This window comes from Neofelis nebulosa, chromosome 11, assembly GCF_028018385.1.
Source record: "Neofelis nebulosa isolate mNeoNeb1 chromosome 11, mNeoNeb1.pri, whole genome shotgun sequence".
Classification (NCBI taxonomy): domain Eukaryota; kingdom Metazoa; phylum Chordata; class Mammalia; order Carnivora; family Felidae; genus Neofelis; species Neofelis nebulosa.
Window position 1 is genome coordinate 89,988,011 of NC_080792.1, and position 272,672 is coordinate 90,260,682.

The window sequence follows — 272,672 nt, forward strand, 5'->3', positions numbered from 1 at the left end:
CTCTCAGTGAGAAAGCCTTTATTTCTCGTGCCCTCCCCTTCCTCCGCTGGCATTTCTCGGAGCATTGAGCTTGCCTCTCACAAAGCAGCCTGGGAAGGTCCCCCTGATGCTAGGGTGCTGGGCGAGCCCCCGGAGCTTGGGGTCACCCTGCCATGCACTGTTCCCAGCAGGTGACTCCGCGAGTCCCTGGATGAATGTGTCCCTTCCCAGAGGCGTGCGGTATGGGGGTCTGCCTTTTCTCTAGCATGGGACAGTCACGTTAGGACCCCTTGTCAGGTACCCCAATACCTCTTTTCTGTGAACTAGGTACGTTTTTCCATTAAACATCCAATGGCTCTCTCCTCTCCTGTCTTTGATCTAACTTTGAAAGCAATTTGAATCAGATCATTCCTAAAACCCGCTTCAGAACCTCCTCGGATCCCCCATCTCCTGGCAGATGAAGTCCCAATCCCTTAGCACCACAGCCGGGGCTCTGCAAACCTCGCCTCCTGCCCGCGCCTCCGCCCGCAGCACCTGGCCCAGAGCAAGCACTTAGATCTCGAAAGACCTCCCCTTCTTGTTCTTCTGGCTTCACAAGCCCCCTCTCCTCTCGAGACCCACCCTTGAGCCCTTGAGCCCTTGAGCCCTTGAGCCCTTGGCTCAAGCTGACTTATGGAAATTTTGGCCTTTCCTCCCCTCTTTGACATTTCCAGACCATCTGGCACCGTGAGAAACAGCAGCTCTTACAGTACAGGCTTTCAGCGCATGGGCAGCCCCAGCCTGCGGCAGGGGATCCGATTAGGTCAGAGGTCAAGGTCACCGGGGTCATTTGTTTGCGCCACTAATTGGGCCTTTCACATTTGCAGTGCGGGCGAGTTTTTCCTGCCCCTGGACGTATACGCTTCTCCAACATTATTCCACACAGGGGAGTCCATTCCAGGGGAAGTTGTGTGTGGGTGCAGGGAAACTTCCGGAACCTGGGTGGGCGTAGTCATAAAGGTACTCCTGATAAGTGTGAATGGCGCAAAGGGGGCCAGGATCGGGGTGAGGTGAGCGAGGCCCTCGCTAAGGCCACAACATTTAAGGAAATGTCCCAGATGTGGAAATCAGGGCAAACACGATTTTACGTTTGAAGGTCAAAATTGACACAAAAAAATTCTGTGTCACGCCTCACCCTGATTCCCCACCAGGCTGCCCGAGTGTCACTATTCACTTCTCCGTAGTCAGAAGTAATCAGTTGTTCGTCAAAGACTTTTCTCTAGGGCAGCCAGGCCATGGCCACGGGTGAAGCAAGCCCTCTCCTGTGGGCTTGAGTGGGTGGGCATTTGGGGACAAGGTGAATCTTAACCTGTGCATGTTCTGGAGAGCACAGCCCCCCCCCCCCCCCGCCCCTCTTTTGCCCCCTGTGAGATGACATCCCCACACCTGGTCAAGTGGCCCAGGGAAGAAAGATCTGAAGCAGGTGGAGTCAGTTCTGGTTTTTTTCTCCAGAATGTTCCAGATGTCCAAACCTCTGGTTGATTCTGTTTGAGCAGCAGACATTCCCATGTGCTTCCTGGTTGATGTGAAAATGCATCGTAAATTCACCTGAATACGGGGCCCTCTGTGTCCCCAGCACTCTCAGGAAGCTACCCAGCCCTTCCGGAATGCACCTTACCCCAACGGCGGCAGCAAGGCCCTTGCTGTCTCCTGCACCTGTAGGTAAATTCTGCCTCCAGCTCACTGCTTGGTGGTTGAGATCTCATCTTAAAATGTCACCTCAGAGGGACGCCTGGGCGGCTCTGTCGGTTAAGCGTCTGACTCTGGCTCAGGTCGTGATCTCGTTGTTTGTGGGTTCGAGCCCCGCATCGGCCTCTCTGATGTCAGCGTGGAACCTGCTTCAAGATCCTCTGTCCTCCCCTCTCTCTGCCCCTTCCCTGTTCATGCTCGCTCTCTTTCTCTCAAAGATGAACAAATAAGTAAACTTAAGGAAAAAAAAAGGCACCCCAGAGCCACCTTCCCTAAGACCAGAGACATAAACGGTCCCTCTGATTCTCCTTGTCTGCAGGGTCTCGTCGGTCTCCCCCATTAAACTCGCCCTTTCGCCTCCCGGTGTGCTCACCAACCCCTCCCCAAACAGGGTGCCCCACGGCCAGGCTGTCTTACCCAAGGCTGAGGGCCCGGCGGGGGCCTTGATCAGTCTTGACAGGAGGAACGTGCTTTAAGGGTGGGGACGAGCAGACCCTGGCACCCGGAGCCAGCGCACGAATCCACACGTTCACACCTTCCCTCTCGCCTCTGCTCCCCTCCGCCTTCCCCCCTTCCCCACAGGCCTGCCCTTTGCAAAGCCACGTGTGGGCCCCTGGGCTCTCTGCTCTCAGCACGGAAGGCCGGGTCCCTGGGAGCGGTGTGGGGGTGTCTGTGTGAATGTGAGTGTCTGGGAGCTGGGAGGAGCTGTTGAGGGTCCCCTGAAGAAAAGGGAACCAGGCCCTTCTCCCTGGGGAGGAAGGGGGGATGGGAGACCCCTGTCAGGGAGCCAGAATGTGCTTGGGCCGACTGCGGAAAGGGACAGATGCAGACGGGGTTCCAGGAAGGGTTTCTAGTCTCCGCCCGACGGCCCCCCGCCCCGTGTCCACCCAAGGCTTCCACCGCCAAAGGCCCAGGTGGCCTCGGGCAACCCGATAACTGCCACGCGGGTCCCCAGGGGTAGACCGCAAACGAAGGGTGGGCACTCCCTTTGGGAAGGGAGGCGCTGAGGAGCGGGTCTGGAAGGCTCGTGCGCCTCGGTTGCACCTCACAGACCTTCTCAAATCTAAAGGTTTTGTACTCTGACCTCAGCGACCCGGAGAAGGCCCCCTGGGGCCACATCAAACGTGACTACCGCCAGCCCTTGGGATGACTCGGGGTCCGCCCCCCCCCCCCCCCCCCCAGCCGCTGGAGTGTGCAGGGAGGGGGGCACACGGAAACCGTGCAGGTCCCGGGCCCGCGGCGGCGGCGGCGGGCGGGGTGGGCCGGGGGAAGGGAGGGGAGGGAAGGGGAGGGGAGGGGACGGGAGGGGAGGGGAGGAGGAGGCGCCTAGAAAAGGAGGCGCGGGCCGGGAAGGTGCGGAGCGGGCCGGCGGCGGAGCGCGGAGGCGAGGCCGGGCGGCGGGGGCGCAGGAGGCGGCGCGCACCGAGCGGCCGGGGCGCGGGGAGCCGGGCCTGACGCGCCGCCCGCGCGGCTCTGCCCGTAGGTTCCCGGGCGCGCGGCCCTCGGCCCGCCGCCCGGCCCGGGCCCCGGAGCGCGGTGGAGCGGCGCCCCGAGGAGCCGGGGGCCCGCGCCCCGCGCCCCCCAGACATGGTCGGCCACCTGCATCTGCAGGGCATGGAGGAGAGCCTCAAGGAGAAGAGCCGGGAGGGCTTGCTGGACAGCCCCGACTCCGGGCTGCCCCCCAGCCCCAGCCCCAGCCCGCCCTTCTACTCCCTGGCGCCCGGCGTCCCGGACGCCCGCGCGGGGGGCGCCGGCGCGCCCTCGGAGCCCCCGGGACCCGGCGAGGCCGGAGCGGTAAGCACGCGCCTGGGCGCCGAACCCGGAACCCGCGCGGGGCCCCCGCCGCACCCCCCGGCCCCGGGCCCACAAGGGGGCCCGGGGTCGGCCGGTGCCGCGCCCCCGCCCCCCCCCACCCCCCCCCCCACCCCCAACCCCGGCGGGACCGGGGCGCGGAGGCGGAGGTGGTGCAGCCCGACCCCGGGGCCTGGAATTCTCTCCCGGGCGCCGGGCCCCCCCTACGGAGTGGTTGGCCTTGCCGCCGGCCGAGGAAGGGCAGGGGAGGGACGAGCCCGGAGTCCCCCGAAGAAGAAGCTGGCTCCGGGCGGGGCGGGCTGGAGCCCCAGGCTGAAGCCTGTTGGAGACCTCCGTTCCCGGGTCCCTTCTGCTCCTGACCCCGTCCCCTGCCGACTGTTCCAGCGCTGCGGGCCCCAGAGCTTTTTTCTTTTTCTTTTTTTCTTTTTTCTTTTTTTTAAACCCACCCCAGACGGTAACCCTTCCTTCTCTGGATGTTGAGGGATGTTGACGTGGAGCTGAGGCGTGCCCCGGGGGGAGAGGCCGGAACCCCAGGTCAGGAGACCCAAGAGTCTTAGTGGATCCTGGCGGCCGGACTGAGACAGGGTGGCCCGGGCGGCCCGGAGTAAAGGGGGTGGGATCCGGCACCTTCCGGGCCCGGAGGAGGGACAAGATGAAATTGGGAGGTCGCTAACAATGTCGGTGGCAGCTTCCCCGTTCCCGCCCGCTCGCCGCGCGTCTTAAGGTCTTTTCTGCCAAGTGTGCATGCTGGCGTGGCTCCAGCCCCACTCCACTTTTCTGGGGCCCCCGCGATGCTCGCCTGGTGCAGGGCACGGATCGCCTCCCCCCCACCCCCCAGCTGAAAATACTCCCAGCAGCAGAAAGGAATGCGCTCCTTGCCTCCAGCCTCATGACACGAATTTCGCTGGTGCCTCCCTTGCTCCCTAGTCCCGTGGGTCCCAAACTTGGCGGGGCGTGGGCCTCCCTCGGAGATCTCTAAACAATACCCGCGCCCACCTCCCGCCTCCCACCTCCAGGCGTTCTCGTGTGATTGGGGTAGGCTCTGACCTGAGCGTCAGGACTTTGAAAACTTCCCCGGATGATTCTGATGTGCTGCGGAGTTTGGGATCCGCCGCCCGAGACCAAAATCACACGGTGAATTTGAACTTTGGGCTGGGGCGGGAGGCGCGGGAGGGGCATGGAGGACTTCTGGGGGTTGACAGAGGTGACCGACCCGGGCTGTTTGCCGTAGAATGTATCCATCCTGCTGTCTGAAGGGGAAGCTTTCCTGCAAGAGGGTCTCCGACCTGGGACAGCTGGTTGGAGGCGTTGCACCCTGGGGAGTACAATCGCTGCGGTGTCTTACATGACAGGGCTCGGAAAGGGACAGGGAACCGGTCTTCCCCTTTCTTCTTTGGACGACCTGGAATCCTCCTTAAAGAGGGCTTTCCGGAAGCTTTCTCTGCCAGCCAGGCCGGCCAGCACGCCTGGTTTACTTGTCTTGGCTCTTCTGGTTGATTTTATGTGTTCTCTCCCCCCCCCCCCCCCCCCCCCCGCTTCCTTGCTAACCAGACCCCAGGTATGGAACCGTGCTGTCCCTGATCTTTTAACTTGGCTCGAAGGCAAACCTGGGGCTATGTCCGGACAGGTAATGATTATCTGACGTTTAGGTAGCTCTTGCCACAGGCCAGAAACTCTCCTAACCCCTCGACTTCTGTGGCTCATTTGCTTTCCACGATACTCCAGTGAACTGTGCGCCCTTGTTAGCCCCATTTTCCAGAGGGACAAGCTGAAGCCACTTCCCCAAGGCCACCCAGTGGGTAAGTGGCCTTGCTGGGATGGAGCCCCAGGGAGTTTGGATGCGGAGGCTCTACATTCAAACCCTACATTATGCTGCTCTTCATTAGATAGCTAATTAACTACCTGTGTGGGTGTGTTACCTTTATTATTTTCACTAAAAAACGTAATGCTTGAGGACCGATGGGGTTTTGAGGTGCTGCTTTTAATGAAAAGAGAGGCAACGGGAGCCCCGGGCAGCCTCTTGTCAGCCCCGGGGCCTGCAGCCGGGGCCCCGCCCACCTCACCCACAGGGCACCCCAGCTCCCGGTCAGGGTCAGCTCCCGCGAGCGCGAGCGTTGCTAATCTGGTGTTTAACAACACCCTGCACGCTGATGAGGCACCGAGGACCGAGGACGCTTTCCAGGAGCAGACGTAGGCAGGATCTCGGCCGCCAGTCTCTGGGGAGGGGGACAGAAGCCCGTCCTGCCTCTTGGAGCTGACGGTTTCAAAGGCGCAAGCGGGGGCAGGCGGCCAGCAGGGCCCGGTTTCCTCTGGTGGCCCCTCAGTGTCATGTGCCAGGCCATGTGGGTCTGGGTTTCAGCCTGTTCTGCACGGGGTGATTCTGACCCCCAGTGCCCGGCGCTGCTTCCCCAACGCTGGTGGCCCGTGTCCCAGCGGGGGGTGGGGGAGGGGTGGGAGGCGCATGCTGGCCCCAGTCCCCGGTCCCTGAGGTCCTCAGCGCCTCGTCGCCCCGCTTCTTCTGCCGGACTCACGTGTTAAGTCCGCTCACGCTTCATGTCATCGGGAGGCCCCGTTCCCCACCCTTCACTTTGTTTTAAGAGGCTGGACTCGCCGTCTGGACAACGGCCCATTCATGCTGGGTGTCCGGCTGGCTGTGAGACTGTCCTCACCCAAGACATCAGAGGCACTGGGGCCAGGCTGGGTGGGAACGCACCTCCCCACCCCTCCTTGACCTTGGGATTTTCCTGCTCCCTCTCTGGAGCAGATGGTAACGTTTCTGGTGATTGCCAAAGCAAACAAAGATGTAGGAATCGGTCATTCACCAACCCCCCCCCCCCCCCACAGTACTTCCTGAGCACCTACTGTATGTTGTGTCCCTTTCTGGAGACCTGGGCGACATAGCACCGAACAGGACGTTCAAGGTCCCTGCCCTCCCGGAACTGGCGTTCTCGTGGGCGAGACAGTCACCAACTTAAATGTGGCTTGATACGTGTTGTTCGGGCAAAAGGCTGGATAAGGGTGCAGTGGCATAGACGGGGTGGTCAGGAAAGTGATGGTGAACAGAAACCAGAAAAAAAATGAGGGCGTGGACTTTGTGGTCACGGGGCTGAAGTGTGTGCCAGTCCGGGAGGATGGCATGTGCAAAGGTCCTGAGGTGGGAACAAGATAGGCGCCTTCAAGGAGCAGCAAGGAGGCTGGCAGAGGCCAGAGCAGGGACTTGGGAGCCAAGCTGAGGTCAGAAAGTTAACATTTCGTCTGGTCTTTTAAAAACACGCTTGTGATTTTTTATTTGTATCTTTCAAAAGGCATCCCGAGGCTTCACAAGCCCTCAAATTAGAAACCCAAATCAGACTTGACTGCCTAGATCCTATGCCCTGAGGAATAGGATCCATGCGGGGCTTGCCCCCACGTGGGTGCCCTGCTCTCTTGCAGGACACGGGGACGGCCAGGGCTGCCTGTGGGCCAGAGGGCTCGCCCGTCAGCTGCTCTCATCCGGCAGATGATTGAGCCAGGCCAGGCGAGGGACCCCGCGTGAGCAAGACACAGGCCGTCTGTCCATGCTTCCCTCGAACTCCCAGCGCCTGGGCCTCCAGCCCGAAGTGGGGCAGACACCCCTGTCCTCTGTCCCTCCTCCCTGGCCTGCCCGGCTGAGCTGTGGGGATCGAGGGGCACTGGGGAGCGGGACGAGCTGTCTGTGGGGGTGAGGGGGGCTGTGCATCAGACGCTGTCGCCCCCCATCCCGTGAACACGGGCGGTTCAGGGAACCAGCCCTGAAAAGCCCATGCCCTCAGGGAGGCCACAGACAGCATCTGGGGTCTCGGGCCTTGCTCTGTGGGTGCACATTTGAGAGAACAGCCGCCACTGGGGTGAGTGAGATGTGGACAGGTCTCGAGTCCGTGGTGCATGAGGGACCCGGCCCGCCGTGTAGTGGTGACAGGAGGCGACAGGTTGGGCTGTTTCCTACTCAGATAGGGTTCTCCTGCCCTGGGCTCCTTCACGCATGGCTCCTGGCGCCCCATCCCATCTCCCGACTCTGTTTCTACGTCGATTGTACTTCTGAGTGGCACGCCTGAGGATTTCCCTAAGGATGAGGTTCTGGTTCCCTGGACCAGACTCTGAAGGGAGCCCTGGGGGCCAGATGTAGGCAGAACCAGAGGTTGGGGGCGAGGTTCTGCGCCCCACCCGGGAAGCTTCCCGGGACTGCCCAGCCCTTGGAGAACACCCATGGTCACAGCCGCCTCAGGATGGTGGCTGGCACCCCTCCCTCCGTGCCTCCAGGAGTCCTGGCTCTTTTCATTTCTGTTTCTGGACCGTGATGGTGAAACCAAGGATAACAGAGGGAGGTAGGGATTTAGGGGGTTTGTGCCCGGGGTTGGGAAGGATGGAAGGGTGGAAAGACAGATGGACAGATGAATGAATGCTTGCACGGATGGCTGGATGGATGGATGGACGGATAAGTGGATGGATGGATGGACGGATGGATGGATAAATGGATGAATGGATGGATGGATGGTTGGATGGATGGATGGATGGATGGATGGACGGATGGACGGATGGATGGATGGATAAATGGATGATGGATGGATGGATGGATGGATGGTTGGATGGACGGATGGATGGACGGACGGATAAATGGATGGATGGATGGATGGATGGATGGATGGATGGACAGATGGACGGATAAATGGATGGATGGATGGATGGATGGATGGATGGATGGATGGACGGATAAATGGATGGATGGATGGATGGATGGATAAATGGATGGATGGATGGATGGATGGATGGATGGATAAATGGATGGATGGATGGATGGATGGATGGATGGATGGATGGATGGTTGGATGGATGGACAGATGGACGGATAAATGGATGGTTGGATGGATGGATGGATGGATGGATGGATAAATGGATGGATGGATAAATGGATGGATGGATGGATGGTTGGAAGGATGGACGGATGGATGGACAGATGGACGGATAAATGGATGGTCGGATGGATGGATGGATGGATGGATGGATGGATGGATGGATAAATGGATGGATGGATGGACGGATGGACAGATGGACGGATAAATGGATGGTTGGATGGATGGATGGACGGATAAATGGATGGATGGATGGATGGATGGATGGACAGATGGATGGACGGATGGATGGATAAATGGATGGATGGATGGATGGTTGGATGGACGGATAAATGGATGGATGGATGGATGGTTGGATGGATGGATGGACAAATGGATGGACAGATGGATGGATGGATAAGTGGATGGATGGTTGGATGGATGGATGGATGGATAAAAGGATGGATGGTTGGTTGGATGGATGGATGGATGGATGGATGGACAGATGGACAGATAAATGGATGGATGGATGGATGGTTGGGTGGATGGACAGATGGACGGATAAATGGATGGATGGATGGTTGGATGGACGGATGGATGGATGGACAGATGGACAAATGGACAGATTAACAAGTGTACAGATGGATGGATGGATGGATAGATGAACTGAGACAGAGGTCAGTCCCCACGGCCCCCTTGCGGGCTCATGGGAGTGTCCCCGACTAGTGACGGTGTGAGCAAACCCAGGTGGAAAACGGCCAGGTGTGTGAGGCCAAGGTAGGAGGAGCCCATCTGCGGGAAGAGAGGTTGGGAGGAGGGAGGGGAGGAAGAGCCAGAAACACTGGGGCCTCTGTTCAGCCCTTGTCTGCTTAACCCGGGATGAATCGGCCTCTGGCAAGGTCCCCTCACCTCAGCCTCAGCGGCAGGCCCACCTGTGTGAGAGGGTCTCTCTAGCTTTCGTCTGAAAAGGAGACAAAGCAGCCCACACCCCCCCAGGCACTCCGGAGGGGAGGGGGGCCAGCAGGGAGCACCTTCTGGGGACAAATGGCTTTCACTGGCCGGCAGAACCTTCGGGTGCCTGTGCTGGCTTCCTGGGCCCTTGTGGCCAAGTCATAGCCCGGGGCTCAAAACGACAGCCATTCCCTCTCGCAGTTCCGGAGCCAGAGGTCCGAAGGCAGGTGTCAGCTGGGCCACACTCCCTCCAAAGGCTCCGGGGGCGGGTCGCTCTCATGCGTCTGTTCTAGCTTTCGGCGGTGGCCGGCTCGTCTCCACGTGGCTGTCCGCCCTATGTGTGCGTCCCGTGGTTCTCCTCGTACGAGGACACCCATCACTGGATTTAGGGCCCGGCCTTGTCCAGGAGGAGGAGCTCATCTTAACTTGATCGTATTTGCAAAGACCCTATTTTCCAAATAGGTCACATACTTTGTGGGGGTCACAAGCCAACCTGCCACCCACCCTCCTGCTGGCTCGGGTCTGGCCGGCTGTCCCAGGCGCAGGCTGGGCCTTGAGCCCTGCCTCCAGCCTGCTGTTTGTGTTTGCTTAGTCTTGCTGCTTTGGGTATCAGACCCCGGGCCTGTGGGGGTCTGCGCTGGGCCCATGACGCTTCCTGACTCTCCAGGGAGTGCTCTGCTCCGTTCGGGGTCTCCTGGGCTCCCCCAGCCAGGCCCGTCCAGCTCCTCTCTTGTGCCATGTGGCAGAAGGGCAGTGAGCCCAAGGAACCCCCTCCTCAACTGTCCTGGGGTTTGCCACATTGCCTGAGGCCTTTCCTAAGGAGCGTGAGAATCCCTGAATACCTCCTCCTTGGATCACTGTCCTCATGGGTGAAGGTTCAAGGGCAGCAAATCCGAAATGCACACCGAAGACGATCAGGTTTATTTCGAATAGCCACGAAAGCCATCACAGGCCGTTGAGGTCAGTGACCCGGAGACCGGGCCGTTTTAGCTGTTGCAAATGTTCCATGTGGCTTTGGTGAGGACACTCTCCCCTGTGTCACCGGCGGAGGAGGGGGGTATCCCTGGTGGTCCCTCTCTCTCCAGGAGCAGCGGCGGAGCGGGGGGGCCCTGGACCCCTCCTGCTGTCACACGTGATGGAACCGAAAGCTCATGGCGTCACCCGGGGCCGGGCACCAACACCGCTGAGCTGTCCCTGCGTGTCCCCGGCAGCCGGGCCGGGACCCCCGGTCGGGCTGGGCTGTCGCCGCATGGCACCGAGCTCTCACAACCCAGCAGTTATCTTTCTTGGCGGTGCCGTGGGCCGTGGCTGTAGGGCAGCCAGGAGGGGCGTGCCCCAAAGCCCCCGGGTGCGTCCGTACCTGGGTCAGCGAGCGTTTGCCCTCGCCCCGGCCGCTCCCGGGGAGGGCGCGTGAGTCACAGGCTGAGGCAGGTGGGGCCTCCGGCTCCTGCTCCCTCTGAGGCCCGCCCTGGTCCCCCCACCCGCCACCTGCCCGGGAGACCAGAGGGCCAGCCTGCTCCCCAGGCTACAGCGGGGGCCTCCCAGCTGGGGGCTGGACCAGCTGTGCCCATCCATCCATCCACCCACCGGGGTGCAGGGGGCAGCATCCAGGGGGTCTGGGCTGGTCCTGTCTCATCCGTGCATGGGACTCACTCGTTCCTCCCCTGCCTCCCAGAGCCGGAAAGGGACCTGAATCCCGCCAGGTCCCTGGCCAGCCCTGTGGTGTAGGCCTCACAAATGGCACAGCCTCATTTTATAGATGGACAGACTGAGGCACAGACAGCAGCCGGCTGGGGGGCTCCCAGTGGGTTCTCTTTAGGGTAGCACAAGAATCCAGGCTTCCGGGGGGAAGGATCCGGGGGGCGGGTGAGGGCGGTGGGCTGCGCGGGGGCTTCCTTTGCTCCAGGCAGGCCCACGGCTGGTCGAGCAGGCACAGCAGCCCTGGGCCCACCCCTCCCCCGGCCTCTCCCCGTCCCCCACTCCCAGCGACTCTCAGCAGAATGTGACCCGGTCTCTGAGGAGCCTTCTGGGGCCAGCGGCGTGCTTCCTTGGCCGTGAGACTTGCTTCCCTCGCCCCCGCTCCAGGCTGGCCGGATTCCGTGGGGCTGGCTGGCATTGCCATTTTGCTGTTCACATAACCCTGCATCCAGAAAGACTCAGCTTTGAGCTTCCGGACAGGCCGGTGGCTTCCAGGGAGGCCAGGTGCTGCGGGCTGCCGCTGTCTTCCCTTTGTGTCTGTCCCTGGAGCCCCGCGGGGCTGTCCTGGGGCCTCGGCGGTGACTTCTGGAGCCGTCTGGCCACCCAGGCCCGCTGGATGCCAGCCCGTGTCTGGGTTCTCGCTGGCTTCTCCAGTTTGGGTCGGTTTTAGATGTTTTTCCACTGGGGCCCTTTGGAAAACCGTGCCCAGAGCTCCAGCCTCCCCGCCCAGCCCGTGAAGTGAGCCTTGTCTCCTCTCCTGGCAGCCAGTCGGGGAGCGAGATCCGGCCGGAATGGGGCTGCTCTCGCGGGGCGCTTGGGGAGGTACCAGAAGGTCCGGCAGGTTTCTTTATCCTGGGTCGACCCCAGGGGGATCGAACTGGCCCGTTCCGAGAGCGCGTCGAAGGTCCTGCCTCGCCGAGCTATCTTCCCTGCTCCCCAGCGTGGGAGTGAGTCTTTCCCACTCCCACTCGTAGGGGAGGGGTGGGGAGAGCAGCGTGGGGTGCTTAAAACCAGCCTCAGGCTTCCTCACTCTGTTTCCAGTCCTTCCGCTGATCTGGACAGAAGAAACCCCTCCAGAAACCTTGGCGCCCGTGTTCCCATCCCCTCGCACCCTGCCTCATCTTCTGTTTTCTTCTGTGGCCGGAGGTCATCCGCTCTTGAACAAGTAGGCGCCCTGAGAGGCGCTGTGCCGCATCCAACCCTCACCGGGTCTGGTACCCGGTAGGCGTTCGGCCCACTGTAGGTGCTCAGCAAACAGCGGGGGCTCAGCAGACACACGTACACATTTGCGAAAACGCCAGTCTGCAGATAATGCCTTTGGGGAGAGAGCATTCTTTTTAAAAGCATCAAGTCACGGAGTTTCAGAGCTGGGTCCGTTGGCTCAACCAGATGGGCCGGGGAGGATGCCAGAAGTGCCTCAAATCTTGTCACTGTCCCCCCCCCCCCCCTTTAAATTCAGTCTGGAAAGGTAGAAGCAACAATGACTCAGAGCTCACAAGGGTGTGGCTTGTGCCCGTCTCCAGGGAGGACTCCCCACCCCCAACCTTCATGTGAGGGAGGACTCCTGATACAGCCAGTTCTTAAACAGCGTTTACTCGGTGCCAGGCACTGAGTCCGTGCTTGGACTCAGGCCTCACTGCGACCTGTCACCCACTTCAGGCGCCAGGAGGCCGCTGGCCAGAGAGGGGGGTTGTCTGGCCCGAGTCACAAGGTGTATCGGCTTCCCATTGGTGCCGTGACAGACGGCTGCGTGGTGGCTTATAGCAACTGAAATGTATTCCTTCACGGTTCCAAAAAGTCAGACGTCTACCGTGGGTCGTACGGGCTAAAATCCAGGACTGGTTCCGCTCCTTTCTGGAAGGGCCCAGGGGAGAATTGCTCCTTGTCTTTTTCACCTTCCAGAGGCTGCCTGAATCCCTTGGCTGGCGGCCCCTTCCCCCCATCCTGAAGCAACAGTGCAGCATTTGCAATCTGACCCCGGCCCCCTGCCTCTCTTGGGTGAGGACACCCCCCCCCCCCCCCCCCGCCATCACACTGGGCCACCAGGTAGCCCAGGGGCCCCTCCCCATCTCGGGCCCCTGACCGTAGCACATCACAGTTCTTGGGTAAATTAGGGCATGCACATCTCTGGGGCGTTATTCCACCCGCCGTGCCCAGGAAGGGGGCAGACGTTGGCCCTTTGTGGGCCGCTCACTCTGTAAATGCCAGCGAGGCATGGGGCACTCTGGAACACTGTGATGGGCCGGGGAGGGGCTTCGAGTACCCTGTCCACAGGCGGGTACCGCACAGGCTTGGACCTGGCCTTAGGGCTAACAAGTCAGCGGGGCTTCTTGGCACATGTGAGTTCTCAATTCTCAATGGCACAGGCGCTGGGGGGTGCCCAGCCCTGGGTTAGACAGCCCCTCGGGTCCCGAACCTTACAGAGCCCCCGGCCTGGGGGTGACAGACACACAAAGGGGTCACGGCAACGGAGGCAGCAGAGGGGAGCCCCAGGGACCCCGGAGAGGGTGTGGGCAGGCAGGGAGGTGATGCCTGGGTTGAGCCGCACCGGACTAAGCGAGAAGGAACCAGAAAGACATTCCCAGTGCAGGAAGCAGCACGAACCGAGGCACAGAGGCAGCGGGAGCGTGGCCGAGGGATTCGCGGGCGGAGGCCCGTGCAGGAAGTGCCCTGATCCTGTGTGCGAAGGGCAAAGCCTGTTCTGAGCGTCGTCACAGGGCAGGCCCTGGGGCCCCGGTGCCGGTCCCACGGGTGAGAGAGAGAGCCCGGGAGCAGGAGCGAGATCGTGGACCGTGGAGCCAGACCCCAGGGTTCGGACCCTCGTTCTGCCTCTTCCTGGCTGTACGGCCTCGAGCAAGTTCGTCACTCTGGGCCTCTGTTTCAGCATCTATAAAATGGGGGTCCAACGTAGCTCTCCTGTGGATGAGTGAACGCACGGAGCTCGGAAAGCCGCTGTGACTTATCCTCATCCAGGCGAGGGCCGGGAGGACCTGGGCGGGGGGGACGGGAACAGGAAATCTCAAGTCGGTCCCGTCTTGTCCCCCGTAGGGGCGGGGGCTGGCCTGCGGGCTGAGCCGCCCTCACTCCTGTGTACGAGGTCCCTCCAAACAGTAGGTAAACTAATACCCTTTAGGACGGTATGGTCCAAGAGAGCGTCCTGCCGTAGGGAGAATGTTCTAGATCTGCAACGGACCACGACCGCCTGTGCCTGTGAGCACTCGTAGTGCAGCCAGGGCGACCGAGGAACGGGATCTGTCATTTGCCGGTTTTTCATCAGGTTAAACCGCGGTCACCCCATGCAGCTAAGCGGCCACCGCCGCGGGCAGGGCAGCCCAAGAGCAGCGTCCCCAGAGCGTGGGGGTTTCAGGAGGGGCACTGAAAAGCTCCCTCCGAGTGGGTCAGGTGTAGGCACGTGATTTACACGTGACCCCAGGCTTCGAGGACAGACCCGCCTCGGTTGGGGCTCCGGCAGGCGATGGAGCGAAAAGGAAGGCAAGTCAGTTCTGAAGACTGAGCCCGTTCAGAGTGCAGGTGGAAAGGGGACACGGCAGGGGCCGGGGACTGGGCAGCGACGGACGGGCACCCGGGGGACTCGGCTCCCCCGTCCCCCTCCCCGGTGGGTCCCAGCAGGCGGAGCGGGGCAGGAGGTGTGCTGGTGTCGGGTGCTGTGCGGGGCCGCGTCCCAGGACACGCGACCCGTGGGGCCAGGGTTCAACTCCTCTTCGTCCTTGAGATCCCACGTCAGGTGTCACTTCTGCGGGGAAGCCCTCCACGATCTCCCGATGGTCAACGCCCCCTCTTCCCGGGGCCCTCGGAGCCCCAGTGACTGCAGCCCTCACCACAGTTGGGATGTTAGCCTGCTTGGGGGACTGTTTGCAGACTAGAGGAGGATCCAGGCGGCGAGCCCCATGGGAGCAAGGACACCGAATTCTCCGTTCACCGTGGCAGCACAGCACAGACCCCAGGACAGCACATAGGCGCTCAGTACGTGAGCCGAAGGAAAGACCCACAGCCGCGTCCCCCGCCCGAGCTCACCGAGTGCTCGGCGTGGGCCCGGGGAGTTAGAGCAGACGCGGGCCGGGGGGTGGCCTGGCGTGGGGACGACGGTTACACGGCCTGGGCTACTTACACCGGGTAATGCTGTGTAACAAACATCCCCGAATGTGCAGTGGTACCCAGACGGCAGAGGTTTCCTTCTGGCCGTCCCTCCGTGTTCGTCGCGGGCTGACCGTGATGTCGAGACTCCGGTGGTCTGCCTTTCAGAGGAACTGGGGGTCTCAGGCGACACGGCCTCCATCTTGAGCCTTCCGCCAGAAGGCAAGGTTGGCCGTAGAGGCCCTCACGCTGGCGTGACATCCCGGGCCCGGAGGTGACACGTGTCACAGGCACCTGTGTGCGCCCCTCCCCCACAGGGGGCCGAGAAGCGTGGCTGCCCGCACACAGGGGGACGGCAGAGGGCTGCAGCTCGCGGACGGCCGGGCTGGTGTTTGAGCCTCGCTGGCCACGCTGGGAAGTAAACGAGGGAGGAGAGAGGGCTGAGTGCTGGCGTGCGGACATGTGCAGACCCCGGCTCCAGGCCCCGCCCCCCTGCAGCCGGGGTCCCAACGTCTCTGACCTAAGGAATGGGGTGAAGTATGGCTTGAGGTTGTGGCCGAGCCCCGAGGGGACCGCCGTGGGCTACCTTAGAAGGTCCTAGGGGGAGCGGCTCCTGGTCCTTTATGAGTCAGGTTTCAGCCACTTCCTGAGAATGTTCCCACCTGCGTGTCCCTCCCAACAGATGTATCACAGCCCCGGGGAGCAGGGGGCGGGTGCTGCCCTCAGCCTCGGGCGGGAGGGCGGGCTGCGCTAGGCAGGGTCAGGAGCCAGGACCACCCGGTTTCAGCGTCTCACTAGCTCCCAGCTACGGCGTCACCAGAGGGCGGCCTGCGGGGCCCTGAGCTCAGACCCCTCCCGTGTGGTGTGAGCTGGGGGTTGCAGAAAGAGGCCCTTCCCACATCCCTACGTGTGGGTGTCTGGGAACCTGGGGGGGGCGGCCGGGCCGGTGGGTGGGGAGCCGTGGGCCGTGCCAGGGCCCCCACAGGGCGGGCTTCTGGACCGACCCAGGGCTGGGGCGGCCCCCTTGTGCCCAGTGGGGAGCTGAGGCCACAGTCCCAAAGGGCTGCGTAACCCCCTGTCCGTGGCTCTCCCCGCAGCCCCCGGCCCTGCCCCCGAGTTCCCCAGCGCTCGAGATGAGGCCCCGGATGCTGCCTGTGTCCTTCGGGGAGAGCATTGAGGTGCACCCGGAGCCCACGCACGAGATCCGGTGAGTGGGGCTGCTGGGCGGGGCGGGGCGCGGCAGGTGCTGTCTAGGGTGCGGGGACCGGCCTGCGGGCCCAGCAGGCTCCCCCTGACTCTGAGCGCTGCTCCCTGAGGAGGCAAGACCGTGTACGTGGCCACAGATGAACTGGTTCTAAGAGGCTGTGACCCGAGGGTCCCTTCTCTGTCCCCGGTGCTCCAGGTCTGCTTCCGGCCACATCCCCACCACCCTCTCCCCAAGTCTGGCTGATTTTATTTTAATCCAACCTTCCAGAATGTTTGCACCGTGGCCAACACTCACACGCCCAACGTGCCTCCCTCCCTCCCTCCTCCCGTCCTGCCAGATTTCTCTGGTATCTGTGACTGAACCACGCAGGCAACGTGGGACCCCCTTTTCAGCGCAGGCTGCCCCAGGGGTCACGTGAATGCGGGCTTCGTCTGTGTTCCTGGGACCGTAGTTCTCCTTTGTCTACTCGGGAGTCCTTGCACTGCACGTGGCTTAGGGGTGTCCCACGTGCAGGACATCTGGGTTAGGTGACCCCGCCGGGAGCTTTCCTCCACGGATTTGCCCCCCTAAGAGGGCTTCTGAGGCTCAGCGTTCCAGAAGGTGGAGTCCAGGGGCCATGGGTCTCGCCCGCATAGCCACAGGACTCTCAGACGGATTTGTCCACGTCACCCTGGCCCAGCCAGGGAGACCCTGCCTCCTGCCCCTCCAGCTCTGGATGTGGTCGCAGGAGACAGATGGCTCTACTCTACAGTTTGTTCTCCCCTCGTTATTTAAATGCCAACTGAGATTTTCAGCCACCCCCTCGAGGGTGGATGAGGGCTGCCTTGTTCCCTTCTGGAACTGATCATCTATGGGGGTGTGGTGGGGGACGGGGGGCTTATCATCTGTGGGGGTGCAGTGGGGGATGGGGAGTTTATCTGTGGGGGTGTGGTGGGGGACGAGGGGCTTATCTGTGGGGGTGCGGTGGGGGATGGGGGCTTATCATCTGTGGGGGGTGTGGTGGGGGATGGGCTTATCTGTGGGGGTGCAGTGGGGACGGGGGGGCTTATCATCTGTGGGGGTGCAGTGGGGGATGCGGAGTTTATCTGTGGGGGTGTGGTGGGGGTGGGGGGCTTATCCGCGGGGGTGCGGTGAGGATCGAGGGGAGCCGATCACCTGTAGGGGTGGGGTGGGGTGGGGGACGAGGCTAAAATCCCCACCCTTGGGCGACTTCTTCCAGTTTGGTTCTGGGAGTTCTGGAAGCAGGGGCCGTGGGCCACTGACAGGGGCTGCTGGTCACTCGTAGGGAGGGGGTCGCTCATCTAGGGGGTGCTGAGGCTGCTTTGGGGGAAACTCATTTTGATGTCATTTCCGACTTTCAGAAAAGTTGCAGGGAGGGGCCAGGGAGCCCCCGTGTGCTCCGTTAAACGGATTCACTGGTTTGCATTTTGGCCCGTTTGCTCGGACATCTGCAAACTCTCCCCCTCTACGTAGAAGAAACTTTTTTTTCTGACCCATTTGAGAGGAAGTTGATGGCGTCCTGGATCTAGTGCCCCTCCTAAGAACAGGGACGTCCTCTCACGTAGTGACAGAAGGCCATCAAGCTCAGCACCGTCGAGGGCAGAACCCCACCGCCCTCCTCCTCCCTGCCCAGTCACGTTTCATCCGTGGTCCCCAAGTGTCCTCTCAGGGCATACTTTTAGCCCAACTCGGCATCCAATCGGGGTCACCTGTGGCACTGAGCGGTCCCACCTCTTTCGAGCCCTTTCTCCAAGCTGGCAAGCCCCCTCTGCCCTTCTTTGGCCTGTGGCCTCGACGTCTGGGAAGAGCCCGGTGGTGTGGAGGGTCCGGTTCACGGAGCTCCCGGCCCTGGACCGCGCGGGGGCGGGGCCCGGGGTGACGGGCCCGCCCCCCCCCCCTCCCCCGGCCCGGGCTCACCCTGCCTCACCCTGCCTCTCCCGCCCGCCCCGCCCCAGCTGCAACTCCGAGGTCAAGTACGCCTCCGAGAGGCACTTCCGGGACAAGGTCTTCTACGCGCCCGTGCCCACGGTCACGGCCTACAGCGAGACCGTCGTGGCGGCGCCCGACTGCACGTGGCGCAACTACCGCAGCCAGCTGACCCTGGAGCCGCGGCCCCGCGCCCTGCACTTCCGCAGCACCGCCATCATCTTCCCCAAGCGCGCCAGGAGCACTTTCCGGACCACCCTGCACTGCAGCCTGGGCCGGCCCAGCCGCCGCTTCACGTCCAGCGTGCAGCTGCAGCTCCTCCTGGGGCCCGCGGCGCTCTGACCGGGCGGGGGGAGGGGCTTGCGGTAGGTGGGGCGCCCCCCCCCCCCACCCCCCGGGGGTCCCCCGGGAGAAGAAGGCGTGCGACCGCGGCGGGCCCTGAGGGCGGAGACCAGCCTCGGTCGGAGGGCCTGGCGCCGCCCCCCCCCCCCCCCCCCCCCCGAGACCCCGGCCACCCCGTCTGACCGGGGCCGCCGGCCTCGCTTCCTGGGAGGAGGGGTCTCCAGAGCGGGCCTTCCGCCGGGCGCGCAGCTCGGCCAGAGGCCCGGGCCGAGCGCCCTCTGGTGGCGGCCGAGCCAGGAGGGCGGGCAAAGGCCCGCCGTGAGGCCGGGGCGGCGCTGGTAGAGCCCCTGCCGCAGCTGTCGGCCGTGTGCCGGGGCACAGGCTCTCGGGCACGGCCCGCCCCGATTGAGGCCTTGGCGCTCCGCGTCGGGAGCCTCGCCCCCAGGGCGTCCCTGCGGACCTCTGTCCGCGCAACCTCTCCAGGATCAGGACTCTCGCGCCAGAGCCTTCCCGCCAGGCGCCCAGGGGAGGCATCGAAGCTCTCGGAACGTCCGCCGTCACCTGCGTGGGGCTCCGGGCCCAGCTGCTTAAAGAGATGCCGTGGCGGTGGCTGCCCTGGGTCAGGCCGCCCGCTTCCACACGCGGTGATTCCACACGCGCTGTCCCCAGTGCTGCTGGGCCCCCGTCGCACGTGCTGCCAGGGCAGGCGGGGAGCCAGGGGCCACGGTCTGGTGCTGCCCCGGACGGGTGCCCCGGAAACTCCCCAGTGTGGCCTCGGAGGGGCCCTCTGGCCTGAATGGACCTAGTGGGTAAGGGGACTCCCCTCCCACTCCCTTGTTCATCCCCCACGACGGGGCGGGGGAGGGGGGGGGGCAGAAAGGCTCTCCCACATGGTGGGGGTGGGGGTGAGAGAACAACCCGGAGCCTACGCCCAAGAGAGGCAAGTGCCTGATCTATTTTTATATATCTACACCCGGTGCATGTTCTCTCCAGAGAGTCCGATTAACAAAAATAACTTAAGAACTTGATTGATTGTCTTAATAAAATGTGCAGACCCAGAGAGGCTCCCTGTTCTGTGTTCCCGAGCCCCTCGGATCCCATGGGGTGGGGCAGGTTTTCACAGGCCCCCGTGCTCTATGGCCGCCCCCCTTTTCCCACCTGGCCGTAGCTTCCCCTTGGCTTCTCCTCTGCTCACGGGGAGCAGGGAGGTATACTCAGAAGGCACAGACCCTTGTGCCCAGCGTGCACTGGCTTCCCCCAAGGGCCAGTGCCAGGCCCCACCCTGGGACTTGGGTCTGGGGGCGGTTCCGGGGTGGGAGGCCTTGGGACTCTGCATTTGTTGGTGCCCAAGTGCTTTGTGTTCTGCGTCCCAGCCCCCTGCGCTGATGCCCCCGGAGAAGGGCCCCAGCCGCCTCTGCAAAGAAGCTGGTCCCAACCCACGTTAGCACTCGTTTCTTTCCGTCTTGTCCATACCTCTGGAGGGGCCTCCGGGGCCCCGACTGTCCGTGCAGTTAGGGAGGCACGCGGCGGCCAAAGGACAGTGGCCTCTGGGAATCAGAAGGTCAGACTGGAATGTGCCCCAGCCTGAGAGAGCCCGGCCGGTTTCGGGTCGGGCTTCCGCACGCTGGGGGCTGCTTTGTGCCTAACGAATTCAGATGTACAAGCTGGACTGCGATCCCAACGCTGATCTGCCTCGCCACCTGGGGGAAAATGGGGTGGGTTTCCTGACACGAGCAGTTGGGGGGGGGGGCCCACGAATCCAGTGACCTTGGAGGTGCCCCTGGGGTGCCCTTCAAGATAGAACTTTCCACGCACGCGATTAGCTGACGGCCTCCGGCTGCAGCTTTCCAGCCGCGGGCAGGACCCTCTAGCAGGCGTCTTTGCCCTCGGGGGACTGAGACTGTCTCTCCCTTTCTCTTTCACGTTGTCGTCACCTGTCTCGGCGTGTCACGGAAGACAGGTAACACGCGCGCCTGGGAGACGAGAGCGAGCCCACACCTTGCACTCAAGTGTCTCCGAACGTCGTTTTGACCACGTGGATAGCTTTTGCCTTTCCCTAATGACACCGGGAATCCCAGACTGCTCCTCGTACACAGGGGCTCAGTGAGGCCCAACCTGGGAGGAGGAGAAAGCGGGGAGCAAGGCAGCTGCCCGTAAGGCCCCCGAGGGCTCCCCGGCTTTCCTGGGAACCCAGAGGACCTGGAGGTCAGGGGGAAAGTGTTACCAGTGTTGTCTAGATCCCTGGGATTTCCACCTCCAAAATAGAGACTGCAAAGGCCCTTCCACACACCCCCCCCCCCCGTCCCCCACACATCTCAGAGAGGCAGGTGTCACTCACGAAGTCCCCTGGGGAGCAGGAGACGACACCGAGCATGGATCCAGTGGCTGGAAAAAGAGCATGTCACTTCATGTCTCTACCAAATGGGCACATGGTCTTACCTCCCAGGCTGCGGGAGATGAGAATTCGCGTTGGTCAGGCCTCTGCTGCAGCCGAACCAAGTTGGGACCCTCTTCGGGGGGGGGGGGGGGGGGGGGGGGGGGCAGGGCAGGGTGTCCACTGCTCATGCTGGGGCAGGAACACTTCAAATGTCTGAGGGCCGGCTCCGGCCCCAAACGCCCCTCCTGACCTCTGCTGGGGTCACTCTTGCCGGTTCACACTCACAAGCCTCAGATCAAACTCAGCAACCCCCTCCTCCAAACGGGCGTCCCCATCATCTGGATCGACGCCGTCCCGTCCCCTCCTCCCGAGTTGAGAGTGACAAGCACAGCAGCCCAGGCAGCCAGCAAAGCCCTCGGAGCTGAGCCGCGCACTCTGCCTGAGGGCAGTGGGCCTGCTGTCAGCGTTCTAGCACATTCCATCCTCGCGGTGACCCTGAGAGGCAGCTGGCGAGAAGTCCTAATGAGGAAGCGGGGCCTGGCCTGCCGGCCTCCAGAGGAGGTGAGAAGGAAGGACCGTCTGTCACAGGGCCGCCAAAGCCTCCCGGCTTCCTGGGGGATCCATCAGAACGGTGGCCGTCCTTAGCCTTCTCAAGGACAGAATGGCCAGGGAGCCCCCCCCCCCCCCCCCCCGCTGCTGGCGATCCCCGTTTGCTCCTTTATCAGACCCATTTTGTCTGTTCCCTGCCGGGTCCCCTCGTCCGACACCCGCACCGGTGAGTGAGCAGTGTTCTCTACAAGAGAACTAACATGGCACACTGTCCCGTTTTATAGAGGAGGAAACTGAGGCACAGCGGGTTCAAATGACTTGGAGTCACACAGCCATGAAGTGGCAGGGGGAGGACGGAACCGGGCAGCTGGCCTCGGGCGGCCTCCTCGCGTGCCCTGCCCGCTCCCGGGGCCGGGGGGCTCTGTCTTGCCCTTCTTTGCTGCGCTGCCCCCGTCCTGGTCCCTCACGGGCCTGCCTCAGAGGCTTCTCCCTCTCAATCCACCCCTGCAAGCTCACGATCACCCCAATTGCAGAAAACCAGCAAATTACCTTGTTGGGTCTCCTTCCTTCTCAGGAAATCCTGGGTCCCCACGCTGACCTATGTGTGGCCGCCCTGGGCTCCCAAAGGTCCCCGGCCGGGTCTCGCCTCCCAGCCTTTGCCCACACACATTCCCTCCATTCAGCCCACCCTCGCCCCGAGAGCTACCGCCTCCAGGAAGCCACCCTGACTGCTCAAGTTATCACGGTGTCTGCGTCACCCAGCCCCGGGAGGGCTTGTTGTGAGCCAAACCCAGTGCCCTGGGGACCAGTCTGTTCCTGTCCCCGCCGAGGGCGGCAGCTCTTTTGGCCGGGCGTCCTTCCATGGAGCTTCTTGTGCCCTGACTGGAGACTCCCTGGCCAAACAGAAGGTTCTAGGCACGGGTCAAGCTCCGGCCTCGGGCTCCCACTCCTGCGGGGGCTGCAGGCCACCCCATCAGAAACCCCTGTGCTGCTTGTTGAAAACACAGATTCTCGGGCCCCACCCCCGACCTACAGACTCATATTCATTTTCTCTAGCAGGGGCCCAGGAATCTGCATTCAACCGACTTCCCAATGTCCTAAAACATGCAGACGTTTGCCAACAACTCCCCTTCCCTTTACAAATCACACTGTGGCTTTCTAGGAGATCTGCTCCTCACAGAGTCCGTTCAGCTTAACACAGTCGCCAGGGAGGCTCGGTCAACAACTGGGCTGGAAAGGAAGAACATGAGCTCTGCCCTTGAGGGGTTCTGTCCAACTTGAGACGTGCAGTGTGTTATCAGAGAGCCGGGGGGACAAGAAAATGGAGAGGGAGGGGCGCCTGGGTGGCGCAGTCGGTTAAGCATCTGACTTCAGCCAGGTCACGATCTCGCGGTCCGTGCGTTCGAGCCCCGCGTCAGGCTCTGGGCCGATGGCTCGGAGCCTGGAGCCTGTTTCCGATTCTGTGTCTCCCTCTCTCTCTGCCCCTCCCCCGTTCATGCTCTGTCTCTCTCTGTCCCAAAAATAAAATAAAAAACGTTGAAAAAAAAAAAATTAAAAAAAAAAAAAAGAAAATGGAGAGGGATAACGAGTTCTTAGAGGAGGCAATGTCCCAGCTGGGTTTTAACGTGTGTGTAGGAGTTTTCCACGGAGATGAGGGTCAGGGGAACACCATAGGCCACTGCCTTAAAGACGGAACAGTGAGAAAACCAAACAAGATGGGGGTGGAATGAACGCCGGGGGTTGAGGACTGGCCGGTAGGCTGGAGGTCAGGGCGGGTCCTCTGTAGGCACCAGGAGGCCACGAGTTCTCTCTACACCCTGCAGACACCCCATGTTGGGTCCGGGCCACCGGTGCTCAGAGAAGACAGACAGGTGCCAGACGGTGTCAACTCTGAGGCCACAGAGACAGGGGGCTGGTGGAGAGGACCATGTGGGCGGAGACTTGAGCCCTCACCCCCGTATCACTCTGCGCGGCTGAGGGAGGTGCCATGGGATCCTGGGTAGCACCGGCATGCGTGGCCAAGCCCTGGTGGCTGGTGTGGCCAACACAAGCTGGCCCATCCTGGATTCCAGATGGGGGCAGGTCTACACCCAGAGTGGGGGGAGGCCTGTGGTCAGGACAGGGCCCTTTGCTGGCTCGACACTGCCACCTGCCTGCCAGCCTCAGTACTGCAGCCCAAGTACCGAGCTGAAGCCTGGAGGGGCGGCCGTGAGGCCCGCTGCCGCTGTGGGGGGAGGGGGGCACGCAGAACATTCCGGAGGCTACACAGACCGTCACAACCGCACACTCACATCTCGACTCAGGGCGCAGGCTTGCAGGATAGACAGGGAGACGCACAGGGCCGGGGAGGCTCGTGGGCAGTGTCCCCTGCACACTCTGACCCTTCCTCCACCCCTACCCGCCACCCCTAAATCGTGGGACCTCCCAGGTACACACCCCGAGGAGGTGGGGTGCTGGCCACCAGGGAAACTGGGCACCACTCACGTGGAGGTTGGGCAGGGGACAGCACTCGCTGCGGCCAGCGTACCCGTGTCTGGCCCAAGTCCTGTGGGGGCCCCTCCGATGTGCTGAACGGGGACAGCTGGTGTGGGACAGGACCACCCCCCCCCCGCCCCCCCAACTGGGCCCACGGCCATCCTTGCTGGCAAGGCCCCATCAGAGTCCTGGAAGCCGGTTCCAAACTGCATAAACACCATCCCCTTGGCCAGACACGGCGGCCTGTTCACAAGTCCGCTGGGCCAGGGTGGCCCCTCTCTGGGTATTCGAGGGGTGTCCGTCCCTGGACGGGCCAAGGGGCCGGCAGCCCCGGGCCGGGAAGCTGAGGGACGGGGACAGGGTGGGTTCCAGGACCACAACACCCAGGCTCGGCACAAGGGGCACCCGGGGGCCCACGGCACACACCCACACACGTGCCAGGCACACAGACAGGATGCTGGGCAGCGAGGACCCCTGAGTGCCCTTCCAGAGTCAGGCGCCCGGCCCGACGGGGCAGACAAGGTGCTGCGGAGAGGGGCGGGGGAGGGGCCCCCGCGAGGCTGCCCCCAGCATCTGCCACGGCAACGGATCACAGCCTTTCCAGAACTTGGGCTGTGTTCGCGACGCACCCAGGAAGCCAGAGCGGGGACGCTCCGACCAAAACCACAAGCAGTGGCCCGGCAGCCGTTTCCGGACCCGAGAGGCCGAGGGCTGTCTCCCTTGTGCCTCACATCGAAGACGGCGGTGACGGCAAAGGCCCCGTGTCCTCACGACCCCGGCGGGAGTGGCCGCAAGCGTATTTAGCAAGGGACACCCGGCGACGGTCATCGGGACGCGCCCTGTGACCCCTCCCCAGGCGTGCACGCTCCTCACCTTCCCCCACGTGTACGGACGCCCTCACGGTGACATTCTCGCCACGGATGGAGCTATTCACCTGCCAAGGGGACGGGCCTGGTGACTTCAGGGAGGATGTGTCTTTGCCCCTCCGGGGTCACACTCACACTGTCCCCCCAAGCCCCCAGTCGCCTGCCCTGTGGCCGTGCAGTCCGAGGCAGAGAAGAAGCCTTCGTCGCTCGAGTATAATTCGCTTTTTAATGAGAACAACGTGTGTAAATGACAGAATGCCACCGCCGTGCGCCCATCAAATTCCTTCTGCCCAAGGAAGGGCGGGGGGGAGGACGAAGGGGCGCCCGCGAGCCGGCAGCCCCCGGCCCCCTCAGGCCCGCGGACGATGGGGTCACCGATGGCGGCCTGCACACGCCTCCTGAACGGTAAGCAGAGATGGAAAAGCACAGCAGCAATAATACTGGGTCAAGTCCTTCCTCGCGTAAAACATCTGAACTAATTCATCAAAGGTATCAAAAATATACCCTGTAAACCAATACATCATGTACACCTGCCTTTCCTTCCCACCGCCGCGGCAACCATGTGTGAGAACAAACGGTCCGGTCCCTCCGAGCCTCCGCTCGCCCCAGACCCCACCTGGCCCTCTCGCCCGCCCATCTGGCCTCACTGGGTCGGCGGCAGTCTCGCTGACCGGGAACGAGAGAGCCGGGGGCTGGACAGCGCCTGTGTCCGTCTGTCCAGAGCGATAAGCGGAATGGGGACGGAGGGAGGGTGCTGCTAGCTCAGTTTAGACTTTGGTTCCAAATGCGTTAAGGGGGGAGGCAGTGGCATGGGAGGTGCGTGGTCATCCTGCTTTGGGTCCCTGGCCGCCCCGGCTGCGTGCGTGTGGCCGCCACACGCCGCCGCGCCCCCTCCCTGGCCCCTCCCCTCCCGAGCACCAGGTGAACATCCCCTGAGTAAGGTCACTGCACAGGGCCAGCCCGGGGCGGGAGTCGTAGTTAAGGCTTTAGACAGGCAAGGATGCCGGCTCTGGACGGACGGACGGACAGGCGCGCAGGCAGACTCAGGGGCTCCTTCCTCGGTGGGGGGGGGGGGGGGGGGGGGGGTCGGCAGCGGCCCCCTCCTTGCCCGGCTGCTCTGGTCGCTGGCTGGGCCCCGGCACCGCCCCCCAGCCCGTTCTGACGGTCACTCGCTGTCGGAGAGTGTCTCGTACTGTGAGCAGAGCAGCGGCTTGGGCTCCTCGTCCCAGGCGTGGTGGGGACCGGCAAGGGGCCCGCTGCCCGCGGGGAGGCCAGGCGGGGGTGGGGAGGCCATGACACCCGCCTGCAGCCGCATGATCAGGGGGTTGTAGGGAAACGGTGTGGAACCTGCCGGAAAGACCAGGAGAGACGACCGGGAGGCCCCCTGTGAGCTGGGCACTGCCCGTGGGCCCACCTGCCGACCACGCTGGGGACTGGGCCTCGGCCTCCCACATCTGGCCACTGTCCCGGCGTGACTCCCGCGAGTGGCTCAAAGCTGCCCACCTCTCCCCACCGACACCACTTCCCCCCCACCGTGCCCGGGGCCAGCTGTCGCTGGGACGGGGAGGGGCCTCCTTGCTGTTCCCGTGCCCTCGCCCCTCGGGTCTGTTCTCTTGCAGGCGCTTTCCACCTAGAACCTTCCAGGGGCTCCTTGTGCCCGTGAAGAAAACCCAGCTTCCCGCAACCTGCCAAGCCCATGGGATCGGCCTTCTCCACTCACTCCCCGAACCCTCCCTCCTCTCTGGTCAGGGCCAGAGGCCAGACCACGCACTCTGCACACAGTAGGTGCTCAGGCTGCTGGCCAGGCCCAGTGCAGGTGCTCCCCCCGACCCCACCCAGGTGACCTGCGCACTGTGCTGGGGGCAGCGACAGGCCCGCCCAAGCACCGCGCCCTGCCGCCCACCTGCGGACGAGGGCCGGTCCTCCCACACGCGGTTGGTGAGTGGGGTCCGGCGGTTGCAGTCCCCCTCCGAGTGCACCGAGGAGACGGAGGGCGGCCGGTCCCCGGACGCCAGGCCCGGGGCCGGGGACTTGGCTTTGCGGCTGCTGGGTCTGCCAGAGACTTTGGCCTTCCCGCCACCACCTGCAGGAGAACACACGGGAAGGGGCCACGTTGGACTGTGCAGACGACACTCACAGGGCGGGGGACAGAAGGGGGGGGGGGGTTGGGCGGGGGTGGGGGTGGGGCCGGGGCGGGGGTGGGTGAGGCCCTGGACGCCTGCCTCCCAGGCCCCCACAGAGGAGAGAACAGCAGCTCGGCCCTGCTGAGAAGCCAAGGTCGACCAGATGGACAGACCCAGAACCGACTAGGGAAGTGAGCTGAACTACTTTCAAAGCCCCCTCGGGCCGCCCTGAGGCCCACCCACCCACCCAGGGGCTGATACCCCGAACACGAAGCCTCAGGCCTCTGACTTGCCCCTGACCATTGCCCCAGGGCCGTACCAGGGCCGGGAAGGCTGTAGACCTTCCACAGAGAAGCCAGGACCCCAGAGGCCAGGCCTGGGCCCCCATTAAATCCAGAATCTTCCTGGGACCAGACTGTCCAGGTCAGACAAACGGGCCTGAGGTCTCCTTGCACAGTCCTCGTTCAGATATGCAGAGTGTTGCTCAGGGACATGGGGCAGATGGGGCGCTGGCCCCTGTGCTCTCCTTGACTCATCTGAGTTTGGGGCTGGCACACAGACACCGGTCTCCTCCCCCTCAGGTCCCAGGCCAGCCAGGGACACACACGGTGGCCCCAGCAGATGCGGAGCCAATGGGCCTGGCTGCCAAGAGCCCAGGGGTCCCCTTGACCCACACAGAGGCGGGTCCTCGCTCTAGCCTGATCTCCCCAGGAGACGCAAAGCTGGGCCCGGACGTGGGCCTCCCGGGGACCCGTGTCCAGCAGGGGAACAAGGCAGGGCAGGGCTCGGACAGCAGGGCGTGTTTTTAGAAAAGCAGCAGCTCCTTCGGTCCCAGTGGGCAAGGGGGGTGGGGGGGCTGGGGCTGTGCCCACCCAGCCTGGGATTAGCCGACTCCAGAACCACATCAAACACACAACAAAAATACAGTCACAAGCTCCAAAGCTGGATGGGGTTGGTCAGAGGAACGCGGAGGCGCGAGATTAATGACACCGGGAGGGGGACGGACGGGGCGGGTGGGGCTGGAGGACCGAGGCGGGGGAGGCCTGCAGACCTGGCGAGGTGAGTGTGTGTTCGCTCCGTCCGTCAGCAGCGGTTATGGGCATAGCAGCGGGCAGGCTGGCACTGGCATTCAGAGGGTTAAAAGCATTGGCGCTGAGCGGGGGCTCCTCCCACTGATCATATTTACCCATGAGCGCCTTTCTAATAATGGCCTCCAGCCCCATGTTGGTGCTGGCATGTTCCTGCACCGCCTGGCTTCTGCAGGTCATAAGGCCTGGGAGAGAGACACACACACACAGGGGCCAGGAGGGGCCAGGGGGACAACGGAGAGAGGGGGAGAGAAGCGGAGAGAGGGAGAGAGGGAGGAGAAGAGAGAATACACAGTGAGCACATTTCGCCAAAGCAACACGTTTATTGCCCTATCCCCCCCCTTATTTTCCTGCAGTGGTGATCGGGGGCAGGCGGCTCCCTCGGACTTGGGGCCCGGGGGTGGGGGGGTTGGGAGGCGAGATGACCCCCCCCCCCCCAGTTTCTCCTACCCTGTCCTCTGGGAAATCGGAAGCCCCTTCTTCTGCCCCCCGAATCCCAGCTGGGCCTGCATCTTTTTAAAAATTCCAAGTGGCTTGGGAGTGTGTGTGTGTGTGTGTGTGCGTGTGTGTGTGTGTTTACTGCCAACAGAAATCGGAGGGACGCCCCATCTGGAGACACACAGCTGGGAAACCAGGGCAAGCCAGAGCCTGGTCCTGGGTGTGAGGGGTCTGCTCGGGGTGCCCGGGGCCGGCAGGGGCTGAGGAAGAGACTCTAGCAGGGAAGGTGACCCCCGCGAGGCCTGGGACCCTCAGCCCCCCACCGCCCGCCCTCCCCTCTCCCCACACTGGGCCTAGCTCTCCACCCTCCCCACCCCTCCCTGCCTGGGAGCCACGAGGAGAGAGAGGTGCAGAGACGGACGGTGAGGTGGGGAGGCAGCCATGCAGTTACGTGCGTGCGGGGGACAGGGCAGAGCTGGAGACAAATGCACGACCGCCCCCAGCCCGGCCACCTGCTCACAAAGCGGTCGAATCAACAGACCGGTCCCACACAGGCCCCTGCAGATGCCCACCGCTCGGCCACGTGAATTAAGTAAGCCTGTTTTCATCCACCAGGTATCCTGCCCCTTTCTCATCTTTCTTGTGAATCATTCCAGGGCCTTTCACAAGCCGGGGGCTTGTGTCTCTTCCTCAGCATCTCTGTTAAGCCAGCAAAGCTCAAGCCCCCTCCGCCTGCCGGCCTTGGGCACTGTCTGCATGGATTTCAAAACTTCCACTCTGGTGAACCGTGTGAATACCAAGTGGCCAGGGGACGAGTCTTTCCGACCCCCAGCTCATCAGCCAACTTCCCTGATGGCTTCTGTGAGGCTGGGAGGGACACAGAGGCTTTTAAAAATGTCTGAGGCGCCTGGGCGGCTCGGTCGGTTCAGCGTCCGACTCCGGCTCAGGTCATGATCTCGCGGTTCGTGGGTTCGAGCCCCGCGTCGGGCTCTGTGCGGACAGCTCAGAGCCTGGAGCCTGCTTCAGATTCTGTGTCTCCCTCTCTCTCTCTCTCTCTCTGTCCTTCCCTCACTTGGGTTCTCTCCTCTTTCTCTCTCTCTCAAAAGTAAATAAACATTAACAATTGTTTTTAAATAAAAATCACACTTCTGCGTAGCAACTGTTTGCTCCCTACATTTTCTTTTTCTTTTCTTCCTTTTTGCTTCAAACTTGTTCACAGCCAGGGACACCCTCTCCACCTTTTTAGCTGCGTCTTGGCCACATTTTCCTCAGCACTTCAAAAAAAAAAAAAAAAAAAAAAAAGGGGTGGAAAAAAAGCCACGTTCTCTAAGAAAGAGCAGGATTTCCAGCAGGGGTGAGCAATCACAGATGTTCCCGAGCCTTCCACCCAGGGCCACGGGTCCCGGATCTGATGGTGCCAGGCAGACAGGAAGCCTGACCATCTCCAGTTACCAAGGCAAAGTCTGATGCAGGGGCTGAGCAGCAGAGACCGGGGTCTGGGGAAATTTTTGTGTGTGGACTAACTGCTTAAAAAAAAAAAGCCGAATCGAATTTACGTGGAAGTCTTAGCTTTGCTGCACCACTGCATGGATTTCTGCATGTACGTACACGCCTACGCGTCTAGTGCCTGTGTCACGATTTGGAATGTTCCGGAAACATTCATTTCTAACCATATCATTGGTTCGACCGAACCGTCTCCTGCCTGTTGTCCGAGGCTCAGCGAAGCCCCCTGTGTCTAGTCTCTGGGTAGACGGGCGAGCCCCCCACTTGGAGGCCCTGATGACCACCAGTGAGGATAAAATGCTGGTCTTTCGCTCACCACGTTCCCAGGGTTCGAGGCCCCCGATGGCCCCAGGGAAGGTCCCCCCATCTCCCCTCTGCTCCTCTGGCCTCAGGCTCCCACAGAGCCCAGAGGCCACAGCCCTGCACACCCCCCCGGCACCTCCAACCCCCCTAGACAGGGTCCTGCCTGTGGAGGCGCCAGTCCCCAGTGGGCTCTGGGCTCAGTCTCCTCTCACCAGGCTTTCGAAGCCGATTCCACAGAGCCCCGCCACGAAGCAGTGGAAACACACACTGCAGCCCCCACCAGGGGCTGGGGATCCGACCCCGGGGGCCCCCCAGCCACAAACCATCAAAGCGGGCTGGAGTTTCAAACACGCGTGTGAGTTTTCACCCATCTCTGTCACCCGTCTTCATTGTTCCCTCAGCTCCCCGGGGGGTTCGAATTTCTGAGTGAAGCCGATGCTCTCTCTCTGAGAACGCTCAGGCGGACCCTGAGCAAGCCTGGGCACACCGAGCGCACACCCACTCCCCGTCACACTCCAGTCTCCCCCCACCCCCCCCCCGAGGCCCCGGCAGGGACTGGTGCTTCCACGCGGCTGTGCGCCCCTAATCCTGAAATCAACACACCAGGGGGCCTTGCGGTGTAACTCCAGTGTCGACTCCCTGCAAAGCCTCGCCTTCCGTGTGAGCCTGTATCCCCACCGCCGGTTTGCGGAGTCCAGAGGGAGGGACACAGCTGAACTCAGAGAGGCCCTCTGTCACCGCGACTGTGGCTGGGGCGAGGGCCCCAGCGGCCTCCGAGGCTGCGCCCGCTCCCCGAGTCTCCTTCCAGGTCCCGCACGCCCAGCCTAACCTCCCCAGCACGCAGCCATGACGGGGGGTGGCGGAGAGAGCAGGGAGGGGGCCGGTGGCCGTGTAGCCCGGGCCGGACGCTTACCTGCTCCGGTGATGGCGGGCATGTTGAAGATCTCCGTCCCGGGCTGGCCGATATCTGGAGAGGCAGGCGACAAGATGGGTAAGCCCTGCGGGCCTACGGGTCCGAGGAACGCCCCCGCCCCCGCACGGTCCCCTGTCTCGTGCAGGCAAGGCGCACTCTGTGGGAGCTTGTTCAATGTACACAGAGTCAGCAGGTCTGGAGGCTGCAATTCTAACCAGCATGTGCTAAGGGGCGGAGGCTAAGTTAGGATTCACTTCCGGTAACCGCGTAAGTGGGGAGGAAAAAATCACAAACACGATGAGTGCTGTGAACAGGGGACACACAGGGCCCTTGGGTGGGTAAGACCCCAATCCCTGGTTCCCAGTAGGGGCTCCGCACAGACCCGCCCATCTGAGTATTCGCCGAATGCCGGCCGTCCCCAGGCACTGTTCTGTCCCGGCGGGCACCCGAGGCAGAGACGGAGACCGCCGGGCTCCCTGAATGCGCGGGGAAGGGCCAGTGGGGGAGCCGGGCAAGTACCCCGTGGGTTTCTAGCACCGTGCTGGCTCCCAGCCCCACGGGGGCCCCTGGTTCCCAGGGCAGTGGGCTCGCCGCTTACTGTATTCTGGCTCGTTCCGGTTGTGGGTGTTCAGCTTCTTGTTGATCTCCTGCTTCTTCGATTTGACCATGGCGGAGTTGCTCTCGGTCAGTTTGCTGAAGAAGGCCGGCGGCTGGCTGCTGTTGCCTGGAGATTTAGAGCCCATTCTGCTGCGAGGATCAGAGAACCTAGGTCAGTTTGTTCAGTGTGGAGCTTGCATACCTTTGACGATGGGGCGCTTACTACCTGACCTGCCTTAGAAATTCAGAACCGAGCCTCTCCTACCCCGTACCTACATCTTTGATCTCTTAGGGACCACGACTCCTGGAATCTTCTCTGTAGTTCACCTATTCCTGGGCTCAGGGTGTCTCTGGAGAGCCCCAGCTGCTCTGGTGGGCCATCCCTGACTACCTGCAACAGCCCCTGAAAAAACTAGACATGTGCTCAGACCGCATCCTTCCCAAGACCCAGGGACCTGGCTTTCTTCTCTGTCTCCACGCCCCCCCGATTGGTGCAGCACATTTAGCTCATGGTTTCTCAGGTCCACTAGCAGCCGGGGCCTGGCCTGAGCCAGGAGGTGCAGTCCAAGCACAGGAAGCTGCCGTGGACGCCCCTCCAGCCGTTAACCCCTGCTCTGCGGGTCTGAGGTCTCTCAGCCGCACACAAAGGCCCAGTGGAGCCCCAAGTGCACCGCGGTGGGCCAAAGCCACGAGTGGGCCAGAGGCTGAGTCATGAGCATCCCGGGGGCGGAGTGGGGTGCCACGGAGGTACCTGGGCTCTGCCTGGTCCCCGTCCCGGTACAGCAGTGGGTACATGGCGCTTCGGGGATGCCCAGGCTCTGCCATGCCCTCGGGTGGGGACACGGGCTCGATGGCATCCTCACTGCTGCCCAGGGCGGACGTCTTGCTGGGCTCTGGAGACCTGAGCAGAGAGAGGGTCTGTGGTCCGAGTTCGGCGCTCTCTCCCCCGCAGTGACGTGGGGGACGTGTCCCTCTCCCGCCCCCTCCCAGCTCTGCCCTCCCCTGAGTCTTTCTGCACGGGCTGGAGAGCCACTGTGTCGGGCGCTGCGGGCCACTTGTGGGCTCTGCTGTGTTTCTTCTTTTACAACCTCTTAAAAATGTAAAACCACCTGTAGCTCGTGGGTTATGGGCTAGATTTGGCCCACGGGCGGTAGTCAGTTGACCCCTGCTGCAGCACACGCCCGGTGCCCCACTGTCCCCCAGAGATGTCCTTCCCGCCCTTGTGGCTCGCTCATGTGGTGCCCCCGTTCGAGTGGCTCCCTTCGTCCTAGAGCCGGGGGCCGCCCCCTCCTCTCCAAGCCCTAGTGCTCCCGGGGGAACCAGAAGCGAGCACGTGTGCCTGCAGGGAGGCTGTGCTCGCCACCCTCGGCTCTGGTTCAAATCCCGGCTCTGCCACTCACTGGCTGTGTCCCCGGAGATGAAGGAATTCGCTTCTCCGTACCTCAGTTCTTTCACCGGTGACATGGGGACAATACCGCCTATGCTTCCTGGGGTTGTGGTGAGCATCCCGGTTAACACATGGCGGCTGGAGCCCACAGAGCGTGACGGACGCGTCAGCTATTATCTGTCAGCACCGTGGCCTTGAGCAAACCGCCCGCCGTCTCCCTGAGCCTCAGTTTCTCATCCGCGCAAGGACACCAGGCGGGCCTCGCACTTGGCCGAGCTCAGCCCTCCTACAGCAGGCACCTGCCTGACAGAGGTGCCCCAGGACCTAAACCGCAAGGGTCACCCGCCCCCGACGCTCACCTCTTGCCCCCTTCACTGTGGGGCGAGCCGCGAGCCGGGGCGCCATGGTCCGGGGGCGGGAGGTAGAGGTCACTGGGGGGGCGACGCAGGTCCAGGACCGGGCAGCTGGCTCCAGGGAAGGAGTAGAGGGGGGCCGGGAGGGGTGCGTTCAGCTGCTGTGGGTGGTGCCGCGTGTAATCCTGTGTGATGACCTCCTGCGGGCCGAAGGTAGGGGAGGGGTGCAGGGGTCAGGCAGCAGCCATCCCTCCGGAACCTTCTGGGCGTGCAAAGGCCAGGCTGCGCTTTGGGGACACAGCCCGGCTCGGTTCCCGGCTCCCTGGGTGTTTCGGGCCCGCCCACGGCAGCCTCAGCGTCCCCCTGTGCACGGGATGGGGGGCTCCGTGTCAAAGTGGTGGGCCCTACAAGGGTCAGGTTCCAATGGCCAGCAGGCGGGAGACGCGGATCACGGGCTCACACACCAGAGGCTCCCCAGCTGGGTGAGGGGGTGGCTTCCGCATCTGAGTCTGAGAGTCTGGAATCCCTGGCCGGCCTGCCCACGCCAGCCCTACCTCCCTGGTCCGGTCCGCCAGGACTCGGTTTACCCACCAGACAGAGAGGCTGCGTGTGACCCTCCCCCTCCCCCGGGACCTCACCCCCACCCAGGGCCGGAGACAGAGAAGGGGTAGTTACGCTGATGTGCTGTGCCAGGGTGACCACCCTCTGGTGACCTTTGACCCCGGGGGTGGTCTGGAGCAGTGGGCTGGACGAGGGCTGGCTCTCGGGCAGCGGCCGCAGGTGTGGGAGGTGCGCGGCCTCACCGCTGAGCTTTCCGGGGCCTGCGGGCGGAGCAGAGCTGGTCAGGCTGGGGGGCGGGGGGGGGAGGGGAGGGACCCGAGGCGTGAGCCTGGCTGAGGGCGCGGTCCCCGCATCCCGACTCTGCCCTCTGAGCGTGGGGCTGGGCCAATTCCTCGGCCGCAGGGGGCCTTGGTTTTCCCGCCTGTGTGATGGGACAACGGCCGCCCCTGTCTCGCAGGGCTGTGGCGAGGGGGGTGCCGGGGTGAGGCGGAGCGCTACCTGGCTGCTTGTGCCGCAGGTCCCCCTCCAGGTGGCTCTTGTCGAGCTCCTCGAGGTGCTTGGGGAGCCCCTTGTCATGGGTCAGGCTGGGCGAGCTCACGGGGCTGACGGGCTCCACCCCGTCGGGGCTGTAGCTGCCACCGTGGTAACCTGCCGTGGGCGAGGCCCCGGGTCATGTCTGTGCCAGGACCTGGGGCCAGGGCCACCCCGCCCGGACCGCCCCCCCGCCCGCTGGCTGGGGACCCCAGATCAGACGGGGGCCGCGGGCGGATGGATAGAGGAAGGGAGCCAGACCAGGGGCTGCCGGCTGGCTGGGGCGGGGGACGCATCGAGAAATGGGGGAGATGGGGCGGTGGGGTGAGAGAGAGAGGCCGTTGGAGGAAGAACGCAGACGGACACACAGGGAGACAGGCCGAGAGACGGACGATGACCTAGGGACAGGGGGAAACACAGACCCGGATGGTGGGGGCCGTGGGGAAGACGAGTCTCCAGGGAAGGCAGTGCAGGAGTGAGATCAGCGGGGGGCAGGGGCCAGGGAGGGACACTCGGGTCCCAGGACCCGGTCTGGGCCACAGTCCCTGCAGCCCCCCGGGCCAACAAAGAGAAGGGGCCAGAGGTGGGAGACGGGGCCCGGGACTATTCTTTTCCCAGGGGCTGCAGGGTGGAGGTCAGCAAGGACATGTGGGGCCGGGGCATCCCCGAGAGCCCCTCACGGCCCTGGCAGAGTGCAGGGGTCATTTCCTCCTGGAGAGCAGTGCGCTCCCCTGCCCTCCCAAACAGTCTGCCTCGCGGGCGTCCTCCAAAGCTGACTCACCCACGCGGCAGCCGGCGGCAGCCCGAGCCCCTCTGCAGCCCCACTCCCTCTGCTCCCCAAACACAGGCGCAAAGGTTGGGACATGGGAGGCGCAGTTGAAGTCAAAATCACAGATCCATTCATTAAAGGAAAAAAAGCGAAAATCCAAAAAAAAAAAAAAATATATATATATATCATGATAAAACAATGTGAAATGGTGAGGCGCCCCCAAATCAGAGGGGGTGGGCGGCAGCTTGAGGAATAGTCATCATAGCGTGCAATCGACGAGGACGCGTTTAAAAACAAAATACCAAAACCAACGTAAAATGGGGGGAAAAAAATAAAAAGCAGAGATCTGAAAATATCTTTAGGCCACAAGACGGGGTGGGCGGGCGGCGGGTCCGGAAGTCTTACCATCGCGAGGGGAGTCGTTGGCCAGCGAACCTCCTTCTCGCGGCCCTTTATCGTGAGCAATTTGACGCATGATTATCGCGTCTATGAAGGTGGCCGCTGTCAGGGTGGTCTTACCCAGAGAACGGAGCTCCAATTCCTGGATGGAAAAGGGTTTACTTTGAGTCTTTTCCCGGTGCGGGTCCGCGGCCGAGGCGGGCGGCGCAGGCTGGTCCGGGCTGGCGTGGTGGGGTGCGAGGCTCTTTGCTGGGGTGCGGGCGATGGCCGTGTGGCTGGAGCCGGGGGGCGCCAGGGGCCGCGGCTCGGAGCCTTTGCTGGGGGAGGAGGCGGGCTCCAGCCCAGAGCGGGCTGGGGGCTTGGCAAGGAAGGCGTGGCCAGCGTCCGCACGGGGCCGCTCGGGCCGGGCGACCCTTGGGGCCTCCTTGGGCAGCAAGACAGGCTCCATGAGGGTGGGGTAGACCCCGTCCAGGGTGCCACCCAGAGGACAGTGGGTGGTGGGTGGGAATGTGGCGGCCGGGCGGACAGGCGAGGAGGCAGAGGTGGACCTGGGGGAGGAGAGAAGGCGGTCAGGGGGCTGGAGCAGTGCCCCCACTAGGGGCCCAGGAGGCCGAGGCGGGGCCACTCCCTCACTCCAGCACCCTGATGAGTCCCCACTGCTCGTAGAATGAACCCGCCCTCCCGACATGGCCTTACCCACCCCACATGCCTTCACTCACTCGCTCACTCACGTATTCATTCATTCAGTCCGTCGTTCCAAGACTTCTTACTAAACACCTAGTACGTTGTCAGGCACTGTTCTAGACACTGTTCTAGACCTTGAAGGATACGGCAGCGAATGAACCAGACAAAATCGCCTTACGTTCCGGTTGAGCAGGCTATATACAAGTTAACAGAGAAGTTACCCACGCTCAGAGCCTGGGAACCGGTCAACGACAAGTCAGGGTGACGGAGAATGGGGGGAGACTCTCGAGCTGGCAGGTGGGCGAGGGTCTGCTGGGGGCGCTCGAGGAAATGCACGCAACACAGCTACGTGAGGAGTTGGAAAAACAGGGGCAAAGGCCCTGAGGGGAGGCGGTGCGGGCGGTTAGAGAACCGTGGGAGAACAGCAAGGCTCTCCGGAACTCCGCCCCGGCCCTCCTCCTCTTGAGGGTCACTTGCCTCTTCCTCCAAGCAGCCTTCCCCAACTGCTACGGTCTAGGCCGTAAGCCCCAGGGGGGACCGGCTGGGGAGAAGGAATGCACAAATGTACACTCTGATCTTCACGGGGTAAACGTAATTATCCCCACTTTGCAGATGAGGACACTGAGGCTTGGATGCGAACTGGCCTGACTCCAGCCCTGTGGCCTCTCCGTCAAGCCCAGTGATGCCACGAGGCAGTGCCCTGCCCTTTGCTGACCCTCGCTCCAGCTGCCAGAGGGCTCGATGCCCGCACGACAGTTTCTAACTGGCTTGTTGCCAGCGTGCACAAACCACTTTGTGCTGAGCCATGATCTTGCTCTAAGCAGCCAGGTGCTCCCGCTTCGTGTAGCTGCTGAGTAGTTGAGTCAGTGAGGACACAGCCAGTGCTTCTGGGAAACGGGGTTGTCATTTTTCCCAACTGGAACTGTGGTTGGGGGGTGGGTATGACTTAGAACAGCCAAATGGCGGGGGCGGTACTCGTATGAATAGAAGCTTTACCTCGGAAGAAACGCCTGCCTCCAAGCAGGACTCTGGGGAGGGAGGAGTACGGAGCCCCCACCCCCTCGCATCAGGCAGCTCTGCCTGCAGTCCTGGGGGGTGGGTGTCATCAGAGGGGACCTGAACTGGGCCCCCTTATGAGAGTGACTGGACTCGGGGGGGGGGGCACACATGGCCTAAAGAGCCTCTCTCATCTTAAGAGAACCCCTAGGTTTTGTCCAGGCAAGAGGGACACCTCCCCCAAGTCGGGGGAGGACCAGAAGAGTCTCTTCCCACAGCCCCCTCTTACGTGTCTGTCTCCTTTCCACAGACTATCCCTGAACCTGACAACCTACTCACCTACTCATCCACCCCTGCCCACCCAACCTGCCACCCACCCACCCAACTCACCATCTACCATCCATCCATCCACCTGTTCATCCACCTACTCACCCAACTCACCATCTCCCCATCCTTCCACCTACCTACTCATCCATCCATTCACCCAACTCACCATCCACCCACTCACCCAACTCACCATCCATCCATCCATCCATCCATCCACCTACTCATCCACCCACTCACCATCTATCCATCCATCCATCCATCCAGCCAGCCAGCCAGCCACTTGCTCATCTACCCACCCACCCAACTCACCATCTACCCATCCTTCCACCTACCTACTCATCCATCCATTCATCCAACTCACCATCCACCCACTCACCCAACTCACCATCCATCCATCCATCCATCCATCCATCCATCCATCCATCCACCTACTCATCCACCCACTCACCCAACTCACCATCTACCCATTCTTCCACCTACCTACTCATCCATCCATCCATCCATCCACCTACTCACCTATCTCACTCAACCTACATCCATTCAGTTACCCATCCACCCATCTATTCATCCAGCTCCATCCATCCATTCACTCACCTGTCTAACCCAACCACCCTTCCATCCACCCAACTACCCACTCATCTAGCCCAGTCACCATCCACACACCACCCACCCACCTATCCATTTCTCTCTCCACGTGCCCATCCCAACCCAATCACCTATCCATTTCCCTCCCAAATACTCACCCATCTATCACCTTCACCTGCCCTTCCCTCCACCTACCCATGCATCATCCATTCACCCGCCTGTCCATCTGCCGTCCTGCCTCCTATTCATTCACCCACCATCCACCTCCCTGCTCTCCCACCCATCATTCTCCCACCAGTGCACTTGTGCACCCACGGCCTGCCCACCCGGCCCCTCCCTTGTGCCAACCTGGCCCACCTCAGGACTGTGGGCGTGCTGGGCTCCACGGAGGTGAGGATGCCCTTCATGCCCGTGTTGTGCAGCACGCTGGGTCTCTGCTGGATGGTGTCCTGGGCCCGGGGTGACATTGGCGAGTGCTGGTGGGAGTGGGGGGTGGGGCGGCCACTGCCGCTGCCGCCCCCACCCCCTCCGCCGCCGCTGCCGCCGCTGCTCTGCTCCGTACCTGGCAGGGACAGGCTGCGGGGTCAGGGGACAGGTCGCATGGCCCATGAGGACCCCCAGAGGCCGGGGCAGGGACTTCCGCCGCCCTACCAGGTCTCCAGATGGGCGCGTGCTCCACGGTGGTGGTGGTGGACGTGAGGACCGGCTTCTCGCGCTCCCGGTCACGCTCCCGGTCGCGCTCCCGGTCGCGCTCCCGCTCCCTCTCGGACGACGAGGTGGTGGCGGGTTTCGTCAAGTGAGTGGGACCCCCTGGAGACCAGAAGTCCTGTGGTTCAGCCCAGCGCTCAGGGAGGGCCGGGGCCCGTCCTCTGGGGTGGATGGGACAGGGGAGGGGTGTTACCTGGGGGGTGGATGGGACGGGGCAGGGGTGTTACCTGGGGAGAGCGGGGAGCTGCTGAGCCGGCTGCTGAAGTGCTGGGGCGCTGTGGGGAGGTAGGCAAGGCGGTCCATGGCGGCGGCGGCCGGCGTGCCCGGGGTCGGGGGCACCAGCACGGGGAGGTGTGGCACTTGGGACAGGTCGATGATGCCTGCGGGAGGAGGTGGGGCCGGGGGGTTGTGGGCAAAGGGCCGGAGGGACCGGGCGCCCCCTCCTGGTTCTGCACCGGTCCCCTCGGGCCCCTCTTCTGGATGCCAGGCTCTCCCAGTCCCACCTCCTTTGACCTCCAAACCCCAGAGGCGGCCGTGCCCTGTGGTGGGCATCCCCGCGCACTTGGCTGGCCCTTTGCCGTTCTTCCAGCCTCCCACCCGCTCCGGTCAGCTCCCTGTATTCAGTCCCCACTGCCTGAGATACCTAGCGTGACTGCTTTTTCCAAACGAACCCTAACTGGTACTTGGTTGTTGAAAAGAACCTTCCAGAAATGTTTCCAGAGGACGACTTGAACGCGCTCACAAAGCAGCCACAGGCTGTTTGTGAGTCGAGGGAGCCGGAAATTCACAGCCTCGTATTTTGATCTCTCTTGGTCAGGCCAAGGACCCCCATCTACGGAGAGCTCGCATGGGCACACGCTCACCTCCTGCGCACGCTATCTGACACACCCCCACCCCCACGCTCGCGGCCCACACAACCCTCAACCCCACGCCAGGTCTGCGTGCGTTCTCGAGGCTGTTCCACCACCCAGGCCTCTAGGGTGACCGCGCCCCACGGCCTCAGCGAGAACACCCGCGCCCTTCGCGCTCCGGAGCGGGCCGGGCGGACGAGGGACGGGGCCGGCTCTGGGGGCGCGGGATGGTGCCCTCCCCACCCACCTCGAGGGCCGGCGGCATAGTTGAGTGCCAGAGAGGATTCGCGGGGCGAGAGGCCCCTCAGCATGTCAGCCCGCTGGGCCATGGCGGTCGCCGCGTTGTGGTGCATCTGCTGTGAGGTGATGTAGTCGTTGATGATTGTCTGGCGGTTCTCCAGCGCCGCCGTGTCGGGGTAGCCGCGGATGAGGTAAGGCGGGTACAGGTGCGGGTAGGCGGGGTTGGGGGCCAGGTGTCGGGGCAGGTAATAGGCCGCGGCTGCGGGGAGAAGGGGAGCGAGGTCAGGCTGGCTCGCCCGCCCGTCGTTCCGCCCCCGGCCCGCGCACCCGACGGCCTCCCCCAAACACCGTCCGCAACCCGGGACTGAGGGGCTACGCGCAGAAAAACCTCGGCTCCCAAGACGACGTGGGGCACTTTTTATCGATAACGTTCTTTGGATCGAAGTTCCCCTAAAGGGCATCCACAGCGTGACCGCTAAGACCCCCGAGGGATGCATCCTTTTAAACAGATTTTCAGACCACGTCCGTTTGAGAAACACTCAGGCACTGCGGCCTCTTTTGATACGTTTTCAATTTTAAAGGCACTGGTAGGTTCCACAGGAAACCGGGGCTGACAGGGACGAGGTCCCTGGCCCCGCACTGTGGGGGTCTATGGGTCCCAGACAATCACCTGCATCGAGAGGGATCCCGCGGGGTATGGAGGTGGGATCGAAGGCCAGGGGGATGTGGCCGCGGTACAGGTCCACACCGCTCACGCCCCGAAGCAGGTGTTCGTAGGGCGAGATGGGGTGGGGGTGGTGCTCAGGCACGGCGCTGTGGGGGGACTTGGCGATCTCCCGGGGCGTGGACGTCAGCTTCCGGTCCTGGGATGCCTTGCTAGATGAGAGGCTGCCTGTGGGGACAGGCCAAGGGGGTGGCGTTGGGACCTCTGTGCCACCGCTGTCACAGCCCCCAACACGGGGGCCGCCGGGGCCAGCATTTAGGGGAGGCCACTTGAGGGGGGTGGCTCTCGGGGATGCAAGGACCAGACCTCCTCCTTCACCTGTCTCTTTGCCTCCGGTTCCTGTGTTCTTTCATTTACCCCATTTGCTGCTGTGTTTGTGCTCTTTTTTAAAAAACTCATTCATTCATGCTTTCACTTATTTGTTCTTTTGCTCATTTGTTCCTTCCTTTCTTTACTTCAAGCAATTGAAAATATTTATGGAGCCTCTATTACAGGCCAAGCACTGTCGTAAGAAATGCAGCTGGCCCCGTCAACACAACAGGCAGGAAACCACACTGACGCGGCGCACTTAATGCTGGAGAGAAGCGACCCACTAGTCTTCAAGCAAAAATCTCCGCGAGATAAACGCTCCGGGGGACGTTCAAAATGTGACCAGAATAGTGGGGGAGGGTCATAAAAGCCTTCCCAAGAATGCAACATTTGAACGGAGACCCGAAGGACAAAAAGAAGCCACTTAGGTAACATTCTGCATGTGGGGGAGGCTTCAGACAGCGGGGAGAGCAGGTGCAAAGGCCCCGTGCACACTCAGGAACAGAGAGGAGGAAAGCCGCTGGCCCGGCCTGTGGTGGATAAAGGAATGTGGTGACCGTGGCGTGCACAGTGCACCAGGCCAGGTCCTACGGGCTGCTCACGGCCGTGGCTAAAAGGTGGATTTTTTTTTTTTTCCCCTAAATGCAGTGAGGAATCACTAGAAAGATTTAAGCATTAGAGTGGCGTGACGGGATGTGAATGTTTCAAAGGACGGCTCTGGCGGCATCTGGGGTGCAGGATACAGCAGGACAGGAGGGGAGTCGCGGTGGTCTGGGGGTGGCAGGGAGACAAAGAGAAATCGAAGCGTACTTTGGGGGCGGAAGCCACGGGCCCGGCAGGTGGCAAGTACGCGCCGGCCCGAGGGTGCCCCTGGTTTCTAGCCTAAGCTGAGGGTGGGTGGGGAGGCAGTCCCCCGAGGCAGGAGCCCACCCGGTGCCTGCACGCCACCCCCCCCCCACCCCCCACGTACCCTCCTGCAGGCGTGGGGTGGGCTCCCGTGTGGTCACCGGTGAGCCGCGTGGGAGGTGGCCGGCGAAGGGCGCCCCGTGCTCCTCGTAGGCCAGGGGGCTTTGGCGCGGCTTGCCCAGCTCAGGCACGATGACCGGGGCCCCCCGGGTGATGGAGCCCCCCGAGCTGCCGGCTGCCCCCGGCCGGCCCTTCAGGCTCTCTTCGTAGCAGGCGCGCTCCAGCACCCGGGCGTCGGCCATCACGTCCAGCGGGTGCACGGGCGGGAACGTGCGGCCGGGGCTGCCGATGATGGAGCGCACGTCATGCTTTTTGGAGCCGGCGGAGGACGGGCCAGTGTCATACTTGAGCGGGGTGCCCTGGGGAGACAGGGATGTGAGCACCGGCCGCAGGACGCCTCTGAGCCTCAGTTTCTCGGCCACGAAGCAGGAGCGACGGCTCACGCCTCCAGGGGCAGGGGGACGAAGGGCTTTGCTGAGCCTGAGATGAACGCACGGGTCACCGCCCTGTCCGTCCCTGTCCCGGCCCCGGGGCCACCAAGATCACAGGCCAGCCATGCCCGGAGCAAGCGGGGACCCTCCGTTGGCCCCTGGAGCCTCGACACCCCCACTCCTCCCACTGGTCTGGGACCCCCTCCCCCCGCCGGCCCACTCGAGGTCACGCCAGGAAATTCAGCAGCAAAACCCAGTCCCACCGCCTGGTGCCCAAGGCTCAGAGGTCAGGGCTGAGGTCTGTTTGCTCTCCGGCCAGAAGGGGCAGCTGAATAAACAGGGGGTCATGGACCACAGTGCAGGCTGGCCGCCCTGGAGAAGCCCCCACTCTGTTGACACAGCCTTGGGAACCCAGGGTACGGCGGGGGCCGGCGTCTGTAAGCAACAGAACCCTGGGTCTACTCACGAACGTTTTTGTCACTTCCGTAAGAAAGGGAAAGAGATACCCTGCTTCTAACGAGGACACTGTAGAGTCAGACTGGCCTTCCTCTGGGGTCCACGGGCAAGTCTCACCCAGGCCCCTGGCGGTGGCTACCGTCCCCACTGCTTCTCCGGGCATCGGGCACCTTCCCCCCAAGGGAAGCTGGGTCGCCCTCCCGGGATACCCTTCCCAGCCCCGTCTGCCTCACGGCCACGCAGCCCCAGGGACGGTTCCCACCGTCCATCCTCCTTCCGTCCGGCCACCTCTGACCACGGGAAGGGACGGTGGTTTCCACTACCGGCTCCTTGCACAACGGGAGCTGATCGTGCCCTACTGGGCTGGGGCCTCCTGGGCAGCCGGGGCCGCGGGGGTGCAGCAGGCTGGTGGGGGAAACGGGACGCCGAGAAGCAAAGACGTTGCAGTTTAGGAACATCCGGGTTTCACCAACTGCCGTTCACTTGCTGTGTGACCCTGGGCAAGTCACTTCACGTCTCTGAGCCTCCATTTACACACCGATAAAATGAGACGCTCGGAGCGTGGCTGCAGGGGCTAAACTGGGCACGACGCAAGGTGCTCAGGCGGCACCTGGCCCGTAACAAAAACCCAGACAGCAGCAGCCATTTGTTTTCACGGTGAGCTCGGGGACTGTAGCGGGCTGCCTGGGCTCTCTGGGCCTCAGTCCTTCCAGCTGAAGAATGGGGATAATGGCTACAGACCCCACAGGGCGTAAATACAATTCAATGAGGTCCACGGATATAAAGCCCTCAGCACAGAATCCGGAACGCACACGGCAAAGGGTCAGCGGTGAGCAGCTGTGTAATCTCGGGCAAGGTACCCACTGAGGCCGAGCCTCAGTTTCCCCATTTGTAGAGGCCAGGGAAGCGGCTGTCCTGCCCAGCCGGCCCATTACCTGCGTGATGGAGCCCTCCTTGAGCGGCCGCGGGGCCAGGGGCAGCTCGGGCGTGCGCCGCAACTCTTCCCGGGGAATCTCGTGGATGGAGCGGCCGGCCTCCTTCACCGTCGCCACCAGCCCCTCGTGGGCCGGCTTCAGCTTCAGGGGGCCCAGCGCCTCCAGGGGCCGGGCCTTGTAGGCCTCGGCCAGGTCCCGTGGGGGCGGGGGCGGTGGCGGCGTGCCCTCGCGTTTCAGGAGCTTGGCCTCCCGACGGAGGTAGTCTTCCTGGGCCTCCACGTAGGACCGCGGGATCCCTGCCGAGGAGGACAGGGCGCTGGCCCTCGGCTCTGCGCCCCACCATGCCCCGTCCTACCCTGGGGTCTCCGCCCTCCAGTGATTCTGGAGCCAGACGACCTGGCTTCTAGTCCGCGCCCGCCATGTGGCCTTGAGCACATGACCTGACCTCTCTGAGCCTCCGAGCCTCAGTCTCTTCGCATACAGAACAGGACTACTGATCGAAACCCCTCACCGAGTCGCGCACGTTCAGTGAGATACTGCAGACAGAAAGCACGGGATGGGGCCCGTAGCAGGTGGCTGGCCACCGACCAGCCGCGACAATGTGGGTGACGTGATGACGGAAGCTGCCGGTGAGTGCCAGTAAGCGGTAACGCCGGCCTCACACGACAGCACCGAAGCGGCACTTGGTGAGTACCGAGCACGAAACAGAGGCTCAGTAAACCTAGCGAGGGCAGGGCGGCGGCTGGTAATCTGCTTTCCCTCTACGCTTCTAAGGAACAAGCGTCCCTGCTCTCCGTTTCAGCCCGTGCCCATACAGCTCACGTACGGCTCCCCGCCCCCGCCCGTCCGGAGGGAAACCTCTGAGGGCTCGTTAGAGCTGCCCTGAGGGCAGCGGGTGGCCGGCTGGCACCTTGTGTGATGGAGCCTCGGATGTGGTGCTGCTCCTTGAGGTGGTGGGGGCTGTGTCGCTCCGGCGGGATGGCCCGGCCCATGAGACCTGGAGGGGGGCAACCGCGTCAGGGCTACGTGGGTCCCGTGGCCACTTGAAAGCAGTCCCCACGATGATGGTGGGGGCGCTGGCACCGGACCCTCTTGGTGGGGGGTGGGGAGCCCGTCACCGCCTCCAGACCGCCTCCAGACTGACCTCAGCCAACTGCAGCCCCGGGTTTCCTCTCCGGAAAATCTGGCCAACCGTCCCCGCCCTCCCTCCAGGGGGCGCTCTAAGGCACCGAGTTGGGAAGGCCCCCCCACCAGGTCCCGGTGCCCACCTTCAATGCCAGCGGAGGAGATGGCCCTGCTGACGCGGCCCTCCATCATGTCGTAGGTGCGCTTGGGGGCGGCCGTCTCATGCGGGGGTCCGGAGCTGCTCCTGCCGTCCTCCTTGGAGCACTGGGACACAGATATGCCACCTGGAAAGCAGACCGCGCTCGTGGCGGGGGGCTGGCGGCCCACAGGGCCTGGGGATAGGAGACGCGGCCCCGCCACAGGGCCCGGCTGAGCCTCGCGGGGAACCCCAGCGGGCAGTCCTGCCAGGGCCTGAGCCCCGACCCACCGTCTCAGGGGTTTGCCTTCGGCCACACGTGGCCACGTGGGTGTGCACGCAAACACGTCCTCACACGGGTGCCGGCTTGGGACACGAACAGCAGCGTACACGCGTGTGTGAGCAGAGATCCAGCAGCAGCGTGCGACCATTTGTGTGTGCACGTGTGGGCGTGTGCACGTACACACGCACGCCTGGCCGCCGAGAACGAAGCGAGGCCGTGCGTGCAAATGCACTTGTGTGCCTGTGTCCTCGTGCACACGTGTGTACAAGTGTGGACGCGCCTTACGAGTCCACGTGGGGAGAGTGTACAATCTGGGAGGGCTGGCCGTGGCACACCTGGCCTTGCTAAGCCGGGAGAAGCCCAGAGGGGCCCCCCAGACAGGCCCGGGGTCTGAGAAGACAGAGGCCCAGCCGCGCCCGGCACGCTGGAGCCCCGCCCACAGCCTCTCCCCCTCAGGGTGGCCGAGGCCGGGGTGTCGGAAGTAAGCTCCCCACGGCCCCAGGCCGCCCCCCGAGAACCAGCTCTGCCCCGTGTTCCTACACGGAGTCCGCTCCAGAGGCTACAGGCCGGCGGCCTGCAGACACACTGGGCTGCTTTTCTTGAGAACTGATCACTGATATTTGAACACGCTGATTTCAAACCAAAATGGGAAAAAGTACATGATATAAAAGGACAGATCAGCAGTTGGCTGGTGGCCTCCCATCCACACGGGGCGACGTCCAGGCTGCCGGGGGGGCCCGTCCCCACCCCCTGCCGCCTTCCACCCGGCCCGCCGCCCTCACTCGCCACGCAGCTCCAGGAAGCACGTCAGGGACTCGAAGGCCTCGTGTGCCCGCATCCTGCACATGACCACTCGAGAGCCACAGGGGCTCAAGAACCGGTCCGGGGACCCGAGCGGAGCCTGTGCCCTCCCTGCCCACACACACCTCGACCCCAGGCCCCCCTCAGCCCCTCCCCGGGCCCTCAGCCACACGCTGACGCTGGCCCCAAACACGCAGCCGATGGCCCGTCCCGCGGCCACCCGGCACCACCTCCACTCCTGGCCAGCACCGAGGGGGCGGGCGGGCAGAGGAAAAGAGACGCCCGCTCGCCAGAGGAGAAGTAATTTAGGGCCCTGCAGTGCCAGGGACTGAGCAGAGGTGAGTGCTCAGTGCTGAGAGGGATGCCCGTCAGCTGCGTTCTGCTCCAGCGCCCTGGGTGCCCGAGGCCGCCAGGAACCTCATATCCCGGCTCTGGACCCCCAAGTGCCCCCGTGCAGGGTGCCTTGGCTGTGGGCCCTGAACCCAGAAGGGGAGAGGGGGCAGAGGCAAGGGGAGGTGGAGGGTCACTCTGGCCATCGCCTCCCGCCGGCCCCCGTGTGCTGCCGTTCGGAGCTCAGTGTTGGCCAGAACTGCCGGGCTTCCGCTCTCTGGCCTCAGTTTCCCCGCTCTGCTCTGGCAAGGCTGGCCACAGCCTTTAGTTTCCTAAACTGTAAAGAACTGAGCGGAGGTGAAAGGGAGACCAGCCCTCACCTGATGCTGGCTTGCATCCTGCAGGGACAGGAGGGTCACCACCTCTCTGGTCACGCTTCATGCGGTCACCCAGCCCCAGCTCCCGGTGAAGCCACCTCAATGGGCCAAACACCCTGCTCCCCCGATCCCAAGCCTCCCAGTCTCTCGAGGGGCCAGAGGGTGGCCAGAGAGAAGGACCGCTGTGACTGTACATCCGTAAAATGGGGACGAAAGGCCTCTCCCTGGTTCTCGACCACTCAGGAAGGGCACCAACTCCCCAGATCTGTTTTCCAAAGGCATCTGGCTGCCTTTTTACCCCCACCACGTTTTTCTGGACCCTCCTCTCTTGAGCAGCTCTAGAAACACCAAAGCCTGGGGTTTAGTGGACAGGGCTGGAGGAGTAGGTTTCCAGCACTCACAATCTGCATCCCACGTGGTGTCCTGAGAGCTCTCTGAGCGGGGGGCTGCATCCGCTGGGCTCCCCATAAATACCACGTGGCCCCACTTTCCTCCAGCGCCCCCCTCGGCCCTCCGTCTCAAGGTTCTTTCCCAGCACTGATAGACTCCCACGGACGGGAAGGAAGGCCTGGCCCCAGGCCGCCCCGCCAGCTCCTCGGGGCTGTTAACAACAAGACTCACCCTCGTAGGACAGGACGTGGCCCTTCTTGCCCTCGTAGATGACGTGGCCCTTCGGCAGGCTGTCCTCCCGGCTGCGGTCCAGACGACTCGGGCTGTCCTCGCCGATGATCCTGGTGATGGTGCCTTTGTACAGGACGTCGGCCGGGGTGCCCTGCGGGCACGGAGCGGGTGAGCCACCGGCAGGCTCCACACGGGGGTCCCTCGGGCTCGGCGGGCACGACGCGGGCGCGTCCAGCGTGCGCACACACAGGTGCATGCACACACGTGCTGGGTCCACCAGCGCACACGTGTGTCCATCCACGTGCTGTTCCCAAGGCGGAGGCAAAGCCCGGCGGAACAGCACCACATCGGGAAGGCTAATCCTAAGTGCGCTTACTGAGGCCCGCCGCGGAACGGAAACCATCCGGAGCCCCTCTACCTACTAACTCGTTTAATCCTGGCAACAATCCTAAGGCAGGCACGGTCGTGATGCCTATTTCAGATGGGGAAACTGAGGCACTGAGCGGTTAGGTGACTTCACCCGGGGCCACCAGCTAAGGAGGGGCAGGGCTGGGATTGGAACCCAGGTCGTCCGGCCCTGGCGTCTGTGTTCCAACCTGAACTGTATGGGTTTTACTTTCTCAGGGCCCTGACGTGTTAAGCACCGACAGTAACTGATGGGGGTGCTGAGATCCTGTCCCTGTACTGTGCCTGTGACCGTGGGCCAGGCACCCCGGTTTCCCAAACCAGGGTCCGTCAACCCCAGCACTATGACGCGTGGGGCCAGTGTCCTGGGTGTGTGAGATGCGTAGCAGGACCCCCACTATCTATCCGCTAGATGCCAGAACAGCACCGAGCCTCCCCGATCTGCCCCTCTCCAAGGCGTAACAATCCGAGATGTCCCCAGACGTTGCCCCACGTCCCCTGGGAGGCAGAGCTGCCCACAAAGGAGAACCACGGCCGTAGAGTGAGCTCTCCACGAGGGGAGGTATCCAAGCAGAGAGAAGACAGCCACGGGGAGTGCCATCCTGCCCTGGGCAACCTCCAAGAACATGAGCGTGGGGATCAGGGTTCGATCAGGTGAGCGTGGGGATCAGGTACTGACCCCCAACCGGGTCAGACTGTTGGATGTCAAACAGCAGCTGTACAAACGAGTTGCCGGGTGGCCTGGGTCAAGTCACTTTGTTTCTCTGAACCTCAGTCTGTACGTCCACAAAACGGGAACAACCTCTGCATCTGTAATTCTCAAAGGCGCTTGACACAGACAAGCTCGCCCTAAATCGAGACGTCTCTTTCCTCCTTTTCCTAAGATTACTGGAGCCATTTCACAGATGTGGGGGTCCTACTGAGTGCCAAGCCCCGGACCAGCGAGCCCCGATCGTCCCCAGAGAAACTCGTCTGCTGAGACACATCCCCGCCTGCGGGCTAAGGGCACGTGCTGGGCTTTTCCTGCAGGCCCTGCGTTGCGAGGAGGGGACAGGAGGACGCTCTCGATGCGGACGACCTCCCCAGGCTTCCCCCAGCAGAGGCTCTGGCCGGGGTCTCCCCGCCCCCGGGAAGCATCTGCGCGCAGCGCAGTAGAGCTGGGGGATAACTGGGCGTCCCACCCGGGGCGCCCAACAGGGCCAAGCTGTCAGGACAGGCTCCTCCAGAGGCGGCCGCTGCCAGCACAGCCCTTAGCCGGGTGGGGGCGGGCGCCATCAGAACCGGGCCTCTGACCGGGCCCCTCTCGGGGAAGGCAGTGGCTGAGCAGACACCACAACGGATGGTGGGAAGGGGCTCTGCTGGAGGCACCGAAGGCGGTCCGGGCTTCAGCAGAGGACGGGACGCGAAGGGCTGCGGACGCCCCCCCTGGGGACGACACACGGGGCAAACCCGTGCGGGCGGGAGACTGTTTGCCTACGGCCTGTTTCGGGGACGGGAGCCTGCAGCCTCCCAGAGCGGACCCCAGCGAACTTCGCTCCCGGGGGCGGGAGGAGCCCCAGGGGGGACAGCGCGCTGGGGCCTCCTCCAGCCTGCAAAGGGGCATCACGCCCGCTGGGTTCACGGGTGCGTGCGCGTGCCTGTGGTCCGTGCCGGGTTTCCCCGCCGCCACCCGGAAGCGAGGCCGTGGGAGTGTCTGACTCTCACGTGTTCTGGCAGCTGTCACCCTCGGCGAAAAACAGCCGATGGGGTGTGAGTGACCGAGACGGCGTGGGTCACAGCTGCCGGGAAACCCGGGGCAGGTGGGCTCCGAGGGGAACCGGAATTCGACCTTTAATCACAACCGGCCCCTTGAGAAAGACTCCGGGAGGAGTGCTTTTCCCCAGAGGGGAAACCGAGTCAGGAGGGGCCATCCCCTGCTCGAGTGAGTGGGTGGCAGAGCGGGGACCTGAACACCCCGGCCTGACTTTTGCCCCGGGTGCTCGTTCTTTGCACTCAGCGAGGCTGCCTCCCGAAGCCTGTTATTTCAAAACCTACAGCTTTCCTTCCCCTCTGTGGTCTGATCTGAGGCCACCGGGGTCGAAAACACCTCACTGCCGCCCAGCCTATGGCGGGACGCGGCGCCTCTAACGTGCGTGTGGGTGGGGCGGGGGGTGTCGTGCGAGCCCGTCTGTGCGCCCGCCTGTCCGGCCGTGTGTGTCTGTGCCTGTGCCCGTGCATGCGAGCGTGTCTGTGCGTGTACTTAGGGGCACGCCCACGCCCACACGTGTGTTCTGGCTCCTCGTTCTCCGGCACCGTGTTCTAGGGCCGGACACGGCTGGGCACGAAACCCCAGGTCCGCTGCTCACTAGCCATGTGACCTCAGCTTTAATCTCTGGGCTTCAGTCTTCTCATCTATAAAATGGGCTATCCTAGCACGGGCTCTGTGCCAGCATAAAGCATCTTGTCTGGACCTGGGCGGAAGGAAGGAAAATAAAGCCCGGGGAGCTAAGGACCCCAGGAGCCGGTGGTGCCACACTTCGTGCTCACTGGCCAGGGAGGAGAGGGTTCAACGTGTCCCGGACGCACAGGGAGCCCCCGGCCTTGGTCAGGTGGAGAACCAAGCCCCCCCCCCCCCCCCCGCCCCCATCTGCATCACAGGAGGGCCTCGTGACCGACTGCCCCCAGGGGTGGGGGCCGGCTCGGCCACAGTGCGGAGCACCTGTCCGCGAACAGCCTGAAGGTGGCCTCCACTCCCTGCTCCAGGCACCGCGGCCCTCACTGGCCCTCGCCCGCGCGGAGACGCGCCCACTCGCCATTCCGGGACTCCTGCAAGAGGCTCACCCCCGAGAAGTCTCCCCAACTTGCCCGTCAGTGTGGCCTCAGCAGCCCCGGGCATTCTGAATCATGGTATGTCACTCAGTTTGGAGCACCGGGCACTCTGAAGTCACCCGCCCCGTTCTCACGGCCTGTGAGCCCCGGCCTACGTCCTCCGGCTACCCAGCCGGCCCCCTGGGAGCAGCCACTTCTGCGTTTTGCTCAGCACCTGGGGCGCCTGGCTCCACACAGACAAGAGAAACGACCACGGAACGAGCTGCTGTGCCCAGGACACCATCACACCCACCGAGACAGGTGCCATGCGGTGGCACCAGGGGGAACAGAGGGAACGGCCCTCTGCCTGCAGTCAGGGCCGCGTCTGGAGCCGCGGCCCGCGGGTCCTCCCCCCGCCCCTCGTGCGGTGCCCCAGGACACCTACGTGGGTGATGGAGCCGCGGTACGTGATGGGGCTCTCAGAAGGCACCCGCGTGCCGGGGATGCCCTTGGTGATGCTTCCTCCCGGAACCGAGCCCAGAGATGTCCCTGAAAGACACGAGACACGGGGCATAAAGGGTGTCCACAACCCCTTCCCAGGTCCCGGCCCTAAGAGCCACCCAGACTGGGCTCCTGTTGACCGGCAAGTCCCCCCTTGGGGTCTCCCCTGGGGCAGAAGGTCCCCCTGGCCCTAAATGGCGAGGTAAACAATCAGGAAGACGGGGTTCTGGACCCTGTGGGAGCTGATGACCCTCCGATTTGGGATCAAAGTACCCGTTCCTGCCTCGACCCTCCTCCAAAGAGCAGAGGGGCACCCGCTAGGGACGCAGGGCAGGATCCGGGCCTCACGCCCACCCCTCACGCCCTCACCTCTCAGCACAGATGTCTCCTGGGCTGTGGGCACCCCCAGGTTCTCCGGGGGCCCAGCCTGGCCCCGCGGGGACAGCTGCTCCTGCTTCACTCCGCTGAAGGGCGCTGGGGACGGGTGAGAGCGGTGAGCCACGCAGCACAGGTGCAGGGGCCTGGGGGGACGGCCCCCACCCAGCCCTACCCAGGGGCCGGGCTTCGGCACCCTCCCCTCAAGCCCCCAACGTGGACAGCTGGAGCCGCGCCCGGGCCATCGAGGTGGGGGGCCCAGATCCTTACCCAGCTTCTTGGGGTCCATGGCAAGGGGCAGCCCCATGGTGATGGGGCCCACAGGGGCCTTGGCGTGCTCTGAGTAAGGGACGTGGAGCTGCACCGACATTCCCTGTGGGGGGCAGAGGTCACGGGTTCACGGGCGCCCTCGCAGTCCCTCCGCCACACGCCCAGCCAGAGCGTCCTGACGCCCCTTCTGCGAGAGCCCAAGGGGAGGGGCACGCCGGAATCACACGCAGGTGGGGAGCCGGGGGCTCAAGTCCCAGGCCGCTGCTCAGCTGAGTCACCACGGACAAGTCCCCAGCTCTCCTGGGCCTCGATCCCCTCACCTGCGAAGCAGCCATCAGGAGCCGGTGGGGTGTAAAGGAAACGGTGCACATGTGTGGTCCGGGGCAAAGCGGACACCTGGCCCCCACCCCTCCCCGCACAGGCGGATACGTCAGGGAGGCGAAGGGGCAGGCAGCCACAGACGGCTCACCACGCGCTGTGTCTAGTGCACCCGACCTTCCGTTTCACAGAGGGGAAACCGAGGCACAGTAAGTTTAGGTAATCTGCCCAAGGCCACACAGTCTGGCTGCAGAGTCCGTGCTCTTGACTGCCCGAGTCCCCAGGTCCTGGGACAAACTCCAGCCCGCTCGGACTCTAGCAGCGAAGGGCACAGAGACGACCCTGGCCCCTCGGGTGCCCAGCCCCCACTGAGGCACCGTTGTTTCCAATGCCCTGCTTTACAGACGGAAAGCCTGAACCCCAAAAGAGGAAGGGGCTGTTCTCTGGGCACCAGGCCACACAGATGCTCCGGGGGGGTGCTGACCATCCCGCCTCACCTGGGAGATGGCGTTCATTTGCCTCTCGAGGACGCTGGGGTGCTTAGCGGAGGAGATGAGGGGCGGCGGGTTGGAGATGGTGGGTGGGCGAGGCAGGACGGGCCGGGCGCTGTCATGGAGGCCCAGGGGCAGTGGGTGACCTGTAGGGCACACGCCTGTCCATCACAGGGCCCCTGCCAGACAGACCACCCCCCACAGGCGCCTGTCCACATGCGCCCTTCCCTCCCTAAGGAAGCCTCCCTCCACCCTGCCACAGCCCAGCCCCCATCTAAGCCCCTCACCTCCAGCCCGGACCCCCTTTAACTGGTGTCCCCGTTCCCACTTTACCCCCTCCCCCACCAACAGCAGCCCATTCCCCCCAAAGGAATTCTGAAAAGCCTACTGGTTCACATCCTCCCCTTGCTGTTTACCTTCCATGGCTCCCCACTGCCCCCAGGATAAACTCTTAAACTTTGACACGGCTTTCAGGTGCCCCAGACCTGGTGCCTGTGGTCTCCCCGGACCCACAGCTTGGGCACCAAGCACCCACCAAGGCAGCCAGACTCTGTTTCTCACGTTTCTCCCGCTCTTTCCTACCTCCGACCCTCTGCACGTGCAGTTCCTCTGCCTGGCCTGTCTCGCCCTGTTTTGCTCCTGGCTCATTTATCCCACTCGTGCTTCGGGATCAGCTCTGCTTAGGACGGCCTTTGCTGACATCACAGCCCTTAGCAGGCCCCAGATGTGCTACTTCTGTTGCTGGCGGGGCCCGGCAGGACTGGAGGACCCAGAAAGAATCTCAACCCCGGGCTGAACGTATCTGTAAACCAAAGCAGGTCCCTCCCCTCCTCCCTTCCCCCCAGACTTTTCTTTCACCTGCCCATTCTCTAGCTCTAAGTCACTGGTGGAAGGCAGAGCCCCACTCTAGGGCTGCCCCCTCACCAGCTCAAGTACCTCCTATGGCTCCCTACTGCCAGTGGCTTCGACTCTAATCCTGCAAACTTCTCTAATCTCAAAAGACCCCCTTCTTTCCCTTCACCGACCAGACCATCCCTCTTGCTGGGTCCCATCAGATTCTAAGATCCCTCTGCATGCAGCTCCAAACCAGTGCCAAGAGTTGGGACCCAATGACTGCACTGGCCAACCGAGCTTGGGCCGAGCTACTCACCAGGCGGGGCGTAGGAGAAGGCCGAGGGGTCAGGGGCGTGCGGGGAGGCCTTGATCACCTCACGAGGGGGCACAGGGAAGGGCAGGCCCGACGTCCAGCACGGAGGCTCTGTGGGCAGCTTCTGGCCATCAGCTGCAAAGGCCGAGAAGAACACAGGCTTCTCTGCTGAGGGGATGAGGCAGGGCCGTCAGCCGTACTTGGCCAGCCCCTCCCAAACAAGGCTCTCCTGCGCCCACAGGACTGGCCTTGGGCAAGGATGGGCTCCTGGCCGAGCCGCCTGTTTGCTGAGCACGTACTGTGTGCCAGGCACTGTGCTAAGCATCCCGCCAGCATAGATCCAAGGAGCAAGCTTGCGAGAAGGAGACGGTTACCGGGGAAACTGAGGTACAGACACATCAGTGGAGTTATCCAAGGTCACCATCAAATACGCGGCCAAGTCGGGATTTGAACCCTCAACCTCCTGGCCTCTGCAGCTACAGATAACAGAACAGGAGACTAGGGCCCTCCCACAGCCTCCCACGAGCCGGCACTCGAAGCCCTGTTTGTGTACCGACTCGTTTATCCTCGTTGCACCCTAAACAGAACTATCACTGTCTCCATTTTACAGCTGGGAAAACTGAGGCCAGGAGAGGCAAAGTCATCAGGTCAAAGGCCCACCGCTGGGAGGGGAAGGAGCTTCGAGCCCGGGCGGTCAGGCTACAGACTGTGACCTTAACCTTCACTAGGCACTGTGCCCACAGGAAAATGAATGAAAGCTGGCCCCAGGTTCTCAGGCCTGGGGACACCCCGCAGACATGGCCAGAGGCCAGGGGCCCAGGTCTGTGGTCACGGCATTTGCCCACCCACCTCCTACTCTCCTGAAATCTGCCCCAAGCTCCAAACCTCTCCCTTGAGAACTGGCTCAGGGACTAGGGGAGGTGAGTGGCTGAGAAGCCAGGCAGGAGACACAACTGGGAAACCCCAAAACTCTCCACCCCTGGGGCAGGAACAGCGGGCAGGTGTCGTCTCTCGGGCCACCTCCGATGGCGCAGGGAGGTTCTGAAGGCCCACGGGAGCGTTAGCACGGAGCAGTGAGGCCTGCCATGCTGCTCCGGATTCTCCACATCTCTCCCAAGAGAGACCGAACCCCCCCCCCCCCCCCCGGACCCATGCCCTGGTGAGGCGGGCAGCCCACAGGAGGGGGTCGCAGATGTGGGGAACAACCCCGTGTACGGATTCAACAGCCCCTGATGGAGGCGCCCCCATGGGGCCTGGCCTGAACACCCCCCCTGGGCCTTGCTCGTCCAGCTACCCACCCCTGCCTCCTGGAGCTCAGCCTGGGCTGTGGTGGGCAGGGGCGGGGGCTGGGGGGCTCCTGGGGCCAGGCCAGCCTGGGCGGGAGGCCAGGGGCCTGGAGAGACAACCTGTTCCTCCAGCTGGCCCCGGGGGAGCCCACGCAGGAGCCAGGAAGCAGGGGAGCTCCCGAGAGACCAGAATGGTGCCTGAGGCCAGGGGCGCTGTCTGCCACGGGGAGCCATTCCAGGAAAACAGCGCCCCCCCCCCCCCCCCCCCCCGTCCCGCTGCAATCAGAAACCACCGGTGCTGGCACTCAGGACAGCGCCCATGACCTGTCCCAGCAGGTCCTGGCTGGCCCCGGGTGATGCCCGGCCACCCAAAGGTGGCCTAGCCCTGCTCAGATCCAGCACGGGTCAGAGCTGCTTGGGGCCCTGGCCTTGCCACGCAGCAAACCCCTGGGCTGGTGCCCCGAGCCTGGAATGTTCTCCAGGGCCAGGCCCGGCTCCTCCCCATAGTGAGGCGTCCTGGTCCCAGCGTGGGGGGCTGGCAGGGTCCAGGGAGAAGGCAGACACCCCGCACCCTCATCCCCACTCGGGTCCCTCAGCAGGCCCGGCTGCCTTCTGCCTCTGAAACAAACTCCCCGCCTCCGTGGTCACCCCTGCAGTCCAGACTGCCACCACAGCTGGTCGGGAGCAGCACGGTGGCCTCCCCCATCTGCCCACAACTCCCTGTGGCCCTTTCTCCTCAACAATGGCCAGAGAGGGAGGGACATCTTTCCAAAACATAAATCAGATTACTCCCCACAGCACAGACACATCAAAATGCCTCCCAAAGAGGCCTCTCCTACACCCGAGACAGAATCCCTGTGGCACCATGGCCTACGAGGCCCTACATAATCCGGGCCCGAGTTTTCCTGCTCTGATCCTCTCTCCTACCCCCTCACCGCCCATATCCACCTTTTGGCAGCTCCCCAAACACACCAAGCTTGTCCCTACCCCAGGGCCTTTGCGTGTGCTATTCCCTCTGCCTGGAATGAATGCCCTTTCCCCACATCTTCCCATGACCGACTCCTCACCTCCACAGGGACCCCTCCTCTGAGCCTCCCCGACCCCGTTTCGTTCTTTAACTGCGTGAACGACTCCAAAGTCGTCTTGCTTCCTTCTGTGTGTGTCCTGGCTTAACGTCCTTCTCAACCACAAAAAGGGCCCTCGATGCCTTCACCTTGCTCACTGCCAACTCCCCGCCGCCTGGCACGGCACTTGGCCATCACAGGTGTTCAACGAGTGTCCCGACCCAGTGGCCAGCAGACAGCCTGCGTGCCGGCCAGGATGCACCCCCGCGCCCCCCCCCCCCCTCCGTGTGGGTGGCGTCTAAGACTTCGCGCAGCAGGGGAGAGCGGACGCGGGGAGGCGAGGGGGCAGGCTGATTACACGGGGCATGTCTGGCAGGCCCGTGTCACTAGTGGGAAGCGTGGAGCGGCCCTCCCTCAGGGACGGCCCTGCTTTTTGTTCTCACGCAGGCGCACAGCAGCACCCTCAAGGGGGCCCACGGCCAAGGGCCAATCCGGCTTCCTAGGGAAGGGCTCTGTACGCGAGAAACGGGTGCGGGTGGCACCCGCCCTCCGACCCCTCGAGCGGCCAGCGGGAGCCGAGGTTGGCCCGGCGCGGGGGGGGCCCCTGGAGGAACTGCGCCCAGCACCTCTGATGCGCACCGACCCACCGCGCGCCAGGCTGAACCGGGAAGGGTGACCCTTCGGGGACACGGGCCTGGAACTTCCTGGGCCCGATGGGGAGTGTGAGGCGGAGAGAAACCGCAGAGCACGAGAAACCACGCCTGGCCCGTCTCCTGACCTTGAGCTTCCCGCGGCCACAGCAAAGCGCGCCCCGGGCAGCTGCTGTAACACAGCTGCTCCGGGAATCACCCCACGGGCTCCCCGCTGGACCCGGCGACCTCGGCCTGGAGCAAGGTCAGGGTGAGCGCTGGAGTGGGGCAGCGCTTCCGGCCCGGGGCCCAGAGCCGCTGCCAGCTGGGCGCCGAGCCTCCTCTACGGTTCTAGAAGCTCACACGTGGGCGGAATCCCGTGGAATCAGAGGCTGCACCACAGACGCGCTTACGTGCAGACACGGCGTCTTTGAACAACTTTTAACGTTGCCAGTGCCAAGAGACTAGACCTCACGTGAAAACACGGGTTCCTGGCTCCTCTGGAAGAACGACGGCAGGCCCGCACCGCCACGGGGTGACTCGGCAGAAGCCAGCAGGTGCCCGCCTCAGACCAGGAGTTCCCGGTTCGCCACCGTTCCCAGCATGCCCCACTGCCTCGCCTCCACCGCTTCCGCTCACCTACCCGGCTCGCCTGCCCCTACAGGCTCGGAGCCGCGACAGCCGGCCCACGCGCACAGACGGCCCTCATCCCCGTCCCCGTCGTGCCCCCCACGCCCCCCTACTCTCCACCACGGCCACGGGCACCTACTCACCCTCCTTCTCAGCAGGAGGCACGGGGCTCCTGCTTTTGCCTCGGGGGCTGTTGCCGGGCTGCTGGGGGGTGTCGTTCTCCGGCTGCAGGTGCTGTGGCGGCGGGGGGGCAGGGGGAGCCGCGTCCTCCCGGGGGGGCTCATGGACTTTGGTGACCTGCTGAGAGAAGCGAGGGGAAATGAGTATCTTGACAGGCCGTCCGTGGGCCGCAGAGATCGGGGAAAGCCTTCCAGGCCCCCCGCAGGTGACAAGCCCGAAGGCCAAGAAAGACGGCGAGGTGTTCAAAGGCACGCAGCTCAGGGGGCGGGAGGGTAGGTCTTTGCAGAAAGGGCGCGGGGTGTGGCCGCCCGTGCCCCCTGCCCTGAGTCTCCGCGGGTCTGGGAGGTCGAGACGGACGAGCAGGACCGCGCTGGGCCCCGGCAGCTGGCCGTACAGCCTGGTCCGCCCCGTGCCCCTCACTCCGAAAGCCCCTCAGCCCGCAGCCCCCCAGCCACACACAGGGAGCCCGGGCACACCTCCTCAGAGAGGAGCGGCCTTGGCAGAGGCCGGGCCGTTGTGACGAGGGGGCTCCTCCGAGGGGCTGCCTGCGCGGCCTCGAGCCTCCCCACAGCCTCTCCTGGGGAGCCTCCCACAGGGTCTCTTGTTTAGAACAGGGGAGGCCCCACCTTTCTGCCCACGGTGCTGAGACAGCCAGGGGATGTCCTGCCCTCCCTGGTCTGGGGGAGCTCTGGAGAAGCCTCGGGGGGCAGGGCCCCTCGGGGCGGAACGGCCCGCGCAGGCACCGGGCCGGGAGGGCAGGAGGGAGACCCGCAGGCCGCAAGCTCCCTGGTTCCTCCAGAGCCCCACCCTGCACGCCCGCCAGAGCCCTGGAGCTGTTCCCGCCTCATCTCCATGGGGATTTCTCCAGGAAACAGGAGGCTGCCGGGAAGGGCCGAGAAGAGCGGGGCTGCAGGTGCTGGCCCCCCCCCCCCCGCCCCCCCGGAGCTGGGCACCCGCCCTCCTGCGCTGCCTCCCTGAGCCGGAGCTGAAGGTGGGGGGCGTGGCGTGGGGGGCCGCTGCCTTCCTCGCAGGAGTCCTGGGGGGCGGGAGGGGCGCCCGGGCACTCACGATCGGGGGTATGGCGGCCGCCCGGTGCTTCAGCTGCTTCAGGTCCAGCGGCTTCTGGGGGGAGGCGTTGGCCCTGGTGTCACTGCTCGGGGTGAGGAGGCTGGGCCGTGGCGACAGCAGCCTGAGGGGGAGAGGAGCGTCAGCCCACAGGCTCGCCGCCGCCCTCTCCGGGCCCCAGCCCTGCCGGACCCGACCAGAGGGGGGCCGCCAGAAGCGGGGCAAATGTCCAGGGTCACCCGGCCGAGGAGACCAACCAGGACTCGGGGGGGGGGGGGGGGGGGGACGGGGACAGGCGACTCCTCCCTCCCTCCTCTGGTCCCGGCCGGGTCCGTGAGGAGCCAAGACCCGCTCCAAGCCCAGCCCAGAGGCCCAGGCCAGGACTAAATACCGCCCCCTGAGACAGCCCCAGGCAAGCGAAGTCCCGGGGAAGCCAAGACTCAGGGCCCGCGCCGCACAGGGCTCTTCCAGAGCTGCAGCAAAGCCAAAGACTCAACCAGATTAAGGCTCGGCGAGCTTAAGAGATTCAGGGAGATTATTCATCACCCAAATAGGGGAGGCTCAGGTGCCCGGCGTGGAGCTGAGCGGACCCCATGTACTGGAGGCAGGAGCCGGGGACCCCACCCACTGAACCAGAACTCGCACCTCACCGGCCCGCCGCTTCTGAGGCGCTGAAAGCAGGCAGGCTGCAAGCTTCATGTGGAGGGGTCAGCATGCACCTGTCTGCCCATCAGCCACAAGCATGGCCGCGAGCCGAACCGGCCCGTAAGTGCTTCATTCCGCAGAGCACGGTCGCCTCGTCTGCTGCTGACACGCACGACCGGGAACCCGCACTGGGCACCTGGCAGGGCCCAAGTGGATGCCAGGAACGCGGCCCCCGCCCGTGCAGGGGCACCCAGACACAGCCTGCCCTCTTCACGGGCGTCACCTCCTTCAGGAAGTCCTCAGGGATTTCCGGGAAACCCCAGAGTACTGGGCACAGCAAGCTGCCACAACCCCTATCTGCCTCCCTCGTTGGCAAGGGGTCTCTAGGGTGGGATCTCAGTCTGCCCCAGCCTGACCCTCACCTACCGACCTTGGCTGCCAGGTTCCCGCCCAGCTCCTGACTCCCTCCCGAGACCTGCACTTGCTGAGCACACAGCAGACCCAGCGCTGTGCCCCGGGAGCACGGAGAGACCCAGGATCCAATCTCTGCCCGCGGGACGCCACCGGTGACCCATCAGGGCGTGCGAGGGCACTGGCCCTGGGCCGGGACTCGCCTGGGGGCGGGGAGGGGTGGGGGGGTGGGGGGGCAAAGCTGAGGCCGGGTCCCCACGGCCAGAGGGCCCCGTGGGCACAGCCCCTACTGTGTGCCGTGACCGGGTCAGGCGACGCCACGTGCAGACCGTAAGCCACAGCCGCTGCCTTCCAGGCAAGAGCCGTGACAACGAGGACGTGGCTCGCGGCTCTCTGCGCCCAGCAGCCGGAGCCAGACGCCCAGCCGCGAGGTAAACGTGCCTCCTTCCTGGGGACGGAACAGGGCGCACACCCGACTCGAGGCCTCGGCGCCTTCTGCTCTCCGTGGAGGCCGAGCCGCCGAGCCACGGCCGTGACAGCCCGTCCTGCGGGTACCGCCTCCCGCCCGCATCTGCCACTCGCTCGGCTGAGCAGCGACAGACGCGGTGACGCCCGCCGGGGCTGCCCCTGGCGCGCAGGGGAAGGTCGTCCTGACTTCTCCGTGCTCCGCCGGCCTCCACGGTCCTCCCCACCTGCTCCCCCTCCCGCCCGCCCTCACCTCTCTACCTGCCCTGCTCATGCTCCGAGGGCTTCGGGCCTCCCTCCCCTGTGGCCGCTGCCCCTCCCTGCCCCCCTGCACCAGGCGCCCCGACGGGCGTGAGCACCCGGGCCATCAGCAGTCCTGATGTTCCCCACCTGCCTCGAGTGCCCCCACACCCGGCCTCCCCTCCCCTCCGCCTCCCAGCATCCATTGAAACCAACGGGCACTTGTTAACCTGAACTCAGAAACGAATACGCTGCAGCCGCTGCGGAAGAAGCCAAAGGCAAGACGGTGACCGTCTGACCTGGCGGCCCCACTCTGGGGGCGTCTGCCCAGGAGAACTGAGAACGCGGGTCCACGCACGCACGCACAAGGTCGGTTCGCTCAGGTCGCGGAGGCGCTGTGGCCACAGCCAAAAGGTGAGCAACCACCCATGGGCCCAAAATCGGCTTCAAGGATACACAAAACGTGGTCCGTCCACACGGTGACATAGGAACCAGCCGTAAGAAAGAAGGAGAAAGTACCGGGAGGATCCGGAAAACCACGTGCCAAGCGAAAGAAGCCAGACGCAAGAGGCCACACGCATGAATCCACCGGGATGAAATGCCCAGAGGAGGCAAACCCAGAGACAGAAGCTAGGGGAGTGGGGGGGCCGGGGGCCGGGGGCCGGGGGCGGCGCGGGGAGGGGGGCTGAGCACAGCGTTTCTCTGGGGTGGGGGTGGGGGGGTGACGGAAACGTTCTGGGCTTCAATGGCCGTGATGGCCGCACGCCTCTGTGAACAGACTGAAACCCGCTCGGCTGTACACGTTAATGGCTACATAGTACACTATGTGAATTATATCTCAATAAAGCTGTCACGAGAGAAAAAGAAAAAAAAAAAAAGAACGTACTGTACGCTAGCCGTAAAATCAAGAGTTTGATTAACCGTATTGCTTCCAGGAACAGTAAGATGTCGTATTTGACGCATACACAAAAACATAGACACAAGTATTAAAGTTGAGAAGTAACACTTTGTGTCTGCGTAAATGCTTTTAGAACACGGATAAAGCAAAGCGTCTGGTCCCCGCCAACGAGGCCGTGAACCAGGGCCTTCCCCTGGAGCCTGTGCCTGCCTTGGTTTCCCCACCTCCTCACCCAGGGAGGGGCAAGTCAGACTGGAAGGCAGAAGGGCAGGGGCTGCCCCTCTAAGGCTCTCCACAAGCAAGCGCTGGGGGCACGCACGGAGACCCGGACCCCTCTTGCCTGGGCACCCCCACAGAGTGAGGCAGGAGCTCAGTGGGGACTGGGGCCACGGGCGCCACGCCCCGCAGCCAGCCCCACCCCTCACTGTGAGAGGGTGGCATCCCAGAGCAAGGGTCTGGGTTCAAGTCCTTCACAGGCCTCAGGGTCTGGAACCCCCAAAGGCACGGGAAGACGGGCGCTCCCACCGCTCCCAACCTCCCCTCGTTCCTGCAGCCACAGGGGCTGAGCACCGCCTCCAGGAGCCTCCTCAGGGGCGGCTGGGCCTCTGTTCTCTTTCCTTTGTTTTCTTGGAAGACAGCAGCTTTTATTTTCCTCTCGGGAGGCCCGGGTGGGGCGGGGCTCTCGGAGCCTGGCACCAGGCATGTGACCCGGGAGGGGCAGGGGAAGGCGGCAGCACGGCCGGGGGCAGTCCAGGGCTCACGCTCCCCGTTCGAATCCCACCTTCAGCCGTATGACTGAACCACTGTGCCTCAGTTTCCTCATCTGTAAAATGGGCATGAGGACCGTCACCCCCTCCCCACCCCTGCCACCGGGAACTGTTCTCTGGGGGAACGAGGGAGCACACACACAGAATACCGACAGCAGCACCCTGGGCTGAGCGGGACAGGGGATCTCCCAGTCACTGTGGGTTTCCTTCCCACGCTGGAGGGCCACGGCTGGAGGGGGGGGTGACCGATGAGCAACAGGGGGCTGGGGACGCTCTGGGTCTGCGACAGGGCGCCCCTCTTCGCTAGTGCCCCCCTTGGCTTCCCCATTATCACCAGGCCGAGACCATCCTCGCTGCCACGCTGGGGCTGGAGAGGCAGGGAACCTGTCACCTCCTCTGTCACCTTCTCCCCTGCCCGTCTCCCTCGCTCCACCCCGCCGCAGGCCTCTTTGGCCTCCACCGAGCAGAAGCTCATGCGGCCATAGGGCCTTTCCACTGCCTGTTCCTGCCCACACCTCCCACCACCGGCTCTGATCGCCCTCCCACGCCACCTCCTCAGAGAGGCCTCCCTGACTGCTCCCCACACCCCGATCTTCCCATCACCCACTCATCACAGGAGCAGTTGTCCCGCCCCTTTAATGTTCCCGTGCCTTGCTGGCCGCTCCCACCAGAGCAGAAGCGCTCTGGAATCAGGGCTCGCCTGTTCTGTCCCCAGCATCCCTGGCACCTAGAAGGGCGCCTGACGCGCACCGGTGCCCGGTGATTTACGGAATAAAGCAACGAAAGGGAAACTGCTGGTAGGATTCTTGCAGAATTTCAGGGGCGCGGTGGAAGAACCCACACTCCAGCGGCTCTTGGAGGAAACCTGCAGCGTTCCCGCAGCGGACCCACAGGCGGCAAGCTGTTGGCTGAGCACCTAGCGTGTGTGAGCCTGGCACCAGGCCCGTCTGTGCTGCTCACGGTGAGCCCGCAGCGGGGACACTGAGGCCCAGGGGAAGGGGCTCTCCGAGGTCTCCAGCCCACGAGAAAGTGCCAAGGCACCTTCTCTGGAAACTGGGACAGAGGAGGGCAGGCGAGCTCTAGGCTTTGCAATCGGGGCCACTATCTCTGGTCGGCAGCCAAGAAAACTCCCGGCCAAGCTGCCTGCAGAAGGTGACAGACAGCGAGAGCAGAACAGGATTCCTCCCTCCAAAGGCCGGCCGGCGGGGGCCAGAACCACACGCGTCTTGGGCGCGTCCAGGGCCGCCCGGCTCACCACACCAGGGCCGCCAGGCGGGAAGGAGGGCGGGGGGCGGGCGGCCAGGACCTGGGGTCGTGCGGGGGCCCACCCGTCCCGCCAGCCCTTCCGGGAGGCCCTGGCTGCCAGGGCCTGCTCTGACGCATCTTGCCTGCGCGGCCGCGGCTGGGGGGAGGGAGGGGGGGGGGGAGGGAGGGGTGGCAGGCGGCCAGCCAGGAAGAGGTCAGCGAGCTGGCCTCAGTCCAGCCTGGCTCTGAGGGCGGGGGCCCAGCCTCGGTCACACAGGGCGTGACTAAACCAGGTGTCCTGACTCCCAGCCCAGGGCTGCTGCTCCCCGGGGATCGAATGCTGGACGTCCAGGCAGGAAGAGGGGACAGAGCCAGACCCAGCAGGACGGGGCAGGGGGAGGACACGTTCCCCGGGTGGGGCTGTTCTGCTGGGGGTGCGGGGCCTTCGGGCCTGGCCAGAGGGATCCAGGGGGTGAGGGGGGCTGAGCCCAGGCTTCCCAGCTCCCCAGTCTGGGCAGGCCACGTGAGCCCAAACACACTCCGGGAGGCGGCTTATCAGCACGGCTGCCCCATGAGCTCAGCACTCTTCCCGCTAAGAGCAGAAACATATGTTTCCATGACTCCGTCCCCACAGCCAGCAGGAGCAGGGTGGGGAGCAGTCCGCCCTGACCCCATTACCCAGGCACAAAGAGCGAGCGGAGTGGCTGGACCCTGGCCGTGGGCCCAATCCTCCACTGAGGGCACTGTTTTCCAAGGGCAAGCTCAGGAGCTCTGAGCCCCCGGAAGCTGGCCCGGCCTCTGCCTGTCACAGGGCCACCCACCAGACTGTCCTCCTCCTGACACAGGTGGGGTGAGGCTGCCGGTGGTGGCCCCCAGGGACCCCTGGAGACGGAAACCTGGGGACAACATGGCTCACCTCCTTTTGTGGAACGTGTGAGGACCCAACGAGCTCTGGATGAATCTGATTTCCCCATGGAATGTTCTAGAACTTGCCATTCTAACGTGCCCCAAGGTGAATCACGGGGCAGAGGAAAGGCTCCGAGTGAACTCGGCGATTTGAAAGTCAGATTTTCCTCCCTCTCGCTCTGCCCAGAACTTTTCCGAGAGACGGGAGAGAAGAGACAACAGACCGCACTGTTTTTAGTCAAAATAAAAATGACCCGCCTGCCTCACTAGAAAACATTCCTCCAGTGTCCAGATGTGGGTGGGAGTGGGCCTCTGTACCTCTGCCCTCAGCTGCCCGCAACCGGCCCCGAATCCGGGGTATGAGCTTTGCTTCTGGCCGAGGGTCTCAGGGTCCCCAAGCATCTGTGCCAAAAGTGGCTGAAATCCAGTGCTCCGGGGCTTGGGGTGAGAACCATCCTGTGCCAGGGGCAGAGACAAAAGTGAGAAAGGGAGGAACGCGTCTCAGAACCAGTGGCGTCCAAAGAGAAACGGCACGGGGTCCCTCCAGGCCACCCTAGCAGGAGAGCGGCCTCAACAGCTCAATCCGTGGGAGCCAGGACACGGGGCCCCAAGTGCCTGCACCCAGACCTTTGGCGGACGGGACAGGAGCCGCCAGCGACCTCGGGATCCTGCGACCAGCAGCCTCAGGCAGACCCGCACCACTGTCCGCCGGGACGTGGCAGGCCTCTCTCACCCCCGCGCATCGCCCCGCGTTGGCAGCTGGCTGTTCTCAGAGCCTAAGTCACAGCCGGCTGAGCAGAGCATTCCCCTGAGAACGGGGCCAGGAGCTGGCACGGCCAGCTGACCCTCGCTGGGTCACTCCGTCACTCCGCCCGCAGCACACGGGCTCCTTCCCACCCCCGGACCTTGGCACTGGCCCTGTTAAGGATGGAATTGTGACCCCCACCCCCACCCCACCCCAAACACGTTCAAGTCCTAACAGCCAGGGGCTTGTGAACGTGACCTAATTTGGAAAACAGGCTCTTTGCAGACGTGATCGAGTTCAGATGGGGTCATTCGGGTGGCCCCGAATCCCAGGACGGTGCCCTCGCAAGGAAAAGAAACGTGGGGGAAAACGGCACACGGACACGGAGGCAGCGGTGGGGGTGCGGAGCACCAAGCACGGCCAGCCGCCGGCACGGTGGCAGGGCCCCGGCCGCACCGGCACACCTCCGGCCACCCGGGTCGCGGGGCTTCGTGCTGCAGCCCCGGAAGCCAGCCCCCCGCCCCCCGCCCCCTCCTCCAGCCGGGCCGTGCTCCCGAGGGCAGGCACAGAGGTTTTGCGGGGCACAGAAGCCGCCTCCCGGTGTGCCCACCGCTCACCTGTTCTTGTCGCCCCCCTCGGGCTCATCCACCTCGTCCGCACTGCAGGTGGCACTGGAGTCGCTGTCCTGGGGGGCCCCTGCTCCCTTGGTGGTGGGGGCTTTGCCCCCAGGGCCGCCGCCCTCTTTCTTCTCCACCTTGAGGGCCCCCTCGGGGGCGGCCTCCACGCTGGCCTCAGGGCCTCCTTTGCCCTTGTGGGGCCCGTCCTCCGGGGCCTCCTCTTTGCATTCGCTCTTGATGGGCTCTGTGGGGGGGGCCTCGGCAGGCTCTTCTGGCTTGCCCACGTCCACGGACAGCTCCTGGGCCACGGGGGGCTTCTGCTCCTCCTCCTCTGCCACCAGGGGGGCCGTGGCAACCTCTTCTTCCTTTTCCTCCTTGGGGACCACAGGAGGGGGTGCGGTGGGCGATGGGGGTGCCGGTGGGGGCGTGGGCGGGCCGGCGGCTTCGGGGGCCGGGGCGGGCTCGGCGGGGGCCAGCGCATCCTCCGGCGGTGGTGTGGGCGGCTCAGGGGCTGGCACGTCGGCGCCTGGGGCAGGCGGGGGCTTGGGCCCGTTCTGCCCCGCGTCCTTGGCGGCCTCGGCGCGGGGGGAGGGGATGCTCTCGGTGTCAGAACTGTTGTTGACGGTGGCTGCGGGAGGGGTGGGGAGGAGGAGGGTGAGTGGTGCGGGGGGGCACAGGGGTAGAGGCAGGGGCGGCCTTCTTCAAGGCCAGACCTGCCCGTCCCGGCTCCAAAGCACAATCTCAGGATGCAGTTGCCCCATCAAGGCTCCTACACACCTGGGTACCCTGCCCTGCCCCCCTGCCGACCCCGGAGCCCGGGCCCTGGGGTCGCCGGCACCCCGGTGTGGCCAGGGCTGCGGCCTTAGCGCCCCGTCCCTGTCTGCGTGCACGCTGGAAGCCCGGCCACGGTAATGCGCGTTACCTCTGGGCCTCGCTTTCCCCATCTGTAGAGTGGGGAGAGCGACTCCCAGCTCACAGGGAAAGTGAGCCAGGAGGTGTGGCAGCACAGGGTGACGCTCGGTGATGATCTGCTATTACATCACCACGACAACGTAAAAGGGGCCCATGAACTCTGAGGAGCCTGAGGGGAAAGGGGGGGAAAGCCTCAGCACCCCCATCCCATCCCACAGGGCCTGGCACACAGCAGGTGCCCAGCAACGTTCTTCGAGCGGCCGAATGTGGGTACAGGCGAAAGGCGAGGACAGCTAGGCTCTGACTGGGCTCTTCAGCCTTAAGAAAACACACTCCTGCCACTTCTTTGGGTCTCGATTTCCCCCACTTTGCGTAAAACGGGGACATCTGAGAACCCCTGCACTTGCTGTTGGCGAATGAAACGACATCAGAGTCACGAATGGAAGCACCGATGAAAGCCAACAAGACGATGGAACCGAGCGTACAGATGTGCACGAGTGTGTCAGGGAACAGCACGGGGAACAGACACTGAGCCGGGGAGGGGCACAGAGGCAGCAACAGCACAAATGGTGGCACTCACAGAGGCATGCTCACAGAATTGGGGCCCCTCGCTGGAGACGGGCGGCCGCAGGATGCCCCGTACCCCCGGGCAGCCCTAACCCTATCCCACCCCCAGGCCAGATGGCTCCATTCATACCTGGGCCACTGCATTCCCCTCTGGGCACCTCGTTCCCAGAGGCGTGTAAGGCTGGAAGGAAGGGAGAGAAGGGTTAGAAGCAAGGCGGCAGGAGCAGCAGGCGGGAGAGAGGAGGCGGCCAGGGAGGCGGGCCGGCAGTGGGCCTGGGGCCCGGCAGGCGGCAGGGAGGAGCCACGGCAGCTCTCGGCTTGGAGCGACGCACCCTCTCCCTTCAGCCCCGACGGTCCGCAGCGGCCCTGGCCCATGACGGGGTCCCGCCAGTCCCGCCCACTCCCGGGTGTCTCTGGACAAGTCACTGGCCTCGTCTGGCTCTGGGTTCCCAGGACCCCGGGGGTGGGGGCGCCGGCCTCAGAGGCGGCCAGGACTGCGGGACGGGCCCCCACCCCAGCGCCCAGCCATAGAGCCGGGCCGGCCGGGGCTGCCGTGGCCCCGGACAAAGGCCTTCGTCCTTCACGACCCCCACTGCCCCCCGGCCTCTCCCACTTCTGACCTCCCTTCGAGGCCTACCGCTTCCAGAAATAATAACCAAAATAACAGCGACACAGGGCCTCCGTGGGTGCTGAGCTCTGCACAGAGCCCTTCACGCCCGTGACTCACTTCCTCAGCAGGCCACCAAGACCGGCACAGCATCGTCTCCTTTGCAGATGAGGAAACTGAGGCACAGCGAGCCTGAGTCACGCGCCCCAGGCCACACCGCAGGGGGGGCAGGAGAGAGCTGACCCCAGTGTCCGTGTGCCTGCCCCTGCCTGCTGACTCCAGCAATGTCACTCCCGTCCTCTGAGGTAACACACGTCGGGGCGTAGGGGGCTAGATCCCTGAATTCCCGGAGCATCAGTCTGCTCATCTACAAAACGGGCACTTACGGCCAGGCCCTCTGCCTCATCGAGAGGCTTCTGCCCATGAGGAGTCCTCAGGGGCGAGCGTGCGTGCAAGCACGGGGGCCGTGAAGATTCGGATGGCGGGGCCCGCCCTCAAAGTGCTGCCTAGTCAGTAGGTCCGGAAAGGGCCTGGGGGTCCAGACGTCCGACCAGTCTGAGCCCTGGTCCCCAAGCAGGCCCTGGGTGACCGCTCTGTGGCTCAGTTTCCTAATCTGTAAACGGGGTGACCAGAGCACCCATCCCACTGGGTCACTGTGACAGTTCAAGGGATTAACTCAAGGCTGCTACTCTGTTTACGACGGCGACACCACGATCGCTACAGAGACGCCGATCGGAGGATGACTCCTCCCTCCCCAGACGGTTCATCTCTGCCTGGACGCTGCCTGCCCCCTGGAGAGGTCTGGCATGCTGCTGGGGCCGGCTGGTCTTTCTAGAAGGTTCCGTCGGGGCAACCTCGGGCCCTGACCCAGAACCCACCTGACCTCCCCCATCCTGGTCACAAGGGACAGGGCTACACAGCAAATGCTGGCTGCATTGGCCAACTCCAAGTCTCCCAGTTACGTGACACCCCGTGAGAGCGGTTCTCTTCTCTCTGGGCCTCGGCTTCCGAGCTCATGAGATGGGACGGTCGCCCTGCACCTTTGCGCGGGGTTTTCTACCCTGCTGCACGTGATCTGCTCAGAGCCACCAGACCGGCCCTCCCCCCACCCCCACCCTGATGAGGTAGGTAAGCCCTACAAGTGACGGGGAGTTCACTACCACACAGCTCTCTTATTGGGCACCGTCTGTTCTGGTCTTAATGCCGAGCCGAAGTCTGGCTTCCTTTTACTTTCCCACCGAGGCTGCATCCTGTCCGCACAGACAGCTAGCTGGCAGGATATTTAAATAGAGGATTGGGTTTCTGCTTCCTTTTTTCTTTCTGGCTGTAAAGCCAGGACCCAGAACACAAGGACCAGAGGGGTCTGCAGCCCCTCCCACCAGCCCCTGGCCAGGCCTGTCACCAACTTGGCCCAGAGAGGCCCAGAGCCACCAGCACGGGGGCCAGACTCGGTCCCCAGACCCATTCCCAAGTGGAGACGACCACGGTTGTCTCCAGTAACCACCGAGCACAATTCTCTGTTCTCAACCGGGAAGCAGGGTTCGGGCTGACGACTGCACTGTGGGCTGGGAGCGCCTGGATTGATCTGCGGGCCCGGCCTGAGGAGCCAAGAGGTGACTCACACCTTCCCTCGCCATGTCGGCAGAAACCTGGGGGTCTGAACGCAGAGGCAGGCGGACAGGAGGGACAGGAAGGCATCTCGGGCAGGAGCAGGAGGACAAAAGGCTCCATTCGCCAGAAACGTGAGGACCCACAACCGGGTCGGCTCTGGGCAGGAAGGCGACAGGTGAGGCGGAGACGTCCAGCTAAGCAGGGGTTGGGGCCTTCAGGGGTGTCGTGCCGGGGGGGGGGGGGGGGGGGGGGGCGGGAAGTTCATCTTACAAAGGGGGGCCCTTGGAAGCAACAGCATCCCACCATCCCCGCGCCTCCCCTCCAAGGCAGGCCAAGCCTCTTCTCAGAAGAACCCAGACAGTTGGAGGGCAGGTCATTTCTTCCCCTCACCTTCCGCCTCCTCTGCCACATCCTCTTCGTTCCCGCTCCCTCCTGACACCTCCATCTCGTCGTCCTCCACCGCGGGCGGGAAGGCGGCCTCCTCGCTGGCGGCAGCCGGGGCTTTCTTCTTCTTCCTCCGCGCATTCCTCTCCTTCTCCTAGGGCACAGGGACGGTGGCGGTCAGAGCCTGGCCCTCAGCTGTCAGCTCGGGGACTCCCTGTGCCTGAGGCCTTGCCACAGGTGCGACGGACAGCGATCCCGGCCACGTGGCCACCAGGCGACAACCTTCCCCCCCCCCCCCCCGCCCTCCCCGGCCACATCTCACTGCGGCGGCCAAGCACGCCGGTGGTTATTTGTCCCGAGGGCTCTAATCGTCCGTCAAGTCCTAGATGCACGTATGCCCGCTGCCCTGACATCCTTCTAGAACAGGCGAGGAAGGACTGGCTGTGCCTCCAGATCCCCTGTGACTCCCCAGCCCCTCTGGCTAGCCCAGCTAAGCAGTGACCGTGCAGGGCACCCCACAGGACACCTGCCAGGCACGGCCACTACGTGTGGAGCGAGAGAACGAGGGAAACCTTTCCTTGCGTTGCGTCTGCCCCTCACCGAGCCCCGCTCGGGAAGCCCGTCATTTCACCCCACTGGTCTTTCCAGACACCCCTCCTGTGTGCCAGGCGCCGCGCGGCGGCTGAGGACCCACGGTGGGTGAGGCAGACGGGGCCGCTGCCCACAGAGACCTTCCAGTCAGGGAGAGCGGCAAAGGGCCCATCCCTTCAGGAGAGACTCAGAGGTGGGGACACGGGGCGGATGGAATCAGACAGGGTGGGGGCCGCACGGAGGAGGTGCCACGCGAGCCGGGTCTGAGCACGGAGCGGGAGCTGGCCGGGCAAGGCCCCGGAGGATGGCGTTACAGGTGCAGCCCCCCGAGGTGGGACCCAGCCGAGCGTCGAGGAAGAGAGAGGAGGCTCTCGCCGCGGAGCCCTTCACATCCCTCCACACGGCACCCCGGTCCCGGGAAGCCCGGCTCCTTTGCTCACGGAGCCAGATGCCCACCCCTCCACTCGGGCACCCACTCCTCAGGCACTGCAGCCCGCGTCTGCACCTCGCTGGGCTGGGCGCCCCGGGAGGCCGTCTCTGCCTCCCACGCTGCGCCCCGCGGAGGCTCAGAGCACGTCCGCTGGCCGACTTCCTGAGTGACTGAATGGGCAGCGTCTGGGGCTTAAACGCACAGCTGGCAGGGCTGGGGCACGTGTGGTGGCAGCGTGTGCTGGGGTCTCGGGGTGACCAGGGACCCCCAGAGGGGGTGGGCTGGTTCCTAAGAGGGGACGACTGTCCCCATACAGCTGGTGTGACAGGAGGGGAGGGTCCCAGCCTGAGCCCTTTGGGGTCTCCAAGGAAGGAAGGAGAACCAACCTGCCACTATCCGGACATGCCCACGGCTCTCAGTGAAGCCCCCCGGGCCGGCCTGAACACCGTGCCCCAGAATTCACGTCCACCCGAACCTCTGAACGTGACCTTATTTGGAAAGAAGCTCTTCGCGCACGTAATTAGCTAAGATGAGGTCACACTAGATTAGGGTGGGCCCGGAGTCCAGTATGACTGGTGTCCGCACAAGAGGGGAATTTGGACACGGCCGCACACCGGGGAGCCATGTGTCTACAAGCCAAAAGACGTCCCACACTGCCCCTCCCCACCCCCCGCCCCAGAGGCTGCAGGGGCAAGGCGGGCTTCTCCCTGGAGCCTTCGGAGGGAGCAGGGCCCTACGGACACCTCACTTTCGGATTTTCGCCTCCAGGATTGTGACAGAATAGATTTCTATTGTTTCAAGTCACCTAGTTTGCGGTGCTTTGTTACAGGAAACAGGAAACTCATGCAACTCCCCTCCGCCGATCCCCCGGCCCCCGGCAGAAAGCCGCTCGCCCCAAAATGTGAACAGGCAGCCCACCCTCGGGGCAAATGTCCCGCCCCGGCCCCGCACCACGGCCCGGCTGGGAACGGGCCTCGGAGGGGTCCCCAGACCCCGGCCCCCAGCCCCGGCCTGGGAGAGGGCTCGCTTCCTGTCCCGCCTTCTTCCTGAGCGAATTGGGGTCCTCTGAGCGTAGCCGCTCGGAACGCGGGGAGGAAAAGGAAAACGTCCGTTTGCCCGTTAGTCACGGTTTCCGTCACCAAGAGGCCAGGGCCGTGGCCCCACCCTGCCGAGCGTCCCCTGGCCATCGTGGGAGCGCCCAGCTGCACCATCCACCCGCCTCCGGGGGCTGACCCGGCCCGGCCCCAAACCCCGAGCTTCTCCCGAGGCGCGGCTGGAGCCCACGGAGGCACGAGAAAGTTGTGTGGCATGTGGGTTCTGTGGGTGCGGCCAAGGGTTCCCCCTTCTTCCCCCATCTATTTTTAGCGGACAGGGACTCACTCACGAGCTGGGGCTGGGTGAGGCAGGCTGCCCGGGGGGGGGGGGGGGGGAGGGGGGCGGGACTCTGCGACGCTGGGAGCCTCGCAGGGAACAGGGGTTCCCGGGGGTCTGGCCAGGACGCACATCCTCCTGGGGACCCGAGGCCTCTCCGGGAGGGTTCGCCGGGCCCGGCAGCCCGGGACGCATTGGGCCAAGCGGGACGCGCCAGCACGGGGTCTGAGAGACGGGGGCTCACGGAGCGTCTGGGGGATACACCAAACCCTTCCACACGTGGCCTCGTGCCCCAGAGTCAGGAGGCGCGTGTGCCGGAGGAGATGCTGCATGGCGGAGCCGTATTAGCGAGTGCGGTGACTGTTCGTTAAGCACCCACTACATGCCACGCGTCTTCCACGCGTTGAGTCACGGGATGCGCATGGCTGCTGCTCCGCAAGCCAGGGCACGCTGCTCCCTGCTTCAGACTCTCCAGGGGCTCCTGAAACCCCTGAGAGAAAACCCCAGGTCCTCCTCACGCCACACAGCCCTGCGTGGTCTAGATCCGGACCCCACCCACCTCTCCAACGTGCTCATCCCCCCCTGCCCTCCTCGGTCACCCTGAAACGAACACACTAGCCCCCTTGTGCAAACATACTTAGAGGGCCCCGGCCACAGGACCTTTGCACGGGTCGCTCCTCGACCTGGACACCCTTCTCCTAGATAGTGGCATGACTCACCTTCTCACCTCAAATCACGGCTTCGCTCAGACATCCCCTCCTCCGAGAGGCCTCCCCTAGTACCCTGTCAAAATCAGCTAATCCTCGCCCCTCCGCCATCAATCACTCTCAACTATGTCCGTCACCTTATCCCCTTCAGGCCGCAACCAGAAATCATTCGTGTCTTCCTCTGTGTCGCAAACTAGAATTGGTTCCTTAAGAGCCTCTCTGTCCTCGGTCGCATCCAGGGCACACCTGGGACCGTGCCTAGCACCTACCGAACAGATGTTCTGGAACCGTTTCTTTAGATGAGCGAACCTGACAAAGATACTGACTCAGAGCGGCAGAGACACTCTCCCAAGATCACACGGCTCATGAGCTGAGGGGCACAGATTCGAATGCGGGCCAGGTCGTAGCACTTGGTTGCCCGGGCCGTCTTCCTCCGCAGGCCTGTGCAGCCTCAGACAGAGCAGCCAACGGAGGAAAACAAGGCAAGGCGGGGCCTGGGCTGAGACAGACAGCCAGCCGGAAACACAGAAGCCGAGCCCCGGGGCCTGGATTCACAGATGGGAGAAAAGGGTAACCTTCGGCCAGAAGGAGGGGAGGGAAAACCTCGGAGAAGTCCCCGATGCCAAATGTTACATAACTCCGGGACACGCTCTGCCTGCCCGCCCCATCTTGCTTCCTGCTGACGTCGCCCCGTGGCCGTGCTCGGGCCAGGCCTGGTGCAAAGCGGGAGGGGACACCCACTGACCCCCTGCTTCCCCTGCTCCTTCCTGCACCGGCCAAGGGTGACATCTCTTCCTGAGCTCCAGGCGGGGCCTGGCCGGTGGCCAGAGGCGGCTGCCGCTGCTTCGGGATCCAGGAGGCTGTATCTTCCTCCTGAGGCCCGGGGAAGGCCGGGGAGGGCGGGAGGCAGAGGTCGCGGAGGTCAGCAGCATCTTGTGGGGCCTGCTTGCACACCACAGTGACAGGGAACTCACCCCTGCACCACGGGTGGCCACCGGCAGGATGGTCGGACCCGGGCTGAGCCCCGCCTCCCGTGACGGGTCCCCGTATCCGCTCGCCGTGCTCCCTCCACTGCTCCCTCGAGGTCAGCTGGGAACGAGAGCCAGCCCCACATTCCCGAATCACCCTTCCTCACCAGTAAGTGGTCGGCAAGGCTCCCCATTGGCTGGCCTCAGCACACGGCCTGCTGACCCCCATCTACGGGTCCCACGTACTCGGTCCACTGCTCACCCAGCGCGACCGCCCTCGGCTGAGTCCCGCGTGAGCCACATCTGGTGGAGGACAGGCCCACGAAGGGAAGCTGACCGCCCCCCCCACCCCCCAACCCCGGCCTGGCCTCCCGGCCCCATCTCCCTGGTGAGGCCCACCCGCCAGGGCGCGGGGTTGGGCGACAAGGCGGGTGGGCGGCCTCCTCGGTCCGCTCGCTGCAGCTACGCCTCACCCGCCTCGCGCCCAGGCCTGCCTCCCGCCGACCCCACGGAACCGCGCAGTTCCTCCACCGGGCAGGGGAAGCCCACACACGGCCTGCCTGGCACGCACTGGGTGCTCAAGAAAGGCCCACTGAGCGCACGGACGCGGGATGCCCACGGCTCCCCGCGCCGACGGGGGGCGAGGCGCCGCCCTTGACCGAGAGCCCATCGCCCTAGGGTGGGGCCTAGTCTCCCCTCCGCTTTACGGAGGAGGAAACGGGGGCGCGGAGTGCTGAGGCCGCCACGGGGCTGGGGCGTGGGCCCTCCCGCCCGGAGCCCTGCGCTGTGCCGGGCCGCCAGCTGGCCTCGTCAGGCCGAGCGGCCAACCCGTGGGTCGGCCCGGGGGGCAGCCGCACCTCACATCCAGCCGACGCCCAGGGAGACACAAGAGCCCAGCCGCCGGGCACCTGGTGGCCACGAGGGCCACCCCGGCTGCAGCTCTCACCTGCGGGGCGCCGGCCCCGTGCCAGGCCCCGTTCTGAGCCCTCAGGTCCGTTCACAGACGACTCTGCCACAACGGCCCTTCGGGGTGGGCGCACGTATGGCGCCCGTTGCAGAGCTGGGAAAACCGAGCGCCGAGAGGACAAGCTGCTCGCCCGAGGTCACGCGGCTGCTAAGCGGCGAGATGCGGATCAGAATGCAGCTCTCTGGGGCCAGAGCCCCTGCAATGGCTGTTCTGCACACACCATTTGAGAGAGAGCACCCCCAAACGCCCCCGGGAAGGACAGAGGGTCAGCGACTTTAAAAGTAAAGGGGGTATTAAGGCCACTAGTGGGAGACAGGGCGGTCACCCTCACAGAGCAGGCACCCAGTTCTGCACAGGAGGTCATCCAGTCAGTCTTCACCTGAGTTCTCTGGGTAACGGCCGTTATTCCCCCACTTTAGGGATGAGGAAACTGAGGTTCGGTGGGTGAGGCTGCCACCTAAGGTCACACGGGTAGCAAGTCGTCAAGTCGTCAAGCTGGGACTTGACCCCACACACTGCACCATCCACCTTGCTGGGGTCTCTGGTCCTCCGACCTATGCTCTCAAGTCCTGGGGTCCCCGGGGTGCGGGGCGACCGTGCCCCGAGGACCTCTGGGAAGGGGGAGGCCTGTGACCCGACAGCCTGAGCTGTGGCTGGTTCTGTGTCCGTGCTGCTGGGAGGAGCAGGGGCTGGCCGAGGGGGAGGGGAAGGGGGAGGGGAGGGAGCAGAAAGACGTCTTTCTGTGCCTGGGAGATGCCGGGAACCACCCTCCCCCCTCGCCCGTCCATCTCTAGCCGGTGGGCACAGAGGCTGCCCGCCACCCCCCCACCCCCCCCACCCCCGGCATGAGCCCCTCCAGGCTGTTCCGGCTCAGCCGCCCTCCGGGCCCCGAGGATTTCAGCAGGCGTCCGACACAGGTGCTGTGTGGCCTCAACCCTCCCGGAGTCTCCCTCCCTGGGAACACCAGAGTCCTCGAAACTCCGGGAAAAAGCAGAGCTGCTCCAGGACGAGGGAGCATCAGGGACCGTCTGAAGAGGACGTGGGGAAGGTGAGGGTGGCCTGGCCTCACCACAGGTGACCGGGAACGGGGGACGGACGAGAGCCCCACCGAAGACCGAGGGTCGGCCTCAGCCCTGCCCGCAGGGGCACGGACAGGGTCTCCTCCGCCTCCAACTGCCAGCAGCTGCTCACACACTCAGTGCAGTAAAATCCCGTTCGAGGGGCCGGTGGGGGGGGGGGGGCCTTAAATTCCACACAGCGCTCATGCATGGCTCAAATGGGGTGATTCCGTCCCCGACCTGCCCGCCCCGCTCTGCGATCTCGGCAGTCGGTTCACCTTCTGAACCCCAGTGGGCTGCAGGGGGAGCAGTTGAGTGCTGCCTCCCGGGACAGGCTGCCACACTTTATACCCAGCAAGAGGCACCTGACCGGCGGGTGGGAGGGCCGGCGGCGAGGGCTCCCTGGGGAGGACAGCTGCGTATCCCCCTTCTTACACCTTCGTATCTACGAGGAAATACGCAGCCTGGTAATCACGGGCATGGGTCCCCAGATCATGCAGTTGTGGGTTCAAACCCCAAGTCGGCTGAGCCTCGGTTTCCCCAGATCGGAAATGGTGACGGTGTGTGGCGTGTCATGTCAGGGAAAGAAAGGAAAAGAAGACAAGACAGGACAGTTGGGAGAGACGAAAGAAAGAAAAGAAAGAAAGAAAGAAAGAAAGAAAGAAAGAAAGAAAGAAAGAAAGAAAGAAAGAAAGGAGGGAGGGAGGGAGGGAGGGAAAGAGAGAGAGAGAGAGAGAGAGAGAGAGAAGGAGGGAAGAGCCTGCCCCCACCTGGCCCTCAGTTCACAGTTAACAGCTGTGGAGGAAGCAAGCCTCTCTGTAGAGACCACTCCCGTGCTCAGCGAGGTGAGCCCGCCCCTTCTGTGCTCCTGGCCTCCCCTCGAGGCCTGAGGGCAGCAGGGCGCCTAGAGGAGGGCAGGGCTGGGCCTGCTGCCCGCCGTCCCCCCCCCCCCCACCTGTCCTTCCCTCCCCCCGGGCAGCCTGAGGGCCGTGAGGTCAAACGGGGGTGGGGGAGACGCTGGCTGGGGTCCTTCTGCCTCTGGGCCGCCATTCCAATGCACTGACAGTCGCGGTCCCTGGTGAGTCAGTGGCTGGACCCACACCCCCCAGCTGTCGGACCCGGGAGCGCAAGGCGGCGGAGGCGGGGCGCCGCGAGGGCGCGGCGGGCACGTGGGGCCGTCCCAGCGCCCAGACGGGGATTCACGGCACGGATCGTCCCTGCAGCCGTCCCACGGGTGCCGCTCCGCGTGGGGCCAGGGGCCGTGTCCTAGGCAAGGCGGGCCTGGAGGCGGGCAGCGGGGGACCCGGGCGGGGGGTGGGGGTGGGGGGGGTCACTCACCATCTTCAGCTTGTGCTGCTGCAGGATCTCGTCCAGGTTCTGCCTCTTCTTGTAGTTGAAGTAGAAGTTCTTACACTGAGATACGGTCTTGGAGCCCACCATCCGGGCGATGGCCGACCAGTTCCGGCCGTGTTCCAGAAGACCTGTGTGGCGGAGGGCGGCAGGTGAGGGGGGCAGGGCGCCCGTGCCCACGGCCTGGAGCCCCAGGCGGAAAGTGCCCCGATGACCAGGCCTGAGGCTCCCTGCTGGGGTCTGAGACTCAGGAAGGGGACGCGGCGGGGGCGGAGGGGGCTCCGGAGAGGCGGGGGTGGGGGCCCGGCCCCGGGAGGGGCAGGTAGGTGCCCGCCCCGGGTGCACCCACGCCAAGGCCACCGTCAAGGGTCCTGGGGGGCCGGGGGCGCAGACCCCGCCCGGGCCCCCACCTCTCTTGCCTCCCCTGGCCGTTGTGACCCGGCGCCGACACTCCCTCACAGCTGCAGATGAGGCCTCAGGCCTCGGGAGACAGGGCTGTTTTCCGGCCGCACCGGGCCAGGGCCAGGGAAAAGGAAGGAACGCGTGAGCGGGGGAGGGAGGGTGGGGTCCGGGGGGGTGTCAGCTGGAGCCAGGAGCCTCTTGACCCGGGTTAACTGGGCACATCCGGGGCCCGAGGCCCAGCATGGACTTGGGGCCCGCAAGGCTGGCTCAGGGGCTAGGGGCAGACTTGCTCCCCAAACACGAGCCCGATCTCCGTGAGCTTCTCACAGCTGCACACGCTCCTGATACGGGGAGAAGTCCCCGGGAACTGGCAGACTCCGCCCCAAAGCCACCTGGGTCAAGAAAGTTCTCTCCAGTCGCACAAACCCAGGCCAGAGCCGTACCTGCACCCCCCACCCCAACCCCACACCCGCCTCTAGTTTCGAAGCCGTCAGTACCAGACTCGGCAAAAAACGCGGCCCCCTCCCTGCACGTGGGAGCCGCAGCCAGGAAGCCTGGCCCCAGGTCTCAGTCCATCTGCCCACAGAGCTCCTGGCACACACGGGCATGCCCCGTGCGGCCAGGTCAGCCTGGGCAGGGAGGCCAGGAGGCAGGCTGACCCTGCGGACCCCCGAGGGCTGCAGGGCAGGACTGGGCCCCCACGAGGGCAGCAGGCAAGAAGCCTGACTCACGCTGCTGGGAGCACAGCAGCCTCTGAGCCCCGGAGCGAGGCTTTTAACGGCCAAAGAGCTCCCATAACGAAGTTTGAGGCCATTTTCCCTGCATCAAATCAAGCTGCAAGCAGGGAAGCGAAGACTGGAATTTTGCAGGGGCGCAGGAGCACGAGGAGCCAACAGGCTGTGTGCCGGCATTTTCCGTCATTCGTCCGTCCGTCCGTCCGTCCATCCATCCACCCCAACAGGTGCCGACTGCTTGCTACGTACAAGGCTCTAACAAAAATAAAGCTGCAACAAAAACAACATCAACGAACCACCACGTCACGTGGCCGAGTGACCCGCAGTTTGCAAAGCCCTTCAAAGACGCGGCTCCATGTCAGCCCCGCTGCCGAGGCCACGAGGCTCGAGGGGTCACGGCCACTCACGAGCTTCCGGGGACAGGCCAAGGGGCCGCGCGGGAGCGGGGACCCAGCGGGCTGGAGGGGGTGCCCGACCGACAGGCCGCCTGCTTCGCCGCGGAGGCTATGGGCCACGTGGCCCCACGGCGGCTCCTCAGGGTTCCTCAAGGACAGGCGCGGAGGGGGGGCTGGGGCATGGGATCAAGTGTAACCCGGCCCCCTGACCTTTCCCTCTGCCTGGGCCAGCAGCAGCTGCCACTTCCACAGAACCTGGCGGAGGACGACGGGACGCGAGTTTATTTATATTTCCCCAGCCAGGGCCAAGAGAGCCCAGGCAGACATGTCGGGCCGGAACCCCGGGCGGGAGAGGGCGGGTCTCCCATCTGGGACTGCCATCTGGGTGGGATGGGGCGGGGCAGGGGGGTGGGGTGGACAGCGAGGGCCCGGGGGGGGGGCAGCCGGACCCCAGCGAGGTGGACATTTCCAAACAGCACACAAGCGGAAAGGTGGCTTGGAGGCTGGCGGGGGTTCAGGGTCCCGATGGGGTCCGCTTGTGGCAGCAGCAACAGTAGGCGCTGACGAGGGTGGCGGGGTCACCCGGCCCTCCCCGGAGGCGGCGGTGGCTCACGAAGGAGCACTGGACCCGCCGTCCAGAAGCCCTGCCTCGAAAGTGCTGTGCGACCTCAGCCACCCCCTCTGTTCTCCGGGCCTCGGTTTCCTGGCTGCTGGGGTGAGTGTCCTCATAGCGCCGGCCAGGGGGCCCCCCCTTCTGGTTCCTGTTCCCCAGGTTGAGGGTGCCGGGCGCGGGGACGAGCACTGTAGACCTCACCGTGCAACCAGACCCAGCTGACAGCCCCCCACAACGCCCGTCCACCCAGAGACAGCGCCTCTGAGCATGTGCCGACCAAGACCCCCCCACCGCCACCACCCCGGGCCTGCCCCAAGCATTCCGGGGTCCTGCCCTCCCTCCCCGAGAGCCTCAGCCTGACAACCAGAAAGGCAGGGGGGAAGGGGCCCCAAGAGAAAGGGGTGGGGACGGGGCCCCGCGGGTGCAAAACTCCCGAGTCCCCGGCCCGGTGGCCACAGCCAAGTCCCTGCCACCAGCACCCAAAGCCGCCCCCGAGCCCCTCCTGGGGCCTCACTCACATCCTCTCATCTGCGTCTCCCCCTCGGCCAAGTTTTCCGGAAACATCCGGCTTGGAGGATGCTCCGGGGAGGAGCTGGGAGCAGCAGGCCGGGCCGGGAGGTGGGAGGCGGGAGGCGGGAGGCCGGGCGGCCGCGGTGCCGGCTCCGCGAGGCTTGTGGCTGGAGCAGGCTTGTGGCTGGCGTCTGCTCGGGCTCAGCTCTGCCTCACATCCTTCTGTCCAACGGCGGTGGCGGCGGCGGCGGTGGCGGGCGGGGGAGGGAGGGAGGGCGGAGGCTGGGAGGAGGGCGGGGAGAGCTGCTCCACACGCCCGCCCCTGGTGGCCCGGGGCTCCTACCGGCCGGCGGTCCTGACACCGCCTCCCCCCTCCCGGCGGGGCGGCTGAGGGTGCGCGTGGCGCCCTTCCCCACGGGGGCGGGCGGTGGGAAGCGGTCAGTTGTGTGCTCGCGCCCCGTGCCAGGCGTCACCAGGGCGCACGGTGCCCGAGGCTCCTCCGGGCACAAGTGCACCCCGGATGGACGCCCGGCGAGGGGTGCGGGCCAGGGGGCCCCCGGTCCCCAGACGCCCCCGCTGGGCGGAATCCGAAGAGCCGGGCCTGACGGGGCAGCCTCACTGCGCGCCCGGGCGCGATCTTCCTGCTGCCTGACCCAGCGAGACGCGTCGTCAGGGCTGAATGTGACCTCCAGACGGAGGCTCGCGGGAGCGGGCGGGCGGGGGAGCGTGGCAGAAGCCCAGGTTCAGAAGGGGCGGGCCAACTTGGCACCCGCTTCCCCCCTCCCTCTCTCCCCATCCGTGGCGGTGGCGGCGTCAGCAGCGGTAAGAACAGATGAGGGTTCAGGAAAACAGAGCTTCTCCACCCCAGCAGACGGGGAGCAAACAGCCCCTTCCGCTGTCATCCCCCTGCGCCACCGCCACCTGCGGTCTCTGTCCCCCCCCCCCCCCCCCCGCGCCCGGCCCGATGCTGCCACGGCCGGCCGGGCCCTCCGTGGGACCCCCTGGAGGCCCCGGGACCGCAGGAAGGGGGCCGCGCGCGCCTCCCAGCACCCGCCGGTCTGTGGGCGGGCGGGCCTGGCTCAGGATTCCGGGAGGAAGCTCGGGATCGGAGGAGATGAGATGAGACCTCCGACCACTGAGGATCAGGGGAAGGGCCAGGGTCCCCGAGCGGCGCTCGGCCGCCCAAGGGCCTCAGGACCACGGCTGCCTCTCCCTTCCCTCTCCTGGACGCCCCTGACAACCAGAGCCATCCGCCCCCCCTCCCCCCCCCCCCCCCCCCCCGTACAAACACCTGCTGGAGGTGTCGTGGGCGGCTCCCGGGAGGTTGAAAGTTAACGGGGTTGAACTTTGGAGCCAGATCCAGGTCGTGACCGATTTCTCCAACTCGAGGGTCAATGACCTGCCTGTCCCTTCAGCCCTCAGCCTCTACATCCTGCCCATGGAAACCCAAGGAACAACAGGCAGCCCTGAAGCCCGTGTGCACCCAGCCCTCATGCTGGGATCTCAACCATGTCCGGGATCTAGGACGTTCTGCCAAAGCCCCTCGCTCCACACCCTGCAGGGAGGTCCGAGTGAGCTTTTAAGAACGCCAATCCAGTAGTCGCGTCTCTCCTCTACTTAAAAGTCTCCTGATGGCGACCCAGGCCTCTCAGAATAAAACCCAAGGTCCTCGGGGTGGCGCAAGGCCCCGCAGAGCCAGCCTCGCCCACCGGCTGGCCCGATTCCTACCTGTCCCCTTACTCACTCCAGCCACCGGCACCTTTTATGCCCAGCCCTCGAGTGGGACCCAGGGCATTTGCACTACCTATTTCCTCGACCTGCACGGCTCTTTCGCAGCCCTGCCTCTGTCTTCCTCTGCTCCAATGATACCTCCTCAGAGAAGCCTTCCTTGACCGGTCTGTCTAAGCCACTGTCCTAGCCGCCCTGTCATCACGAGACTTTGTTCCCTCCGGGGCACCTCTCTCCCAAAATTAGCTGCTTGGCTCCACTGCTCCCTGACTGTCCTGCAACTGTCGGGCATGTGGGAGGCACTTGGCAAACGAACACAGCTCCAGATACCTGGAGTGTCTGGGTGTGGGGGGCCCACCAGATGTCCCACGCCACCCCGGCCGCCTCTTGCGGGCTCTCGGGAAGGAGCTCCTGAGAGCAGCGGACCGAACGTTTATCCCAGCGGCGTGCCCTGGACCCTCACTAGACGGGGCCCGGGGCAGTGCCCACCTCCTACGCCCAGGGCCGTGCCCACAGGCCTGCGCCCCAAGGCTACATAGTACCGATGTCCCCTGCGGTCTGGATTCCCCGACCCCACTTCTAATTTCTAAGGAAAGAGTTTCGTTCTGAAAAGTCAGGAGGCAGGAACTAGGAAGTGAAATTGACCAAGACAGGAAGTCAAGCCAGGAGGTCTGAGTCACACACTTGGAGCTCCGAAAGAGACGAAGAACAGTGGGTGGCCGCAGGGCTCACTGCAGGAGAGGCGGCTCAGCATCATGGCTGGGGGGGGCTGACGGTGGGGGGCTCGGCCGGGCCGCTGTCTGCTCTTGGCCAAGCTCGGGGGGGAGCTTCCCATGCACCTTGCAGGGGCCTGTGATGAACGGTTCTCACGGGAGCAGGGACTCTGCCCCCAGAGAGGCCCCTGTCCCTGTCATGTCCCTGCCCCGGCTCCCTCTGGAGGTCCCGGCCACAGGCAGCGCTCTCCCTTGAGGGTCTGTGAACCCCCAGCTCACCGCCACCGGTGAGCTCCGATACCCAAGGCAGGGAGGGTTCTGGAAGTCCTCCTGGCCCCGGGGATGTCACAGCTGTTCCGTCTGGAAGCTAGCCCCCCCCCCCTTCCAGGAAAGGCACAGGCTCCCCAACCCCAGCCAGCCCCTTCCTACCCTGAGGCTTTCTGTTCCCTCCATGGAGAGCACAGGGTGCCCGCAAGAGAGACACATCCACACCCCTCCTGCCAGCTGCCGTTTCCAAAAGAAACTCCGGTTCGTGAAACAAAATTTTCTACCCAAAACACTGTCGAAGGAGAGGAAAAAACTCCCGGCAGGCTTCGTCCTGAGTCATAGCACTTCCTTCTTTCAGAAACCCCAAGCCCTGGGTGGGTTGGATGTGGACTCAGCCACTCAGCTGGCAACCTTGTCGGGCACCGACTGCATGTCAGAGCTTCCAGAACTCTGGCCAGCCCTGAAATCCCACGAGGAGCCTGGCTAGACACCTTCATACCTGAACTTTGACTTACCTACCTTTTCCTTCTTAAAAGCACCGCCTGTGCTTTTAAGAATAAGCCCTGATGCCCACGTTAGCCCGTTTCATCACATCCGCGCGAGTCATCGGCAGAGTGTCAAATAGCAACCTCTTCCCCTCACACACGATCAAGCAGACACTTCGGAGGAGAAGAAATCACCTGGGTGGGACCCCACGTCGCCTTGCCTGACACTCTGGCAAAATGCCACGTTAGGCGCTCAGCGCCCAGTCTGCCCACGGAGCAGGGCGCAGAGCTCACCCCCGGGGCTCCTCACTCAGCCCTCCGGACCTAAGTCGCGTCTGTGTGCCTGTGCGGGCGTGCACACGTGGACGTTCGCACCCGTGCAGAGCTCGCCCGGTGGAACAATTCGCGCGCAAACAGGCCTCATGGCGACTGTGCCCGCTGCCGCGCGTCTCTCTCCGCGAGGGGTCCCCGGCTTGGACGCGGCTGTGTGCCTCTCCCTCCAGGGGGCGGAGGTGGGCCGGCAGGGGCCTCACCATGTCTTCAAGGGGGCAGACGAGGACCAACAGGGGCGTCCGGAGCCTCTGCCCCCTGAGCCCGCCCCCCACCACGAGGTCACGCAGGAACCGGCTTTCTCCTCCTTCCGAACCCGCCAGGCGCCAGAAGCCTCCGAGTCGGGAGGCAACCGGCCCGAGACGCGGCACCACCTCTGCAGCGGCCCAAGGGCGTGCTGCTCGCCGGCGTGGGCCCCGGGGTGCCGCGCCGTCCGTCCCCTCCAACGGCCCTCTCGGCACCGCCACCCCTACGCGTCGACCCTCCTCAGGCGCCCCCTCGGAGGGGCGGCCCCCGTGCGCCAGCCGCCGCGCCACACTGCCTGTCACGGGGCTCGCGGGCCACGCGCGCCGCCCCTCGCCCGTGCTCCCCGCCGCGGGGCGCTTCGGCGATGGACACGCGTGGGGGGGGGAGGGCCTGCTTTCCCGAGCTCCGTGGCGGGGGGGCTCACGCGTCCTCTCCCCGAACCTCAGACTCTTCATCCGTAAAAACTAATTAAACCCGCCAGTGTGCACAACCAGCACTTTGGAGGTGCAAAGCCATTAGCGGTTTCTCCTTCACTCTCCGTGAAAGCGGGGGGCGGGGCAGGGATCCAGTCCTGCGGGCGGAGCGGGCCGGGAGTTTCCGAGAGAGAGAGAGAGAGAGAGAGAGAGAGAGAGAGAGAGAGAGAGAGGTCCGGGGGCCCGCCTCTGCTCCATCCGGCCCGCGGGCCTCGCCCGGGGGCCCCCAGAGACCCCGGCCGCTCACCGGGCCTCTCTCTCCCGTCGCCAGGCGGGCCACTTGAGGCCAGGGAGGGGCTGGCAGCGGGGAGCCAGGCCAGCGCCCACTGCTGGTCTGGAAAGGCGTGACCAGGGGCTTCCCCGCCCCCTCCGCGGCTGGCGCCCCGCCCACCACCGAGGCGGCGGCGACGACGACGACGACGACGACGACGACGACGACGCCGGGGGCCGGCGTGTGCCACTGCCTGCAGAGCCCCGGGCCTCCCGCACAGCTGGGTCGAGACTCCGAGCCAGGCCAGGCTGACCTTTCCCAGGGGAGCTAGAGCCTCCCGGCCCGGCCCGGCCCGGCCCAGCGCCTGGCCTGCCCCTCCTGCCCAGCATGGCGCTGAGCCTGGGGGCAGGCAGCCAGCTCCACGGAGCCGCCCGGTCCCCGGGGAGGCCGCTTCCTCCACACGCTGGGTCCCTACTGGGTGTGAGCTCCAGGGCAGGCAGCCCCGACCGCACGCACACGAGAAGGGAAGGTGCCCACCTGCCCGCCTAGACCCCGCAGCTGCCGTGTCCGCTGCCCCACTCCCTCCCCACGCTCTTAGAAAAACGGCCAAACTCTCCTCCACGGCTGCTAAGGCCCAGATCCCAGTGGCCTCTCCACCTCTTCCCTCTCTCCCCGTCACTCTGCGTTTCAACATCTTACTCGACCACGCTGCCTCTGCCACAGGGCCTTTGCGCATGCTGTTCCTTCGGCCGGGATGCTTTCCCTCCCTCGCTATCTTATTGATAGCAGCCGAGCCCCACGGACTAACTCATTCACACCTCACACCAGCCCCGTTCCTACTCTGCTACTCGAGGATCTGGGTTCAACTTCCAGCTCCGCCAATTAATAGCTGTGTGGCCTTGGGCCGCTCACTGAACCTCTGTGAGCCTCAGTGTCCCAATCTGAATAAAAGAGCTCGTAACAGCACCTGCTTCATAAAACTGGTCGGGATGACGTGACTTTAATACACGCAAAGCCTTTAGCGGCTCTTTGCACCCAGGAATGCTGACAAGTACTTAACGGTGCCGCTCAATCGCGTCGTGCTCTGGGTGCCAGCCCCAGGGCCCCTATTTCGGGGCACCCTCTCTGGCCCGGTGGAACCTCCTCCAAGCGCCATTCTGCACCTGCTTGGCAGGTCATGTGCCTCCAGCCCACTTCTGGGATGTGCACCTAGGGAGCCAGGGCCCCGAGAGGAGCGGACGCTTGTTCAGGCTCACACACCCCTAGGGGGCAGAGCCGGGACTTGAACTCGCAAGAAAGGCTCCCAAGTCTCTGCATCAGACTGCAGGCCTACCGCCTCTGAGCGCCTGCTGTATACTAAGACCCGCACATGTATGGTGTGATGCCCCTGGGGGATGGCGTCCTAGCCACGTGGCCACAGCACAAGAGAAACGAGGCCAAGACAGAGATGGGCCAGGCCGAGGGCACACGGCTGAGGGGCCGGTTGACAGGGAACTCGGCCTGCCTACGACATCACCGCCCTAAGCTCTTCTGTTTTTTGCCTGCTTGTTTCTTGCCCCAGCAGAACCACACTGGGGGCTGCACTGGCCTGAACAGTGTTCCCTCCAAATTTCATACCCACCTGCTGCCTATAAAGGTGACCTTACTGGTAAAAGACTCTCTACCGATACGATCAAATTAAGAAATTAAGATGAGGTCATCCTGGATTGGCGGGGGGGGGGGGGGGGGGGGGGGGGGGGAGGTCCTTGTAAGAAGAGGGGAATGTGGACAGACACACAGGGAACACGGCCGCGTGAAGACAGAGACAGAGCCGGAAGAGCTGTGCTCACAAGCCAAGGAGCGCCAGGGATCAGGCGGCCCCTGGAGGCTGGAGCAGGCGAGGCACGACTCCTCCCTAGAGCCCTGAAAGGGAGCACGGCCCTCAACTTTGACCTCTGGCCTCCAGAGCTGTGAGAGGATGCGCTTCTGTTGTGTTGAAGTCCCCACGTTTCTACGTTGTCATGGCAGAGCTCCAGGAAACTCACACAGTGGGCGACACTCGAGTTCTCACCATACCGATGAGGGAGCTACGGCACAGAGAGGTTGATGGACTTGCCTGAGGTCACAGAGCCAGAAGGTCTGGTTTCTCTCTAGGCACGGGGGGCCCTCTGCAGCTCAAGCTTTAAGGCCAGGCTGCTGGCAGTTTGCTGGGATGCTCTAGGCAGGCTCGGTGCCCTCAAGGCCCCGGGGGCAGCTGGCTTCTTACTTCCCGGGGCTCCCAGGGGAGGGTCCGGGCTGGCTGATCTCCGGGTACCCCTGCCCTGCGCTGGGTGAGGCACAGGGTCGATGGAAAGGACGGGCAGGAGGACGAGTGTGTGCCACCTGCCTGCGGTGCAGCTGTTTCTTGGGTCCCTTCCTGGGTTTCTGAGGTCCAGACAGGGGCGGGGAGGGGGCCCCACAGCGTTCCTAGCCTCCTGCCCCCCCCCTCCCCGCCCCCACCCATCGCGGAGAAAGAGCCCCGCCCCTTCCCACCGCCGCCGGGAACACACAGCCATTAGCAGCCACCCTGAGCAGTAATTGTCCAGATTGCGGTAATTCACGGCAGACGAGCAGCTCATCGCATTATTACAAATGTCACTGAGCAGGGCCTCGGCGTGCGCGGTCCCCGGGGGGTTCTCGCGCCGCCGTCTCCGTGGGCAGGACCCAGGATGAGCTCACTGCCGCCGTGAGGACCCAACCTTGAGACAGTGGGGCACACTCCCGTCTCGGCTGGTGAGTCATCCCCGCCGACCTCCCTGTCCCCAGCTCTGCCCTTCCCAGAGGGAGAGAGGACAGCCGCCCACTTGGCTGACTCCGGTTCCCAGGCAACAGGGAGGCGGCCGGGGCCGGGGCTGCCGTGACAACAGAAGACGCTGCGGGGGGTGAGGGGCCGTGGGAGCACGGGCTGGCGGTCCAGGCGCGTGCACGTGGAGCCCCTCACTCTCGGCGGGGGCGGGGGGGGGGGGAGCTGCCTGGGCACAATCACTGCCAAAGGCAGAGACTCAGAACAATTGCCAGACGTTCCCAGCAGCTCTGTTCACAGTAGCCAAAAGGTAGGAACAACCACGTGACCCGCGGCCGACGGATGAACGAACACATCAACAGGATGCGGTCCGTCCACATGGCGGGATAGAGCTCCGCCGTAAAAAGGAGCGAGGCCCCCACGCGACGGAGCGGACGGACCTCGGGAACACGACGCAGAAGACCGTCCTGCAGGACGCCACTCGTGCGAGAGCCCAGACCAGGCAAATCCACCGCGACGGAAAGGTCGGCGGACGCCAGAGGCTGCGTGTGACAACCCGTGGGCACGGGGCTTCCCGTCTGGGGTGATAAAACGCTCCGAACGAGACGGAGGGGACGGCTGCACAAGGCTGCGAATGTCCCTTGTGCCACTGAATCACACGCTCTCGAACGGTCAAAACAGCGAATTTTACATTCTGCGTATTTTGCCAGAATTAAACGAGGAGGAGAATAAAAAATAAATCACGCGGTCTCCGTGAAAGCGAAGTCTCCTGCGCTCAGTGGTGCCGTCTGCGCTGGGACCACAAAGCGCACAGAGAACAGACAAGAGCAACAGTGCGGCCCCCCCGTGGGGCGAACGGCACCCCTGTGCCCTGAAGCCAGAGACGCCGCCCGGCCCCCGTGCGCCCTGCTCTGACCTGCTGAGCAGCTCTCCCCTCCCAGGGCAGCGCCTCTCCCGAGGGCCGGGACTCTGGAAGGTGGGGGGGGGGGGGGGGGGGGCCAGACAGGAGCCAGCGGGGAGGGGCCTGCTCCTGGTAGGATTCTGAAACTTCAGGGTGGCGCACTCAGGCCCCCTTCCCGGGGTGGAGGGTGGGGGGCAGGGCAGACAGCCCCGTCGCGGCCTCCGTCCCGGCTCCGCCTGGAGGCCACACCGTCCTCAGACTCGCCTGCCCCCGTGTGCCCAGGGCCCTCGCTAGAAAGGCCATCCATTGCTCCGCGAGTCACGTCCTGGAGCTCCGGGCGCCAGAAGCTGCACGTCAGCGGCAAGGCCTCGGTAGGGCCAGGAGGACGAGGGCCGGAGGCCTGGGCCTGCTCCCAGCCCCTCCACACATCAGCTCCGGGACCCTGGCCACCCTGGCCTCGCTCCTGACTCGGTCCTCTGTGAGCCGGGATGGACAGGAGAGCCACCCCTGATCTCGGGGCTGAGATCAAAGCAAGTGAGAACAGGCAGGCACATGGGGCTCGGGCACCACCCGGCCTCAGCCTTCCTGTTGGCACTGGGCTCGGGCAGGGGAGGAGCAGGCCAGGGACAAGGGGGATCCACAGGATGCAGCCCGACACTGCAGGGGCCACCCTCGGGACCCTCGATGCCTGCAACCTCTAGTCCCCCACGGTTAATCCGGAAGCCTCTCCCGTGTCACAGGTGGGGAAACTGAGGCACGGAGCTGGGTCACTGAGCCAGGAAGCGGAGGACCCGGCTATTGCGGCTCCACTGAACACACAGGTGGCTTCTAAGGCAGGACGTAAGGTCAGCACCACAGCACGTGGCCACCAGCCCCCTGTAGCCCCGCCTCCCGGGGGAGAACGCCACCAGTGGGGGGCGGGGGGGCTACAGCCTGACCCCGTGACCCCACCGTGGTGACTGCTGGAAGCTCTGTGCCTCCCCTCCGCGAGGCCCACGTGTGCTGCCGCCACTCTGTCTACGGGGCCACAGTGCGCTGAGCCCAGAGGCAACAGAAGCCGCCTACTGACCTCGTACACAGCATGAGCCGCACGGTTTCCGAGCCACGCCTCGACACCGCCAAGGGACCCGCCGCGGAGCCCGGCGACGCAGCCACACGGACCCCTCCTCTGGAGGGCAAAACCGAGACTCCCGGGAAACGGCACGAGTCGGAGGACGCCCCAAAGCGGAGGCTGCCCCTCCGGATGGCACCAGAGGCCCCCGTTCAAGGCCCGGTGGGTCGCCCGCTCCCCAGCACGTGAGCTTCAGGACCCGGATGCAAACCGAGAGTGGTCAGAGCTGCGGAGGCGCTCACCTTTCTTGGCGGTCTCCATCTCCTCCTCCGTCCAGCGAGAACTCTCGTTCATCTCCATCGAAGCTAGAAAGGAAGGTGGGGCGCGTTGGCAGAGGCCCAGGGGGCGATCCCGCTGGGGCTGGGGCGCCGTAAGGAGCCCGTTTTGCAGGCAGAACTCACACTGAGATGGCCCAGGGCCTCTACTGTGAAAAGCTGCATCTGCACGCACGAGGTCGGGGAGGGGGCGCCTCCCCCGAGAGCACGGCGACCGCACGAGGGGCACAGGGACCAAGAATGCCAGCTTCGGGTGGGCGGGGACCTCCTCTGAGCTCGGACTCGTCGGGGGCCGGATGGGTCTTTGCCGTGACACCCCCCTGGTTGACACCCACCAGGTGTCCCTAGTCCCCACTCCAACCGTGACAACCAAAGCTGGTTTTGGACACGGCCAATTGCCTCCTGGGGTTTAAAAGGCCCCTGGCCAAGCATGCTGCTCTGCGGGGTGAGTGACACGGTCCCCCCGGCTCCCCCCGTGCAAGGATGAGGCTTTACAAGGGACTGCGACCCTGGACATCGGGCAGAGTCGGCCAGGCCTCTGCAGTGGCACTGTTTTCGGGTCTCTCCCCCAAGTTCCCCGAGACAGACGCCTGGGTCTTTCCCTGCAAATTGCTTAAGATCTCCTGAAGGGGGCAGACATGAGGGACCAGCTTCATGGACCCAGCGCCCGGAACAGCACCAGGCCAGCCTGGAACTACCAGGCTCGGTAGAGGCCAGCCGACCAGTGGTAGGGGAGTTCCAGCAGGAGGGGAATGAGAAGGAGCAGCTCAAGGCAGGAGAGGGGAGACGGCCCCCACCCCCCTCCCTGGGCGGCTTCCCCCCTCCCTGCTACAACAGCCTGCAATCCCTTCCTTCCCAAGGGACCCTCAGAGGGAGGCTGTGAAGTCTGAGCTCAAGGTGTTAACTGCCACTGGAGGGCCCAGGGAGGTGTTTTCCACCCAGCAATCTAGCCCCACCCAGCATCGGCCTGGGGGCCCAGAGGAGCTTCCCAGAAGTTAGGCCGCGGAAACTGCTGCCCCCGGCCTCCAGGCACCAAGGCGTAGTCACAAAGGCCGGGAGTGTGACAGGAGTCACGTGAAATTTGTGGCCAACGGGGCTGGTCTGAATTCCAGCTAACTCCATGAATGTGGAGGTGACATCCTTTCTCTAAGCCTCAAACAGCCCATCTATGAAATGGGTATGAATTACCTCCCACAGGAAGAAGGGACAGACCCTGGGTGTCGGGTAGGGGGCAACTGTGAGAAATGAAATATCACCTCCATCAACTCAACTCCCACCCTAGGAAGGCACCCTGGTGCCTGGGGCCTGAACCTGAGCGCTCAGGGCCCAGGGTGGGGGCTCCCCCAGAGGCGGGAGGGGCGGGCCCCTCAACAGCCAAACACCACTGCGGAGATAAAGGACACACGTTGGCTGCCCCCCTGTGGCCGAATGGGAGAACTGCTACTCAATTTGTCTCTCCCGCCCCCAACCCCAACTTGGGATGGGGGGGGTGAGGCTCAGACCCGCCGAGCAGGAGAAACTGAGGCCCACGGGAGGGAAGTTGGAACCCGGGTGCCTACCAGGGCTGGGGGCGGGGACAGTCTACGCCCAGGCCCTTCTAAAAAGGGGTTGCAGCTACGACAACCGCTCCCTGGCGCAAGTGGGGGCCAAGCGCGGCCAGATTTTCCAATTAGAAAACAGAACCTAAAGTGGAGATCTAGACTTTTACGTGAGCCCTCCAGGCCCGGGGTCATCGGGGCTGATGGGCGCTGAGCCCTTCCCAGCCCCACCAGCCGTCGTAGGCTCTTCCCACACCCGGCCCCCACACGGCAAGCGCGTGTGCAGACGAGGGCCCTGGAGCACAGAGAGGGTCAGGAGCTGGCCCCGGGTCACACAGCGAGTTCGGAAGCCAAGGCCGGGCCTCGGAATCCACCGCCCTCCCTGGCCGGCAACTCACCCAGCTCGGCGCTCTGCTGTGGGGTGACGGCCTCCTCACTGTTGGCCTCGTTGGCCATGGAGCGGGTGATGCGGCCTTTGCGTCTCCCCTGGCTGTTGGCAGTTTTCCGGCCTTTAGAGGCCACTGCCTCCTTCTCATCGTTGTCCTCCCCAGAGGTGTCGTCCGTCTTCTCCCTGAAGGCCAGAGAGGGAGACAGGGGTAGCCTCGCCTGAGCCGGGAAACCAGACGACGGCTGCAGGCGAACTGCTTCCGTCAGCTCGGTGGGCGCGGGCCGCCAGAGACCTGTGCGGCTCAGACGCCGGGAAGCTCGGGCTGAGGGCCGGCGAGCAGCGGGCCGCAACCCTCTGCACTCGCCGGACGAGGGGCGTGGGCCGCCGGCTCCCTGCGGCGCCCCTGTATCCACGCAGGCGGAGGTGCGAGCTGGCGGCTGTCACGACCCGACTCCCCAGACGAGGGGCGTGGGCCGGCAGGTAACCGGGTGGCTCCGCGGGCACGAGTCGCTGTCCGCCTGCCAGACCAGCTCACGTGCCACACAGACGTACTGCCGTCTGCCCGCAGGCCCGCTGGCTCAGCCGCGTGGGGGGCGGCCAGGTCCCACCCACGAGGCCACTCGACCCCCCGCCCCGAAGCAGAGACACCCTCGGCGGGGCTCGAGGCCCACAGCAGCTCTGTTTGCTTGCGGTACCGGGACGGATCGCTGGGCCTCGCAGAATACCCAAGAGGGAAGGCTCCTGCCGGGCTTCTGCAGGCCGGGCCAGGCACGGGGGCGTGTGCGGGTGACCTCGGGACCCGGGGCCGGGGCTTTCTCCGAAGCCGACGCGGGACGCTCAGATTTACACCCCACCTCCCATTCGTCTTCCTGAAGGCCCCCCCTGCACGTCTGGGACACAGAGGGTAACGAAGCCAGATGTTCTCCGAAGCCACATGCCTGAGCCCATGCCAGGTACCTGGCACAAAGCCGTGCCCGCCCCCCTTTCTGGAGCCAATCTCCGGCTGGCTGTGCTCGGCACCCGCCCCTGGCAGGCACGGGAGGCTGTGCCTTGATCTGCAAGAACTCACGCTGACAGCGATAATTCTAAAGGTGAGGGCAGGGCCCGCCTGCATACCTAGTCCTTCCGCCAGCTCCTCTGATTGTCCCCCTTCCCCCGCCTGGCGTCTCAGGAGACTTGGTGGAGGAGGGGGAGAAGATGAGGAGGCCAAGAGCTCCCAAGTCATTGCCTGGATTTATTAGCTCAGGAGTAGAGCTCAAATGAGCTATCAGTCTCGGAGGTCTCCAGAGGGTTGGAGGAGGCAAGGGCGGGCGGGGGGGGGGGGGGCGGCAGGGGGGGAAGAGCAGGCTTCCGGAAGGGGGGCTGTCAGGTTCAGACGGAGCGGAAAATCCTCCCTTCCCGGCAGGCAATCCGCAGCTGCCGAATGGCTCGCCTCAGGTGCTTCGACAGAGAGGGCCCCCCCCCCCCCCGGCTCGAGCTGAGTCCAGGCCACCTCCCCGCCACCCGAGGGAGGGGGCCAGGCCATGGCGGGGCGACGGGGCGGCCTTACTTGGTCAGCTCCTCCTTGTCGTTCTCCACGTCGGGCTTCTCCTCCTCCTTCTCAGCCTCCTTGTCCTTCTCCTTCTCATCCTTCTCCTCCTGGTTGCTCCGGGGCATTTGCTGCTGGTGCTGCTGCTGCGGGGGCCCCGGGGGAGGCCGAGGGAGGGAGGAAAACGGCGAGGCAGGTGAGCCTTTGCGCCTGGGCTGAGTGCGCCCGCAGAGCGGGAACGGGACGCAGCCAGCCGCAGACGCCACAGCCGGGGGCACCGCAGCCCACGGGGTCCAGGGAGGCAGGAGCCCCAGGGCCAGGCGTAGACGTCGGAAGCCTGGACGCCTCCAGGACTCCTCCCGACTCCTCCACTCGCGGGCTGTGTGACCCTGGATGAGGACCTTAACCTCTCTGTGCTCTGACTCCTCCCTTGCGAAGCTGGGCTGTTCCGCAGGCCCACCCCGGCCGGGGGCCGGGAGGCCGGAACAAGAGATCCCCGACACGAGTGGGGTCTGGCACGGCTGTTCAAGGGGGGCCGAAGCCACCACCGGCACGGGGAGGGCTGCCGGTCAGGCTTATTAGGCCAGAGCGGGGCGAGCACCGGAGAACCTGGGGACGCATCCCTGACGAAGCTCGGGCCACCTCGCAGCCCATCGCCACACCCGTAAAATGGGCAGGCGGGGAGGGGAGCCGGGGGCCCGGGCCCACGTGCAGGTGCGGGCTGCCGTGTCGAGGGTCCACTGCCTGCCGCAGGCTTGCTCTGCTCGCGTCCAGGGCGAGGCTCTTTCACCTCCTCCCAGGCCTGTTTCCTCTGCTGCCCCTCGCACCGGGCCGCGGGGCCTGCCCTCAGCAGGACGGGGGAGGAAGTGAGGGCGGCCGGCTCCTTCCCGGGAGGCTGCCCGACTTCCTCCTGCCCTGCTGAGTTTCTTTCAAAGCACCTGCTGTTTCAGGGCGCCCGGTGGCTCAGTCGGTTAAGCGTCCGACTTCGGCTCAGGTCATGATCTCACGGTTTGTGGGTTCGAGCCCCACCTCAGGCTATGAGCGGCCAGCTCAGAGTCCGGAGGCTGCTTCGGATTCTGTGTCTCCCTTGCTCTCACTCAGTCTCTCTCTCTCTCTCTCTCTCTCTGTCTCTCAAAACTAAGTAAACGTTACAAAAACCATTTAAAAATTAAAAAAAATAAATAAAGCACACGCTGAGGCCACCCCAAAGTTCTCCCTGCGGGCAACTGCCAGACCAGACCACCTTTCCATCCCAGTGAGCCAAGGGAGACGAAAACAAACCCGTAGAAAAGCCTTTCGGTGTGGGGCAGGGATACGGTCACCCAAGGAGAGAGAAACCCCAGCAGGTGGAGAAGGCGGGGGCAGGCGGGGTTTCCCTCCATCCCTCCCTCCCTGCATCTTTCCTCCGCGTCAGGAACACACGGCCCTCCAAAGCACGAGGCTGCCTCGGCCTGCGACCCCCTCTCCCCGGACGGACCCTCTCGCGTGGCTGTCGTTTACGAGGCGGCGGACCACAGCTGGGGGCGTTCTGTGCCACAGGGGCCCAGAGCGCGGAACCCCGGGCTCTCCAAAGCCATGCCAGGGGTCACCCCAGGAACGAGCTGCTCCAAGAACCCCCTCTGCTCTGCAAGAGGAGGCGAGGGGGGCTCAGAGCAGCCTCTCCGCCCCGACCGCATTGCTGCCAGTTCCCGGCGGCTGGCCTCGGTCCCTTCACCAGCCTGTCCCTCACCACCACCAAGACCCCTGAGACACCAAAGCACACACTTACCACAGCCTGTGAGCCGTGGTCACCTCTCACACCCGAAAGGCAAAGCCTCTTTCGGAGCCCTCCCAGCAGGTGGCGGCAGGAACAGAGAGGTTTGCCGCTTTGTTCTGAGACGGGTGCCCTCTGCGCACTCGCCTGAGGAGAGCAGAAGGGGCGAGCGGGGACCAGGGAGCAGGCTCCGGGGCCAGAAATGGCGTGGCTGATTGGGGCGGGGTGTCCCGTCGGCTTGGCCGACTTCTGCACACCTGGGAAGCCGATGCCAGGGGCTGGGCAGGACAGGGGCTTTCCAACCGCAAGTAGCTTGGCATTCCCAACGCCGCCTTCGGCCGCTTCTCTACCCAGAGTCCTGCCCGGGCAGCAGCCTCACCCCAAACCTTTTCTTCCGTCCCTCCCAGTGGCCACAAGGGCTCAACTCCGGGCCACCCACCAGGAAGCACCTGTCGTCATCCGCTGGGTCTGGGCTGGTGGGGCCTCAAAGCCCCGTGAGATCTCATCCCTGGGCCGCAAAGCAGGCCACCGTCCAGCCCAGCATGGCCAGGAGGTGCGGCTCCCCACCCATAGAGGCTCAGCCCTGCACCCGTGCGTCCTAACGAGGGCTGAGGCCCGGCGGTGGGGGGGGGGGGGGGGGGGGGGGGGGGTTCTGCACCTGCGCCCGCACTGAGCTAAGCGCCTTCCTGCCCGCACCCCACCCCCTGCCTCAGAGCCCTGGAGAAGCCCCACTGGGAAGATGCCAGCATTTCCCAAGGGCTTACTGCCCGAAACGGAGCTGTGCACCCCCCGCTCACCAGCTCCCAGCCCTCCTGAGTCCCGGTGGCGGCCAAGATGAAAACGGACACGAGGGGTGACCCAGGGCTCTGTCCCTGGCCCCACACCAAGCACCTCGTAGGCACCAACCCGCCTGACGCCCTGAACCAACCTCCGACAGAAAGAGCGGCGACCACCATTCCCCTCCCGCACAGCAGGAAACTAGGTGCAGAGGCAAAGCCTCACGGGCTCCGAGGGAGGAAAGCGGATGGTCCAGGGGCAGCAGGCACAGTCCCGCCGTCCCCAAAGCCCCGCTCAGAGTCTCCCCCTACTCCGCCCTCCGACCAGAATCGGGGGCCTCGGTTGGGGATGGGGCGGTCTTTGGGCATCCCTGCCCCTTGCCGCCTCGCCCAGCCGGTCCCCCATCAAGACTCCTCGAGCCCCCACCTGAGCCTGGGCCGGCCCCAAACCGCCCCCACCCCTGAATGACCATCCGCATCGCAGCAGGAATCCCCAGAACGGCCCAAAGTGCCATGTGCCGGGCACTGCGCTACAGACCTCGACCATCTCCTTTACCAGCCCCTTGCCTCTCCCGCTTTACAGAAGAGGAAACTGAGGCACGGGGTGGCCGAGCGACAAACCTGGTCAACAGCAGTGCCAGGATTCCAACCGAGGCCCGACTTAACCCTGGCCGTGCCCAGCCCCCCTCCAGCCACCCCCACCCACCCTGGCGTGCCGCCCACCCCTCTGCAGGCTCCCGCGCCCGTGCCCCCTTGCGGGGAGGCTCGAAGTCCCAACAGACACTGCAGCCCGGCCATTACTCCCACCACTTCCCACCTAGGTCTGCAGTCCCAAAGCCAGCCACACCCCGACAGTTTATCAAGCCCCGAGGACAGGGGTGAGGGACGAGGGCGCGTGTGGCTACACCCACTAGTTCAGCACCTTCGAGGCTGCTCTGGAGTGACGGCATGCAGCCCCCCGTGGGCTCCCGGCGTCTCGTGACCCGACTGCCGTCTCCCTTGGGAGCGGAGCCCTGATCCCGGCCTCAAGCGCGTTTCCCAGTGGGAGAGACCCATCAGCACAGTAACGACCATCTGCCTGACCTCCTGCTGCACCGAGGTCAACGGCTGATTCAGGGGTGCTCCATTCACTCCAGATCTATGCGGCAAGACGGGGGCCCCAACTCACAGCACCGCCCCCCTCACCACAGCCAGCTCCGTCTCTCAAAATCTGGAAGCCTCTGATGGTCTAGGGCAGCAACCATGAGGACCGCTAACACAGTGAGGATTGACAGCTTCCAGGGCCCTGCTTCCCAAGGATCTCACTGCTTGATGGCCGCACACACACGCCCCCTAGGGCGCTCTGGGGAGTCCCGAACCCCAAGACACGCCTGCACCAATGGTATCAGAATCTTGGGGTGAGACCCAGGCCTCGGCGTATTTAAATTCCCGGGTCATCCCAATGGGCATCCAGGCTTGAGAACTGGTGTTTTAGATGAGGAGGCAGCAAACTTTTTCCGTACAGCCACAGGTCCACTGGCTCCTGCCACAACTGCTCATACCGACACGGTTTGGGACTTGAGAGCAGCCAACATGTAGACAAGTGGGCACGGCTATGTGCCAATAAAACTTTATTTACAAAATAGGCAGTGGGCCAGATCTGGCCTGAGGGGGCCATAATTTGCCCAGCCCTGCTCCCAGACCAGTGCCGCTCAATCTAGACCCGCGCACGAATCAGCTGGGCATGGTGAGAAAATGCAGATTCCGTGGGTCTGGGGTGGGCCTGGGCCTGTGCATTTCGAGGCATCTTCCTGGGGAGGCTGATGCTGCTGGTTCCTGGGTCACGCCGAGGAGTGAGGCTTTCGGGGATCCTTGTTTCACAAAACGCACCCAGGACCTTTGCCACTGGCAGCCGGTGACGCCTGTGGACCTGGAAGCCAGACTTCACCACCTCGAGAGACTCTGGAGCTCCGGACGGGGGCCTACCGTTGCGTCTGAGACGCGTCAGTGGTCAGGATCACAACGGGCTTCGTGCCCAGCGCTGGGTCGGGAGCGCCCTCCCCTCCCCAAACCACAGCACAGCTTTGCGGAAACCCTGACCGGATCTACGGTTAGCCGGGGTCATCGGTTCAAGTGCCCAAGGGACCCCTGCTTCCGGAGGGCGGAGTGCGGGGCAGGCAAGCCGAGCCCGCGCTGTGCCAAGGCCCCAGGCCAGGGCTGCACGGAAACCGGCACGAAACGCCGACAATTCCTGACCGCACACGGCAAATGTGGGACCAAGCCTTCTTCTCCCAGTCTCGAACCTGGTTTGGTTAACCGAATCCCCCCGGCGACGCTGGCATCACCTCTGTTTTAGAACAGAGAACACGAGGACACAGGAAGTCAAGGAGCTCCCCAAGGTCACGCGGCATTTCCCAGCGGGACCCCAGGGGCGGGTGGGCTCAGGCTCCCCCCTTCCAAGCCAGACTGTGCCCCCACAGCCCACGCCCCACCAGGGGGACTCCACGCCACCAGAACCGCGGGCCCCAACCTTCCGGAGCTGGCGCCTCAGGTGACAGACAAGGAACGCCCGCCAGGGCAGCCGGCGGCTCAGTGCTGAGAAAACCTGCAAAGGCTCAGCAGGCCGCAGACGTGGTGGCAGTTCTTCCTGGCCCACGGGGACGAGGAAGGAGGCCTGTGAGCTGGGTCCCCGAAGGCTTTCGGTTGACAAGGACGAGAGGGGACACCGCAGGGAGGGGGCCTGCGTGGGCAAAGGCACGGCGACGTGAAAACGCCCACCGTGCTCACCAAGTGACGCACGGCGCCTGGCGGCAGGGCCCGGCCGGCTTCGACAGCCACGCGCAGGCAGGCGGGCGGCGCCCTGGTGGCAGTGGGGGAGGGGCGGGCAGGGAAGGCCGTGTTCCGCCTGGTGCTGAAGGGCCGCGCGGTGGCCGATCGAGGGGGGCACGGCAGTCGGTTCCCGCCGATCTTGCCTAGTGGAAACAAGTGCCGACAATCCAGGCAGGCGCGGACGCATTCGACCCTCGGAGGACAGGTCCCCAAAAATGTGCCGGGACAGCCTCCCGAGACCCCACGCCCAGCGACACCAGAGGCAGCACGGTCTCATCCACTCACTCCACGGACGTGTCACCGGGCGCCTCCGGAGAGCGAACCCAGGGAGGGGCTCTGTCCTCGTGACACCTGCCACGTCTGGGCAGCAGGGAAGGGGGTCCCGGAGGCCGAGGCTGGGGGAGAACTGCGGTCGGGGCCGGGCGTCGGGAGGCAAGACACAATGGAGGTTTCTGGTCCCGGCAGCAACACCCCCCCCAACCTCCCCGCCCACACTCGGCCCCCTACCCTCCTCATCCAGCCCGTCCGTCCGTCCCTCCTGGGAAATGCAGGTGGGGTTAGTCCGTGCGGGAGCTGGCTCGGACCAGCTCGCGAGAACAGACCTCAACTTGCAGGGTTTTTGCAGGTACGTGACCTTACGGTTAAAGAAATCATAATGAAAACAAAGGTAACAAGTACTCCGAGTGCCTCGCTTCCCAATCATTCAGCTACGTTTGTCTGTCATCTGTGCTCTTGAGGACATTTCCGTCAACTGCACCCACACAGCGGAAGTGGAGCGGGATACGGCGCTGTGTGTGTCCCTCCCGCTCCCACCTCCCGTGACGTCACGCTGGTGGCTGAGATCGGGGCACGGCGGGAGGGCCTTAACCACAGCCACTGGCACGTGCTGCAGATCGGGGCCTCGCCCCCCCCAGAAGGCGGGTTGCCAAACGCACACCAGCATCCCCTGCAGACACACGTGCCAGCAAAGGCTGAGTTTCACACACGCGCCCGTGTGTGCCGTCTGTTCTTGTCTGCCTGCACGGGAGGCTTTGGCGGCCAAAGCTCCGTTTTAAGCCGCCGGTCAGAGCCTGTCCCGCCACCGGGAAATCAAATCAGCGGTCTGACACAGCAGAGGGCCTCGTGATCTCGCCCCTGCCCACCCCTACCCGCCCCACCCACTTCCCTCGCGGTTGCTCCCCCTTGCCTCCTGGAAGACGCCACATTTATTCCCACCTCGGGGCCTTTGCACTCGCTGTGCCTGCTGCCCGGGAGTCTCCCTCCGACTCTGCCTGGCCGGTTCCTTCTCATCACTCGGGTCTGAGCCCAAATGACACTTCTTCAGCCAGGCCCTCGAGGTCTGCTCCCTAAAAGCTGCCCTCCCCCGCGTCACTTGCCTCCTGACTCCGGCTCACGTTTTGTGGCCCTTCCCGCCACCTCACACGATCACGCTAATTCACTGTGCACCGTCCGCCTCCCACATGGGCGTGTCGGCTCTGGGGACCTGGTCTGTCTTGTTCGCTGTGGAATCAGCTAGAACGGTGACTGTGTGAAGACACGACGACAAGGTCTCCAACACGGCCACCATCCACCCAGGACGCTCCTCGAGCTGTCAGGCCCACCACGGCCCCCCTGCCGTGGCCCACGCAGGCACCGACCCGCACAAATGCTGCTCTTCCAGTAACTATGTTCTGGCTCTTGGCAGCCCAGCTTGAGACGCCCGGATGTGGGGTGCGTCGGTCCCCAGCCTCTCACCCCCTGGAGTCCAAATGATCCGTGCTCACATCTTCTGGACGGGCTCCTGCCCTCCGTGTCCTTCTATGCCTTTGATGTGGTCTGCCTCGGACGGGGCTGGCGGGGAGCCAGGTCTCCCCTGCCACCCCATGACGGCCCGTGAGAAGGCCGTGCCTGTGCTCTCCCGAAACGAGCCAGCTTGCTGGCTCCCTGGGGTACGGGCTCTCCTGAGAACGGCGGCTCCTGGAATGTGTCCGGGGACTGTGGGCCCGGAGGGGCCTCCCCAGTGGCCTCCCCCATCTCGGGCAGGAACCAGGGACATCTGCTCCCTGGAGCCCTAGATCCAGACACGGTCTGGCCCCCAGCAGGGCGGAAGCACACCTCCCGCGGGCCTGGGCCGTCCAGGAAAGCCAGACAGACCCCCAGGCCGGAGGCCCATCTGGGCTCCGGGCAGCAGTCTGGCACACTCACACTTACCCCGTGGCCTGGGAGAAACGCAGCCCAACCTGGAGGCGATGTGGCCATATCTGGCCTGCCACATGTCCCTGCCAGACCTCACTGGAGCGGGGACGGCGGTCGATTTCATCAGCCCAAGGTGGGGGGGTGGGGGCGGGGGGTGAGACACAACCAGGCCCTGGGAACCAGCACGGGCTGCAAAGCAGCTGCCCCTCCCCATGTGGACCACACTTGGCTGGGCCTGCCCGGGAACAGCCTTCCGGGTCACACTGTCCTCTGTGAGAGCTGCCCAGGCAAAGGAGCCTCAGGAGTGTCCCAGCAACCCGAACAAGGTCACGTGCTCCCTGGCAAGGAGCTGGGAGAGGAGGCTCGGGGGGGAGAAAAGACGGGAGGAAGGTGAGCGATGGGAGACAGAGGGGTATGGGTGTGGGGGCAGAGGGGGAGGGAGACAAACACAGAGGGAAACGGACACACAGAGACTCACACGTAGGGAAAAGAACGAGGGAAACAGGACACAAAGGCAGAAAAGGCGGTAAGAGACGGAGATCAACCCAGAAAACACAGGAGCCTGGGATGAGCACCCGGTCAGAGGTGGAGCTGGACTGAGCCACAGAGAGGAGCCACGAGGGCGAGGATGTGTAGGCCGGGGAGCAGGAGAGGAAGTGGGGCCCCCAGCACATCCCCCCTCAGACGCCCCGGGGACAGGCCAGGAGGCTGGGCCTCAGCGGCCCAGGGGAGCACTCACCCTCGGGGACACGCCCCTCCGTGGCACGGGCCCCCCCATCACCCGGAGGGCCACAGGGGCCCCCGGGTCAGGGCTGCGGCAGGCCGGGCCTCACACTCCCTGCTCCCTGACGCTGGAGCCGACTACTGACCACAGCATTCCTGGACTCTGGTTCTGCAATTAGCTGGCAGAACGTGGCCCCTCTGTCCATGAATCACGAACCATAAACCACCACACCGTCACCCGCCTTGGCCGGTGACTCAGCTCGCAGAGAGGATGCTGTTTCTTCGGCCCAGCCTACAGCCCGCCCGCCACTCACGGTGAGGTCCCAGGGGCCCGGGGCCAGCACCCGGGGGCTCAGCTCTCACCTGCCAAAGCTCAGGCGCGAGGGGACCGGTGGGGGTGGGCGTGAGGGGCCGCTGGGCCCGCCTCTCCCTCCGTCAGAATATGGAGAAGCTTCTGGAAGGTGGATGGCACCCTCTGTTAAACACAAACGTGATCCTGATATGCTCCACGTGGCCAGCACACATCCCTTGCCTCCAGGGCCGAGCACCGGGGCCCCCGCGCGCCTCGCCTCTCTCAGGACGACACGCCGACGGGCGACGCTTTCCATCAAGGAGTTCAACGTTCTACTTTTGTAACCATCCAAGCTTTCAAAACGCAACCATCAAAACGATGAACAAACGGCTTGGCTCAGGGCGTGTGATGAGGGTGTGACAGGGCAGGGAGTCACCTGGGTGGATGCAGTGACATCTCGTTCTACGCGCTGCGGTTACGCATTCGAGAAGATCATGGCCGCCGTGAGATGTCGTTTGCAAATAGGAAAAGACGCAGGATTTGTCTGTCGCATGGACTGGCCAGGTCCCCTTCCCCAGAAGGGGCCTGCTGCCCCCGCTCAGCTATCCATGGCCCGGGGACCAAGACCTGGCCCTGTCAGCCCACCTCAGGACACCTGGGAGAGGCCACTTGAGCTCAACTCACCCACGGCGTCATCCCACCGCCTCTCCCCCAGACCCTCTCCTCATGGTCAGTCTAGGCTGCCGGTGAGCCCGTGCCGCGCCTCAGTTTCCCCTTCTGCCACGCTGCTCCCTCCCCACCCCCTCCGGGGAGCCCTCCCCAGTCAACGTCCCCCCCCCCCCCACCCAGGCTGAGGCTCCGAGTGGCCCCAGACCGGCAGCCAGCATTGCCGGGTCCGTGGCAGAGACGCAGGCTCCCCGGCCCCGCGGAGGAGACCCTCAGCTGGACGCCAGCTCTGTCTCGGGTTCGTGACTCAGCCCGGGACCCCCGCAGGGGCCCGCTGAGGGGACAGCCTGGCACGGAGCGAACGTGACTACTGCAGTCAGTCTGGAGCGGAGGGCGGTGTCCACTGCGTTCTGGGGAGAATAACTTCCTGCCGTCAGCGCCACGGACTCGAGCTCTCGTCCCCAGACGCCGGGAACCCATTTCAGTCCCACCGACACAGGAACGGCGAGGAGGGGGGCTCCGGCAAAGACATCAGGGGCATCCCCCCGTCTCTGGGCCCGGGCTGTGCGCCAGCCAACTCGGGAAAGGCACCGGCCACCCAGCCTGGAGAAGGACCGCCAAGCCCGCTCGCCGACACCCTGAAGCACCGCCTCGCGCCCACCTCACGGCCTTTTATCGGCACCGTCCGCGAGCTGTCAAGACAGCTGTGCCCGGCGGACACCTTCCCTCCAGCTTCCTGAAAGATCACAGTCTGCTATTGCTCTGAAAGCAAAGCTTTTAGCCCTGGCATGCAGTAGGCACTCAATAGATGCCCTTGGATGAACATAATATTGTGCATCTGACACCGGGTGGGGAGGGCCCACCACGGGGCATCTGTTGGGCTGGAAAGGTGAGAGGCCCCTCGTGGCCATCCTTAGCCACCGCGTGGCCCCCAGCCACGGAAGCCACAGATAAGCACCACGGCCTGTGCGGTCACTGGCCACCCGGAAGAGGGAGGGGACGCGTGGGGGGCTGGGGGTGCTAAGGCAGACTGCAAGAGGGTAAGAGAGGGAGAGACAGACCAGAGAGAAAACAGCCCTCTAGGTCTCCCAGAGACACTCACGGTCCAGGGAGCAGAGGAGAGTCAAGAGAGACGGGAAGAGCTTCCAGGAGCAGCTGCCCCACGAGTGGAGAGGGAGACCCAGGCGGGCTCAGCGGGGGGGGGGGGGGGGGAGGGGCGGTCCACCTGCTGCCCGGACCCAGCACAGCCTACACACACAGCCCCCACGGGCGATGCGGTCAGCGAGGTGCGGCTTCCACGGACCCAGCCACACGCCACAACGTGGCAAATGGGACCGCCGGGCCCCCCTCGGGCTCCCGTGGCCGACGGTGCCAGGTCTGACCTCCTCACCTGTAAACCGGGGATCATCGAGTACCACCCCCCCCCCCCCCCGTAAGTCCCGGAGTTAAAACGCGTCCCGCCCTCCGCACAGACCCCGGCCCGGCCTCTCCGTCATCAGCCCCGTGCGGTCAGCCGCGGCGCTGGCCCATCACGCCACAAGTCCGGTCGGTGCCTGCGGATTCTGACAGGGCTCCCGTGTCTCGCCAACCCCCCCCCCGCCCAGCCTCTCCCTGACAAGGCTGAGACCACCTAAGTCTTCGTCCGAAACTGAAGGGACCCGGCAAGGTGGGGCAGGCCTGACTCGCTCCCCTCAAGAAATAAGTACACCCCCGATGGCTCGGCCCCCATCCGCCTGAGGAAGAAGCCGGGACAGGGGAGGCACCACCTCCTGGCCGCCGTGGCCCCGTCCCAGAGGCGTCTACGTTTCATTTGCTGGAAGGACCTGATGCCTGTCCTCCCGTGGCTGCCCAGGGAGGCGAGGGGGGCCGTCTCCGGGGTGGACAGGAGGGTTGGGAGACAGAAGTGTGGGCAAAGGGAAGGGGCTGCAGGGTGGGACCCGTGGCCCAGGGGCGGGCTGCATGCCGCTCAGACACAAGGATGGGGCGGCAGGGGGTCATCTGGGCGCCTTCTGCTCCCCAGCCCGCGGTTGGTCACCCTGCACGATCAGCCTCCGGCAGCCCCTCTTCCCTCCCGTCCGTCCGTTCCCTTCGTCCCATCATCAGCCCACGGGAGGCCACCGCCGCCTGCACCCGTCCCACACAGACGTGCCCTCCCCTACTCCAGGCCGGGCTGCGGGGACCCCGCCTCCCCACTGGCAGATTTATCGGCAGGATCACGGGTCTTATAAAACCGAGGAGAAACAGGGGGGCCCGGGCCCCACCAGTAACTGCATCTCAGATTAACGAGAGGGGCCGAGGGAACTGCGTCTGCCGTTTATGTCACTGTCACGGGGCAAAGAAAAGACTTACGGCCCCAAAGCCAACGCTCGGGTTTGACCCATTTATTCCATATTTATGAACAGGGCCAGTGTGCCTGGCACAGAAGTCCTTCCAGGATCGGCATATAAATCTCTGTCCCCGGGAGGGCCCGGGCCACACTGGCGCTCTAGCAGCCCCAGTGATCAGAGGGAGGGGAGAGCCACCGAGACGCGTCCCATCTCCCAGGAGACAGGGGCCTCCTGTCCTGCTTCCGTCCGCCCATTTGCAAGAGGCAGAGCGCAGAGGCATCCTTCCTCCATCCTGGGAGCCCCAGCCCGAGGCGTCAGCTTGAGCAGAAGCCAAACCTCACCACAGAAGTGGCGGAGACGCTACGGCTGTTCCAAGACAACACAGACAAAAAGAGGAAACAGACGTTTCTCCTCTGCTGGAAAACACTCCCGGGCTCCCCAGGGCCCCGGGCTTGCCTGGTCTGGCCTGTCCCAAGTCACACAGTCCCTTACCACCCGGCCTTACCATTCTCGAGTCCAGAGGTCTGACGCTCGAGGCTGAGGGCGGATTGAGAGCAAATACGATTAAGAGGGTGCTTATCGCGATGGGCACCGAGTGACGTACGAAAGCACTGAATCGCTGCATCGCACACCCGAAACTAACCTAACGCTGCACACTACCTATTCCGGCGCTACAATTAAAAACTTAATTTCGAAAAAGGAGCAAATGTGACTTGCCTGGTCTACACGGTGTTTTGTTGCTGTTTTTCAGTTTACTTATTTGAGAGAGAGAACACGCACAGCATGAACAGGGAAGGGGCAGGGAGAGAGAGAGAGAGACAGAGACAGAGAGAGAGAGAGAGAGAGGGAGGGAGGGAATCCCAAGCAGGCCCCTCGCTGTCAGCACAGAGCCCGACCTGAGGCTCAATCCCACGAACCCTGGGGTCGTGACCTGAGCCGAAATCAAGAGTCAGGCGCTCAACTGACTGAGCCACCCAGGTGCCCCTTGGTGTTGCTTCTCATGCACCCTGAGAGTTAAAAATCAGGCAATTTCACATAAATCCCGATTTTCAGCTTATCGTCAAAAATCGGCTCTTGGCAATACGAGGCCATCTGGCCAAAGGTCAGCTGGAACAGACACGCGTGAGCTCTGTAAGTCGGCCACGGGCCTCAGCACTCCCTGTCGCCTCTTACGGACGCTTAGGTCAGGTGTGAGCCACCGTTCACCATCACGTTTATGCTCCTGTTTTCCACAGAGAAGAGAAACGTCTCTACTCCCTCGGCAAACATGAGATACAGGGTCCCGTGACCTTTCCCCAGTCCTTCATTCATTTAAGACCCTGGAAGGTGCTGCTGGAGTGCCTGGGTGGCTCAGTCAGTTTAGCATCCAGCTTTGGCCCGGGTCATGATCTGACGGTTCGTGAGTTCGAGCCTCGCGTCAGGCTCCAAGCTGACAGTGCAGAACCTGCTTGGGCTTCTCTCTCTCTTCCTGTCTCTGCTCCTCCCCCACTCTCTCTCTCTCTCAAAATAAATAAACCGTAAAATAAAATAAAATAGACCCTAGAAGGTGCTAAGACACCTGTTTCAAAGACTCTGAGGGCGCTGTGCTCACTCATACCCCTGTGCCTTTGCACCTGCTGCTCTCTCTGCCCAGGACACCCTCACCTCTGTCCCTGTTCAGCCGAAGGGCCGCTCCTTACCCTCACTTTTGAGGGCCTCTGCTGTATGGGAGCTCACAGGCACAGGGCCAGCACGTGGCGTCAGAACCACGTACGTGCGCTGGTCCCCACAAAGGCAAGGAGGTCCCGGTGCCCAGCACGAACACCACAAAGTCAAAGGCGTGGCGGCCAGGACCAGAGATGCGGGACACGGGCACCCCCAGCCCTCTAGGGCTTGTCCGGGGATACCCCCTCCCTAAATCACCCTCCCTCGGAGTCAGAACCCTCTCTCCTCTAGGGCCCCCTGCCGCACCACCAGGAAGGGTTTCATGAGCCCACCCACGGTGCCCCCACCAAGGCAGCGGCACAAGCGAGGGCACTGTGTATCAGGTGCTCAGCAAACACCCCAAAGCAGGACTTACTTGTTTTAATCTTTTTAATGTTTATTTATGAGAACAAGAGAAGGAGAGAGAGAGAGAGAGACAACATGAGCGGGTGAGGGGCGGAGAGAGAGGGAGACACAGAATCCGAAGCAGGTTCCAAGCTCCGAGCCGTCAGCACAGAGCCCGATGCGGGGCTCGAACCCACGGACCGTGAGATCATGACCTGAGCCGAAGTTGGACGCTCAACCGCCTGAGCCGCCCAGGTGCCCCGAAGTAGGACTTATTTTTAAATAAATAAACCTTAATTAATTAATTTATTTTTACGTAAACCTACAGGCCTCTATTTTGCCCCAGTCTTCACCGCTGTGCCCCTCCGGCCTCAGCACATTCGTGCCCCCTGCCTGGAATTTATGTGAGTTTGAGCCTCTCGGTCTAGAAAATCCCCGACGGCACTTCAGTTTCTCTTTGCAGTGAAACGGCTCCAGGCCAGCAAGCCTTGGTTTTCCGCATCTGTTAGATGGGCAAGCCGGCCGGGCAGCTGTGGCCACACAACACTGAAGGCAAAGCCCGTCCACAGACCAAACGTCGCCACGCTTCAACGACCCAGCCGGTGAGAACCAAAGCTCGGGCCCAAGTGTGGCGGGGGGAGGGGGGAGGGGGCACTTAGTCTAACAACAAACTCGCTCCCCAGATCCCGTGTGGCTTGGCCAACAGGAAAGTGGGTCCGTGCCGCCGAAGCATACTTCCCAGAAGGCAAGAGAGGAGGAAAGGAACGTGGGCTGGGAACCCGTCTGGGGGACCCCTGACCGCAAAGTGGGGGTGTCGCAGAGGGCACCGGGCCCCCACTGCCGATGGCTGAGCGCGATGACAGGACCCTGTCCTGGGCGGCCCGGGGAAGGGAAGACGCCGCGTCAGGGAGCACCCGCTGGAGAGAGAGCTTCCGGACCCTCTCGTCCCAGCCCCCACTACTCCCGGGCGCCCCAGGCCAGAGGCCCCAGGAGGGCGACGGCTCGGCCTGCTCCCGGCCGCACCCAACGGCCACACCCCCGAGGGCCTCCGCACGCACGCACGTCCGGCCTGGAGCCCTCCTAGGGCAGCGCCAGCCGACCTCCTCCCGGAGCCACGTGCTCCCAGCACCTGCCCTCGGCTGACTGTCGACGGCCCAGCCGTGAAACAAATCCATGCCGTCCCTCCGTTTCCCACACGATCACCTCGGAGCCCCCTTTCATACTGACCCCCACCGCCTTCACCATTATTTGCTGAACACGCCTTCAAACCAACTCCTCGTCTCTCTAACTCAGAGGTATTTTCCGTACCGGACCAGGCGGTACGGATTGTAGGCCTTACGGTTTCTGTCGGGGCTGCTCCCCTCTGCTGCTGCTAACAGGCGAGCTGCCACGGTAACAGGGAAACGGGCGGACGTGGCTGCGTGTCGATAAAACTTTACTCACAGAGAGAGGTGGTGGGCCGGACTTAGCCTGCAAGCCATAGCTTGCCAAACCGTGCTTTAAGGTAAATGATCCTTCGGTCTCCTCCCCAGCAGTCACGTCTGACAGACTGGCTGCCTTTTGCTTTCAGGGACGCAGAACGGTAAATCGTAATCGGTTTTTTAAACGTGCTGTGTGTGAACCGGCCCGAGTCACCCGGAGAACCCCGTCCTTGCTCTAGGGACGTGGCCCTTTTCACCACGGGGATCACGATTCACCAAGCCAGGAGTTCGAGAATTTTCCAGGCTAGGAAAGGGAAGCGGTCTTTCTCCTGGCGCTCCTCTCTGCCGCTGGGGCCGGCCGAACACCCCCAGACAGGGTCTCCCGGCCACCCCCGAGGGGGCCCGAGCCCGCCGCGCAGCAGCCCGCGCGCCGACTGTCACACGCCACTCCCCACCCCACCCCCACCCCCCGCCAACGGCCGCAGGGCACGCCGGGAACCAGCCCCCAGAGCCCAGCCCTCCCGCCTCTCACCTGGCTCTTGCCGCGGCGTCGGTAGCTCCTCCTCACCAGGCTCTTGTAGTTCTCGTTCTTCTTGGTCAGGTAGTAATAAAGCACACACTCGGCCACGGTCTGCGGGACACAGAGGGAACAGGCGGCCAGGAGCCAGAGGCCCGGGTTCAAATCCTGCCTCTTCCGCATCCGGCCGCTCACCTCGCCTTCTCGGCGGCGTGAAGGGCATGCTGAGCGCGTGTCTGAGAGAGCGGCCGCGAGGACAGAGCCCTCAGGACGGCGCCCGGCACACGACACACACTGCGGGCGTGTCACCCGGCCCGCCAACCCCCGCCGTCGAGGATGGCGACAACGAGGGCTCGCCTGCCTCCCCAGGCCCTCCGGCCCCCAGCTGCATAAACTCAAAGTGTGCCCGAGTCGGGCCTGGGTCTCCCTTCTCTCAGCCCAGCCCCTTCTTCCCCAACCCCCGGGGCCCCGAGTGCCCTGTGCTGAGCCCCGTGACCCAGCCGGACTGTAACGTCCCCAAGCGACCCTTCGCCTCTTGGGACGTTTATGAGTGTCTCTGCCTTGGTCTTTTCCACACCACTCTGGGTCTGAACCCTGGAGCCACCTGCTGATTAAGCGACTGGCCCGCCCCGAACTCTACCACCCCTTGCCCAAATGGGACCCGTAAGACGACATCCTCAGCGCAAACAGAATCAGCACGGCCGTGCCTGCCGCCTGTGACCACAGGCCACTCCAGGTGACAGCTGGCTGACGCTGGCAGCCGTGACGGACAGGACGTCAGATGTCGCCGTGGTGCTCAGAGCGGGAGCCAAGACTGGGAGCCTCTGGAGGCCATTCCGTGAGGTGAGGGCCGCCGGGTGCGGAGGCAGGCTGGGCCTCAAGCCCCGGGGCCTCTGCCCCCTCCCAGAATACACGTGGGCAGAGGCTACTGCCCTGGCAAACCTGGCCCACCAACGGGGGCCCGCGCGAGCGTGGAGAAAACCACTGAATCATCGGACGCCAGTATTTGCAAGTCGGGCGACGGGGGTGCCCGACGTGCCCTTGAACGGTTCGGGGGCGCGCCTTCCGCGCCGGACGACAGGGAGCCGGCCCTAAGCAGCAGCTGCCCCCGCAGACGGGCACAGGCTGGCCGGCCCACCGAGCCCCCGGCCGGCCATCGGCCTTGCTCAGAACACGCCTCTCCCCAAAGGCACGGAGCACAGTTGGCAATCCCTGCTTCAGACCCTTCTGGAAGCTCTTCTGAAGTCCCGTCCTGAGCTGCCTCTCAGTCAAAATACACCCTAAGGTCTACTCTCCAGTGTAGAGACTCTGATTCCCCAGTTCCCAAGCAATTCTGTTCATTGACAGGCTTCTGAAACCCTCACCTCCATCCCTGAGGAGCCCTGACCTAGAGCCCCCCGGACTGTCCACACCCTCAGCACAGAGCCGTCACGAACTCAGAGGAAGGCTATTTACAGGGCTTGCTTCCCCACGCGCGTTTCTCAGGCACAGAGAGATTTCATCTCCCCGCGCTGCCTCGCCTGCCTCCTCCTATGGCTATCAGCTCATTAAGGGCAGACACTGGGAACAACTGTTCAACTTTAAAATAGCTGCGTGGCTCCTGCCCAGACGGCCCTCCCTCGACTGAAAAGCATGAGGCCTCCAGCAGCTGGGCATGTTGTAGGGCTGGGCGTGGGCAGGTGCCCCCGCCTCTGAAGAACCTGATTCAAGGGAGTGCGGCGTAAAACCCCCCGGGGACAGCAGCCCCAGAAGTCAGCCTTGCTGGACGCCCTTCCCGCTCCGCCCGACGGCACAGGGTCTCATCCGGACCCCGCCCAGCTTCTCCGGGCTCTGCCCAGCCCAACGAAGGGTGCAGAGTGGCAGCCGGGAGTGAAAAGGGGCCCTGCCTTGGGCTGGCTTTGGGGGCGAGCTCGGGTTTGAGCAGCAGCTCTACGGGAATGTTCGTCCCGGCAGGATGAGGACTTACTGGCCACACGCCTGGCTGGCACCCGGGGTGTCGGAAAGCACAGAGTGGCCCTTGGAGGGCCCAACCCCCTGGAAGAACGCCACCCTCGCCTATAAAGCCGTAACTGGGGCGCCAGGCACAGCATGGCTCCCAGAACCTGTGCCCAATCCGCAGGGACGCTCGCTGCCACGTCCGAGGCGCTGGCCGGGGAGGCCAGAGAGTGTGCACAGCTCTCCCGGGTTTCTGGGCCTGGTGCTCCGCCCCCTGGGCCAGCAGGGGCGGGGCCTGCGGCTGCTTCTCAGAGGAGGGAGCAGGAGGAGTGAGGGGGGAAGGAGGGGAGGAGGGACAGACAGAGCAAGGGGCAAGCTCTGCGGGCAGGGAGGGAGGGCCCTGGGCGCCAGGGCAAGGGGCCGCCCACCGGAGCGGACCCCGGAGAGGCGCGGAGCGGGCAGGGTGGCCGGGCCGGCGTCTGGGCGTGGGGGCAGCGACTCACCTTCCTCTCCAGGAACGATGCGATCAGGCCGAAGTTCTTGGGGTGCTGCATGAACCTGCGGAAGGAGAAGGGCGGGCGTGAGGCCCGGCCGCGGGGGGCTTCCCGGCTGGGTGGGCGCCGAGCACACGGGCGCCTGCCATCTCCGAGGGCCCGGCTGGGCGGGCGACGCCCCACTCGGAGCAATTAAGCCCAGGGGGGTGTGGGAAGGGCGGGCGGGCGAGGGTGAGAGAGGGCGTTCCTTGGAGTGAGTCACTGGTTTTAGCGCCTTTGAAAATATATTTGTTTGTCCTGCTGGAGGCGGCTTCCAGGAAAAATGAGGACACTGCACGCAGCTCTTTGGTGGGGTTCCCCCCCTTGTAAAAAATGTCTTTGTTTCTATCTCCGGCCGGGTCTGGGAAGCTGGGCCTCGCCCGGCCCACGCGGGCCCCCGCAGGCCAGGCCACAGGTCAGGCCGAGAACTGCCAGCCTCCCCGGGAGAGCGGGGAGCTGGGGCTCTGCATGCCCGCGGGGAGGCGGCAAGAAAGGGCTCATGCCGGAGGGGGTGCGGGGTGCTGGCACCCCACCAACGGGCTTCCCGCGAAGCCGGCAGAATTACTGGGAAAGACTCGGCAAGGCTGAAATGTCAGGGCCACGGGAGCAGGCGGGCAGCGGGGGCGGAGATGTGGGTCACGGCCGCGGGGGCCCCAGGGATGCTGGGTGGGGTCCCTGGCCCCGGCCCAGCCTCGGCCTGCCGGTCCCCACAATGCGCCACTAGCCACGCAGCCTCCTCCGGGGAGAGAAGGAGCCACTGGCGAGGCGGGGGCCCCGGGTCCCACGAGGGAGCCCGGGCCAGCGCCCGGTGCTCTCCCGCCAGGCCCTCCAGATGGCTGGGCAGGAGGCCAGCGGGCCCCTCCCCTGCTCCCCAACCAGACACCGGAGAATCCGGAACGGCCTCTTCTCTCTTCCAGGAGGAAGCCAAGAGTCAGAGTGGCAGGCTTCCCCGCCTGGGATCCTGCCTCAGGCAGCTTGCAAAGCTGGAGCCAGCCTAACGCCCTTCTTTTCCAGACAGAGTCCCCTTCCCCTCCCTCTCCCTGCCCCAGTGACATTTCCTTCCCACCTAGATCCCTTCCTCGGAGTTTCCCCTAGGAGAGACGGAGTCCCAGGAGATCAGGTGTCAATCCTGGGAACCCCCTAGCTCACCTCTCCCACCGCCCTCCAACCTGCACCTGTATCCATATCTTCCGCCAACGATTACCGAGAACTTCCTGCACACTGGGCACCTCTCGGCAGCTAAACAAGGGAAGCACCGTTGCTATACCCACTTTGCAGATGTGGAAACTGAGGCTCAGAGAAGCGGCGCGGCTGCTGGGGGTGACAAAGCCTGTCAGCGGTGGGGCTCTAGGCCACTGCGCGTGACTTCCGGAGGCCCGAGAGCCATCAGTCCTGCACTGACAACCTTGACCGAGACCACTCTCCCGGAAGGACACGTGGCACCAAGCGGAGGCTCAGCAGACAGCAGCCCAGCCCGGGTGCCCCACTCTTCTGAATTAACAATGAAATCATTAGGTGAGACGAGCAAACGTGAACTCTCCAGAAAGAATGAAACACAGAAAACACCCCAGAAGCACCTCTCTTTTGTTTGTCTGTTCGCTTTAAAGAAAGCGTAAATAAATAAACACATCAAAGGTGCAGGGGGAATTTAAACACCTAACGTGGCGGTAAGTGCTAACATCCGTGCCTGTGGTCCGTCACTGGTTTAAAATGAGACGACAGGGTACCCGCGGGACCTGACTGTGGCACGACCACATCTGTGGTTGTGAGGACTTAGAAACGAGCCACCGAGGCACGGCGTTTTCTGCCTCTTAGCACTCAACCCCAAACGCCCCTGGGCCCTGCTCCCCGCGGTGCTGAGGCTGTGCTAGGCACTCGGGCCCTCCTTCAACCGTCCCTCTAGTTTCACGGATGTTTTAGAATTTCCATCATCAAAAGCTAGTCCAGAAAATACAGTCTCCCGCCACGACCGTCACCAGTCGCTCCTCCTGCACCTCCCCGTTCTGGTGCGGCCACGTCACCCCTGCATTGCCCACCACCCAGAATCATCCCTGCCCCAGGGCCCCCCCAGGCACTTTGGGCCACCTGACCCCGCAAAGGGCAGAGACAGCCCCAGGCCCCGGCCGGCCCCACGGCAGGTGGCTGCAGAACGTGGTCTCGTCCCCTGGCCACGAGGCCTTCTCCGGAGGCAGAATCTGTTTCCGACACCCCCTTCTGGCCAAGCGTGGAGCCCTCCGCCCATGCCTGAGTTTCCCGCCCGCCCAGCTCACGGGGCTCTCTGCCCGGCACGTGGGTCCATGGGTCCATGGGATACAACTTCTGAGTTTAGTGGAGGGGATGAGGATTTTATCCACCTACCAGCTCCTCACCTGTCTCCCCCAAACACTCGGGTCGTTCTGTTCTTTTCGTTTTAGAAACCCCAGGCCTCATCTGTTGGCATTCAACTCCTGCCTCTGCTCTCCAAAGCTCTCCGGCTCCCTGGCCCCCTCCCGCTCCCCAACGAGCCTCTTCACTGCAGCTGAGCCCTTGCCCTGGAGCTGGGGGAGTCTGAGTCCCTCTGTCCACCTTCCGTCCTCCACCGTTTGTGAGCTGTGTGGCCCTCCTTAAGTGTCTTCCCCTCTCTGAGCCTCTGTTTCCTAACCTGTGTAATGAGGATGGCTTGATGATGCTCTTATGAGGCATAAGAGGGACAAACACACAAAACCCCTGAAAACACATCTGCACGGTGTCTGGGAAGGAACACGTGCTCAACGAACAGCCGCTTTCAAAATGACACCAAAGGGCCAGCGGCCAGCCACACACCCCTACCCTCCGGCCCAACCTCCAAGATCCTCTGGCCTCGTCCTCCCCACCCACAGAGCCCAGTTTCACATAAGGCTGCCCTGGACACTTTGTACCAGGCTGAACAGCGTCCCCCGAATTTCATGTCCACCCAGACCCTCCCAATGTGACCGGATTTGGAAAGGAGTTCTCTAAGGAAGCAACCAGTTAAGACGGGTCACACGGGAGTAGGGTGGGCCCTGTATCCGACACGGCCGGGGTCTTTACAGAAAAGGCAGACACAGACACACGGGAAAGACCACGTGAAGACAGAGGCAGAGAGGGAGCGACGTGCGCACAAGCCACGGGAGGAGGAAGGTGGCCGGGAGCCCCCGAGGCCGGGGGAGGGGCAGGGGGCCCCCTCCCTCAGAGCCTCCGGGAGGAACCGACCCTGATCAAGGACGCCTTGATCTGGGACTTGTGGCCTCCGGCGCTGGAGTGGGGACAAACTTCCTGTTGCCGCCAGCTACCCGGCCCGTGGTCCCTTGTCACAGCGGCCCCAGGGAGCCTGTCCGCGCCTCACCAGGTAGCGCTTCCCGGGACAGGAGAGGGAGGAGGGGTCCGCGGAGGCCCACGGCCGGCCAGGGGCCACTCACTTCTCCCGGAAGGTCTCCTTCTCCTGCTCGCTCCACATGTTCATGACCTGGCGGTCCTTGTACACCTTCATGGGGTCGTCCATGAGCCCGTTCATGTTGATGAACTTGATGCGCTGCTGGTCAGCGTCGTAGAGCATCGGCGGGATCACGGCCAGCTGGCGCATCTGCTTCTCCAGGTTCTGGAGGGAGGACAGGGCAGGGGGGCCCGGCTCAGAGGGCTCCAGGGGGCGGCCCGGGGACAGGGCGGGGGAGGGGCGGGAGGGGGCCCTGCCAGTGAGGGGGGCCCGGGGGGGGGGGGGGGGAAGCCCAGGGGGGGGAGGGGGGGCCCAGGTGGGGGAGGGGGACCAGGTGAAGGTGCCAGCGTCCCCAACAAGGGCGGGGGAAGGCGGAGCCAGAGACAGAGGGAAGGATGAGTTAAAAATAATAACACGCCATGCCGGAGGAGGGAGAATTTAAAGGCAGCCCCGGACAGGTTTATGGTGGACGGGGCTGTAAATTAAACGTGGAGCACAGCAGCCGCCTTATCTGCAGCGAGAGGGGGGCAATGAATCTTCTCTTTGGAAATGCAACTGCCGTAAAACATGACAGGAAAGATGTTCAGCCAGCTGGGCCAAACCAGCTCAGGAGACGGGCCTGGCCATCCAGGCTCCGAGGGCACACAGGACAGGGAGAGGGGCGGGGGGGGGGGGGGGGGGGGGGGAGGGGGGGGCACGGACCCACCCCCTGCCCGCCACCCTCCCCAGCCCTGGCATCGGCTTGGGATCCAGCCCGCCAGCCCCGTGCGGGCAGGAGTCGGGCGGGCTCGCTCATGATGCATCGGGATGGCTGTTAAGAGGCTCCGAGCCACCACTCGGCTGGGCTCATTTCCCCAAATCTCTGCAGCCAGCCCATTACCGGCGATTAATTACCCATCTGAGGAGGCAGGCGAGGGCCCAGCACGGCCAAGGTCAGCGAGTTCAAAGGATCCACTGCCCGGCATCCCACAGCCAACCTCTCCTTCAACATCTGGAATCCCAGCAGGGGCACACAGCCCTGCGCCCGACCCAGGAGGACCCCCCCCCCCCCCCCGGAGGCCTGAGGCTGCCAGCACTTGGCACAGCCCTCCAGAACTACGATCTCGCCCGTCGTCCTCCCAGAGGGGCACGGATGGAGGACCACGGCATGGTCACTGCACACCGTGACTGTGGAAAGCTTCCCGAAGGATAGGGCGTCTCTCCTCCCACCCGGCCCCCTCCTTCCGGCCCTCCCAGGGAGTCTCTGCCCTGAATTCCCCCTCTGACCACCCACCCCAAAGGCCACCGCCTCAACAGCCTCAGGAGGCCGGTGGCCAGGACCTGGGGAAGCAGGCCTCTGGGCTGGGGGCTGGGGACGGGAACACTGCATCAAACTGCGATGCCCCTCGCCCTTGGCCTTCAGGCGGGAAACACTGGGGAGAGGGCCCCCCGCCCTCCTCTTGCTTCCGGGGCAAAGTGAACCCAGGTCCGCACCCCTGAGGGATGTGCACGTGGCCACAGATAGCATCCGCGGGACGGGAGCCACAGCAAGCCCGCAGGCGTGACTGTGGACAAAGGCTCTCCGAGTTCTGCTTTCTGAGGACCGAATGGCGTCCGCAATAGGGACGTACCATGTGAAGGCACTTTTGTCATTTTTTGTTTAAATTTTATTTATTTACTTAGAGACAAAGAGCAGGGGCAGGGGAGGGGCAGAGAGAGGGGGAGGGCAGCGCAAAGCCCCCCGACACAGGGGCTCAAACTCTCAAACCGTGAGACCACGACCCGAGCCGAAGTTGGACGCTCCACCGAATGAGCCGCTCCGGAGCCCCGCCCCCGCCCGCCACGTGAAGTTTTAAAAGGAAGGTCTCTCTTCGTGGCCAGTCTGAATTACCCGCATCAGAATCACGTGGGTAACTTGGCAAAAGCTCAGAGTCCTGGGCTCCACCCCAGATCAGCTAAATCAGAGCCTCCGGGGGTAGGGCCTAGAGATCTCCAGTTTATACGGGGCGCCTGTCCCCCAGGACTCCTAAGTCTACGGCACAGGAGAATCGGCAGCCAGGGCAGAGCTGCCCAGAAGCCACCTGCCCCGTCCAGCGTGGGAGCGACCAACCCACGGAGCTGCCCGGCCCTGAATGTGTGGCGGATGTGACCAAGGAACCGAAGGTTCGCTTCTATTTCCTTTCAGTTAACGTCGATGTAAATCGCCACGTGCCGCTGGGGGCTGCCACAACGAACCACAGCCACACTCCCCTCCTTCCACGAGACTCCCTCGTGTCCACCGTGTTGTTGGGAACAAGCAGGGTGGGGGCCTGGCACGTTAGAAGCTTGGCCCCCAAGACCCAGAAGGGACCAGGTGGCTACCAACAACACTTCCCCAGGGCAAATGCCTCGTCTCCCTGCTTCCTGACCATCTCTGGGCCCCCAGACCAGGGCCGGGGTCACCCAGGCTGAGTTCGGGTTGTCCAGCCCCCCTCTTCCCCCCAGGGAACAAGGAGAGCGTGCTCACGCTGGCAGGGCTGGGGGTCCGGCCTGGTGCACGGTCAGCGTGCTGGGAACTGTCCACCCGCCCCCAGTCTGGGCACCGAGAGGCTGGCCTAGAAACCACAGTTTTCAGGCACCCCTGCCTCTGGCTTCCGGTTGGGCTCAGCCAGTGGGAGGCACCGGGAGGCGCGAGAGGCAGGGGTACTCGTCCCCCAGCCCCCCTCCGCTGTGGCCCTCCCGGCCACGTCCTGCCAGATGGCCACAGCCCAGCGACACGCCTTTCTCAGCTCGACCTTCAGGCAGGAGGCAGGCGATGGACGGCCACTCCCGCCGGGCCTCAATGCCCTGCGCCGGTTCTGCCCACGCTTCAGGGACAAGCCCCTCGATTTCAGCCACTGGGTGAGCTCTGCTTCCTGCCAGGACGCTCCCACGCGTGGGGGTTGGGGGAGTGAAGCCGAGGCCAGGGTCACGGCCACACTCTTACCTCCTGCTCGGAGAGGCCATCGATGATCTCGGACACCTCGTGCTCGCTGCGGGCGGCCGACATGGAAAGCCCGCTGCCCCGCTGGCCCACCCTGCTGGAGACCAAAGGGACACCCTCAGGACCAGGCCGGCGGCAGCGGGGGCCCGGCTGGCACCACGGCGCGGACCGAGCCCACAACTTCCCCAGGCGCGGGGCAGAGTGTAGGCGGCAGGGAGGGAGGCGGAAAGGGGCCAGGCCTCCCATGCCCACAGGGACCGCCCCAGGCTGGGGGCGTCCAGGAGCCCCAGCCCTGACCCAGGAATACCCGAGGCGCTCGGTCCTGCCCTCTCCTCAGATGCCCCCGAAGCCCAGCCCACAGATCCACATGTGTGGATCTTTGCCCCAGTTCCCTCCCTGGTCACACCCGGCTCTCAGGCCTGGGGGGAGGCACCGGTGAGACGTGGACGCGAGCGTCCAGGAGGCCCGGAAGGGGCACTGTCACTGGCCGCTGCCCGTCACCTCTCTGCGTAACAGCAAAAGCACAGCCACAAGCCCCCAGGCAACCTACTGTGCGCAGGGCCCTCCCTCCCACGCAGCGCTCCCGACCACCAGGGGAGACGGGCGAGCACCCTGATCTGGCCGCAAAGCCAGGCGGGGGGTCCCCTGGCCTTCGATTCACACCCAGCCTCTCAGGCTCTGCTGCCCTCAGGGGCCACGCGACCCACGTGAAGGAACCCAGCTGGGTGGTACCAGCCCGTGGCACGCAGGAAGGACAGCTTGCTCCGCCAAAACGTGTCTCAGTTTCTAATCAGCACAAGGCCAAGCACGCTCCAAGCCACGCATCCGGGGGCCCGATACGGCCCTTGCATCGCCGGTTTGAGCCCTTGCTGCGCTCGCTGTTTCACACCAGCCCGGGCTCTTCCCGACCCAGGCCCCTGAGGTATCTTGAAGGAACAGAGGCGGTGGGCGGGGTGGGGGGAGGAGGGTCGGGCTCCAGCCCGGGCTCACCTCTGCATGCGCTCCTGCAGCTCGCGCTGCTTGCGGATCTCGGGGAACTGCTTCTCGTAGTACTCGCGCACCTTGCTCTCCTTGGCCCGCCGCCGGGGGTTGCTCTCGATGCGCTCCACCTTCTTCTCCCAGGCCTCCATGAGCTGGTCATAGCGCTGGCAGAACTTCTGCTCCTGGGGGAGCACAGCGCGGGAGCACCGCTTAGCTCCCCAGCTTAGCGGCTGGTCCTCCCCTAGGCGCCAGGCCCCGGCTCCCGGCTCCGTGCTCCCCGCCGGCGCTGCACGCGGGCACGCACGCTCACGCGGGCACACAGAGACAGGCTGAGATGCAGACACACACACAGTCACGCGCGGGAGCACGCGAAGACCCGGGCAGTCCCGGGCCCCAAGAAAACGCACAGGCTTCCCTGAGCACCTGGCTGCCTCTTTCCCTGGGGGACGGGCCACCGGCCTGGCCTCCTTCTAGAAATGCCTCGTCCGATGCGAAAGCCACCAGCTACAAGCGGCTAACTTCAAATCACATTACGTAGCACTTAAAATTCCGACCCTGGTCCCCCAGACACGTTCGTCACGTGGCAAAGGGCTACAGCACACGCAGGGACCACTCCCACCACGGAAGGAAGTTACGTGGGACCGTGAGGCTCTGGGGGTGTCTGTCAGGTTTGGGGCGGCCCCTAGAAAGCATCCCCTTTCTGGAAAGTTCCCCATTCCCTGGCCTCAAGCTCAGCCGTGGTCCCGGGTCCAGGGAGTCATCGTGAAAGTCCCGAGCAGCATCCACGGAGGGGCCTCCGCCGTCTCTCCCAGACAAGGAAGTCCCTCTCTGCGTCTACCCACAGTGCCGCTCGCCGCGTGTCCTCAGAGAAAAGACCCCCGCCCAGGCAGGAGCATAGCTGCCCGGCTTCCACATCTCCAAGGTGACCTGGGTCTCGAGCAGGGGGGCAGCGATAAGCCGCCCGTAAGACCCCAACCTCCCGGTCTCTAACAGCTGTGCGGGACAGATGGCACGGTCCAGGAGTCTCGCCTGAACGCCCTCTCGATGCCTCCCTCGTCCTCGTGACGGGACACTCGCCCCACCCCGTATCCCAGCTCGACTCAGGCAACCCGCGACCTTGGTCTTTGGCAGACCCGGCAGCGCGGGAGCCCCCCGGGCGATGGTCAGGCCGGCTTCGAGGGGGGAGAGCCTGCCCCCGGCCCCCCCCCTCCTCCCGGGACCGACCGCGCTGGAGAGGAGGCCTAGGCTCCGGCGGCAGACGACGGCCACGCCGCTTGGGGCGCTGTGGTGCGGAGAGCCCCCGCGGGACACGGAGAGCCCCCGCGGGACACGGAGAGCCACGCCTCCCGCCGGAGAGCCTGTCCTCAGTCTGACGGAGCGGGAGGAGGCGCCGCGGAGACCCAGCCAGCAGAGGAAGACCACGCAGTTACCGGGAAAGACGGGCAGGGTCTGGGCCCACTCACGGGGGGGGCCTCGGGACCGTGCCCCGTGTGGGAGACGGCAGCACCTCCGACCCCGGGGCCACGACCGCTGCGTGGGGCCCCCGCCAGGTGGACCCGCCGCCCAGAGCAGGAAGCAAACTCGCCCCACGCTCGGGCTCAGGCTCACGGCGGAGAGGCCGGGGCAGAGCCGGGCACAAGTCTCCGCGGAGGCCCGGGAGCAGGGCCGCCTGGGATCCCGGCAGGAGCAGCGGACGGTTACGCTGATGACGCCCGACGCCCCCGCCTTCCTCTTGCCGCGGGTGCGCTCAGTGTCGTGCCCAAGAACCCGCTGGCAAACCCAAGGTCCCCGAGAGGCCCCGCCGTGTTTTTCCGGACAAATCTACGGTTTTGGCTCTTGCACGGGGGGGCCTCCAACGGACTGCGAATTAGCCTTTTTCCGTCGGGGCTGGGAGTGGGGTCCAGCCCCACCGTGTGTGAAGAGCCCAGCCCCCCTCGCTGACTGCATCTGGCCTCCCGTCAAAAACCACCTGCCCACGGGCGTGAGGCCTTCTTCTCTCCTGCTCCAATGCTCTCCGGGTCTGTCCTTGTGCCACGACCACACTGCTCTGATTGCTGTAACTTTGTGATGCGTTTTGAAACCCGAGGTGACTCCCGCGGTTGTTCCCGGCTGTGCTTTTTCAGGATCGTTCGGGCTCTTCGAGGCCCCGGCGGTCCCACGCGGGTCTAATTCTGAGCGCCCACCGCCCGCCGTGCGCCACCCTGATGCGCACGCTGTGCGAAGCCTGTCGCTCAAGGGCCCGAGGAGGTGGGTGTTAATATCTTCACCGAACGGAGGAGTAAACTGAGGCCAGAAGCGGAGTGCTTTGCCCCAGATGATCAGCGGGGCCAAGTTTGAGACCCCCCTGCCCTGCCAGGCGGGACCTGGTGAGAAATGGGGTTCCCTGACAACCGGGGAACCCAGGCTTCGGCCACGGGACGGGGAAAGGAGGGTGCCGTCGAAGAAGGGCAGCTGGAGCCTGCTGCCCAGGGCAGCCGTGTTCCTCCGACCTCGGGGAGGGCACATCCTCGCACAGGGCCCCCGCAGGGCTCATGCTCTCCACACTGGCTGTGCTGAGCGCCGGGGCTCCCGCCCTCCCCGCCTCATGTTGGTGAGGGTTGAGGGTGACGACCGACAGCTGTCCCCCAACCCGACCCCGTCCTGCTCAGCCTCGGGCCGCGTAAGCAAGTCACGGATGCGGGGCAGCTCCAGGAAAAGCCCAGACTCAGAAAACGGGGAACTCAGAGGTGCAGGGACGTGGGAGAGGTGAGCAAACCTTCAGCCACGTAAATGACAAGGAGAGTGGGGACAAGTCGGGGGAAAGCGGAAAGGCAGACTGTGCGGAAAACAGGCCGGTGCCCTCTGTGGTGGCTGAAAGGTGACCCCCAGAATCTACACATAACTTGACCTTATTAAAAAAGGAACCTGAGACAAGGTCATCCCAGGTTAGGGAGAGCTCTAAATCACATAATCGGGTGTCCATGTGAGAGAAGGAAAGGAGACATGACCCTGCGGAAACAGAGGCAGAGACCGCAGGGACCTGGGCCCCCGAGGCTGGGAGAGGCAGCTGGGATCCCCCCTAGAGCCCCCGGCCGGAACACGGTTCTGCCCACACCGTGATTTTGGACTCCTGGCCTCCGGAGCTGGGGGAGCACGCAGTTCCGTTGTCTTCGGCTGCCTATCTGTGGGAGTCTGTTACAGCAGCCTGAGGACACAGGGCTCCCTCCACGCTGGGCCCACCTCCTGCCTGACCCATCCCGCACGGCCACCACACTGTCACACGCGCCCCCTTCGCCAGGAGCCACAAGCACGCACCTCAATCCTCCCTGCACCCCACCCCATTTCACAGAGCAGGAGGGGCGAGGCTCAGGGCGAGACCCCGCTCCCCAGATACACGGCAGGCCCCGGTGGATGGGCTCGAACTCGGGGCCCTGTGCTGACAGCACAGCCTCACCGCCACCCCACCCACTGGTCGGGCCTCCCACGGGGTCGCGCTCAGCTTCCCAGGGAAGGGCAGCGTGGGCAGCTGACTCGTGGTCTTTGGAACCTCTAAGGAGTGGGGGCTCCGTGATCTGAGGGGGGCCGGCTCATGGTGGGGGCGGGGCGTGCAGGTCAGAGGTCTGGGGGAGCCATCTGGACCAAACCCCTCTGCGTCCCTGCTGAAAACAACGCATCAGGGGCTCTGGGCTCCTTACAGAAGAACAGGAACGGGGGCGGGGGGTGGGGGTGGGGGAAGGGAGGCGCGGGGCGCCCAGGCAACTCAGCCAATTAAGCGTCCAACTCTTGATTTCAGCTCAGGTCATGATCTCGGGATTCGTGGGATCGAGCCCTGCGTCAGGCTCCTCTCTTGATAACATGGAGCCTGCCTGGGATTCTCTCTCCCCCTCTCTCTGCCCCTCCCCCCTCCCATTCTTGCTCTCAGAGTAAGTAAGTAAGTGTTACCCAAAAAAGAACAGGCTCATTCCAAACGCCCTCCCGTTGAACACAGGGGCCTCTGGACATGGGCTCAGCCTGGCCTCAGAGCCACCCGAGTTTCTTACCAGTCTCCGGCTGCTCTATTTTTAAATAAGCACTCTCCCCACCCCACGCTCGAGGGGCCCCCAAGTGACCACAGCAAAAACTCTTCACCCTGTCCAAAACGAACCCCACCCCCAGACAGGGCGACTGGGGCTCTAAGTGTGGCCACGGCTGGAAGATCACAGGGAACCCTGTCCGTTCTTGGGGGTGGGGACGACAGAACTTCCTGTCCTTCAGGAGATAGATGTGGAGGTGCCCAGGAGAGGGGTCCAGGTGTCGGCACCTGCTTCCCACCCGTTCAACACAACTACGGTCAAGGTTCATACTCATGCGCACACGCGAGCAGCAAAGGAACTGTGATCGATTCTACGTGGTGTTCGTTGAATTTGTCAGATCTCCTATTCGAAAATTCTCAAAATAAAGACTTCATGTTGTTCACCATGTACTTAGAAGAGTAAATTAAGGGTCCCATTGGGTTTAGAATAAAATCTGAATGTTCCATCCTGGTCGAAGGCGAGTGTTTCTAGGTGATCTGGCTCCCACACCATTTACATCAACCGCGGCCCCCGACTCACGAACTGCACTCCAGACTTACCTACTACATGCTGTCCCACCCTACCCAAGCTGGTTCTGACCTCAGGGCCTTTGCACTTGCTGTGCCCTCTGCCTGACACTCTGGATTTCCACACAGCTGGTCCTTCCTCGTCATTCCCATTCAGTACTGAGGTCACCACCCAGGACATGCAGGCTATCCCCAACCCACCCCGTCCTTCCACGTGGCCCTTCTCTCTCCGTCTCCTCTGCCCACCCCTGTGCCGGGTTCTCAGCAGGTCCTCACTGCACATTTAACTCAATGAATAAGATGGGACACCCGCTTTCAAGAACCCCACCCACCCCCCCGTCTGGTCACCATCCAGACAATCTGGGGATCTGAGGAACATGAGAAAGGAGAGGCTGGGAAGTCTCACCCCATGGGCCCCTGGGGTCCAGAACGCCACTTGCCAGCTTCCCAGCCACCCAGCACCTGCGCCAGAAGGGTCTCCTCTCTTTGGGGACCTAACTGAGGTCTGGGGCCAGCACAGGGTGGGTTCAGAAACTGGTTCAGAGGGACCATGCCATCAAGTGGTCCAATCAGAGCCTTGGTGAGATGGTCTGAGACAGGACAGCTCTCTCTCTGGGCTTAGAAAACTCAGATCTGCTGTAGGCATTCAGGTCCCACAAAGAAACCCGTCTGTCGATGCACTAACACACAGAGTTGGGGGGAAAAAACCACATAGAAGTGAAGGTGAAACTTGATCGACCCACTCCTGAACTCCACCCACGGCCTTTCTCAGCTACAAATTTCTGTGCCGTTTAAGCCCATGTGAGCCAGCTCTTCCCACACGGCGGAGTGACTCCCCCTCCATCACTGCCCTCCCCGCCCCCACCGTGCATCAGTGATGTAAACAGGCACCCGAACCACAACAGCACATGTCCTCACACACGCTCTCCCTGCCTTGGGCCTGCTTCCCAGAGGAGACGCCAGAGCGCGGCATGATGCAGGGGTGGCGCCCCCGTCCGTTCTGATGCAGCCACCCCCCTCCCCCCACCTTCCAACAAGCCTCTCTCTTCCTGCCTGGAAAGGAGGGTCCTCTGACAAGGAACCGCTCTTCCGGGCCAACATGCTGCCTTCTCCCCCCTTCCAGGCTGGAAAAGGAGCGGCAGAATTCCCGGCCCCAGGCCTCCTTGGGCAGCTGAGCCCCGGGGCCCCGACGTCACCAAAGCAGCTGCTCCCCTTTCCCGTGTCGCCGCTGTCCCTGGCCTCTGTCCACGGCCCGGACACGCAGCGATGAGACAGCTGCAGACCAGGAGGTCCCGGTGGGCATGGCCTGAAGTGGCCCAGACTCTCCAGGAAGCCTGGCCCAGGGGAGCGACCGGGGAGATTCCAGGGATGGCTTACCCATTGTTTCCGAGCGTGGTTCCTCCTCTTGAAGTACAAGATTAACTTTTTCCGCATCGCCTGGTTTCTAGGCAGGAGCAAAACAGCAATGGTCAGTAACGCAGGGTTTCGATATTTCGTCCTTCGCTGAGCTGTTTCCTGAAAGCAAGCCCTGAGTGTGCCCCTTTACTGGTCCTTGGGGGGCTAAGAGACACCTGTAGCCCCCCAGAGGGAGCCGCGCACTGCCAGAGTGCATCCTCCCTCTCTCCCCGAGGTGCCCTCGTCCATCTTTAGGCTGAGCCCGGCGTGCAGAAGGGTCCCGAGGGCGGGCGGGGTGTCAGCGCTCCCCGCCCCCCGCCACACGCACCCAAGATCCCTCCTGGAAAACCGGCCACAGAGAAACATCCACGGGCTCAGACTGGGAACACGGGCAGGAGAGACCAGGACCCCAAGACCTGCGGCCACACGGAGACAGCCGTCCCCTGGGCTGGCTCCTGGGACAGTGGAGGTCACCCGAGCAGGGCGGCACAGGCTGGTGGCCACCGGAGAGGCGGGACCCCTCAGGAAGCCCCCTTCCTTCAGCCCCTCCCCGCGGCCTCCCTACACAAGCGAGTGCTGCCGCGGACAGCCGGTGGGCCTGGGGCTCAGGCGGGCCTGGGGGCGACCCTGGACGTGCTCACCCCGATCTGGGTGTGGCAGCGGCCTCCCCGGGGAGGGCTGCTCCTTCCTCCTCGTGTTCCCAGGAGCGACCCAACCCCACGCAAAGGTTGCAAACAGTGCCCCCGCCGGCCTCCGGGAGATTCCCGAGCCACCCAGCACCCCAACCTCAGGAGAAGGAGCAAGGTGGTGGCAGTCCCCAGGCCCTGACGGACGGGCACAGCTCCCCGAACACACACCTCACGGGGGCCGAAGGGCCCGGAACCAATCGGACACAGGGACCCCAGGGAGGGTCACTGTCTGCCTCCAGGCCCCCGCCGCCTCAGAGGCCCCACCGCCAGGCCCAGCTGTCCTCAGGGTCTGCCACCATGCCTCTGTCCCAGGCCGAACAACGTCCCCCGTCCCCACGGCTCGACGCGGATCTCCAGCAGGAAGTCGGCATCCTCAGTACCGGGGCTCAAGTCCAGGGCCCCTAACGCGCCTGCACGTTCCCTCTTAGCAAGGACGGGGAGGCCACAGCGAGCATGTGGGCAGCACCCCCTGTCCGGAACCCCCGGCCCCAGCAGTACTCAGAGCCCCCAGGGACCCTCGTGGAAGTGGCATGGGTCCCTGGCTCCCAGGGTCACTCGCGCCTCGCGTCACCCGGGGCCTCCCCACCCTGAGGCCTCGCCGCTGACCTCAGCCTCCCCTGCCCTGTGCCCGTCAGGGTGGGCACTGGGGGGCCTCAGTCACACAGGCTGAGACCACAGCACTTCGTTCTGTGACGAGGAACATAAGTGATCTCAGCCTCAACTTCCTCATCTGAAAAAGGGGCACAGTAAGATCACGTTCTCATCTCCTCGGTCACTCAGCAAGTGTTTACTGAGCACCTACTGCATGTAGGTACTGTTCCGGGCACTGGGGACACAGCCTTGAGCAAGGCAGAGTCCCCAGACATCACAGAGGGGACGCTGAGAGGCGTCACACAGACAGTAAGCAAGATAATCCAGATAATCCTGATGCAGAAACCGAAACGGGGGGGGGGGGGGGGGGGTAGTGACTGGGTGGCAGGGGAGGGGACAGCTGTTTCAGCTTCAGTGGTGCAGAAAAGTCTCTCGGGGACGGCCCCAAGCCGAGATCTAGAGCAGCAGAAGGACCCTGCGGTGGAAAGAACCAGAGGGCAGGGCGCTCCAGGCAGAGGGCCCTGCAAAGGCCCTGAGGTGGAAACAAATTCAGGGAACTTGAGGAACAGACAGAAGAAAGCCCACGTGGCTGGAGAGCCCTGGGGAGGGAGGGAGGGGAAGGGAGGAGAGGAGCGGAGCCGACAAGGCCGAGCAGCAGGGAGGGCCCAGAACAGCGAGCCGCGTAGCACGGAGGTCTCCGCTCCTAACACGATTCTCTAACAACAACAAAAAAGCTGGCGGGTTCGAGTGCTGGCACGGGAATACACGAGAGCCCAGAACATCTCGAAGCAGAGAAGTGCTAAAATGAAGAGGAAAAAATTAAAGTTGAAAGGTCAGAAGGACCCAAGACTCCACCTGAGCTCCCGACCGCCAAAGCTGGGGGAACCTGAGCTGCCAGACAAACAATGCCGGTGCGAGATTATAACCCAAAGAGCAAAATAAATATCCGCGAGCCCGCGCTGATATAAATAAATGACTGAACAAATAAATAAGCGAGGAAAAGGAACAAGCGTTCCTTCACGGAATTCCAATTGATAACCGCAGAAAGAATGCGGGCGATGGGAGACCATCACGAGAACGTCCCGGCCCCAACTGCCACAGGCAAGGTCCACGCGTGAATGTCACGGCAACGGGCAAAACCTTGAGAAAAACGGGACAGGTGCGTAGCCTCCAAGCATCTTCCCCCGAATATTTACCAGTCGTTTGGCATTTTAACTCGCGTCCCTCCGTGCTTTGATATTCCCCTGCGGGAGGTGAGCTCCCCTCCCCGACGGTAGCCTGGATCCAGGACGCGTCCTAAAGCACCGAGCACAGGCGGACGAGACAGCCGCACAAGGAGGTGCCCGGGCCCGTGGCCTGCCGTGGTGGGAAGGGCGGCTGGTCACCTCCGTGGGACTCTTCCCCCAAATCCACGCCGGCCCCTCCGTGAGCAAACGCCAGGCAAACCCGAGTCAAGGGACACTCGACGAAATCGCCGACCGCAACCCTTCAGAGGCGTCAGGGTCAGGAAAGCCAAGGGGAGACGGAGAAACCGTCACCTGGGGACCACGGAGACGCCAGGACAAGGCGCAGAAGGGGAACCGCGATCAGATCCCGCACCAGAAAACAGACATTGGTGGGAATGCTGGAAGAGCCCAAGGAAAGCAGGTCGGCTCCGAGCACGGTCCCACTGTTATTTTCTGCATTTGGACAAATGCACCCTCACTTCTGTAAGATTTCACACTAGGGGACGCTGGCTGGTGGGGACACAGGAAGTTCTCCGTACTGTCTTTGCCAGCGATTTTAGAGTAAATACAGAAAAAAACAAAACCGGGTCATGATCTGTGTTGAAATGCCATGGTGAGGCCAAACACAACTTACTTCAGAGCTTGCAGGAGGCTCGGTGCATGTCACAAACTGACTCGTGTCCCCACTCCCCAGCCAGTGATGCCGGGGTCCCAACCCCCCGTACCTCAGAATAGGACCCTATGTGGAAACCGGCTCCTCACAGGGGTCATGAAGTTAGCGCGAGGCCATCAGGGTGGCCCTAATCCCACACGGCCGGCGTCCTTATAGAAAGGGGAAATGTGGACGTGGGAGACGGACACACAGAGGCAGGGTGACGCGTGACACGAGAGGACAGAGAGAGGAGACAGGGAAGGGTCCACGAGGAAAGCGCGTCCGGGAGGGCCGCCGACACCAGATGCTGGGAGAGGCACGGAGCGCTCCTCCCCCGAAGAGCTCAGGGCCCTGTCGCCCCTGGACGGCTGGCCCCCAGAACTGGGGGAGAAGAAGCCACCGTGGCCTCCAGCCGCCCAGCTGGGGGCAACCTGCAGCCGAGGCCAGTCTGTGAGCGGCGGGGCTGAGCCTGCACCAGACAGGACTCGGTGGGTAGAAGCCTCCGTGGGGGCAGAGGTGACGCGTGCAGCCGCCCCTGTTCCCCGCGGCTACCGTAGGGCAGGCAGGGGTTCTCCCGGCCGATCCGAGGTTCCTTCCAAAGCAAGCACCGTGCCTGGCGCCCGGAGGCACCCGGGGACTGCCAAAGAGGACAAATGTTGAGGCGGCAGGTTGCGAACGGGCACGGTCCGCCAAGTGGAGCCAGCCCGGGGGACAGCAGGGCTTTCTAAAACATCTGAGTTCGCTGCCAGTATTGAAAACCAGAAGCCGTTGCATAAAAAGCCGAACTTAAAGCTTCTCTTAAAAGATCAGGCGGTCTGGCACACCCCCTTGTGGCTGCAGCCCGGGGACCGAGGCCTGACGGCCCCTCCGAAAGGGGGATGGGCTCTCCCATTCGCCAGCGCCACCCCCCCCCCCCACTTCCTACTGCCTCCTGCCAGCCCTGTCCCCTCTACCTTTCCTTCCGGGCCCCCCCGGCACAGCTCTGGTCACAATCCCCCACCTGGCTGAGGGTGTCTGCTTGCTCACCACCCTCCTGGCAAACGTGTCTGGAGTGTTTATTTTGTCCCAAGAAGTGTTTTGGTATCGGAGACGCAAATCGCTTACTGCAGACTGATTTCACCGCTAGGAATGTTTTCTGGCAAAAAAATAGGGAACGCGACTGACGAGCACGGCGATGAGTTTGCTGTGGGGGGGGGCATTCATGGGGTGCAAAGGATATCTATCATCTCCGGGGAAAGTCCGAGTTTATAAAAAGGCACAACCTGTAAGGAAACATCGGCCTCGTCGTCTGTCACTGCACCAGGCAGGAGAGACAAAAACTGGGAGGAAACGATAACAGTAGGGACACTCTGGAGGTTCAAGGAGCGTCCGGCCAGGCCCTGGGTGGGCCTGGCCCTGGGCCCCCAGGATTCTAAGACAAGAAAGCGTGGGGCAGTCAGGGGAGGCTTCCTGGAGGAGAGGTTCGAGCCGAGGCTTGGGAGAAGCAGAACACCAGGGGAGCAGAGGGAAATGAGAGCACTGAGTTCCAGGGGAACGAGGGTGATGGTGAATCGGGAGGGAATGAGGAAGGGCGTTCAGGCACAGCCAGACCCCCCAACTGCAGGGGAAGAGTAAGAAGGAAAAAGTCTGCCTGAGCAGGGCCCTGAATGCCTCGAGAAGAGCCTGTCCAGTGGGGTGACGGAGGGTCTGAAACCTGCTTACTGACGAGCAAAGTGACGTGACGCGACGTGACGTGCTCAAGGTCACCAGGCTATCGAGGGGCAGAGCTCAGACTGGAGACCCAGGAGAGGTATCGGTGTGGGTGTGCACATCCGTCTGGCCTAGAAGTTTGGCTGTGTGACCCTGGCGAAGTGACTTAACCTCTCTGAACTTCCAGAGCAAGTCCACAAAAACCTGTAACAGTAACCTGCGTCCCGATGCCCTTTCCACCTGCACAGCCCCGGGGCTGATGGCTCCAATCAGCCAACCCTCGAGTGAGGCAGTAGGAGGGAAGACATGGGACCTGAAGACAAGAAAAGGGGGGAAGGGAGAGAACACCAGGAACCGGCAGGCCTCCAGGCCCAGGGGAGAGACGAGGAACAAGGCCGGTGCCCGGGTTCTGAGCCAGGCAAAGGCAGGGCCGGGAAAGGCCCGGCCACGACACAACACACGAGAGCAGTGACCGTCCCCGGGCATCAGTGCCCGCCCGTTCACAGAATCGCACTGGGGCTTCAGGAAGCCGGTGGGTTCCCCGGAGAGCCGTCCCGGCAGGTGCTGTGGAGGGGACACCGGCCCCTCCACGGAGTGCCCGTCAGGTCCGCTCTGGGGTCGCCCTGGCCCCTCCCCCTGCTTCCCAGAGCCTGAGACCTGGGGCTGAGATCCCGCGGCAAGTGCCCCACGGAGCGTGGGCAGCCGCCCCCACACCGCCCGATGGTACAGGTGGCGGAGGGAGACCAGCGGAGGTGGGTGCAGGTGACTGGGACACGTCTGAGATTTTGCTGGTACAGCAGGAAGTCAAGCGTGAAATTAACTTTAACTGTGCAGCCCCAGCACGCAGGGAAATTAAAGTGACAGGGCAAGGTCCTTGGGGAGGGGCTAACCCCCCACCTGGCCCACTGACAGCAGCCGGAATGGGGGCGGGGGGGGGGGGGGGGGTGTCTCTGCTTGTCCTTATCAAGCTGTCACCAGATCGCAGAACGGCAGGCCCAGAACACAGCGAGCAGCACTCAGAGTACCTGTTGGACGAACGGGCGACAGCAGCGGACGAATGAAGCAGGAAGAGAAACAAAGACCACAGAACACTCCCCACGTGCCTGATGCTGAGCTCGGCACCTCCCGGGACAGTAACTCACCGGATCCTCGGCAACCCTGGCGGGTAGAAGCCACTCTCATTCCCACCTCGCAGATGGGGAAACTGAGGCACTGAGAGTCAGCAGCTGGCCACAGGGCCAGATGCTCATCGGCCCCTCACCACCGACCCCCATCTCAGGAAGCGGTTTCATGGTCCCCACAGTGGCCCGGGCCCCTGATCTTTGCCGCCACGGGACCTCCCTGCCCCTGGCCCTGCACACGGCACCCCTGGCGGCCGCCGCAGCACCCAGACCCACCGCTGCCTGCCCGCGTGGCTACGGCCACCTCCACCAAGGTCCCCCCACCCCTGGTCCTTTCTCTCGGCAGCCACGAGAGTGAGCCTCGAAGGCAAAAACTCGGCACCTCACTTCCCAGCATAAACCTCATTGCTGGCCTCCCTTCACACACAAATAATACGACCCAAACTCATCAGCCCTGGGTGAGCCGGCTGGCACCTTCTCTCCTCACCCAGCCCTCGCAGCCATGCTGGCCTTCCCTGGGACCTCACCAGCTCAGTCCTGCCCCAGGGCCTTTGCACTGCCTGTTCCACTTGCCAGGGAGGCCCACACGGCTCACTGCTGCTCAACCCCACAGTGTCCCCTCTGCTGTCAGGCCCGGATCCCCTGGCTAAAGCCACCCCCCCCCGTTTCTCTCCCGTCCCCTTTCCCATCTTCGTCGCATTCTTTAAAGTAAGTGACTGCACTCATTCACCGACGATCGTACCGAAATTAAAAATACAGCTCATTTTGATCTTTGTGGAAAACTAGGAACGACGTCAAAATTCTAAGGACGAATCGGTTTGAATAATTTGCTTACGGGTATGTTTTTCTAACACAAAATTCCCCACTTACGTAAGAAATCTTAAATTTACTCATCTGTACGTTTTAAACTTAGGTGCGTCCATCTGTGACTTGGATTTGGAACAAATCTGACTAGGCAGTCACCTACTTAGCCGGAATGTACCCCAACAGACCGGAGCCATTCCCTGATGAAGACGGGGAGGGGCCAGAAATAGTCCCATTTGTTTTTGGTTTCCATAAGTCTATAGCTTTATCCGTAAACAGAGACATGGCGGCACCTTATCCGCTAATATTATTTGTACCTTCCTCCTTTCTTGTTTGGACTTTATGGTTATTTTCATGAATGGAAATCACATTCAGCTTAAAACATGACTCATCTGTAGGGGCGCCTGAGTGGCTCAGTCGGTTGAGCGTCCGGCTTCGGCTCAGGTCACGATCTCACGGGTCCGTGAGTTCGAGCCCCGCGTCGGGCTCTGGGCTGACGGCTCGGAGCCTGGAGCCTGTTTCCGATTCTGTGTCTCCCTCTCTCTCTGCCCCTCCCCCACTCATGCTCTGTCTCTCTCTCTCTCTCTCTGTCTCAGAAATAAACATTAAAAAAAAATTACGCATTTTTAGTGAAGACCTTATGTAAGATTTCGGTACGATATTACTATAAAAATTGGTACGTCAAAAGGAAAAACACAGCTGGGTGAGCGACGTACAAAGAGCTTAAGACAGCTGTGTGAGCACAGTACTTTCTTTCTACAATTTTTTAAAGCATCTTTGAGAGGGAAAGCGGGGGAGAGGCAGAGGGACAGGGGGACAGGGGATCCGAAGCAGGCTCCGGGCTCCACGCCGACAGCAGAGAGCCCGATGCGGGCCGCGAACTCGAGAACCGTGAGATCACGACCTGAGCTCAAGCCGGATGCTCCGCCGACTGAGCCACCCAGGGGCCCCCCACAGTACTTTTTACTAGCGGAATATTTTCTCGCTTATTTAACTCACTTTCTCACTACTAGACAAAGCCTGACGAAAAACATGCCTCTTCGTTCTTCGCTCACAGCTGAAGCCCCAGGTCCTAGAAGAGGGCCTGGCACGTAGTAGGTGTTTGATAAATGCGCGCTGAGTGAATAAAGGAACAAATACTCCCAGCAGCCCTGCTCAGAAGGAAACACCCCACTGCCGCACCCTAAACCAGCAAGGACGGCCCTAGAGGCCCCCCGTGCCCTCACCCACCCTCCCTCTAGCAGTGGACCCAGGGAGAAGCAGGTCCCAGGAAGCACAGAAGGGACTGGGGTGGCCCGAGTGGAAAATCAATGGTGTTGTGTCCAGAGGCACACACCCACAAGGCCACACGAAAGCACAGCCTCAGCAGACACGGCCCCGGCCAGCCCCAGGCTGAGAGGGACCCCCCGACAGTGCCGGTGAGGCCTCCTCGGCAGGTGCTCCTAAGCCCAAACGCGCCAAGGACCTCGCCGGCCACAAGAGATTTTCTAGGCTGCTCCGTCAGTTAGTGGGAACTGTAAGGGGGTGGCCGTTTTTGTGACCAGAACTCGGACCAGTCACGCCAGTCCCGAGACTAAAAAGAAGGGACTCCCCTGTCAACTGGACCAACACCAGTGGATATTTAAAGACCACCGTGAGGTTTGCATGCCTCCAGGGACAGGAAGCTCACTACTGCCCCGTACACCCTGCGGTTCCACCCCAGGGGAGCTTGGGACAATCAGACCGGGCCGGCCTGCCCACTGGACAAGCTGAGGGCTGCCCTCGGAGGTCACGCAAAAACGTCTGCACCCTCTCACAATAAAGAACAGCCAGAAGACATCCCAAAGAGTCTGCCTCCAACCTAACGTCACCGAGTGTTCACAGCCACGTGCTCTTCAAGGAGCCAGGTCTGCGGCCCCTTTCGCCTTTCGGGCTCCTGGATAACGACGTGAGGTAATATCCCCTCCTCTGCCAAACGGACTATGTTCCCATTAATACATACCCCCCAAAAGAAGCCAACGGTCTTCTGCCACCATACTTCTGATGCTTCCCTCCCGGCTTGAAGATGGGAAGCCACCGGCCTCCAGCGCGGTCCCGTTGCCCCAGGATGCCAGGTCAGCCCCCACCCACGACAGGTGGCACTTAACCGGGATTTCCTCACCCCTAGCATCCATCTGGGAAAAGGCCCCATCACTGAGAGCTACCACGCTGGACAGCCCCTGGGCCTCCGGGTCTGGAGCAGCGCTCCCGGCTGAAGCACACCGGGCCGCGGCACCCGAGGGCCCCCGGAGCGGACCCCAGGACACTCCCAGACGTGCTTACGTCAGAGCCCAAACCACGGGCCCCGCTGGCCCCGGGCCACCCGCCATCATCTCGAGCTCGCTCTCCATCGGGAACAGCCCGTCCGCACGCGATGGGGCCCCCAGCCCCCCGCCTCCGTCTCGCCAGGGCTGTGCCTGCAGGGTCGTCACCCGGCCTCCCCAGCTCAAGGTCTGTGTCCCTGCGCTTCGTGGGGCCACCCTGCCCCTCCTGCCCCGGGCCTGCCCCGACCCCGACCTCGGCCCTAACCCGGCCCCAAACCCTTGCCCAAACGGCCCTCTCCCACGCCCTCCTCGAGCACCCGGCCCCGTGTGGGAGGGAGTCGTCCCGGGAACTGAGAGCCCACATCCCAGCCCGGAGCTCCGAGGCCAGACCTCCCGTCCCCCGCCCCCAGCCACTGGGTGTCCACACGGCTGCCCACGAGTACTCACATTTTGATGTTCTCATGATACTGCCTGGTGTCGGACGGCTGGTTGTACAGGGGCTGCGGAGGGAGAGACAGGGAGAGGGAGACGCTTCAGAGCCGTGCCGGGCGCCGCGTTCCGGCCCCGGGCAGCCTCTGCCACGGCGCCCAGGCCCCGGCTCCCGGGGGGGGGGGGGGGGGGCCAGGCACGAACCAGAGCACGGGGAGACCCGGGCCACGGCCCCGGCCGGGAGCGGCCTGTGACCCTCAGGGCACGGCCACCGTGGCTGCCCTTCAGGGGCACCGGGCCACGCCGGCCCGAGCGTGCGCGGCACTGGGGGCCCCACGGGGCAGCTGCTCTTGTCCGGGGCCCCCAGACCGCCGCGAGGGACCGCCGCCCCCGCCGCCTGGCAGAGGACAAGGGCCCAACGCTGCCAGGAGCCCGGGAGGGCGAGGGGAGGACAGGCAGACGCGCGACCCCACATCCGCTGCACGCGCTCCAGAGGGCACCGGGACGACGCGTGTTGGGGGGCGAGACGTGTGCGCCCTCCGGCCCCTCCCCTCCTGCGGGTGCCCGGGGACGTGCGGCTCCGCGTTCCACGAGGAGACGACGCGGGAGCGTCTGTGTGGTAGCGGGGATGCGTCGGAACCAGACCGAACGGGCCCCGCGGGAAAGCTGAAGGGGGAAAGGAGGGCTCGTGAACGGCAGGGACCTGCAGGGCGGTGAGGACGGCCCTGGGCCCACACCCGGCAGCAAGTGCGTGCGGGGAGAGCCGCCGCGGAGCGTGCAGGGGCCTCCCTCGCGGACGCCGGCGCCGTGCACAGGGGCCAGGGGCACAGCCCGGGGACGCGGCCTGGATCTGCCGCTCGCCGGCCGCTCGTGTCTGGTGAGTTACGTAGGCCACCTGTGCCCCGCAAGTTCAGCCGCAGATGGGGTTAAACTCCTAGCCGTCGTGAAGGTCAAACGGGGCCATGCGTGCAGAGCTCTCGGCCCCGCGCCTGGCAGGCAGAAAGGCCCAAGAGGGAACCGCGTCGCCGTCATCACGTCAGGGCGCAACGACGGAGCGAGGGTGCCAGCGTTTCCTGCCTCCCGTATCCAGCCACGCCCCTGCTCCGGCCAATGAGACGCTCGCAAACTTGATGAAAGCAGAGGCTGGAAAACGCACGTCTGCGTTTCTCCTCGCCCTCCTGTTCGCCTGCCCCTGGTGAGAAACCACGCCTGGCCTGCCGGAGGCAGACAGACGACGGCCGCACCCTCCCGGCCGAGGCCCAGCGGGTCGCGGAGCAGCAAAAGTGCTCAGCTGACTTCTGCGCTCACAGGAAACGGGAAACGGTGGCTGTCTCAGGCCACTAAATCTGGAGTCGGTTTGTTACACGGCAGGAGCTAACGGATACAAGTATCATCCCCATTTTACGGAGGAGAAAACCCAGTCCCTGCGAGGTCGAAATCTGTGCCCACAGCTGGTCAGAGATGAGCTGCAACGAGAATCCGGTCTCAGCTCTGGCGCTGGAGGCAGGGCCCTGCTCTCCGCCTCTGCACCCTCTCTGGGGGTCTTCCCGTGCGTGTGCGTGTGCGCGTCACCCTCTCCCTTGCCGTCCGCCCCCACGCGCAGCGGGAGCCTCCCAGGGCAGCCACGGGTGACTGCGGGGGAAGGAGCCCACAGCGTGAGGGCAGGCAGGCCAGCGGCAGCCCCCGGACAGGACCCCAGGGGAGGGAAGAGGTCTCCGCCCCAGAACTTCTCCCTGGGGAGGCAGCTGGACACGCCTCCCGATCGGCCCAGCCCATGGGGACCAACCACGGGCGGCACAGCACGGCCACGGGGCACGACCTGCCCGTCCCCAGGAACAGGCCTCCTGTCCTCCGTAGGCGGGGCCGGTCCTCCACGCTTCTGGACATCCCAGCCCTCGGACGGCACTGCAGGCAGCCATGGCCGATGACAAGGTCACCTCCCCGCGTCCCTGTGTGCCTCGCATTCCCCCCGCGACAAGTCAGCACTGGGCTTGGCCAGTTCCAGGCTCCCAGCTCAGCTGACCCACCCCCACCCCCGGCTGGTACAAGCCATCTCTCCCCACCCCGGGTCAGGCTGCGCTAACAAGGCGCTCAGCTGGAGTGGGGGGCCGCGAGCCCCACTCTGGGTTTGAACCGGAGGGCAACTGCAGAGCCCCCAGTGAGGCTCACCGCAGAGTCCCAGCTGGGCGGGGTGAGGCGTCACCGCGGGAGGCGGACAGCCCTCGCGACAGCAAGGGGCCCTGCGAGGACTCCTGCGCCCCGTTTCAAAGCATCAAACGTGCGCCTTTAGCCCCGGGGGACTCTGCACCGGTCCTTTATGTTTCCAGGTGCCCGTAAAACACAGGCCGGTAGGGGTGGGCGTGGCCATTTGTTCAGGTTCCAAACAGATGCCTCGATGCCTCGATGTACAAAGCGGCACCTCCCTTGCTAGCCGTGCGCCCTCGGGCACATGGAGTCAACACGTTGGGCCTTGGTTTTCTCATCTGGAAAATGGGCACGGAGCAAACAGCAACTACTTCACAGGGCTTTCGAGGAACCCAGGAAATGTCAGACTTGGTGACTGATCTGTGTTGTTTTGGCTTGAAGACGGCAAACAGCCACGTCTCCACAGCCTAAAGAGACCAGGACGGGCTGAAGGACCACACACGGAGACCCCGGGAGCGAGCGACGGGCAGGGAGAGGGGGCTCTGCTTCTCCGTAACAAGATGGGCCGAAAGCGGGGAGATGGGCTTCGGAGAGGGCAGGAGGGGCACAGTCAGCCCGTGACCAGCCAAACCGCCTTCACCTGTGGCCGCCTGCCCGGCCAGGTAAGGACAGAGCAACCCGGCCCCAGAGGCGGCCCCCGGTAGCGGGTCTCCACGCAAGAGCTCAGGGAACACTGCGGGCTTGCTGCCTCCAGCCACGGGGGCTGTCCCCGAAGGAGTCACTCACTGAGCTCTCTTCGAGGTAAACAGTCCTGGGAAGGAAGGGAAGTGTCTGGGCCGAGTCCTGGGCGGCTGCTCGTTACCATGGTGACAGGCTCCCTGGGGCAGCCACTCTGGAAGGCCCGAGTGGGACGGGGTGGGGGGATGGGGGTCAGACAGGCCATGGCCCCTCCACGGCAGGTGCACGGCTGGGGGGGAGGGCAGGGCCCAAGTTGGGGGGGCCTCCTGGCCACCTGCAGAGGGGCCTGTGCAAGGCCAGGCAAAGCCTCCCTGTGTCCCAGGAGACAAGTTCCAACATGGCGGCTCCAACCGCCCGTCAAGGGGACACAGCACCTAAGAGGGAAGCCCCCTCCCCCCAGCAGAGTGCGACGGTACCACTGGGAAGGCCCACCCTCCTGGTTGGAGGCCCTGGGCCCGTCTCTCCCCCGCCCCGTCCCTCCATCCCCTCTAAAAGTGGGGCCGCCGCCCAAACAATCCAGAGGGCAGAAAGACAGCGCAAGGCAGGGGACGTGCAAGGCTGTAAAGCAGAAATGACAAGGACAGCAGAGCTGGTCTCTGGGAGAAGGAAGGGGGTCCCCCCTCGGGCCTGACTTCAGCCAGCTGGCAGGGTGTCCGAGAGCAGCCAGCAGCCCCAGGTGGACTGAGCTGCTAAGAAACGAAGTGTCAGCCCTGGCCCTCAACCCTCTGGTGACACCACATTCTTAAAATAGCACCTCTGAACAGGAAGGAAACCAATGACTCAAAGCCGCGGGGAGAGGGGGCGGGGGCCACGGTGGCCCACACCCTCCCTCCAGCACCCCTCCGCCAGGCCGGGCCTGGACCCCCCAATCCCAGGGATGCTGGAGGGAGGGGGCGGTGCATACTCAGCCCGGCCTACGAGATCTTCTTCCTTTCCGGAGCAAATTTCTCCTAGGCCCAGGCCTCCCCCCTCCCACCCCAGCGAGGTCAGACAGCACCATCCCGGTCCCTGAGGCCCGGCAGCCTCTCCCTGGGCTAGGGGCTCCCTGGCCACAGATGAGAGAGCCCCTCCCCCGCCCCCCGGAAATGGATCCCACAGTGGTACAGCCCGGTGACCGCAGGCCGAGGGTCCCCAGCACCGGGCCCTCCAGGAAGGAGCCCGGGCACAGGGTACATACGCCTCTGAGCTGCCTCTCCTTGGAGCACCCCTCCGGCCACTGGGGCCTTTTGGTGACCAGACAGAGCGCAGACCCGTGCAGATGCGGCTGGCCACAGCCCCACAGGCTCAGCTCACCTCCCTGCCTCAACTCTTGCCGCTGCATGGCCCTAAACAAGGCACTGGTCTGAGCCTCATCCAGAGAACGGACAGGCCTAACACCAGCAGGCCCCCTGTCTGTGGGAGTCTCCTCCTCGGCCCCACCGAGAGCCACCGAGCCAGGAATCCACTGACTTCCAGAGGGCTCCAGGGACGACCACACGGCCCACCAGGCAGACACTCCAGACCGCGGCCTCCTGTGCCTCTAGCCTTGAGGAAGTCTCCGCTCTGAGACCCCCAAGCAGCGGACCTCCCCCTCACCCACGGAGACCCAAAAAAGAATCACACGGACTGAGCCCAGCAGATGCCCTGCCCCACCCACAGGGAGACCGTCACGGGGAGACCGACCCTGCCGCCCCGACCGGCGTTCCTCGGGCATCCGGACACAGCGACCTTCATCCGCCCCCCCCCGCCCCCCCTCAGGAGGCCCCTGGGACCGATCAGGCCAGGAAGGGGAAAGGGGCAGCCGCCACCTCCGGTCCCGCCATCCTCGTCGCCAAGAAGGGGAAACTGAGGCAAGAAGCAGCTTACCGGTGGGAACGGAAGACGGGGCACGACTCACAAAGCGGTCTGGCAATTCCTCAAGGGGCTCAACGCGGAATGAACACGGCCCACCAATTCCAGTCCCGGGTGTACATGAGACGGCAAAGAAAAGCTGTCCATGCAAAAACTTGTGTCCTGGGGCGCCCGGGGGGCTCCGTCGGTTGAGCCTCCGACTTCGGCCCGGGTCGCGATCTCGCGGTTCGCGGGTTCGGGCCCCACATCGGGCTCTGGGCGGACGGCTCGGAGCCTGGAGCCCGCTTCTGATTCTGCGTCTCCCTCTCTCTCTCTCTCTCTCTGCCCCTCCCCTGCTCAGGCCCCGGCTCGCTCGCTCTCTCAAAATAAAAAAAAAATAAAAATGAAACTTGTGCATTAACGTCCGCAGCCCCTGTAACAGCCAAAAGCAAGCACAGCGTAACGCCTGCCGGTGCATAAATGGCCCAACAGATAGGGTCTATCCGTACAATGGAATATCATTCAGCCGTCGACAGGAACAAGGCATAGACACCCTGCTACAACCCGGACCAACCTCGGGGGCGTGAGGGGGAGTGAAAGAAGCCTGTCACAAGAGGCCACACAGTGTGTGAGTCCATTGATACGAGCTCTCCAGCAGGCAAGCCCGTAGGGACAGAAAGTAAGTTAGCGGTGGGAGGCGGGGACAGGAGAGGAACGGAAAGATAAGGAGGGGATAGCTAAGGACACTAAGTGCTTTCTCGGACGGTGAAACGTTCTGAACACCCACGAATATCCTAGAAAGTACTGAACTGCACACTTTTGAGAGACAGAGACAGAGAGAGAGAGAGAGAGAGAGAGAGAGAGAGAGAATCTTAGTCTCCACGCTCAGGCCAGAGCCCAAAGCAGGGCTCCATCTGGAGACCCCGGGATCATGACCTGAGCTGAAATCAAGAGTTGGATGCATAACCGACTGAGCTGCCCGGGCGCCCCTGTATACTTTAAACTGATGAATCGCATAGCACGTGAACATCTCAGTAAGGCTATTTTTTAAAAAACAAGGGTCTTGGGGCGCCTGGGTGGCTCCGTCGGTTGAGCGTCCGACTTCGGCTCAGGTCATGATTTCACGGTTTGTGGGTTCGAGCCCCACGTCGGGCTCTGTGCTGACAGCTCAGAGCCTGGAGCCTGCTTTGGGTTCTGTGTCTCCCTCTCTCTCTGCCCCTCCCCTGCTCTCACATTGTCTCACTCTGTCTCTCAAAAATAAGTAAATGTAAAAAAAAAAAAAGACAAAAAAAACGAGGGTCCTAGAGACACCCCAGAAATCACACCCAACAGGGAAAGCAAGTCCCCCAAATGGAAGGGGAGCCTGCCACCCATCCCAGAGGGGGCCCTAGGCCCTGCCCCCCTCGCCTCGGGAGCACCCTCCTGCCTGCCTGGCCCTGCCCTCCGGGAGGACCTGAGGACCTGGGGCCACTCCCCGATTCGCAGTGGCCTGAGCGCAAGGACTCCAGGCCAGAGAGCAGCAGCCACCGAAGAAAAAACCCCAGGAGCAAAGAGTTCAACCCTCTACGTGTTCACGGCCTCCGAGTGCAGGGCAAGGGTGTGCTACGTGAGCCTCACGGGGCATCATTTCACTGAACCGCCCCCCCACCCCGGCCCAAAGATCCTGGTGTTCCCATTTCACAGAAAAGGAAACCGAGTCCTCTCCCCAAAGCCACTCAGCGAACACACGGTGGGGCCGAGTTTAAAACTGGGCTCCAGATGCGTGAGACCGTATCAGGCGTGAGCGTCCGCGGGCACGGGGACCCTCACGGCCACCTTGTGTGCGTGCGTGTGTCCCTACACGCCGCCCCAGTGGGGCGCTGACTGGGCCTGGGCAGCTGGGGCTCTGACCACTCCTCCTGGGCTGAGGTTTCCCACCAGCTGACAGTGTCCACGTTCCCTCCATGTGTCTCTCTGGTGACACACGAAGGTGACAGAGGGCCTGAGAGAGGAGAGGCTCGGGGCCGGCTTCCCAGCCCTGCCACCCACATGGCATCTTCCCACCAGGCAAAGGCCACCGACACCCGTCACACGGGTGCGAATACCAACGAGTGCTCAGCACTCACTGTCCATCAGGCACCCACGCTACGCGATTCGCAAACGCTAATCCGGCCCCAGGGGACAGAGGTTACTATTCCCATCTCACAGATGGGGAAACCGAGCTTGGGTCCACACAGCGATGAGCTGGCAGAGATCATCCGGCCCAGAGCAAGGCTTCCCACGCTGAGCTAGCCCGACTGGGGGGGGGCTCCAGTGGGTCCTGGCCGCAGGACAGCCAGCTCCCCGCCTCCCCACCCCCCACCCGCCCCACTATCGGCCAGTCCCCCTTATCAGAAGCGTCTATTTCCTGCCTCCCCAGAGGACCGGGCCGCCTTGGCAACAGCCGACTTCCTCCTTCCCCTCCACGCCCACCTGCCTCCCTGCCCACCTCTCGGGCCACCCCTGCCCAGAGCTGCCCCCCCCCGCCCCACCCCTCCCCAGCTCACCAGCTCCACCTGAGGCCCCAGGCCTTCCAGAATCCGATGGGCGGCTTCAGCCTTCTTCTGCAGGGTGACGGGGAGGAGGAGAAATTAAAAAAAAAAAAAAAAAACAGAACAGATTATAAATAGAGGTCTCCGGAACAGCAGGCAGCTGCCCAGCCCAGCAGCCAATCCACGGCCCCGGGGTGGGGGGGCGGGGGGGGGAGGGGGCGCCAGGGTCCCCCCGCAAGCCCTCCCCACGCTGGAGACAAACAGAGGGGCCTCAATACCCCTGCGGCGTCCCTGGCAAGCCGGCCAAGTTTCGATTCCAACAAACGCACGGTGTTCTCTGTTGCCTGGCCCCCCCCAAACCCTCAGGCCCAACCCCCGCCCGCCCCCCCCCCCCCCGGCCAGGGCACAGCGCTGTGGGCACGGCTCCCCGCCAGCAGGCCACTCCGCCAGGCCCAAGATGCCTTCCTTCACTTGGAAGCTGGCTGGGTGTCTGCGATTACCTCAGAGCTAGTGCGCCAGCCAGGGAGTGGGGGGGCGGGGGGGACACAGAGGCTCTCAGAGATACCCTTTCTAGGATTCTTGTATTTCACAATCATGTGACTATTTCTGAGCTGCCCTGGGGCCTCCCCGCCTCCCTCCCCACTCACAACCCAGGACTTATTAGGAAAACAGGAACATGTGGCAGAAAGTGCTCAGTGGCTGTGAATGCAGCAGGCTGGACCTCCGGCCCAGCCATGAAGGCGGACATTGTGCCTCCGCCAGGCCCCGCGGGCCCCCGGCCCGGGACCACCAGGGCCTGCTCTCGGGAGGCCCAGAGGATGGCCCGGGGCCAGCTGGGGGAAGGGGTGCGCAGAGAACCGCGGACCGCGGCTTCGGCGGGGTTTGCGTCGGGTCCGGGCCACTGCGTGCCACGCGAAGCGGGGTGCCCACGGCACGCACGTGGGAGACCTAAGTCCTCTCGCGGCCGGGAAAGGCCAGTGCTCCCGACTCAGCCAAACTCAGGGAGGCCATCCGGTATCCGGAGGGAGCCGGGCGGCCAAGCAAGTTACCTCTGACGATCCCCAAATCCAGACCCACTAAAAGAGGGTGACCCCGAGCCCTGGGGAACGTGGCTGACAACAGAATTCGAGGCGCAGGCTCCCGGTGTCGCGGCAGGGAGGAGGGGGGCCGGGAGCCAGCCGGCCCGCTCCCCCTCTCCTGGCTCCCCGTGACAGACAGACAGTGGGTGTGTAGGTGGGCTCAAGCTGGCACCTAGAACGAGCTCCGCCTAGAGCCCTGGGCCCAGCCCACCCATGAACAAGCCATGCTCTCAGCCCCCTTTGTGCACAGCCAAAACCCCGAGACCAGCAGCCTCAGCGTGTGGCCGGGGGCCAAAATATCAGGGGGCAATCTATCACTGTAACGACGGCCACTTTATCAGGGACCTGCTATGAGCCAAGCATTGAGCACAAAGCAGGCGTTATCAGTATTTAAGTCGCACCCAAACACAACGCGAGGCGCATAAATGACACGTTCCCTGTTTAACATACTACGAAACTGAGGCACAGAAAGATCGTGTAAGGAAAAGGTCTTTCTCATCTCCGGACTCCGAGAAGAAAGAAAGACAAAGGCCAGGTCCCACGCAGGGCCACCCCTAAGCTTGGGACCAGTATGTCTGATGCTGGGGGACAGGTGTCCCTGCCCTGGCCGTACCTCAAAGCAAGAGAAAGTGTCACCATGCGGCTGAAGACGGGAGAATTCCTGAAGCAGGTCAAGTGAAGAAATGGGTAGGGGGTGGGGGAGGGATACATCAGCCCCCCAAACGCTTCCTGCGGGCCCACTCTGTATTAAGCACTGCGGCAGGGGCACCCGGGGGGGCTCAGTCGGTTGAGCACCTGACTCCCGGCTTCAGCCCAGATCATGACCTCACATTTCGTGGGCTTGAGCCGCACATCGGTCGGGCTCCACGCGGGCAGTGCAGAGTCTGCTTGGGATTCTCTCTCTCCCTCTCTCTGCCCCTCCCTGCTCGCTTGCTCTCTCTCGAAATGAAGAAATAACCTTGAAAAAAAAAATACAGAAAGAAAAATAAAGCACTGGGGCAAAACATGGAATGAATGAGACCCAGCCCCTGCCTGCAATAAACCGAAGTCTGACATTAGAGCAGCTGGTCAAGGACAGTGAGGACAGGGCTAGTCTGCTCGGGCAGAGAGAGGTACGTATGGTGCACAGGCAAGGCACAGCTTCTCCAGAAAGGTAACAGGAGGGATACATGAGGTGGGTTTTGACGGATGAATAGGAGTTTCTGTGCATTCCCGAGGTTCTGTGGGGATCAGCGGCAACTTCTCATCTAGATAAAAAAAAGAAATGCCAAAAGCAGGAAGGGCACGGCTGGAGGGGCCAGGCCACTAGAAACTGCCACATCACACAGGTAAGCAGGGGTCCTGGATCTGGGCCCAGTGCCCACGGCGGGAGCTCCAGAAGCCTGCGCCCTATGAACCGTAGCAGATTCCAGCTTCGACCACATCCTCGCTCTCAGGAACGCGGGCACCTAGAGAGGGGGGCTCCCGGCAGCCCCTGGAGAAGAGAGCAGGGAAGAGTCCCCTCCTAACCTGCCAAAGCCGCCTGGAACGCAGGGGAGCAGGCAGAGCGTGCTCCCAACACTCCCCCGGGCCCCACTGCTCGGCCCTCGGCAACCCTGGGGCCCTTTAAGGCACGACTCGGTCTCCGGAGGAGGGCACACCCACAGCTTACCCGAAGAAACCCTCCGTGAAACCGTCCCAGAGATGCCGCGGCACCGGAAAGGCTGGATAGCGCGGTGCCCCAGAGCAAGCGCGTCACAGCCAGCTGGCCTGGGTTCAAGTCCGCTAACTGCGCGGCCTCGGGCGAGTCCCTCCACCTCCCTGAGCCTCAGCTTCCTCCTCTACAAGACGGGTCACAACGGCACCGCCTCAGGCAGCTGGAACGCTCCGAAACCAGGATCTGGCACACAGTAGGTGCCACAGAAGGAATAGCTACGGACAGGAAGCACAGGGCCTCGGCTCGCACTCGGTGGCCCCGACACGCGCCAGGCAGAGGCTGCGACCCGGCAGGCCCTGAACCAGCACCCCCACCTCGTGCCTCGCTGGGGGCACTTCCTCTCCTCCCGCCACCACACCCCTGCTCCTGCTCCTGCTCCGTTCGGCCCAACCCCGCTTCTTGGCTCAGCCTGCAGGGGTGGAGTGGGAGGAATCGCTGGCCAGTTCACGGCGGGTGGGGGGGGGGGGGGGCGGAGGGAGGTCCTGCCTCTTGGGCTCTCCCGCCACAACCTGGCCACCGGCGGCAACGTCTAGGAGTCAGCTCTACTCTACAGTCGGCAAGCCGCTGCACTGACCTGGGCCTTAGTCTCCCCATCTGCAAAACGGCCACACTCACTCAAGGCACCAACCCCCCAGGACTTTTACAAGGACGTCCTGCAAGGAACGAAGTCTCTCTTAACGGACCCCTTCAAATGGGCCTCCCCCCCGCCCGCCCCCAGCAAGGAGCACGGTGGGGAGCACAGGTGCGGGCCGTGGATTCAGCACCGCGCCAGAAACTCCCTCCCGCCCCCTCGGCGGACAGCCTTCTCCCCACCTTGACGACCGAAGCCAAACCCCTCAGAGGGTCCACGGGGCCCCCGCTGCGCCTGGCCTTTGGGAGGCCACTGCCGGCGGCTCCCGTGCGGAGGACAAACCCAGAAGCTCGGGCCAACAGGAAGGGAGGGGCAGGGGCTCTCACCAGACGTGGGGGCTCAGGTGAGGGTCTCGCTCGAGACCCCGCACTCCTGCAGGGGGCCCCGGGGTCCACGTGGCCACAGAGCCTGGGGGCTGTGCCTGGGTCACCTGCACAGAGAGGTGCACGCGAGCCCCGCCCACGTGGCCAACACCGCGCCTCCGTCTACAAAGGCGCAGACGTGCGCACACGTGGGTGCCACACAGGCCGACTCACACCCACGCCCACGGCCACACGCGCTAGGTGCGGGCACGTGCGTATCCGCGAAGTGTAAACGACCAACCACACACGCGCCCCAAGCACACCCACTTGCACACATCTGCACAGGTCGCACAAGGGTGCCTGCGGACGCGCGGGTGTGCAAATGCACAAAAAACGCGATAACGTCCCGTACGTGCACACGAGTCACAGCGACACGCACACACGCGCGCGCACACACACCCCTCCTCTCGGGCAGGGGCTCGGAGCCTCACCCCACCACCCCCCTGCCACAGATCCCTGTTCTAGCTCCTCAGCTCCCAGTCGGGCCTGAGCTCCAGGCCCCAACCCCTTCGCCCGCAGCGGGGGCAGCGCCCACGCACCCACCCGCCCAGAAAGCCCGAGACCCCGGCGCCCCTCCCCCAGGCCCCCGGCCACAGCACCCCTCCCCCACCCCCCACGGGCCCACGCGCCAAGCCCGGCAGCGTTTCCGACCAGCACTTACCCCGGAAGTTGAGCACACACATCTGTACGCGGGGCCTCGACACGCTGCCCAGAGCGTTCACGGGGCGTGACGGGGGAGACGTGGCGGGGAGGCAGAATCCGTCCTAACGTACTCGTTAGGCCGACACTCTCTACGTGCAGAGGAGGAAACCTGGAGGAACTCTGGACCCCGGGAGTAGCAGGGATGGCCCGACCCAGACACGGCTCACGGAGGCGGGAGCCCGGCGCAGGTGCCCGCGCTGGGGGCTGGACCAGAGCCAGCGCTCTGAAAGCCCTGAATCCCAACGCAGGATGGGCTGGGGGAGTCTGAAGCCGGGCATCGGGGCGCCTGGACCCCCAAAATGCTCTACAAAATGCTTCCTGGTCTCAGCTACGGATACTCTCATCAGCATCATTACCGACGGCATTATCCGTTTCTGTCCTGCTCACCCCTAATCGTATTAGATGTTTATTTTCTTTCCATTTCTTTATTTTTAAAGTAGCCCAATGTGGGGCTTGAACTCACGGCCCCGAGATCAAGAGTCACGTGCTCTGCCGACTAAGCCAGCGAGGCGCCCCTAATCACATTACATAAAAACCTTACTAGTAAGATGCCGGAAACGGGAGACGCGAGATGTGGCTCTTACTCTCTGGCTTCCTCGTCGCCCAGCGATGCACAGATAACCTCAGGTGTGCCCCACGGGCACGGTCTCGCACACACTCACATTCGTGCACGTGCACACAGTCACCCAGAGGGGTCCACCCACACACCCGTGTGCACCTATGTGCCTGCATGTGCTCGACCCCCGTAAGTTCAGCCTCCCCACCACGTTCGGAACAGGAGGGGGTCGTCCGCCCTGGAAATATCCTTCCGGCTTGTGCCGATAGCGCCCGTTTCTGCACACCTAGTTCAAGTCCTGCTTCCGCCGAGAAGCCTGCCTCAATTGCCCAGGGCCCCAAGTTCCTCTAGAGTCAGCCCCAGGCAAACTGGCGTTTATTTGTACACCTCGTGTGTTTGCTTTACCAGAACCCTGAAGCGTGGACATGATCCTAGACCCGTAGGCCTTACCTCCCGCCCCTCACACGCTCCCCTTGAAGATCAAAGGAGACCCTGTCCCTTTGCTGAGCCTTGGCTTGTGCTGTGACCCCCACACACCCCGAACGCCCTCCTCCTCAGGGGTGAGGGCCCACCCACTGCTTCCAAGAAGCCTTTCCCAATCCTGGCCCACCACCCTCCCCCCTCCCCGCCTAGTCCTGCCCCCAGGGGCCTGCAGAAACACTGCCTCCTGCCCGCTCGGCATCTGTGTGCACCTGCCCGGCCCCGCCCACACAGGCAGCTCCTGGGAGGCAGGAAAAGCCTTGCTCAGCTGGCTCCCGCTGTGCGTGCTGGGCGCCTCATCCATGTGCCCCGAATGGATAATGAGCCAGAGTCCAAGACGCAGAAAAGCCAGGCAGGCCGTGCCCGGTAGGGAAGCTGCGTTTTCCAGCCGGCAAGGCATTTAGAGACAGGCCCTTGTCATCCACCTCTCAGAGGAACCAGCAGGAAAGGAAGGAGGATTAAAATTTAATCCTATTGATCCCCCAAGGGGCGGGAAGTTCTGGCTGCTCCTGCCAAAGGCAGCTGAGGGGCTTCCTGCCCACCCAGCCTCCAGGCCCTGAGGCTCAGCCCGCAGGGAGGAACCCCCCCCCCCCACCTCCACACTAACCTCCACTGGGGCCAGGGACCAACCTCGGCACCCCCAAAACCAGACGACCCTTCCAGGGGGAAGTGTCTCCCCTCCCCTCTATCATTCTTCATTTATTCAAAAAAGGTTTACTGAGTACCTACTATGTGCCAGGCACTGTTCCAGGTGCTGGGGACACAAAGATCCCTGCCCTCACAGAACTTCTGCTTACGATAAACAAAATGAACACTAAAATATGAACCACGCCCAGCTGAGGGGGAACAAGGGCAAAAGAGAAGCTCAAAGCCAGGAAGAGGAGACCCGTCTCTTGAAGCTTTTCAGGATTAAACAGAGAGACAAAACGCGCCTTGCTGAAAAGGGGAGGTTTGAGCAAACTGCTGAAGGAGCAAGTGAGCCTAGTGGGAAAAAGGAGCTCCAGGCAGAGGGCACAGCCAGTGCAAAGGCCCTGAGGCAGGAAGAACAAAGGCAGGTGGGGCTGGGGCAGAGTGGGGGCATAAATGAAGGGAGAAAAAGGGGAATCAGTGACAACGAGGGGCAAAATTCTGGGACCCACGGTGTGATGTGTGGGTGTGATTATGTCTCCCAGACCACAGAGTTAATGCCAGTGGGCCAAGGTCACCGTTGTGCATCGCTGCCTGGAACGGCGGTGGGCACAGAGCAAGTGTTCAATTACAGGTCTGCCGAATGGATGAATAAACGAACGAATGAAGAGAATGTGTCTAATGCCCCCAGGGAACCTGAACTTACCCGGCAGGGGCCTGCTCTCAGCCCCCCCGGGAGCTGGGGAGCCAGGGTTCAAGTCCTAAGCGGCCGCTCACTAGCTATGAGGCCTCGGGGAAATCATGGAGCGTCATGTAACCTAATCCAGCCACAGCTACACCACGAGGACATCAGAATGAAATCGCGAATGTGGGCAGGAAGCCCCCAGCCTGGGGTGCGGGAGCAGACGGGGCAATGCCAGCACCCTGGGGCCCCATCATGGTAATCACCAGCCCGGGGTGGGGGCACGGGGGGGGGGGGGGGGGGGGGCAAGTGCCTGCAAGTCCCAAGCTCTTCTTGGGAGAATCCCCCTCCCTGCATCTAGCCCTGGGGGTGGGGCAGCGGTCAGTCTCCAAGGGCAGGGCTGAGTCCCAGCCCTGACCATTCAGTATAGTCGGACCCCTCCACCCCCCACGCTGGGTATTGGCTGAGAAACGAGCATGTGACTCCAGCCAGCCAGTGAGCACCAGCCCTGGGACTGTTTCCTAAGTGCCGTGGGAGGTGGGGGCACCTCGAGCTGCAGCAGGCTTTCCCGCACACGGGGAAAGCGGGGATGGGGACACAGAGCTCCCCGACATCTTATTTGAGGGCCTGGATCCACCCATACCTGAAATAACCAATTTCATGGTAATTTCATTACAAGACTCAATAGACCCCGTCCAGCCTCAACCAATTTGAGCTGAGTTTTTGTCTCTTGCATCCAAGAGTCTTGACTCACCGGACCCTTCCTGGTACGGCACTTTGCAGTTTACAAAGCCCCCCCAGCCACGATCTCGGTCACATCCAACCCTGTGACTTCAAGAACACGGCCGGGACCTAGAGCAGCCAAAGACCCGAGACTAAAACAAATGGCCCAGCTCATCCGGGTGGCGGCCGGCCTGGGATCCAAGCCCCCCCTCCTCTCCCCCCCTGCCCCGCCCCCGCCTGCCCACTCACACAGAAGCTGCAGAAAACCTGGACCCTGGACAGAAGGAGGCGGCAATTCTGGCAGGGAGACCATCCTGGCTAAGAACCGGGAGGGGGTGTGTGAACTGCTCTTGGGGGAGGGGAGTGCTGGGCCGAGGAGCCAAAGACCCATGGGATCTGCAGCCACAGCTCTTTGGGGAGAACCTGGTGCGACCTGAAGGACAAACCCCAGGGAAAGGCGGGCCAGGCTTCCCACGGGGGCACCAAAGGCCTGTGCCTCTGCGTTTGCCCGGTCCCGGAGGGCTCGGGGCTGCAGCCTGCTGGAGTGCCAGCCCCTGGCAAGGACCAAGGGCAGTGTGGTGACACCCTGAGCAGAGCCACCAACTTGCCTCCACAGCTGCTGGAGAGAAGCACGCCTGCCCTGTCACCCGAGGATCGGAGGGCGGGGGGGTGGGGGTGGGGGGGGTTGGCGGTAGGCAGGGGAGCCGCCTGGGGCGACACGCGGGAGCCCTGCCCCAGTCCCCTCCACCACAGGCTCCTGGAGTCGGCTCAGTCCTGACTCTGATTCCCAGCCACAACGCTCACTTGCTGTGCAACCTCAAAAAGTTCACCTTCCCTCTCTGGGCCCCGATTTCTTAATGAGTAAAACGGAGAGAGTGCCTGTTTGGTACAGATTTTGTGGGAATTAAGTGAAATCCTGCAAAACATAAACAATCACCAGAAAAGAAGCATGGCCACAACAAACACCAAACAGCAGTCGCTCACCGCCAGGCGTTGCTCTAAGGGCGCTACATGAGGAGCTCATTCGATTCCCACGCCGCCGTGCAAGGAAGGTGCCGGAACCATCATCGCTTTGCAGTGAGCCACAGGGAGGTTTAAGTAACTTGCCCAAGGTCACCCAGCCAAGGCGTGATAAAGATGCGACGGGAACCCACGGGCACCCAGCTAAAGCATACATGACCCCTCAGCGCCCCATCATCTTGTGACGGGGCCAGGGTACGGGAGGGCGACCGGCCCGGCAAGGCCCAGCACGCAGCTCTGGGCCCCCAGCAGGCTCAGTCTCGGCCCGTATCTGTTGCTGCCTCAACAGGCGGAAACATAGCCAATCCAACTGATCCAGGGGTTCCTGCCCTGGAGCTACGGCCACGGGCACCAAGCACAGGCTCCCAGGCTCCAGAGCAGCCCCCTGGCCCCAGTACCCTCCCGGCCCCCACCCGCGCTGTGAACACTGGCCCAGCACCCGGGCAGAGCCTATTGCACAGACGGCTGGGAAAGACGGCCAGGACCCCTGGGCGGGAGTGGGGGCCCAGAGGAGACGAGGCAGTGAGACGAGGTACCCCATCTGTCACACTACACTGTGTAACCTCAAGACAAGGAATGGGTCCCTCTCTGGGCCTCAGTTTCCTCATCTGCAAAATAAGGGAGGCAACTCACATCCACAGGCCCCGAGTACACGTGCAAAGAGTCGACTCTAAATCATGGAAGCTGAGTTCTCGCTGGCTTGATTGGGATGACAATGAGCTCAGCACCTCACCAGACACCGGGTTCCACTTCAGGGCACCTCAGGCCCCGCAGACACTCTGCTCTGGTGCCCTAAGCCACTCCCCCAAGACTGGGCCCCCTCCCATCACCAAGCACCGCCCCTCCACATCCCCAGGAGCCCCCTCAGCCTGCTACAGACCCTGTGTTCAACGATGCCAAAGGCCCCTTCCAGGCCTCAACGTCCGCAGAGGCCAGCGCTCACGATCTAGGACCTGATGGCCCCCAGGTTCAAGTCCCAGGTCCACCACTTTCTAGCTGTGTGGCTCTGGGCAAGTCACCTAGTGTCTCTGGGCCTCAGTTTCTCCCTGTGTTAAATGGAAACGGTCGCTGTACCCACCCTCCCAGGACTGCTACGTAAAGAACCTGGCCCGCTGCACGTAAGGAGCCGTTCGCTTAACGTTTGCCGTTATCGTCCGTAACAATAACATCAGTATCGTCTTCCCCGCGGCAGGAATTTCTCCGGCACGAATGCCAAGCCGCTTGCCCAATCCTTCCCACCTCAGCCTTCCAATCAACTGGCCCCTGAGGCCCTCCCCCAACCTGGCGTCTACACTTCCACACCGCATCCCACAGGCCAGCCGCGGTCCACGCCGGGCCGTCCCGTCCGCTCCCGCTCAGGCCCGTGTGCGCGCGTGGGAGACGGCAGAGGTCCCCGTTTCTCAGACAGGAACGCTGAGGCCCGGGGAGAGAGCCAGGCCCCTCGCGGCGACACCCGCACCCCACCCGGAGGCCGGAGGCCGGCCCAGGGCGGGCAGGAGAGCAGGGAGTCGGGGCGCCTCGGGCCGGGGCAGGGCGTACCCGGTTCTCGTCGTAGATGATCTGCACCAGGCTGCGATGCTTCGACTCGATGGGCGGCGGCGACACGGGCTTCTCGGGCTCCGGGGGCTTGGCGGCCTCCTCCTCCAGCTGTTGCTGTGGCAAAGGGGAGAGCGCAGCGGTGAGCGGCCTGGCAGGCGGAAGGCACACTGCAGCACCCCCATGGCGGAGGGCGGCCCCGCGGCCCCGGCAGGCGGCAGGCCCCGCGGACTCGCACAGGAAGTCAGGCTGCTAACCACTTCCTCTGAGTCACCCACCAGGGGACTCCGGGCCCTGCAGAGGCCCCCAGCTCAGCAGGGAAGGGCCCACCCCAGGCTCTGGGCTGTGCGGCCGTCCGTCCTGGGTTCGAATCCCACTCTGTCGACTTACGAGCCAGGTGAGCAAAAGCGAGCAGCTCCTGGACCTTGATGCACTGCGGTCTCCTTATCTGTAAAACGGGGCTCAGCGCCAGGCCTCCCTGACAAGTTACCGCATGGGCGAGCATGGATGGGGGCGGGGGGGGGGCACGAAAAGCCGGCGGCTACCCTCCATTATCCGCCCTACAAGTACCATTGGCATCAGGAGAGGCCGTGCGGACTCCAGAGCCAAAGTGTGCAGCCTGGAGCCCTATTTCTACACTTGCTGAGTCGATAACTCCTGAACTTCTCTGTTCAGCGGGGAAAATGAAACCTCCACCCTAGAGGGCTGGTACGAGGGTTCAACGCCCCCAGCAACGCACCCAGCACCTAACAGGCAGCTTCTGACCCTCGTCTGCCTCGCGGCCTCTGTACCAGACCTTCCTCCTCCAAACGCCGTAAAGGACGTCCCTTCGTGCCGCTGTCTGCTTTGTACCGAAAAGGAAAAGTAAAGACCAGAGAGCCTAAGACACCGGCCCAGGGTCACACAGAAGACCGATGCCCAGGTGTGTGCCATCTGAGAACATCCCGAGTGAGAACAGACACGCTCTCCGCTCATGACGCACGGCCTGCCCACGACCACGGAGCAAACCGCCGTGAAGTCAAAAAGGCAGCCAAGAGAAGAGCACACGGAAAGAGCCGGAAAATCCAGTCCTGGCTCCTGCCGGCACGAAGGCCTGGCTGGTAGGGCCACGCTGCCTTAGCCCCACAGTGACCCCTGGCAGTAGCTTCCAGAAGGGCAGTCACCATCTGACAGAACAGAGAAATCCCCCTGCAAAAAGTGCAAAAAAACAAACCAAAACAAAAAGCAACGAAGCAAAGAAATGGAAGAAGCACACAGCCAGAAAGGGCAGGCAGAAAGCAGACTGTCTCCCGTTCACGAAGCTGGTCCTCCCTGAGGCACCGATGAGAAACACCGCCTGGGACGCACAGAGACCCTGGCGATGCAGAGCTCCACCAGGGCCGGGGTTCAAACCTCGCTCCAACAGCAGCTCTGTGGCCTTGGGCAAGTCACCACACCTCTCTGACCCTCAGTGTCTTCCTCAGAGAGGGCGGGGGGAGCACCTCCCCCTGAGGGGGGAGCATGGAGGAACACCCTGTAAGGCTGCTCGAGGATCAAAGAGCATGTGCATAAAGAGGGCTTTGTCTACACAGCCTGATAAACACCGGCTACCGAAGGCAAACCAAACCACAGAGAGACCCCTTCTGCCCATCGGGATGGCGTAAATGCCAACAGAAACGTGGAGAGGAACAAGTGTTGGGAGGACAAAAAAGACGGGGACCTCCGTGCACCGGGGGCCAGAAGGTAAAAGGGGGCAGGTGCTCAAAATGTTACACGCGGGGTTACCAGGCGCCCCAGCAATTGCGCCCCTGCGCATGGAGCCGAGAGAACGCACAGAGCAGCTCACACAGAAACGCGAACACGAGGGTCACGGCAGCTCTGTTCGCGGCAGCCAAGAGGCACAAACAGCCCCACGTCCATCACCACGTGACTGGATGCACAGAACGCGGTCCATCCACACAGTGGATGCGACTTGGCCTTGAAAAGGAACGAAAGGGCGCTGGGCGGGCTCGGTCGCTGGAGCGTGTGACACCATCTCGGAGTCACGACTTCAAGCCGCGTGTGGGACTTGGAAGTCACTTGAAAAAAAAAGAAAAAGGGGAAGAAAGGAAGGCAGCGCAGACACCTGCTATGCGTTATAGGATTCCGCTAACACGAAATACCGAGAACGGGTAAACCCGTAAAGACAGAAACGCAGATCAGAGGCCGGTGGGAGAGCAGGGAATACGGAATGACAGCTAACGGGCACAGAGCCTCCTTGAGAGGAGATGGAAATGCCCCGAAACCAGACAGAAGGGGTGGTGGCCCAACTCCGTGCAGGTGCTAAAAGACAGTGAATCGTTCACTTTAAAACGTTTTGTGGATTTCAGTTAAAAAAAAAAAAAAAACCGTCAAGGGCTGCGCTGGGCTGCCTGGCTTCCAGCCACAGTCACAGATGCGTGCACACGACCCCCAGCTATAGCCCCGTCCCAAAGCCAGGCCGGGAGGGACCAAAGGTGCCCGTACTCTTCCCCCGCCCGTGCAAATGCGGCCTGACCCCGACCAGCGCCCGGCCCCCCCTCGGGACGCCTGAGCCAGCATCTTGCAGACCCACGTACTGTCCCGCAGGTCAGGCACACCTTGCTCGCCCTTAATGAGCAGCCCAGCCTCAGGACGTCCCCAAGTCCCAGCTCTTCCGTGTAAGCACCAGTCCTGATGCCCTTGGGAATCCGTCAACAGCCCGTACAGCCATCCAACCCTGCTTACGCGGGCCCGAACTGGCCTGACTCAGGGCCTGTGGCTGCCGGGGCGGCCCTTGACCCTACCTGGAGCCCAGACTTCCTTACCTAGAGGCCATGAAGTGGGACCCTGCTTCTCCCAGGAGAAACCCAGATGCTTCTCGGGGTCAAGCCGGTGTCACAGCGGCCCAATCAGCAGTTTCTAACGAGCACCTACGATGCACCAGCACTGCCAGGAGCACAGCAGGGAGCGGGGAGACGAGGACCCTGCTCACACTGCTGTGGCGGGGAGCCCACGGTGTAACAAAGCAGGAAAGGTCATCAAGAAGGGCGCCGGGGCACAACAGGGGAAGGCCCCGGGAGTAGAGGCTTCATCCCCCAGCCACCCGGTGTCTGTCCTGACCACTCAGCTCTGACATCCTATCTCGAAAGCAGCCACTGACAACGTGTGACTTTGTGCCAGTAAAACTTTATTGACAAAAACAGGCATCAAGCCAGACTTTGGATTTGCTGGCCCCGGGAGAGAGGGTGGCTGGGGATGTGAGCTCCTACAAAGGCCTCCGCGGAGGGGACGTCTGAGCAGAGACCGGAAGATACCGAAGGGAAGCACGGGAGGAGCAGGGAAAAGGCGGATCGTCAACCAAGCGTGTATCGATTACTGTTAAAATTAAACTCTACAATTAACATCCCAGATCTCTGTGCTAACTTTTCTTTGGTCTCCAGAGTTCCCGCAAGGATCGGTTTTCACGGCACGAGCCCGTCCCCTCCTCACAACCCCACCACGTGCTGGCACGTCTGGGCCCATTTCACAGACAGGAAACCGAGGCTGGGGGACGTGACTGTTCCGAGGCAGGGCCGGGAGGCCCCGCCCGTCCCGATTCCAGAGCCCCTGCGAGAGGCAGGTTGCGAATGAGGAAAGAGAAGCTCAGAGCGCTTAACTGGCCGCCCGGGCATCGCGCATCACTGGGAAGCGGCAGAAAGCAGATCAGGCCTCCGAGGGCCTGGCTGTGAATCCTGACCTCGCCCCCACCCCCGTGCTGGCCGGTACAAAGCCCGAGGCTTGTTTCCTTCAAACTACACGAAGCTAAAAGTTCAGCTCCTTGACCGCACCAACACGCGTCACACGTGACCAGCGGCTTCCTTTGCGGACGGGACATTTCCGCCATCGCAGAAAGTTCTGTGGACAGCTGGGCGGGCTCGGCACACGCTCCCACGCCTGTGCCCGGAGTTCCCGGGGGGCCACCCTCCCCAAGCGCCCGCACCTGCTTCTTCTTCAGCTTGGAGATCTGCTGCTCCACCATGGTGATCTCGCGGTCCACCCGGTCCATGTTCTGGATCAGCTCCTCCTTGGAGAGCCGCGGAGGTACAAGCTCCAACTCAGGGTCGGCGTGCGGCGGGCTGGGGGGAGACACGGGCTCCAGCTTGCCCGCCAGGCTGCGGTCCTGCGGCAGAGAGGACAGGAGCGCGGGGTCAGCACAAAGGGCACCCCGGCCGGCGCCCCCCGCCTCGCTCCCCAGGTTCCCAGCGACAGCGGACACCCGTCGCGACGGTCCCCACGTCCCAGACACAGGGTTGCTGACCACTGCCACCGGTGCACCCTGCCCAGCCCCCCGCCCGCTCCGCAAAGGTCAGATCCCTTGCCCTCCTGTAGGCCAGTTTTCACCACCCCCTCTTCCCACAAGACGCCCCCTCTCTTGCCCCACCTGCCTGCCGGTGTCCTCCCACCGAACCAGACTCCCCAAGGGTGAGCACCGAGACCCGCACGTCGAGACCCGAGACCTTCAGGGATCCCTGAAGGCGGGGCCTCAGCGGACCCTCCGTGGACGGTGGACGGTTATTCACAATGCTCTGTCCGAACCGGCAACTTCACAGAAAGTTACATAGAGGGCAAGACTGCTTTTGTACCCCCTACCTGCCCCCCCCCCCCACGGAAACCACAGGACAAGAGGCAGAGAGATCAGAGTCGCTGTCCGCAGTGGGGGACACTGTCTTGCTTTCACTGACTAGTATTTTTCTGCTTTTCCTTCTTTGAGGGTTACTCTTTGTGTACTAAAGCTGTTTTTAAAAAAAATTTTTTTTTAACGTTTATTTATTTTTGAGACAGAGGGAGACAGAGCATGAACGGGGGAGGGTCAGAGAGAGGGAGACACAGAATCTGAAACAGGCTCCAGGCTCTGAGCTGTCAGCACAGAGCCCGACGCGAGGCTCGAACTCACAGACCGCGAAATCACGACCTGAGCAGAGGTCGGCCGCTTAACCGACTGAGCCACCCAGGTGCCCCTAAAGCTGTTTTTAAAATTGGGTTAAACAAACGAGGGGATCCTTCATTGGGCTATTTGTTTGACGCTTCGTTCCACCAGCTGAAGTTTACTGAGCACCCAGTGTGCTGGGAGCATATGGGGGCACGGGGGGAGGTTTAAAAACAAAACAAAACAAAACAAAACAAAACGCAGTCCTGACTCGAGCACTCACCTGCATGGCCCCAGGTTCAAATCCCAGTCCACTCGGCCCCCTCCCAGCCTTGTGACCACAGGCGGATCAAGTCTGCTTCTGGCCTCACTTTCCTCATCTGTACAATGGGACAATTCCCACCTCCCAGGCTGTTGTGAGACTGGGACCAGCGAAGAAGCACAAAGGGCTCAGCTCAGGCCCTGGCACACAAGTGCCTCCTGTGCAGTGGCTGAGACCCGTCCTGCCCCACAACCTGGGCTCCGGGCCCGTCAGCACAGGCGGAACCCAGCCCGCGCCCGGAGCCAGCCGCAAGGCCAAGCCGGCGCTGCTGGCACAGGAGGCCCCGGGAGGAGCTCCAGGCGGCTGCCTCCCCGCCCCCAGGCAGCTGCACCGGAGGACAGAGGACACATTATTCCCCAGGACAACTGCAGCCCCAGGGACTGCCAAGTGCTCCCCATCTTGGGACTAGCAGAGGCCGCTCTATCCTACATCCACGCCTCTCCCCCCTACAGACCCCCTTGGGCAAGGTCCACGGCCCAAGGTTCTCAGGATGTCACTGGGTTTGCCTTCTGCCCCCGTTGTTCCCAACTGAGACATGGGGACAGCTGGCATCAGGACTCCCAGGCCTTCCACGCTCAGAACCTTCACGGGAAATGCAGAAAAGGCCCCAAGTCCCTCAACCACCTGGCCCCCACGCTGCTCAGGCCACCTCCACAGGGAAACCCCAGAAAGCAAACCAGGCACCGCTCCTGACTCGGCCCATCCCAGTTCTCAGCACAACCTACCCACCAGACTCCCACAGCAGCCCTCCAGGGACCTGCTACTTTGTCCCCATTGCACAGATGAGGAAACTGAGAACCTGGAGGCACCTGCCTGGTGCTGCTCTAAGCCAGGGGCCAGCATGCTTTTCTGTAAAGGGCTAGGTAGAAAATATTTCAGGTTTGCATCTTGGACTCTGCCCAACTACTCACCCATCACTGTATTGGGAAAGCAGCCACCGACAAGATACAAACAAATGAACATGGCTGTGTGCCAATAAAACTTTATTTACAAGAGCGGGCTGAGCACTAAGTTTGAAACTTACTAAGTTTGCCAACCTGTGCTCTTCGCAATTCACAAGTCTTAACTCAGGTCGCTGTCGCAAATACCCTGAGAAGTAGGAATAAATAGCGTTTTCCCCATTTCCCAGATGAAGAAACTGAGACCCAGTAGGGTTCAGCGACATGCCTGAGGTCACCAGCCACAATGCAATGGAACCCTGGCTCAGAGGGCACCAGAGGCCGAGGTCGGGCCTCAATCATACCCTCTGGAAGTGGGCGGACCACGAGACCAGGCTGCAGGGTGTTCCACAGCAGAAGCAGGGTCCAGAGCACGCATTCATTTACCTCAAAGAACGGCATGGCTAGGCAAGCACAAGCAAGATCTCTTCTAGAGTCCAGGACCCCTGAAATTTGTGGCAAAACTGTGTGATGAAAAATTCCCTAGAAACACACTCGCTGGGCTTCGGGACCTAACTACTCCCCAACAGGAGGCCCATGCTGGTGGACACGGGTGCCACGGGCACCTGGCCCCACACATACCAAACCAGAATCAGCTCACGTCCTCTGGCACCTGAGGGCCTTTGCACAGGCCATCCTCTCTGCCCACAGGGCCCAACTCCACCTCCTGGGCCAGCTGAAATCCGCTTTGCCTTCTCATGCCACCTCCCCCAGCCCCTAACTGAGTTCTTCCCCTTCCTCTCTAGGCAGCCAGGGCACTCGGCTGGTCTCTGCCCGCAGACTCCGTCATATCCCAGGGTTCTTGAGATACGAGGTGGCAGGGGAGGCGGTTCCCGGCACCGAGCAGCATTATCCGCTGTAAGAAACATTTCCCTCCCCTCCCCTCTCGGATCTTCCACCAGGACCAAGAAAGGAAGATCAACAGAATCCCAGCCCAGGAACAGATCTCAAAAGCAACATTAGCAAAAAGAAGGCCTCCATCCCTAAAGCTGGCAAGGTCAGTGCAAGGGTCAGACGAAGCGAGTGGCAATGGCTGGGAACTGCTGACAAGGTTGCTGGAAAACTTCTCCTTAAATTCTCGATGAATAAAAGCGGGTCTTCTTCAATGGCTTCTTATCGCTCGAAGCTCAGGCTTAGCTTTTATGATCAGCAAAAATGCAGTAGGTCCATCAATGGCTGAACAGACAAATAAAACGTGGATCGTCATACAACGGAACGTGACTCAGCCAGAAAAAGGAACAAAGCCCTGGGCCGTGCCACAACGTGGCTGAACCTTAAGAACACGATGCTGAGTGAAAGACACCAGACAGCAAAGGCCACGGATTACATGACTCCACGTACAGGAAATGTCAACAGGCAAATCCAGAAAGACAGAGCGCAGACTGGTGGTCACCAGGCGCTGGGGAGGGAGGAATGGGGAGTGGCTGCGAATGGGTGTGGGATCTCCTTTCGGGGTGATGAGAATGTTCTGGGACTAGTGGAAGCGAGTGGTTGCCCAGCGTTGAGAATGCACTAAATGCCACTGAATTGTTCGCTTTACGTGGTTAATTGCAGGTTATGTAAATTTCACCTCGACTTAAAAAGAAAAGGCACACCCAGAGGGCAAAGGGCGCTTTCTCCAGGACCAGGTTTTCCAGGAGTGGGACCCAGGGAGCCTGGCTAGTGGACCTCCAGATGGTTCTCCCGATGGCTGCTGGCCTGATTCACTTCAGCCCAAAGCCACAGGAGCAACACAACACACCCACACCCCAGCCGGTCGCCAGGTAGGCAGCTGGCACCATTTTTCCCATCAGATGCCCCTGGTGTAAAATTTGGGCCAACACAGAAGAGAAAAACGCGTTATGCAAAATTAAAGACACAGGCAGCAAAAGACCTGTGGCTGGGGAGGCCCCCCTCGTCCCAACTTCAGGAAGGGGCAGGGCTGGCCTCAGACCCTCAGAGTCTACCCCCTTGTGGCAATCACAACAATGGGTTCCGAGGCAGGCAAGGACCCCACACACAGGCAAGGAGGGAAACAGCTGTGGGCAGGAAATGTGGAGATGGGGGGGAAATCTCTCCCTTTTCGCTGGCCTTGAACATGGGAAGAGGAAGGCCCGGAGTCTCAAACTGCCTTCTTGTTAACACAAGACCACAGGAAAAATGGCAGACCAAGAGAGGGGGACCTGGTGACATTCACGTCACCTGAATCAAGCCGTGCCTGAAGTCCACCAACCCGGGATTTCAGTCATATGAGCCAAGACCCATGCTGAAGTGAGTCTGACATGGGTTTTCTGTCCCTTTGAGCCAACAGAGCCCCACCACACAAAGGGACTTTCAGAAGTGGTTCTGTGCGTGATGGCTCTAAAGTCCCCTAAAGCAAAGTTTGGTGAATTCCAAAGGAAGCCCAATACCACAAAACTCCAGCGGCTCAAGGGCAGGGAAGCGTTAGAAAACAGAACATTTTCATATGAAAAAGGAACACAGCTGGCGGGGGGCGGGGCTGTAAAAAAAAAAAAAAAAATCGCACTGAATTCCTGTCTCATGCGTCCGGCTAAATTCCACACGGCAGACGCAAAAAACATCTGAACACTTGCAGAGCTGTGTTCCCTCCTGGCTTCTTCTCTTGCCCAAATCTGCTCGAACTTTCCAAATGCTCTCAGCAGCCTGGGGCAAGAACAGTCTCCAGGTGGCCCCAGTGCTGGGCCCATCACTCCCCTGACCCCCAGGGTCCAGGAAGAGAAGACAGACACAGAGAAACAGAAATAGACACAAAGACTAAGGCTCACAGAGGGAGAGGGAGCCCACCAGGGAACTTCAAGAAGAGGGACGAGCAGGGGATCACAGCTACCGAGAGGTTAGCTGTGGAGGAGGCCCACAGGAGGTTCCAAGCCACCATTCCGGAGAGCCAGGCTGGGCAGGCAGCTGGCCAGAGACAACTGGCAGCCTGTTCTCTGGGCAGAACCGGACAGAAGCTCGGGCCACAGCCCACTGGGGGCCCCAGTCCCTAGGGAGGAAATCAGACCTCCCTGGCGTGACCCTTGGCCGGACCACTGACCTGGCCCTCTGCCCCTCCACACATACCCCTCTCCCCTACACGTCCAAGGCTCTCTTCGAGAAACAGCTTTTCTAACGGCAACATCCCTCCCCCAGCGGAGGAGACAGACTCAGGTGCCCACGGCGGGGGGCGTGGCGGGCACTGGGAGGAGGGAGGCCGATGGCCGGCTAGCGGGACCAGACGGGAAGCCTGAGGACCAGGGCAGCCTGGTGGGCAGGGATGGGCTGCAGACCCAGGCTGCCTGGCCCTCCGCGACGTGGGCGAGTGGCTCCCGCTCGCTCAGCCTGGGGCCCGGGGCTCCTTTTCAAAAGGAGGTCGCAGATCACGGGAGTGGGGCCGAGATGACTCAACGGCACGACACTCGCTTGGCACAGGACCCGGCTCACCCGCTTAGCGCCGACTTGCCGTCGTCAGCGCCCCGAGAGCCCTCCTCTCCCGCCAGCCCCCAGCGAAGGCCCCGCACCGGCCAGAAATCCCACCGATCCATCCTATCCGGCATCAGGCAGGGAAGAGGACCCACAGGCCCGAGTGGGCCACGTCCACCCCCTCGCCTGCTCCCACCCCCACCGGGGTCGCAGTAAGATAAGAGCTGGCCTCACCCACCAGGCGGGAGGCTGCTAACGAGCTAGTTGCGAAGAAACACTCAGCGTGTGCAGGGTGTGACGTCCATCCCTCAGCCGGCCAAGGACGGGCATGTCACCTGGCCGCGGTCGCTGCCCCATCCCAGGCAGTGACAGTAGAACCACAGCTTCAGGGGCAGTTAGGTGACCCTAACGGACAGTCCGGGCCACTGGCTGCAATCCCTCCATTAGCACCTCTGTCAGCTTCCTCTGTGTGAAGTGAAGACCAAAGAAGCTTCCAGCCTCCACTGTCCTGAGCTTGACTGAAACAGCAGGACCACCTCCCAAACCAGCACACCATAGGCACTTAATCTGTGCACATTCGCCCCCACCAGCTCCGCTCGACTTTCCGTTTAAAATATTTCTTTTACGTTTTTATTTTATTTTTGAGAGAGAGAGACAGAGTGCGAGTGGGGGAGGGGCAGAGAGAGAGAGGGAGACACAGAATCCGAAGCGGGCTCCACGCTCCGAGCCGCGAGCACAGAGCCCGACGCGGGGTTCGAACTCACGGACCACGAGATCAGGACCTGAGCCGAAGTCAGACACCCAACCGACTGAGCCACCCAGGCGCCCCTCGACTTTCCATTTTAAAGAGGAGTAAAATGGAAGAGGTCTCCGGGGCACCGGGGGGGCGGGGCATGGTGGCCCCGCAGGCCAGACGTGTTCAGGTAGGAGCAGGGCCCCGTCCGGCCAGGAAGCGGCCTGCGAGCCAACCTCGGTCCCGGCCCCTCCTCTCGCTGCCCACCCTCGGCCCGATGGCACGCCCACCGCCCCCACCCCTTGCCTTGCACCCAGTGCGGCTGCAGAAGCACCCAGGTCCTCAGGGGCTCCCAGCCAGGGCCGGGCCTTACCTTGGACGGGTCCTCCGAGCCCGCAGGCTGGCCCGCAGCCAGCAGGGGTGAGGGCCGCAGCAGGGGATCCGGCAGCAGCTCCAGGCGAGGGCGCTTGCTCTCGATGAACTCCATCTCCGACTTGCCCAGCTCGGGCAGGTAGGAGTGGGACTCGGGTCGCAGGTGGAGCTCCTGGGACCTGCGGGAGGCAAGGACACAGGGCCTCGCAGCTGCCGCCCTCCCGCCGAGCACCTGCCGTGTGCCCCGCCCTCCGCGACCCTGAGGGAGAAGTGCCCATCTGGCCAAGGGCACACGGCGAGGCAAGCTTCAATCCCAGACTCGTCCTCCCACGAGTCAGCACTCGCTATGTTAATAGGAAGAGAACGTACTGGTGACTCCCCACCCCCGCGCTGCCGAGAGCGGCCCACGGCCAGCAGCATCACCCGCCTGGAGCCGGCTACAAGCGCACAGCCTTGAGTCCCACCCCAGACCTACAGAGTCAGACTGTGCATGTAAACAAGAACCCCGGGTGATTCACGGGCACGGTCGAATCCAAAAAGCCTTGTGGGTCCAACACAGGCAGTAACACACATGCTGTTATTTGCACATCCCCCACCCGGGGCAGACATCACTAGCCAACCACAGCACTCTGGCTGCTAAACCTGGCCTTGCATCCTGCCCAGCTCAGCCAGCTGCCTGGGGCAGAGACGGGAGCTGTCCAGCCTAACACTCCCGACCGGCTCTCCTCAACCCTGCTCCCCAGTCTGCAGAGGTCAAAACTGGGCCAGAGAGGACACGGCCTTGCCTGAACACACACAGCACGGCCAGGACTCACAGACTCTGCCCCCGGCTACTGCTCCCGACCGGACAGCCTAAATATCCCCTCTGCTAAAATGCATTTCAAGTTGATGCCTGCCCGGAACACTCCAAGAACATGCTCACCTCCGGGCCTTTGCACATGCTGTTCCCTCTGTCTGGAAGGCCTTTACCAGCTCTCTGAACGGTCGGCTACATATCGGACAAACGTCCCTCCCCTGAGAGGCCTTTCTGGCCACCCCAGCCAGAGAGCTAATACCTTGCTCACCCTGTGGCTAATAAATGGGTCACCTGCCTCATTCTGGAGTCATCTTGTGGGTGTCTGTGAGGCATCTGCCCTGGAGGCAGGGCTGCCTACCGTCGTGCGCCCACAGCCTAAAATGGGCCAGCACATGACATCTGAGGTTAGGACTCTTAGTGGTCAGTGCTGTTATGATCTCCGGCATCTTGGGGCCCCGCTCTGGCCTCGGCCCTCCCCTCACTGGGGTCCCCGTCCCGCTGCACGGGCTCATCCCCTTCCCCCCGGATTTAAGGACAGGCAGGCCCAGGCACAGGCAGACACCAGAGGGCCTCGGCTGGTAGCTGAGGGACAGAGAGGGACTGGGAGAAAAGGGGAAGACAACAGGAGGGAGGAGGGGGCAGCCTGGGTGCACCCAGGCGGGACTTGTCCCTCTCACCGGCACCCCAGCCCTGCCCCTCCGCATCTTGGCGGTCGACCCCTCCTGCCTAGGACTACCCCCCCCCCCCCAGAGACCACCGAAGGCCCACGCTGCGAAGCCGGAGAGCCATGTGGCCCTTCCCCGCTCCCCCGCAACCGCGCCCCAAGTCACACCTGCACCAGGACGAGGGCAGGCACACAGCACAGCAGCCCCCCGACTTAACACCAGCCCTGCACGCTCCTGCCTCCTCCCCCGGCCTGAGGACCGACCCCGCGGCTCCCAGCTAGGCGGCGTGCAAGTCTCTCCTCACCTCTCGTTCCCAGGCTGAAATTCGGACAGCAGGGAGGGCCTCCTCCTCTGGGGCTGGAGGATGGAACCGGGCGACAGGTGCGAGGCGTAGTCACGGGGGTGGTGCTGGTACTCGAGCAGCCCGACGTCCTGCAGCGAGAGGCCGAGGAAGCGGGTGAGCCCAGACGGCCCGCTCCACGGTCACAGGCACAGCCGGGCGCTCGCTCCTGCGCGGGGCCACGTCCGCGTCCACGCGTGGCTCCGGACGCCCGGGGTGGCCAGAGGGCGTGCCCGGGGCCAGTCGCCGGCTAACATGCACCCGGTGCCCAGCCCCACACTGGCACCTGCAGCACGTGCGATTATACCCTCCTCCCCGATGAGACCACCGAGCCCGCCTGGGAGCGGGCGGCTGGAAAGTGCACAGCCCGCGTGTCTAGCGGGGCACTGAGGGGATAGGGTGTCTGCGTGAGACTGCAGGGCACAGGTCTGTGAGGCTCGAAGACCAGCTTCCAAAACAAGGTGCCACCTTGGGGTTCCCCTGTCTTGTCTGTGAAAAGAAAACCCACCCACGTGTGTCCGGCCAAAGTCAGAAGGGGAAATGAGCTTCAGACAAAACCCTCCTTCTTCGGTAACGTGCCATCCATCACCCCTTCTCATCTGGGGAAAAACCAAACGCTAACAAATTACAAGTATCCTGATTATCAACTACACTGATTCGAGACACGTTAAAAAGGGTTTTTAAAAAAGCAGAGAAACGAGCGTTTCGAAAGAGAAAACAGGGCCGGCTTCCCACGGTACCAATCCAAATCGATTCGCTCTGTCTGCCTAGAACACTCAGTTACACTGTGTGCGGCAATCAATTAGCGATGTCTGGCACAGGTAAGGCTGAGACAGAGGGGCACCGTGTGTGATTTATCTTCTTCTGGGCACCTCTCTTTATTCTCCCAAGTTTCCGTTAAAAAAGTCTAGTCCGTCTTCTCATGCTCCTGTTGTCCGGCTTTTTTTTTTTTTTAAGCAGTTATTCCTGCAAAGACGATCAGATGCTATCAGGCAGGTGAGCTGGGAGTGTGTGCGTTTCAGACCCTCCAAAGCAAGCATGTAAGAGGCTGGGACGCCAAAGGCTGGAGAAGATGAGTAAATGGAATGAATGGGGACCCCAGCGACTTCGGAGGCTGGAAACGCTGAGGAGGCCCAATGTGGGGAAGAAAGGCTGCAGGGCCTCGGGCCGGGGGAACTGTCCGTCACTCCAACCCTCTGAGCCTCGGTTTCCTCATCTTTGAAACAGGTGCCTGACTGGATGGAAGGAGGTCCCTGTGCTTCCTACCACAAACCCTCTGTAACTCTCCAAAGACCTCCCTCAAGATGACAGGTGGCTTCCGGAAGGCAGAGAAGGGCTCAGCCCTCCCCCCCACCCCCTCCCCCACTCTGTGATGTCTAGCACGAGGCCCCAGGTGCTCGCAAATGGAGGCGGGTGGGAAGGAGGAGGAGGGGGGAAGGCCCTGGGGGAGGGAGGGAGGGAGGGAGGGAGGGAGCGAGGCCTCTGGGATCACGCTGGCAAGGCTGCCAGGCCCAGATCACATGCACGTGCAGAGGTGTGAGAAGGAATCGGCAGCCTCTGCCGCCTGCCAGGGGGAAGGTTTTCCCCGCCCGGCTCTCTCGCACAAAAGCAAAATGAGCAAAGCGGCAAGAGACAGACAGTCCGATGCCTCAGGAGACAGACAAGCCAACGCCTCGGCGAGACAGCACCTACGTCCGCCAACGGAGGTGGGAAGAGGCACGGGGCACACGGGGGCCCTGGGAAGGGGCGGGGGGATGGGGCGTAGAGGCCACTTCACGAACTTTCTGGCCTCAGTTTCCCAGTTTAGGAGCCATGCGGGAGACGCTCGTCAGCAAAGCCCCTCCGAGGAGCATCGCGGGGGCCATTCCTGCGGTGTTCTCACTAAACCCCACCCTAGGCCCCAAAGCTGGTCTCCAGGGCTGAGCTGGGGACCCCCCAGGGGGGTCTGGAAGCTCCACAGGAAGCCCAGAATCGGGGACGTCCCAAGAGAGAAGCTGACCCGAGGTGGGGCGCACCAGGCCCTCAGGCTCCAAGCCTCCCGGCCACGTCTCAGAGCCCACGAACTCTACGTGATGTAACAAAATAATAATAACGCCCAACATTCACGAACTGCCCGTGTCTGCCCGCCGACAAAAGCTTTAAACGTGTTTTTCATTTAATTCCCACGGAGACGCCATGAGGCGGGTCTCATGCACAGTCCCACACAAACATGAGACCTCGGGCACAGAGAAGGTAAGTGACTCGCCCAGGTGACACAGCAAGGAGGGGAGGTTCTGAGATGCAGGACTGAGGCCAGGCTGGCTTCCTGCTGAGGGACGGGGAGGGGCAGACTGCAGGTTCTGAACGTACCCCCAAAAGGTGACAGCAACAAACCAGACTTGGGGGGCAGGGGCCTGCCCTGCCCTTGCCACGTGCTCACAGAGCTGCTTGCTCAGAGAATTGGGGGGGGGGGGGGCCTCAGGTGAGACACCTCCCCCCCCCCCCCGCCTCTGCCAGCCTCTCCTCAGCCGTGGTGCCTCTGACACTAGAAATCGGGACTTGCCGATAAACTTCGCCCCTCAAACTCCCCAGGAAGGGGACAGGCGCTGTGGAAAATCAACTTAACCAGGAGAGAACCCCATCTGGCACGTCCCTGGCTAGATCCTCAGGAGCCACAAGGACAAAGGGGCTGAGGCATCTGGGCCTCGGGTCAAATCCAAACTGGGTCTGGATTCTGGGAGATGTTGGAGGGAGGGGACGGGAGAAAGGTTTTCTGTGCAGCTGTGCTATGAAAAGATGAGCTCCTCGCTGGCTCCTGGGATAGGGTTTCTCACCCAGGGGGTGCTGAGGAAACGTCTGGAGCCGCACATGGCAGGCAAAGGACTCGTGGGCCCCTCCCGGAGAGGTGGGGCTCCCACCTCAGGGCCTTTGCACGTGCTGTTTCCTCTGCCTGGAACATTCCTTAACTACATTTCCCCATGCCCGGCCCTCCAGTTCCTTTCAGGTTTTGATCCCAACGTCAGCTTCCCAGTGAGGCCTCCTGCCCTGGCGCCTGACTTCAGTTAGGAAGCCCACGACCTCCGCCTTCCCCCGCCCCTCCTTCCCTGCTCATTGCTGCCCCATGAGAACACCAGCTGCCTGAGGCAGGGATGCTTCTGGTTTGCTCACAGCTCCGTTCCCAGGGCCTACGAAAGTACTGGCAGACGAGGCGTCTACTGAGTGTTAAATGAATGAACAAAGCTCCCAGCACGGGGGCTCCCGAGAGGCCTTTCTGGGGAGCCGAACACCGCCCTGGAGCCGTCCCCCAGCACCCAGAACTGGGGGGGGGGGGGGGGGGGGCAGGAAGGGCCACAAAGCTGAGGCGGAGAAACCCCGGGCAGCATTCAGGACACGAGCAACCCACCAGCGCGCCCACACGCGCCCGCGGCCCCCTCTGGCCCAGGCGGGCCCCCGGGTCCCTGACCTTTCACCCAAGGCAGCGCTGCTCCACGTGGGGCCCACCCCGTTGCCCGCGACGAGTGGGTACGGAAGACACGCGTCTTCGTGCGCCAGCCGGCCTGCGCACTGCCGGCCTCGCCACGGCCAGCGCCCGCACCGGACGGGCGGGGGTTCCGTGCAGTCTGGCTCTGGGGCAAAGTGCAGCTGAAACGGACCGGTCCTCCCCACAGAGCTTTCGGGAAGCACCGATCCGGGGCAGGAGCCCGAAACGGGGCCCAAGGCCCAAGCCGGGCGCGGCCCTCGGCCGTTCCTCCGCCTCTCGGTTGCAGCTCCGGAGCTACGAGAGCAGCGGGGCCGAGCAGTCGGGACACAGGCCGAACGGCCCGAGAGGCGCGACACGTTTACGGAGGTCTGCCGAGCTCTCCTCTAGAGGAAAAGCCCACCGGCGACGTGGAAGAGGACACTCACGCTACGTGGTCGTCACAAGAACGGCGTCACCGAAGTCATCAGCGGCGTCCCTTGATATCCGTGGGAGCTAACGCCGCACAGGCATCACGCGAAGGCCTCTGCCCACGTCCACTAATCTGAGCCTCGGAACGCCGCAGTTGCCGCAATCAAATGACGGGGAAACCGAGGCACAGGGCGGTAAGGCCCCTCGTCCGGACTTCCACAGCCCAGGTATCACTAAGGCAGCGCAGAAACGCAATCGGTCTGGCTCCAGAGCCTGTGTTCTCAGCTACCCCTCTACACGGAGGCACAGAGAGGTTGAGTAACTTGCCAGGGTCCACACAGCAAAGAGCGGTAGCGCTAGAAGTCAGACCTTTGCACCTTTTGACTCGAATACATTCGTTCAGCACAAGAACTACGAGAGCTCAGGCAAGTCCAGAAGGTCCCGGGGGACTCGGAGAAGTCCCTAGGAAGCCTGACGAAAGGCGAGGCAGGGAAGGTACGTCGGGACCCCCAATCCCGGGAGACGCACAGGGAAAGATGTGGGGTCCTGATTCCGTGAGGGAAGGAAGCCAAGACCACAGAGGCGGAGAGGGCAGGGCACAGAGGGGTCCTGTGGGATTCCCCAGGCAACACGCACGGTGTCCGGAAAGGCCGAGAGGGTGCCAGAAGCGGGCAGGGGAACGGCCAGGCCTCTGCCCGAGAGCACACCGGGAATCACGCCTTCCACCTGCACCGTGAACCTCACAGCAGGCAGCCTGGAGGTGGCGGGCCAGCAGACGGGACGGCTCCCACGGCCCCTGAGTCCAGGGCCCTGCCACCCCAAAGGACAGGGGCTCCCGTCACCCCGCCAGGAGGAAAGACAGGACTACCGCAAACCCGCCCGGGCACCTTCCACGGAGGCTCAGACCCACAACTCCGTACTTCTGATAGGAAAACCGAGGCTGCCCCCGCCACAGGGCCAAGTGGGCAGCCCAGTGTCACTCAGCAGGTGGGAAGGAACGGAGATTCAAGGCCAGATGTGGAGGTTCTTCTGGGCTCCAGGGTGGACTCGCCATCCAAGCAGCCCTGGGCCACATGGAAAGAAGCCTCTGGAACCAAGAAGTGCTACTTCTGAAGATAAGCCTGTTGTGTGTGTGTGTGTGTGTGTGTGTGTGTGTGTGTCAGAGAGAGAGAGAGAGAGAGAGAGAGAGAGAGAGAGAAGACTGAGTCTCAGGAAGGTCACAGGTCACCGGGTCCAGGCCCCTCCCTTCCTCCCAGCTTCCTGCCTTAGCTACTATGCAAGGAGCCAGGACCCTGGGCTCCCACCTGGCTCCTGGATGGGGCATTTTTCTCCCTGTGCCTCGATTTCCCCTTTCTTCCACCCTCTGTCTTCTAGACTCAGAAAAGGGGGGCACCTCACCCCACCTGTAAAATCGGCCAATGGGAACATGTTAGAGGGCACGGGCTGCAGTGGGGAGGGAGGGCCTCCAGACTACAGACCCAATGCTGACCCCCCGCCAGCCAAGGGAAAGTGGCTCCAGCCAGGACACATGCCCAGGACAGCAAGACCCACCCCCAACCCGGGGTGCCCGGAATTCTTGCTCCTGCCTTTTAGGTGACAAGCAGGGTTGGGCCGCCCCACACAAAGCAGGGACCGGGGCCCCACTGCTGCCACCAGGAATGTCCCACCCCATAGCTGCCCCAGGGCCCTGCTCACCCCTGGCCTCAGCCTCCTGCCTGGAGTGGGCGGTGACTGCTGGGGCCTGTCCAGCCACATCCTGCGTCACTGACAGCCCAGTGGGGGCAGAACAGGAGACATTATGGGTCAGCCAGTGACCCCAAATGACCGGGAGAGGGCCCAGCTGGGGCAAAGGGCAAGAAGGAAGGCGGGAGAGTGGGGCAGCGGGGGGTGGAGGGGGGAGGCTCTAGGGACAGGAGGACTTTCCAAAGCTGTGCCCACAGGGAAGGGGTGGGAGAGGGGTGGGAACCCAGCAGGAGGGGCCCAGCAACAAGAGAGAAGCCAGAGGCATCGGCCAGTGGCCCCCAGGAGAGACAGCCCCTGCAGGCAGCTGCAGTAACAGTGAGGTAACAAGGAATAACGACAGCGAACAGACACGTCCGCCAGAGCGGGTGCCAGGCGCTGCCACAAGGACTTCATGCAGATCGTTATGCTTAATCCCCACGAGAACGCAGGTGACGGGTGCTGCCGTGACACCATCTTATAGATAAAAAATCCGAGGCTCCGAACAGTTAAGAACGTGGACCTTTCTCCTCGCCTACGAAACATTCCCGATCCACAAACAGCGTTCGAGACCCTCTTCAGGGTGATTCAGAGCAGCGAGTGAACTGTCCGCGTAGAAGGTTCCAACCAGAACGTTTGCTCTGTGGCAAGGGCTCGGTAATCGAGGGTTTGCGGTCGCTGTTGCTGTTGCTGGGGACCCCGATACAGACGGTGACGCTACGTAACAACGTGTGCACCCAGGAGCACACTCCCGTGGCGCTGGGCACACGGCAGGTGCCCAGCAGGCAGTGGCGTCTGTGACCGGGGCTCAGAAGCCCGAGGCCGAAGCGGACTGCCTCCCAGCAGCGATCTCACCTGAGGCCTGCGGTTTGGTCTCCTGGCCTCAGTCCCCTCGAGTGCAAGGTGGGGTACCGACGCCAGACGCTCTTTCACTGGGCTGGACGGAGGGTCTGAAGACCACCCACAGGCACGCTCTCGTCACAGGGCTCGATATGTGCCCGTTCAGCCCGGCTGGCTCTGAAAAGCATCCTGGTGGCCAAAATCCTCAAGAGGCCGCCGCGTCTGGGACACCCTCCCCGCGGGGCCAGTGGGTTCACACGCTCACTGATGGAAATGCCCTCCCACACCACTTCCTTTCTTCTCACGAAGAGGAACCACGCCAAGCAGTCCACACGCATGCATGCACACACACACACACACACACACACACACACACACACACGGGCCAGCAGAGCCAGCCTCTTGCCCAGCTACGACCGCAAGGCCCCACACCCCCTCGCTGAGCAGCCAGCTGGTCAAACAGGGAGGCCCCAGACCCCGGGAGCCCTCCGGCAAGGCCCAAGGACACGGTACCCAGTAGGTGCCCAAAAAATGCCAGCAAAGGCCCATCCTCACGGCCACACCGCGCAGCGAGAGGCGCGGCAGGAAACGGGGTCACTGCGAGGAGAGACAAGGGTGCAGCTTAGGAGAGCCGGTCGAGGGCGCACGCGTGTGCGGGCCAGCACGTAGGTAGACAGCACTCCTCTTTCCCCGCAGGCAGGTCGCCCCCGAGAGGCGGGGCGGCTCCTCGGTGAGAGGAACCGACACCCTGGATCCCCAAATCAGGGCTCCAGACACGCGTTCCGAGTCTCTTCATCTCAGAGCCTCCAGTGCACGAGCTCCGGGGCCACGGCTCAGAGAGGCAAGGGGCTGTCAGCACCCGGGAGACCCCAACAAAGCCAAAAGGAGTCCAGGGGAGGCTGGGCTGCCAGCAAAGCGTATACAGCAGGCGTCCCGTGTCCGTACACAAATTCCACAGCTGACTCTGAGAGGCAGAGACCCCAGCTCAGCCTGGCCCCGGTCTCCATCACCCCCCCCCCCCTTTAGAGCGGGAGCTAAGAGATTTTACCAGAACGTCCAGAGGCCAGTGGTCCCTGCCGTGACACCCCAACTCCCCTCAGGGGACCCAGGGAGCCCTGGCTGGACCCCATCAGAGCCACACCAGCCCTCACGGGGACTCGGTGAGAGAAGGCCCCAAAGGTGGCCCCGGGCATACACACCCCCCCCCCCTTACTCACCGTGTGGGGCCGGGCGATCTGCACAGGGTAAGAAATGCCATGGGGCGGGTAGCGGGGCTCGGTGGCCCTCCACGTCTGTGCCACAGGCTGCGTGGACCCCGACATGGCGGCGAGCGTCTGGGGGCTCTTGGGCCCCAATAATCTCCCTCTCGGTGGCCACCAAGGTTAAGAGCCAGTCCTCCTCATCTGCTCACGGGCCGCCCTGTCACAGGAACCTGAGAAAAAACCAGAAAAGAAACAAGATCAGCCACGGGACAGTGTCCCCTCCAAGGACCCCGGTGGGGCCCCCTAATAGTTTCTTTGGTCCCTGAGGACAAGCAAGCACACAGGTCCTCCTGACCCTCCTCCTCCAAGCCGCTGGGCACTTGCTGCCCACCGACAGCAGGAGGTGGCAACATGGCATCTGGGGGACCCCCGAGCCACAGACCAGGCCAGACACGCCCCCCCCCCACCCACGACCAAGGCCCTGGCTCAGCAGGCACAGGAACCCCAACCCTGTGAACACTGCCCCACCATTCCCCGAAGGGTCCCGAGCCCCCACGGCCCACCCGACCTCACCCCACGACCCCTGCAGATTTCCGAGTCACCAGGGCAAAGTTCTCGGACAGCACCCAGTTCAGGTGGGCAGCCGGGGGCCTGTCCTGAGAGGCACCGCCAGGGTGAGGCGCACGGTTGGCGTCCCTGGCCACGGTGGGCAGGGTCAGCTCGGGCAGGACACGGGTCACAGCGTGACCCCGGGCAAGGCCGGGCCTGCCTGGGCCTCCGCATGACCCCGTGCCGGAGCAGAGCTGGGAGCGGGGGGACTGGGCAGCCGGGGGCCGCGTTGGGGAAACAGCTAAGGACCCAGACAAGAGCCGGGGTGGGGGGAATGGACAAACTGCACCTTCCATGGGACAGAAAACACCCATGTCCAGGCTGGAAAAAAAACTCAAGAAGCAGTCCCGTGCTTTTAGAGCTGGGGAAACTGAGTCTCGGGAGGAAGAAAGGACTCAAGGGCGCCAGGAGGCCCTTCATCACAAGCTGCCTTTGCCCAGAAATCTCTGGGGGGGGGGGGCGCCTCCATCCCCCCACCCCTGGGCCGCCTGCCCACGCCCACGGTGAGAGCCGGCACGGCCTCTGCCCCCGTCCCCATCCCCCCTCCCCCCTCCCCCGGCCCCGCACGTGCAGCCCCGCCCCCCGCTAGAAAAATCCATGATGGCGCAGGGGCCTGGCACCTGGACGCCGCGGTGCGCCGGGCAAGGCTGGGGCTGCGTCTCACGACGCCCCTCCTCGCCCTGCCCCGGGTTCACAACTGTCCTTCTCCAGGGGAAGACGCCGGGCCCCTCCCCTGGCGATGGGCCCCGTGGCCGTCTCGAACTGGGACGGAGGGCTGAGGTCGCGGTGGTCAGAGGAGGAACGAGACCCCCATCTGAGGCTCTGGTGGTGTCCCCTGACCTTCCTTTCTGGAACCATCCTCCGGCCTCCCACCGGCGCTCGGGAAGTAGTCACGTGACCCGGGCCTGGCCAATCCAAGTCCTGCATCCCCCGGGCCAGGGATTGGTCGAGGGATGCGCCCGCGGCCCCAACTAGGCCAATGAGAGGCAGTCTTGAGACTCTGGCTGGAGGAACCAGCTTGGCCCCGAACCAGGGGCGCGAAAACCATGCGGTTCTGGGGGCCGCCTCATGGCAGGTGCCCGCCGAGCAACGACGCCGGCCGGCAGGAAGCCAGAGCGGAAGGGCGGAGGGAGCGCGGCGGGGTCCTGATGACAGCCAGGCCTGAAGGCGAAGCCTGCTCGCTCGCTTAGGAGAGCGGAGACGGCCGCGTGCTTGGCCTTCGCCGGCCCAACCTGGGTTTCTGTCGCTTGCCACCAGAAGTCTGACTCAGCCAGGGAAGGAAGGAGTCACAGATCAATGCACCTACGGGCACCTCAGCAAGCTGCCCACGTGGGCTTTTCCCAGCCACCGAGACAGGATGTGCCCTGTAATTTTTATGAACACGGGACCAAACCCTGCTCAGCTAACAGACGCTGTTAGTATCACTTCCCCTAGTACTGTCTCTGCCGTGGCTCCAGCCTAGTGACAGTGATGCTCTGATGGGGGCGGGGGGGGGGGGGGGGGGGGGCGGCGCTGCCCTGCGGGTTCCCACCGAGGGCAACGTGGCATCTGCCCGATAGCCCAGAGACAAGAAACCGGCCCGGGGAGAGGGGCAGGTGTGGCCACTTCCGGACCCCGTTCCAGAATTCCCATTGCTCCCATCCATCTGGGAGCCCAGTGGATCCTGGTCACGCAAATTCCGTTCTGCTTTCTCTCTGGGCTCTCCGAGGAGCTGAGGCCAGCGCCTCGGCAGGGAGAGGCTCCCAACTGGTCGCCCCTCCTCCAAGCGCAGTGGGGGAGCTTCCAAATGGCTGTTCGATTTTGCATTGCATAAGGCGGCAAAGAAGTCTGATTTACCCACAGCTTTTCTAACTTCCTTTGCCTAACAAGACACCAACTGGAGACGGCAGGCCTCTGCCAGATGCTCACGCGCGCAGTGCACGTGGGCTCCAGAAGCCGGGGAGGTGACACCTTTCCAAACCAGCCCCGGAGAACCCTCGGCGGCTCCCCACCCTCCTCACACCAAGGCCACGGTCTGGCCGCGTTCCCATTCGCTCAAGACTCACGGTGTGTCGGCTGCCAAGCTCGAGGGGCCTCAGCCATCAACAGGTCACCCCGGCACTCCCTGGCCCCGTGTCCTCACATCTAGGTTGTCCCCAAAGCCAGGGGACTCTGGGTGCCCGCTCCATTCACCACGAGCTTATTTAATAAACCCAATTTCCACCCCTCCCAACCTCAGTCACATTTCTTGCCAGCTCAAAAAAAAAAAAAAAAATTTTTTTTTTTTTTTTAGGAAAACATTTTGGTGGTTCCTCCAAAAGTTAAACACAGAATTACCCAATGACCCAGCAATTCCAGTCCCGGGCACGTTCCCAAAAGAACTGAAAACGGGGACTCGAACAAATACTTGTATACGAACGTTCAGAGCTGCACTATTCACAACAGCCAAGGGGTGGACACTGCCCAAGAGTCCATCAACAGATGCACGGACAAACAAACTGTGGTCCGTCCACACGGTGGAACGTGACTGAGTCACAAAAAGAAATGAACTACTGACACAGCTACACCGCGGGTGTGAAAACATCACGCCGCGTGAAAGGAGGCGGTCACAAAAGGCCGGCTAGTGTGGGAGTCCCCTTACAGGAAGTATCCGGAATAGGCAACCCCATAGGGACCCGAAACGGACTGGTGGCCGCCAGGGCCGAGGGCGTGGGCAGTGACTGCTAACGGGCACCCGGGCTCTCCACGCGGGGATGGAAATGTATTTAAATTAGATACATGTAGTATATGCATAACACTGTCAATGGAAAAACAAATGTTAAGCGCTGACTTCCTCAAGGTTTGAATGTGAATGACAAGGAAAACTAGGACGCACCTCCATCAAAGACAGGGGTAGGAGAGGGGTGAGGGAGACCCCCCCCCCCACGCTGGGGACTCAGCAGGGTGCCCCGGATCTGGTCTGGGCTGGAAGGCCTTCTGAAGCCGGATCGAGGCTGCAGCCAGTCTCGGCACAGCGGCCCCAATACCACCGCGGATCTGGTGGCTTCGGGGTCAAGAGAGGGTAGCACGCATCCATTTATGTACAGAAACGTTGGGGTCCCCGCTGCGCGCTGAGCCCCACATGAGTGAATGAGGCAGAGCCCAGCTGCCGAGGGTCTCGGTGCCCCGACCGGGTGGGGGTGGGGTGCAGCAGGGAGCAGAAAGCAAACAGTGACCTCGGAGATGGACGCTCAGGCTACTCCAGCCTCGGGGAGGGCGAGGGGGTCTCGGGGAGAAGGGGGAGAAGGGAGAAGTTCCCGGAGCGGAGCGGGCACAAGACAGCCGGGCGGGGGGGGGGGGGGGGGGGGTCAGGGGGAGGCGGCCACCTGAACGGGAGCCCAGAGGTGAGACCAGGCACCGCGTGCTTGAGTAACTGATTGAGTGAGCACGAGGCAGGTTGGGGGGACAGTCACCCAAGGCCCACGGGCCACGGCAAGGATGGGTTCTGTTCTAAGGGCTCTGAGGGACCACAGACGGTGGTTGGGGAAATGAAGAGTCAGTGTGTTTTATTTTTTTTTTTTTTTAATTTTTTAACATTTATTTATTTTTGAGAGACAGAGAGAGGCAGAGCATGCATGGGGGAGGGGCAGAGAGAGAGGCAGACACAGAATCCGAAGCAGGCTCCAGGCTCCGAGCTGTCCGCACAGAGCCCGACGCGGGGCTCGAACTCACGGACCCGAGACCGTGACCTGGGCTGAAGTCAGTGTGTGTTTTATAAGCAGGCGCCACAGAGAGCCGGGAGACCTCGGGGCTCCTGCGGGCATCCAAGCAAGAGACGACGCTGGCCGGATCGGAGCGGCAGCACCAGAGAAGGAGAAGCAGGCACAGCCCAGGGAAGTCGGGAAGGAGCTCCCACCCTGGGGTGGAAGAGGCCAAGTGGCCTCCCGGGGACGGGGGCCCTCTGTCCCCTCGTCAGGCAGGAAGCCTCACACCTCTGAGCCTCAGTTTCCTCGGGTACACGTCCAGAATTCCTGCGCCACCAGCCTGCCAGCAGGACGGCATGCTTGGGAAGCAATGCCATCACACCTGGTAAACAGCAGGCGCTCAATGAGGCAAACTCAGCAAGGGCAGGGCTCCGAGGAGACAAGACGGCCCTCAAGCAGGGCTAAGAAATGGCTGAGCCAGGTAGTGTGGGATACTTCCGAGCCCCAAAGCCCCAGCCCGGGCCTCGCGCGTCCAAGCCACAAACCAGGGCACTAGGGCCGCCGAGCCAGGCAGAGGAGGGCCAAGAACTCCAGTCCTGCACGGGGCCCGGCACGAATGGTCCACAGTGGGGACCACCCACAAACAGCACAGGGGCCCCAGGGTGGCCCTCTACTGTACCTGCCCCAGAGGCAGCGGCCCACCAGAGAGCCCCGCGGGCCCCACGGGGCAGCTCCCCACAATCCTGACCTCACAGCCCGTGTTCCATCCACCGCGTGGCTTTCCGTCCAAATGTGCAGGAGGAAGCTCACCGCTGTGGGTTTTGTCTGCCTTGTCCCCGCTGCATCCCACAAGCCTACCGGTGCGCCTGGCACACAGCAGGTGGTCAACAAGGGAACCTGTCCGGGCAGGTGCCAGTAACGCCAGGTGAGGCCAGGGCCCTCCTGCCCCCACATTCCTCTCCGGCCCCAGGCAGGCCGCTGAGGCCCCACTGAGGCACATTCCATAGATTTTCCGTGCCGCGTGCGGCCCGCTTCAGCTCCGGGGAGGGCGGATTACAGCAGGTCGGGGCCGGGACGGCTCCGAGAGCGGGCGGGGGACGGACGTGCGGGGTGCTCCTTAAGGTGCCTGGGAGCCTTCCGACCTGAGCCCAGGCTCTGGAGAAGACGAAAGGCCAGCTGTCTGTGCCACCCAATGCCTGAGACTTTCCCGTAACTAGTGGGCACCGACATAGGAAGAACCCGTGGCAGGTGGGGGAGCAGCTGTCAGCCCGAGAGAAGCCCCCGGCACGTGCACACGCATGCGCGCTCGCCAGAACCCCCCAGAACCCTCCAAGGTGCTCGGAGAAGCCACAGGCCCCACACAGGGGACCTGGTCTCTCGTACCCCCGCCCCCGCCGGCCTGTCCGGGCTGGAGAGACAGTGATGCACTGGGAACGCCGTGGCCTTCCTCGCCACGGCTCTTCAGCCTCTAGAAGGGCGTGGGACCGCTCAGCAGCTACTGGACAAATGTTTGTTTGGATCACTGGCAATTCCCCTGCAAGGGCCTGGCACGCAGAGGTGCGCTAGCTTCCCGGAACCTGCGTGAACAATGCACCACAAACAGGATGGTGGAGGGGCGCCTGGGGTGGGGGCTCGGTCGGCTGAGCATCCGCCTTCGGCTCAGGTCATGATCTCGTGGTCTGTGGGTCCAAGCCCCGCGTCGGGCTCTGTGCGGACACCTCGGAGCCTGGAGCCTGCTTCAAATTCTCGGTCTCCCTCTCTCTCTGCCCCTCCCCGGCTCACACTCGGTCTCTCAAAAATAAATAAATGTTTAAAAAAAAAAAAAAAAAGGAAGGGCTGAAAACAACAGAAATGCATTCTCTCACCGTTCTGGAAGCCGGAAGTCCCAAATCAAAGTGTGGGTCAGGGCCACGTTCCTCCCCCTAGGCTCCGGGTCGGGGTGGGGGGGATCCTTCCGGACTCGTCCAGCAGCGAGTAGCCCCGGGCATCCCTTGGCTTTCGGCTGCCTCTCTGCTGGCCCTCCCCCGAGAAGGACCCCAGTCATTGGATTCAGGGCCCACCCTCGTCCAGTTGTGACCTCATCTGAACTAATCACATCTGCCAAGACCCGCTTTCCAAATAAGATCATGTTCCCAGCTTCCAGGTGGACATGAATTACGGGGGGGAGACGCGCCTTTAACCCGATACGGTAGGTGCTCGATGCATATTTGCTCGGCCCACTGCCATAATCCGGAGCCTGGCACACAGGAGGCTCCAACAAATACGTCCCGAGCAGAAACAGCCTGGCCCCGGGAGCACGGAGCCCCGGAAGCCAGCACGGGGGACGTGAGCGCCGAGGCTGTTCTGGGATGTGACGTTAAGAGGTGGCAGAAACCCCAGCTAGAACGAAGCGGACTGTTTACGCCTTGAGTTTCTAGTTTCTGGCGTGCCGGGAAAACGGGGAGCCGGCCAAGTACCAGCTCCACCTTCCACAGGGCCTCCTTGCTCAGGGATCCGGCTCTCAGCTGAGCCCTGGGACACAGAGAGCCCCGTGGGAGGCGGCCCCGCTGAGCCCAGAGGAGCCTGCCCAGCCCACGAGGGCAGGGGGGTGAAGCCAGAGTCCCTGCCCCCTCCCGGGCAGCTCCCCGCCGTCAACCACGATCACCGGAACCTTCGTGGACAGGTTCTGAGACGCGGCCGCGAGTAAAAGACCCCAGACCCCTGCCTTCACAGAGCTGCTATTCTAGCAGGCCAGACCGGAGTAATTACAGGAATGTTGGGAGGTGTCTGCGGTGTGGGGAAAACGAGAGGCATGAGGAGGGTGGACAGGGGATGGCTGGCGGCAGGGCGGGGCACGGAGAAGGAGAGAGAGGGGAGAAAGGAAGCATGCGGATGTCTAGGGAAGCTGCTCCAGGCAGACGGAACAGACAGTGCAAAGGCCCTGAGGTGGGGAGGGAATGGCCAGGGGCCCGGATGGCAAGAGTGGAGTGAGCAAGGCCCCTGTGAGGTCACACAGGCTTTCACTCTGAACGAGAAAGGAAGGCGCCACCCTCTGGGCAGGGGTGACGTTCGGGGTCTCCTGTACCAAGCCTGGAAACTTCAGCTGTGCCCTCCATCGGGGAGTAACCCACCTGGAATCCTAACGCAATTAAAGCCACCATTCAGGGTCCCCTGGAACACAGGTCCCTATCCAGCAGGAGTAAAACTGGCCTCCTTGCCCCTGACACGACCTCTCCTCCCCAAGGAGGAGCCAGGGACCCAACCACGGCCTGCTCATGGCTCTGCCCAAAGAGCAGCACCCCTGAGTGGCCCAAAGTCACGTACGGCTCAGCTCAGAGCACTGCCCTCAGAAATGCCACCCGCCCACCCCTAAACGGAGACCAGCCAAGACAAGCCCATCCCAAACGGGGTCTCTGCCTCATTCTGGCCAATGAGGCACTGGGGGCGGGGGACGGGAGGGGGTCACAGCAGTGGACCAGCTGGACAGAAACTCCTGCCAACCAGTGACAGGCCTGTCCCAACACAGAAAGCACCTCTTCACCCCAGGTACTCAACAGAAGACGGATGGAGGGGGAAGGAGGAGTGGGTGGGTGGGTAGAAGAAGGAGGGAGGGAGGAAGGGGAGATCGAGGGGGGAGCATGGATGGAGGAATGACGGACGGACAGATGGACAGACAAATCAACAGATGGACATCAATTTTATTTTCTTTAGCGTTTATTTTTGAGAGAGAGAGTGCGAGTCGGGGAGGGGCAGAGAGCAAGGGAGACACAGAACCCGAAGCAGGATCCAGCCTCCGAGCTGTCAGCACAGAACCCGACGCGGGCCTCGAACTCACAGACCGTGAGATCGTGACCTGAGCCGAAGTCGGCCGCTTAACTGTCTGGGCCACCCAGGCGCCCCAGATGGACATCAATTTAACTGTGCCGCTGTCCGCAGAGCCCAGCGTGCCTTTATTCCACAAATACGCCTACGTCAGGCTCCCCGCCAGCCACTGTGGGAGACACACATGAGCACCACCCCCCCCAGAATCCCCAAGCCTGCACAACTGCCCCCCAAGTACCAGCCTGCTGGGCACAGAGGACCCTGGGGAAAACCGCCTCCAGTCTCCAACTCCAGAATCAGAACAGGGAGGGACAGGTGCAAAGACTCATCGAGAAGAGATCTCTCAAAAGCTCAACACCCACAGAAGAGTCCCCAAACTTCTGACGCTTCAGGGGAACAACAGCGAGGGTCGTGGGGACAAAAGCTGCCGCCGGTCCACACGGGGGACCAGGTCCAAGGACAGAGAGCCATGGACTGGCCACAGCCCGAGCCAACCTTCCAGGGAAAACCAGAAGCCTGGTACCGAACACACCCCAGGCAACCTGCGCCAGCTCGCACCTCCCCTAAAAGGGATCCCCAGCCTCGGCTAGAATTTCCACCGCCCCCAGATGCTGCCTGGTGCCCTCCCAGGGTCCTCAGACCCGCCTGAGAGTCTGTGGTTCTACCGGTGGCATTCTTCGGGCACCCGCACAGAGGAAGGCCCCGATTTCCCTCACCAAACGTGACTGCCCCATTCAACAGATCAGGAAACCGAGGCTCAGAGAGGTGAACTCACTCACCCAAGGTCATGCAGCCAGAAGGCACCCTGGTCCAGCCCCACACACCCTCCGAAGTGAGCAGAAGAGTGCCACCGAGGAGGCCCGTTTCGGTCTCCGATTTAGTTGGTACATTCGTGTCCACTGGGCTGTGGCCAGCTCGGCCGCCCAGCCCTGCTCCCCCGCCATAGCCAGATCTGCTCAAAATCACTTCCTCCTGGACTCCCTTCCCCCTCCCCCTCTTAATTTTAAAAGGAAGAGAGAGAGAGAGAAGCCACAGTCATGACAAACCCTCCCGCACGCCAGGTCACAGGGTCCCCTACGAGAACCCTTGCCTCAAGACGCGCCCTCCCTCTTGGGTATTTCACAAACATTACACTGGATTTTTCCTGGCTCTTCCTCATTAGGTTCTGAGCGCCCCGGGAGGGACATGTTTTCCATCTGGCCTTCCAAACAGCAATTTTTTCTGCAGAGGGGGAAGAGGGGGAAACCAGAGAAGAAGCTGGTGTCTGGGCAGTGGCGGGGGGGGGGGGGGGGACGCTGGCACCAGCTGTGCGACTGGGCAAAGCGCTCGACCCTCTGCCCCGGGGGCTTGGAACAGAGCGGACTACAGAATGGGAAGCAGGGACCTGACTCGGCGAGCCGTGTCGGGGCTCAGCGTGGTGCCCGCTCGCAGTGAGCGCTCGTCCACACAGGGGGCGGGGCGACCACATACGGATCCAGGACGCCAGGATTGCAAAGGCTGCGGGGCTTGGGGTCCCGGATCCGTCCACATCGCTGCCTGGACGGCAACGAACCAACAACCAAGCAGTCAATGGACCACAGATCACCGCTCTGGACATTCTGCTGAATGAAGTGAGCCAGACACACAAAAGGGCAAAAACGCTGTACGATTGCGCTTACAGGAGGCGACCGGCCTAGTCATCTCCTAGGGACAGAGAGTAGAGGGGTGATGGCTAGGGCCTGGAGGAAGGGGTATGGGGAGTAATGGCCCCTTTAAAAATGCCCGAGACCTGAACGTTTTTGTGTTGTGTATTTTACCACAACTTAAAAATTAAGTAATAACAAGAACAAAACAGAAGCAAAGCGCACACCTCCTCCAGGGAGGCCTCCCTGGTTGCTAGCCAAGGCAACCAGCTGGGCTGGTATCCTCTGTGGTGGCTTCCGCTGCCCTGGGGGCCCCGTGGAAGAGCCGGTGCCGCGCCAGGCACTGAGGGGGACCACAGTCAAGGCCTCGTTGTCTGTAGCCCACGTCGCCCCCAACCCAGGCAGCGTCAGGAGAGGGCTGAAAGGCCCCCCGAAAGCCACGGGGACACAGGGAGGGGCTGACCGTCTGCCGGCTCCGCCCATCACTCACCAGGACCCGGAGGGTGGAGGGGGGCCGCGGCGAGGGGGCGCGCGCGGCAGACCCCGGGTTCCCACAAACTTCCCTGCGCAACATCTGGCAAACGTGTCCGCAGCCGCGCAGCTGCCGGAAACGCCTCCTCCCGTCCCGCCTCCACGCACGCTGGGCCCCCCAGGACGGCTTTCTGAGGAATTTATGGGGTCGTCCTGAGTATTTCGGGGCAGATCTCTGGGGGACGTCCTCCACCACGTGTGAAGGAGGACAAATGTTCCCGCTGCTAAGAATAGCTTCGCCAGCAGCGGCGCCCGGGGCTGGGAGCCCACCCCCCCCCCAACCCCAGCAGCTCCCCCCTCGCATCATCCCCCCTCCCCACCTTCCACCAATGCCACCCAGGTGCCAGGCGGCGGGGGAAGGGCCCATTTCGACCAGCTCCCTCCAAGGCTCCAATGTGGATCACAGCAGCCCCTGAGATTTCCCCGAGGGCTTTCGCTGATCAGCGCGTGTCAAGGATCAAGAACCCAAAAGGCCCTCCGGGCCCTGCAGCCAGGAGCCCGCAGACGAGCGAGCACACAGGCCTCAGGGCCCGGAGCGGGAGCACGCTTCTGGGATCCGATCACCAGTCCGCGGAGGGAGCAAGATTAACCAGGCTCCGGTGGGGGGAGAGGTCCCAGGCCGGAAATAGGGAGGGGGAAACAGCCAGGAGGGCTGAGGATACCACGCCAGGCCGGAGTCTCACGGAGGAGAGGGGCAGGTGGGGGCTGCCTGTGTCAGGGGGTGGCCGCTGCTCAACCCCAGCCGGGCATCCTGGCCCCTGGAGAACGGGGCCCAGGGGATCACAGCGTCCAATTCTTTCGGGCAAAGAAAGTCTGACTTTGAGACATCCCTCAATTTACAGTTTTTATTTCAAAAACATGGACCATAAACCCAACCCAATAAATCAGTCTGACATCCAAATACAGCCCGTGGGCTGCCAGGATGTGACCTGTGGCTTCTGACATGTGGTCAGCTGGAAACCACAAGAGAGGGCCCAGCAAAGCCCAGGGGAGCTTGGGGAGCGGGGAGGCCGGTGACAGGCAGGAATGTCCTCCCACATGGCTTGGAGGGGGACCTGAGAGGCCCCTAATTAAAACAGGGAGTGGGAGGGGCTGGGCCCACTTACCCAGTGAGTCTTAAATAACACCCCCCCCCTCCCCAAAGGACACACACTGGCCGTGAAAGGGGGGCTGGGCAGGGACCCCGAGCTGGCTCATGTCCAACACATGGAGTGAGCCGGCCGTGGCCAGCAGCTGTTGTCTTCGCCCACCCAGCACCCGCTGCTTGCAAACTGTACCCTATGTCCTTGGGGCTACGACCCCTCGATTCTGGGCTCTGAGGGAGGCTGACTCTGCCTCCCGGGTCTGGCCAATGAGCACAGTCTCAGGAGCGGCCACCAGGGCCACCACCAGAACCACAGCCGCCGTCACTGGTTTGGGGAAGGGCTTAACTCTCAAGCTGAGCCCGTAAAGTTCACTCCCACGATTTCTGTTGTAACAGTGGGGACAACAAGGCTTACCTTCCACTGGGCTAAGTTGTGATCGTTAGTCTTAGGCTACCAGAGATCGGACACGGGGAGCCCCTTGTCACCTGAGCCCCTGGATCCAACAGTCCCCTCACCTGTACAGGTAGGGAGATCTCCCAAGCCAGCCAGAAGGAAGCAAGACGAATTAGATGGGAGCCCCGGACAAATTCAGCCTAGGAGGAAGGGGCCGGACAAGAGCCTGAGATAGGCCTACGCGGTCTCTCACCCTGAAGAAACAGTCTCCTGGCCAGGCCTGAGCTATCAGTGGCCCTAACGGGGGATCCGGCAGGCAGCCACTTTGCGGACAGAGGCTGCCCCTTCCTAGCTGACTCAGATCTGGGTCACTCCCCAGCAGCAGGCACGCCCCCACCCACAACGTCCTCTGGCCTCTGGCCTCTGGCCTTGGCTTCTGGAGGAATATCCCGAGGTGGAGAGCTGCCGTGGCCCCTCTTTCAGACAGGGGCGTTGTCCGAAGCCAGGAGGCCTTGCAGGCTGCACCCACAGACACACCTTGGGCCCCACCCCTGCTGGAGCCTGTGTCCCCGGCCTGGAGGGTGGCCAAGGCTCAAACCAGGAGCAGGTAGAGACCCTGACCCCTCAGCCCTGACCCCACGGGCGCTGACTTCTCCCACCATCCTCTTTTCTCTCCGACCTCCATGTAGCCACAAGTTGGTTACAGCTCCCATTTTGCAGATGGGGAGACTGAGGCTCCGGAGGCAAAGAGGGCTCTTCGGTGTCCCACGGGCAGGAACAGGACCATGGAAAGATGAGCCAACTCCACCTCCAGATCCCAGGTCCTGAGCAGTCATGATAACAGACCCAAGGTGAGCACCGTGCACTCATCACCATGGCTAACTGCTAACACGGTGCTCACGCTCATCAGTTTATTTCATCGTCGCCACATCCCTGGAAGCAAGACTGAGGCACAGAGAGCTTAAGTGACTTGCCTGCCAGGCTAGCCCTCTCCAGCACCCACCTCTTATCCATTACGTCCTGGGAATCCACTGCCCGTGTCCCAGCCTCCCAGCTCAGGCTGGGGGACACCTCTGCCTCTCCCTGATCAGGCTGCGGTTGGGGCCTCACAGGCCTTGTACCCAACGTCACCGCTCACGGGTCCAGGCCAAGTCCTGCCAGCTGGAGGCAACCACAAGTCGCTACAGATGGGCCGTGGCCATCTCCGTGTGAACCTGGCCGGCCCCCCGGGCCAGCCGCCAAGCACCACCCCGGGGTCCCGGAAGGAACAGGGAGCAGCATCTTCAACCCCACCCCAGCCCCCTGGCTCTGCTACGTCCCTCATCGGGACCCGGACTCCTCATTCCCAGGGTCCCGGCTGCTTATTTCCCACCTCCCCACAACCCCAAAGGTAAGGCCCGTGAAGGCAGGATCCACACCTGCTGTGTCCACCCCGGAGTCCCAGCTCAGGGCACGCCGCAGGCCCTCCATAAGTGCTTGCTGAATCCATGAGCCCCCTGACAGCATCCCTGCAGACTCTGAGCCGAAGCTCGAAGGCCACTTTGGGAATGGAGAAACTGAGGCCGAGGAGGGGTCGACTTACAGTCAGATCCTGGGGTGTCGCCTACAGCAGGCCAGCACGCCCCAAGAACTGATCCACGTTTATACCGCCTGTTCCCCCACCGCTCTCACTGTGGCCCGGGGCCCTGATCCCTTCCTCCTGGAAGCTGCGATGCCGGCCCATCCATCAGCCGTGGCTGGGACTCCAGAGGCCGTCACCACCAAGGGGCCGCAGCGTGCCCGCTCTGGGCCTCGGGGTCTCCCTCTGTCAAGGGCACCCGGCAAATAAGACAGCTTGCGGGGGAGGGGGATGACTGCGACCCAGGTGCTGGGTGAGTGGCCAGGCATGTGGGGAATGAGCGTTCGGGGCTTGGGCGGGGGAGGGCCCAGCACGGAATCCGGGGAGCCTCCGGCCTCCTGGGTCACGTCCTCCTTAGCAGGGACGCCTGAGCGGGAAGGACGGCTGGCAGCAGGCAACAGGCAGGTTCCGGGATCTGTGATTTGGGTTCTGGGCGAGGGAGGCGGGTTCCGGACTCCTCCGACAGGGAGGAGACCTCACGAGGTCCTGGCCCCTCGGCCGGGGACGCGGAAGGGTGGGGGTCCCTGGCCCTATGAGCTTCTAGGGCTGCTGTAACAAATGACCACAATCCAAGTGGCTTACAACAACGGAAATTTATTCTCTCCCAGCTCCGGAGGCCCGGTGTCCAACATCAAGGTGTGGGCAGGCCATGCTCCCTCCGAAGGCACCCGGGGAGGATCCCTCCGGCCTCCTCCAGCTTCTGGCCACATCACTGCGGTCTCTGCCTGTCTTCACACAGCCATCCTCTGTGCTCTCTCTTCCGTCCCTCACAAGGACACTGGTCACTGACACAGGGCTCGCTCGGGGAATCCAAATGACCTCATCTCAAGACACGTCTGCAAAGACCCTTTTTCCGAAGCAGGTCCCATTTAGAGGAGACGGGCATGGACGCGTGCGAATCTCTTTTTTGGGGGGGGCGGGGGCTGCCATTCAGTCCACTGCGCAGGCCCCGGCCTTTCCTGACGTTGCCCACCAAAGGCAAGCTCACTCCCTGCTGGGCCCCGGGCCCGGGGTTCGGGCCCACTTTCTCTGAGCGGTCCTGCCACGGGGCCGCTGGGCACAAGGGCCTCCCTCACGTTTACAGGAAGCAAGGGACTCTCACACCTACGCCTCCGAGAGAGGGCCAGCCACGGATGACTCACCCCCATTTCACAGGCCAAGGCGAGGCGCACAGTGGTTCAGCCGGGGAGCCGAACAAACGCAATCTGTTTGCTTCTGTGTCAAATGGAAGCAAATCCCACTCCCGAAGGATGTCACAAGGTCCTGCAAGGAGAGCGCGTCCGCCACCCTCCCCCCCATAATCACGACTCTATTTATTACCGGCGGGGCCCAGCCCACACAGCTGCCCACCCAGCCTCCAGCCCCAGCAGAAAGGGCCCATTATGACATCATAGGCCGAGAATTATGTTATTAGCCTGGGAAGGAGGCTGGACCCAGGGACAAAGGGCTCATTGTCATGCAAATACCCAACTAGGAGGAAGGGGGGTGGGGGGGGGGGCGTGTGAGCCACACTGAGAAACCAACTCCAGGCCTTCCAGAAGACTTTGGGCATCTCCGGGCCTCACATCTCGAAGAGGAGGGAGGGGGCCCCTTCCCACGGCTGCATACAAAATGCCATTTACCAGTTAATACTGTGTGCCTGCAGCTGTGTGTCTTTGGGCAAGGTGCTTACCCTCTCTGTGCCTCAGAGGATCGTTAGAAGAACTCCACAAAGTGTGCTCAATGGTCGCCCTGCCCCGTCAGCCGTCAGGACTTGAAACTGATGCCGTCAACACCCCTCCCCTGCACCCCAGTGCCATCAGGCCCCCCACTTTCCTGGCTCACGACCTCCACCTCTCTGACCTAGGAGGTCCAGACCTTCTGGAGATGCCCGATGTGTTCCTGCGGAGCCCTCTTGAACACAAACACCAGAACTGCTTTTCAAAGGCCCCTAGTTTCCCATGGATCCCCAAAAGGCATTCTCAACCCCCAGATACAGAACTCCAGGGGTGAAGGGAGGTGAACTCAAGTGAATTCCAGCCCCTGGGCCTGAGTCTCCCTAGCCAGAGCCCTGGGGGGGGGGGTGACGTACCCGGAGACACAGTTGAAACGTATCCATCCATCCCCAGAAAGGCCTCATTCACCGCCAGGGGACGGGCCCACATCCACAGCCTGTGGGGGACACTGAGTCAGGCACGAGTGTCTGCGGAGCACCTAAGATGTGCCCAGTGCTGGGGACACAGTAGTGACCAAGATGAACAGATCCTGGGTGAAGGGGTCGGTGGGGGGCGGGGGGGGGGACACGGCGATGGATATACAACAAATCCCAAGTGATGACGGTACAAAGCGATGGCAGTGACTTTGGGGAGGTCGGGGCCGCACTCTGAAGGGTGAGGGTACAGGAAATGCAAAGGTCCAGAGGCAGGAGCATGATTGGAGCTTCCAAGAAACAGCCAAGAGGCTCAGGAGACCGTAAGGCCCCCTACTCAGCCCCCCTCCCTGGCCTCCAGGCTCTGCCCGGCAAAGCCCAGAAGCTGAGACCCTAAGAAGCCATGACTGGTGCCCCCGAGCCCCAGACACCGTCTCCATCGCTTGACATGACCGTGGATGCCCCTCTCGGTTCAGGCCCTGCCGGTGCCCCCTGGTCCCCAGCCCGGGATGGTCGGGACCCCTCCCAATCCCTAGGCAGAAGAGCAAGCCCTCCCTGGCACTCCCGGGGCGCCCGAAGGCCCAAGTCACCAGTCAGCTGTGAGGGAGACAAAAAACCTCCAAGCACCCCCTCAGGCACCTCTGGAGACGCGCGTCTAGCCTCGGATTAGCTTTGGCTGAACAGCAACGCATTTCTCGTGCTTCAGCACCAGCTGGGGATAACCCCATCCCTCTAGGGTGGGCGGGCTACACCCCGAAGGCCCTCTCACCACTGCGGGAGGTGGGAAGGGGTCCAAGAGAAACCAGCACCTACCGCAGAAAACAGCAAGAAAGGAAACCATGCTGCCGGAGGACAGAGCAAGGAGGAGAGCGTTACTCAGAGAGGAAGTGAGTTTGGCTGTCACAGGAGTGACCCACAGGCCTCAGAGGTGGCTGAGAGGGGGCAGGCTCCGGGAGGGCCCAGGAAGTGAGAGAAGGACCCAGAGGTCAGGGCTCTCTGGCTTCCACGGTTCATGAGCCCAGCCACCATCCCCTATCCCAACCTCCCAGCCCAGCCTGCAGGTGAGGAGAGAAGGAGGAGGGGATCAGGGCTCAGAGAGGGCAAGGAACACATCCCTGGGGCCACTCAGTCAAAGAACCTCCACAGCCGGGCTCTGGCCGGGGTGAGTCCCAGCTCCAGCCCTTACGAACTCTGTGCCCTTGGGTGGGTCCCCTGGCCTGAGCCTCAGTTTCCTCATCTGAGAAGTGGGGATCACACAGCGGCCTCCCATCCCACGGCTGATCCGGGCACGGAACAAGCTAGCACGGGGCGAACCGCAGCGACCCCGTCAGGGATGATCACATCGCGACAGCACGTGCTGCTGGCACCTTTCTAGGCACCCGGCGCGCATCAGCTCACCTCACCGTCACTCAAGCCCTCCGAAGCACCAAACGCTACGAGGAAACTGAGGCCTGGAGGGGCTACGCCCCTTGCCCTAATTCACAGAGCTGCCGACAGGCAGGGCTGGATTCGAACCCAGGACGGCCTGGGTTGCTTATCTCTTTAGATCACTGTAGGTTCGTGCGCAGCCATAAGAAACGATGCAGCGCGACCCCGTGCACCCTTCAGCCAGCCTCCCCCAGTGGTGTCGCCCCGACACAACGGCCGTTCGAGACCAGCAGCATCACCAGGAAACGGACTATTCAGACCTCACGGGTTCTACACACACTCATCTGGGTGCATGTGAGTGTGCTTAGCTCCATGCACCTGCACCTCAGGGCCAGTGGGAGGGGGGGTCAAGTGTCTGAGACCCTCAGGGCAGGGCGGCTGCAGCGGACCCAAGTAGGTGCAGAGGGCTTGGGGGCAGCAAGGGGACACGGGTGGGGCCCCCTGCTACTGGGGCCTTGGCTGAGGTCCCCAGGAGAGGCCTGAGGACAACCGGACGGCGGGCGGCTGGCCTGGACACCCGGGGAACTCCCCGCCGGCTCCTGCTGGCCCGGGAGGAGAGGCCCCGAGCCAGCCACCGGCCCAGCATCCGGTGTCACTCACACACACAGGATGACTGCCACCCTGGGCGGGAGAGCCAGTCCTGCCCGCCCAACCCCCAGGCCACACGGGGCAGTTGGGGTGCTCGGCCCACACTTGGGGCGGGACGGGGCGGAACGCGCTGGGACAGCCCCGGGGACCCCAGCCCAGGCCCAAATGCAAGCAGAGCCTAGGGCTGAGGACCGTCGTTTCCAACTCTACAAAACAGAAGCGTTCTCGACAAGGAAGAAGAGAAAAATTGGTGGAGACCAAGGTGGAACTAACTTAAATCCAAGTTTATGGTCTGGGCTAACGGAGCCCCCCCACCCCCGACTCCAGCCCACAGGGCCCCTGCGCAGGCCAGTCCTGGCTTTTTCCCAGCCCCCCCCCCCCCCGCAAGGCACTCACACCGTATGGACAAGACAACGGAGGTTCAACAACCTGCACACTGTCACAGCTTCCACGGGGGTGTGGCCCAGGGACCACTTATTAGCTCCCCCCCCCCCCCCCGTAAGCCACACACGACCACTTCTGGGGTAGAGACAGACGCAGCGTCCATTTGCCATGAGAAAACCGAGCCTCACAGCCAGGATGTGTTCAACAGGGACGTGAACCCTGGCGGCCTGGCCACCCCCCCTCCCCGAAGAAACCAGGAGGCCACAGCTCTCCCTCAGCTCAGCCCAATGCCCGTACGACCCCCTCGACCGCCCCATTTTACAGACAAGGAAACGGAGGCTCGCACAGGTGAGGCAAGGCCACCCGGCGTTAAGAGAGGAAGAACCGGGAGTCAACGTCGAGTCAGTGGCAAGACGAGCGATGCCGTCTGGGAAGCCAGCCCACCCCGGCCTCAGCTCTGGCCCCCGACGAGACGTGCCGCTGCCTCCCGACAGCCCTGGCTCACCCAGACCTCAGGACAAATCGCTCCCTCATCCCCTGTGCCTGCAACTGAAGGCTCGTTGTGAGCTCAGGAAGCCCTTCCAACTTTCCAGTGTTTATGCCGGCTCCTCGCTGCCAGGTCCCTGGGCAAGCCTGGGCCGGTGGCGCTGATTTCAAACCAGACGTGGGCACCCGGCCAAGCGCCACCGCGGTGGGAGCCGGGCGCCGGGACAGCCGCAGCGCTGCCTGCACCTGGCTCCCCTCCCCTGTCCCCTGCCCGCGGGGGAGCCCCCACCCAGATCCCGAGCCCCCCCCTCCCAGCAGCCACAGCACCGGGAGCAACCGAGCCCCAGGCTCTGCCGCTCTCCCCCAAGGACGCGTGCACCCCTGCTCCGCAAGAGCGGCCGGGCCCCCACCACACACACACACACACACACACACACGCGCGCGCGCGCGCGTTCACCCCCTCGGACACACAGCGGCCAGAAGCCCTTCCCGTCCCACCACCCGCCTCTCGGCCCAGAGCGACTCCCGACCACTGTGACCGCCGGCTCTTCGTCCTCCGGAGCGCCACCCCCGGGCCACCACGGCCGGGGCGCGACCGAGTTCCATCCGGCGAGCCCCGCGGCCCCCCAGACGACGGCTCCCGCTCTTCGCCCGCCCACCCTTCCTCCGCCGTGACCCGGCCGCACCGCGTCTCCCTGCCCACCCACCGCCAAGCCCAGAAACTTCTCTTACCCGAGCACATGACCAGCCTTTCACTCACGTCAGCTCCAAACACAACTTGAAGTAACTCTCCCACGGAAAAAAAAAAAAAAAAAAAGGAAAAGAAAAGAAAAAGGAAAAGAAAGAAGTAAAATGTGCCAGCAAGTGGGTCAGTGGAGTCCACACACACAGACTGTTCTGCTGGCTTCCAGAAGATACACCGCGTCCAACATCAAAGCCATCCTGCCTCCAGGACTGACACGGGGAGCGGCCGCCCGCCTTCCCGCGAGACTACGGGCGCACCCCCCCCCCAGGGCTGGGGAGGCCCCAAGGCCAGGCCCGGCCCCCCACCCCAGCCCCCCCTGGCCCGCCGCCACCCCGCCCCCCCCAGGCCCACCAGAGGCCCCACCGCCCGACCCCCGGGCCGGGGCCAAAACTCGGTGTTGGCCTCCGCCGTCCCTCCTCGCCTCCCACCGCTCCGGGCCTATAAACACAGAGAATTACATAAGGTCCACTCCTCTTGTTTGCAAGCCAAAAGTACGAGCTTTTTCTCCCAGCCTTGGCAGTAAGTAATAATTCCTCATCGCCATGGTAACCCTGGCGGGCTTCCAGCCGACACTCAGGAGCTGAAACGCCGGGAGGCCTTTTTATAGCTCGGTAGAAAAACCTCTTCACTATTCCCTCCTCGGCGGCGAAAGCGAGCTCCAGGCCCGAATTCTCCTACTTTAACCCGCTTCCTCCCAGCCCGACCGGCCGCCTCCTCCTCCCCGGGCCCCCGGGGGTGACACGGTGGCCGCGGGGCAGGCTCTGCCCTGCGTGTAATCTCAGGAAAAGCAAACATGACCCCCTCGCGTTGGTATTCCCAACGAGGGGCATCTCGGTGACCACCCTGGAGGGTGAGAAAAGACAGCCAACCGCACGCACACACACGCACACGCACGCACACGCCCAAGCGGATGCTCTGGTGGTCAGCCAGGGCTCTGACCCTTGGCTGCAACCGGCCGCGTGAGTCAGAGACAAGTCTGAGCTCCTCTGGATGTCAACTTCCCATCTGCAGCAGGGGCAGGCTCAGCTCTGCTTCCCACAGTGCTCCGAGCCGCAGGATCCCCCCCACCCCCACCCCGGGGTCTCCAGATTCACGCCCCTGCCCCCAGCAACCAGGACTCCGGCATCCCGAGTGACGACAAGGGGTCCCCCGGGGATGCAGGGCAGGGGGCACGGACTGGAGGCCAGACCACGTTCGATGTGTTGCAGAGGCAGAGAGAAGGCTTGTGTGGAGCGAGGCAGAGTCAGAAGATGAGGTCAGGGGGTAACAGGAGTGGAAGAGGAAGTGGGTCACAAAGACTCCGGGCAAGTCACTCCGTTCCCAAGACTGGAAAGGCTCCCGAGAGTAATCGCGGCAAGAAAACGTAGTACTCATCATGCCATGCGCCCAGCGCCGTGAAAATACGCTTCACCTGTGAACCCGTCTGTCCCCACAGGGGCACGATAAAAGGCAGGTGTGCTTTTGAACCCCAAAATACAGAGGAGGAAAGGAGCCCAGAGAGGTTAAGCAGCTTGCCCCAGATCACACAGCTGGAACGAGGCCGAGCCCGGCCCACATTCACCCTGCCACGTGGTACGAGGAGCCCCAAGAGGGTCTGGGGCAGATGAGATTTGCAGGCGACGAAGGTCCGTGGCCACTGGACCAGGCTGGGGACCAGAGCGGCTGCCAGGAGACCAGGGAGGAGGCCCCGCAGAGGCCATATGTTGTTGACTTTTGTCAACTCACCCTCCCGCCTTTCCCAAGAAAACACCCCGAAGAGTGTTTCCGAAGCTGCCGGGACCTGTCCTGAAAGCCCCGGCGGGGAAGCCTTTACAGATGGGGAAACTGAGCCCCAGAGAAAAGCAGGCGGCACCAAGCCGCACTTTTAGCCCCCAGATCCGGGTGCCGTCGCCTGCCTACCGGCTCTTCTCACTCCAACAGTCCGACCACAAGACTCAGGAACGGGAGAAACCAGCCCCAACAAAGCGGGGCCAGGAAGCAGAGTCTGAAGCGGCAAAGGCAGGACTCAGGGTGCCTTTTGTTCTTTTCTGTTTGTTTTGGACACAGACCTGCGTCCAGACCTTCGCAGAAGCTGGCCTGGAACCAGGAGGGACTTATCCACACCCCCACCAGAGCTATTCATGCTTGGGGCAGGTCCAGCGCTGGGCTGTGTCATTCCACGGTCACTTCTTTCTTTCTTTCTTTCTTTAACGTTTATTTATTTTTGAGAGACACAGAGAGACAGAGAACGAGCAGGGGAGGAAGAGAGAGAGAGGGAGACACAGAATCCGAAACAGGCTCCAGGCTCCGAGCTGTCCGCACAGAGCCCGACGCGGGGCTCGAACCCGCGAACCGCGACCTCATGACCTGAGCCGAAGTCAGCTGCTTAACTGGCTGAGCCACCCAGGCACCCCCCACGGTCACTTCTTGTATGTCCCCAGTCCCCCACCCCCAAGAAGCTGGGCCGCGGACGGTTTGTTGAGTGACTTCACGAACGCGGAAAATCATCAAAAACCAGCAAGGGGGACATGCGGCTCCTTCTAGGAGTTCAGAATAGGACAGCATGAGGTCAACTACCCCGCAAAGGAACGCCTCGTCCTCCAAGCCTCCGGCCGAGACCATCTCCGGGAACTCGTCTGCCGGGCAAAGTCTGTACATCGGGAAAGATCAATGAAGGCTTTACGGGGTCACGCTTTGGTGGAGACCACGGAGGCATGGGTCGAGAGCCAGAGGGGCCCCCGAGTGCAGGCAGGAGGGGCCCTCAGCCTGAGGCAAGGCCCCTGCTTCTGCAGGCATCAGTGTGCTCAGCTGTGAAATGGGGGCACTCTGCCCGCTGCCTCTCTCAGGGTCAAGAGAAACCACACCCTTTGGGGGGCTCAGAGAACCACGGGGTCCAGCCCCAGTGAAAGGGACCCCCACCCACTCCCTCCCCATTGGGGCAGGGTTGGGGAAAGAGAAAGAAAGAGCATGAGCTAGCAACGGGAGCCTGTTTCCACCTCCCTCTGCTATCCCACACCCCAGCGCCCCAAGACCCAGGCGGTAAGTGACTACGCCTCCCCGGGCGGCCTCCGTCCCTCATCTGAACAGCCACTTACAAGACGGTTTCGTCAACGATCATCCACACAGCGCGATACGATGCGGCCCTAAAAAAGGAACGAGGCACCGACACCCTGCTCCAGCACCAATGAGCCTCGGAAACATGACGCTGAGTGCGCGAAGCCAGGCGCGAAAGGTCACACATTGTGGGATTCCATTGAGAGGAAATTTCCAGAACAGACAGATCCGCAGAGACGGAGAGCAGGTGGTCGCCAAGGGCTGCGGGGAGGGGACAGAGGGGGTGACTGCTAATGGGTTCTGGGTCTCCTTCGGGGAGATGAAAATATTTTAGAACTAGACGGAGGTGTGGGTTGTAAGGCATTGCTTGTGAATGAAAAACTAACGAACTGTGCACTTTAAAGCGGTTAATTTCACAGGATGTGACTGTTGCCTCAGTTCAAACTAAATCAAAAAAGATGGCTTGGTTGAACGACCGCCATTCCGGCCCAGTTTACTAACTTTGAGCGTCAAGAGTCCCTGACCCCAGGCCTGGGGCCGTCCCCCATCCAACAAACATTTATTAAGCCCCTACTGTCTGCAGTGGTCACTGGGGACACAGCAGGGATGAAGACAAGGATCCCCGCCCTCGTGGGGCTGACACGGGAAGAGGTCAGGAGTCACCGGCAGATAAAGACACGATACGATTCAAGTTAACGGCAGCTGCCGTGGACGGGCTGGTGTCTGATGTGGCACTTCGACAGTGGGCTGGCTGGAGAAGAAAGTCGGATGTGGAAGCGTCTCAGGAAACAGTGTGCCAGGCAGAGGAAACAGCCAGGGCAAAGGCCCTGGGGCCAGGAGGCCAGCGTGGCGGTGGCGGTCAGCTGTGTCAAAGGGGACAGACTGTGCAAGGCCTTGAAGGCCACAAACAGGTCTTTAAATGTTAGGAGGGATGAAAATAAAATTCGCTTTCCCAGGGCCGCCGAACCAAATTACTCCAAACCAGGGAGAGGACTCTCAGAGCAAAAGCAATTTCTTCTCTCTCGGCTCTGGAGCCTGGCAGCCAGAAATCAAGGTGTCAGCAGCGATTCGTCCCCGCTGAAGGCTCCAGGGAGGATGCTACCTTGCTTCGTCCGGCTTCCGGTGGCCCCAGGCGGTCCCCGGCCTATGGTCTCTGCTCATCTACACTCGGCCTTCTTCTCTGTGCGTCTTCTCTTATACCCGGAACTTTGGTCATCATCCTAATCTAGGACGATCTCATCTACGGATGCTTAATTTTTCTTTTAATTTTTTTTTACAATTTATTTACTTTGATGGGGGTGGGGCACACAGAGAGAGGGAGAGCACGAATTCCCAAGCAGGCTCCGCCCCATCGGCACGGAGCCCATCGCAGGGCTCAATCCCACAAACCATGAGATCACGACCTGAGCCGATATCAAGAGTCGGATGCTTCACCGACCGAACCACCCCGGCGCCCCAAGATGCTTACCTCGATTGCATCTGCCAAGACCCTCTGGCCAAACGAGGTCACGGTCACGGGTTCCAAATGGACACAATGCAACCCCCTACATCATCAAGACTCAATTCAGCATCAAGTGCTTAGTACCAGGCTGGGCCTCTGCTCCCCTTTCTGCACTCAGTCCAGACAATCAGGCTGGAAGCCGTGGGGACGGGCACGTGGGCATCTCGAGGAAACCGTCCCCACGGGGACCCCACGGCCAGCCCTCTCCCGGCCTAAAAACAGACCGTGAGCAACCGTGACCCCCCTTCCCCGAGACAGGTACCTATCAGTCACTCACAGGAGGCTGGCAGGAAAGGGACCTCCTTGACGGGCCACAACAGGCCCGGACCCTCCTTCGCGCATCCCTTCAGCCAAGCGCAGAAGAAGCTACGTCGGCCACAAGCACCAAACTGTCCTCTACGGCTCTTCTCCCGAGTGCTGTTTTTACTTCATTTGATTTGATTTGATTTTCCTGTGTGCGGCCACCCCTCTACCCGCAGCGGCTGGGAGCTGTCGGTGGGCAGGGCTAAGTGCTCACTCGAGACTCACGTCCGAACGTAGTGCCACCATCCCGCAGCAGAGGGCACAGGGCAACTGGCAGGGACGGCTGGGGCAGGGGCAGGAGGCAGGAGGCAGATGGCCGCCTGCGCTGGGGCCCCGGGAGCCCACGCCCCGGGCGGCAGAGGAAGGAGGAGGTGTCCAGGAATGCTCCCGGCCACCGCCAGCTGGATGGCAGGACCCAAACTGGGAAGGACAGATAATACCAGCCCAGGAGGACACACGCTCCCGGCATGCCAGGCGTTGGGCGAACAGGCTTCAGGGTGCTCCTTTACGTCTCACAGCAATCCTAGGGCAAACCACTGACCCGTTACGGCCGGGGAAACCCAGGGACAGGGGGGAAGTGACCTGCCCCAGGGCGCGAAGCTACAAGTAAGTGGCAAAGCCTAAAACACGGGGAATGCAGTGCCCGAGTCTAGGTCACTAACCGCTAGGATTTCCGTCTCTCCGAACATGGCAACTCCACCGGAGGGCTCCAGGGGAGACTGCCGTGGCCTTGGGCCCCGACTGTTGGAAATGGGATCTCCAGAGGCGTTAAACGTGACTTCCCAAGCCCCGGGACCTTCTGTTACATTCCACGGGATATTCCGCCCAGATCACAGAGGGCAAAATACTTTGAGATAAAAGTCATCGCTGAGAACACAGGCCACGAGATGACGACGGCCAGCTGTGGCCAACAGGGAAGCTCTTTCTGGCACACACGATGTTTTTTAAAAAATTAGGACACTGCTGATAAAATCCAGATTTCTAGCTTCTCTGAGGGGAACAACCAGAATGTCCGGCGTGCCCGTTAGCCACAATCCCCACCCCTCCCTGTTGCCTCTTGCCCTTCTTTGACCCTATCTGAGTTTGGGGCGCCCCTCGCCCCCACCTCGACCACCTCCCCGATGCTGTTGAAAATAACCGAACGAGTGTCGAAGGTCTCACGTGGCAAGGATAATGAGCAAGAGAAAGGAGGGACGCTCCAGGGGCTTCGGGTGACTCCTTCCCCTTGGCTGGCTGTGCTGGTGCCATAAACCTGCCTGTAAACAAGGCCCACGCAGAAGGAAGCAGAAACGGAGACAGAGTCCACCCCCCGAGCATGGTTTGAGGCGCTGGATCCAGCCATGCCTGAACTTGTCCTACCCTGCACTTTGCCATTATGAGTACCCATCAACTCTCCCTGTGGCCCAAACCAGCCAGAGTGTGGCTCCACCACGACTCAGGAGCCCTAATGAATTACCTTCAGGTCTCCTCTCCATTGACCCTTGTCCAAGAAGGCCTGTCCTGATCACAGACACGTTCAGACCTCCTGAAACCCCAGGGATAACCTGACCTCCACCTGACCTTTACTACCCTCGGTGCCACCTGTCTAACTGACATCCTCCCTCTGGACACTAAACTCCTCAAAGGCATGGACGATGCCTGACCTTCCCATCGTCTTGATCCCAGTGGCCTACAAAGGTCCAGAACATTCCACGTGCCCAGTAAATATAAATTAACCGATGAGCAAAAGAACAAAAAGGGAGACACAAAAGCCATTAAACTTGATTTCTGCCTTAAATGTGAAAAGCACCCCACCCCCACGGTCTGTAGAACAGCCTCAGATCCAGAGAACTGTTCTGGTGCCCCTGGCTCTGTTCCAGCCGTGCAGGCCTCCTCAGCCTTCTTGAAACATCACGGCCTCAGGGCCTTTGCACAAGCCACCCAGACATTCCCAGCTACATTCCCCCTACCTAGAACACCCATCCCTCTTCTTTTCACACGTCTGGTTCCTTCTCGTTGTCTACGTTTCGGCTCCAATGCCACCTCCTTAAAGACCACCCTTGATTCCTTTACCTAAAGTGAGCCCCCCCCCCCAAAACCAGAGCTGTCCCACCCTCCCCAGCCCCGCATTATTCCACAGTCAGCATACCCCCGCCTTGCAACACCATGTTTCCTTTGTGCACCGCCCGTCTCCCCTCAGCCCACGGGATCCCACAAGGCAGGGGCCCGGTGTGACGTTTGTGACGTTTGCTGATACGTATCTCCCCACCCTGCCCCAGGAGGCCGTGGGGACACCAGGCTGGCTGCAGGGAGGCATAAAGCAGACCCCTCGTGTCCCGACCAGTCCCGCCCGGCCCACAGCAGCTGCCGCATGCCTGAGAGCCCTACGTGGCTGGGGGAGCCTGGCCCGTGGCCGGCCCAGCCTGGCCAAGGGGTCCAGCCCGACTGCGGGCTCGGGGATGGCTGCAGGTGACGCCTGCACAAGCCCCACGTTGACAGCAGGTGCGTGGGTTCGAACCCCAGTTCTGCCAGCTGCCCGCCGCCATGACCTTGGGCAGGTCACTTACCTTCTCCGTGCCCCAGCCCCGCCCCCCCCCCCCCCCCACCTACAAAACAGAGCTGATAACGACAGTCCTATCCCAGGGCCGCCACAGGAGTAGATGAGTCAGCGTATCCGGCACACTCCGATCACAGCCTGGCATGGGACGAATGCTCAGGAATCACTCGAAGTGAAGTCAGTGTCGGGGCGCCTGGGCGGCTCAGTCCGTTACGCGTCCGCCTCCCGATTTCGGCTCAGGTCGCGATCGCGCAGTGGGGAGACCGAGCCCCGCGTTGGGCTCCACACTGAGCGCGGAGCCTGCTGGGGATGCTCTCTCTCCGTCTTTCCCTCTCTGCCCCACCCCCGCACACACTCTCTCTGTCACTTAAAAAAGACAATTTTTTCTAAGGGAATCAATGTCAACGATGCTGATAATGGCAAACTCACTAAGGCAAAGCCAGTGGTCAGGAAATGTCAGCTTCGGCCCTAAATACGGTACCTGCTCTGTGCCAGGCCCTGTTTGGAATGCTTGACTCATACTGATTCCTCCGAGCTAAGTTTCTCATTGCTCCATGCGCTTGTTCCAGGTCTTCCAGGCAGCCCTCCCAGATTGCTCTAACACCCAGGAGCACCGTGAAGACGCGCAATGCCTCCCGCGAGTCTGTCCTCGATTCCTCTGCGTCCCAGGCGGCAGCGAGGGGCAGGGAGAGCACCCAAACCCCACGGCCTCGAAGTCAGCAGCGGGGAATGCGTGCCCCACGCCGGAGCCTCTGCCAGAAACGCAGGCCCTGTCTGGCTGCACGAGCCCACCCCCGGAAGTGAAGGGCGCTCCCACCCTGCAGTCTGCGGGTCGATTCCTCCGGAGAGGCCGGGCATCTCAAGGGCACCGAAGGTCAGATGTCCCAAGACACAGGGCGCAGCGTGAAAGAACGGGTGTCGACTGTAGCTGGGGGTCTCGGGCCCGCACGGGCGGCACGTGAGAACAGCACCGCTCCCCAGCCAGCCCCAGACTCCCCGTCCCCAAAATGAGGTGGGCACAGCCGCTCTCCTCTTCCCACCAGACAGATGGCTGGCCGGGCTCGCCTGGGGCACGCACGGAGGGTGGCAGCCCCCCTCCGGTGGTCTCCGTTCCCCAAACCAGGCGGGAAAAGCAGGTTAGAACGTCCCCACCAGCGACCTCACTCGAGTCCGGCCACCCCCCGGAACCTCGGTCTCCTCATCTGGAAAATGGGTCTCACGGTCATCAACACAGTCCCACAGGCAGGACGGGGAGCGCCCAGAGCACCAGGACACCAAAGCCGCCAGAAGGGAAACAGAAGATCTAGAAAGAAGAAGCTATTTTAATGTCAGCAAGGGGCTTGCTTGGTCTCTAAGCGAAACACAATTTTATCGTATGGTTCAGAAAAATGGTTTCTGTTTGGATTTATAGCGATCGCGGAAGGCAGGCCATAATCCTTTCAGCATGCGAGCCTCTCGAGGTCTTGAGCCACCCTAAATTAACATCTCCCTCGAAGGGACGTGCCGAGGAGACATCAGTAAACGCACAAAGCCTTAACACAGGGCTCAGCCCGGGACGGACTGGCCTAAGTCCCACGCAGGACGACCGGGAGGCTGAGGCAGGAGAACGGGAAGGATGTGGGCGCCGGGGCAGACAGCCTGGGTTCGAATCTCACTGGCTGTGTGACCTCAGGCAGGCCGCCTAACCTCTCTGTTCCTCAGTTTCCTCATCTGTAAAGTGGGGACAATAATAATCTCTGCTCTCCAGGGGATTTTGGAAGATGAAATTATGACCTATAAAGTGCAACACAATTACGATTATAAACTCTGCTGTTATTACTGTCAGTTACAACAGTTTCAAAACCTGCATAGGTTATTAAACCCGACTGCGGGAGGCAGACGAGCCGGCCTGGATCCTGGGCGCCAGGGGGGCCCCATCACCAGGCTCAGTGGGAGCCCCTGCAAGACAGAGCCTCCCCCCTGCCTCCAGCTGGGGCAGGGATTACCGTCAGATGGAAGGAGACGCACGTCGGAGCCAAAGATTAAAAACAAGTACAATTATCGGGCAGGCATCCATCCATAATTATAAATTTGATGTAATTAGGCACCCCACTAACTTCATTACTTATTTATTTACGGGATTGCTTATTTAATTTACGGGCCTCCTTCCCCGAAAAGTCATCTTGGCTAACACCCCTCAGGCGAGGGAGGAGGAGGAGAAGGCTCCCCTCTTTGTCCCCACCTCCATTCCCGGGCTTCTGTATGTCAGGCTCCTGCCTTGCCCCAAAAATAGCTGCCGAGAAGGCCTGCGTGACTTTGCCCAAGACGACGGGCTCGCGCCAGGCCTGACATTCACTCAGCAGTGCCGACAGACAGAACTTGACCCGGAAGGAGTGATACACTCACCAAGCCCCCCCTCTCCAGCAGAGGAAGCCCTGGGGGCTGGGGGGGGGGGGGGGGGGGGGAGGGGGGTTGTGGCCCTGCCCGGCCACCAATTCCTGCCACGACCCTCTGGACCAGCAAAGACCATCAGCTGGCACTTTCCAGCTTCAAGGAGGAGAAAGAGCACTCAGCCCTTGCAGAAGAACTTTAGATAAGTCACCTGACCTCTTCGAGCCTCAGCTTCCTCATCTGTAAAATGGGAGTGTTAAGAACAACACCCACAGCCAGCTAACCCCCAAAGCCCAACTGCTGATGCCCAGCATACCCCTGGGTCTCAGCCGCTGCAACGAGGCAAGAAAAAGCAGGAAGAGGCACAGACTTTCTAGCTTTGTATCTAAAAGCCCCAAACTGCCAACGACCTACATGCCCCAAACTCAAGGATGGATAAATGAACTGTGTGGCACATTCATACGTGGAATATCACTCGGCGATTAAAAAGGAGTTACTGATACATCCCAAGACACGAACACCTGCCAAAAACATGCACAAAGAGGCCAAACACACAAAAACGCATTCTGCGTAATTTTGTTACGAAAACCTAGAAGATTCTAGAATTTCCGTGGTGGCAGATCAGTGGGCGCGTCCGGTGGAGGGGAGGGGCGTTCTTTTGGAGTAGATGGAGACACTCCGTATCTAGATTGTCCTCGTCGTTACGTGAGTGGTTTCAATTGCCCAAACCCATAGAACGGAACTCTCAAAATGGGTAAGTCTTGCTATAGGTGAATCACGTCTCAAGAAGGCTGATTTTTGTTCACCGCGAAGGAAAACACATACATACGTGTCAGCACCACTAACCCCACTCGGGTGCCCGGAGAGTGCTTCCCCGCTTCCGGGTCAGGTCTGCCGTTTCCTGTACTGTCCTCCCCAGTTCTCCCAAGCCCCTGATGTATGAGCCTTGGACAAGGAAGGTCAGGGTTGCATCCCAGATTTATCCCTTCCTTGCTGGGTCATTTAGGGCAAATCACTTTGCCTCTCTGCCTGTCAGGCTCTCCGTCTACAAAAGCAGGGTTATAAATAGCACTCTCCTCGGAGAGTTATTGTAGAAGAAAATGAACCGAGGCGAAAAGCACCAGCTGCGGGCCGTGGCATACAGCAGGGGCCTCATTATTGCTGCTGCAAAGTGATGAGCGGGCAAGCACCATGCCCGGCGTGGCCAGGACTGGCCAGGATTCTGGTCCCCCCCACCCACCCACCCAAGACACACGAGACCCCCACCAGACAAGACTCCAGGCCCGGGCAGCGACCCCCATCACTGACAGCTCCCGGCTGCCGGGGCTCCAGGCTGGTGTCCGGAACAGGACAAGGCTCCCTGACTCCACCCAGGAGGGCAGACACAAAAGGGGGGGGGGGGGGCCTGCGGTGAGGGGCTGGCCCTGAGGGCAGGACAGGACCCGGGAGGTCATTTGGGGACAGGAGGTGGCCAGGGGAGAGGGTATCCCGGTGGAGAAGGACACCTCGGTGGCCTGGCCATCACACGTACACTAACTGAGGTAGGACAAGGGTCAGCCTGAGCCCCCCCCCCCCCCCCACTTAGGAAAGAGAAAAGGGATGACAGGGACCAGGGGACAGCTTCTGCGCCGGCTCACATGGGCCCACCTGCCCAGGGCGGCTCCTGCTTCCCTGTGAGTGATGGAGCGGGCAGGCAGCACCTGGGAGCCATGGCAGGAAGGGGCGTCCCCCGGGCCCGATTAGAGGGCCAGCCGCAGGCAGACATGCTCAACTGTCAGCCCCGTCCTCCCAGCCTGCCATCAGAGGCACCATTAATTGCTGTCATTTGAGGGTGGCCTGTGGGGAGAAGGAGGGGGGCTGCGGGAAGGGGGTTATAGGGAGGAGGGCAGGCAGTAAAGAGGGGAAGGAGATGGGGGAGGGGGGCAGCGGGGTCAGGGGGAGGAAGGGGGAGGAAGGAAAGGACGGGGAGGGACAGCTTCCCCAGGGCTGAGAACCCCCCCCCAGGCGCTCACCTCCTCCGCCCCGCGGAGGGACCCGAGCGCCGCCCAAGCGGGGACAAAGGCAGCAGACCCACTGCCCAGGTGGCCCAAATGGAGTGCAGAGGGGGGCGACTCTGCAGGGCCAAGGCCCACGAGTCTTCCCCCCTCCCCGCACCCCACCCCCGACATACCCACCCGGGCACCTGTCTGCCTGCAGGTTGGCTGGTCCCCATCTGCTCTCCCCAGGGTAGCAGAAAGCCTGGCCGCCCCAGTCCCCGTCCACTCGCAGCCTCCACCCTTCCCCAACCCCTCACCCCGCACCTGTGCACCACACGGGAGAGGCCCGAGGCACAGGCAGAGCCCGCCTGCCCGCCTGCGATGCCAGGAGACCCCCCGCCCCCCGCCACACGGGTCGAGACCTCCGTCTGGCTCAGGGGCCCCCACGCAAACACCCATCTCCTCCGGCACCAAGATTCCAGGGCCGGGCGGCCGGAGCTCAAATCGCCCCCCTGCCACCTGCCCTCTTGGTGCCATCACGTCCCCTCCCTGTGCCTCGGTTTCCTCACCTACAGAACAGGGCGACATTAATCCCCCTCTCGTGGGGTCGCTCCAAGGATTAAATGAGATAATCCCACGAGGCGCTGAGAAGGGGGCGTCGGGCAACGTGAGGGTCGCGAGCGTTTGCTGCTGCTGCTGTTGCATCATCGCCCTGGACGCCGGTCCCCCTTGGCCTTCACACGTCTCCCCTGCGACCTGTGCTCCGTGGTTCTTTCTCAGAAACGCCTGCTCCCCCACGCCCGGCTCTGGCGCCCCCACACCCCCCCAGGTGAGGTCCCAGACAGGCCTGCGAGCTGCCATCCAGGGGCCCCTGCGTCTATACATCCGCCCTGCCCCCGTGCCCACCCCCGGTGACCCCCCTCCCAGCCGCCCCTGCCTGTCCCCAGACGGGCCTTGTCTCTGGGCTAAGGAGCCACTTGGGTCCCGCCAGGGGCTCCTGGGACCCCCTCTGCCCCCTCCCCCATCCGTCTGCCTCGCTCCTTCCTCAGACGTGATGGATCGCCCCAGAGGAGGAAGCTAAGTGCTTCCAGACAAAAAGCCCTTTTATCGTCCTCGGGTGGGCCACGGCATGACAAGCAGATAACTCAGCCATGGGAGGAAGGCTCCCCATTAGGCCAGGGAGGCAGATTGATGGAGGACCAAGGGGCAGAGGAGGAGGAGGAGGAGGAGGAGGAGGAGGAGGAGGAGGAAGAGAAACCACCCCCAGCCAGACTGCCTTCCTTCAACTTCAAAGACACCCAAACCTGGCGGGGCTCCTCACTCTGGGGGGACTGAGTGTGGCCCGTACCTCCCCGCCTGCAGGAGGAGACCCGCTGCTGGGGGCCCAGGGCCCGGCCCAGGAAGCAGGCAACCCACCAGCCTGCTTAGCCCTCCTGCCTCCTGGGGGAGGGGGGCGGGGGAGCGCAAAGGCTCAGGAACTAAGGAGAGAAGCCCACCCAGATCTCACACGGCCTCCTGCAAACCCAGAGGCCCGTCCCACACTGCCTCAGGGCCTTTGCACGAGCTGTTCCCTCTCCCTCCAGAGACCCAGACGCTCCCTTCCTCCCCTCCAGCAGGTCTTTGCTCAAATGTCACCTTCTCCGGTGGGACCGTCCCGACCACCCCCATTTGAAGCAGCCCCCAGCCCGCCCACACACTCCCCCACCCCTTCTCTGCTGGCTCCTGGCACCAACGCCCCCCGCCACGGGACACCCTGGGTATGCGACTTGCTCGCTATCTGTCTCCACCCTACCCAGAGCTCCGTCTCTACCCTCTGGAACAGGGCCTGGCACACAGTAGGTGCTTCAGAAATAACGGTTCTGTCTTCCGAAGGGAATAACACACACCTCTTGGGAGAGGCCAGCTCTGCCTGCCGAGCCCAGCTGTGTGCCCAGCAGTGCCTCGACGACCCCCGTAGGACACCCACTTGACAGATGAGGAAACCGAGGCACAGAAGCAGAGGCGCGCCCAGGTCTGCGGGAGGCCCACCCGCTGCAGAACCGCCCGCGGAACCGAGGACAGCAGCCTGAGGCCGAGTATCAGGGAAAAGGACCAAAGCTCCAGCGCTGCGGCCTCAGGGAGACCCTGTCCCACCTCTCAGCCTCAGTTTCCCCCTATGCAGAATGGAGCTGCACAGGGGACCCCAGCTGTCCCTCCTAGGTCCCCGCTCTGATGGGAGGCGCTTGGGAGCCCAGAGGAGCAGAAAGCAGCAGATCTCAGCCCTGTCGGGTCAGCCTGGGGGCTCTGCCGGCTGCTCAGGCGCCCTCAAACCCTCCTGGGGGCCAGGCCCGGCCGGCACCCCCTGCCTGCCCCCAGAGGAACAGCTCTGTCAGTAAGAGGGAAAGACGCGGGGAGCAGTGAACGAGTGCTAAGCCCCGCAGGCTCACGAAAGCCCAGGAGCCCGGGCGGACGGGTGCTCAGTGTCACAGAGCCCCAGAGACGGGAAGGGACCCAGCTGCCACCTCCAGGAGGCCACACCCACTGACCGCCCCCTCCCCAGGGGCTCACCTCGAGACCCGGGAGCCCCCTCCCCACCACCCCTCTGGGAGGCATGTCCCTCTAGTCCCCCGAATCCCCCAAGTCTTGGGGACGGGGATGTCGTGTCCCTGTCACGCCCACCAGGGTCTCCTGGGATGTGGCCTGTCTCTGCCAGGCCTGGGTCAGCGGTCTGTCCTTCCCCAGCCAAGCCCCACGACCCCAGGGATGGGGACCGGGCACAGGGAGAGGGGGCCGTGGACTCCTCTCGCTCGGCTGCAAAGCCTCCCAGCTGCTTAAGAAAAATACAAAACCGCTGAAATCTTAGCAACAGCCCCCTCATCACTAATCCTGGGGGGGACTTGATTGATCGAGGCACAGGGCAGTCTTGCCCAGGGTCACGCAGATAATAAGTGGCTGAGGGAGATCTGCACTCAGGCAGCCAGACTGCAGAGTCCCCGCTCAGGAGCCCTGTGCCTCTCAGGTAAAACTCAGTAAACAGAGGGGCGCCTGGGGGGGCTGGGCTGGTTAAGCATCCAACTCTTGATTTCAGCTCGGGTCATGATCTCACGGTCCAGGGGTGGGAGCCCCGCGTCGGGGGCTCTGTGATGACCGTGGGAAGCCCGCCTGGGATCCTCTCTCTCCCTCTCTCTCTCTGCCCTCCCCTGCTCATGCTCTGTCTCTCTCTCGAAATAAATAAACAAACCTAAAAACGTTCTTTTTTTTTCTAATCCGCGTAACAGCAAAGACGCTGTGTGCCAGCCAGGCCCGTGTCCGAATTCCCAGCTCCACACACGACCCACTGCCGGACTGCCTTCCCACTCCCCTGACATCCCAAACCCTGCCCGTGCCCCGGTCCCCCCGGTGCGGGAGAGGCCCTGCCGTCCAAGGGACCAGGTGGAGGGGCGGGCAGTTTTCACAGGCCTGCCGCATCCGGGCCCCAGTCTGCCTGCTGCCATACGAGCAGGTTGGGGCAGAACCCGCCAGGTTCCCTGGGAGGCTCAACAAAGGTTTGAGTCCCGGCTCTTAGCTCCCAGCCGCGATCTGGGGCAGGCGACCTACCTGTGCCTCGGCTTCCCTGCTCGTAAAACGAGGCCGAAGATCCGTTCTGGCGCCTGTGCAGCCCTGAGCATCAGCTGCTGCCCCGACCCCTTCCACAGGCCCCACCCTCCCCAAGCCTGCTGCCACCTCCAGAGCACAGACGCGATGGGCCCTGAACCCCAAGACGGAGAAAGCCCACCACCCCACATCCACACTGCCAGGGACTGCCCCTTCTCTCGGCCGTCATGTGCCATCCCCAGGGGACCCCCCCAACCCCCCCCCCAAGGTGTTCCCCACCCTGAGCAACCCTGGGGTGCCAGGTCCCACCCCACAAGGCCACACCGAGCCCCCAACCCCATCCACGAGGAGGAGCCTGGCTTCCCCGGCGACTCCCGACCCCGCGCATGAGGAGGTCCCGGCAATGCGAATCTGCTGGAGACAGTGAGAGGGGACAGACGTGAACCTACCAGAAACGGCCTCCAGTGACGCTGAGTCCTCAAAGCGCCCGGGAGACCTGCAGGAGAAAGAAGGCTTGTTAGTGAAGAGTCAGTGGCCCCTACCACACGCGGGCCACGGGTGGCACGGCCACGTCGGCGTGTGGGCAGGGGCGGCAAAGCCCGTGGTCCACGCCCGATGCCCTGCACGGTCGGGCCGAGCACTCCGCCGCCACCACCCCGTGGGCCGCGTGGCGGGCACGGCCACCCCACTTGACGGAGAGGGACACCGAGCCTCCGAGAATCAAAGTCTCGCGCCCCCGGTCCCACCACTAGGAAGTCACCGAGCTGGGATCCCAACCCGGGCCGTGTGGTTATAAAGGCAGCCTCTACCCCGGCAGGGCCACCGAGGAGCTGCGGGCCCCGATCACGGTGAACCGCCCCCCCCCCCCCCGTCCCGAGTGTCCAGAACACATAAAGGACACCCACGAAGAAACAAGAAAGAGCCAGCGAACCCAAGACGCCTCACAAAAGTGGATACACAGACGGCCCAGAAGCTTATGAAAAGGTGCCCGATGTCACTGGTCGTTCGGGGAAGCGCAAGTTAAAACTGAGGGCCCACGACACGGCCACCTGGACGGCTGAGATCACAGACAGACAGGCACCAAGTGTCTCGCGACCACGGGACCCAGCAATCCCACCCCTGGGCCTTTACACGTGACCAACGAAACCACAGCTCCTCCCAAAGACTCCAGGCCCGTGTCCGTAACAGCTTCATACACAATCACAAAAAAACCGGGGCGCCTGGGTGGCTCGGTCGGTTAAGCATCCTGACTCTTGGTTTCGGCTCAGGTCATGATCTCGGGGTTCATGGGATCGAGCCGCACGTCGGGCTCTGTGCTGACGGTGTGGGATTCTCTCTCTCTCTCTCTCTCTCTCTCTCTCTCTCTCTGCCCCTCCCCCACGCCCACACTTGCTCTGTCTCAAAAATAAATAAACAAACATTAAAAAGAAAAAACTGACGACAACCCAGCTGCCCAGCAACAGGTGCACCCCGGAATATCTCCTCCACGATACAACATGACAAGCTACGGGTGCACACCACCGGAAGGGGGAACCGCAGGCTAACGGGCTGAGCACAGCCAGGTTCAAAGGGCAGCACACGGTCCCCGCAGATGATTCTGAGAAAGGCCACGCTCGACTTGCGCAGGGAGAGAGAGGTCCACAGTAGTGGTCACACTAGCACGGGATGAAGGGGCCTCCCACAGAAGCTAGGACGCTGATCGCCGCCGGGGAGAAGGCAGGTGGCCACGTGGTGTCCCCTTTATAATTATTCACTAATTTGCAACCACGGGTGTTTGCGTTCTTTATCGCGTTAGCTTCTGCACGAAGCAAAAAAAAAAAAAAAAAAAATAGGCTAATGGGCAGAGCACTGGGGAGAGAGTCCAGAAACCTCGTTCTGTTCCCACTAACGGCTGTGACCTTGGGCAAGCCCCCGGCACTCTCTGAGCTCAGTCTTCCCATCCAGAAAGTGGGCCCTCTCCCCACGACGGCCCTGTGGCCCACTCATGCGCAAACATCTCGGTATCCAGGGGGCCACAAGGAGCCTCCTCTCCACCTGTGCTGCCCCCCAGGGATCAGAGGCAAGTGGCACCAGGGACGCCTGCTCTCACAACGCTGGGGACAGCTCCACGCAGAGCTCGGGCTCCGCAGCCAAGCTCCCCGGGTTCCAACCAGGGGCTCTGCCCCTTCTAGCTGGAGATGAGTGGCTTCACCTCCCGTGCCTCAGTTTCCCCATCTCTAAAGTGGGAGCGGTGGTAAGTTCACTGGCCTCAGAGTGGATCCCTGCAGGCGCTCAATCACCGCTGGGTGCTACCATGACCCACGGGCTGGTGGCGACGCCCCAAGAGCCTGTCTGCCCAGGCAGGCCCTTCAGATCCCAAAGACCCCTAAAAGGGGCAGCTGAAGGAGGCTCCTGGGAGACAAACCCACCCCTTCTCTCCATCGCCTTCTTTTTTTGTTGTTTTGTTTTGTTTTGTTTTTACGATGCCCCCAGGCTTGGCACTTGGCTCTGCCTTCTGCCGCCGCTCCAGAGACAGGCCTCAAAGGAAAGCTGGGAAGGGCGAGGGCCCAGGCACGTCCCCATGGCCATCTTGATCTGGGCTCCCAAGGGTCCCGTAAAGGGCTCAAGCAAGGTCAGGCCCAGCGGGCGCTGCCTCCAAGCGACAGCTGGGGGCCCTGAACCCCTCCTTCCTACCTTCTGCCTTCTCCTCCCGTCTCCAGCCGGCTCCTTCTCCAACCCCCAGCCAGACACACAGCCCCGGGCAGCGTGGGGTCAAGACCAGCCCTGCCAGCCCCAGGGTCACACGGCCCCGGGGGGAGACACTGAGCATCATGACTGAGCAGCAACAAGCCTCTAGCCCAACCTAGAGGATTCACCGGGGCTTCCCAGGAGAGGACGCAGGGGCAGCCGGGGGCAGAGAACGCGGGACAAGGCGCTGGGGTGGGAAGGACCCCGGAGCCGCGGCTGGAACAGACTGAACGCGCGGACGCAGGGAGACACGGCTGGTCACAAAGAGCCCTGCAGACGGTGGCTTCAGCCCCAGGGCAGTGAGACCCCCACGAGGCTTCTGCAGGCCGTGCAGTGGAGAGTGCGCAGGGGTGGAAGCGGGTGGCCCGGAGAGGCTCCTGGGCCCGTCTAGGCGGGCCACCCGCGGAGGCGGGAGAGGTGGGCGGGGTGGAGAACAGAACCCACCGGGGCGGGAAGGGGGGGGGGGGGGGAGCCTGGCTTCCCAGTTCAGACGGGGGAGCAGACGGGGAGCCCCGGTCAGCTCTGGGCAGGGGAGGGAAGAAGAGAGACAGCCTGCCTCCTGCGCCCTGTCTGCGTTCCAACCGCTTCCCGAGCGGCGACTCATGTGATCCTCACGACCAGCCCGGGCCTCCGTTTTCCGGCCCCGGCAGCTGAGGCTCAGAGACCGGAGGTAACTGCCCCAAGGTCACACAGCCGCAAAGCGAACGGGCTGGGATTCGAAACCAGGCCCACGTTCCCTGGCTGGTGGGGGCCAGGGCGCGAGGCCGGGCACAGATGGCCGTGGGGCAGCTCCCACAGCAGGGACAGGGCTCGCACCTCCCCAGACAGAGCCGCACCCCAGGAACGCCCTCAGCCTGGGTCCTCTCCGGGAGGGGACGCCACGAAGCCCCATGCCCGACAGGCCAGGGAGCAGCCACCGGGGCCCAGCCGCACCCCACGCCCCTCGCCCTCACCCACGCCGGTGCTCACACGCATGCACTTGTTCCCGCCCGCGCACACCCTCGGCCGCTCGCCCGCCGGCTCGGTGCCCCGTCCACTCACGTGTGCTCCCCCCGGCCCACGCTCCCGGGCACCTCCCTCTCGCTCACACCACGCAGGCTTCACTCGCTGGGCAACGGAGGACCGGGCGCCCTTCCCCACCCACCCCTCCACCCCGGACAGCCCCTCCCTGTCCCCCTCCTCTCCCAGGGGCTGACCAGATTTGTCTCCCAGCAAAGCCGATCCGGGGGGGGCTCCCTCTCCCAAACCCACTGCAGCCCTCGCTCACGTATCTCACCGGCCCCCAGGGCCCAGGGGCTGAGACCTGCCCCTCCCCCCGCAGCCCCCAAAAAGCCCCCTCAGGCCTCTGCCAAATGCACCCCCACCCTCCTTCTCTGCCCTCCCAGACCTAGCACAAACGCCGGCTCTTCCTCCTCCAGGAAGCCTGCCCAGATCACCCTAGCCACGGAGGCCAGCCCGAAGTGTCCAGCCGCTCTGCTCAGAGACAGGGAGCCACAAGGCCCGAGGCCACAGAGCTGGGAGAGGAGAGCAGCCAGGGTTCAAACCCCAAGGTGGATATTCTGCTAGGACCAGGACACCATCACCCTTCGGTTTGACAAAGCTCCTGCCCGGGGATGCAGCCATGAGTACAAAAGATGATAGTTCTGGGTGGACACAGCCACAGGCACCCACACCCACACGTGACCAGGATGGCTTCGGAGAGCAGGGACGGACAGAAACCAGAGCGAACCTGCGATAATGACGGGGCGGGGGAGGGGGCAGGGAAGTCGGGGAAGGTCTCCCCAGGAGGGGCCACAGGAGACCAGGGCCGAAGGTCAGGGGGCAGCTGGGCCCACAGAGACAAGCAGGAAGGGCACCCAGGAGGAAGGCACAGCACATGCAAAGGCCTAGAGGTGGGAACCAGCTAAGCTGGAAGCAGCCAGCAGGGCCGGAAGGTGGAGAAGAGAACCTGGGCTTTACCTCCGGGGCAAGGCCACGGGACTGGAGTGGCACACTCTGACCTAACCCAAAACTGGGTAGGAGCAGCGTGAGGCAGGGCCAGCGAGGACACCGCCAGGTCAATCCCTGAGGGCTTCCTGGAGGCAGGGGCCTCCTGCCCAGGCCCAGCCTGCTAGCCCCTCAAGCCCCTGGTGATGCCAGGCTTTTACCTCCACCTGCTCCAGGAGCAGGCTGCTAAAAGCAGCCCCCGGCCCCCACGAACGCACAGAAGAAATCCTTCCTCCCAGCCCAGCCCCCTCCCAGCCTCCAGCCACGGCGGGCAGCACCCTGGGCAGGGCCCCGGGAGACACGCTTCCTAGGTGTCCGACTAGGACAGCAGGTGTCGATGGAGCACCCGCAGGGCCTGCAGACGATGGGCAAGCTGGGGCTGGAGGGAGCCTGGGTTCCTTCCAGTCCCGGCTCAAGCCACCTCTGCACTGGGTACCCAAGCCACTTCATCTCCCTGCGCCTCGGACTCCCCATCTGTAACCTGAGGGGTGGTGACAGTGCCCCCCACGCAGGGCGCGGTGCCCACTGAATAAGCCAACGCAGGACAGCGCCCAGCATGGCGCAGGTGCCCAAGAAACTTACTGTCGCGACAAACACTTTCAACTCGTCACCACGCGGGGCCCTCACAGCAGTGCTCCCGAGAGAGGGGGAGAGATGAAGCGCGGAACGGTCGCTCACCCGTCCCAAGGGTCTCAGCTGGAAGCAAGTCAAAAGCCAGAACCCTCTCTTGACTCTCCTAGGAGCCCTGCAAATTCCTCCCTGACGTGCTCGTTTCACAGTGAGGCAGACTGAGGCCCGAATCAGACAGGTCTGTGCCCACAGCTTGCCCGTGAACACCTGACAGCAAGTGGTCTCTCCAGAGAACTCCTACATATGCCTCAAAGCCCAGCCCCATCATGCCCTCTCCCCTCCCCCCACCCCCACAAAGAGTAAGCCTCTCCTGACAGTCCAGGCACGTTCGGGCCCTCACAGCCACCCACTCTGCCCAAAGGCCCTGTCTGGCCACCCTTAACAGACCCTGGGGCCCCCGGGAAAGGACCTGCTCCGTCTGAGGCCGCAAGTCTTTACCCAAAGCCAGATGCGGAATGCAACCAGCAAGGCGAGGCTCAGAGGAGAAGAGGCTGGGTACAGAGGAGGGGCCGGTGCCAACAGTATGGCGTACAGCTGAGAGACGGCCTGGCACCCAGGGGGCCCAACCAGCTCAAACAGACCTGGCACACAGCGGGGCCCTGGGCCTGCCTGCTGTCCTCCACCAATCCCCTCTCCCCACAGACAAGCACCCCCCATCCACCCCCCCACACCCACCGGCGTCCCACCCTCGAGTACAAGCCCAGCGGCCCTCTTCCTCCAGGCAGCCCTCACTCCCTCACGCTCGGCAGCATCCAGCCTGGCAGCAGGTCACAAAACCGATCGTAAGCGTGGTCACAACTGACGTTTAGCTGCTCAGGGACAGCCCCGGGCTGAGCCTTTACTCCCTTAACTCCGACGACCCTTCAAACAGCTTCTTCATTGTCCCCACTTTACAGAGGAGAAAACTGAGGCCCAAGGAGGTGGAGTCGGAGAGTGGAGAAGTCAGGACGGGAGCCCAGGCGGACTTCAGCCCTGCACGGGGCGGGGGAGGGCTGAGCGTGAGGGATGTCACCGTCGGGGGCGCCCTCTCCCTGTGTTAGCTCAGACTCTGGGCCAGGCATTGGTGGTCGATCCAATGTAACCCTTCCTGCGGCCTCTGCAGCCGCTCCCACCCTTCCCCCCAGTGGACAGACTGAGGTTCCAAGAAGGGACCGTACAGCCGGCTGCCACATACCTCGGGGGTCCCCCCCCAGAGGGCAGGGTACCCTCGATGCTCCCCACAGGCAGTGCAGAGGCACAGACCGGGGCCCTACAAGGAGCAGGCACCACGACTCACCCGCAGCATCCCTGCTCCCCGGGATGACTCCCAGTCATCACCTCCTGCCCAGGGCCGCCCGCGGGCAGGGCTGGGACCAGGTCCCCCTGCCCAGCTCTGCTGCTCCGGGGCAGGGCCCTCAGCCCCCAGCCCTCAGAGGGGGATGCTCCGGCTACAGCCTGCACCTGCCCACTTCAAACCCACTCAGCAGGTCAAGTCCTACAAAACCGCCTGAAGCCCAGGGGCCACTGCAGTGCCCGCCCCTTTGAGAAAGGGAAAGGGACGGCCACGAGAGCCTCCTCATGGCCACAACAGCCAGCAGAGTCAGCCGCGCCAGAGAGCTCTACAGAGGCCCTGTGCTGGACCCCAGGGGCCCCCAGATCCGGGCACCGGCCCCCAAGGGACCCCAAGTGCGCCCTGCAGGTTGGATCTCGGGGATTTCAGGCACAATATGATCCCGGCTCCAGGCTGGAAGCAGGCCAGGGCCCCGAGGCATCTGGGGGTGGGAGGAGGCCGAGGAGGACCGAGGGAGGGCCGCCTGGGCCACCCGGCACATCCTTTCACATCAGGTCAACAGGGGCCAGGGGTGGCCCATCCCCTTCACTGTGGTGGCCAGCAGCCCAGACAGCCGGGGCGGGAGGCAGGCTCCGCAGCCCTTCCATTTAGAAGCCACTGGGACATTTTATTTTCCTTCTCAAGTGACAGCTGAGGCGTGCCGGCCCGCGCCGGCTCTCCTAGAAGCTGCAGAGAGGCAATCACCGGGAGTTCACCGGGTCTCTGATTCCCCACCGGACTGCGGCAGCCAGCAGCTGCTGGGGGGGCCGGAGGCAGGGGCACACTGCCCCTCCCCACCCCTCCCCCACCTCCCAGGACAGGGGCAGCCACATCAAGGCCAGGGGAGCGGATGTAAGTGGACGGGGCCTTGGGCAGGACAAAGGAGGGAAGGGGCGGCAGGGAGGGGGACACACGGCTCTGTCCAAAGGGGCATGTGGCTCAACCAAGGGGGGCGGAGGCCACTCAAGGGGACCCAAGGTCCAGGCAAGGAGGGGGCTGAAGGGGTCAGGGAGAGAAGGGAGGACACTGCCGGAGCACCGCTCCCCGCCCCCAAGTGCACACAACCACACCGGCCCGCCCACTGCCAGGCCCTGGGCCATCCCCACGGCCCAGCAAGGGGGACACTGTCCTGACCTCACTTCCGAGATGGGGAAACCGAGGCCCAGAGAGGTTCAGCAGCCCACGAGGGGAGGGGAGACTGGAACCCGGACTGGAACCAGTCCTCCACCCTCCACACCCCCAACTGAGCCCCAGACGTGCCTCTCCAAAGCCTCCTGCCCATCTCCTCGCCCGGGGCACGGGGCCATCTACGGAGACGGCAACCAACAGGAGAAATCAGACGCCGGGAAGGAGCCGGGTATCGACTGTTTCTGGAGGGAAGGGGGGCGGCCGGGGGCCCAGGCGCACCGGCAGCCTGGCTTCCGGCTCAGCGCAGGCCAAGGCAGGGCAGACCAGGCCAGGAGGGCCAGGGGCTTCCCTCCGGGCCCGCGGAGGCGGCAGCACGGAGAAGCCATCTGTCCGTCCATCTGTCTGTCCTCCTCCACCAGCACCGATGGCCCACGGGGACCAGCAGCTGCCCCCCCCCGCCCACCCGAGGGTTACACTGTGCCAGGCACACCACCCAGCCCTTTGTGCTTATTAACTGGCTAATCCTTACAACAGCCCTACGACCCTCCCCACTTTACAGACGGAGGCGATGAGGCACAAGCAGGAAAGCTCAGCCAGGCTCCCCACAGCTACGCCGTCCCGTAACCACACAACTTCGCCTCGGCAGGAGCCCCCTGTGGGGCGGGAGCCAAGAGAGCAGGCTCTCGGGGCGTGGTGCCCCGGGACTGCCTGGGTTGGAAACTTCCAGAAGCCTCTGGATGCCCGTCGGCGGCGCCCCCTCAGAGGCTCTCTGTAGAGATAATTCAGTCTCTGCACCCTTGGGAGGCACAAAGCAAGCGTCCCAAGAGGTTAGCAGCTGAGTTTCCCACAAAGAGGCGGTTTCGGCCACTGGATCCTGCTGGTCGGGCTGGGAGGCAGACCACGCCTTCTCGGTCTCCGCCCCGCCCCCCCCCCCCCCCAGCAGGGTCTGGGCCATTAGTGGCTGCAGGGCGGGGCTGGGGGCTGCCTGGGAGAGCAGGGGGGCCATCGATCGCCAGAAGCAATTAATTGTCCAGGTCAAGAGACAGTGAAAGAGATTTGTCACCCGAGGCCCAGGGGATATTCCAGGGACTCCAGCAGCCCAGAGCAGACAGGATGGTTCCCACTGACCTGGTCGGGAGAGGGGTCAGGTCCTTGCACACTTGCTCCGTCGTCCTTTCCTCCCCCTCCCTCTCCTGGCCTCGCGCTCCCCACTGCCTGGGCTCAACCCTCCACCGACGCCTTCCCCATCCTCAACACCAGCCCTGGCCCCGGCCCCGCCCCCCACCGGCTCCTGCCTTCGCGACCTGTGCGTGGGGAGGGGCCACACAGTCCTCCGGGCGGTGCTCACTGCACAGACGGGGACAGTAAGGCCCAGTAAGGGAGCCCAACACAGAGTCCCCGAAGCCCAGGACCCGGCCTGAGCCCCGGATTCAATCCAAGTGCCCCATGCTCTAGCTGGGCGACCACCCCACACCTGTTGCCGAACTTCTCTGAGCCTGTTTCTTCTGCTGTAAAAGGGTAATAACCAGACCGGCTACAATCAGGCCGGCTGGGGCTCAAACTTCAGCTCTGCCATTCTGAAAAGCCTGAGGGGTCACCTCGCTTCTCTGAACCTCAGTTTCCCCCTCTATAAAACGGGGATGATGCCGCGGGCTATTTTGTAGGCCGGCACGCAGCACCATTCAAGCTGGTTCAGGGGCTCAGCTCAAACTTGCCATTGGGGTTGGTCAGGCCAGCTCCCCAGGAGCCAGAGCTCCGCCCCCAACCCCATTCAGATGTCTGTCAACTCTCCCAGCACCTCGGACACCCACACTCAGCGCCTGAGCCAGGCTGTGATGAGAAGACCCAGGCTCCCGTCCCAGCCTCCACAGCAGGACCCGGTGGGAGAATAAGGCTTCATTCATTCACCCACTGGGCTTGGCAGCCGGTCGTCCTGCAGAATAGAAGGGCCCTGACCTACACGCACTCCATCCGGGATCTGGGAGGAGGGAGGGGTTGGTGCAGGGCATGGGCCTCCCCCATCGGCCTCCACTGGCTTTTAGCCCCTTGTTTCTGCACCAAATCCCTCCACGCACACCCAGACACGTGCGGCCGCCCCCTCACATCCACTGATCCATGTGCAAAACATCAATAAACACGTCCTTCCGTGCCCCCGGTCCACAGATGGGAAAACTGAGGCCCAAGGAAACCAGCAAGGGGGCACCCTCAAACCTGGTTCTTTCTGATGGCTCACATGAGCATGAACTCGGCTCGGCAGGTGTTCAGAAGCCAGGTCACTGGGGCCAGAGGCAGCACTGAGTCAGAGCGAGAAACTCAGCGGAAACTGAAAACAGCCCAGGGCCCCCCTCCCCCGTCCCTTCCCCCACCCTGTGCTCCCCAGAGTGAGCCTCGCTGAATCACAGCACCATGCCCTGTGTTGGAAAGTTCCTGCTACTGTAGACAGGTGGGGGTGGGGGACAAGGGGCGACGAAAAGCTCACCGTGCCTGGGGCCCTCTCAGGGCTCAAGAAAGCGAGCAGCGCTCCGTGCACCCTGCACGTGAACTGGCCCCAGAGCTGCCGGATCCCACCCACGCTCACCCCCAACACAGTGCCCACCCCCCCCCACCCCGCCCCGGGGCCCATCAGCCCCAGAGGAGCGCTGCCCCTCAGGGGTGTCCACGGCTGGAGGGCAAGTTGGCAGGAGAGCGACAGCAGGCACAGACTGCTACCAGATCTCTGGCTGGGCTTAGCCCACGGTGGAGGCCACAGGCCACACACGTGGGGGGCCTCAGGGTCCAGCCCCACGCCCTGCTTCAAGTCCTGGTTCCGCTGCGTCCGAGCTGTGTGACACTGGGCATTTGCTTAACATCTCTGAGCCGGCCCCTTGCCTGTGAAATGGAAACTCTCGCCTCATGGGGACTGACGAACAGACTCACAGGGCGCCTGGCAGACGGGAGGAGCTCAGCAAGCACCTATCTTTTTCAGTTCCCGAATTGTGTGTGTTTCTCTCTTGAGGTGACATGCACGGAACGTCAAAGTGAACAATTCAGTGCCACCGATGACATTCACGATGTGGTGCAACCACAACCCCCATCTAGTTCCAAAACACTTCCCGGACCTCAAAGGAAAGGAAAGCCCCGACCCGTGAGCCGTCACGCGTTCCCCAGCCCCCCACAACCACTCCTCGGCCCCTCTCTCTACAAGTCTGCTCGTTCTGGACATTTCCTATCAACGAAATCACACACTACGTGGCCTTTTGTGTCTGGCTTCTCTCACGTAGACGTTTTCAAGATTCGTCCGCATTAGACACGCATCAGCACTCCATTCCCCGTGATGGCTGAACAGTATTCATCGATAGATCAAAAATATACTTCTTTAAGTTTATGTATCTTGGAGGGAGAGAGAGTGAGAGCAGGGGAGGGGCAGAGAGGGAGAGAGGGAGATAGAATCCCAAGCAGGCTCTGCACTGCCCGCGTGGAGCCCGACCCCGGGCTTGAACTCCCGAACTGTGAGATCGTGACCTGGGCCCAAATCAAGAGTCGGATGCTTCACCAACTGAGCTACCCAGGCGCTCCAGTTTTAAAACAAGAAAAATAAACGCAATAATACAGAAATGCAACATACGGTACGTAAACACACACACACACATAGACATGAAATATTTAAAACTTCGTAACATTATAAAAGAACTAACCATAATGACTGTGGTGATGTAGAATCTGGTCAGTGGGAGGAGCCAGCTGGCAGGAGGGGAAGGGACCTCGGGGCCCCAGAGCTGACGTCCCCTCCCTTTGGGGCCTTCCCTGCTCAAACTTCAGGCCTTCCTGGCCCAGGCCCGACGGTGTTGTGCAACCATGAGCCAACTCCTCACCTGCTCTGGGCCTCGGCCTTCCCATCTGTAAACAGGGGCCACCGGACAGGATGCTCTCAGCCCCGGGGAGAGAAGAGGCTACATACAGGAGCCAGACTACGGGCACCCTACAGGTGTGGGACATGTCACCCAGGGAGGCAGACGGCCACCCTGTGCTGGTGACAGAAACTGACAAGCGGCTCTGGGATGCCTAGGCACCCTGCCCAGGGACACACTCTGGGCCACAGAGACGTGGGCACAGCATGAAAAGGGGACCTCGGTTGGCCCCGCCCCCCCTGGCCAGAGCACAACCCAGATGCTGGGTTCCTGGGGCCCCGATGCCAGGTTCTTGCACTTGGACGCCCGGGCCGGATGGTTCTTCCCCGTGGGGGCTGCTCTGTGTGCAGCATCTCCAGCCCCTGCCCACGATGCCTGCGGCACTCCCCCAGCCGCTGCCCCGCCGGGTTAACAACCGGAAGTGCCTTCAGACATTGCCAAACGAAACCTGGAGCCAGCATCACCCCGCTGACCCCCATCCGCACCCTGACTCCTTACGAGCCTCCCTCCCTGGGCAGGAAGCAGCAGGCACCGGTCTGGCCGGTTCCAGACGCAGCGGAAGGCGCTGAGGGACAAGGGCCCTGTGTCCAGCACCCACCCTCCCCCTTCCCCCAGGCCAGGCCCATGGAGACCTGGCCCAGCCAGGCCCCATCTCGCTGCCAAGGGACCCATCCGGCCACCCACACAAACTGACCGAGCCCCTACAATGGGCGCCCAGCAGCGGACAAGACAGACGCAGCTCCTGCTGCCTGCAAAGTGACCTTTGGTGTGGGAAGGCCACCAAAACACAGGGGAATCAATCCACTGGGGGACTTCACACAGCAAGTGGGGTGTGAGCAAGGAGGGAGCGTGCCAGGGGGGCGAGAAGGGCGGTGAAGGCAGCAGGACCCACGCAGGCCTTGGGGGCCCCTGGGTTTATTCTCCAAGGGGGAGGCAAGGCCCGGAACGCCGGGCACCGAAGAGTGTCCTCCTTCAGACAGGGTCCCTCTGGCTGCAGCACAGGGGACAGACCTCAGGGACAAGAATGGATTCAGAGCCCGGGAAGAGGCTAGAGCACACATCTAAGCCAGATGGCGGCAGAGGGGGGCGGATCACAGTGCCCGGTCGGGCATCACCGTCTTTTGTTTGTTTGTTTGTTTGTTTTAAGTTCATTCCTTTATTTTGAGAGAGAGGGGGAAAAAAATAAAAAGAGTGAGCTTGTGTGAGCAGGGGAGGGGCGCAGAGAGAAAGAGAGAGAGAGAATCCCAAGCAGGCTTCATGCTGTCCGTCACAGAGCCCGATGTGGGGCTCGATCCCATGAACTGTGGGACCATGACCTGAGCTCAATGAAATCAAGAGTCGGACGCTTCACCGACTGAGCCACCCGGGCGCCCCTGTTTTTGTCGTCACTGATACGAAAGCAGAGAGGGTCTCCAGGGCAATCAGCATCGTCACCATGATTGCAGAAAGAGCCCGGAACAAAGTGGCCCAGCCAACAACAGCACAGGACTGCTCTGACTGTCACCGTGCTCGAGAGGCACCGTCCCCACCGGGAACGTCTCAGAAACGTACAGGGAGGATGCTGGCTGTCCTTGGTCGGGCCCTCGGCCAGCGAAACGGGCCCACGCCATGAAAGTCACCCTCCCCACTCAATTTTCAAATGACCTGGCCATTTAAAAAACCTACCAGAACCAATCCAAATACTAGCTGGTTTAAAAAAAAAAAAAAAAAAGTCACTTTCATGTGTTTCCAGTACTGAAACCCTTCTGATCTCACTTCTCTCGAATCTGCACTTACTCATTCTGAGAGGGACACAGCAGTTCCTTACTTTTATTTCCCTTTATACTACAATTGGGGCATCACACGGATTTTTCGTGTTGTTGTTGTTAAACTCTGTGTAAAGTCAAGGCTGTATGAAGGAGGCGTTTCAGTGCCTAAGAGCAAAAGGGAATTTTTCCGTGGACATGCTGTAAATATTGTTGCGGGGGCTGGGGGGAAGCGGGGTGCTGTGTGGCCCTGGGAAAGTTAACTGACCTCTCTGAGCTGTAGCTGTTTGCCTGTAACTGGGGGAAAGTGATCATCACCCCTAGCTCATGAGATTGAAAGGGTCAAATGAAAGGCTGTGGCGTGGGCTTTGCCACTATCAGCCCAGCATCAAAAGCACGCAGTCCTAACCCGCAGCTGAAGGGGGCTGAAGGCAGGTGAGGGCAAAAGCCCCCAGCGCAGGCCCCAGCGGGGCGAAGAGTGGCGGATAAAATCCTGAACTCCCTGCCTGGGCCAGGTGGCTCCTCGCCTGGCTTTCATGTCTAGGAGATAAGCTGCCTGCTCAAGTTCATGTTCGGATCAAATGAACCCACTTAATCGCCTTAGGGATCTCCACTGAGCCGGCTCCTTATAGGCCTGGGGGGGAGGGCGGCCGAGCTCCCTTCCACCGAAACCCCCACCCACGTGGCCAGGCACAGAGGGGACGCCGTGGACGCTCCACCCGCACACCCCACTCCTGCCCAGCTGGCTGCGATGACCCAAGGGCAGATGCCTGCACACTGGCCTGCAGCGTCTGTGCTCCCCGTCACAAAGCACACGCTGTGTGCGTGTGCCTGAGCAAAGAACTCGCTAATCCCCATGGCAACCCACGAGGTTAAGTGCTACCACAAACACCACTCTCCAGATGGGGAAACTGAGAGCTAGAAAGGAAACAGCCAGCCCGAGGTGACGGGGCTCCTCAGACGGTCACCTGCAACCCTCAGGACAACCTTGGCCCCATTTCACAGAGGGGGAGACCAAGGGAGGAACGGGCCTTGAGTCACCACCATGTCCCAGTGCCAAGCAGGGGCGAGAAGGAGGCCACATGCCCGCCTTGTTCCCGGACGAGTCCCAGCACCTAGGACAGCTCCCAGCACACAGTAGGTATTTCACGAAAGCATCCGAATGAGGAAAAACTACACGTTGGACACAGACGCCAAGGAAAACCCTCCTGGGGCCTCTGTGCCTTCCAGACAGTCCTCTCTGAGGCCCCGTCATGTGCCACAGGGGTCCTGGGGGGAGGGGGTGACTGTGCCCCCCAGAAGTCATTTCCGGCTGCCCCAATGGGTGGGGAGTATCACCGACTGCCTGGGTAGAGACCAAAGATGCTGTTAGACACCTTCTGATGAACAGGACAGCCCCTGTAGGTCAGAACCCCACCGTACCGCATGGCTTCAAGCACCAATTGAGCACCTGCTGTGTACCCGGCTGCACAAAAACCCTGCAAGGAGGCAAGGCCACAGGGCTCTGAGGGGAGAGGTTCCACGGGCCGTGTCACACAGCTACTGCAGGGCAGCGGCGGGACCCAGATCCGGCTGATGTAAAGCCCCACCCTGAGCCGCCAAATCCCTGCCCGACCCATGAGGATTCTGGCCTCTAAGAGTAGGGGCCGCAGAACCCAAATATTTCTCCGCTCTCTCGCCCCACGGTCGCTTCAGGGTAGCAGAGATCAGAGCTGGCCCTTTTCATCAAAACCCGCATACGCCAAAATGCCGAAGCTCTCTCTCTGGGGTGGTGGCAATGCAGTCGGATTTTTTTTATGTGCAGGCTTTTTGTGTTTTTAATTCTCCAACTCAGAGAGGACACATTCGTTCTGCTTCTAAAAATCAAAAGTCTTTTTTTTGCAAGGCAGCTATTAAACCACATGCCCCACCCAAGGGCTTGGCCGTAGGGGGGGCCCACACCCCAAAGCAGAGAGGGTCGGCCGGTGCAGCCCCCCCAGGCAGAGCCTGCTGGCAACGTCGGGAGGAGCCACCGGCCAGTGATTTCCCTCCCGGGAATACACAGAGGAGACAAGACGCACGTAAGCACCCAGAGGCCCTCGGAGAAGGTTCAAACTCTGCGATCACCCCAAGCGGCATCTCCAGAGAATACGCACCAGTCGTACGTCACGTATCCCCAAGACAAAATACTACCCGTACAGAGGTTAAAATCCATCACCTAGATCTAACTGCAGCAACACAGTACAAAATCATCATTTTAAAAAATTATAGTAAGAGGCACCTGGGTGTCTCCGTCAGTTGAGCGTCTGACTCTTGATTTCAGCTCAGGTCATGATCTCACAGCTTGTGGAGCTCAAGGCCCGCATCAGGCTCTGCGTGGACAGCATGGAACCTGCTTGGGATTCTCTCTGCCCCTCCTCTGCTCGTGCTGTCTCTCTCTCTCTCTCTCTCTCTCTCTCTCTAAAAATAAATAAACATCAGGGCCGCTGGGTGGCTCAGTTGGTTAAGCATCCAACTTCGACTCAAGTCATGATCTCGCAGTTCGAGGGTTCAAGCCCCGCGTCGGGTTCTGTGCTGACAGCTCAGAGCCTGGAACCTGCTTCAGATTCTGTGTCTGTCTGTCTCTCTCTCTCTGCCCCTCCCCCGCTCACACTCGGTCTCTCTACCTCCCTCTCTTCCCTCTCTCAAAAATAAACATTAGGGGCGCCTGTGTGGCTCAGTCGGTTAAGCGGCCGACTTCGGCTCAGGTCATGATCTCGCGGTCCGTGAGTTCGAACCCCGCATCGGGCTCTGTGCTGACAGCTCAGAGCCTGGAGCCTGTTTCGGATTCTGTGTCTCCCTCTCTCTGACCCTTCCCCATTCATGCTCTGTCTCTCTCTGTCTCAAAAATAAATAAATGTTAAAAAAAATTGTTTAATAAATAAAAATAAACATTAAACATAAATAAGAAAAAACATTTAAAAACAAATACAATAAACATCAAAAAATTAATTATAATAATAGTAATAATTACGGCTTTCAATGCCTTGTATATTACACTTCTGAGCCTCAAAACACTTCTGGAATGCAGGTCGTGTTTTGACCCCCATTTTACATACAGGGAAACTGAGGCACAGAGGGCTGCAATACCATGCCCGAAGCCTCACAGCTGGTAACAGGTCATGGGGGGATGGGAACCCACACCATCAAAATCCCTGCTTGCAGCCACGTGCTCTGCCGCCTAAGCAAGGACAGGAAATTACTAGGTGCAATTCTGTAAAAACTGTCAATATTCGACCGCTTTTGACCTACAAAACCGGCAGAGTCCACACCTTAATAGCAAACTGCAGACAGAGCGCGCACACAGAGAAACGCATCCGCGTGCATTTTTCCAGCCCAGAGACGAGCTAGGGCCCCAGGCCGTGCAGGGATCCACACAGAGGCCAGCAGAAGCATGAGTGCATGGCTAGTTGAGAGGTGGTGGCCTCCAGGGAGAGGACTCGGGTGACCAGAAAGTCACCTGCAATTTTTTTTTTTTTTTTTTTTTTTTTTTTTTTTAAGAAAAGGCAGCCAGCCACCTTAGCCAGCAGCCCTGAGCCCGGCCTCTTCAACCAAGGCTGGCTGGCACATTCCCACCCTCTCCCCTTTCCCTGACAGCTTCTCTGCCCCCTCGACGCCACACAGCCCATCCGCGAGCAGCAGGTCCCCAGGGCCTGCTCTCTGGAGCCACTGCGGGCAGGAGAAGCTCTCCCCACCTAAGGATCTGGTTTCATTTAATTGCAGGCTTCAGGTTTCTGGACGCAGGCCCAGAGGCCTTCAGGGCCAGAGGTGTGGGCCATTTTCTTCCTCTTTTCAATAAAGCCGGGAAGGAAGCAGCGTGTGGTGTCACTTGTCTGCTCCGAGAATCTGAAACACCTGTCCCTTGGGAGACCCCACCCAGAAGAATCGTCCACGGCTCGTCACGGGTTGGCAGACAGGCTGGGGACCTATTTTTTTTCTGGCCATCACTGGGGCCAAATACCCTCACTGGATTTGAAGGAATTAAGAAACATACACACACACACACACACACACACACACACACACACACGCCAGCAAACCTGCCCTCCCCCGCCCCAAAGCTTCCGAAGGGCCGTGTCTCTGCCTCCAGTCCTTTTTTGCGTTCCATTTTTTCCCTAGCATGGCGCTTGGCAGTTTGCAGTCCCCTCTCCTGGTGCCAAGCCCCTCACCCATGGCCCCAGGTCAAGGCCCAGACCCTGAGCAGTCACCCGACTCCCAAGGTCACTGGCTGCAGCAGTGGGGACACAGCAGCATCGAAACGAGCACGATGCTCCCGGCTGCTGGTCCTCAGGGAAGATGCAAGGCTATGTATGAGTTTCCTCCTGCTGCCGTAGTCGACAGCCGTGGACGTGGCCGGCTCCAGACAGCATGCAATTTATTATCACAGTTCTGGAGGTCAGCAGTCCGACCCGGATCTGACAGGAGCTAAAAGCCAAGGTGTGGGCAGGGCTGTGCTCCTCCTGGAGGCTCCGCGGGAGAGTTCGTTCCCGCATTCCTTGGCTCCGTGCCCCCTCCTTCGACCTCAAAGCCAGCAGGATGGCGTCTGCAAATCTCTGTGACTCTGAGCTCCTGCTTCCTCCACATAAGGACCCTTGCGATTAGTTAGAGCCCACCAGGATTATCGGGGATAACTTCCCATCCCAAGGTCAGCTGCTTACTAGCCTTAATCTCAGCCACATCCTTAATTCCCCTTCGCGGGGTGACGAGTCGCCGTTCCCAGGACACGGGCAACTTCGGGAGAAGCCCTCATTCTCCTTACCACAGGCCCCAAATACCTCTGAGCCTCGAGGAGACTGCTCCTACAGCCCACCCCCACAAACCCTGAACTCCAAAAGGCAACTGCCGGGGCCTCGTGACTCAGTCTCTCCGCTCCCGCAGCATGAGCAGGTGTATGCCCAGCTCCGGTCACCGGTACGGTGAACACACACAGGGTGTGGAGTCCAGCCTCTGATGAAAATGTGAACCAGGCAGAGTCACTTCCCTGTCTGAGATGACAGCAAATAATGCAAATAACTCGGCAATCGATATGCCTAGGCAAGGTTTATTTCTCTTTTTTTGGACAGGTCACCAGTGGCCCCATTGCACATCCCACAGTCCAGCAAGATCGCTCGCAGGGAAGCTTCCCTGCGGAAACCTATACTTATCCACGTTCAGGCTCTCTAGGCCAAGAACGGTGCGGGCACCAACAAGGCACATGACCTCCGTGGAAGGGGAAGGCTTCCCAAGGTCCAGCTGACCCGCAGCAGGGCACTTGTGCTCGGAAAAACGTCCAGGGGATCCAGCCATCTTGGCCTTCACCACGCAGCTGCCGTCGGCCAGAACCCGGGGTAGGGTGGTCAGCGGGGACTGTGCCCAGCAGCAAAGCCACTCGGGACATCCCCGGTGCGGGCCAGCACCCTCCCCCCGACGGCTGCCACCCCCTGTCCAGCAGCCAGGGCCCCCGGGGACCTGACGGTCCAGAGAAGGACCAGATGAGCCCCACCCCCTAACAACATTAACAATATTAACCGTGAAAACACAAAAGGTGAAAGAGGGCAGGCTGAAATGGCTCTTCCCTGCTTGAAAGCCTTGCGTGTCTCTCTCCTGCCGGGAAATCCGAGGAGTTATACAGAGGCCCAGAGAGGCGGTGCAAAACCCACACGGGAACCCAGCAGCCGAGATGGGTCTCAAATGCCCAGTGCCCACCCCACGGCCCGTGTCCCAGTCCAGGATCCTCGGGGCAGCCCCGTCTCCTCACGTCCCCCCACACCCAGCTAGACAGGTCCCGCGTCCCCTCCCCAGATTCCCCGGATATCCCCCCCGACTAGCCTCCCCCACCTCCAAGGCAAAACCCATCCGCAGCCCCCTTCAAAGTCAAAGCACCCACCCTGCCCTCCGCCCCTCCCAGGCCACCATCCTGACACCCTGAAGACACTCTTTACAGCACAGGAAGCACAGAGGCGTCCCGAACACACGGCCAGGGGGCTCAGGGGCACAGAGAGGGCAACGAGGGCCCAAAGGTCACACAGCAGACCTGCAGCACAAGGCTTGGGGTGCACACACACCTCCGCCCTGGTGTGCCCAACGGGAGAGGGATGGTTCTGTGGCAAGGGGGCAGCGGCTGGGCCCAGGAGCCACGGGATGCAGCTTCCTGCCCACTGCTGTGCTGCGGCTGCCATTTATAGTCCACACGGCGGGCTCAGCTTCCTGCACGGCAGAGCCGGCCACGGCCCAGGAGCCTGCAAGGGTGACCCCGACGGGGACAGGGCGGGCGGGGGCAGAGAGGGGAGCAGATACGCCCAGGGCTCCGTACACGGTGGCCCCAGGCCACCCCCCACAGACCCACAGTCCAAGGGAAAGGGAGGCCCAGGGAGAGGCCGGCCCCCGCCTGTGACGACCGCCCACCGAGGAAGGCACTTACGAGCTGTGTGCCCTGAACCAAAGACACGGCCACCCTGTGCCTCAGTTTCCCCATCATGAAACGGGGGAAGAACGGTTCTGGCCACGTGGAGTTAGTATGGGGGTTTAAATGATCTACCATAACACGGGCGCTCAGTGAGCATGCCCGTCTCGCCAGCCAGCTCAGGGCCTTTTTCCCAAGCACCCCGGCCCGGCCCAGCCCTGCCCAGAGACCAGACACAGACGGTGGGGAGGAAGCTGACGTCCACACTTGTCTACAACAGGTCATCAGAGATCACCCCCAACACCCTAACTCACCCCACTCCCCCATGAGGCAGGAAATATAGCTACCCCCATTTTATAGATGCAGAAACCGAGGCACCAGGGCGAAAGAAGAACTCTGCTCAAGAAAAGGAGGAGGAGTCCTCAGGTCCTGGGTTTCCTGGAGTTAATGAGTCTCTCTCCTCACTCACCGGACAACAAGTATGTCCCAAAGGCCCCAGAATCCCCCTAAAGGCTGCCTGTGCCTAGTTTGTGACCCCGCAGAGCTCCCTTCCCGGGAAGGGGGCGTGGCAGGGCGAACGAGCCAGAAAGGAACCACCTCAGGCCACAGTAGTACCCAGAGGCCGCCTACTCATGGAACACAGGCTTTAGGTGCCCCAGGCACCCGGGGTCGTCTGGCTGTGATGTCCCAACCTTGCTCCAAAAACATGGCACAGAGAATATCCATTCAGCAAACCGAAAATGCCAACAGCACACGTGCTGAGCTGGCCGAGGTCTTTCTCTGCGCTCTCACCAAGAGAAGGCAGCAAGCCCTCACAAGGATGACCTCGCTCAACCCCTCAGCAGCTTCCAGGGACAAGTCGCCGGACTGTGCCCATTTTATGGGTGGGGAAACTGAGGCTTGACTCCTTATTATCCCAAACCCCAGGCACCTAGCTCTGCTCTGCAGAACTCACAGTTCTGCAGATATCAGCAAGGTGGTTCCCTCCAGAGACAAGGGGCGGAGCGGGGGCGGCTCCATGAATCTCCCAGCCCATAATCCTCAGCCCTCTAGGCTCAGAGACCCATCACTCCAATCTCTGCCCCGTCTTCACAAGGCCTGCTCCTCTCTCCCATCAGGACTCCTGGGCGGCTCAGTTGGTTAAGCATTGGACTCTTGATCTCGGCTCAGGTCGTGATCTCACAGTTCATGGGTTCAAGCCCTACATCAGGCTCTGAGCTGACCGTGTGGAGTCTGCTTGGGATCTTCTGTCTCCCTCTCTCTCTCTGCCCCGCCCCCATGCGCTCCCGTGTGTGTGTGTGTGTGTGTGTGTGTGTGTGCGTGTGTGTGGGTCTCACTAAAAAAATGACACCCATCATGTTAGATTTGGGGCCCACCCGTCTCCCGCATGGCCTCATCCTACGTTATTACACCTGCAACAACCCTATTTCCACACGAGGCCCCATCCTAAAGTTCTGGCGGAACATGACTTTGGGGGACACCATTCGACCCAGTACGATGGCCTCGATGGGGTGCAGGGAGCAGAGACGGGGAAAGTGAAAATACCTGAAACCGTTCCGTAGGAGAGAGGGAGGGCCGGGGGCGGGTGAAAGTGGGCAGCTGCCCGCCCCCTGCTTACACGCCCCCCGACACCGGGTCACAGGAACCACCCACGAGCCACCCGCACAGCCACTGCCCACCAGAACCCCACCAGGTGAGCCTGGCCCCAGGCCTCGGGACCCTGAAGGGGCCCCTGATTCCTGCCGGGCCCGGCTCCAGGCCAGCGGCCTGAGGGACAAGCCACGTGGAGCCCTGGGGTAGTGTGTCCCCGGCTCCCCACCTCGGCCGGCAGGCTTGCCTCCTCGTTAGCCTAACGAGCAGGGCCCGTGCCAGGCGGTTGCCATGGCCACCGAGTCACCACCGCGGCACCGGGCGATGCTCCCAGAGGGTCCGCGGCGGGCACAGGGGTTCAGCGTGAGGACAAGCAGGGGCCTCCGGGGCAAACCCTCTCCGTGGGGCCCGCTGCGCCCCCTCCGGCCTGGCCTCCAGGCCTTGACTGCCAGCGTCTCCCAGAGAGGCCCCCGGGGCCACAAAGAAAAATCCACACACCCCTCCCCCAAATCCACACCCCTCCCCCGCAAGCCCTCCAGCCCTGCCTGGCCAGAGCGCCCCCCCACCACCACCACGAAGCACACAGCGATGCTGGAGGCCCGCCCGGGGGAGGTCAGAGGTCCGCAGGCGCCTGGGCAGACAGGCCTCCAAGGCAGTGAAACGTGCTGGGAAGTCCTTCTGGGCTCTGAGTAAGGTCAGGGCACAGTACCGCTGGGGCCCCCCTGCAGCTGCGTGCAGAGCGGGGGGCAGGACGGCCGCCGGGGGACCAGGGAGGAAGCTGCTACCAACGTGACGGGTGGGCCGCCAAACGAGAGGGCAGCCTGGGAGACCCGGGGTCTCCGGCCCATGCCCCACACCCCAGGAGGAGGGTCTGAGTGAGGAAGGACCTGGGCCCAGTTTGGGACACCTTGGGTCTGAGGCCCCTTAGGGACATCTATGAGCCACTGGCAGGAAGCCGCTGGATCCACCTGCCTGGTCGCGGGCTCCCTGGGTGCACGAGCCGTGGACAGGAGGGAGAGGGCAGGCCTCGGCCTCAGATGGCCCCTCAGCCCCACTCTGCTTTACTACGTTCGGTGACGATGTGTGTCATTCGTCACCCCATTTCGCTGTTGGGTAAACTGAGGAGCTGTGCGCAGGGGCTCCGTTTCTCGTCCAAGTCACATCACATAGCCAGCAAGAGGCACACGGGGGACTCAGAGCCGTGGGCCAATCCCGGGAGATGGGAGGCAGAGAGGCTCAGCCACTGGACCCACAGGAGGGACTGAGCCCCCGGGAGCCTCCGACCCTCCCGGTCCCCCCCCCCAACCCCCACACATGCACACACACACAGGCGCCTGGCCGCCCGGTCTCACCTAATCCCTACAACCCACCCTCCAGTTTACTCTTTCCCCCACTCCTTTCCCCAGCACACAGAAACATCCCAGGGTCAGCAGGAGAAAGCAGGGGCGTCCGAAAGGGTCAGCAGGGCCAGGAAGCTGGAACCGATGCCCTAGGGGACGGGACGGGCACACCAACATTCTGAGACCCCTGGGCCCCGGGGCGCCAGATCCGGAAGAGACAGAAGTCACACTCGACCCGGGGGTTGTGAGCAGGATACCTGCTCCGCTCCGGGGCCTTCCCTGGGGCCTCCAGCGAGGACCCCTATTGTCACCTTCCCAAATCCAACCTAACATGCACATCCGAAGATCCTGGTTATCGCCCAGGGTCTGATCTTAGTTAAGACACTCCACAGGGCCAGGCCTTGGTCTCCTCTTGGGACCGTGAGTCAGGAGGCTGCAGGGTGTAATCTCCCCAGGTGGGGGACCCAGCACCCCCCAGACACACACGGGGGCCCAGGCATGAAAGTATCTCGTAGAGAGTTTTCCTTCTCTTCAAGCCCCCTGCCTGCCCCAGCACGCCCCTCAAGAGCCGAGACAACTTTCGGGAATGTGTGTGGTTGAGATGATATCACAGAGCAAGGTCAGGGCAGACAGCAAAAGAAGGTTGCAACTACTAAACTCAGGATGAGGTGGGTAAAACAAAAATACAGACCAGACCAGACTGCCGAACGCAGGCTGCAAATCTGGCTCCGAGTCTCCTGACGGCCAAAGCAAAGAGGGAAACAAGATGGGGAGTAAGTGGCTTTCCCAAAATTGTGAAAACGATACGGCACCATACAAAAGGAGCTCCAGCAACCAGCCAGCACTGCCACGGCCATGATTACGGTCTCAGGCCTCACCTACATCAGTCCAGGCTGCCCGCTGCCTTAACGGCCCCTCTTTCCTGCCGAGTCCTGCAACCGCAAATTATGACCATGAGTATCAGCATCCCTTGGCCGGTGACCCAGGCCAACAGGAGGGGTTTTAGGGCCTGCATGCTGTGACTCTTAAACTCCTCCCTGGGCCCCAGTTTCAAAAACAGTCAAAACCCCAGAAGGTCAAGGCTGACGTTAAAAAGAACAAAGTAGCTCTCTACCAGGGGTGAGGCCTTGCACGCCTTCAGGCCTCTGTCACAAAGCCTGGACTTTTCCTTTGCAGCCTGAAAACAGCCTCAGACGACACATTAATGAACGGGCATGGCGGGTTCCAATAAAACTTTATTATGGACACGGAAATTCGGATTTCTTACATTTCTACAGGTCACAAAATATTATCCTCTTTTTATTTTTTTTTTCCGGCCATTAAAAAACGCAAACACCCTTCTTAGCTGGCACACCATATAAAGACAGGAGGCGGGCTCGCTTTGGCCTGCGGGCCTCCGGAATAAGCTCCAAGATATGTTATAATTTAGGGGAAGAAAGCAAAATGCGAATAGGGTTCATTTAAGGCAGGCAGAGGGCCAGACTCTCTCTGAGGGGAAACTCTACCTGTCTGCCTGCCTTAGGGGACAGAAGCTGTGAACTGTTTTAACTGTTTCTCTTAATAAAAAAATACTTTCTTTTTTTTAAAAGATTTTATTGTTAAAAGTAACCTCTACAGCCAAAGTGGGGCTCGAACTCACAACCGTGAGACCAAGAGTCCTATGCTCCCTGGACTGAGCCAGCCAGGTGCCCCAAAATTACTTTTTTTTTTTTTAATGTTTGTTTGTTTGTTTGTTTGTTTGGAGAGAAAGCACACAGGGGAGGGGGAGAGGGAGAGAGAGAGAGAGAGAGAGAGAGAGAGAGAGAGAGAAAGAGAGAGAGAATCCCAAGCTCTCAAACTGTGACATCAGGACCTGGGCCAAGGTGAACAGTCAGAAGTTCAGCAGACTGAGCCACCCAGGCGCTCCCCCAAAATTACCTTTTATAAAGCGCAAAGTGGGTGGCAAAGAGTCTTGAGTGCCTCACTTTTTAGTTTCCCATATTTTTCAACTGACAACATCATGCGCCCCAAAAGCTCTTCCAGTTGTTACAGAATGCGTTAATTCTTCGAAAAAAATACGGACCGGGAACGCTTATGGACAGCAGGCCTCTGTGTCTCTGCACCGGTGAAAACAAAGGGGGCCGGACCATCCCGTCCGCGAGCCCAGCCAGGTCTGAGGCCCAAGCCGCCCCGCTCAGCACTCAGGAGGGAGGACTGCACCCTGATCTGCATAGACCTGCAGCTGGCTCGTGGGCTCGAGAAGGGGCAGCCAGGGAAGGAAGTGGGGCAGGGGCACCAGGCTCACTGCCTGTCGGCCCAGAAGAAGAGGTCTGAAAACTGGCGTTGGGCCCGGAGTCCACAGAGAAGGCAAGACACCAAAACCACGCAGCCCAAAGGGCCCAGCGGCGACGGGCCACACGAGGCTGTTGATTAAAATTAGGTAAAAAGTGGAATATTCCATTCCTCGCGTACAGTCACTTCAAGGGCTCGGTGCCGCGTGCGGCTACAGCTATGGTGTCGGGACAGGGCAGGTCTAGAACGAGCCCCCCATTTCAGAAAGGTTGACTGGCCGGAGCCGCCCCCCAGGCCGGTAGGGACAGGAAGGGGACGGCGAGATCAGGAGCACGGGCGGGAGGAGGAGGACGGAGGTGGAGGGGCTGGGGTCTGCACTAGGGTCAGCCCCGGGCTGTCCGGGAAACAGGGCCGAAGAAGGGGGGCTGGGTGCCCCAAGATCTGACAGTGCCACGCTGGCACCAGCCAGAGAGACAAGATACGCGGACAAGGGAAAAATCCGATGCTAAGAGCCAAGCCCTGTTCCCAGGCGCGGACTCTGACTCGATCATCCAGCCCCGAGCCGTCCGATTAGGCAGCCATCAGCCACAGCCACATGTGCCTATTTAAATGTAAGTTAATTAAAATGAAATAAAATTACCCGTTCGGTCGAGCGCTCCCCACATTTCAGGAGCTCAAGGGCCACATGTGCCCGCTGGCTACAGGCCGTGCGGGCCTAGAACACTCTCCTCCACGGCAGGAAGTTGGCTGGACAGTGCGGTTCCACACTATCCTCAGCCGTGGGCGTTATTTCCTACCCCCAATGCCTTTCGGGATAAGGAAACTGAGGCCAGAAGGCCAGAGACTTCACTCAAGTTATTAGGTGACGGAAGCAGGATTCGAACCCACGTCTGACTTCAAAGGAGCCCTTTCTGGAACTTGCCCCCCCACCCCGTGAAGAGGAAGCCCAGCCCTCCCCCCAGGGGACCCCCCCCCCGCCCCAATCCCCTGTGCCAGCCCTCCCCACCCCCCAACTCTCCAGGCTGCCCAAGCCCTCCAAAACCACCCTGGCACTGGGTGATCACAGGCAGAATGGAAAACCTCAACCTTCGGGGGCAGAGCACATCTGTCAATCACATCAACCGGTCAACCCGAGTCTCTGGAAAGCCAGCGTCAGGGCTCTACAGGGAAGCATTCACACTCCAGCAGGGTGAGCCAACGTAGCTATAGGTCTTGTGACACCATCGGGTCCTCGCAGCACTAAAGTCAGAAGTATCCCCACCACCACCGCCACCATCGTCATCGTGCCCATTTTACAGATGAGCAAGCTGAGGCCCAGAGAAGTTAAGCGACTTGCCCAGAGTCAGGCGGCTGAAAATCCGCAGAGCCGAACATCAAACCCAATGCTCACGCTTCCTGCCCCTCAGTCCTCTCCACTCCCCCAACCGGCAGTGAGCGGTGTGCCCATTTTACAGACCAGAGCACCACCCAAACTCTGAGAGCCAGGACCAGCCCCTGGGCACACTGCTCGCACACGGCTGAGTCGGGATTTGAACTCACCCGAACCTGCAGCGCTAAACCGGCTGCCGCGGTGAGGCATCGAGGACCGAAGGCGGCCGGTCTGTCCTCTACTGTTCGCTGAAGAGGACTCTTCACGGATCTGTGAACCCAAAGAGCCTTCCCCCCAGGGCTTGCCTGAGCCCAAACAATGAAAAATGATGACGGTTTTGGTCACTGCAAGCAAAAGTCACGCACCTGTGTGACCTTGGGCTGGCCTGGCCCCTCTGGCCTGTGCGTTCATCTGCAGCAAGGGGGAAAGTCGCCTTCCACACCCAGACCTCTCCAAGCCTCCTGCCACGAAAAGACCCCAGCCACCAGCCGGCGTGCGCCAGCCTGCGGAAACTCCAGGCCACCGCCCTCCTCTGCTGCCACTTTCTGAAGCCCCGTTATCCGCCCTGCTAAATAATTCAAAGCCATGTTTTCGTTTCGAAATAAACAGCCGCCAAAGCGAATGCCAAATTTGCATGAATGTTTAAGTTAAAATGAGACTTCAAAGAAATGCCAGGCCTGCCCCAGGCACTCCCCCCCCCCAAATCTTGGGGAGAACAAGTTACTCAAGTCTCCGGCCCCCCTGGGGCAAAGATCTATAGGTGCCGCTCCAATAAGGAACAGAATTTCTTTCTTGCTAACGTGGGCGCCAGCTCCACACCTCGGGTCTGCAGCACGCCCTTGCGTGATGGTGAGTAATCAATCACGGGTCTTAATCCTCGGTTCCACATCCAAAAGCGTGTGGCCTTGGGCAAGTCACCAAACCTCTCTGTGCCTCAATTTCACCACCTATAAAATGGGATACTAACAGCACTGACCTCACCGGGGGGGTCACCCAGAGGGAATGAGCGGCTTCCGGTCGAGCAGAGCCTGGCACGCTGTGCTGGCTGCTTTGTTACTGTGTTAAAATACAGCTTCTCCAAGAGCAGGAGCCCACTTGACGGGGATAAAATCCCTTCCGGGCCCCCAAGGATCCTCAAAGGATGCCAGCTGACCTTTCCTAAGCACCTCGTGCGTCCCTGGGGACCACACACACACACACACACACACACACACACACACACACCCACTCATGGGTCAAGGCTTCTAAGATGACAGCCCTCCCCAGCTCCCCTCCTGGCACCTTCCCCTGGGCGCCTGGGGCAGGAATTACCAGCTCCAGCAAGCTGTTCCCTTCAGAGGTGTCACCTGGGGAGGCTGCTGTTGGCGTCTGAGACATGAAAAGGAAACAGAGGAGGAGGGAAAAACAGACACACAAATAAAAAGCTCTCAACCCTCTCTTGTTCAGAGGCGGTGAGGGCCATGGGGGGGTTTCATTCAGAGGGCTGAACGAAGGAGAGACCCCAGCTCTCCTGCCTGGAGCATTTCTGCTTCTCAGAGACAGGAGCCGCTGAGGCTGGGTCATGTGTAGGTGGGATCCCCCCCCCCCCCCCCACATCTCAAAGTGAACCACCAAGCTCACCCACGGGCCTCAGGTGGGGGGTGGGAACACAAAACACAGAACATGTGCCTGAATGGCAAGGCACTGGGGGAGGGGGGGGCAGGACTCCTGGGGCGGCTTTCCAGCGTGCCAGCAGGTCGTACCGGCCTGGCCAACCCCCCACCCCCACGCCTGGAGAACAATCACGCCCTCCCGGCTCGGGGCTTTCATGCAGCTAAATGCGTGTTTGCAGAGCTCTCAAAAATCTTTAGGAGGTGGTACGAGCATTATTAATTGGGGGAAAAGAACGGATTATGCCAAATAAATCCTTCCCACGTGGCCGAACCCTGGCCGGGGGAGGGAGGGGGCGCGCGCAGCCCCACGAGGGGTCTCCATCCCTCACGGGGACCTGACAGCCACATTACCATTTACATGGATTTATCAATAGTATCGATCCCGGAGCAAGCATAAATAGCTCGGTGGGAAGAGGCCAGGGCTGGGGCCCCGCTGGGCTCCCGCCCCCACGTCTGGGCACCGCAGACTCCCCGGGCACCCGGCGGCAGCGGCGGTAAATTTCCAAGCAGGGACCAGGCGGGCGGGGAAGCCAGACAGCGCCGGGGACGCCCTCGCGGCTCCGCGCCTGCTCCGGGACGGGCGCGCGCCCCACCGCCGGCTGGGTCTGTGCATCCGCTCAATGGGTTGAAGGCACCACCTGGCTTTCCCCATCCGCACCGGGCGAAACACGGAGGGCGGGGGTGGAAAGAAGGCGCCCTCCCTCCACCAGATCCCCCCTTCCCCAGCCAAAGGCAAGTCGGCCCGTCTCTCAAAATTTCCAGACCGTCGGATTAAAGGCCAAGTTTCAGAACCTGGTAATAACAACAACAACAACAACAACAACAACAACAACAACAACAAAACAGTGGTCACAGTAACATACACACAAATACCTTCTTTGTATGACCTCTCTCAGTTCTCACAACCACCCCAGGAGCTTGGGACTATTACTACCCCACTTTGCGGATGAGAAGCCAGAGGCACAGAGAGGTCAAGTAATTTGTTCCGGGTCATGCTGCCGGTAAACTGACAAAAGAAAGATTCGAACCCAAGGAGTTGAGTTGCAGAGTCGGCAATGAAAGGCTCGGTCGGCTATCCCAGCTCACTTCTCTTCCTTTCTGGTTGCTTCCCCCAACCCAGCAAAAAAAAAAAAAAAAAAAACCAGACCACCCACGACGAGACACACAACAATGCCCTGGGACGCCCTCCCAGCTCACGCCTGGCCCTGAGAGCCCCTTATATCAAAGCAGCCGCGAGGACCCAGATCTGGTTTAAAAAGGGCAAAGTCAAGGCCACCGATAACACATCCCAACGTGCCCAGAACTCCCCCATCCAGCCCACAGGGATCCTCTCCCCCTCCCCCGCCCTCCCTCACACATCCTTCCTCCAAATCTGCAAAAGGGAAAAAAAATAATCATAATAAAACCAGTTCTCACCAACGGGGGGGGGGGGGGGGGGGCGGGGAGGAAGGGAGGAGGCTGAGCCGACAGAACAGATCCGCCTCCGCTGCCTGCACCAGACCCTTGGAGAGCCGGAGCGCGCGACAGGCGGCGGGAGGACACTAGCTTCCAAAAAAATAAAGCTACAATGTAAAAATAACGCCGGGCGCCCCACGCTAATTGGGCCCGGGCGACGGCAGCTCACAGGTACAGCCTGTCTCTCCCTCCCTCCCTCCCGCCTTGCCCTCTCTCTCTCCCTCCCTCGGGCTTTTTCCTGCAAGCGCCCGGGGTGAGGTAGGCGCGCCCCACGAGTACCCCCCCTCCCCCGCTCCGCAGGTCTCTGGGGATGCACCCCCAGCACTAGGGCCTGGGGCCTCCGGGTCCAGCCCAAGTGGGATCAGGTCTGAATTCCAACTTCCCAAACTAGTGGCATCCCAAGTATCCGCACAGCCCGGGGGAGGGACCAGGAGGCGGCCCAATGAGGCGTCACCAGCCGCGGGAGGCAGGCCCAGACAGCAGGAACACCGGCCCGCGGGGGAGGGGGGACCGAGGGGCGCCTCTCCCGGGGGGACCCCCCCACCCGGTGCCCTCCGCTCCCTCGCTCAGGAGCGACCCCCGCCGGCCCCCGCCCCCAGCTGGAGGGAACCCGCCACGCGCCCTTCCACGGCAACCAGGCCGGGGAGCACCGGGTGCCATCTCCAGGGGCTCCCCAAACCCGCGCTGCCTGCTGGAAAATAAGACGCAGTGTCACCCCCCCCCCCCAGCCTGGGGCTACTTGGGCAGGAGGCAGGCGCATGGCGGCCATGCCCACAGGTCTGGGGCGCACCGTGGGGGGCTGCCCTGCGCATTTGCAGGGCGTCCCCCCTCCCGTCCACCCCCACGCCACTTCCCTCCTTCCCGCCCCCTCGCAGGGTAGCTGGAGTTCCCCTAAGTTCCCCAGCGCCCCCACGCACGCGGGCCGCAGTGTCTATGGGGCGCCTCTCTCGCCAGCAGGCCACCCCCCGAGAGCGCCAACTCAGGAGTGCAGGGGCCCCGCCAACTCCGCCGCGTGCGCCGCCCGATCTTCCCCTGATCCCCCGGAAGCGCGACCCGCGCCTCCCCCCGGCCCTCCGCGGGGACCCCCGGCCCCAACTCACCTCGCTGAGGCGGCGGCGGCGGCGCCCGGGCTCGGGGCGCGCTCGGGCCGCCCGGGCGCTCAGGCAAGTGGCGGTGCCGAACGGGCTGGGGGCGCGCAGCAGGCCCGGCCTCCGGCCGGGGCGCGATCCTCCCGCCGCCGCCTCCTAGGGCGCCTGCCCAGGGTCCCCGGCCCGCAACTTGGAGCGCATCTCGGGGCGCACGGCGCGGGCGCACGGCTCGGGCGGGGCGCGGGCGGACGCGGGGCTCCGGTGCGGCCCGGCCTGCCCGCGGCTCCGCTCCCCGGCGGCGGCGGCGGCGGCGGCGGCGGCGGCGGCGGCGGCGGTGGCGGCGGCGGCGGCGGCGGCGGCGGGAGGGGGAGGAGGGGGCGGGGCGGGAGCCCGGGAGGCGGTGGCTCGGCCTCCCCGCTCCCGGCTCCCCGCCCGCACCGACGCGCCCCGGCCCGGCCCCCTCGGGCTCCTTAAAGGGCCCGCGTCGCCTCCCCTGGCCCTGAGCGCACCCACTCGCGCGCGCACTCGTTGCCACACTTACGCGCGCGCGCGCGCACACACGCACCCTTACACTTGGGCGCGACGCCGTTTCTTTTTAGCAGCATCCCGGAGGAGGAAGGGGGGGGGGGCGGAAGCGCCTCCCCATCCCGCCCCCTCCTCCTCCTCCGGTGGGGCTTCGCGCCATCCCTCTCCACCCTAGCCCCAGATACTTAACTGGAATCGCGTTTCAGCTATTAAATTATAACTCAAGAGTGGCGGGTGGATAGGGAGGGGGCGTGCGGGGAGGGCCACACACAGATGCGCAAGGACCCGCGTGGTGGAGCTCGCTCTGGGGGCTGCAGCACACAGTAGGGAGCTTAACCCTCACCAGCAGACCGCGGGGCAGCAGATGTGGCCCAGGCGAACTCAGCGCACCGCACACGTGTGCGTAGCCCGGCCATAGGCTCAAATGTCAGATCACCCGCAGATAAACACGGGACACACACACACACACAAGTTCCATAGACGGGCAGGCACGCACACTAGAACGTCCAGTTCACGAGGTCGGGATTTCTGGCTGTTTACACACACAGTAGGGACTCAATAACGTGTTGCTGAGTGAACGCCCATTTGGGGACATCCGAGGACACAGATGCACAGACTAGATGCTGCAAGCCTGTGGTCGGATACACACACACACACCCAGGAGCACACCCTCCTCACAAGCCCAGACCGCACAAGCGTGCAGGGTCACAGACAAGCACACACGTGGACGCTCGGAGACAGGCACAGCTCCAACAAGACCCCCCCACCCCCCGCCGTCCTGACGCTTGTGCTCCCCGGTTTACCCCCTCCCGGGCGGCCCTCCCAAGCTAGGGGAGATCTATTTCAAACAGCAGAGGGCAGTGGGAGCCCCAGGCCTGGAGCCTCCCTCCTCCTCTCCTTTCCCCTAAGATGCTGGAGAGTTTGAATTTTTGTTTTCAGTTCAGCTTTCCTTTTTTGGAGCGACGTCTCAGCAGATTCAGTTCTGCCATCTGCCAACATCTGAGAACCCCCCCGGGGGAGTGGGGGATGGCTGCGGTGGGGAGGCGGCCACGGGCGGTTTCCAGGGGCCCGGGCGTGTCTCCTGCCAGCAGGCAAGGGTTGCCTGGCTCCCTGGTAGCTGTTCGTCCTTCTCTGCCCCCTCTGGCTGCTAGTTTTCCTTTTATTGGGGGCGGGGGGGGGGGGGAGGCTTCGGCTGAGGCTGTGGGCATAGGAGGGGGTCAGGCAGGTAGGGGGACTGTCAGCCTTGTAACGTCCCGGGGATCACTTGGAAACCCCCCAAAGGCAGCCTATAGTAGAGACTCAAAGGTCAGTGTCCTGGGACCAACCGTGTTACAGATGGAAAAACTGAGGCCAGGAGAAGGGAGATGTTTTTCTGAATGGGGTTTGTTCTCTTTCTTGCCATCTCCGGTCGCTCTGTTATTCCCATCCTCATGGGCTACAGGGAATAATATTCGTACATGTCCGCAGGATCTCACAATTTCCTCCCCTCCCTTCAGATGGGGGGCTCCTAGGATTGACCCCACGGATGGGGAAGCTGAGACCCAGAGAGATTAAGAACGTAGCTGCCGGACTCACTCAGCTAGCGGTTCCAGATGGGCGTTCCAGGCCCTGGCTCTGAAGAGATGCGGTAGACGGGGTCTCAGCTGCGCCCCTGCCCACCCAGAGTCCCCCACAGATCAGCACCCAGCACCCTGGGTGGCTATTCTGCAGCGACTGGGCTCTGAGAGCAGCCCCAGGGATCCTCGTGTAACTCATGGGAGCAGCAGCTTTGAAAAACTGCCCGAGAAAATTCCTACCCTGGCCCCCAAACAGCCTCCCAAGAGGGCCCTTAGACGCCTGAGGACATTGGGCCTGAAGGGGAGTTAATAATGATGCTGGCTAAGAACTTGCCAGACATCTCATTGTCGTGAAGGAAAGACTCTCAATATACCCATTTTATAGGTGAGGAGACTAAGATCAAGGGAAGTCGCTCAAGGACATTGGGCAGCACTCAGTACATGAGTCCTGACCAGATGGGAACAGGGTGAGATGTCCCACACATCCAGGGGGCTTTGTCATCCAAGGGCCAAATTCTGCCTCTAGGCTCGGTTCCCCCTCTCCTTCGAATCCTTCAACCCGTCCCTCCTAAATAATTAGCAAACTGGTCAGACTCATTCCTGCCTCAGGACCTTTGCATTTGCTGTTCCTCTGCCTGCGATAGCCATCTTCTATCTTCTGGTCCCAGCTCAAGGTCACCTCCTTAGAGAGGTTCTCCCTGATCCTCTGTGAAAACCGCCAAGGCACTAGCCCTCACCCTCTACATTTTCTTCACCATTTATCACCACCTAAAATTATTCTGGGCGTTTGTCACTTATATACTGTCTTTTGTCACCAGAATGTCAGCTCCATGAGAGCAGAGACCCCATCTGTCTAGCCCACTGCTCTATCACCAGCACACGACAGACAGCAGTTAAAAAGTGGTGACAGTGAGGCCAGCAAGTGACTAATGAATGCGTGCGACCTGGAGGGTGCTGGCTGCGGATCAGGCTTGGCCTTGTAGGATCTGGACCCAAGCGGGAACGGCCGGTCCCTGCATCCCTATTTTCTGGCACTTGTCCCTCTGGCATATTTCAGAGCCGAGCCTTCACCTCCCTCCATCATCTCAACCTCTAGGCAAGTGGGGGGGGATGAGGCGCCCATTCAGGCTAACATTCCCTATGGGCAACCGAGATGTCGGGTCAAGCTTCCCGACCCCCCCAAAAATGCCCCCCCTGGGCCGGCCTGGAGAAGAACCCAGGCTGGGGGCATGAGGATCTGAGCCCCCTTGACCCCAGCCACCCCCGAAAACCCTGGCCATCAGAGCACGTGCAGAGGAATGCCCTCGCTCTCTGGGCCTCTTACCGGTGACAACCCAAAAGACGCCCTGATGAACATCCCCAGGGCAAGCCTTGCGCACAGCACAACCATGGGCGCATGGGAAATCTCACGTGGAGTTTTCAGACTTTGGACATGCCCTCACCCAGGGGTTGCAGGGGCACCTGGGTGGCTCGGTCGGTTAAGCGCCCGTGTTCTCGTAGTTGTGAGATCGAGCCCCTCGTCGGGCTCACTCAGCATGGAGCCTGCTTGGGACCCTTTCTCTCCCTCTCTCTCTCTCTGCCCCTCCCCCGCTCGCTGTCCCTCTCGCTCTCTCAAAATAAATAAAGATTAAAAAAATTGGGGGGGGCGGGGAGCCTGGGTGGCTCCGTCAGTTGAGCGTCCGACTTCGGCTCAGGTCATGCTCTCACGGTTCGTGAGTTCGAGCCCCGCGTCGGGCTCTGTGCTGACGGCTCGGAGCCTGGAGCCCGCTTCGGATTCTGTGTCTCCTTCTCTCTCTGCGCCTCCCCAACTTGTGCTCTGTCTCTCTATGTCTCTCAAAAAATAAATAAATGTAAAAAAAAAATTTTTTTTTTTTAATTTTTCAGCGTAGGCAGGAGGAGGGAGCCTGCTTTCAATAAATGCATCCTAGCTCTGTTCACTTAATACATAGTTGGTGAGTGCCTCCTGAGGGCTGGGCATTGTAGGATAGCACAGACAAGGAGATCAAGCCCACCCCTCAGGACCGGCCATCGAGTGAGGGAGTTAACATTCCAAATATGAAATGGCATCACGCCTGTGTGCTAAAATCCCTTTAAAGGGTAAGAAAAACACCCTGGTGTTCAAAGAACGGTTGCATTTCAGAACACAGAGGATTTTGAAGGGTCAGGAACTCCCCAGATGCCCATCTTTCCAGAGTAAAGGAGTCTGGCAAAAGCATCCCTGAGGAGGCCGCTCAGAGCAACCCCCCCTCCCCCCTCCCCCCGCCACCCCACGCCCCTTGCTGCCAGAAACTGCCATCTCACCCAGCTTCCTCTGATGTCTGCACCTTTATTTACGAGGCCGCGTGCATTTCAGAGAGAAGGAAGCAGAGGACGAGATCAAGCCCCTGTCTGGTAGGCCTGATCGTCTCTGGAGATAAACATCTCCCAGGGCTGCATTTCTCTGGCGTGTGCCTCTGCCCCTGGGCATGTGAGTCTGCTCTCAGGCGCCAGCCGGATGGGACCAGAGAAGTACAGCATCAAAGGGAAACATCCAGCGAGGATCACGGTCCCTGCAGCCAGAGGCTGGGGTCGCCTGAGCGGACGTCAGTGGGGCTGGCTGCGTGCTCCGGGGCATCCGTCCAAGGCGGCAGTCAGGCAGCTGTGGACAAGCATGAGAACAGACTGTTCGTTCTGATGGGGGAGGAGCTCCGAGATACATTGTTTAGCACAGAAGCGGGTGCAGATGGGGAAATGCAGCCTAGTACCTTCGGTGCAAAAAAAAAAAAGGGAGGCGAAGTAAATGTGCATATGTGTGCTTGCCCGGGAGGCAAGGCAAATGTTCACACGCACGCTTGTCCTTGCGTGGATACTTCAGAAGGGTCATCACTAAGGCAGGAGTACCCGCTGTGTGCCAAGACACCACGCTTGGTGGAAGGAATTCGAATTCGGCAGCGACCAAGATAAGCATGGAGCTGACGTTCCAAGGGGGGGGGGGTGGTGCATAAGGAAAACGACATGAGAATATTATACGATGTATTAGAAGCTGGTGAGCGCTCTGAGAAAAAATAGGGAAAGGAAGACTGTGCACAGGGTAGGGAGGTCAGGGCTGTCCTCGTGCCGGAATGTGACCAATGAGGGAGGGAACCACGCAGTATCTGGGGCGGAGGGCACAGCCCGTGCAAAGGCCCTGCCGTGGGAACGCTCTTGGCCTACTCGAGGAACAAGAAGGAGGCCAGTCTGAGGAGGACGGACGTAGTGGGAGGTGAGGAGGGCGGGGTGCCCTTGGAGCTTGAAGGAGGGACAGGACACTTGAGAGATGCTACCGGGGGTTGCCTCTGGGCGGAGGGGGTGCCTGGGAGCTGAGGTTGAGGTTGGGGGTGGGCGACTTGCTTTGACCATGTCCCATGGGGACGGTTTAAAGTTGCAAATGAAAGTTTTCTTTCTTTTTCTTTCTTTCTTTCTTTCTTTCTTTCTTTCTTTCTTTCTTTCTTTCTTTCTTTCCTTCCTTTCTCTTTTTCTTTCTTTCTCTTTTTCTCCCTTCCTTCCTTCTGTTCTTTCCTTCTTTTTCTTTCTTTCCTTCCTTCCTTTCTCTTTTTTCTTTCTCTTTTTCTTCCTTCCTTCCTTCTGTTCTTTTTCTTTCTTTCCTTCCTTCCTTCCTTTCTCTTTTTCTTTCTTTCTGTTTTTCTCCCTTCCTTCCTTCCTTCCTTCTGTTCTTTCTTTCTTTTTCTTTCTTTCCTTCCTTTCTCTTTTTCTTTCTCTTTTTCTTCCTTCCTTCCTTCTATTCATTCTTTATTTCTTTCCTTCCTTCCTTTCTCTTTTTCTTTCTCTTTTTCTTCCTTCCTTCCTTCCTTCTGTTCATTCTTTCTTTCTTTCCTTCCTTCCTTTCTCTTTTTCTTTCTTTCTGTTTTTCTCCCTTCCTTCCTTTCATTCCTTCCGTTCTTTCTTTCTTCCTTCTTTCCTTCCTTTCTCTCTTTCTTTCTTTCTTTATTTCTTTCTTCCTTTTTCTTTCTTTCAAGCATGGACATCTGGTTTTGCACATCCCTATGAGTGCTTCTGGTTTTTTTCTGGAGATTCAAGGTCTCCTTTCCAGCATCTTTGCACCATATTTGCTATGTCTCAGCCTCCTGGAGAATGTCAGGAATTAGCCCCTGGGTGGCCTGACCTCCCAGTAAGGCCTGGGAAGCCGACAAAGGCCCCAGGAAGTACGAGTGGCTAGGGAGAATCTGGCCACTCCACCTGCTTCTGAAAGCAGGCCTGGCCTGACCCGTCCTGCCGATGGACCCGAAGCTCGGCGCCCCTGATCGAGACGAGATCAGAGCCCAGAGGCCTGTGCGTGGTCTTGCAGCTGAGCACGTGCGTCCCTCCTGGGTCCCTGCTGCCTTCTGCCCAACAGAGTCGATCGGAATTCTCATTTAAAAAATCTCAGCCTGGGGCGCCTGGGTGGCGCAGTCGGTTAAGCGTCCGACTTCAGCCAGGTCACGATCTCGCGGTCCGTGAGTTCGAGCCCCGCGTCAGGCTCTGGGCTGATGGCTCGGAGCCTGGAGCCTGTTTCCGATTCTGTGTCTCCCTCTCTCTCTGCCCCTCCCCCATTCATGCTCTGTCTCTCTCTGTCCCAAAAATAAATAAAAAACGTTGAAAAAAAAATTAAAAAAAAAAAAAAAACTATCCCAGCAGGAGGAGGACAATTTAAAAAATAAATAAATAAAAATAAATAAATAAAAAATAAAAAATCTCAGCCTTTCTGGGGTGCCGGGCTGGCTCTGTCCATAGAGCCTGTGACCCTTGATCTCCGGGCGGTGAGTTCGAGCCCCATGTTGGGTGTGGAGCCTGCTTAAAAAAAATAACATCATTGTGGCGCGTTCACCTGACTGAGGAGACCCCGCCAGACCTCTCAGCCCCCTCGGGAGTCATTGACAGTCCAGCACTGCATGCACCACGTGTCCGGGGCTCTCAAACCCCAAGGGACGGCCCCACTAGCCAGAGAGAGCAAGTTAAAAATGGAAAGGATCCGGAGTTTTGAATCAGATGGATCCGGGTCTGGCCCCCCAACTCTGACACTTCATTCAGTCCCTCAAGGCCATCAGGCTGGCCCCGGACCCGGCAGTGAACAGGGCTCATGCGTGGAGCCAGCTCTCCGGCCGTGCCGTGCAGGGCCGCCGTGGCTGGGCGGGTTCACCCCCGTGCCTCCCTCTTGCTGGCCTGCCTTCCCGATGGCAGCAGACCACGAGCGCGTTTTCCAGGCTTCCTCGGCAGGGAAGGAAAGGTTCTGTATGGATTCCGGTTCCGGGAACCCGTGCGCAATAACAGAACTCGGAGGCTTCCCGCACCGGGATAGGGCGGCAACTTTCCGGCCGCCCCGTTCGGCAGTGTGCCAAGCCTGGAAGGGCTGTCTCAAGGGCATCGGCCACTTAACCCCTCCACCCACACAGAGCCCACCCACTCTCTTCCGTGAGGGACTTAGGGAGTCGGAAAGGAAAGAAAGTATGATTAGCATGGGTGGCGATTGCCACAAAGCAAACAATGGGAGGACCGAGAGAGCTGGCTGGAGGCAAGAGGGAGAACAGGTTTGAGATTCGGTGATTAGGGACGGAAGGTCTCCTTAAGGAGGTGACGTTTCAGATGGCATCCAAAGGTTGGGAAGGAGGCAGCCAGAAGGTGAGGGAATTGCTTTCCAGGTGGAAGGAACAGCGGATGCAAAGACCGTCCCATGGAAAGTGGACCCGGTGTCTTCAAAGAGAGAACGGACAGAAGACCCGTGTGGCTGGTACAAGGGGAAGCTCCTTTTCCCTCCCTGAGCCTCAGTGTTCCCGTCTGTAAAATGGGCTGGACCCCCTGCCTGACCAACTTTACTGGTTTCAGGAATTCAGTCCCTGAATTAGCTAATACAACAACTGATTATCCTTTGAAACCCCAAAGAGCTGGCACAATTCAAAATCTAAAGAGCTCTTTCCTTTCTTTCTTTAAATTTTTAAAATATTTTTAATGTTTATTTATTTTTGAGAGAGAGAGAGAGAGCGAGCACGAGCGGGGGAAGGGCAGGGAGAGAGGGAGACACAGAGTCCAAAGCAGGCTCCAGGCTCTGAGCTGTCACCACGGAGCCCGATGCGGGACTCGAACTCGTGCACCGCGAGATCACGACCTGAGCCGAAGTCGGACGCTTCACAGACGGAGCCACCCAGGCACCCCTAAAGAGCTCTTTCTATAATGGACCCTGGGCTAGCTGAGCATTTGCAGGGATTATTGGTCTGGATGGGCTGTGTGGGCTCAGAGCCAGGCACAGATATCCTAGGGCCACACTGCCTGGTTGGGTGACTTTGGGTAAGTTACTCAATCTTTCTGAGTTTATTTCCTAATCTGTAAAATGGGGAACAGCCACAGCCTGCTGCGTAGGATTACAGTGTCAATGAAGTGAATTAATGGGAGTCGAGCAGGCCGTGCCTGGCACGTAAAAGTGCTTTATAAGCATAAACCATTTCTTGCTCCTCCCAGAACCTCATGCCAACCCGAATGAGTACCATGCCCACTGCACAGGTGAAGAAACGAAGCCTCGGAGAGGTTAATCGTCAGCCCAAGGCCACCACTGGGAAGCAATTCGCATTTAAGCCCGGCTCTGTCTGGCTCTCTGGTCTTCCCTGCACTATCCCACGAGATCCAGCTGGGTCGTTGTTTTGTCTATAATTTCCACTGCTCAGAGGCTACAGAGGGTGCAGGGTTGATGTCCCCCTACCCAAACATAGGGCTCACGGGCCCCGCCACGGCCGGTGCGCTGGAACAGAACTCAGAATCTGGCTGGTGTGAATCACCACTGTCGTAGCACCTGGCAGCCCGAGACGGTCAGTTTTGCTGGACTGTGCGTGTTGTGATTTCAGCTAGCGTCGGAGGAGGAAGAATAAAGCGGAGGGTGACAGAGGGTGGGTGGGGAAACCTTCTTTGGGGAGGTGACAGTGGGGCACAGACGTGACTGAAGAGGGAGAGCCAGCTGCACGGATATCCGTGGCGATGGCATTTCAGACAGCGGGGAGCAAGTGCAAAGGTCCTGAGGCAGGTTGGATGAGCCCAGCGAACGTGAATGCCCTCACGTGCCGCAACAAGGAGTCCGGACTTCGCCTGGAAGTGCTGGAGACACCCCGAGGGTGTTTTCGGCAGGACCCCGCTCCGGCCTGAGTCATGTTTCAGAACATGAAACATGTTGTCAAAGGTTATACCCCTCTGAGCCACACGGAGTAGGAAAGAACCGCTGTGTCAGGACAGGGACGGGGCAGCGGGGAGGAGGGGACGGGTCCTGGAGAGGCTCAGAAGGCAGTGGGTAGGGGACCCAACCCCCAGCGTCCCAGCACAGAGGAGACACCCGCAGGGCTGGGTGTGGAGACAAGTCTGGGCCAGGCGAAGGGAGGGGAGCCCGTCTGTACCCGCAAGACAGCTTGCTTTGGCAGGGGCGTGCAGGGACATTTTCGGTTCACGCTCCCGGTAATTCCTTTGAAGCTATTTATGGAAAGGCACACACGGGGGCTGCAAGGCCCGCGCGTCCACCGGAGGCCAAGCCACGCCCGTGAAAGCCGTGTGGCGCAGGTGGACCGGGCCTCCTTTGTCGTAACCTCTCCGGGCCTCTGTTTCTCGTCGGTGACGCGACACCAGCATAAAGCCTCCAGCAGGGTGTTGGGGCCGCAGAAATGTCCGCTGTGCTCCTTCTACTCACGGTAACCAGGAAGGGGCGGTGGGCGTGAGCTGGAGGAATCAGGGGCGACTTCCCGGCAGAGGCGTGGCTGGAGCTGGAACTGGCAGGTCACAGCTCCGGCTAGCGGGCCTCCCCCAACATGCGAAATCCCTGCTTGCGCTTCCGGAACCCCTGCCAGAACCCTCGGAAGCAGACACGAAACCAGCCTCAGGGTATAAATCCCCTGCCTCTGCTGTGACAGACTGCCACAAATTCGATGGCTTCGAGTGACACAAACCTGCTCCTTTGTAGCTGGGGACATCGGAAGTCCGAAATGAGTCCTACGGGGCTAGACTCGAGGTGCCTGCAAGGCCGTCGTTCTGGAGGCCCCGACGAGAATCCACCTCCTTGCTTTTTCCAGGGTTTAGAGCGCGATGGCCCCGCATGCCCCCAACCTCCCCCTCTGCCCTCGCGTCTGTCTCCTCCTTGACTCTGAACCTCCTGCCCCCCTCTCATACGGACCCCAGTGTTCACCCTGGGCCACCTGGGTAATCCAGGCTAATCTCTCCATCTCAAGATCCTTAATCACAACTACAAAGCCCCTCTGCCACGTAAGGTCACACAGTCACAGGCTCCAGGGATTAGGATGTGGACCCCTTTGGGGAAGGCGTTATTCTGCCTCCCAGATGGATCTAATGCACAGGAACACCGAGGGGGGAGAAGTTGCCCTGAGTCACGTGGCTCAAAAGCAGAGCTCCGGGCCCCGAGCCCTGTCTGTCAGACTGCAAAGCCCACAGTCGCCACCGTCTTGGGATTCCGGCTTTCGCTGTGTTTATCGTGCGAACCTGCATTTGCACGCTTCAGCCGCTCTGCTGCGTTAATTCATTTAACAAATACCAACTGGGGGCGCCTGGGTGGCTCTGTCGGTTGGGCGTCCGACTTCGGCTCAGGTCACGATCTCGCGGTTCATGGGTTCGAGCCCCGCGTCCGGCTCTGGGCTGACGGCTCGGAGCCTGGGGCCCGCCTCGGATTCTGTGTCTCCCTCTCTCTCTGCCCCTCCCCTGCTCATGCTCTGTCTCTCTCTGTCTCAAAGATAAATTTAAAAAAAAAAAAAAAAACCCTAACTGAGCACCTATTGTGTGCCAGGCAGTGTTCCGGGCACTGGAGATACAGCGGCCACCGCCACAAGAGAACATCGCAGTCGGCACAAAGCCGACGGTCACTCGCTCATATCCATTTCGAAGCAAGAAAGAGAACCCCCAGCTGAAATCAGCTTGCCCAGCGAGATGGTTGGCTCCTACGGGATGTAGCAAGAAATCAGCAGGAAGAGGGGTTCTCAGCCCTGTTGAAAGTGCCCTCGTCACGGTCCCAGGTTCTTCCCACCCTCAGCTTTGCTCTCGTTCCAAATTCCCTCGTGGCCACAAACCGGCGTGTGGAGAACGAGAGACTTTCCCCAAAGCCTGCTGCAAGCTTTTGCTCACGTCTCATCGGCCAGATGCGGTGTCACGTCCATGGCTTAACCAGTCTCCAAGAAGGGAAATGGGGTCACGGCAATTACCCAAGACCCGTCCAGATACCCCTTCCCCTGCCCAGAGCTGGAGGAGTGTCGCACTGCACACCGATGCAGGGTCTCCCCGCAAGAAAGAAGGGGATAATTGCTCTGGCATCAGACGGCTTGGGCTCAAATCGTGGCTCGGCCACATTCCCTCTGAGTAACTCTCTGGGCCTCAGTGTCCCCTCTGTAAAACGGGCACAGTCACGGGACCTAGTTTCGCAGGGTTGTGACCATAGAATGAGTCAACCCGGCAAAGCCCGGCTCTCGACAAGCCTCAGCCACCATTAACTTTATTTTCCGCTTCGAGACCCATCCTAGAAGCTGGGGGTGGGGTGAGGGAAGGACTCGTGTGATCACTCTGCCCAGAACACACAAGGATTTGAGAGGTACTTACTAAGAGGGAGGTGCCGGGCTAAGTGTTTGGCACAAGGGGCCTCTCTCACTTTTGCCTTTTATCAGCTGCCCCTGGCAGGTCCAGGAAGGACAGCAGAGTGGCTCGGCTTACCCAGAGCAGAAGCGGAGAAGCAGGGTCTCCTGTGGGTAGATTCTTGGGCCCGCACGACGGTGGGAGCGTCCTATTGGCCGGAATCGGGTCACGGGCGCACTGCTGAATCCATCGCGGGAAAAGGAGATGGGACGGCCCACAGACCCCCCGAGACCTTCTCTGGAGCGGATGGTGGGCTCGGCTACCCCCAGGCTCCGTGTCGGTGGAGGGTCTCAGGACCCCAATAAAGCCGGGCTTGTTCCTGCTGGCTAAGAACCAACCGGGACTCCTTTATCAGTCTTTCCTGATAAATCCATCCATACTGCCGACGGCCCGCGAGGTAATTTTAGGTGGTGAACTTTTTAATAGGTTTTAGATGAAGCTTTCTAATCGTTATGAGTTTTTATAATAGCTATTATAACCTTTTATTTGTGGCCAGTGATACTGATTTTCCTTTTATGATAGCTGTACAATTTCCTTTTTAAAATAAGCTGACATTGGGGCGCCTGGGTGGCGCAGTCGGTTGAGCGTCCGACTTCAGCCAGGTCACGATCTCGCGGTCCGTGGGTTCGAGCCCCGCGTCGGGCTCTGGGCTGATGGCTCGGAGCCTGGAGCCTGTTTCCGGTTCTGTGTCTCCCTCTCTCTCTGCCCCTCCCCCGTTCATGCTATGTCTCTCTCTGTCCCAAAAATAAATTAAAAAAAAAAAAAAAAAAAAAAAGCTGACATGGCACTCTTCTGACCTTTGACGTAATTACGCCCCAAAATAAAAATCACCTAATAACATAATAAAACAAAATAAAAGAAAAGAAAGTAAAAGAAAAGAAAGTAAAAGAAAAGAAAAGAAAAGAAAAGAAAAGAAAAGAAAATGCATAGGCAAATTCTCAACCATTCAGGCAAATTCTCAACTATTCAAATGGTTCAACCGGTTTGGAGAACGCTATCCACTATAAACTGCTAAACCCTACAACATAGGCCTGCCCCATGACCCAGCATCTATCCCGGGTGTATACCCTTTAGAAATGTGTCCGTGTGTTCATAAAAACACATGCACAAGGATTATCCAGGATAAAAACGATCCCGGGGTGCCTGGGTGGCTCAGTCAGTTAACATCTGACTTCGGCTCAGGTCATGATCTCACAGTTCTTGAGTTCGAGCCCCGCGTCGGGCTCTGTGCTGACGGCTCAGAGCCTAGAACCTGCTTCGGATTCTGTGTCTCCCTCTCTCTCTGCCCCTCCCCTGCTCATGCTCTGTCTCTCTCTCCCTGGCTCTCGATAAATAAATAAATTAAAAAAAAAAAAAAAAGAATAAAAACGACTCTGAACGCCCATGAACCTGGATCGGGTAAATACATCGTTTACATGTACGTATACATGTATATATAGATGGAAGACCTCATCTACATATAACAAGATGGAGAAAACCAGACACAACAGAGTCCCAGCTGTAAGATTCTCTTAATGTAAAGTCTCAAAACTAGCCTGTAGTTAGAAGTCACCCTCGGGGGTTGTGACAGAAAAACCGTCTGGGCAGGGGGCAGTCCCGGGGAAACTGGGAATGTGGTATTTCTTGAAGTTAGTGCTGGTTAGACGGGTATGCTCCCTTCGTGAATTCTTTAAGCTGTATGCTAAAGACTTGTGCCTTTTCTGTATGTGTAATATACCTCAATAAAAAGTTCCAGGAAGCAAAGCACGGTGGCACCCTGGCTTATGAATATGTGCAGGTTTCCAGAAACGACTGGGGTCTGGGAATCTGTCTTCCATCATCGTTATCACGCCTGTTTTTAGTGGGTGGAGTCGAATGAACAGCAAACACCTGTTGTGACCACGTAGCCAAAGAGAAGAGGCTTAGAACAGGCCGTACTTAAAAAGTACTATTTGCTTAGAGGTTATTTCCTTTAGCGCTTGATGGAAATAAACCCGCCTTCAGTTGCTGGGGTGGCCTCTTAATACCCCGTCTCCCTGGATTTACCTAGGGAAGGCCTGGCCCAGTCACGGCAAACATGAGGTGTGCCTACTATTCCTTCACAGGCCATGACCAGGGCAGGCATTGCTAATCAACCCCAGCACGCTTATCCGTTGATTCCAGATAAAGCCTTTAGTCCTTCACAAGGCAACAATTGCAGCTCGCCCTTCGGTGACATCTACCCGGCATTCCGGATTCCAACATCCGCCCCACCTGAATCAGGAGGACCCTAAGCCACAGGTCCCACCTCTGCCAGGGGTACACCCAGGAGCTCGCCATGCAGGAGAGGTGGACAGCTTCTGCCTGGGACTAGCTCGCACTGCCTGATGCCTGGACCCCACGTCTCTGCTCTCAGCCCTGCCCGCCTTCCCGCCACCAGGTCCCTTCCTCTCCTGCGTAGCCTTCACCTGCAGGCAGGGGGGCCTCACCTGTGTTCGCCTGCGTGACCCATGTCCTAGCCACAAAAGCACGATCTTGTTCTCACCGGCCACAGGGCTACCAGTTCGTTTTCTGTGTTAACGGAGGGTTGGAAGACGGGGAGACAAAAGCAGATTCATCTTGACTTTGGGATGCCTTTGAGGACTGTCCTCCATGCATGCTATTTGCATAACTAACCATAATTTGATTAGGCTGGGTTTCCGCCTGGCCAGTATCCGTTCGTTCTTTTCCCAACAACGGCATCTCAACTTTCCTTGAGGAAACTTTTCCTCTCCTGCTGCTAAATGAAATCATCTTTCATGTGATCTGCGTGGAGGACACGGACCAACCAAGGCAGTCATGGTGATTGGCTCAGGAATGGGTAAAGACCCAGCCACGCCAATCAGAGCTGGCCCAGATACTGGAGCTGCTCAGGTTACCAAGGTGATAAGAGGTAATCCAACAGCTCTTGGCCCCAGTCTTAACACCATTTGAGGAAATCCAATCTTAGAATGAAACCAAATACCGGGGAAAGCAGATCCAGCACAGGGCAGGATTCAGCTGCCCTATGACATCCTTTAAACACCTGGATCGAGCCATACCTGAAACTGGCCCCACTCCAGACATTTCTGCTGAAGACTATTTGAATTGGATTTCTTTCCCCTGTAACCAAAAGATTCTTGATTAATACAGGTCATTAAAATAAAATAAGTCTGAGTAGCTCACAAATGGACAATTACTCCCGGAAATGACCTGAAAACGTGTGGGAGAGGAACAGTCTCGCCAGACAAAGCAGATGCAGAAAGCACAAGGCAGATAATCCAGGAACTGATAAATAATTCCTGCCATAAGATAATGAGAGCACTATTGTACAGATCCTTTAGGAGGGCAGGGTCCCAGGTGGCCATCCGCTCTACTAGGGTGGTCTCCCCGTGAAAATAGGAAGTTGACATTAGCCTACACAAGGTCACTTTAGTGACCCTGTGTTAGCTTCTCGTGATTATCATACTTTCTTCTAAACAGTCGCGAGCCATCTGGGTAAAGCTCTGTTCCAGAATTCTGCTAAGAGCTCTTGCTGTCAGACCTACCCCATCTGGGGTTTCCAGAATCCATATCATCTCCCCTTTTAGAAAATGGGGTCCTCACCCATCTTCAGGCTCCACTTTCCCTCTAGTGGCTTCTTTGGGGACCCTTCTGTCTCCCGGGGAGCCGTGAATTCAATTCTCTCTTCAGAACACATCTTCCTCCCGTGGGATTTGAAAGAACATGTGTCCTCAGCGGTAAAGGCAGAGCTGAACCAAAGACGTGCGATTCCTGTCGCTGTCTGACCACACGACTCATCTCCTCCCACAGGAGATCCGTCTCTGACACCTCGTTTTTGCCCCTGAACTTCTTACATTATTTTTCTCGTAAAATTCACCTGGAGACCTTATTACGTCTTAAAGGCAACACGCACACGTACGATAAAATGAGTTCCGAAACACCTGAAGGACATGCAGTTAAAAGTAAGCCTCCTCCCTGCCCCCCAGCCCCCCCGATTCGTATCCCCAGCAACACCCACGTCTATGAGTGTTTCCTCCCAGAGATATTTGTGCGTACGTCAGGACATACGTTTGCACACGTATGTGCGTGTTGGTATAAATCATCCCCCTGCCTTTAAAAAAAAGTTTTAAAGTTTATCTTTGAGGGGGGTGGGGAGAGAGCGCGGGAGTGGGGGAGGGGCAGAGAGAGAGGGGGAGACAGAGGATCTGAAGCAGGGTCCGTGCTGACGGCAGAGAGCCCGATGCAGGGCTTGAACTCACGAACCTCGAGATCATGCCCCGAGCCGGAGTCAGATGCTTAATCGACTGAGCCACCCAGGTGCCCCCTGCTTTTTTTTTTTTTTTAAAGTAACCTCTACACCCGACGTGGGGCCCGAACTCACAACCCTGACGTCGAGAGTTTCACGCTCCGCAGACTGAGTCAGCCAGGCCTCTCCTCTTGCCTTTGTGTGTGCGTGTGCGCGGTGAACGATGCACAGCTCAAAGTTTACCAGCGGTGACGTTTGAGTACATTCACGACCACCGCCACTATCTAGTTCCAGAACATTCTTATCACTCCGGAAGGAAACTCACACCCACTTATCAATCGCTCCTTGCTCCTCCCCGCCCAGCGCCCAGCAGCCTTGCTGAGTTAAATGCCTTTGACGCTTTGAACTGTTCTCCCCAGAGGCCGCCCTCGTTTATATTCCCGCCAACGCTGCAGGAAGGTTCCAGTCTCTCGACATCTCACCCATACTTGTTCTTTTCTGTTTTTCTTTTTTCTTATAGCCATCCTGATGGATGTGAGGCGGTGTCTCATTGTGGTTTTGCGGGGCTTTTTAAATGTTTATTTATGTTTTGGGGGGGAGGGGCAGAGAGCCAGGGGGACAGAGGATCTGAAGCGGCTTCTGCGCTGAGGGCCACCAATCGTGCGATCGTGACCTGAGCTGAAGTCGGATGCTCAACAGACCGAACCGCCCAGACGCCCCTCCTGTGGTTTGGACTTACGTTCCCCTAACGACTAGCGATACCCTTCGTTTTCACATAAACGTGGCCTACCGTATACACCTTTTGGCCTCCTGAATACTCACTGAACAATCTAGAATCGGAACCGATCCCTTATCAGTTTCACGTCCACTCTGCGTCCTTCTCAGAGCGGCAGCCTAATCCACGGTCTTGGCTGATCCTGAGTCGCCAGCCAGCCCCCTTCTGGCTCCTCACCTCGCGTGGCCCTGGAGCATACGCCCCTGGGTGAGGGTCCGTCTGGTTTCCTTAATGTTCTTCCCTGAAGCCGAGGGCGGCCCCATCCCTACTAAGTTCCACCTGTAAAAGGCCTTCATCCTGGCCTCCCAACGACACAATCATCTCCCCGACGTCAACAAAAATCATGTTTCAGACCTCGCTCTTTTCCGGACCCTGAATTTTTTCTTTAAATTCACTTCCCCCAGTGTTCTTTGAGGTCACTCATTCTGTTTTTCAGGAAGCAGATGGGGGCACGGGAGGGTCACCGGAGCCACGTTTTACAAGATCAGGGGTAGAAGCCCCATTCAGCCCCCACGCCCAGGGCCGTGCCCTTGACCTCCAGGCAGCTCCCTTGCTTGAGGCGTCTGGAATAGGGTGAACAATCCCGGAGATGGAGGGGTTTCCCAGGACGGGGACCTTTAGTACTTAAAACCCAGAAAGTCCCAGACAAACCAGGGCGGGCTGGTCCCTGCGGTCTGGACAGTCTCCCAGCTTCTGGGCTGGGGGCACGTTGCCATGAGTCACCGATGCCTTCCCTGCTCTCTGCTGGCGTCGGGAGCAACGATCACACTCCTGGGCCTTGGTGGGTCTGCAACCCACAGCCTCGCCCCTTCGTTTCCCTCCCCCACACCGTCCCAAATCTCCCCTTTCCTCCCACGCAGCCCCAGAGAGGCAGTCGGATGACAACCGGCAGCGAGGCCGGCCGAGGGCCCGTCCATCAGCAGAGAGAAAGCAAATCCCGGGCCTCGCCTCAAGGTTACTGAGTCAAGGGAAGTGGAGAGAAACTCGGCCTTGGGTCTCCTGTGGCGTCTGTGCTTTCCACAGTCCCCTGGGCTTTCGCCACCCCTCCCCCTTGGGATGGAAGAGGGGTGCAGGGCCCCCCGGGAGTCCAAAGCTATCTGTCTGGGGATCCCCCCCGCCCGCCCCCTCCCCCGGGCAGATTTAACATGCCAGGTGCATAACGCAGCTCCGCAGCAGGGCAAGCTGGCCACGGCTTTGTCGCATCCGTCATCGCTCAGAACCGCTCGCTCGGAGGAGACTCAGGGCACCGACCGGGCCTCCTCACACCCCTGATCTGTCATTAGCTTGCTACCAGCCACCTTGAGCTAATAACCTCTCCCTTTATTCCCGAGAACGGACTTAAAGGACTAATAGACCAAGGCCAGTAATCCATGCGTGACCTTGCATGTTTTCTCCCGGGTGCCCAGCGAAGACAGAAGTCACGGGGATTTCCGCCCCACCCCCTCGGGGCCCTGCGTCTTCTTGGACGGTTCCATGGTGTGGTAATAACTACAGAGTTTCCCTTTTCAGTGGGCGCATCTCGGGTTCTGCCGGCCGTTAGGCTGGAAGGAACCGAGGGCGCTGAGTGGGCAGCGGTGGGGTCTGGGGGCGGGGGGGGGGGGGCTCCCCCAGAGGATGGGAAAGGGGAAAGGGGGCCCGGCCGACCCCCGGCCTGCTGTGGCCACCCGCCTCCCCTTGGCCCGAGCGCGGTGGCCAGCGGTGGTCATCTGGGGACTCAGTCCTCTGGCAGGTGCTGTCGTGTCTCCCCACCCAGTGGCCATTCTCTCCTGACTTGTTCTCGGTGGGAGCGGCCAACCCCTCCAGCGGGGACTGAACCTTCCCTTCCCTGCTTCCCCGGGGCGGGGGGGGGGGGGGGGGACCCTGTTGGTGTCCTGCCCTGAACCCTCAGAGACGCTGGTGGAACCTGCGCCTTCCCCCCCACCCCCAGATTCTGCTGACGGCTGGCCCGAAGTTTCCAGGGGGCTGACTCTGGGCTGCCGGAAGCTCCTCACCTCCCTGCCCAGAGCTGACGTCCCCTGGTGCAGCCGTCTGGCACCATCAGGTGGCACGGGGACCAAAGCCTGGCTCCCTCGTCTCCAGGCGGTGCCCCCGGAGCCCCCCAGCTCCCTGCGGGACCAGGCCAAGGCCAAGTCCTAAACCGAAACTGCCCCTTCGCCCGATTTCTGCCCCCTTTCCTGTCTCGCTTCCCCACTCCCTCCCCGGCTGCCCACAGGAGCTCGTCCTTGGCGATAAATCACCCAGATGGAAATGTCACCCCAGAGTCTGCTTCTGAGGAGACTGACCCAAGACACCCGCGCCGAGCCGGGAGAGGCCCCGTGACCCAGTTTGGCCAGCCGGCCTGCAGGAAGGCTGGGGAAGGTTTTCCCTGCCCGGTGAGGACTGAGACGGCGGGCGGGGGGGGGGGGGGGGGGGGGGGGAGCTCCCAGCCTTTTCCCATTTTGGACACAACCGCGTGGAGAAGTGTGGCCGTGGCAGCCGTTTTGAGCTCAGGAGGGCCGCGGGGCTGACGCTCTGAGGACCGCGGGGTGGACGGAGGGAGGGAAAGGTCTTGGGTGGCCATCGAGCTGGCAACCAATCCCGCGGCTGCCTCTGTCTCCGCCTCTGTTTCTGTGAGATCACGCTAACCCCTTCTTGTGGAATGTTCTGGTCACTGACAGCGACCCCTTCCGGGTGAGCGAGTCAGGCTTGTTGGGGACACATTCGCCCTCCTTCTGACCAACGGCAGGGGAAGGGACATCTCCTAGGGGCCTCCTGGGGAAAAGGTCGGACTGCAATACCCACACCTGGGATGGCCGCCTGGCCCCAGAGAATGCCACCCCCCAGCCTCCCCAGGGGATGGAGCCAGAGTCTGCCCACCATGCTGGGACCCGCGGTGGGGTGGGGGCAGACTTCCTGTCATGCGTGACGGAAACTTTTCTTTTCTTTTTAAATCTTTTTTAATGTTTTTATTTATTTTTGAGACCGAGAGAGACAGAGCGTGAGCAGGGGAGGGGCAGAGACAGAGAGGGAGACACAGAATCCGAAACAGGCTCCAGGCTCCGAGGCATCAGCACAGAGCCGGACGCGGGGCTCGAACCCACGGACCGCGAGCTCATGACCCCAGCCGAAGTCGGCCGCCCCACCGACAGGGTCCGCCCAGGCGCCCCTGACCGGCTCCTTCTCAATCCTGTCGGTTTTCCCCAGGGTTTAGCAATCCCTTCCCTCCTTGATCCATTTGGCTTATTATTATCAATATTTCAAACACCCACGGCCTAAGAATGCAGGATTCTATCATGAACACCCACGTGCGCAGCCCAGATTTACCGAAGGCCTGCCTTTGCCCGAATTGCTTCTACGCCAATCAAACTTTACAGAAGCAGACAAAGCTCATGGGGAAGGGGGGGGGCTTTCCCACCTGTATGCCCCTCCCCAGGGGTGACCGCCCCCCTGAAGTACGCTGTGAATCCACTCAACAGCTGCCGGTACTTCCCTCCTCTCGAACGCGGCCGTGCGCAGGATACGGTAAGATGCCACGTATTCCAAAACTTTGCCCAGAAGGCATACGATCGCGTGAATTATTTTGCGATTGCCATTTCCTACCCCTTATTATGTTTTTGCAGTAAGCCGCGTTGACACAGTCGGGTCGAGTTCATTCGCTTCCACGGCCTTGGCCTGCCCCGCTAACAGGGCAGCTACGACTCACTTTTCCAGCCCCCCGTGGGAGGCTGTGCGGCTGAGCCGGTGGTGTTCGATCCCACCCCGCCCAACCCCCCACCGCCGTGACACAGAAGGCTGGGGCGAACCATCGTCTGGGTGCTTCCGGAGGCTCAAGAACCCTCTAGATCTCAGCGCGCCCCTTTAAACCAAATGTTTGGACTGACTCCTCCACGATCCTGAAATGTGGCTCATGACTGATAGGAGCTCCTTACCAAAAATAAAATATACACGCGCAGCACGCCCCGTCTGAGATATCAAGGAAAGTGGTTCCTGTTAAAATAATACGCATTTCTGGGGCGCCTGGGGGGCTCAGTCAGATGAGCGTCCGACTCTGGCTCAAATTCAGCGGCTGCAAATGCAGGGGCCTGGGACGTTTCTCCAGAGCCCCGGGGAGAGGCCGATGTTCATCGTAAGGGCCAGAAAGAGTCCTGGCTTTGACTCCTCAGGACGCACTACCGACCCGTGCCAACACCGACCAGGCCCTCACAGGGCCGGGACCGGGACTCCCCCTCACAGAATGGGGCCATTTGTCAAGGCACTTATGTATCGAGGACCATTCTGTGAAGTACAAATGAGCTAGACACTTTTAAGAGTCTTCTTTTTTTTTTTTAACATTTATTTATTTTTGAGAGGGACACAGAGGGGGAGCAGGGGAGGGGCAGAGAGAGAGAGAGAGAGACACGGAATCCGAAGCAGGCTCCAGGCTCTGAGCTGTCAACAACACAGAGCCCGACGCGGGGCTCGAACTCAGGCATGGCAAGATTATGACCTGAGCCGAAGTCGGACACTCAACCGACTCAGCCACCCAGGCGCCCCAGGCGCTCAGTGTCTTCTTACTGTAAGGCTCTGAGGGAGCCCCCAGCCCACCTTGGGCTCCCCTGCCTGGGCTTAGGCTGGCAAGGCCTTCCCATTCCGCAAGCCCCCTGGGGCCAGACAAGGGTCCCTTCAGGCAGCAGGGGCCTGGGCCAGGATATCCTGCACATTTTTCCGGATGGAGGAGGCCACAGCCTGGGGGCCAGGGTAACTGACCCCAGGACCTCAGCCCCTGCAGTAGACAGGTGTCATGCAAACAGCAAGGGCTTGGGGACTTGAACTACAACAGAGCCACTTCCCAAATAGGGGACTTCGGGCAAAGAATTCCCTCTTTAACCTCAGTTTCCTTGTCTATAAATGGGCATAATATTAGACCCGTCGGGCTGGGGCATCGTGCCAAGCATCTCCCCCCGTGTCTGGCACCCAGAGGATGCGCAGGACATCGAAGGGACACTGAGTCCTCTGATCCCTCAACAAATAGAATAGCCACCCTTCAAAACAACAGGAGTGGCCTGATATCAGAGTCCTTACAAAGCCTGGCCCTTCTTGATTTCTGTCTCATTAACTTCTGTTTTGTTTTGTTCTACATCCAAGCCTGGTCTGGAACAGCAGTTCCCCAGTTTTAAGCACCAGGATCCCCTGGAGGACTCGTGAAAACACAGGCCTTGCTGGGCCCCGCCCCCAAACGTCTGATTCAGCAGGTGTGGGCTGGGGCCGAGAAGCTGCCGTTCTAGCAAGTTCCCAGGAGGTACCGACACTGGGGAACCGATGGTCTGTCGTATCGAAAGGAGCCCCATGGGTCTCCGTCTGGCCAGAGACTAGGGTCACCTGGGGAGTTTTCAGAACGGTACATGCCTCTCCCCCGACCCGGGATTTCGATTCCATTGGTTCAGGGACGGAACCCAGAACCCGGGAACACCCATGTATGTGAAATGCTCTCCGAGGTGATTCTGAACAAGCTGCCAGGTGAGAACCAGAGCCTCAGCCCGAAACCATCTCAAGCTGTGTGTGTTGCTTGGGATTCTTTTTTTTTTAAATGTTTTTATTTAGTTTTGAGAGAGAGAGAGAGAGAGAGAGAGAGAGAGTGAGCGTGAGCAGGAGAGGGGCAGAGAGAGAGGGAGACACAGAATCTGAAACGGGCTCCGAGCTGTCAGCACAGAGCCCGACGCGGGCCTCGAACTCACGCAGCGCGAGATCGTGACCTGAGCCGCAGTCGGACGCTCAACCGACTGAGCCACCCGGGTGCCCCTGCTTGGGATTCTTACACGCCGCATCCTCGAATCCTTTATCCAGAGAGAGCCCCGAGAAATCGAATCAGACCCCGCCCTTATTCTGGGGGCAGGACTTGGCATTCGTAGGCGCTGAATGTCACAAGAAACAAACCTTTTGAAGATCCCTTTTAAAAAGCAATACCGTAAGCAGTCACTTGCTGGGACTCATCAATAATGTACACCCACGAAGCAAATGAAACAACCAATGTCCTAATTTATGCAAAAGGGTATTTGTGGCCTGGGATAACATTTCCAGGGGCTGCGTCACAGGCAGATTCAAAAAAACACCACGTCTGAAAAGTTCTAGACATAAGGAGAACAGATGTGATCAGCCAAGCTCCGTTGGATGACTCAAACCACCATGTCAGAGGCACGGGCACATCACAGCATTTCATGAATGCAAGCACGGAACAAAAAGAAGTCTTTCCGAACGTATTATACCGCTTACAGAACACGTGACTCTTCGCAGACGTAAATAGGCATGTGCAGCTCTCTCACTAGTATGCAAGGGCAGGCGAACATTCGCCTGCTCGATTTACACCTCCAAACTTTTATACTGGAGTTTATCAAAAACATTTGGGACAAGTGCCCCTCTCACTGGGAGGACGAGGAGCTGCCCTACGTTGGTGCATATGTTAGGGGGGTTTTTTGGGTTTTTTTTTTTAGCACGATGGAAAACAAGACAGAAGAGTCTCTGCTTCCAGGAAGAAGCGGACTTCAGAATGAGAGAGACGACAAACAAATACGACGTTCTGAGGAGTGCCCCGCTGGAAAGGGGAAGCGGGACAGCGAGGGGTGCTGCCACCTTTGAACAGAAAGACAACAAAGAGGAATTGGCCCTTGCCAATATCTTGAGGGAGGAGAATTCCTGATGGCCAGAACTGCATGTGCAAAGGCCCTGAGGTGGCATTGCACCTGCAATATTCAGGGAGCAGTAAGGCAGCCAGAGCATCGTGGGAGCAGGGAGAGTGGACGGGCCAGATCTTCTAGGGCCCAGTGGACCACGGAGGGAGTCTGTAATGCCTGGTTCCTTTGGGGCTGAACGGGGCGGAACTTCTCATCTTTCTAGATCTAGGGTCTCTGTGCACAGATGGGTCCGGTCATTGTGCCTGCGCAGCGTTCTCAGGGCCTCCAGGATGGAAGTATTCACGCTGCCGACTTCCCCATCTGCCTCCTACCCGCCTCTCCTCCCTGATGGAGCCGCCAAGCGCAGGAAGGAGCCACAGCAAACACGAGATGGTAAGAAAGGGCTTCCCAGCTCCGTCCGTGGGATGCAACTCAAGTCTGGGAGCCAGCACTTATTTGGCACCTGTTGGATGCAAGGCACTGACCTCAGCTTGGCACCACGTACCCACTCGGCACTCAACAACAGTCGCTATTGAGGCTAAAGCTAAGCGACCGCACAATCACCCTTTGTATCTTGGGGCCCTTGAGAGTTTACTTTGTTCTCCAGCCAGGCCTGTATCCCCCTGGGGCCGGGGAGGGGGGTGGGGGGGAGGGGGAGGGCAGGAAGACGGGACGACAGTACCCACCTGTTAGATTAGAAAACTGAAAGGGAGGCAGAGAAATTGAGGCCCCAGACTCCAGCTCTCCTGGTCCCCAGCCCACGTCTAGCCAACTCACACGTGGAAGCATCCAGGCGCGTCTGACTGTCCACACTCTGCTGTGTGCTCCTACCCTTTGGGGGCCGATGGGGACAGCTTCCTGGGAGCCCCGCTTGTACAGTCACGGCGGGGGGGGGGGGGGGACCCACGCTCAGAAGATCTCGTGACCTGGTTTGACACTGCACTGCCGCCATCTTGAACTTCTTCCTCGTGTTTGAACAAAGGACCCTCTGTTTTTATTTAGCCCCAGGCCCCACAAATCAGAGGGTCGGCCTGGACAGGGACCCCATTCTAGAGGCACAGACGGGGATCTAGAAGGCTGGCTCCCTGACAGCCAGTGGAGATCCGACACGTAGCCTGGACTCAAGGCTCCAAATGCTGTGGCCTGCGGATCCCCACCTCTTGGGCAGAAGCCGCTGGAAAACTTCCGGGCCCCTCTCTCTGTGGAAGAACCTCTCCAGAGGTCGGGGCTGCTCGCAGCAGACGTCTGTGAGGTAGTGCCTGGTTTTGATTAAATATCCAGAGTCACTCATTAACTCGCCCCCCCCCCCCCCCCAGATCGACTCGGAAGTCCTCTCGATATAAAACCCTCCTCACCATGGCCGTCGGGCCTCATCCCTGCTTCCTACAGTTCCTGCCGGGAGCCAGGAGGCCGGGGGTTCAGGGGCTGAGGACACGGAGGCAGGGGGATGGCCTGGAGTGCAGCGATTGTGGGAGGGCTCCCTTGTCTCCTGACTGGGGTCAGAGGCCATCATCGACCCGTATTTAAAAGGGTCCGGGAGGGCATCCTGCTCTCAGAGCCCTTCCCTCCCTTGGCCGCTGGGTCTGCGACTCCACTAAAGCCAGTCCTTCTCCCTTTGGGCGAAACCCGCATCTTGAACTGTTTTGCATTTCCTGTTGCACTGTTTTGCACTGATTTATTTACCGGTCCGTCTCCTCTCCAGGCTGGAGCCTGAAGGGCAAATTCGGTGCCCTGTTCATTCATTCCTCAAGAAATCTGTTCCCTGGCCCCCTCTCTGGTTGGAGCACGGGCTGGTACAGGGACTCCAGCACCGCCTTGGAATTTTTTATGTGTGCTTATTTATTTGCGGGGGAGGGGCAGAGACCGAAGAAGAGAGAGAATGAGTGCAGAGCCCGACGCGGGGCTTGATCTCGGGAACCATGAGATCATGACCTGAGCCGATATCAGGAGTCGGAGGCTTAACCCGCCGAGCCCCCCAGGCGCCCCTGGATTTTGAACACTATGCTAAGGGCTTCCACCGGTAGGGGCCTTCTAAGTATTTGCTAAATGAGCGAATGAACAAACGAATGAACAAATGAAAGAGAGAAAATTAAAGTTTACATTTCCTGAATGCGCACTAGGTGGTAAGCACTGTATTTCCTCATTGAACTGTCCTAACAGCGCTGAAGTGAGAGCTTTTCTTTTCTTTCTTTTTTTATGTTTTTATTTTATTTTTGAGAGAGAGACAGAGCACAAGCGGGGGAGGGGCAGAGAGAGAGAGAGAGGGAGACACAGAATCGGAAGCAGGCTCCAGGCTCCGAGCTGTCAGCACAGAGCCCGACATGGGGCTCAAACTCAGGAGTGTGAGATCATGACCTGAGTCGTCTGAGCCACCCGGGCGCCCCCTAACGCTTTGCTTTTCTTGTCCCCATTTTACAGCTGAGGAGACTGAGGCACTCAGGGAAGACACTCGAGGGCTTGCAACAGGCATGAACATCCACCTGCGTACACACACACACACACACCTCAGCAAGCCAGAAACCGGCCGATTCGCAGGCTGGCAGAATGCAGGGCCAAATCAGCACAGTATCTTGAGATGGTGTTTATTTCCCTTCTCGTTCTCGGGTTTTAATGACTGTTTATTCTCACAAACCTCTAATTCGTGCGCTCAGCCTCCCCGTCAGAGCCCAGTGCCAAGTGGCTCGGATGTTTGCTCTCTGGTGGGATATCATACCCCCCTCCCTGTTGGTTTTTTTTTTTTATAAAACAAGACTCCTCGCCCCTGCATCTCGCTAGCGTCTCACGGAGGAGACGGGCTGTCCTCCGAAGCCTCTGAGGCCTTGCAGGCCAGCTGGAAGCGGGCTGCAGGGGAGCGAGGGCTCGCGCAAAGGCGGCCATCAGCACATCTCCCGCCTCTCCTGTCTGCGTGTGCCCCGAAGCTCCTCCCACCAGGGGGCGGAGTCTCCCCAAAGTGGGCGGGCTCCTTGACTGCTTCGGCCAATAGGAAGCAGCGGGAGTGATTTCACGCCAGTTTGGGCCTAAGCCTTAAGAGGCCCGGCAGCGTCTGCTCTCCCTCACTTGGGATCCAGCTTCCTCTGCGAGTAGAAGCTCAGGCCAGTTTCCAGAAGGACGTGCGCAAGCCAGTGGGCAGAGAGAAAGGAGAGGAAAGGAGAGAGGACAAATGCAGAGATGGGCCCCGCCTGCCGCAGCCCTTCCAGCCAGCCTAGCTGCCGTGCCCACCCTTGTGGGTAAAGCCATGCGGATCGTCCAGCCCCAGCCAGCACCCTGAGGAGTCCCGAGGCTCAGCCCTGCAAACAGCGGCTCCCCAAGTACTCCCCCCCTCCCCAGGAGAGCGCCTGCTTGTTTTCCCAGCAGGTGTGAAAATAACGACCTTCCGCCTAAAAAGGAAGCTGTGCGCGCGTGGTGATAAGAGGGTCTGGCTGCCTGAACCGGAAGGAGGGAGGAAGGCAACAGAGGTGGAGACAGAGTCTGGGGAGAGTTGGCAAATTTCGAGGGGGCTATGGACGGGACTGGGGCGGGCGGCACAGAGCTTCTTCCCCCACTGTCCCCACCTCAGAATTCATGGGGCGCCTGGGTGTGTCAGTCAGTTAAACGTCCAACTTCAGCTCGGGTCGTGATGTCCCGGTTTGCGGGTTCGAGCCCCTATTAGGGCTCTGTGCTGACAGCTCAGAGCCTGGAGCCTGCTTCGGATTCTGTGTCTCCCTCTCTCTCTCTCTGCCCTTGAGAACTTGAAAGAATCAATTTCTGTTGCTTTCAGCCCAGTTTGCGGCACTCTGTGATAGCGTCCCTATGAAAACTAACATATTATGTTGTGCCCTAACCTAGTAACCTTGGACTTCAGCAAGCACCGTCAGCTCTGCCTTCAAAAGACACCCCAAATCTGCCCCCTCTCCCCACCTACAGTGAACACCCTGGTCCGCCAAGTTCTCCAGCCTGGACTCTTGCAGTAGCCCCCTCCCTGCTCTCCTGACATCCACCCTGCCCCCTCTCCCTCCAAGCAGCCAGAGGGATCCTCCTAAAACCGACATCAGGCCGGTCACCTTCCCTTCAAATGTTCCCGTCCGGCTCACGATACAATCCCAGTTCCTGCCAGTGGCTGGATCAGGTCCCCAGGAGCTGGCTCCTTGCAGTGTCTGTGATCTTCTGTCCCCCCCCACCCACTTTGCCCCACCTCGCTGTCCTCCTCACTGCTCCTGAAACACACCGGAAATGGTCCCACCCCAGGGCCTTTGCGTGTGCTGTTTCCCCTGCCCGGAACCCTCTTCTCTGCACACATACACGGCTGCACCTTTTTGTTCCTGTCTTTGCTCAAGTGTCTCCTCCTCAGACAGGGCTTCCCTGACCACCCTCTGTAATATAGCTAAGCCCCCTCCTCCTATCTGTCCCCATCTTTTTGGGAAAGACCCCTGCCAGGCATCAAAACCCAACCTCTTCATGCAGACACTCTTTGAAGCAACTGTTCCATTTCTGGGAGGTGACCCTGCAGAGATGCTGGAGCGAGGCACGGAACCAGGGACAGACAGAAATGTGCGTGGCCGGGTGCCAATGGGAGCAAAAAGCCCGAAAGCCCGGGGCCCACCGACAGGGGACCCAGTATGTCAGTTACGGGACATCCAGCCGGTGGGACCCCACGCGGCCATCACAAAGGGCACAGAGCCACCTGGAAGACCTATGCTTCCCGCGTCGTTTCTGTTTCGTATTTTTTTCGCCCAGAGATAAAACGCACAATAGGGCACGCACCGCATTCCCCTTGCGTGTGCTTGCCGGGTTTTTAAAAAATAAACTGTTCACAGGACGGTTTCAGAGCTACAGACAAATTGCCAAGGTAGGACATCTGGCGCCCAGCTTCCCATTATTAACATCTTACACTTGCAGGTGACATTTGCCATGATGAACAAACCAGTGTGGGTGCGTTATTATTAACTAAAGCCCACACTCCACTCGGATTTTCTGCTTTTCCCTAACGTCCTCCTTCTCTCCGGGACCCTGGCCAGGACGCCACATGACATTCAGGCGTCATATCTCCTTAGGCACCTCGACCGTGATGGCGTCGCAGACTTTCCTTGTTTTCGATGGCCCGGGACGCTTCCGAGGAGGCCCTGGTCAGGGATCGTGCAGGAGGCTCCCCAGTGGGGGCTGGGCTGAGGTTTCTCTTGTGCTGAGACGGGTGACAGACTTGATGGACTTTTTTTTTTTTTTTTTTTTTAATTTTTATTTTTGGGACAGAGAGAGACAGAGCGTGAACGGGGGAGGGGCAGAGAGAGAGGGAGACACAGAATCGGAAACAGGCTCCAGGCTCCGAGCCATCAGCCCAGAGCCCGACGCGGGGCTCAAACTCACGGACCCGCGAGATCGTGACCTGGCTGAAGTCGGACGCTTAACCGACTGCGCCACCCAGGCGCCCCAATGGACTTTTTTTTTTAATCTTTATTTATTTTTTGAGAGACGAAGCATGAGCAAGGGAGGGGCAGAGAGAGAGAGGGAGACACAGAATCCGAAGCAGGCTCCAGGCTCCGAGCTGTCAGCCCAGAGCCTGACGCGGGGCTCGAACTCACGGACTGCGAGATCGCGACCTGAGTCAAAGTCAGAGGTTTAACCGACAGAGCCACCCAGGCGCCCTGACTGGATGAATTTTTTAAGCTATTTTGTTCAGTGTGGGCCTCTCACTGGTACTGTATGGAATATGTCCATGTTTAATTTGTGCGTTTGTGGGTGTGCGAGCACGGGTCAGCCCTGGAAAGTCACGCGGACACCGGTAACCGACAGGTGCGTCTGGGGCAGAACAGTGGCGGGCACCTGAGAGTCGGGCGAGAGAGAGACGTGCTTTTTACTGCACCCTTTGAAAAAAAATACATGCAACTGAAAAATCTAGAAAGATACGTTGAATAAAGCAAACCTGCCTGCCCTCCCCTGCGCCTCTGTCCCTCCCAGCGGCCCTGAGAGGCTAGGCAGGAGTCCGGGAGGAAACAGGTCAGCCAGGTTCGGGGGGGGGGGGGGGGGGGGGGGGGGGGGCTGGGACTTCAAAGGACCCCCCACTGCCAAGAAGGTCCCCCTGGGGCGGGGGCCATCGGCCTCCTGGGAGGGAAGGAAGTGTCAGCCCCAGGGGCCTCGGGGACAGGCCACCTAGGCAAGCAGCTTCCTCACTCTGTGCCTCGGTTTGCTTGTCTGTGAGTTGGGTTATGCAGAGACGCCTGAACTCTAGGGTTCTGTGACGGTGAACGTGAAGGGTTTAGCTCGTGGCCCAGCTTCTGACACGTAATCTTCAGGCTGACAATAAAATCAAGGCCCCTCCCGACAGCAAACAAGGTCCTGGGGAGCAGCCCCCGACCACCCAGCTGTCAAACCCCATCCCTGTCGCTCCCCCAGCGCCAGCCACACTGGCTTCCCAGCTGTCCCTGAACACACCGAGCTGTTCCCACCTCAGGGCCTTTGCCCTTGCCATATCCGTGGCCCAGAACGCCCCCCACCCCCGCAGGTGTCCCCAAGGCTCCACAGGTCCTCCCCGCTGGGTTGGGGCCAGCTGTGCACCACTGGATGGGACATTTTGCCACCTGTCTTCTGGAGCCTGAACGAGTTTGAAGGCAGATGTGTGCTCAGGGGTGTGGGAGTCCAGCCTCCGAGGCTCCAAGGAGACTGTTTCTTTCCTGGAAGAGATTTCTGGGGGTGGGAGGGTGAGTCCCTGCTCCTTCAGTCCTTAAACTCCATTACGAGGAGGGGTGAGAGTTTCGGAAGGAGGTGGCGTCTTGGAGGTGGAAGGGGAGGCGTGAGGCACACAGCCCTAAGGCCAGGAAGCTTCCGGAAAACGGCCAGATGGTCCTCTGCAAGGGAGCCCCTGCTATTTCTAACCCGATGGAAGAGGCCACTGATGGAGGCCCGGTGCTTCCTTCCAGAACAGGCCTCAGCCAGGGTGGCTGTGGGACGTAGTGCAAATGCAGCCCTGCACAATTCCAGGGGCCCCGGCGTCCACGGTGGCTTCCGGGGAAGGGCGCCCAGGGACTGTCATCCCCTCCCCTTCCTGCTCAGTCACAACAACCCCCCAGGGCTGCTTGACATCTGGAAGTGGTGCCGGGTTAGCACTGCCGCAGAGCCAGAAAGAAAACAGAGCCACCGCCAACACGAGGTGCCACAGCTGCCCCCCCTCCCCTGCCGTCACCTGCCGCGCCCCTGGGAGGACACGTGACTGGAGGGGGTTGTCTGGGGGCACCGATCGGGACTGGTGCCAGCCCTCCCGGGTTCAAATCCCAGCCCTGCCACTTCCTGTTGTGCGGCCCCCGGGCAAACTCTGGAAGCTCTTTGGCCTCAGTTTCCCTCTGCAGGAAATGCGAGAAAAACCAGAGCTCGCTTCTGAAGGTTAACACTGAGTCCTTCTCGCTTTCCAGGCCTGGGGGTGTGTCAGGGTGTGTCCCCGTGAGTGTGAAGCACCCTGCAAGTGTCTCTGAGGGTCCGCGTGAGGGTGGGGCATGCCCAAGCCGCCCCCATCGCCTGCCTCTCCGTTGGGCAGACCGGAGGGCTGCCTGGAGGAGGCAGCATGGCCGTTTTCACTGGAGCCGGCCTCCTGGGCGCCGGTTACCAGTGGAGTCCAACAGGGGTAAGAGGAGCGGGTTTCTACGCTGGTGCCGATCACTTCTTTCACGGGACCTGGCAGGTCTACAACCTCTTCTCTGTTGTGTCCCCCGCGGGACGTTACTCGGCAAGGCGCCCCGCTTTTGGGTGTTTTTAAAAACCCCAAATGGTAACACCAACACAATAACACATCTAACCGGTCCCCGTGCACCAGGCATTTTACAGGGCTTGTCTCAGCCCGTGGCGCAGCAAAACTGTCATTTGTCCCCATTTAACAGAAGAGGAAATTGAGGCACTGGCTGTGTGAGGAGCCCCAGGGCTCACGGCAGGTGAGCGGTCAGCGGGCTCCCAGCCAGAGTCGGGTAACTAAGTCACAGTCCTCCTGGCCTGAGTCCTGCTTCCAAAGACCCTCCCGAGACCGCCCCCCCCCCCCCCGTGGCCCCTTCCCTGTCAGGGCCCCGCCTTGCCGATCCATCTGTGTCCTAGCTGTGTGCATCCCAGTCCCGCCAGGGCCTCCCTTGGAGACCCCAGAACGCTGAGCCCTTGTGACTTGGATAATAAACATCATTGCAGAAAGTTGGGGTCAGAGGGGGGAGGGGTTCCATTCTGGAGCAAATCTTTGGTAGTTCCTCTCTCCATCCGTCTGTCTGTCTGCCTGTCTCTCCTCCCGCCCCCCCCCCCCCCAATCCACCAGCATTGCTCTCTTTCCTCCAGCCATGCAATTCCACGAGTAGCATTTCTTGTTTCTGGAACATTCTTTGGGCTTGAGCCTCCACCCAGTGGCTTCTCAGAGCGATTCTCCCAAGCCACAGCCTCCTCGCCTGCCACTTAGCTGAAGTCAGCCAAGGGCCAGGCCTGGCGCGGAGGGAGGAGGGGCCTAGAGAGGAAAAGCACCAAGCCATCCCCCCCCCGCCCCCCCCCCCCCCGCCCCCGCCACCAGGTGTTCCAGAAACTGAAGCTTCCTGCTTCTTGGGTGCCTGTTGGGGGGAGGAGGGGAAGGGAGGCTGGAGGAGTGACAGCACAGCCTCAGGGACCCCCCCCATCCCCCGCCGCTGGGGGCTGGTAGGGGAGCGGTGGGGGGAGCAAAGCCTGAGTCTCCGCAGTGAAGGGAGTGACAGCCCCCCAGGAGACCCCCGATGCTCCTGTCCCCTCCCCCGGCCTCCACCGGGGCAGGGAAGGCCCGCTTGTTCCCAGGACACCCCTGCGGGAGGCAAGCGCTGGGCACCTGCCCCCTATGGGCGTCTCACCGTGAGGCCGGCCTGTATCCCGCGTCACCCCCCCCCCCAGGATGCACCTGCATTGGTAGATGTGGAAACTGAGGCACGGAGGGGTCGCTGGGAAGGGGCCGCCTCCGAGGCTCGGACCCGGGCCGGCTGCCTAGGAGGACCACCCGGTGACACCTGTGTGAGGTCACGTGGCCCAGGAGAACCGTGGCTGCGGTTCAGCCCCGATACCCGCTTGAAATCCCAACCGGGGGACAGTGGGGCCCCTGGCGAGCCGCCTCGTGCTGCCGGCGGACTTCACTTCCCCGTGGCTGTGGGGGTCACGGGAGTCACGACAGCTGGCTTCTGCAAAGCCAGCGACACGGAGAGAAAGGGTCTGCGGTTTCCCGGTTCTCACTGCCGGACGCTCTCTTAGAGCGTTTTGCCTGATTAGGTCGGGCCCACCAAGGATAACCGCCATGTTGATTAGTGCGAGGTCAACTGATCGGGGCTTCATTTACGTCCGCGAACCACCCCTCCCCCCCCTTACCTTCTTCCCATTCTGCGTGTTGGTGAGAAACAAAGAGTCCCCACTCGCCACTCAAGGGGAGGGCGTTACACAAGGTTACTTGGGGTCATGTTAGAATTCTCCGCACCAAATATTACAAATATTCCCAACAAGAATTGCATCATCAGTGATTTGCATCGTGTTCGCATCTTTGGGGGTTGCTTTTTCTTTTTTTTATGGGAAGATATACATAACGTAACATTTACCATTTTACCACGTTTAAGCATCCAGTGAGTTCAGTGACATTAAGTACATTCACACTGTCGTCCGGCCATCGCCACCACGCGTCCCCAGAACCTTTTCCTCTTCCTGAACTGAGAGTCTGTCCCCATGAAACGCTGCCTGCCCGGCTCCTGGCGCCCACCCTCCTACCTTCTGTCCCTATGAATCTGTTCCAGCGCCTCGTATCGGCGGCATCATACAACATGTGTCCTTTCGTGACCGGCTTCGTTTACTGAACACCGCGCCCGCCAGGCTCACCCGTGTTGGAGCAGGGGTGAGCCGCCCGGTCCTTTTAAAGGCAGAATAATACTCCACTGTACGGACAGACCACCCTTGTTTATCCGTCCGTCCGTCCGTCCGTCCGTCGATGGATACGCGTTACTTCCACTTTGTGGCTGTCGTGAGTAATGCTGCCGTGCACGTGGGTGTGCAAATATCCGTCGGAGTCCGAGCTGCCGTTGGGTTTTGGCCCAAGGCCGCAGCCAGACTGGAGCCGGCACCAGGGGAACGTCAATAGGGAGAACGATTTTGCGTCCGCCCCCGCTTTAGTTCTCCAGGACGACTGCCTGCCCGCTCCGTGAAAGTCAGTGATTTGTTCAAACGAGATCTGCTGAGCCCAGTCTTATCTTCTGAAATCCAGTTTGCGAGGCTGAGACACAGGCATCCGAGGCAAGGAGCAGATGCCCTACCGAATGGGAAGCAGATCTCGCCCTTCCCTGGCTCAGATCCTTCTCGTCTGTTCCCTGGGCTCTCGAATCAAAATCTGGACTCTTCACGGCACCCCACACAGCCCTGCGCGACTGGCCTCTGCCCGCCCCTCCCGCCTCACCTCCTCCCCCACTCTCCCTGACACTCCGTCTGCCATACCACATCGACTTTCTTGTTCCTTAAACATGCCAAGCCCATTCCTGCCCCAGGACCTTTGCGTGTGCTGCTCCTCTGCCTGGAACGCTTGTCCCCTAGGTTTCCTCGTGGCCACCTCCTCAGAAAGACCTTCCCTAGCCCCTGCCCCAGGCTAAAGTCACATTGCCTCTCCCTGTTATCCTCTGTCCCATCGCCAAGGATTCACGCCTGCATAGCACCGCTCATAAATAAAACTCCTGTGTTTGTTCTTTTGTGACAACACAGGGACTCTGCCTCTGCTCCCCTGCTCTTCCCCCCGCCCCCAGTGCCTGGCATTTAGTCAGGGTTCGGCGAACGTTGGTTGAATGAATGAGTGACCCCCTGAAACAAGGCTGCAGGGAGCTGTTGGTATCTACCCTGTTCAAATAAAGAAACTGAAACTCAAGGTCACAGAGCTTGTAAACAGAGGCGCCAGACTGAAACCTGCAGTCAGCCTGCCCGCCCCCCACCCGGAGCTCCTCAGGAAACAGGATGAAGTTCTGGAAGGGGCCCCGGGGGCCCTCCTTTCGCCCCCTTGGGAGAAGAGAAGGCGCCGCAGCTGGCCTTCCCGGGAGGCTGGGAGCCCGCAGAGTCTGACTTTGCGAAGGTAGAATTAATCTGCCCTTGGGCTGTGCTGGCTCCAGTCCCAGCAAGGTGGTGACTGTCACTCCAGATAGAAGAGGGTGCCTCTCGCCATGGCAACAGGGATGTGTTTGCACAAAAGGGGGTGTCGGGAAACACCCACACACGGGCAGCAGGAACACGACGCCGTGGCCTCTCTCCCCGCCTGGGGACAGCTACCGGGAGGTGGCCGAGCCTCTCCGAGCAGCCTCAGCCTCTGCCAGCCCCCAGCCTGCCCTCCACGGAACCGAGGCTGAAGTGGAGAAAGGAGGAGCGTTGAGCGGCCGGCTGCACCTGCTCGGTGCCTGGCACAGTGCCCGCCACCTTCAGGCCTCTTCGAATCGGGCCCACCGCACGGCCTTGGAAACTGAGGCACGGGGAGGCAAGGACGCTTGCCCCAGACCTGGGGGGCCCCCGATGGTGTGGGGTCACCTGCGGGGCTTTGGAGGCAGGCCCCGCCGGGGCTCCAATGCCTGCTTTCCCACACCCCAGCTCTATCTCCTCGGACAAGTTACCGAGTCTCTGAGCCTCAGTGTTCTCATCTGTCAAATGGGACCGATAACGGCTTCCAGAACCGCCACTCGTCTTTGGAAGCGATGCGACGCTGTGGTTTCCGCACACTCGCACGCTGGTGCGACAGCCACCACTCCCTGATTCCAGAACACTTGCCTCGGCGCAGAAGGAGAGCCCGCACCCTCGGCGGGCACTTCCCTTTGCCCCTCCCGCGCCCCCGGCCACCGCCAGCCTGCGCCCTGTCTCTGTACATTCGCCACTTCCGGACGGGTCGTGTCAGTGGGGTCCCCCAGGGCGCCCACCCAGGCGTCCAGGCTTCACCCCTTTTTGCGGCCGAACGATATTCCACTGCGCGGAGGGACCGCGGGGTGCGCGTCCGGTGGCCCGCGGACGGGGACTTGGCTTGTTTCTGTCTTGTGACTCTTGGGAGCGGCTTGCGGGCCGGGCCGCCTGACTCTGAGCGCCCACCTCGGCCCGAAGCGACTGGGTCCGGGGCGGGCGCATCTCAGCCTCCGTAAGGAACCGCCGGGCTGTTTTGCAAAAGGGTCGTGCCTCTCTGCGCCCCCACCAGCAGCGCGTGTGACGCCGGGTGCCCCGCGTCCCCAGCACGTGGCACCCCGCCGTCACATTTGCAGCCAAGGTGCTTTTAAAGATGCTGAAGGAAACAAAAGAGCCCCTCCATGACTCACAATTACTCACAAACGGTGGGGGGGGGGGGGGGCAACCCACAAGGCCACCGGCGGACGAGCGGGGGAACAGAAGGACGTGCGGACGGACAGTGGGGTACTATTCAACCTTAAAAAGTCCCCTCCCCTACTGTGGGTGTCGTATGCCGAACAGGCTGACAAATGCCCCTGCAGGCTGTTGGTGCTGTCCTTGTAAATGCAAGCTAAAAATGGACTCGCTCCCAGAGATATTAAGGCATCAGAAAGAATCAAATCAGTATTTTTTATAACATACCCAGCTGGCATGACCATTGACATAATGTCTGATGATCTGGAATCCAAACAAATAAAATGCCCAAACATTGGGCCTCCCCCCCCACCCCACACTGTACCAGAAGAAGGAGGAGGAAGGGGAGGAGGAGGAGAAAGAGGGAGGAGGGAGAGGAGGGAGAGGGAGGGAGGGGGAGGGGGAAGAGAAAGGGGGAAGAGGGAGAGGAGGGAGGGGGAGGGGAAGGAGGAGGAGGGGGAGGAGGAAAAGGAGGAAGCAAGAGGGAGAGGAGGGGGAGGGAAGCGGGATGGAAGGGGAGGGAAAGGAGGAGGAGGGAGGGGGAGGAGGGGAGGAGGAAGGGGGAGGAGGGGAGGAGGGGAAGAGGAAGGGGGAGGAGGAGAAGGGGAAGAGGGAGAGGAGGGAGACGGAGGGGGAGGGGAAGGAGGAGGAGGGGGAGGAAGGGGGACGGGAGGAGGAAAAGGAGGAAGCAAGAGGGAGAGGAGGGGGAGGGAAGAGGACAGAGGGGGAGGGGAAGGAGGAGGGGGGAGATGGGAGAGGAGGGGGGAGGAGGGGGAGGAGGAAGGGTGGAGGGGGAGGCAAGGTTCAGACACACGGATGACAACACGGAAGAGCTGTGGCGCAGAAGGACAGCTGTTGTGTCGAACGGGGATATTGACATCTGTGCAACCATCACCCCCCCCCCACCCATCTCCAGAACTTTCTGGTCTTCCCCAACTGCAGGACTCCATGGGGGCAGAGGCGGGCGGTGCCGGGCGGCGGTCTCACGACCGTGGCGCCTTTTCTGGCCGACTGAGCCGCGGAGGCCGCCGCGGAGGCCTGGGGCTGCTGTCTGGGGAAG

At 61.9% G+C, this 272,672-nt stretch overlaps 2 protein-coding genes across 2 annotated transcripts; one reads left to right on the forward strand and one right to left on the reverse strand.

The window, feature by feature from the left end:
- Positions 1–3,038: 3,038 nt before the first annotated feature.
- On the forward strand, positions 3,039–18,589 carry RFLNA (refilin A). Its single transcript, XM_058691465.1, has 3 exons — positions 3,039–3,501; positions 16,208–16,317; positions 18,273–18,589. Exons 1-3 carry the CDS (start codon positions 3,295–3,297, stop codon positions 18,583–18,585), a joined length of 630 nt encoding a protein of 209 aa, XP_058547448.1. The 5' UTR covers positions 3,039–3,294; the 3' UTR covers positions 18,586–18,589.
- A 7,332-nt stretch (positions 18,590–25,921) lies between these two features.
- NCOR2 (nuclear receptor corepressor 2) lies at positions 25,922–236,305 on the reverse strand. The gene is made up of 55 exons (XM_058691634.1): positions 236,000–236,305; positions 205,860–205,906; positions 171,054–171,268; positions 163,374–163,501; positions 161,610–161,787; positions 154,918–155,097; positions 150,963–151,076; positions 140,881–140,937; positions 133,682–133,734; positions 124,163–124,229; positions 118,237–118,409; positions 117,250–117,343; positions 114,292–114,470; positions 110,846–110,900; positions 108,423–108,521; positions 105,506–105,663; positions 104,947–104,978; positions 98,217–98,401; positions 97,922–98,169; positions 94,720–94,821; positions 94,399–94,545; positions 92,943–93,491; positions 91,404–91,576; positions 89,435–89,497; positions 77,301–77,443; positions 69,877–70,024; positions 67,399–67,449; positions 65,790–66,417; positions 58,854–58,974; positions 57,749–57,905; positions 54,000–54,161; positions 52,856–52,995; positions 52,041–52,143; positions 51,765–51,869; positions 51,340–51,443; positions 47,703–47,853; positions 45,298–45,438; positions 44,940–45,026; positions 44,030–44,325; positions 42,212–42,566; positions 40,879–41,100; positions 40,216–40,467; positions 39,345–39,497; positions 39,061–39,219; positions 38,767–38,971; positions 35,938–36,365; positions 34,617–34,766; positions 34,233–34,378; positions 33,564–33,757; positions 32,569–32,718; positions 31,819–31,967; positions 31,221–31,274; positions 28,027–28,248; positions 26,756–26,935; positions 25,922–26,199 (listed from the first exon to the last, which is right to left on the reverse strand). Exons 3-55 carry the CDS (start codon positions 171,156–171,158, stop codon positions 26,018–26,020), a joined length of 8,877 nt encoding a protein of 2,958 aa, XP_058547617.1. The 5' UTR covers positions 171,159–171,268; positions 205,860–205,906; positions 236,000–236,305; the 3' UTR covers positions 25,922–26,017.
- Positions 236,306–272,672: the final 36,367 nt, after the last annotated feature.

Excerpts from the sequence above, each read along its gene's own strand:
- RFLNA (XM_058691465.1), top strand. The coding sequence starts at position 3,295 with ATGGTCGGCCACCTGCATCTGCAGGGCATGGAGGAGAGCCTCAAGGAG. Across the intron at positions 3,502-16,207 it reads GACCCGGCGAGGCCGGAGCG|CCCCCGGCCCTGCCCCCGAG; the intron begins GTAAGCACGCGC and ends CTCTCCCCGCAG. Across the intron at positions 16,318-18,272 it reads GAGCCCACGCACGAGATCCG|CTGCAACTCCGAGGTCAAGT; the intron begins GTGAGTGGGGCT and ends GCCCCGCCCCAG.
- NCOR2 (XM_058691634.1), bottom strand. The coding sequence starts at position 171,158 with ATGTCGGGGTCCACGCAGCCTGTGGCACAGACGTGGAGGGCCACCGAG. Across the intron at positions 124,230-133,681 it reads TATCATGAGAACATCAAAAT|AAACCAGGCGATGCGGAAAA; the intron begins GTGAGTACTCGT and ends GCTCCTGCCTAG. Across the intron at positions 39,220-39,344 it reads CAGCTCCCCGCTCTCCCCAG|GGGGTCCCACTCACTTGACG; the intron begins GTAACACCCCTG and ends TCTGGTCTCCAG.